The 288358-nt window shown below is 40.2% G+C and overlaps 6 protein-coding genes across 10 annotated transcripts in view; 2 read left to right on the top strand and 4 right to left on the bottom strand.

Moving 5' to 3' along the window:
• LOC121300837 (intraflagellar transport protein 140 homolog) overlaps positions 1-41354 on the top strand; it is a 74681-nt gene extending 33327 nt beyond the window's left edge. Inside the window, exons 19-30 of the mRNA XM_041229758.1 lie at positions 27480-27657; positions 28607-28797; positions 29375-29470; positions 29582-29714; positions 29939-30082; positions 37290-37418; positions 37819-38001; positions 38080-38286; positions 38878-39090; positions 39327-39493; positions 39777-39918; positions 40238-41354. Of these exons, the coding sequence (XP_041085692.1) occupies positions 27480-27657; positions 28607-28797; positions 29375-29470; positions 29582-29714; positions 29939-30082; positions 37290-37418; positions 37819-38001; positions 38080-38286; positions 38878-39090; positions 39327-39493; positions 39777-39918; positions 40238-40444 (1990 nt within the window). The 3' untranslated portion in view covers positions 40445-41354. The remainder of the gene's footprint in view (positions 1-27479; positions 27658-28606; positions 28798-29374; positions 29471-29581; positions 29715-29938; positions 30083-37289; positions 37419-37818; positions 38002-38079; positions 38287-38877; positions 39091-39326; positions 39494-39776; positions 39919-40237) is intronic.
• Positions 4417-24301, bottom strand: tmem204 (transmembrane protein 204). The gene is made up of 3 exons (XM_041229757.1): positions 23086-24301; positions 17229-17384; positions 4417-5891 (listed from the first exon to the last, which is right to left on the bottom strand). Exons 1-3 carry the CDS (start codon positions 23360-23362, stop codon positions 5647-5649), a joined length of 678 nt encoding a protein of 225 aa, XP_041085691.1. The 5' UTR covers positions 23363-24301; the 3' UTR covers positions 4417-5646.
• Positions 41355-52660: 11306 nt separating the features above from the next.
• On the bottom strand, positions 52661-122689 carry LOC121300838 (rab11 family-interacting protein 3-like). Of its 3 annotated transcripts, none has more exons than XM_041229759.1 (15): positions 119520-122689; positions 86313-86406; positions 85348-85439; positions 72584-72756; positions 67605-67805; positions 66082-66216; positions 65218-65253; positions 64891-64984; positions 64112-64215; positions 63731-63871; positions 61445-61526; positions 60716-60853; positions 58566-58721; positions 57900-58040; positions 52661-57620 (listed from the first exon to the last, which is right to left on the bottom strand). In XM_041229759.1, exons 1-15 carry the CDS (start codon positions 121077-121079, stop codon positions 57507-57509), a joined length of 3261 nt encoding a protein of 1086 aa, XP_041085693.1. In that variant the 5' UTR covers positions 121080-122689; the 3' UTR covers positions 52661-57506. The 3 variants fall into 3 exon arrangements, with proteins under 3 accessions (XP_041085693.1, XP_041085694.1, XP_041085695.1); XM_041229760.1 differs by having other exon boundaries at positions 72584-72753; XM_041229761.1 differs by lacking the exon at positions 66082-66216.
• A 5922-nt stretch (positions 122690-128611) lies between these two features.
• Positions 128612-144341, bottom strand: decr2 (2,4-dienoyl CoA reductase 2, peroxisomal). Of its 3 annotated transcripts, none has more exons than XM_041230135.1 (10): positions 144132-144341; positions 141118-141208; positions 138562-138630; positions 138066-138117; positions 135307-135442; positions 134328-134452; positions 132222-132315; positions 131421-131525; positions 129720-129908; positions 128612-128831 (listed from the first exon to the last, which is right to left on the bottom strand). In XM_041230135.1, exons 2-10 carry the CDS (start codon positions 141201-141203, stop codon positions 128797-128799), a joined length of 891 nt encoding a protein of 296 aa, XP_041086069.1. In that variant the 5' UTR covers positions 141204-141208; positions 144132-144341; the 3' UTR covers positions 128612-128796. The 3 variants fall into 3 exon arrangements, with proteins under 3 accessions (XP_041086069.1, XP_041086067.1, XP_041086068.1); XM_041230133.1 differs by lacking the exon at positions 144132-144341 and adding an exon at positions 141303-141400; XM_041230134.1 differs by lacking the exon at positions 144132-144341 and adding an exon at positions 141303-141396 and having other exon boundaries at positions 129671-129908.
• An 11441-nt stretch (positions 144342-155782) lies between these two features.
• On the bottom strand, positions 155783-201945 carry LOC121300715 (exportin-6-like). Its single transcript, XM_041229442.1, has 24 exons — positions 201488-201945; positions 194761-194851; positions 191415-191527; positions 189490-189687; positions 187608-187767; positions 187315-187392; positions 184853-185303; positions 183081-183207; positions 182840-182949; positions 179201-179309; positions 178512-178604; positions 177877-177946; positions 177315-177474; positions 176705-176797; positions 176192-176336; positions 175610-175756; positions 175182-175371; positions 168820-168975; positions 168386-168500; positions 167965-168136; positions 167306-167467; positions 161416-161514; positions 160987-161217; positions 155783-157562 (listed from the first exon to the last, which is right to left on the bottom strand). Exons 1-24 carry the CDS (start codon positions 201488-201490, stop codon positions 157461-157463), a joined length of 3375 nt encoding a protein of 1124 aa, XP_041085376.1. The 5' UTR covers positions 201491-201945; the 3' UTR covers positions 155783-157460.
• A 28012-nt stretch (positions 201946-229957) lies between these two features.
• Positions 229958-261100, top strand: sbk1 (SH3 domain binding kinase 1). Its single transcript, XM_041230129.1, has 4 exons — positions 229958-231215; positions 248816-249012; positions 249449-249651; positions 256198-261100. Exons 1-4 carry the CDS (start codon positions 231178-231180, stop codon positions 257017-257019), a joined length of 1260 nt encoding a protein of 419 aa, XP_041086063.1. The 5' UTR covers positions 229958-231177; the 3' UTR covers positions 257020-261100.
• Positions 261101-288358: the final 27258 nt, after the last annotated feature.

Raw genomic sequence — 288358 nt, 5'->3', positions numbered from 1 at the left:
CTTCAGTACAAAAAGCAGGCATTCCAGGTTTCCCAGGATGCTTAGAACACATCAGCGTAATCTGGCAACAAATTCAGTCAGCAAAAAAGGAGAGGAAGGAGCTCCATGTGACATTCCTGGATTTGGCTAATGCATATGGTTCAGTGTCACATGAACTTCTTTGGGCAGCATTTGATTTTTTCAGCGTACCGATGACAATAACAAATTTAGTGAAAGCCCACTTTGGAGATTTGCAATTCAAGCCCACTAAATCAAGGATAATCTCTATAATTAAAGACAGAGTAGTAAATAAAAGGTTCTAAATTGATGGTGAGGCAATAGCAACAGTGACTGAGAAGCCAGTGAAAAGTCTAGGAAGATGGTCTAAAGGACATAGTTTGTGTGGGAGAAGTTGGACAACAAGCAGTGGAAGGGTTGACGAGCTTAGACAGCAGCGCTTTACCAGGCAAACTGAAACTCGTGTGCTTTCAGTTTGGTCTGCTGCCAAGACCACTGTGGCCACTGACTGTGTACAAGGTTTCCTTGACAACAGTTGAGAAACTAGAAGCTTTAATCAGTTCATACGTCAGGATATGGTTGGGAGTTCCATGCTGCTTCAGCAGAGTGGGACTTTATGGTAAAGGAATACTGCAGCTACCAATCTCTGCTCTAACCGAGGAATTTGAGTTCACGAAAGTCCGACTGGAAATGACATTAGTAGATTCACGCGACAAATGTGTAAGGGAGGCAGCACATGTGTTGAAAACTGGAAGAAAATGGACAGCAAAGAAAGCTGTGGAAGATGCTAAGGTTGCCCTTTGAATCAGAGATATTATGGGGCAAGTTCAGCATGGAAAAGGAGGTTTTGGTCTCAGTTCAGCGCCTCCTATATGGCACAAGGCAACCCCAGCTCAATGGAGGAAGCTGGTAGTCAATGAGGTACAAAAGCAGGAGGAAAGGATCAGGTGTGTAAAGGCCACTTCCCAGGCCAAGCAGGGAGAATGGATGAGATGGGAGAGTGTGGAACAACGCAAGATCGGCTGGCAAGACCTGTGGACAATGGAACAGAGCAGGATCAGTTTCCTCATCAGATCAGCATATGATGTTCTCCCATCACCACAGAAGCTAAACCTCTGGGTGGGTGAGGATCCCTCATGTCCTTTGTGTTCATCACCTGCAACATTAAGGCACATTTTGACGGGATGTAAGGTGGGTCTTAGCCAAGGATGGTTTACTTGGCGCCATGACCAGGGGCTGCGATGTTTGGGCTTAGCATTGGAAGACAAGCATAACCTGACCAATAAGTTGCCACCAGTTCCATCAAAGCATTACACAGAAAAGACAATATTCCTCTGTCCAGGAGAGCAACCACCAAGAAAAGGTGCTAAAACCAAGCCTCGCTCAGGACAACTGGAAGCTGCTAGAGACGGGAAGATGCTGGCAGATGTTGGTCAACGGCTTATTTTTCCGCCTGAGATTTCCACCACTAACCTTCGACCAGACGTTGTCTTGTGGTCTGGATCAGTACGCCTTTTTCATCTGGTAGAGTTAACAGTGTCATGGGAGGATGCTGTGGATGAGGCTTATGAGAGGAAGAAACTTTGGTATGCTCAACTAGCTGCTGAAGCGGAACAGCAAGGATGGAGAGTCAGTGTTTACCCAGTGGAGGTGGGTTGTCGAGGATTTGTGGCACACTCTACAACCCGGTTTCTCAGAGAAGTCGGGTTCAGTGGCCAAGAGTTGCATCACACAGTGAAGAACTTATCTGAAGCAGCAGAAAGGAGCAGCAACTGGCTGTGGTTGAGACTGAAAGATTCTGGCTGGGGATCTCAAGCACAATAGAAAGAAAGCAATGCTGATGTACAGGTAAATAAGCTGGGCTGAACTGAGTGGGGGATGGAGAGGGGTGATGCTGGGATGCCAGAATCACTGTTGAGCCCTCTTGAGGTGTCGTGGGCTAGTCAACGAAACACAGAGGATGAAAGTTGTCCACTTGAAGACCCTAGAGATGTACCCTACTTAGCTCAATCCAGACGGTTGTCATGCTGATGCGCTGGGGAGACCGCACTGGGTTGATCCCTGGAGCCAGCATCGCAGCCGTTGTGTGTGCCGATGCGCTGGGGAGGCAAAATTAGCTGATCCCTGGAATCGACAATCAACACCAGACAGAGGGATATCTACATCATTAGATGGAAACCAACGCAAATGGATGGAGATGCAGATGGATCACATTAGTTTACTGCAAAGCTATGTCTTAGTTGATGCTTATCTTGGTGAGAGCCGAGTTCAAATCAGCATGAAGTTCAACATCTACTCTCATGTAATAGAAATCACAAAGGAACGTACTTTCTCCCCTGCACTCTTCACAAGAGAAAATGGCTGAACACCGATTTACACTGAACACCGAATTAGAAAACATACTACAAAAGAAAGATGCTCCAAACACTAAAATGGTGATTAAAACGTCACTGTCACTGTTTTCTGACTCTCCTGAAGTTCAACTCGATGAAAACAAATGTGACGGTCGGAATATAAACCAGATGGAGAAAAATTTGCTAACTGTATGGTATGAACTTCAAAAATATTTTCTGTTATTTATTTCTGTTATTATTTACTTATGACGTATCAGCTATATTTAAACAAAATATATAAAGTCGTATTTACTCTCCAGCTTTGCCGCACTTATTTTCTTGACTGATTCATATGTTAAATATGTACTGCAGACTCAGCCATAGTAGAAAATTAAATGCCCCTTTGGAAGATATAGCCCCCTGTCAATAACAGTAGTCTTCCCTTGGGTCAATAATTTTCTACTATAGCCCTCCTCTCCAGAGGTCCTATTTACTCACTTCACTTCTTCATATATATATATATATATATATATATATATATATATATATATATATATATATATATATATAATATATATATATATAATGTGTGTATGTATATACATAACACACATACAATTGCATTCATAAATAATAATAATAAAGATGCAACAATATAAATGTTACATTAAAGCCCACTGAGACAAGAAAGCCATTTTTATAAAAGTACGTTTTCAGTCTTCACTTAAAAACTGTAATGGTCCCAGCGTCCCTGACAGATGCAGGCAGAGCATTCCACAATTTAGGAGCTTTACAAGAAAAAGCTCTCCTCCCATGGTGATTTTATTTACCCTAGGAATAACCAATAACCCTGCATCCTGTGATCTCAGAGTGCGATTTGAAAGATACAGGGTCAGTAACTCCTGCAAATGACTGGGTGCTAATCCATTCAGGGCAACAAAATCTTAAAATCAATTCTATACTCCACAGGGAGCCAGTGCAGAGAGGCCAAAACAGGAGTAATGTGTTCACTTTTCTTGGTTTTAGTCAGAATTCTAGCGGCTGTTACATGTTTTAAATGTTTTACTTTTTTTTTTTTTTTTTTTTTTAAAGCTACCTAAATTATTTTTAATAAACTTTACTCCATAGCATTGCACTCTTACTAAACTGCTACCTTCTCTGAATTCTGACTCGACTCTCCACTGAGTCCCCTCGGTCTCCCACTGAAACGCCCACAAAACAAAATTATTTCTCTTTATCCAATGGCCATAAAGGAAAGCAAAACGTATTAAACAAACGTCATTGCCGTTCTTCTGGGTAATATAGTTTAGAAACAAATCCTTTAACCCTTTCGCTCTGGTGAACATTCTACCTGTTCACACACACACACACACACACACACACATATATGCTGTCTCTCTGAGTCTAGTAGAGAACTCCCTGCTGAGAGTATTTATCCTGCTTCCCTTGTACGTGTGCAAATGTTGTTGTTGAAGAAACTGGCACATCCAATTTGCAGGAAATCTCAGAATGTTAATAGCTTGATGACAGCTTTATATAAGTTTTTCATTGACAGCTATTTTTACAGTATTTTGTGAACTGGTGCGGGGGCATTGTATTGGATTCCCGCAAGTCCCTGCCTGCTGGCTGACGCACTTCCTGCACAGGGAATTTGCCGGCCATGCTGCAGTTTTTCTGTGTGGTTTGGTTACTAGGGAAGCAAGGCACAAACAGAAAACAAATGGAGAAAAGTGCTATCGCTCTGTCCATGACAGAGCCAGTGTCTCAATGGGTAGTAGGTGGTATGCCTTGGTTAATAGCATTAATATCTCCACATAATTCTGCACACCACACTGTTCAGTACTTTAAGATCACAAAGAAAGAAAAAAGTATTCAAAACAGGTGTCATGAAGATTGACGTTATTTAATAATTATAAATAATTATAAATCCAGTAACAAAGCATTTTACTTGAGCATTTAACAGCTCTCAATGTTAAAGTACATTATTATATGGATTTTGGAATATTAGTGCTCATTACATAATGTATTAAATATTTTGAAAAGCAGCATTTATTTAGTCATTAACAAAGGGGTAGCACATTATTCAGCTCCCTGGTATGCATATGGAATTTGCTGACATTTCAGGTAGAAAAGTCAATTTTGACAAACTCAGGCTAAACTGACACTTGGAGCAAAAATAAATCTTAGTGCAATAGAAATTAGGGAGAGGGAGACCAGGGCATTGGACAGACAGACCCTTAACGTACAGTGGTGGCTGTGATTATTGCACTGTATTAAATGTGCCTGTATTACCTTGTCAGAGGTGTGTTTCAAAAAAGCTCTGCATTGTAGGAATGTAAAGCTCAAGAAGATGTTGCAATATGTACTGGGCACAGAATTTTGACTCTCAATCAATCAGAGTAATATTTAATACAATTTGACTGACTATTGAAAAAGAGATGTTTTTGGGCAGTAATGTGATTGTAAAACGACATAGGAGAAATATTTTGGATGTCTGAAAATGAAAACTGATGTACTATTCATATCTAGCACTGTATATATTGGGGTGTATTTTAATGTACTGTAAATATAACAGCTTGATGTGTAAAAGTAGTTTATTCAGTTTTTTTTATTCCAAATATTAATTGTTTTCGGTTATGGGAACACATATATAAAGTATGCTATTTTAAGTAAACACATGATTCTGACATGCTGCTGTCAGGCCAGTCTGTTACACTTAGAAACTGCTTGATCTTGAAGCTTATAGAAAGAATGTTCTGAGCTAAAAGAAATAGTCAAGAGCCAGCTTGATCCCTGTTCGTGAAGAAAGGGTTGTATGTTGCGATGTCCAGGTCAGCTGAGCTGATCTAGAGAGAAACAGCAAAGCACATTGGGGTGGGTCAATGCATGAGCAGCCTAGTTACCGAAAACAAGCATCCTAGCTAGGAAGGGATCATTGTGGGTGTCAGAGCAAATCAGCAGTACATCCTGGGCAGTTTGTAAATCCTTCCTGACTCTGGCTGAGGAGGTCAGGCCAAGACTGCAGTTCGGTTCCCCAACAGTCTCAATGCCTTTATCTTGTCTCTTTTTAAAATTCCTAAACCCCTAGAACTGGAAACCCAGTCTGGTTAGTAAGTGTATCTGTTTGTAAGGAGAGCATTTTAAAATTATTTCAGGAAGCGATGTCCATCTCCAACCCCAACACCCACACCCCCCTCCCCTTTGGCAATAACAGCAACTGTTAATCTGGCATAGGGCTGGCACACAAATGGGTTAGTTAAAGCCACCTCTACCGGAGTTTCTCTAGTCCTCCCAATGAAATGCAGTTTGTATGGACTCAGAAGGGTGATTCAACGTAGTCGTTGTCGAGGCGTTGGCGGAAGGGCGCAGCCAGCGAGCGGCTGATGACGATGACCCGTGGTGTGTGGCAGTCCTCGCGCCGGTGCAGGATGTTCCAGATCAGCATGGCAGCTGCCAGTGTGGCCAGGAGGCATGCAGCGATATCCATGTAGCAGGACCACGAGAGGTGTGTGTAGGGACCGATGCGGTAGAATGTGACCAGCCCGATCACCAGAACAAAGCCTGCAGGGAGACAAGACCACAGCGGACATTTTATAAGAAGGCAGGGGGAACAGCAAATACTTATTTACTTAGGCCTTTGTAATTCTATCCGATTAAAAAAAAAAAAGGTTCCTGGTAAAACATCAGGTGGACGTACAGGGAAAAGTCCAAAATAGTATTTTCATTTTTTTTAATAATTATACCAAAATATAATAAAATAGCATTGAAATATATTATTTAGGTCTTCAGTACATCTAATTTTATATTTACCTAATGTTACTTTTATAAAGTGGTTCAGTTTCAATTACGAAATGTAGCTAATACCGAATGGGTGTTTACCACCTAAAGAGCCGTAACCTGAATAAGATATAACAAAGCTGCTCAGCCGATGCATGTGGTGCAGTCATGCCTGCCCCCGAGGGAATAAATGATTGCCCGCACAGATCTCGGTGCCATTTTTCCTTTCAAGAACTGACCTGACAGACAAGCCTATTCAGATAAATACTTGATACTTTTTCTGCTATAGATTTTCACATTTTATTGTGTTTTTACACAAATTATATGTGATATTAAAAACAATTGCTGTATTAGTTTTACTAATTAAATCAAGCAACGTAAGTCAACTCTCCCCCCAGGCTGCAATGGAGGTCTGAGTTTAGTTGTTAGTTTAAACAGGTAGTGCACTCACTTCAGTTATGAAAGGCGTGTGTGTATAATAAGCAACAAACAGGCTATTCCATTTCTGACCGTGGACTGGAGTTCCCAGGGGGCGGTGCACAATTGGCCGAGTGCCACCCTGGGGGTGGTGGAGGGGGGAGTTAGGTCACCCAGGGTGTCAGCTCACCATGCACCAGCTACCCCTGTAGTCTGGCCAGGCGCCTGTGGGCTTGCCTGTAAGCAGCCCAGAACTGCGTTGTCCTCTGACGCTGTAGCTCCAAGGTGGCTGCATGGTGAGTCTGCAGTGTGAAAAGAAGCAGTCGGCTGACGGCACACGCTTCGGAGGACAACGTATGTTTTTCTTCACCACTCCCGAGTCAGCGCAGGGGTGGTAGTGGTGAACCAAGCTTAAATAATAATTGAATAATAAAAAAATAATTGGCAACTAATAAAATTTATTAAAAAAAAAAATTATTAAAAACAATAATTGCACTATACTTTTCACAAAAAAGGGTTTCAATTGAATTTTTAACAAAAAGATCTTGACACATCTGGATTGTTGTATATTCTACGAGTTTGTTCAACATTGTGAATTAAGAGGACAGAATTTACATTTACAGTACTTGGAGCTGCATGAACTGTATCAAAGAAATTCAATCTATCTAAGTGACAAGGAAATGTGTTTTACATTTGACTATGGTAGCAAGCTTTCATAAGTTATTTTTTTAAATTTGTTTTAAGTGCATTAAATTCCATTTATTGTGTGTAATTCCAGACAGAGATATTTCCATAACTATGGAAAGAGAAAAGCAGTTCATTTAAACAATCAACATCCACTTAAGGAATTGTTGCGTGAACAATTTTCATCATGCAAATTTGTTGTTAGAAATAAACTAAATAAAAGTGAGTGCAGTAAAGAGTAGCTACATTTTTGTTGCCCTGATTTGAAGAAGACCCTCTAAAATTAGATTGAATAACTGGTTAGTCTAGGAAAGCCCACACAACTACCGATAAGTGTAAAAAAAGACTAATCTTGTATCTTTATTGCGTATGTCCCCAAATATTTATGCTCATTATATATTTTTTTCAGGAGAAGCTGAAATTAGGTAACAAGTGATCCTTGGGTGAACTGTCTGTACTTTCCTTAGCACTGAAAGAGTTAAATACAAAACCATATCAATTTTGAAAGCGCCTGGCTGACACAGACTGGTGTCTGAATTGCATTTTAACCGTGTGTGACAGGGACAGGCTTTGTCACTGGCTTCTTGGCGCATGTGAGCCTCTGCAGGAGCAGCTCGGATGACCATGAATCCCTGCAGTATTACTTTATGCTGAGGAGAGCAAGCCAAAACAAGTAAGAGAAAAATACTGTGTGAAACCGACACTTGTCCGTGCCATAGAGGCTTACTTAGTTACTCATATAGGTTAGTTCAGGGGGATCAAGAGCGGACCCCATGCATGAGTAGTGAGGGGTGTGTAACGCGCTTACTTCGGCAGCGAGACCCCTTATAGCAGAGGTAGCGCTTGGCCCCTGTATTGGGCACCTTTTATTTTATAATTTTGTTTTTGTTTGAAAAGTTTTGGTTTTTGTAATTTTGTATTGTCCTTTTTCCCCACTCCTTGTTTACCCTGCTTTATTTCACTCTGCCGTAGGGGTTGACCTTTTCTGGTACCCTAGTGACGGCACCATGCAATAGCATCTGCCATAATTGTGAAATTAATAAATCACAGAGGCTGAGTGGCAGTTCAAAGAAAATATTCTGTGCCCGGCTCATCACTGCACACCTGTCGCAACCCCCTGTCCACTCATGCCTACTGAATGCATTACCTTGAAAAGAAATGGAAATGCGTTAAATTCCTATTCATAACAAATCATATTCTGGAAGGGAGCTTTTGCCATTTACAGATAATTTCTAAATGCAAAATAGAAAACAAACACAAAAAACATCCTCACTTCTGTGTAAAGGCATTAGTTGGCTGGGTAAAAACTAAATAGAACTTTTGTGTCTTTACTTTCAGAAACTGACAAATCCTGAATTCTTACAAATAAATGCAATTGCACACTGGATCCAATAATGCGTCTGAATTTAACGTGTGTCTAAACAGATAAAAACGATTATGTACATTCCCTATTGCACCTTGCAAACTGAGTCTGTAATTGTCGTACGACGGTGATGCGTTAATTTTGGAATCTAAACAAGTTCGGTTTGATCTGATTTGACGTGCGTTAAAAATGACTGACCAATGAAAAACGACTGGGAAGACACGTGGGTTCTTGCAGTACCCTGAACAAAATGTAAAATCTAATTGTGTGTGCTGCCAAAAAAAATTACTTTTGATTAGAAAGACTGTAAAAACAAAACAAAAAAAAAAAGAACACATACGGAAAGACTTGGAAAGACATCGCCGTGGACTTGGGCATGAATGATATGTATTATAAAACATGAAAATGTGGATTTTGTGCAGTAAGTGTCATTACAAGCAGATACTTTTTATTTCAATTGTAGTTGAGGAATTAAAGAAACAATGGCCTAACCTGGAGACACATATCAGAGAAAGAAGTGTGACAGGGCAAGAGAGGTCAGGGCTTAACAGTCAGAAAAGAGGGGCAGTACATGAAAGTGATGGAAAGTATCTTCGGTAGCTCATTGCTACTCAAAACAACGTTTATATATAATATATATATATATATATAGATATCTATATATATATATATATATATATATATATATATATATAATTTATTTAATTTATTACAGGCGCGAGTGTTTTTGAAAAATTAAATATTGGATACCTGGTTCCCGATACTGTGACACCGGGTTGTGTAATATCATATATATGTTTGTGTGTAATGTGTGTGTATGTGTATGTGTGTGACGCTATATATATATATATATATATATATATATATATATATATATATATATATATATATATATATATATAATATATATATACATATATAATTGCGTGACAACATTATTGTAGTCTCGTAGAAACGTAATAATTAGCAGACTGATCATTAAGTTTATATTACATTTACCTAACATTTTTGTGTGTTTTAAAGTTATGTAAGAATTAACAGAATTGTATATATTTTTTATTAAATTACTGAAACTAGGTATATTCACTACAAAGCCTCCACTGCACATCAGCTCTCTGACGTACGATATTAATGCATCTAGTGTGCAATAGATTGACGCACAACTTTTTCAGATGACGGATTCTAAATGACAGAACGGATCCAGTGTGCAAAGGCCTTAACAATATAACAAATAATATTGCAATGAAGGTGATTTCTAAAATGTGTTTTAAACGTTTATAAAGGGTTTTACTGTCAAATGGGACCCCACGTGACCAGTAACTTAGCAGTGCTTTTTTTTTTTTTTTTAGTTTAGATGGCTAGGAATTTTTTTTTTCATCTCTCTCTATGCTATGTTAAACGCTGTTGTCATTGTTACATTTGGAAGCCTGTATAAAAAGACAAGGTTAAGTAAGATTTTGGGAAGGCAATCTTGAATGGATTTCCTTGTGAGTAAGTGAGTGCTTGGAGGAACTTTCCTGAAAAAGTCTTGTCTATTCGGAGACTGCTACCATCACACACCGTCCAACAGAAGGAAACAGGAACGCAGCTTCCTCCCACTGCCCAAAATAAACTGATTTATGTCAGCGAAGTAATTTCCCTTCTCAGGCCCTCTGCCTGAACCTTTGTGGGGAGAGACAGCCAGTGGCACGGAATCCTTCAACACTCAGACCACCTCCAATTGAGTTTATTTATTATTATAATGCTTCCACTGACAAAACTTGCAGGAGTCTCATTTGTATCACGACAAGCCAGGGATTATCCAGGTAATATTACCTGACAATTATTATCCACAGGGATATAGTGAAGGTATATGTACAATAGCAACACAATGCATTCAGACATTTAGACAGTTTCAGTATGTGGTGTAGTTAGTTCAATTGTTTATAAAAAAAAAAGTGTTAATACCTAAACATTTGAACAAACTGTGCATATTGTGATTTATTTAAGTTGTAAATTACGTTTTGTCATTTTATAGTCATTTATTTTACCTTTAACACCAGTTAAGTTTCTCAGAGTCAAGCTTGTTTCATACACTGTTTTATTGTTTTGCATTATTGAACTGTTCTCTGTTATACTATTGGCTAAGATCCAGTGAAACTCATTGCACATTTTCTCTTTCAACAAGTTGGGGACATAGTAGGTCCCCTAATACTTTGTGTGAACGGTCTCACTCTTTTAGTTTGTTGCCTTGTTTGCTTTTAACTGATTTTATTTACAGAGCCTGTTTAATCAAGGGTGGGTTGTGCAGTTAGCAAGTTGTGCAGAAGGCCCTGTTTGGCAGCAAGGGAATCCAACACTTCCTTCCATCCTTCCTTCCTCCCTTCCATAGAGGTGGATTGTGTGGCGGAATCCCTGTCAGTTGACCACACAGCTGGACAGCACCACACCCAAGACTTCCTGGCCCATCAACAGGTGGGCACAGGTGTACACCAGCATCACCACCCCATTGGTTACTACCATAAGTAATTGTCCTCATATCAGGAACAGATTAGTCCTGTTCTGTTTCACATTGGTTTCAAAATGTAACTAGCAGAACATGTCTGTAATCCATTCATACAGTATATTCTATCTGTCTGTAATCCTATAATCCTGTTATGACATCTATTTGTTCCATTCTGTAACAGGCTGCTGATTTTTCCGTGGCCAGGGCCTGAACTGAACGTACGGAGTTGTCACAAGATAGTCTTCGGCAAAAAGGCAGGATTAGAATGGAGTGTGACCTTTGTCCTGGCCTGTGTAAAAGTTAAGCAGGATTTTGCAATAGAGAATGCCTGCATCTCACTCGCCCGCTTTTCAGAGGTGACAGCAAGCAAGAAAGTCACTTTTAAATGATAAATATTTCAGCTCTGCTGAATGCAGGGGCCCATATGGAGGCTTCATGAGTGCATTAAGCACAACATTTAACCTTTAGTGAGGAACAATGTCCTTCATAGGCAGCCAAAGCTTCCGAGCCCCTTTCAACAATTGTCCAGCCAGGAAGTGACCTCCTGGGGAGACCAAGTCAATCTTGACATGGCAAGCTGAAGTAGCTGCCAGATAGACCTTTAATTTTAATGTAGAGGCGGATTTCCCCTCGTCAAACAGGTCCTGCAAAAATTGCCATGGGACATCAAACAAATAAACCCTGCCTCATAACCAGCCAACCAAAATGTGTAACTTTACAGAAGATTTAACTTTTGTATTCCCTTCCTAAACTAAACTAATAATAATAATAATAATATAATAATAATAATAATAATAATAATAATGTAAACCAATTTATATATACAGCTCTGGAAAAAATTAAGAGACCACTGCAAAATTATCAGTTTCTCTGGTTTTACTATTTATAGGTATGTGTTTGGGTGAAATGAACATTTGTTTTGTTCTATAAACTACTGACAACATTTCTCCCAAATTCCAAATAAAAATATTGTCATTTAGAGCATTTATTTGCAGAAAATGACAACTGGTCAAAATAACAAAAAAGATGCAGTGTTGTCAGACCTCGAATAATGCAAAGAAAATAAGTTCATATTCATTTTTAAACAACACAATACTAATGTTTTAACTTAGGAAGAGTTCATAAATCAATATTTGGTGGAATAACCCTGATTTTCAGGCACAGCTTTCATGCGTCTTGGCATGCTCTCCACCAGTCTTTCACATTGATTTTGGGTGACTTTATGCCACTCCTGGCGCAAAAATTCAAGCAGCTCGGCTTTTTTTGATGGCTAGTGACCATCCATCTTCCTCTTGATCACATTCCAGAGGTTTTCAATGGGGTTCAGGTCTGGAGATTGGGCTGGCCATGACAGGGTCTTGATCTGGTGGTCCTCCATCCACACCTTGATTGACCTGGCTGTGTGGCATGGAGCATTGTCCTGCTGGAAAAACCAATCCTCAGAGTTGGGGAACATTGTCAGAGCAGAAGGAAGCAAGTTTTCTTCCAGGACAACCTTGTACTTGGCTTGATTCATGCGTCCTTCACAAAGACAAATCTGCCTGATTCCAGCCTTGCTGAAGCACCCCCAGATGATTCCAATTTTTAGCTTTGCCCAACACCTGGTCGTCTAATGGTTAGACGGAGACCTGGAGAGGCCTATAAGCCACAGTGTCTCGCACCCACTGTGAAATGTGGTGGAGGATCGGTGATGAATCAAGCCAAGTACAAGGTTGTCCTGGAAGAAAACTTGCTTCCTTCTGCTCTGACAATGTTCCCCAACTCTGAAGATTGTTTTTTCCAGCAGGACAATGCTCCATGCCACACAGCCAGGTCAATCAAGGTGTGGATGGAGGACCACCAGATCAAGACCCTGTCATGGCCAGCCCAATCTCCAGACGTGAACCCCATTGAAAACCTCTAGAATGTGATCAGGAAGAAGATGGATGGTCACTAGCCATCAAAAAAAGCAGAGCTGCTTGAATTTTTGCGCCAGGAGTGGCATAAAGTCACCCAACATCAATGTGAAAGACTGGTGGAGAGCATGCCAAGACGCATGAAAGCTGTGCTTGAAAATCAGGGTTATTTCACCAAATATTGATTTCTGAACTCTTCCTAAGTTAAAACATTAGTATTGTGTTGTTTAAAAATTAATCTTAACTTATTTTCTTTGCATTATTCGAGGTCTGACAACACTGCATCTTTTTTGTTATTTTGACCAGTTGTCATTTTCTGCAAATATATGCTCTAAATGACAATATTTTTATTTGGGATTGAAATGTTGTCAGTAGTTTATAGAATAAAACAAAAATGTTCATTTTACCCAAACACATACCTATAAATAGTAAAACCAGAGAAACTGATAATTTTGCAGTGGTCTCTTCATTTTTTCCAGAGCTGTATATGGCTGCTTTTCCTCTGACTTTTGAAAACACTGATATAGTTCCTGCTGTATTAAGACGGAGGTACCAGTGAGTCAGCAGCAAGGGATTCAGATGTGTTTTTTTAGAACAAAGGCAGGCTGAACTCATTTGGACTTGGACGAACTGTGCAACGTTGTGTATGGAAGCTATAACTACCTGCATAGAAACACGCTTGCAGTGCAAACATGTCAAAATGAACAAATTTAAATTAGAACTACATGAAATTGGATACCTACAATCTAACTTTAAAGGGCCATATATAGCTTGAGAGCCATCGATCGGACAGCCCTGGTTTAACTAATTGGATCATATTTTGAATCCATTGCAAAACCAAAGGTAAATAAAACGATATTTTTATCCTGGGAGCACAGGTTGAGTCACACAGCCTAGATGGCGCCGATTCACTTTCGGGCTGTGCAAAGAGTCTGAACTTTGATGGCGACCCTGAGGGGGGCGTCACATGTGACGCTCCCAGGGTGGGGGATGGGTAACCGGCAGGGATTGCTTCTCCTCTTCGCACAACAGAGAACCCTTTTGGCCAGACACCGAGCACATTCAGAGTGGATAAGAGACAGGACTTGTCTCTGTTTTCAGAGATCGGTCGCCCGTCCACCTCTCCTCTGGATTACTCAGTGTAAAAGCGATTCTGGCTTTATGCTTGTGAGATCGGAGGACACTTACATGCCTCAAAACGTCTGTGCTGTGTGGGGACTCACTGCGTTGAGGAGAAAAAACATAATTGAACATTCCAACTTGGGGGGGGGGGGGTTGGGGGGATAAATAAAACTAATAATTGGTCACTAAATATAAAAAAAAAAAAAAAAACCAGTGATTTGTTGTACAGCTTTTAAAATGAAATGCTCACCTATAGGTACCAAAACTGATTAACCCATGTATGTCTGAGGTTTACATATTGTATATCATAGACCTTTAGCTGTTTCTTGAGAACCACTCATCCAAACTTGGTACTGGTGTTGCTTGGCTAAAGTTATTGAGGGTACCCGAATTTAGATAATCTTCAGATCTTCTGTCCAAGTTAGATTGAACTCTACATGTGTTGCAAGATGTTATAACAGTTCTGACACCTTTATTCTTTTAGTGGGTTTAGCGTCCGGTCATTCTGTCAAGGATACAGCTAATCAAAGACTCTTAGTAATGTCGAATTAACAGAGGTGAGTCAGTCATATTAACAAAAAAGTCAGTTGTCCTGAAAAAACTGCATATGTATCCAGGATAAAAAGGCTTAAATGTGTTTGCAAAGAATGTACTTGCAAATTAGAGACATTTGTTAATGAGAAAAACTACAATGCATACAGTAAGAGAGGCATTGTGTTTCCTCTCTCCGATCACTGCTGGGAGGCGGACATTTTTGTCCTACCCATATTCCTGAAGAGAAACGTCCCAAGAAAGCCTGGGCAAAGACAATTGTGTGGTTGTGGTTTCAATTTCAAGGGATGAAAACTAAATAAACATGGGCTATGGGTTTTATAGTTTTATGTAAGATTTATAATTAAATTGAATTTTAAAGTTATGGATAAACATAAGAAATATAATACATCCATCCATCCATTATTTGTAACCGCTTAATCCTATAGAGGGTCGCGGTGAGTCAGAGCCTAACCCGGCAGACAAAGGTGGGACTACACCCTAGATGGGACACCAGTCCATCGCAGGGTAACTAAGGGGCAATTTAGAGAGGCCAGTCCATCTAGACTGCAGGAGGAAACGGGAGTACCTGGAGGAAACCCACACAAACACAGGGAGAACATGCAAACTCCACACAGACAGACCCCTGAGGCTGGAATTGAACCTAGGAACCTGGCGATGTGAGGCAGTATCGCTAACCACCACACCACAGTGCCTCCCTAGAAAGACAATATAGTACGTCCCTTTTAAAGGAAAATAGCTTTCATTTCTCTTCATACGGGATTGTTTAGTTTCATACAATATTAGTACATAAATAAATAAATCGGATGGTTTGAATATTATATTTAAAAGCATAGTCATGAAATATACTTTTTTTATTTCCGCATTCACTCCCCCACCCTCCCCAAATAGCCTAGTTTGACACATTTGGGGCTAGCCCGAGAATAATTCAAACTGCAGATCGGTAAGTCAAAGTAGTCTCACTTTGACATGGAGGAATTTATTTATTTATTTATTTATTAATATTATATGAAATCGAAGATGATCCTGTGTGATGAGAAATAAGCTAACTTACTTTAAGGAAGTGAAAATGAGACTAGTTGGAATTATTCTCCAGGGTGTCAAACAACAAAAGCAACGTTAATGCGGTAGCCTAATAAATATATTACCGACCTAGGTGTTTAAATACAATGGTCAAAAAGATTTATTTATTTTATTTATTTATTTATTTACTTGCATTTCAAAAGTGCAAAAACAGATCTACTACTTCAGATTGTCTTTGGGTAAAGTGCATTTTCTGTATCTTGATGGGGTCATATTTCAACTTGGGGTCCTTAAATAGATAGATAGAGGGAAAAAATCATCCTTGTCACTACCCCAGCTTTATTGGGGCGCATCTCGTCGTCTGATCTCAAACCCCGTCCACTAAGCAGACATACTGAAAATACCTTTGAGAGAGACTTTAAGTTTGTAAGTGTAAAAACTTGTCAGGCTGTTAACAACAAAAAGAAAAATGACAGGTACGTTATTTAAATAGTTGTAGCAACATGTGGGGACGTGTAACGCTATATTTTTCGGAACCCCGCTATTTACTCTTTAACCACGCAGTCCCTCAACTCTAACCACTAAGCCACATTGATTACCTCCCAAGAACAACAGCAGCAGTTTTTTATGCAGCTATATGCTCATACTGGCTGCAAGTGGGGAGACGGGGTTTCTTTGAAAGTCAGGATGCACATTTAAAGAACTGTTGTTTGCAAAACTAATAAAAACACCAATGGGAAAAGAGAATCCCACAATCTAAGGCCTGTTACTCTTTTCCCCAGCCTTCCAAAATGTGCTGAGGAAATGCAGTGTGTGTCTGTTTAGCTTGTTGTTTGCATTGCTCCCTCGCTATTGTACCACCAGGAGCTGTTTGCTAATTTTAGCCACGCTGCCTGTGTGTGCAGGCCAGTGGTCCAGAGCTGCTCCAAACACAGAGCGACTGTTGGACGCCAGGATATCCCGGCTCAGGACGAGGAAATGCCTGTTACTACCTGTTATGCAAACCCGAGGGGGGGCTGGGGGGTGGGTGAGGTTAGACACATCTCAGCAAACAGATCATTGTTGTGGGAAGAACTGGTGTCCAGATAAGCAGGGCAGACTCTCATGTTTTTTAAACCACACCGTCATTGCTTCATTGGGGCATATCTCTTCAGGAGTACGGGTTGGACATTTTATTTTGTCTCCTGGCAGTGATCATAGAGAGGACACCTCTCAAACCAGTCCACTAAGCAGACATATTGAAAATACCTTTGTGAGAGAGTTTAAATTTATAAGAGTAAAAATTTGTCAGGCTGTTAACAACAAAGAAAAATGACAGGTATGTTTTTTAAATAGTTGTAGCAACATATGGGGATGTATTTGTGGAAGCAGATGAGGACAGAAAGGTAGTTTGTCATTGTGGGTAACTGAGCTTGTTAAATATAGTAATTAAATGGCAAGTTATTTAGGAGGTGCTGTTTAGCTTGGAATTACCGATTGCCTTTCTCTGTCCTACACAGTATTGCAAGAGGTCTAGAGTCTGCTATCCTGTTCTTGTGAGTAATAAAGTTATGTGTATATTGATAGAGGTCTGTACTCACTGGCTAGCTGGAAGAGGGCGGCTATGACCTCTTCCCACCACTGGGAGTCCTGGGTGATGAGAGGCAGCTCCATCAGGCCCAGCAGGAAGATGAGCTGTCCAGCCGTCAGGGCCACTGTGGCAATCATGTTACAGGCGCGCATCATGTCGAACTGCACTGGGGGACAAACATCAGGGCATTAGAGCAGCGGGCTAGTCACAGGGGCACCACAGGTAGACAACAGCATCTATATTTCAGAGGTGTTAGCTGTTAATGTACCAGCTTTACTTAGTGTTAAATTTATAGCGACTTATAGCAACAAAGTGCTAAAAAACAAAACAAACAAAGATAACTTGTGGATTGGGTTACTTTATGCAGTGTTGACATTAAATAATGTCTTTATCATAGTTTTTTTTTTTTTTTGTGATGTTGAACTTTTTAAATCCTGCTGTAAGGACAACAGCTCCATCCTGATGTTAGGTGTATGGTACTTGGTTATACTTAAGAGTCGTAGTTTTGTAACTTTGCCAGTTTTGACAACAATGGTGAGTTGCTCACTGGCTGATATTTCTAGTGCATTATCAGCAAGCAGAGTATTTATCAGTTGTATCATATTACTCAGGCCATATTTATTAAAGTCTTTATTCCACCGTGCAATAGGAAATCTTTACCCACTGCAGACTCAGCATGCAGCCACCTGGAGCTACAGTGTCAGAGGACAACGCAACTCTGAGCAGCTTACACACAAGCTCGCAGGCACCCAGCCAGACCACAGGGGTCGCTGGTGCGCGGCGAGACGAGGACACCGTGGCCGACCTAGCCAGCCTGTATACAGATGACCCCGCATTATATCGTGGTTGCCATGCAGGCATAATTCGTGCTATAAAACAAGTTGTGATATAAACCAGGTTTCATGTTTGCCTATGACAGCACATTACGAGTGTGAGAAAAAAAGAAAGAAAACTACCGGTGAATTGAAGAGCAGTGTTTAAATACTGTACATTTAGTCATTCTTTACATTTTTAAGCACATGCATATAGTTTGACAAAGGTTTTGTATCATTAACTGGAACAAAATAGTTTGTGTCATTTTCTGAAAAAAGACATGAATTGTTGACTGATGAGAGCTATCAATTAGGCATTGTACTAAGTGTTTTTTTTTTTTTCTGTGTGCATTTGCGTAAGGCTGACTTAAAAATTTGTGATGTTAGTATTTTGTAACTGAACTGTATCCTGTTAGAACCACCTACGCAGCATTTGACACGCTGCACAAAATGTCAGGGTTTATCAGCAGAGATCATTAATGATTGCTAGTTGCATTGGAAATTAATTATATCCTGTGGTTACTTAGTAAAGCCCAGCCACGCAGCACAGAATGAATAAGCGGGTTTGTGAGATGATATTGAGAGGTAATTTCTCAAAGAACCTATGATGCATGGATAATAAACGTGTGTGATGTTAAGTGAGGTGATATCAAACGGGTTTATCTGTATTTTTAATGTAGAAAATCTCTGCTTTGTACAAATTTCTGGTTAACGGATGTGCACACTAGAAGTACTTACCACTCTAGGCAGCGTTAACTCACGCAAGATCGTTTTAGACAGGCAAAAAAGGAAGCAGAGAGTGAGTTTTAGGAAGCACTTGCACTTAAAATTAAAAACGCCATAATACACTCACTGATAACACACTTACTCGACCTGAGCCTGAGCTACACTGAACAAAAATATAAACGCAGAATGTAAAATGTTGGTCCCATGTTTCATGAACTGAGATAAGGTCCCAGAAATTTTCCATATGCACAAGGAAATCTTATTTCTCTCAAATTTGTTTACATCCCTGTTAGTGAGCATTTCTCCTTTGCCAAGATAATCCATCCACCTGACAGGTGTGGCATATCAAGAAGCTGATTAAACAGCATGATCATTACACAGGTGCACCTTGTGCTGGGGAAAATAAAAGGCCACTCTAAAATGTGCAGTTTTGTCACAAAACACAATGCCACAGATGTCTCAAGTTTTGAGGGAGCGTGCAATTAGCATGCTGACTGCAGGAATGTCCACCAGAGCTGTTGCCAGAGAATTGAATGTTCATTTCTCTATCATAAGCCTCCTCCAACGTTGTTTTAGAGAATTTGGCAGTACGTCCAACCGGCCTCACAACCGCAGACTGCGTGTAACCATGCCAGCCCAAGACCTCCACATCCGGCTTCTTCACCTGCGGGATCGTCTGAGACCAGCCACTCACTGATGAAACTGTGGGTTTGCACAGCCAAAGAATTTCTGCACAAACTGTCAGAAACCATTTCAGGGAAGCTCATCTGCGTGCTCATCGTCCTCACCAGGGTCTTGACCTGATTGCAGTTCGGCATCATAACCGACTTCAGTGGACAAATGCTCACCTTCGATGGCCACTGGAACGCTGGAAAAATGTGCTCTTCATGAGGAATCCTGGTTTCAACTGTACCGGGCAGATGGCACACAGCATGTATGGCGTCGTGTGGGTGAGCGGTTTGCTGAGTCAACGTTGTGAACAGAGTGCCCCATGGTGGCGGTGGGGTTATGGTATGGGCAGGCATAGGCTACGGACAATGAACACAATTGCATTTTATCAATGGCAATTTGAATGCACAGAGATACCTTGACGAGATCCTGAGGCCCATTGTCGTGCCATTCATCCGCCGCCATCACCTCATGTTTCAGCATGATAATGCACAGCCCCATTTCGCAAGGATCTGTACACAATTCCTGGAAGCTGAAAATGTCCCCATTCTTCCATGGCCTGCATACTCACCAGACATGTCACCCATTGAGCATGTTTGGGATGCTCTGGATTGACGTGTACGACAGCGTGTTCTAGTTCCCGCCAATATCCAGCAACTTCGCACAGCCATTGAAGAGGAGTGGGACAACATTCCACTGCCACAGTCGACAGACAGCCTGATCAGCTCTCTGCGAAGTGTGTCGCGCTGCATGAGGCAAATGGTGGTCACACCAGATACTGACTGGTTTTCTGATCTACGCCCCTACCTTTTTTTTTTTAAGGTATCTGTGACCAACAGATGCATCTGTATTCCCAGTCATGTAAAATACATAGATTAGGGCCGAGTGAATTTATTTCAATTGACTGATTTCCTTATATGAACTGTAATCTTTGAAATTGTTGCATGTTGCATTTATATTTTTGTTCAGTGTATATGCCTCTTTTCGACTATACAAACAAACCGCGCCAGGGCTGTACCGAGCCATCTAATACCTCGTTTCCACTATTACTATTTCCAGACTGTGTCAGCACAATACTTAAACACCACAGTAATGGAAGCTGGAAGCATGCCAAGGTGTTCCCACGAAATATAGTGTGCGTACCTAAATTCAAAGGTACTGTTGAGTGTTGACTCAACAAAAACGTCACTATTGTCACAACACTTCCAGGTATTTAGGAATACTTTGTTGCATTCCTAAACTAAACAGTAAAATTTAAAATGAACGAAAGCAGAATAAAAATATCAATGAACTATTTGCATAGAAAGCAGCAGTCTCACGGATAGTATTGTGTGATAGCAAACGTTTCTGCTATTAGTAAAACAAGCACATCTACAAGTAATCACTGGTTTTCAGCTGCTGCAAATCTGTAACTTTCCCTCTATCTCTCTTCCATGTCATTATAAGCCTTGTGAATAGCCAAAATGCTTTCATTTTTTCTTGTTCACAGCACCGGGAAACATTTATTTCTATTCCAGTAAGCTAGTGAGATAAAGTGACACTTCTATGTTCATTTTTTTTTAAATCCTCCCACAGAGTTCTTTGTTTGTTTACTGACATTTTTTCAGTTTCATTACATTCTCGCACACACCCCAATGGCTCTGGGCAGATACCATGTCGTGCCATTATCAGGTACATATAGTAACTATGAATAACTATGAATGCATTATGACGTTGGTCTGTTAGGAGAAAGAAACGCATATCACACATTTTAATAAACTGAAGTGAGAGAAGGATGGTATTAAATAATCAATGATAATAATAATAATTTAATCGAATACAAATGCTTGTAAGCGCAGATAGGTGCTGTATTAACACCAAAGGAATACAATAACCCCAGTTTCATGCCATAGTCGTGATGGTGACCAAACAAGTTGTGTAAAAATGTAGTATTTAATATCGTGAATAGCAGAACCAACTCACTGCAATTTAAACTTGTTTTTACTGAAAAATAAATGGTAACATGTAATCATAAGAGCTGTCAGTGTTACATGCTGTCAGACTTCACTAACACTGGGCATGGGAGCTGCAGCATGCTATTTCACATGTTACAAATGTACATAATCAGAGGTTCACTTACCAATTCCAGACACAACACTTGCAAATATTTAAAATATAAACATGCTGCATTAATTGCAGTCATTAGCTGCATATATTATTATGCATGTTATCACTTTACTGTCTTAGCAAGTTGTTGTATTTCAAGCAGTTGAATATGATAGCAACCAACTTGCTCCTGAAGTGTCACCCATCCAGCAATTGGATTTGGCAACCTTGTTTTTATTTGTCTTATGAGCCATTGGCTCCAAGGCAAAAACTTTGCCTAGAGCCATGATTTTGTAATTTTGTTTTAAATGAATGTATTTTAAGAACTAAACAGGCTGTGAAGCTCATTTGACCAAAAGTGCTTTACCAGCATAATTGCAAATACTGCACAAGCAAATGAGACAATTGTGTGATTTTTATTTTTCAAGCTTCATGATGGGTATCTTATTGTGACCCTTGTATCGCGATACGTATCACATCATTAAGACACTGCCGATGCCCAGCCCTTCACTGTAGTCTTGAAACCCATAGAGCATTGTTTTCCTTTCACAAATAGCACTTTGGAGTGAAGACCTTGATATATCTGGGCTGTAGTGGCTAATATGAGTTGGAAGGGTACCCATCTCTTAAAAGAGTTGACGCAGTACTGCATGTATGCTTTTTAATATGGCATATTTTTTTTATTTACTCCTAAAATGTAGAGGTGTTTTTTCTTTTTTCTTTCAGACAACAAAAAAAACCCTGCTTTTAGAATTAGGACCCTAGATATATTATAGTCTAATGTGTATGTGATTTGTCTCTGAATCTGTGGTACAGTGCATCTCTCTTATAAGCTTCTTACAAGATGGAAGTATAGTATCACTTTCATATCATATACAATTAACCACATTACCCAAGAAGAGTGGATCCTTATCTTTGACTGTACAGTATGTGGCTCTATTACAGTCGGTAGGTCAGGATTTTTTTTGACAGTTTAATTCATTTTACACATTTGTAAGGTTGTGACTATTTAACTTTTTCTCCTGATTTGATTATTTTTTTTTCTTTTTTGATTTAAATATTTCTGTAGCCCCGTAAGAGCGCTATGTTCTTGCATAGGTACAGTACGTAAGTTTTATCTTGCAGCAATTGTTTTATCTTTGTTTATAGTAACAGATTTATAGATGTACTTTGTCAAGTTTTTGTAGGACTGGTTGCCATGGTGTTGTATGTAAATGTATTTAGGAAAGGCTAAATGACACACCTTTGATCACAATCTAATCTTTGTACAATAAAATTTAAATGATCTGCTTTGATCCTAGGCTTATTTATGCTTACATTTGCTTTTCCTGTTTCAAAATGCTTTTTTTTATCCCTTTTTTTTGTCCCTCCATTCTACATGTCATTTTGTTACACTGATAAGTACTCTATATCAGAACAATTGCAAGCCTGTGATTTTTTGGGTCTATCCTAATACGCATAAAATAGTCTTGGGCTTAATGACTTGTCCAGTAGAACAAACACTACATTTTCACTTTTTGGCTTAAGGTTATGAGTAGTTGTTTTCTTTTCCCCCTCCCAGCCCCTCTCACTCACACTTGACGGTGCTGCGGGACTCCTGAAAGCCAGCGTACTCTGCCCCCCAGCCCAGAGTCTGGCACTGCCGCTCTCCAGTCTGGCCATGCCGTGCTGCTCCCCCTGCCTCCCGGCCCCACTCCGCCACAAAGCACATCTTCCACAGCCCCACACTGCGTTTGCGCCCGTCCTCCAGCGCCTGGAACACCCAGCTGGGCGTGAAAGCCGCCACGTTGTTGAGGATCAGGGACAGCAGGGCCACAGCCACTGCTGCGGCCACCAGCTTCTGAACAGCCATCCACTGACCGAGAGTGTCCTCTACCACCTTCTGCTCCTCTCGAGTGAGCTGCTTATCAGCTGTGGTGCATCCAAAACAACAAAACCACCTGCGCAAATTAAACACCTTTAATCGCAGCTAGAGGACATCTCCGTTCATTCTCAGCTCAACTCTCTTGCATGTATCCCTTTGGGTGGTAGAAATCCCTTTTTATCCTTCCTCTTCAGATTTTTGTACTGACGGTACTTCTGTGCTTAACCGGCAGACAAGCAGGTCCATTCCACAAACTGGCACTGCCTGGCTCCTGCTTTGAGTCCCCTCGCTCCTTTTACTATTTTTCTTTCTCTTCTTTCTCTCTGAGGAGGAGGGAGGTTAGTTTTCAAGCAAACAGCAGAAAGGCGTCTCTTTTTCAAACTCTCCACGGACTTGGAGGGGGGGTGGGGATAGCAAAAATAACAGAAGAAAGGAAAACCAGATGCCTGAATTCTTGGGGTTGTAGCACACAGCTTTGCAGCTGTAAATTATTTTCTCAGCATCTCATTTTCAGAGGCAGTAGAAAGCTGTGGCTTGGATTTCCCTCCTTCCTCTGTCAGTAGTCTCCACGCTACAGGTCTGAAAAGCGATTCACAGGCAGTGGGGAGACTCACACAGATGTGTCTCTTGAGTGCTGCTGTTGTCCAAGAGGAAGGGGCTTCACTGTTCTGTTTTGGTGAGCTTCAGGGCTCAGTCCCTCTCTCACTGCAACAAACACTCAGCGCTGCCACTTCACAGCCAAACAGCAACAGGATGTGTTTCCTTAGAGGAAAAGAAATGGGATAAAAATTTCAGCCCTCTCCTTCTCTGTCTCCTCTGCCTCGCGAATGCTCACTAACATGTTCTATTAATCTCCCCTCGGTCTCAACCCATCTCTCTTTTACCCACCTATTTCATTACTTTACTGCTCCCTCTTTTTCATTCTCCTGTTCCCTCCCTCTCTCCAATTCTTTCAACTGTACTTCTTGCAAAACTGATGAGATTCTGGTGACCAAAACAGGACAAAATGATCAGAAAAAGAGAAACAAAACTAATGTTTTTACAGCAATATATATATATACTATTGGATATATATATATATATATATATATATATATATATATATATATATATATATATATATATATATATATATATATATATATATCTCCAATAGTTTGTGTCTTATATGGGAAATAAGAGAATTATAGAGCCTAGTTTACTGAGGGGAGTTCTTTTTCCTCGACTTTTCTAGCAGTCTACAATTTTGAGTTGTATTTTTCAGTACTTCAGAGGTAACTTTAGAGTAACAGAGTGTTTTGAGGCTAACTGTTACACATCTTCAAGGCCTATAGTTAGGTACTTCCATCTGCCAAGTTGCATTGCCCTGTGATTGAATGAATGGTTTTTCCATAGCATTGCAAAGTGGCCTTCCAGTCATCAGAAATAACATTGATGTTGGGTGAGAAGAGCAGGATCTCGCTTGACTTGCTGGTGGATTCATATTCAAATGGAGAAGCTGCTGCCCCAGCAGTCTGAACTCTTCAACAGTGTGTTTTTGTGCAGTATGAGGGTCCCCATAGAATCCTAGAATTTCCTGTTTAATAAACAGCACACATCTGTATCTCATTGAAAGGGGAAGGGGGCTGGAACTGAAATAGAGAACAGATGCAAGAGGAATCCGCAGGATAGCTACAGAGGAGCCAGCTAGGCGGCCAGGCGCAATGCTTTGAATCTTATCCGTACTACATAAAATTCATTTACCTTCAGACATCTGTTACCAGTCAAGCCTGATAACACTTAGGTCCATCATTAGGTGTCTTCTGGCAAATTTGGTATTCACTATAGACACAAGATGTAGTAGATCTACAGACTGGGACTCCAATTGCTGGCACTAATTCCTCTGTCCTTTTCGGGATTCAGTCTGTGTGCCATCTTAAGTAATACAGAACCACAATCATAATACAATATGCAGTTTGAGTGTCCAATTCACATGATCTTCATAGATTTGTATAGACTGAACAATTTGTAATCATTGTTTTTTTTTGTGTGTTTTTTTTTAGATGTTAAAAGGATAGAATTTGTTATTTTTGATAGCAAGACTGTGAGAGCCAACTTGGTTGCCAAGCAAACAAGTAAACTTATTGTGGCAGCAGAGATTGCTTCAATGAGTCCTCTTTTGACCTTGATAACCAATAGCAATAATAAATTAAACTAGAACTGCCAGGCAGTTTTACGGCTCCCAAGCCCCAGTGTCAGTACCAGTCTAAGCGTGTTTAGTTCTCAATGTGCCAAGTTTAAAATCAGCAACTTCAACTGTTCAACAGAAGAAGATTTTGAAAGGTTTTTTTTTTTCAAAATGCATCAGGCAGCCATCTTGTTTTTAACGCAAGATTCTTAAAAGTCAGTTGTATTAGTACAGTGTCAAGAATGATGCTTGTGAAGTTTCGAGTTAGTCAAGTAAACCGTTTGTCAACTGAGGCAGTGTGAAATTTCAGATGTAAACATACACCTGGTGGCTATCTTGTTTTATAAAACATAACCATTTTGACATATTTGTATTCCATTGTTACTGGGACAATTACTACCAAGTTTGGAGTTTGTTGGACAAACAGTTTTCAAACAGTCAGCAGTTTGTTGTTAGGGGCGCATTTCAGCCATTTTGACATGAACATTTATCACACCAGCTTCTGCTTCGCAAACTTGATATGGGTTTGTATGTTGATGATATATGCCAAGTTTCAGATCAATCGCTTCACCGGCTCCCAAGAAGAAGATTTCGAAAGGTTTTATTGAAAAATGCATTATGGCACCAATTGCAAGGACGCAGCAGCAACATATTTTCAGCATCTGACAGCCAATGTATCCAGCTTGTTACCTGCCAAGTCAGAACCTGATCAGTAACACAGCTTTGAAGCAGCAGCAGTTCAAAGTTGTGGGAAGAAAAAAAAAAAAAAAAAAAAAACTTTAACAGTAGGCTAATAAAACCATGAAGTCAGTGATGGTAAATAATAGCATTTGGCCAAGGGGAATGACAACTGGGTTGGATATTAAATAAGCAAGTGGTTTGTGTGACGAATGCCCCATGCCAGAGCCTAGAATGTTCTCTCTCTTATTATTATTATTAGGCTTCCAAGCTTCTTCTTAGGAACCGGTGAAGCGATTGATCTGACACTTGGCGTATATCATCAGCATCCAAGTTTGCGAAGAAGAAGTTTCTGCGATAAATTTTAATGTCAAAATGGCTGCCATAAATATTATGGAAACGCGCCCTTAACAGCAAACTGCTGCTATTTGAACACCGTTTGACCAACAAACTCCAAAATTGGTAGTTATTGTCCCAGTAACAATGGAATACAAATATGTCAAACTGGTTATGTTTTATAAAACAAGATGGCCGCCAGATATACATTTACATATGAAATTTAAAACTGCCTCAGTTGACAAACGGTTTACTTTAACCCCCTAACTCAGAACTTCACAAGCTTCATTCTTGACACTGTCGCAATACAACTGACTTTTAAGAAACTTGTGTTAAACAAGATGGCTGCCTGGTGCATTTTTGGAAAAAAAAACTTTCAAAATCTTCTTCTGTGGAACAGTTGAAGTTGCTGATTTTAAACTTGGCATATTGAGATCTAAACATGCTTAGACGGGTACTGATACTGGGGCTTGGGAGCCGTAATACTGCCTAGCAGTTCTAGTTATTATTATTATTTATTTCTTAGCAGACACCCTTATCCAGGGCGACTTATAATTGTTACAAAATATCACAGTACAAAGTATTGCATTATAAAATACCACATTACAGAATATCCTAATACAGATGAGAAGTTATGAAAGTAAAATAAGATAAAATTTAAGTAAGAGCAAAATAAAGAATACATTATACACACAAGGTATAAGTAAGAGCAAGTTTGACTAAGAGCAGTTATAACTTATAGTAAATATTTGCTTATATGAGTAAAGTTAAGTAAGAACATTTAGTAAGTATGATAACTGGATGAGAATGATTTCCCAATAAGAGCAAATACAAAAAACATGAGTACAGTTACCTATAAGAGTAAAATCAAATACAAATACAGTTATAGTTAGGAGCAGTGGTTGAATCTCTCTCTCGCTACAGTGAGGCGGTGTGGGAGAACATGGCGCGCATGTGTGTAAAGACAAGGCGGCTGGACGTGGCGCGAGTCTGCCTGGGGAACATGGGACATGCACGGGGAGCCCGAGCACTGAGGGAGGCTGAGGCAGAGCCAGAACTGGATGCCAGGGTCGCTGTCCTCGCCACGCAGCTCGAGATGCTGGTAAGAACTTTCATTCTGCAGGCTTGTGTTGACTCACAATAAAAGTAGATGTTTGATTCCTAATTCTACATGGTCATGGATGACCACAATCTTAACCCTAAACTGAACATGTTACTAGTTTTCTAGTGATGTTTTGAAAATGATGCTCTTATCCACATAATGGTGCACAAATACGGAGACATACACACATTTTAGGTTATGATTTTAAATAATGGCATAACTCAGGGTTTTCTGTAAGTTATTTCTGTACTTGCAAAGCCGCTTAGAATGCTGTTAGGGTTGCACAGACACCAAAGCACCTGCTCATTCAAAGGCAAAAGCCACTCCTCTATGGCCAACAATTTTGCATCACCTAGAATTTTAGGATTGAGAAATTAATAATAATAATAATAATAATAATAATAATAATAATAATAATAATAATAATAATAATAATAATAATAATAATACATTTTCATAAAAATTTAATTTTTATTACAAAATTATATCACAGAACTCTACCAGAAGCCATAATAGTAGTACAGTATTTCATGTTATATTTCAAAATGTCACATTTTTCATCGTGGAAAGCTACAAAGCTGCCTGTAATTAAATATGGTAACATAACATTCAGCAGGTTTCATTTGACTTTTATGAAGCAAATAGAGTTAATTCTATAGTGTGATGCAAAACTTTTGGCCATAGTTACAATACATCCACCCACACTCTACACACATTGGAAAGTAAAGAATTGTATTTGATCTGTAATTGGATCCAGGATAAGTATCAAAAGCCACTCACATCAGCTTTGTAGTGTACCTAGCTTGGATTGTTACACCACTGTGGTAGCCAGAAAAAAAAAAAACACAAACATGCAGGTTTGATTTATTCTGTGTCGGAACACAAATAAGTAGACTTGCTTAATTGACAATTCTTTATTTTTCACCATCTATCTCTCTTGTCTCCACAGGAGGATGCAGAGCGGCTCTACAAGAGCTGCCGGCGCTATGATCTGCTCAACAAGTTCTATCAGGCCTCGGGACAGTGGCAGAAAGCCGTGGAGACAGCCGACAGTCAGGACCGCATCCATCTGCGCACCACCTACCATAGCTATGCCAAGCATCTGGAGGCCATGGGAGACCGCAAGATGGCACTGGTGCAGTATGTACCACTGCACTCCTCTCTCCATGCCACTGTCCATCACTACTCAGTGCACTCAGTTATCTACTATTCGCACCATTCCACTCCACTTCACATTACCCACTTCTGCAGTGGTCTCCAAGGCATCATCATAGGATATTTAGGAGTATTCCCAAAGACCACTATTCTGTGAGACACACACTGTACATATTTATAATACACTACTGTATGCATTGTTAAGAGAAAATTAAACTGCAACAGTTTTAGGAGTGATTTCATTCTAGCTTGATAAGTATTTATAAACTGATAAATTTAAATATTATTTGCTGTGTTCTGTGAAGTGTTGCAAATTTAGTGTTTGAGTGAATTGTATATGCAGTTATCTACTGAGGATTTGCATATGCAGTTACTTAAATTACGAATTTAGGAACTACTGGAAATTTATTCAAGGACCAGCTTGGGAACCTCTGCTCCGCTGTGTTGTGATGTAGTGCATGTAACTGCATATGCAAATGCTCAGTTAGATAACTGCATATACAATTCACTCAAACACTAAATTTCCATCTCTGTTCTGAAATGTTCATCCTTCCATCTACAGCTACGAGAAATCGGACACCAACAGGTTTGAAGTTCCCAGGATGTTACTGGATGATCTACATGCTCTGGAGATTTATATCAACAAGATGAAGGACAAGTGAGTGAGGAGTGTGTGTGATGGGCAACACCTTTCTTTCAGTCTGTACAATGTGTGTGTCTCTCTTTCTCTGTGATGTAGAATTTCCTCATTATTTGTGTGTATACACAGGAGTCTGTATAAGTGGTGGGCTCAGTACCTGGAGAGCCAGTCTGATATGGAGTCAGCACTGAGGTATTACGAGTGCGCCCAGGATTACCTGTCTCTAGTCCGAGTTCACTGCTACCTCAACAATATTCAGAAGGTGAGGAGGGAGTGTGCTCTCTCTCTCTCTCTCTCTCTCTCTCTCTCTCTCTCTCTCTCTCTCTCTCTCTCTCTCTCTCTCTCTCTCTCTCTCTCTCTCTCTCTCTCTTTCTGTGTCTTTGATGATGAATTCCCTGTACTTCCTTGTTGGATGTTAGAATGGCATTAGGTGGTTTGTAGCTGAAGAATTGTTTTCATCAGTGTATGATGGCTTGTTGGTTGCAGGCAGCAGAGATTGCTAATGAAAGTGGTAATCGTGCGGCGTCCTATCACCTTGCGCGGCAGTACGAGAGTCAGGACGAGATCAAGCAGTCTGTGCACTTTTTTACACAAGCACAGGCCTACAACAACGCCATCCGCCTGTGCAAGGTAAAGAGGGGCCGTGCTCACCTACATTCAGATGCATTTGTTTTGTGTGTGATTTGGTATGAGAAGAGTTCACCCTAGATGCACTTTACTTTAATGGAATATTATGTATCATCAGCCTTGAACAGGACCCTCAACAACCATTTTATTTGAACTAAAAGATGAGAGGGTGAATTTAAAATATTTACGTAGTGTGTCTTGCAATAATTCCACTTAATGACTGTTTCTGTTGTGTAAATAGGGTGGATTTACAGAGGAATGCACCGCTCTGAACTGTAATTTACCACTTCACTTTGGATGGACAATTCCTCTTTCTGACCCTGCTTATGTTTAAGCTAAATCACTGTTCCAGAACATGGGATAAAGGACTAAAATTTAAACCAATTAATTTAGCAAACATTACATTAAATGCAGAGCTGTTTGCTATACCAGTTCAAGGTTAGGAAAGAATCACACTTTGGGCTATTGCATGCAGAATTGAATGTATTGATCATATTTTAAAAGTGGTAAGTTTTGTAGTATGTAAAATAAAGGTACACATTTTATACCTAAAATATCAATATGCCTCATCTATGGACCTATGGACAACATAACATTAGGTTATAATCATAATCCTGGTTCCCTGAAATAGCAATGTAACCATTACCTAATGTGTATTTATCTCCTAAAGACCCTGTTACCTTAATAGGTATATCAAAGCTGCTCGTCAGAGCCAGTGACACAGTTATACCTGCCCCCGATGGCGTATATAGACTGCACACATAGATCTCATATTTATTTTTCACTGTTGCATTGTCTGCATGGACAAGCACATGCCTAAATCAAACCTTATGCAACAATGATGCAAGGCTAGTTAATTGCCTGTAATTCAAAAACATTTATTCAGCATGAAGTTTTAACATCTACTTTCATGTAATGGAAATCATGAAGATCTGGATACGTCCAGTGACTGCTGTGAATAGTACAGCTGGTAACAAGGGAAAGACCATGTTACAGCATGGAGAGACAGCTGACAGGAGCAAAGAGACCCCATTGGGGCTGGCAAGGGTTAGCTACCCTTGTCGGCACTATCCAGCTGTATGTTTTCAAAGGTAAACAGGATGCTGGAGACACCCGCCCAAGGCTTCTAAGAAATTAAAGCTAAAAATACCCCTAGAGTCTGTGAGAGCAGGGGCGGAAGATGACTCAACGTTGGATAACAGGGTTAATGACTTAGGAACGGAAACAGATATGAGAATGGAGAGTAATTCACAAAAGACTAGTTCAAGATCTGCAGTTAGCAAAGACATGGAACTCCAGGTTGTGTCTGCGGCTGGAGCAAGGCAACAGCGGTCAGGGGTTTGAATATTTATCAAGGGAGAATTAAATGCTTGTGCGAGATGGGACAAGGGCCTTGCATTGATCAGTACTTCTTACGAAGTTAGTCAAGTTAGTCGAATGAAATCCAGCGACAGGAAGTAAACCAGAGTCCACAGGATATCAGCACCCCTGTCATAGACGTGAGGAGTACTTGCATGTTTACAGCTAGTGATTAACCTAATGATCCTTGCGAACCCTGTCAGACAAACCAGCGTAAGAGAAAAAAAAACCTCAATGGCACAAGCCTGGAGTTAAATGGCCAAGAGCTTGTGAGGAAACAACTGCATGAGACACAGTAAACACGGATCTGTTTTACTTTGGAAAAGTTAAGTGGAATAGTTGAAAAGAAGCTGGATAAATTTGGTGACATGATCTACACATATGGAAGCAAGAGGTTTGGAGTTGAAAAAAGGAAGGAAAAAGTACAAACTATTCCTGGAAAGTCTAGACGGCAGCAGGAGATTGAACGCTTAGTTAGAAAAAGGAGGCAGTTGAGGAAGCACTGGAGAAAAGCAGAACAAAGTCAGAAGGAAGGACTCAATCTGTTACAAAGGGTCATAAAAGATAAGCTTGCAACATTGCGCAGAGCTGAGCGTCTACGGAAATGCTACAAAAAGAAAGAGCGTGCGAGAACTAACTTTTATAAAGATCCATTCAAATGTAAAGAAGATATTCACAAGAGAGAAAAATGGCACACTAAAATCATCTACATTTGAGCTGGAGTGATATTTGGAGGAAACATACAGATTAAAAAAGGGAGGAGCCTATGTCAATTACTTCAGACATCCAACCTATCAATACACCTGAATACCAAATGGATGATTGTGCACCTAAGTGGAAAGAAGTAGAGCAAGCTGTGAAAAAAGCAAGGGTGTCATCATCTCCAGGACCTAATGGAGTTCCGTACAGAGTGTGCAAGAGTGCTTGTGGAGTTCTACGAATCCAGTAGAAATTGATGAAAGTGGCATGGGAAAAACAAGTTGTACCAAGAGCATGATGCCAAGCAGGTGGAGTCTTTTATACCAAAAGAAAAGGTTTCTACAAGCATCGGTCAGTTTCGTCCTATTTTCCTATTAAATGAGGAAGGAAAGATTTTCTTCAGCATTATTGCGCAGAGATTGTCAACCTACCTATTAAAGAACTGCTTCATTGGCACTTCAGTACAAAAAGCAGGCATTCCAGGTTTCCCAGGATGCTTAGAAGTCATAAGCGTGATCTGGCAACAAATTCAATCTAAAAAGGGAGAGGATTCCTGGATTTGGCTAATGCATGTGGTTCAGTGCCACATGAACATCTTTGGTTAGCATTTGATTTTTTTAGTGTACAGTAACAAATTTAGTGAAAGCCTACTTTGGAGATTTGCAATTTAGTTTTTCAACTTCAGAACTTCACTACATGGCAATGCCTAGAATTTGTAATAATGGCAGAATGTACCATTTCTCCACTGGCTTTTACCATGGCAATGGAAGTAGTTATTAGGGCATCAAAATGGGTAGTGGGAGGAGAGCGCTTGGCTTCTGGAATGCGACTACCACCAATTCGAGCATACATGGATGGCATGACAACCATGACTACAACAGTAGCCTGCACTAATCGTTTATTGGGTAAATTAACCATTAACATTGAATGGGCACGAATGCAGTTCAAACCTACTAAATCAAGGAGTATCTCTATAATTAAAGTAAAGTAGTAGATAAAAGGTTCTACATTGATGGTGAGGCAATACCAGAAGTGTCCAAGAAGCCAGTGAAAAGTCTTGGGAAATAGTACGGTGAGGATCTAAAGGACACAGTTTGTGTGGGAGAAGTTAGACAACAAGCAGTGGAAGAGCTGAAGAGCATAGACAGCAGTGTTCACTGGGCAAACTGAAACTCTGGCAAGACTGTTGTGGCCACTGACTGTGTACGAGGTTTCCATGACAAGAGTTGAGAAGCTGAAAGCTTTACTCAGTTCATACGTCAAGAAATGGTTGGGAGTTCCACGCTGCCTCAGCAGTCTCTGCTCTAACCGAGGAGTTTAAGTGCACCAAGGTCTGACTGGAAATGACATTAGTAGATTCACGCGACAAATGCATAAGGGAGGGAGCGCCTGTGTTGAAAACTGGAAGAAAGTGGGCAGCAAAGAAAGCTGTGGAAGATGCTAAGGCTGCCTTTCGAATCTGATATTATGGGGCAAGTTCATCATGGAAGAGGGGCTCTTGATCTCATTGTGGCTCCTCCTACTTGGCACAAGGCAACCCCAGCTCAACAGAGGAAGCTGGCAGTCAACGAGGTGCAAAAGCAGGAGGAGAGGATGAGGTGTGTAAAGGCCGTTTTCCAGGCCAAGCAGGGAGAATGGATGAGATGGGAGAGTGTGGAACAACGCAAGATCGGCTGGACAATGGAACAGAGCAGGATCAGTTTCCTGATCAGTTCAACATATGATGTTCTTCCATCACCACAGAACCTAAACCTCTGGGTGGGTGAGAATCCCTCATGTCCTTTGTGTTCATCACCTGCAACGTTAAGCCACATTTTGACAGGATGTAAGGTGGGTCTTAGCCAAGGATGGTTTACTTGGCTCTACAACCAGGTGCTGCAATGTTTGGCCTTAGCATTGGAAGACTAGCGTAACCTGACCAAGAAGTTGCCACTAGTTCCACCAAAGTATTACACACAAAAGACAATATTCGTCTGTCCAGGAGAGCAACCACCAAGAAAAGGTGTTAAAACCAAGCCTTACCCAGGACAAGTGGCAATGCTATGGAAGGATGCTGTGGATGAGGCGTATGAGAGGAAGAAACTTTGGTATGCTCAACTAGCTGCTGAAGTAGAACAGCAAGGATGGAGTCCGGGTTTACCCAGTGGAGGTGGGTTGTCGAGGATTTGTGGCACACTCTACAACCCGGTTTCTCTGAGATGTTGGGTTCAGTGGCCAAGAGTTGCATCGCACAGTGAAGAACTTTTCTGAAGCAGCAGAAAGGAGCAGCAACTGGCTGTGGTTGAGACAGAAAGATTCTGGCTGGGGATCTCAAGCACAATAGAAAGAAAGCAACACTGATGTATGGGTAAGTAAGCTGGGCTGAGTTGAGTGGGGGACGGAGGGGGGTGATGCTGGGATGCCAGAATCACTGTCGATGCCTCTTGGGGTGTTGTGAGCTAGTTGACGAAACACAGAGGATGGAAGGTGCCCACTTGAAGACCCCAGAGATGTACCCTACTTAGCTCAATCGAGACGATTGTCATGCTGATGCGCTGGGGAGGCAAAATAAGCTGATCCCTGGAGCCAGCATTACACTTCAGCCATCAACACCAGGCAGAAGGATATCTACATCATCAGATGGAAAGAAAGGCAAATGGATGAAGATGCAGATGGATTAGGTTACCATAAAACTATGTCTTAGTTGGTGCTTATCTTGGTGAGAGCTGAGTTCAAATCAGCATGAAGTTTTAACATCTACTTTCATGTAATGGAAATCATGTGGTAACAGTCTCCCTTCTGGTGACACTGCCCAGCACTACGCCAAGGCGTAGATGGGCAGGCTGTTTGCACAATGATAAACACTGTCAATAGACAGTTGTGGTAAAAAGCGGGCTGAAAAAGCCCCATCTGTTGGACCAGGCATACAGATGGTGCATGTGCAAGAGACCCAAGATAGGGTCTCAGAAGCTGCTGTCCTCAAGCCCAGAGGTTCTGGAACGTGAGCACCTTGTTGAGCTAAATAGAGCTAAACATGCTGCTATTCTGTGCACTATCCGAGTGGACAGGATAGATCCGGAGTCTAAGCACACTCCTGGATAGGACGCTGGCTGAGAAGGTGTGAGCTGTCTCTTCACATGATTCACTGCAAGCCCCAACCGTAGAAGGTGGCCGATGAACAGTTACTTGTGAGCATATGTCTGAGCTGGAGATTATGCACAATGAGCCAGTCGTGCAAATAATAGAGTGCTCTGGTACCTTTGAGTTTCAGTGAGGCCAGTATAGCATCCCTCCGCTTCAGAGGCCAGACAGCAAGACCCTGAACTTGAATGCTGTTCCCGGAAAGGCAAACCGCAGGTACCTAAGTGCGCTGGTTTTTATGGGGATATGGAAATAGGCATCTTTTGAGGTCCACCGTGGTGAACTAGTCGCTTGGCCTGAAAGACTGCAACATCTTTTTCACCAATACTCCAGATGGCTTCCTGAGAAGGGCTGCTGCTCACCTTGTGGCTTGGCCTGAGGCTTTTGCCTCTGTGCCGGGAGGCGGTCTGGCCACAGGCACAGCTGGCTGTGTCGGTTTCTGATTATGCAAATAGCAAGCAATGTACAGTAAGAGTACAGTTGCTGCCTCAGCTTGCTGAAGACAGCAACAGGACTGTCAACAAAGCCTGCTTGGTACCAGACTGGGGATGTAGCAGGTCGGAACCCAGACAATACTGCCATGGTTTGGTACCAGTTCAGTGCCTGTAGCTCCGGGTCGATACATTAGTGCGCAATGGGGGTTGCACATCTCCTGCGCACCCCTTCCATTCTGCACAGCGCCCTAGCCAAGGCTGAACGCGTCAGCTCAAGCAGCAGTGCCGCTGTATAACAGGGTGGGTGCATTGTACAGTACTGCTAAAACTGCTGCCTCAGTCTGCTCAAGCAGCAGTGCCGCTGTATAACAGGGTGGGTGCAGTGTACTGTACTGCTAAAACTGCTGTCTCAGTCTGCTCAAGCTGCAGTGCCTGTATGCAGTACTTTATTCTAACAGGACTGGTGCAGTATACAGTACTGTAACAAAAACCCTGCTGTCTCTGACAACACAAGCAGCAATGCCTCTGTACAGTAATGTAACAGGGTGGACACAGTATACAGTAGTGTAAAAACTTTAGGTACAGTAGTTTGACCATAGATGAACTGGACGATTCGGTGCCCGTATGGTGCCAGAGCACCGGTACAATATTGTCTATACCCGGTATGGTACGATGCTCTCAATACAATAAGGTTCAGTACCGCAGAAGCAGTATATAGGCATGCCTGCCTATAAAGCTTCTGGCAAACCAACATGGTCCGAAGACTGAGGGAAGCCTGCTGTTAGAGCTCTAACAACCTTCACAGTGGTGCTGCAAGCAGGGAACATGATGGTAGGGTATGCAAGCAGTCAATCCAACCTAGCTACTGAGCCCAGCAGCTGCGTAGTGTATCAGTGTGGTAACCTCGTTCACTGTTAGGTACATGTACCAGGCGGGCACGGGATAGGTCTGTGACCCACAGTTACCACAGAAGCAGTAATAGGGATGCCCACCTATATCGCTTCTGGCAAACCCAAACAGTCCGAACATATGCAAGACTGATACCGCCATGGTTTGGTACCAGTTCAGCAGGCACCAAGACGGCAACAAGACACTATAGGAGAGACTGCAAGCAGTATAACCCAGAGCATGCATCTCGGTCAACAGTGAGAGAGCACAAGTCAACCGACCTTAGGTTGCTTGATCCCTGGGAAGGGGAGACAGGAGCCGCTGGCTTCACGGGAGGCACAAGGTCGCTGTGGGACGTAACAAGCAACAGGCTGAGTGCACATATTAAGTGTAAATAGTAAACACTAACACCACGCTAATAACCTAATACCAAAGTGGAATTCGCAGATAGAAGTAACGTGCTACTTGTCTGTCTGTAGCGCTCTAATCAGGTTCAGATGAAAGGACAAATGATGTGTACCATCCATATATGCCCTCAGGGGTGGACATGACTGTGTCACAGTCTTTGACGAGAAGCTTTTATATATCTATTCAGGTTTCTGGGTCTTTAGGAGATAAATACCCATTAGGTAAGGGTTACATTTCATTCTTGATAGGGAACTGTAATGTTTGCCTTGTGATACATTTTAAATACACAATTGTTCCTGCAGGAAAATGGACTGGATGACCAGCTGATGAACCTGGCCCTACTCAGCAACCCAGTGGACATGATGGAGGCAGCCTGTAATTACGAGGAGAAAGGAGTGCACATGGACAGGGCTGTGATGCTGTATCACAAGGTACTGGTCATGTGAACTCGCACACTAAAACATGTGTCAGAATATGTGATATATATACAAGTCCTGTGCACCCATTTAACCCATTTTTAAGAAACAAACCATCTGAATGGAGATACTAGTTGTGAATAATAATGAATAAATGTTGCAGATGTGTTGTGCAGTGAGCTTCCAGGTGCATCATGATTATTTCAGATTCAGAAGTAGGCAGGGGTAGCCCACAGATGGGCATGAAAAAAAAAAAAAATCCACATTAACTCTGCAGATACAGTGAGATTTCAGTTAATTTTTAGTAGGAGTGTGCACATTTTATATTCAGAAACAGACAGACAGTGGTGAACAGATGAAAAACTGCTTAAGCGGATATAATAAAGCAGTAAATGATTTTGTTTTGTTTTGGCAGGCTGGACATTTATCCAAAGCTCTGGAGCTGGCCTTCACGACACAGCAGATTGGAGCCCTGCAGCTGATTGCAGAGGACTTGGATGAGAACTCAGACCCAGCACTGCTCGCCCGCTGCTCAGACTTCTTCATCGAGCACAGCCAGTATGAGAAGGCAGTGGAGCTCCTGGTGGCAGCCAAGAAGGTAGCAAATTGACACAGATGATTTGACTCCCTATGTACCTGACGAATGGTGATGAGCTATCTGCTGGATCTCCCCCAGTACCAGGAAGCCCTGCAGCTGTGTCTGGATCAGAGCCTGACGATCACAGAGGAGCTGGCTGAGAGGATGACAGTGACTCGGGGCTCGAAGGACCTGCCCGAGGAAGCACGCAGGGAGCTGCTGGAGTGCATTGCAGACTGCTGCATGAGGCAGGGCAACTACCACCTGGCCACCAAGAAATACACACAGGCTGGAAACAAGCTCAAGGTGAGAGACACACCCAGACATGTTATTCCTAAATTATTCTGCAAGCTCTCAAACACAGTGTTTTCCAAAATAGGGGTCAAGATATCTGTATGTTTCACAAACTCCTGAGCAGTTTTCTGATTTCAAAATCACTAGTAGATGGCTTTTTACAAATTACAATATGCTATTTTTGTTGGATCTTGGTATATTCCTCAGTGTCTCAGTGATTTGTGGGTCCCTGGTAATTTTCTGGCTCATCAGGTGGGTCGTAAGTTGTGAAAGTTTGGGAACCCCCCCCCTTTTTTTTTTTTTTTTTTTTTTTTTAGCCATGTAAAATGCATTCTAAAAGTGCCATCCAGTCCCGCTGGCCTTTTCTGATGCCCATTGAGCTATTTGGTAAGCAGAATGTAGAGATTCTGCATGTGCGTTTGTCAATGTTGCACTTGAAATTCTAAAACATTATCAGTTATAACAGTGTCTGCAGTAGACCAAACTGCACTTTCCTTGCTGTTTTAATTTTGTATGCTGCACAGGCACTGCATGAATGTAAATATTTAAATACGTTGGGTGATCCCTGTCTTTCAGTTCTGATGCTGTGTGAAACTCTTACAGGCAATGCGGGCACTCCTCAAGTCAGGAAACACAGAAAAGATTGTTTTCTTTGCCGGAGTTTCTCGGCAGAAGGAGATTTACATCATGGCAGCCAATTACCTGCAGTCTCTGGACTGGCGCAAGAACCCCGAGATCATGAAGAACATCATCAGTTTCTACACCAAGGGCCGGGCTCTCGACCTCCTAGCAGGCTTCTACAATGCCTGTGCACAGGTCAGGACAGGGACCCAATATATGTAAAGAACAACTTTTTTGACCACTGACTCTTGTTTCAGGCAATAATGAGTGTACCACAGAAGCATGTACAACTTATCTGATAATAGAAATGTTTTTGGTAGAAAAATGTATATGATTCCTCCCAAAACATATCTTGGGTGCAATATCAGCCAGCCTGAAAGAAGGTCTGTTTAAACCCTTCCTAATGTTTAATAAGCCTTGTTTGCCCCCAGGTGGAGATAGACGAGTACCAGAACTATGAGAAGGCTCTGGGGGCACTGACAGAGGCTTACAAGTGCCTGAGCAAGGCGAAGGCTCACAGCACAGAGGAGCAGGAGGGCAGGCTGGCTGAGCTGCAGCACAAACTCACCCTGGTCAAGAAATTCGTCCAGGCACGCAGGTAAACACCTGCTTTCAGTCCCCACTGTGAGAGGAGGGATATCTTTAGTCATATATTTAGCAAAATTCCACATCTGGTATATTGGAAAGCTTTAAAAAAATTATAATTCTATAGTTATTTAGTATTCTGTGGGTAGCCCTTGCGAGGAAAGTGTATTGTAGTGTTTACTTTGTTGTATTTCTGTTTCTGTGATGTTTCTGCTCACCCACAGTGGGTTTTCTTTAGACTTGCTTTGGTACAGATGTTCTTGTGCAGCTCTTGCTCAGATATCTGTCCCGTGCAGGCTGTATGAGGAGAACCCTGACGAAGCGCTGCGGTTGTGCGAAGTTCTGCAGCAGGAACCCGACCTTGACCCTGCTGTCCGCATTGGAGACGTATACGGCTTCTTGGTGGAGCATCACTGCCAGCAGGGCAGCTTCCAGGTGGTGAGTGTGCCATTTATACACCTTACCACTAGGAGGAGTACTAAGGTTTGTTATGACCACACCTAACCACTAGGGGGTGCTGTTTTGACAAATACACCTGAACACTTGGGGGATTAGTGAGGAGGAGGGTGCTGTAATGAACAGGATTGGGTTTTTTTCAATTAAATTCAATTTCCACTTCCTTTTTAAAATCGATTCCCAATTCCTATTTCCTTTTAATTAATTCCAATTCCTTCCTTTTTAATTTGTAATCGTGATGTCGTACTGTCAAAAAATCGTTTCATCCCTACTCTGAGATACTCTGTGCTCTTCTCTCCAGGCTTATCGCACTCTGGAGGAGATGACAAAGCAACTGCCCTCCCTCAATGTGAACTACTACGTGAGCCAGCGCAGCCTGGAGGCCATGCAGCTTGCTGTGGGGGTGACCCTGATCAGAGGAGTGGGCTTGGGACGAGGGCACAGAGACAGTGAGGGGGAGGGGGAGGGGGAGGTGGAGGAAGCTGTGGAGACACACCTGGGGGATTAAACTGTACTGGCGCCATGTCTCAGCACCACAGACGTGTAGGGTGCACCATACACCACAACAGCTTTAAATACAAAGGGCTTCAGACAGTTTCTGATTCATTAAGTGCCTGAGTCTGTTTGTTAGAACAGATAAACCAGTGTACAGTAGAATTCAGTCCAAAGCAGTCAGTCTGGGTTACATCAAGAGTTGTGAAGTACCAGGCACCGGGAAATCACACTGAAACAAAGGTGCAGGATAACAACTTGCAAGAACCGGGTCTCTAACCGAAACCATTAAATACACACCAGGGGTCCCCAAAAAAGTGAAATGTCAAATACGATTTCTGTCTGGGAGATAACCAAGTGCATTACTTTTAGATTTGACCATGTCTTTTAACAAAAGCTAAACTTAACACAAATAAACGTTTTATTTAGTGAAGACATCAAGAATTAGACAAACCACAGTAGAAAGACCTATATCAATGGCTGTACATATGTTTTCTATTCAGGATCATAAGAAAAATAAAAACTGCTCAGGTCTCAAAGCCCACCAAAAGGTCTTGCCCTGAACTTGTGTAATTAAAATACAAAGGAAGTCCATGCATGCACCTATCATTAGGTAGTATGTGAAGTATCAGAGGCTGTGTTTAGCAGAGAAGACTGGGTGCCTCTTTATCAAGCTCACATCAGCCACCACTGTAACAGATCTCAGGAAAAACAGATTCCTACCACAACTTCAGTAGCAACAGTACCAAATCACTGGTGTAAATAAATTGATTCAAAGACTTATTTACATCCCCTTTACAAAATACATTGTGTTTACTTTTTTAAAGGTTGAGAACCATATTTATAATTTAAAGAATTCTATGTTATATTTTGATGTCTTATTTATTGATGTACTTTTTATATGTTCCCTAATTTTGTTTATTCAACTGTTTTCTTAAGACTTTATATTACCATTTTTTCATAAAACTTCCAGAAAGAAATTGGTTACTTTTATAAACCAAATCCTGTAGAAATGTTGACTATTTTGACAAAAAATAAATATTGTTGAATTATTATTCTGTATTTCTTTTTTGAACAGAACCCCTCTACCTGTCAAGATATATCCTTGATTAGCTTAACCAATCAGGAGTTCAAACTGTGTTGTTCAGGACCTTGTTCTGATAACTAGTATACATTACATTATTATATAACTTCCCCAAATACACCTGCAACAGCCTAAGTACAAAACTGGAAGGGCAGGAAAACAACTGGATCTAAAACAAACAAACAAAACAGTTTTAAAAAAGAACCCCCTTCCCTGTGAAATTCCAAGGGCATTTTTGGAAATTCCTTGCATTTGCCAAGTCTATAAATATTTCATCCATTGAGTGTGTGTAGCAAGGATAGCAGCCCACCACCTTCCCATGCTTGCGCAAGGTGTTCCGGATGTGACATCCTGCCAGTGCAACCTGGCATCTCTTCAAGCATTTCCAAGCCCCACAGGACGCTGCCTCTCACGCTTCCTCACTTGATCCTTCTCGTGTGGCCAGTTGACTGGCTGGGTCCCCTAGCTTGGCATGGCTCCTCAAATCTGCAGGGCCTGAATATTGGGTCCAAGACGAAAAGGACTCTCTGCACTCTTTTTCAGGATCTTCTCCAGCAGCACCCCGGCATTCTGCAGCAGGATCGGCCTCTGACAGAGGGAAACATTTAAACAAGAAGTCATGCATTTTTATAAAGGGACTGACGTCCCCATCAGCAGTAGCCCATAGAGAAAGGCCTAAGTTCTTATAGAAGCTGGTTCTCGTACTAGAGAGGGAAGAGGTAGCCCAGAGTGGATACAGGTGTCCACCGAAGCCCTTTATCACCCTTGATTATTTTTTAGCATAAGTGATTATGTTGCAAATCTACTACTATAAATAAAAATCCACATTGGGATGTAGCGAGACATAGGTTTCTCTTACACATCCTTCTCCCAAGTTCTGTGTTGTATTTAAAAAAACTCTTCAGGACAGTTGTTTCTGTTTCCTACTATAGCTCATCTTTTCAAACCTGCGAATTCAAGGCAGTCAAAGCCTTGACCCTGGATTTCCTGACAGGAGTACGTCAGCTCCTGGAAGCAAATCGACGAGGCACAGGACCGTCTCATCATTTTGAGTTCCCTTCCACCACCAACCACTTAATTATTCCAGGTAGAAAAGCATGGTGTAAACTTTGCAATGGAGTAAGTACTTACTAAATCAAGACTACTTAAGAAATGATGACCATCATGGATCTAACTGAACTACCATCTTGTAAACAAATGTAAGTGGTTATGACGATATTGCTTTCATTAGCCTAGATAAGCAGAGGCCTGCCTCTTGCTATTATAAGTAATCATCACCTAGCCCTTTTGCTGCTTTGGTGTCATTTATTCAAACATACCACAAAAAGTCATCTACAATTCTATTGGTCAGAATACACCATCTTAAAATTAGATGAAAATGGCATAGCTGTATAGACCCTTGAAAGTTTAGACAAATAGCGTTCTCTACCTGCTTACTATCACTACAGAGATGATACGCTTTGAACACACTGAGGTTTCTCAACCTCTTAGTGAGTGTCACTGAGTCAGCGTGGAGGAGGATATCCTGACGCTGGCTATCGGCTCACATCCTCAACCAGTTTCACAAGGCTTCCTCTCAATTCACAATTCAGTTTTTCAGGTGAGACATTGCTGTAAGTGACTCTGCAGCTGATGCATAGTTCATACACCCTAGTCTCGTATCTTGTAAAACGCTTTGTGATGGAGTTCCACTATGAAAAGCTATATAAAAATAAAGATTATTATTATTATTATTATTATTATTATTATTATTATTATTATGCTTGTTATCATAATAGTAATAGTATGATTTCCCAACAAACCAAAGTCTATGCCATACATACTCAATAATATTTGTAACACAATTACCATCAGTGCCAAGCAAGTTGTTCCATTTATTTTTGTTGTTTAGACTAGAACTACCAAACCGTACATTGGAGCCACACTGCAAAAGAGGACCTCCTCAGGAACTACATATTTAAAAAAAAAAGACTTTTGTGGATTCCCAGACGTAGGCACAGCTCCTCCATGACCAGGACTCAAAGGCCCACCCTTGGTCCGAGTGGATCTCCAGGTGAACCCCAAACCGGCAGACAAACCCCTCCAGTAGTGCCTGTGCTACCGTCGCCGCCTCGTGGTTCGGCAGGGTGTACGCCTCGGGACACCGTGAAATAGTCCATGGTGACTAACACAAAGCGGTTTCCTCTCTTGGAGCAGGGAAAAGGGCCCAGGATGTTGACTCCAACCCTCTCCATAGGGCTGCCGACGGGAAACTGCTGGATGGGAGCACAGGATTGGTCTGCCGGTTCCTTCTTAGCAGTGCAGCTGTCGCAACGGCGGCAGTAGTCCTCCACATCGCAGCCGCATAGCCCCCCGTAAAAGCCCTGTTGGAGTCGTTGCAACATCTTGTTGACTCCAAAGTGGCCTGTACCAGGGGTGCCATGGTACACCTGCAGCACAGTAGACTGAAGGCTCCGGGGCACAATCACCTGCCAGTGAGACCGCTATCCTGTCGGAGCTTCCCATTGGCGCTGCAGCACTTTTTCAGGGGGGCGCTGCTGTTGTTTGACCCACTGCAACACAGGGATGAGATTGGGATCCTGTTCCTAAAGCTGCAGCCATTCTGCTCGCCATCCGGCCCCTGCTGGGAGAGGACCACCCCAATTGCCAAGTTGCTGGTGTCCGTATCAAGCAGGGAGAGCATGGGAGTACTGGTCAGGGCGTCCTGCAGCAGCCTGAATGCATCCTAACAGTCGTGGCTGCAGCAGAAGGGTTCCCCCTTCTTCAGTAGCCGATTCAGGGGAGCTGCGATGTCCGCAAAATGAACCACGAACCGGCGGTAGTAAAACGCCAGTCCCATGAACAGCTGCAGCTGTTGCTGGTTTGTGGGGGTGGGCCAATTCCGGACCGTGCTGACCTTGTCTGCCTTGATGTTGTTGCCGTTGCCCCCTATCCAGTGTCCCAAGAAGGAAACCCCATCCCTGAGGAAGCTACACTTGTTCGGGTTCAGCTTTAGCCCTGTTATTTGTCAATGTGGGGAAGTCCTTCCTAGTCACCCCATTTACCCGCCGGTAGTCAACACAGAACCTCCACTCGCTGTTCTTTTTACGTACCATGACTACCGGGGCCATCCAAGGGCTTTCAGAAGGCTCCACCAAGCCAGAGCCCACCATTCCCCACAGAATCTTTTCTGTCTCCGGCTGCTGAGCTAGCGGCACACGGCGGGGTCGTAGTTTTATCGGCAGGGCGTCCCCTTGTCGATTTTTTGCTGCACCAGGTGTGTCCGCCCTGCTTGCTCAGTTTTTGTGGTGAAGCTGTGGCAGAAGCGCATCAACAGCTCCTGCAGCTGGCTTAGTTGCTCACTCTGATCTACACCTCCCCCCACTCCAAAATGGTTTCTACTCATAAGTTTAGCAAAAATCAGGGTGTGAATTGTAGGTTGTTTTTACCAGTACGAATCCTGACAAGGTTTCCTTACAACCACTTGTAACATCATCAAATAAATACCTTCCAGCGGTGAAACCGTAGCAAGGAAAAAAGGCGACAACTCCCATCAACAAAACCCAGATCCATAGGAGATATTTAATAAAACAATCTTTATTCTTCATTAACATATTAAAATAGTATTTGCTAACAAGTTTTGACAAAAACATGTTTTCCAAATGTTAAAAAGGTGCATCTTGGGAATTTTATACATACTGCACCTCACAACAATGGTTAATCAGTGGTAATTAAACACACAGTCTTAGTAAGTTTACTCAAAGAAATACATTGTGTGTTATTAACATATTTTATTTCATGTAACATGTGTGTTGAAAAAAGCCAGTTTGAATTTGAATTGAGAGAGAGACAGAAAAAGGGTGTATACCAGCTTTCCAGTGATCCGATGTCATCACAACCCAGGTTTGTGATGTCACTAGCAGGCTGTGTTCTACTGCCACTCTGGAATGTCTCCAGGTAAATGTTCCAGTCTCTCAAGTTTCACTCTGCACTGCTCATTTATCTTTGATCCCTGCCAGTCAGAGATCGCGTTATAGCTTCACTCCACCAGAATGTCTTATTTTTTGTTGGCAGGGAAGAGATCGGCCCCCCCAGGCATGCTTGTTTCTGATCAAGGTAAGAGACCAGAGAGGAGAGTGAAACTGGCCCCAGGAATCGATCAATATTCTAGTTAATGACTTAACTTATTAGACAGAAATCCTAGAATAGGTTCAAACAATAGTTATTAAGTAAAGAATGATCCAGGGAGTAGATGATGGAAAAACAGAAGTACCACAGCCTCAAATTGTAGAGATAGAACTTGTAAGTGAAGTATATTGTCTTATTCATTGTTTTCATGAAGTATGTGGATTTGAACCATTCCTATAGACCAGTGGTCCTCAAAGTCGTGCCCGCGAAGCCAGGCCATCGTGCCCATGGCAGCTGTTATGGGTTGTGAACACGTTTCTGGTGGGTCGTAGCGTGGGAAAATAAAGAAAGCTTTAAACACGTTTTCCAACAAAAGCGCCTGTTGACAGTGCTGCTGGCTTATGCTCTGCTTGTACGTACGCAACATTTATTATTTTTTTTTTTCCTGAAGGGTTTCTGCGATACAATCAACCAGTTGAATATTTGCATTGTCTTTGCGGTAGCCCAATCATAAGTTAGCTGGGTGGGACATAAACTGTGTCTGTTTCAGGAGCAGGTACCGACTGTAAGTTTAACCAATAGGAGAGTCAAATATCTGTTATTTTTACGCGAGCAGAGGCTGTTCACGGTATTCTGCATGAAAATTGAAGGCGAGTGAGTAGCCAGTGGGAAAGTAAAAGATCTGACAGCTGTCCAATTATTTGTGAGCAGAGGCGGGGTGTTAATATGCCGGGTAAGCACTGAATTTCGCAGGCTGTTATTGAGAAAAATAATACATTTCAGTATTTAGAATTTAATTTTCTATCTCTATTTTTTTATTTCACCAGACAAGGGAAACACCTTAGTGTATTTAGTTACGAATCCACTTTCTCTGAATAATTTTACTGGAGATGAGCGATCTTTCAGTGTTCATAAATTTGTCAAATTGAAACAAAGCGAGACGCTATCTATACTTTTATTCACGGTTGTCTGTGTAAACATGCTATTTACAAATATTTGCATTGTGTATTTTATGTACATTATTTAAAGAATAAGCGCACATGCACAATTACTACCTGAGACTTGGCCTTATCAGAGTGAGCCAAGAATAACCCCACTAAAACTCTTAAAGGAATACATATATGTCACAGGAAGGCAGTGTGTAAATAAGAACCTATGCAATAGTCAGCATGCCCACAAACAGCCAGTAAGATCAATTTATGCCCGTGCCCAAATTACTTTGAGGACCACTGCTATAGACTGAGAGTGAGCTGCCAGTGTTTGTCTACTGTTTAGGAGAGCAGCAGCCTCAAGTCCAGCCAGGGTTAAATCCTGCTATTTATCTGTACCCCCCTGACTCCCTCGCTCATCTCTCTGTTGGAGGCAGCAGCAGCAGCACTAGGCGAGGGCAGAGAGATAGAGGCAGGTACTCGACTCTAATCCACACTGGGCCTCTAGCCCACTTCTACCAGGACAGCATGGGACAGCTTCCCTCTGGTTGGTCAGCGTCTACATGCCGGCCACAACTCCACCAACCTGGGCCATTACTGTACGATGGCAACCAGGTCCCCCGAGGAGCCAGCACAGCATGGAGCCAACATAGCACCCGCTACCCCCTGTACCCTGAGCATCTGTACCCACACTGCCCCTACAGCAACTCGCAGTGGGTCTGCTGCCCGGGGGATACAGGCAGCGTGGAGAGCAGTCAGAGGCAGTGGCTGTGCAGGGACACTCCTCAAGATCCTCCTGCATGCAGGGCCCAGCCCAGGGGCTCAGGCCCTCCTGTAGTGGCCGCTGGGTGCCAGCAGGGGGCAGTTTGCCTGGTGGCCCTGGCCATGGCAGTAGCAGGCATTCCCACAGTGCCCGTGCCTGGGGTCTCCAGAGCCAGCGTGATGTGGGCCGCACATCAGTTCCTGGCACAGAACCTGGATTTTGACACAGTGTGGGAAGAGCAATTCGAGGGAGGTCAGAGGTCAGACTGCAGGGGCGAGAAGAGTAGGGAATGGGACAACTGAGGTCGCTGGCAGGATGGGCGAACCCAACCAACCTCTGATATGAAGCTGCTGGAACCACACTGTAGCCCTTATATCTCTGAACCCTAGCAGCAATGCCTCCTGGGATTGGTTGCACAGCAACTGGTCAGTAGCTTCTTCTAGTTGGGCAATTGCCTGGGGAGGGGGAATCTCAAAAGTATTTATTTTTAAATAAAATATTTTTTAATTATTTATATATATAATGTAGTCAAATATCTTAATAACCACTGCACAGGATAAATATTCAGAGACTGGTGGCCCTCTCATACAGCTAGTCTTTAGTTCCTCTTTTCCATTGTAGAACCGCACCAGGCTCAGGAGCCTAGCTGTGTTTCCACTGCAGAGCCCAAGCTGTGCAGCCGACATCACAACAAAGGGCTACTTTAAATATACTACTCTATTATTTACACATGTACCATTCAGTTTGGAATGCATTTCAGATCAGACCAGGATCAATGCAATGCTCCTAGCAGCACCAGTAATCATAGTAATCTCATCATCTTCCAGTGTGAATGGCAGGTACTGGTTCCATATTCTGTCAGCAATACAACGCCCAGACTTTGAATATTTTGCATTTTCTACAAGCACTGTGTACACTGTAATCTTTCATACTGGCCAAAAGTCCAACCCCACCCTTTATTTCTTGTTTGGAATTAAAATGAAATGTAGTTGGTTGGTTCAATTCTCCCCTCATCTCACATGAAATGAATTTCACCCCCCCACCCCCCACGCCCCCCAAAAAAACCACACACACACAACACTGTAGATCTCAATATTATCTTATTCGGGGTATTTTACAGTAACGTGGAAACTGATTTTCTTCAAACAATAATACAATTACACCTTCCGGAGTTTCTTCAAATGGAACAATAATATACATTAGTAATCAAAACAGAGATGTTGTTCAGCTTGTTGGTTAGCTTTTCAATACAATATCCTTCACACAATTATAATTCATTTACAATAGTCCTCAGGTACCGTGAGTAGGATACTCTAGTGACACTGGAATGAGAGCCACGTGCTTCAAGCCAGCTCTTTGGAAGCTAAAAATTGTGAAAAAAAAATCTGTTAAAAATTAGTAATAATTATTTACATACATTTTTTGTGTTTTAAAACAAACGTTTGTATCAAGACTCTATGCAGGCCAACAAACTGAGGGATGAGGTCCCAAAAAGGCAATTTGCTATTTACACCAGCAGACAGGGACACAGTTGAGAAAATTAGATCTATGTAATAATAACACTCAATGCCTCCAGACTATTCATATTGCTACAAAGAAACATCTATTAATCCAGAGCAGGGGGGCTGGTAAAAAGGATTTGCTATGATAATCCACTCATAACTGTATGCTATTCTAAATCAAGAAACATCTAAAACAGCAATATAACTGCTGTGCCTTTTACATATTGTTTCGTTGGGTACTGCATAGAAGATAGACTAATTTTCTCTTTGACAACAAAGCAGAACAGCTGTTTACAAGGGGGCTGTTCGGGTAACTAAAGCTTGGATGATTTACTTAAAAATGCTTACATTTCAAAACATGAGGGGTTTTGTGTGAAACGACACTAATGAAATTGGTCATTGGGCTGGGACCTGGGAGAAGTCTGTCCAACTGCCAAGTTGCTGGGACCTGCAGCGCCCCCTGGTTACACAATTAAAGAATTGCACGGGACTCCAGCCAGAGCTCGCTCCTTCACAGTAATGAAGTTACCTGCAGGCCTTCCAGTAACACCACGCAGAGTTCAGACCCCATTAGTATCTATTAAAGTGATTCATTTTTAACAGGATGACCTTAAAAGGATGTATTCTTAGTGAACATCATAGGGAGAAGATTACCTGAAATCCCTTCTGCCTGCATAAAGTTCAATATAATGATGCAAAAGTATTTTATAACATACATTTGAATCTAATTAGTGACTGATTTCACAGTGTACATGAGAGTTTACCTGCTGTCACAGTAGGCAGAGCAAGAGGGAGACAGAGCGAAAACAGGAACAAGGCATCCGCCACCAAAAGTTAAGCCATGTCTATTTTCATTTAATTACTAAGTATATTTATTTAATTACCCAGTGACTGGCTTGTGTGCATAATCCATCTACTATATCCATTGAAAGTGCAACTACCATCTACTGAGCAAATGCAACCATCACAACACAGTAATCCCAGCAGTAGCCCTAAGCTAACACAAAGTATTAAAACAAGTTATAAGTTAATACTATATGGTAATATTAAAACTACTGTCACATTAAAAGTAAGATAAATTACAACAGTAAAGCACTCCCTTGGAAACAAACCCAAATATTATAGAAAGGCTAGCATGCAGTACCAGGTTTGCAGAATGTGGACTTGTCAGAATAATCCTATGCAGGGGAATACACCTGTGAATGATGCCACCTGGTCTCTGACCTTAAGGCTAGGCTAGCAGGCCTTGAGGCAAGCCTGGCTGGACTGCACAGCATGACAGAAGTGGAAGATTTTATAGAACCGTCTTTTAGAGAGGTGTGCACTCAAATAGAGGAGGGGGGAGAGTGAATAGTCAGTACCAGGTAGGGACTGGGTGCACTCCTTGTCCTTCTATTCAGTCCCACTGTAACTCAAACAGCTGCTGCAGAGCTGAGCTTCTAACAGGTTTACTCCCTTCAGAGAGACACAGCAAGCACAGTGGAGGGTGCTGTGCAGAGCCAGGGCACCATGGTGCCATAGCCCCCCAGAGGAAATTAAAAGAGGAGTAGTAGTCATAGGGGAATCAATCATTAGGAACACATAGTCAGGTGTGCAGCCATGATCCTGAGTCACGCATGGTGTGCCTACCCGGTGTCCGTGTGAATGATATCATGACACGACTGGACAGGCTCTTGGCCTGGACGGATCCAGTTATTGTTCCCGTAAGAACAAACGACATGAGTAAATACAAATCAGGAGGCTCTGCTAAATAAATTTATAGAACTAGGGCAAAGGATTAAAAGCACAGCCACTATGCTAGTTTTCTCAGAAATACTGCCGGTGCCACGCGTAGGGCCAAGATGACAAGTGATGATTTCAGACCTGGCTAAAAAAAACAGGGGGCACAGGGTTATGGGACACTGGGGAACCTCCTCGATGGGCTGCACCTGAACAGAAGGGGATCCAGTGCTCTGGGGGAGACAGTTAAAAGAGTAATCAAGGAGTTTAAACAGGGAATTGAGGTGCAGGAAGAGCTACACTACAAACTACACAGCAAACAAAAAAGTGCAACCAAATTGTTGCTGATGTTCATAAACTGAAATGCCTAAGCATTAGAAATACATTTCTAGAATTACAAGCCATAGTCAATGTGGATAACCATGAAGTCATAGGAATAACCGAATTCTGGTTGACTAATACTGGAAAGTAGTGGCAACAATGAATCAATTTGGATTAAATTAAATGAAAACAAATCTAAAGGTTTAATAGTAGAGTCTGTTATAGGCCCCCAAGTCAGATGAATCATTAAAGAAAGGTGTATATGCAAGCATAAAAAAAATAAGGGACACCCTAATTATGGGAGACTTCAACTTCCCAAACATAAACTAGGATCACATGACCTTAGACAACAGTTCAAAATTGTTTCAAATGGTGAACGCCGAGTAGATACAATTCATGTGTCGATTTGGTATTAACAAACAACGAAGCAAGGATACACAACTTCCAGGTAACAGAATCACTTGGAATAAGTGACCATGATATGATAGTGGCAAATTAATCAAGGGCAGAACAAAAATCAAAAGACAACTGTTTACAATTTCAGGAGAGCAGATTACAAAGGAATGCAACAGAGCTTCTAAATACAGACTGGGATAGAATACCAATAGATAATTAAGTTGAATACAGTTGGATTACATACATTTAAGGATATAATGTTAGAAATGCAGGATAAATTTATCCCAAAAATGAGAAAATGTAAACGTAAGAAAAAGAAACCACGATGGGTAAATCCATTTATTAAGCTGGGTATTAAATACAATAACATTAAATCTTTCTATTAAACCAAAGGGTGCAGCCTCGCAAATAAAGGGCCTGTATTGACTTTAAAAACCAGACTAGGAGAGCGAAAAGAGAACTGGAGAGACACGTTGCAGTAGACAGTAAACTTAATCCAAAAGGGTTTTTTCTTATGTTAATACTAAAATGAAACTGAAAGAGGAACTCAGTAGTTTACGTGACAGCAGTGTTAATTTAGTGACTAAAGACAACCAAATTGCAGATGTACTTAATCAATATTTCATACAAGTATTTACAAAAAAGGATTTATACAATATACTAAAGTTAACAGAATGTACACAAACATCATTACCAGAGTTTGTTATAGAAGAGAATGAAGTAATAAAGGAGCTAGCAACACTTAAAATAAACAGATCCTCAGGGCCTGATGGAATCAGTACAGGAGTCCTCAGGGAAACTAGAGAAGATTTATTTATTTATTTATTTTTAATTTAGTATTTGCCAATTATTTTTATCATTTTTCTCCCAATTTGGAATAGCTAATTATTTTTAGTCTCAGCTCACCGCTGCCACCACCGCACTGACTCGGAAGCGGCAAAGATGAACACACGCTGTCCTCCGAAGTGCGTGCCGTCAGCCGACCACTTCTTTTTCACACTGCAGGCCCACCATGCAGCCACCTCAGAGCTACAGCGTCGGAGGACAACACAGCTCTGGGCAGCTTGCAGGCAAGCCCGCAGGCGCCCAGCCAGACTACAGGGGTCGCTAGTGCGCGGTGAGCCGAGGACACCCAGGCCCATTCGATTTTCAAGGTGTGGTATATGAAGCATAATCAGCAAGTACAGAGAAAAATCATCTGTAATTGACAAACCCAGGACTGGAAGACCCAAAATGCTGTCTAACAAAGATGAGCAATACTTGAAGATAATATCCTTAAGGAATAGAAAGACGCCAAATGTTGAATTGACAACAGAACTGTCAGAAGGCACAGGTGTTGTTGTCCATCCATCAACAGTCCAAAGGATCTTTGACCATTGTTCCATAGTCCAATTTCTGTGTTCTTGTGCATATTTTAGCCTTATTCCCCTTTCTTAACAGAGGTATTCTTACTGCAACACATCCTTTAAGTCCTGATTTCAAGAGTCACCTTTGTACTATTTCACTCCATGTTTTTGCTTCTTTATGCAAGTCAAGGTTGTTATAATAGTAGAACACACTAGTGGAGGCTTAAAGACTACACTTAAAGATAAACTCAGCAGGAATAAATGGTAAAGTAGCAGCATGGATTCATATCTGATTACAAGAAAGAGTTATATCATTATTGGGTATTAGGACCACTGCTATTCTTAATCTATAAGCTATCAGTAATCAGTAAGCTATGCAAATTTGCAGATGACACAAAACTGGGAGGAGTAGTCAACTCCCAATCAGCAACTTCACTAGTAGAAAAGATTTAGACAAGATTCAAGCTTGGGCTGGCACATGGCAGATGAAATTGAATGGGAATAAATGTAAAGTCTTGCACATAGGGAACAAAAAAATTAGAGTCAAGTACAACATGAATAGTAAGAAACAGAGGAAGCTACGTACGAAAAGGACTTGTAGGAGTGGATGAATCTCTAAACCATGCTATAAAAAAGGCAAATAGAATGTTAGGTTATATAGCCAAGAGAGTTGAATTCAAATCTAGAGAAGTTATATTACATTTATAGCTATATTATATAATGCACTGGTGTGACCAAACCTAGAATACTGTGTCCAGCTGAGGTCTCCGTATATCATAAGAAAGATATTGAGGCATTGGAGAGTACAGAGGAGAGCAACATGATTAAATTCCAGGATTGAAGGGTATGTCACATGAAGATGAACTGAAAAAACTGAATCTGTATAGCCTAGAAAGGAGAGTCAGAGAGTTCAATTGTCAAGGGGTTTAACAAAGTAACTGCTTAGAATTATCTTTTTTTACAGGTCACAGAGAGAAGGAGCTTTTTCACAGAAAGGGTGGTGAACCATTGAAACAGGCTGCCTGACAGCTGTTGAAGCAGAGACTATCGGATCCTTCAAGAATAAACTGAATGCAGTTTTTTCTCTGCTAAAAAACCACGCTGGCATGAGTGAATGAGCATAGGTAGGCTGAATGGCCTTTCCTCGTTCTAGAATTTCTTATGTTCTTGTCCCTTTTTTTGTTCTCTATCTAACATCTTCATGTAAAGGGTTTAAAATGTCATGTACATTGTGAAATCAATAGCTTTTTTGATCAGGCACTAATTAGAAAGTTAAAGAAAAAATACTTTTGCATTAAACTGTTACCATGTAAAGTTACAATAATGAAAATATTGTTAAAAACAAAACTATAAACTATACTATGCTGAAAAAAAATCAAATCACATGATATTAATTGGAGTGGTATTAGTTAATACTTGTTTCAGACCTGGATAAGAATCAATTGGGGAAGGTAGTTCAAATATATGGCTAATTGATATATGAATTCCAGTTGTACACGGTAAGTACACATATAAATCACAGTGTAATACATTACTAATCACCATTGCACCTATGTAAATGAATTATGCCATCTCCCCACAACAGTATTAACCAGCCCTACAATTTGAAGACATCTTTCTGCTTATACAGATATGAGGGAGAGGGGGAGATAGGTACATCTGAAAAGTGGGTGTTTCAGGGGTACAGATTAATTCTGACTGGGTCACCCACTGCAAACAAGAAAAAAACAAAAATAATCATTCTCCTTCATTCTATACAAAATAACTGCAGTTACCAGACAGATAGATTTCTAAAGATACATTAGATTTATATCCAAGGCCACTGCGAAATGTTAAGAAGCGAGCGTGAATTGTAGAGGTTTGCAAGACAGTTCTAGATGGGCTTCTTTATCTTATAGGGATTCCACTGTGTGGCTGGGTAGCTTTTCTAAGGTGCTACCTCTGAATGACTGTTTTTACATTTCTACTGTTCTTTGCAAAGAGCTTGGTTTGACAATAGTGGTACTGACTTGAAGTATGGATGCTTTGAAAGTTAAACGAATCAGGAAAACTAGCCCTGATCTGGGGTTTAAGGAATGTTTTTGGCGAGAAGGACACAGGTGAAACAAACCAAAATGTTCTGCAATTTAGTGTAATGCACATTCTAACTAGGCTAAGGGGTTGACAACACCTACGATAAGCCACAGCTGGATTTTTCCATTTTTATTTAAAGAAGTTTACAGAACCAGGGAATCCAACAGGCTTGCATCAACCACTTTTTATTTGGGGCGATTCTCCAGTGCTGTAGAATGCACTATAAAAACCAGCTGTGGCTTATTAAGCAATTGGTTGATTGAATTAACCAACCCCTAAATTACAATTATGAATTAACTGGGGAAAAAAAAAAGAAAAAAAAAAGCTTGCATTTCACCAGGAAAGATGTTGGTTCTCAAAACACATTCTTTGCAACACCATAGTTGTTAACTCCATTTTTTTCTTCCCCGTATTTTTGTTCGTCTCCAGCATGATAAACAGAGATAAACGGCTAACCAGAGCTTTGAAATATACCCTAATAACTAATTGCCAATTTTAATTTCTGCCAGTTCAGGAAATATTGCCCTAGTACTAAAGTATCATCCAAAAACAGTTTCTTCTAATATTTGTAATGAACTTTATAGTTACCAAAGTTTTAAAAAATCATGTCAGGAATAGAATATGGTAGATCTGACAGTATTCTCCCCTTTCCTTGCTTTTATAACTTCGATACTGTGAAAAAGAGTTCAGGAGTATAAAAATATATTATTCCACCATTTCTCTCCATTGCCATGCATTGGACTTTATTCATAGTGCAGTTCTCCCTCTTATCTTGCTATAGTGAAATATTAAAGTGATTTACATACTACAGTACAATTGCCTGCCAACATGCCTGACTGAACAAACCACACTGTATATAAGAGCAGTGAAAACATATTCTTTCACATAATGCATTTAAACTAAATCTTTATAAACTATGAGAAATGTCAACACTAATTTTTAAATTTATCATAATTATATGTTTGTAATGCAGTCGATAATTACACGTCATTTCCCCGGAGAGATTACAGTGTCTCAGCAGTTCTCAATATTTCCACGTGTGCCTGCAACCTGCCCCACAATGTCAGAGCAGAATGTGTAGAACCACTTCTGACTGAGGCAGGCAGTCAGCACAAATATACAGGTATATTATTCTGACTCTGAGGCAGGCAGTCAGCACACATTTACAGTCTATTAAAACTGAAGAGAGTCTGATTCTGCAGCAAAACAAAACTGAACATCATTCAGAAAATATCTTCATCTTTTTCATACTGTGACTTTAGAGGCATCCCAAATTTGAAAACATGTCTTTGCGTAATCCCAAAACAGTGACACTTTAAGGTCTTAAGTGCAATAAACTATTTTTTTTTTTTTTTCTTTCACCGGTGTAAGAATTAAGGTAATTAGGTGATTGACAGTAATCCAACTCTCCCCGAAGTGATTGCCTGTGTACTTTAGTTACCCAAGTATATATAAGTGCAGCACACAGTACATAAGAGAATATGCAGTACTACAGTGCAATTTAAATTAAGCTTTTAGTCTATGCCTTTTAAACTCCTGAGAAACTCTCAACTTCTCTTAATTTGCTATAGCCAGACTCTCACTAAAGAGTAGGTCACTCCTACCAGCTTTACAACTCCTGTGTGCTTTCCTCTTTCTAAGCCAGATTTTACTGTACGACAGGCCCTGTGGATTTTTTAAGACATGTTAGTTTTAATTCACAATTGAAAGTTTACACCTCATTTACATTATTTTCAACACTGTTCTCCCATTTTGTAAAATAGGCTCAGCCTATAGCCACTGGAATACTGTATTGCTTGCATTTTATAAATATCGGAGACCCAGGGTTTACGTGAGAGTTGGTTTGGAGTTGGTGAGATTGCCCCCTGTTGGCAGGGTGAAGCTTCACTGGCACACTGCTGAAGAGGACCAGCCCTTTGGCCCTCGCTCTGCAGCACAACCAAGGGGACTGGCCCTCCAGGCCATAGTTGGCGCTCCCTTATGTACAGAGCCAAAGCAGAGGAGAAATCACTAGCTATATCTCTCTCACACACACACACACACACACACACACACACTGAAACAGACACACAGGGGTTAACATGTGCATTGCTACCTAGTCAGGCACAGACTGAATATATACATGCAATACAACAAATGAAATGGTAGGCTTGTTTGAGGAAAAGGTTGCTATATAGGCAGTTAATGCTAGTCCTAGAATCGAGCTGACCAGATTGTTTGGTACCTCCCATTAGGAGAACACCCTCAAGTGATTTTAGTTTAAGTGAAGCCCATTTAGCCTGCCACGAAGCATCATGGAAGTAATATTTGGATTCCCCATTAAACTGGTAACGGTACCCAGTGGTACACAGTTAGTACTGGTCTTCCAATAAACTGACAGCGATATGGCAGGATAAATGGGCTTCATCTGGAATCAAAGTGAAAAATGATACGTTATCCTAAAGTGAGCGAAGCAAATGTGTTTTAAGCTTATTATTTCACTTATAAAAGGGGAAGCCAGCGTGTGGACATGTGAACCCCTGATGGGAGAATCTCTCTCTCTCTCTCTCTCTCTCTCTCTCTCTCACACACACACTTGGGAAAGCCAGGCCCCTCCTTCTCTGGTGTCACAGGAAGTCACAGGAACCACTCAGTACAGAAAGACATAAGTCCCTTCCATTGCACTCCCCACTGGTGTGCCGACCCCGGGATACAAACAAAGTATTTACAGACATGACCAGCCCAAGACCAGGGATCCAAACTCATCATGTGAGCCCCCTCTTCTACTCCCTCACAGTGATGGCTCAGTGGTGATGCAAGGGAGTGGGGGGCTCAGGGTCTGTCTCCAGGGAGGGGGTCCTACTTCACCTCCAGGATAGAGGGGTTGGACTCCATGATGGCTACAATGATCCGGTCGATGTACTCCTGCAGTCGGAGGTTGATATCTTCTTGCTTGTGGATCGCTTCCATCAGCTGTAGGGGATATTAAACAAAATTAAGCTCAGCATCTTTTTTCAACCACGGGGGCTTGACATGACCACTAGGGGTGTGCGACTTCAATCCTACCCTCTCTATCTGTGGCAATGGGAGAGAAATTACAGTTAAACGTTCACTTCTGGTCTTTCTTCAAAGTGCAATTTTTTTAAAAGAATGCTGGAATAGTTATTAATCGTGGTACACATTGATCTAAGCAATGTGGACGATTGAAGTAAGGTGCAAGGCAGTGACAGTGATGGAGAGCTGAGTGGATACCTCGTCCCGTGACACAGAGTTGATCTCTGCTGCTAGTGACTCCGAGAAGGAGGCTGAGAAAAGGTTTTTGGCTCCCTGGATGCTCAGGTTGATAATTTGCCCGTTGAGCTCATCATTCTGCTCCTTCAGGCTGCAGTTATCCTGTGTGGAAAGACAACAAAAATTGGGATATTACCTTGAAACAAACCATTTCTTCGTAAAATGAACAAACCCATTGATAGAAAATGTAAAACATATGGGGTACCAATGCACTTGTGCAGCGGCTTGCTGGCTAACTTCCTCATTACTGGAAGACAGGACGATTATCCATTCCGATAATATTGTTAGATATCTGTACTTGTCTGTCTAAAAACCTGTCCCAGTGAAAACATATAATGGTTTATATGAAATACAAGGGTTTATGATGATGCCATGGTTAGTAATTGTACACATGTCCCGTCTTCCCCCACCCCCCCGAATCTTATCCGGTCAAAAGTTGTGCTAAAGAATGTCCTTACCACGTTTCAACACAACTGGATGAGTAGTAATGTAATTCCATGTAAAGTGAGACCCACACACAGGCACAATCGCCTCCACCCTGTCACGCAGATATTCACAGCTTGGGGGAATAAAAAGCCTCAGCAAGGTAACAGGTTACCATGGAGGGGTAGGAGGGTGAAGCTATACCTGTTTGAGTCTCCGCACCTCCTGCTCCAGCTCTGCCTCTCGTGTGCGGCTGTTGTACTCCTGCAGCCCTGCGCTGGCCGATCGTCCGCGCCTTGCCTCCGCCTCCAGCTTGTACAACTGTAGGAGCTCCAGCTGCTTCCTCAGATCCTCTATCAGCTGCGGGGACCGCAAAGAGACATATATTTACTGGTCTCTCTCAGCAAACGCAAGGGTAACATTGATTATGACTATAGCATCTAAACTGGCAAACAAAAGGGCAAAGCCAACATGGCCTTTAGTTCAATCAATTTGTAGAGGGCACCAAGGACACTGAACTGAAGTTGAGGCCAAAATGTAGGATGTTGTGTAATTTAAACCTCCCGACCAGCAATCCACCAGCAGTCTAGATTCGATTCGAGTCTGCGAGGACGTAGCTCCCTGCGCTGATGGCATTGGCTGCTTTGTTCAACTTTAAACCTTAGAGGTCCATTTATTCAGTGCTTGTCAGGTGCGTCAGGTCCAATTTGTTTTCACATGCCCCACTCCCCTGGTAACAAGCCCCCCCCCCCCCCCCCCCCCCCCCCCCATCCCCACACAGTAAAACAGGTTTAAAAGGCACTGCATGGCATAAATCCTCTCCTGATCACTCGTTTTATCACCTCCTCAATGCAATCCAAGTCCTTATTTTATTACTATAACATCTTAAAAAGCTCTGCAAATGTCTGTGATATTCTTTGAGCTATCTCCTTTGTTATGTGTCCGTGTCACCTCTGTGGTGCTCTCTGTATTGCTCCGTGTCACCTCTGTGGTGCTCTCTGTATTGCTCCGTGTCACCTCTGTGGTGCTCTCTGTATTGCTCCGTGTCACCTCTGTGGTGCTCTCTGTATTGCTCAGATTGCCCCTTTTTTTCGGCTTCATTCGGCTCCTATCGGTCTCACTGGGCCATTCAAAGGTTTTCTCTGCTTTTTCCGGAGAAAAAACACCTAGAGACCTGTGCTTTACATCTCTTTTTATGATGTCGGACAGGGTCCGGGTGCGACAGGGAGAGGTTCCAACATCGGACTGGAAAGGGAAAATTGTAATGTCGGACCTGGACTGCAAAGGTTAATAGCATATATTCTACACAGTTTAACATCAGCTAAACTCAGAAATATCATTCCTGCGTGTAACATACAAAATGCAGAGGCGCCGTGTTGCATTTATGGATGAAAAAACTGACAAAACATATTTAATATAAGATGGACAAATAAGGATAATAAACACTATTACAATGTAGAAAAGTATTTTGGTGTGCCTTTTCATATTGCCTTTTTTGTGTGCAAGGCCTCAGGACTCTTTTCTGAAATGGCTTTGTTACACACAGTAGAAATCCAAGGGCTTGAAAGGGCTGTGTTTGTTGTTTTTTCACCGCTGATGCGACTTAACCACGCAAACACATAATGGTGTTATTGTTTGGATCAAACCCTTCCTAATTTGGTATGTACAGGCGTCTCTAGTTTCTGTAGTGAAATGGGCACTGGGACCATAACTGATAGGCATGGCTTGGTGGTCTAGTAGTTAAAGAAAGGGGCTTGTTACCAGGAGGTTCCCAGCTCAGCCACTGACTCACTGTGTGACCCTGAGCAAGTCACTTAACCTCTTTGTGCGCAGCCCTTCGGATGGGGGTTTAAAACCGAGATCCTATTGTAAATTATTATTATTATTATTATGATTATTATTAATAATCATAATACTAGTAATAATAATAATAATAATCATAATAGCAGCCATGAACATACATTTTGATAGGCATTGCTGCAATTGAGAAAGGCACCCACAGCAATTGCCACATGGCTGCCTTTAATTTCGAGCCCTGCTATATAGATGCATTTTGCTACACAGTACTTCTTGTTTTTGTAAAGGAAGAATTAAATGTGCACTGTCAACATATTGTACGGCTTACTGCTTTCTTGAAAACAAACTAAATGATCTGAATACTATACAAAATAAAAAACAGACGGTCCAAAGCATAAGGCAGTTATGTTTTACACATAACCCACTGCACACACAGCATGGGCCTCCCTTAGTATCGTAATCATTCCCTTAATGTGTCTTATTTAAATATTCATGACCAACCAAGATAAAAATTCAATTCAGCAATAACTTTACCTTATATGCTTTCACACACTCACCTCCTGTGTAGACTCCTTTTCCTTCTGGTTCTTGTGTTTCTCATGAGCCAACTTGTCTGCCATCTTCCCCCGGCTCTCCAGCTCCTCGTTCAGTCGCAGAGTCACATCTTCCACCTGGTCCTGGAGCTTCCGCCTCTCCTGTGGGGCGAGAGAGGGTGCAGGTCAGTGACTGAGGCAGTGTGGCCGGAGCTCAGAGCTGAGGGACTGGGAGGGTGGCAGTGTGTTTAGAGCGGAGGGACTGGGAGGGTTTCAGTGAGGAGGTTACAGCAAAGGGACTGGGAGGGTGGCATGTGTGGCGAGGTGTTTAGAGATGAGGGACTGGGAGGTAAGCTGTGTAGCGTGGTGTTTAGAGAGGAGGGACTGGGAGGTATGCTGTGTAGCGTGGTGTTTAGAGATGAGAGACTGGGAGGTAAGCTGCGTAGCGTGGTGTTTCGAGACGAGAGACTGGGAGGTAAGCTGCGTAGCGTGGTGTTTAGAGATGAGGGATTGGGAGGTAAACTATGGGACACAATGTTGTGAGATGCAAGACTTGTTTTGGTGTTTGAGCAATGGTACAACTAGGTTTCATCATAAATGGAAAAGCAATTCTTAAGTTAGACAGAGTATGTAAAACTCCAAGGTGTGGTATAAATGATATTTGAAAGCAGGTATACAGTCTGCCTGCACACCCACTCCTCACACACTGCAGTGACTCTGCTGTTCCCTTGACTGGGTGGGGTAGTCCCTCACCTCCTCCAATCTCTCGATGTTGGCACGCAGGCAGGGAACACATGACTGCAGCTCGCTGTTCGCCTCATCCAGCTGCTGCAACCTGAAATATCACAAACGCAGGGCAGCTGCAGCCTGATCAACACAACACACACCTTCTTAAACTTACAAGTTAGTGTTTGCAAATAAAAGCCACCAGGTGGAAGCATGGTGCTTTGCCGCACATCACTATCAAAGCACTGCAAACCTTCTGTGAAGACTCACAACACAGTACACATGCCCTGCAAGTGTTTAGATCCCTGAATTTAAATTCCAGAGCGCAATCTAATAGATGATTCTTTGACACACACTGATTAATCCTTTCTGTCCTGGACAAACCTTCAGCTAGGGTCAGCCTTAAGGCAAGGTGAGCGAGGTGGCCGCCTAGGACCCCCATGCTCAAACAGACTGCCCTGAGATTTAATGTGTTCATTACATGCACAAGCCTCCTCATTTACTGCGAAAGTTAAGCTTTGCTAGTTTAAAAAAAAAAAAAAAATGATGATGCTTTGGTTAAATACATATAATCACAGATTTATGTTAAACCTAAAATCAGTTGTTGCAGCTAATGTCAATGTAATCCATTAATACAATTCAATGTAGCTGAATTCACAAGCTATTGTTTCATTAATATGTTGAACGTTTGGGCTACTGCTGATCTGCCACCTTAGATTTCTTAATATAGCAATTTTGGTGTTATGAGATATTATATATATATATATATATATATATATATATATATATATATATATATAGAGAGAGAGAGAGAGAGAGAGAGAGAGAGAGAGAGAGAGAGAGAGAGAGAGAGAGAGAGAGAGAGAGAGAGAGAGAGAGAGAGAGAGAGAGAGAGAGAGAGAGAGAGCGAGCGAGCGAGCATCAAAAGAAACTTATCACTATTATAAACACATTTATTTTCGGAAAAAATAAGGTATACAAGTGATGGACGTTGACGAAATGTTTTTGGTTTCTTTTTAATCACTTGGTCATTTATCCTTGACCATGACACGCTTGAGTGACTATGACTGAAGCATATGCACTTAATCACCCAGACCATCTGGTGGTTGATGTAAGCCACCACTGTGGTGTTGTCTGTGTGGATCAACATGTGACTCCCTTGTATCACCAGGGAAAAGTGCTACAGGATCAGATCAACTGCCTGCAGCTTCAAAACAAGCCCTGCACTCCCTTCCATTCTGAAAGTTGGAAGCGTCGGTGGTCACCACCTCATGATACTGCAAGAACTGTGCCTAAGCACAGATGAGCTGATTATTTCCACCACAACAGACTTCCATACAGTGATGAGACACTGAGAAGGCGGTGTCTGTCAACGACATGGTAAAGGACCCTACAGGTGAACCAGGTTTGGAGAAGGCGCATTTGTAAGAGCCCTAAGTGAAGGATCCGAGATGCTGTGCCATCAGACCCAGATGTCTCTGAAATGTCTGTACCCTCACTGTTGTGATGGGCTGATAATGCTTGTAGAATCGAGGCTGACACCTAGATAGATAACCCATTGAGAGGGCATCAGCCGGCTTTTTAAATGCTTGCAGAATCGAGGCTTACACCTAGATTGATAACCCTTTGAGAGGGCAAGTAAACCACAAGTATTTCCTGTGGCCGGGTCTTAAATGGAACCTTTGTTCAGATTGAGATGTCTGAGATCGGTCTGAGACCGCCATCCTATTTCTGCACCAGGAAATAACTGGAATAAAACCCTTTTCTTTCGTTGAGAGGGTGATCAATTGAAATGGCCTCTTTCTGCAGCACGGTCGATACCTCCTGAGACACAAAAATAGTGCCTTGAGGGTTCATAGCTGCTGTTATGATCATGCCCTGAAAGGGAAGGGGGCCAAACCAAAACTGCATAGTAGTCGGCCCTGAGGGTGGTAAGCACCCAGGTGTCTGTGGTGCATAAAATCAGCAAAAATCCAGATGGGCCTGACAGAATGGGCCTGAACGGCGATTGCAGCAGCTTCCTCGTCGTGCACCCTGAAAATAGTTCAGCTCATTAGGTCTAGCAGAGGCTTTATGATCCTTCTCGAGGCGAAGATGACCCCTAACACAGAGGGGGCTCTTAAAGGAGCAGCTTTGAAACAAGTGCCCAGGTAATTAGGGCTATAAGAGATATATCCCATTCAGTAATGGTTACATTTCATACTTGAAAGGGAACCAAGAAACTGCAGGAACTTTTCATCTATAGCTTTATTTTTTAAAAAGGGGGACCAGTGAGTGAAGACAGCTCTCTGATTAGCTTTGTGTGCCACTGACCTGGCTTGCAGGTTCTCGATCTCAATACTGCGCTCTCTCTCCACCTTGCACAGGACCTCCTTCTGCCTGCGGATCTCAGTGAGAAGGGCCTCCTCAGCGCGGGACTCCTGTTCCTTCAGCTGCTCCTCCAGAGCATTCGCCCTTTGCAGGGAAACCAGAGCAAGCAAGTCAGTAACAAAGATCCACACAAACACCCCACCAATACTGTCCATATAAGGAAAAATGTACCATGACAAGCACATCCAGTTAATGGAAACGTGGCATACAGTAAGTAGCACAGATTCAGATACCTTCACTAGCCTGTGCGGAAGAATGGATTTTCAAGTTTCACCATAATTGGCTAAACATTCCTTTAAATGTATTCATAGCCTCAGCGCCTACCTGTGCACGAGCTGCAGGTTCTCATGTCTAAGACGGGTGTGCTGCTCCCCATTCGCTGCTGAATCCTTCTCCAATTCTGACACACGCTTCTCCAAGAACATGACCTGCACAAGAAACACAGCCTCAGTCACCTCACACATCACAAGACAAACACTGCTTCAGGTCATCTCACAGACCGCAGGAACATGCACAGGACAAACACAGCCTCAGTCACCTCACACACCACAAGAACAGGCACTGGACAAACACAGCCTCAGTCAGCTCACACACCACAAGCACAGGACCTGTACAGGACAAACACTGCCTCAGTCACCTCATATACTACAAGAACCTTACCACTCGGCGCACACACACACACACACTCGTTCAATCAGGTCTGACTGCTGAAACAGAGGTGCCAGGATTTACTAATAAGCCAACTGATTATCAAGGTGGTGGGATTAAAATCTGGTTTGAATCCTAGCTATTCAAAAGGCCAAAGAGAGGTGATCTCACAACAGAAATATATGCTCAAGAAAAGTAAGCAGCAACCATTACTCCCACAGTATTGTGTTTGAAATGCCTACATATTCAAAACTGAAACAAAAGAACAGAGGTCAGCAGCTATAATGCTGCACATATTAAATGATGAGTTGGCTAGCACTGTTTTAAACAGATTATCGACACTTCTTGTTAAGTTACTGTCCAGGTGCTTAGGAAACTTGCATTAAGCATATTCTACAATGTAAGCTGTATTGTATTGCTAAGATGCGCTGTGCTCATCTTCCCCCACCAAGCACCTTGTCAGTCATATCAGTCTCGGCGAGCTCCATGATGTCTCTTGACAGGTCCTCTATGTTGTCCATTGTTAGCGTGCTGGTCTGGTGAAGGTGCCTGTCAGGGAGAGAAGAGGAGTCAACCACCCTTTATCTATGACTTGGCCTAATGACAACCTCAGAACAGCCTTGTTGGAATTCTAATACAATACATGATAATGCAATGCTACTATCCACTTCTACACCAGTCTGTCAGGCTCGTTGCTGTGCCAATGTCTTTGATGATATAAGACTGAGATTCCACCCTCAGATCCCAGCTGCCACACCCTGCTCCCTGTTCGGCTCACATACCTCGCCATCTTCCTGCTGGAAAGCCTTTTGCTGGAGCTGCAGGGTTAAAAACAGGAAACAAAGTCAGGAACAGGAATCCAGGGCTGAGGGGGAGCAGGAAACAGAACCCTGCCCCTGTACCCCCTCCCTCCCAGAGCACTGGGGGTTGACGGGTCACAGTCTACCACTGCTGCTCAGGACACACAAACATACAGCGCGCCAGGAGCCACACCACAAAGGGGAGCTGTGGGACACCGAACCATTCACTGTCCACTTGAGAGCCCAAGTGATACTGTTCTCACTTTCACCACACAACAAAGGACTTGTAGGCCTAGACTGAAGTAAAACGGTCTCCACAAATTGACAGTATTTTATATAAGAATATTAATAAACATATCTTCAGCAACTGTTGTAAAAACATAATTAGTGCCATATTATTAAAAATGAAAATGTAACGCACTACAAGGACATCATTTAACATACAGACATGCTATATCTCTGTCGCACGGAGGATGACTTCAAGAATATTAATGTAATAGAGACCATGCAACCTACAGTACAGGTATTAGTACCAGGTAACTTACATTGGATTTGAAATATTTGCATATATCTTGAATTAACAAATCAAAACAATGAGAAACAAAAGGTTTTCTGAACAATAAAAGGGGTAAGTGATTGTGTTCAGCTAATAAGGAAAAGCATTTGTTTCCCTCCATCAGACATACTGTCTAGCTGAGAATAAAAGCAACTTATTAATGACTCCCCATTAGATTAGGGCAGCAATATTCGAATCACACCAAGCGAGCAGGAATTGATAAAGGTGACAGTTTTCATGAACACACACACACACACAGTGACAGGAGATGAGCAGGCGACATGCGTTACCTATTCATTTCAAGGTAATTCAGGCGGGCAGAGAGGTCCTCAAGGCGATTAATTTGTCTGTGACACTGGCTACAAAAAAAGTCCAGCACCTCCTCCCTAAGAAAGCTCTGTAAGCTTGCAGAGAAAGAACCAGCGCTGGAGAGTGAGAAAGAAAAAAGAAAAAAGAAAAGAAAAGAAAGAGTGATCACAAGGGTGTGTGTTCCTGAGCAATCCCATTTCCCTGCCATCACTATTTGAGACAAGGCTTCCAGTCTCTGCATTACACAATAACGTTCACCTTGGAGGGGGCCATAATATACATATAGTAGGATCCCTCATTCAGACGATACACCAGGCAGAGTTGTCACAGTACCACTGAAATGAGCCACTAAACTAGAACCACAGAGCCGATTACTTGTTAACTGAGACAAAGCCATTATATAAAGAGCAAACTGCATAACACAAGTGTGATAGGACAGCATCATGGGCAAGGCTGTTATTACCAGGAAAGGAGACACAGCAGCTGCAAGTTTATGCACTAGTGCACTCTTTTAATAACTAATAAAACAACAAACAAAGCACTCTAAACAAAATACCAGAGAGGCACGGTGGCATTAAAACAATACAGAAACACATTAAATCCCCTGTGGTTTCAGGCCAAGCCACCACTTCCAACACTGCACCACACTCCCCTAAACACCAACACCACAGCACAGCAAAACATGTTCCTCCACCAACAACATTAACACCTGTGACTGGAGCCTAATTAAATCATCACTCATTCAATGTACGGCACCAGCCACATTCCCATGTGTTTCTGCAGGAAGGAATTCAAACCCCTCCCTCCAACCCAAGCAATATCCCCAACACCCCACCATGTGATGTGATGGAATAAAATAAATTCTTAGAAGAATCCATTGAAGATCTCCAGAATTTCTTGATTAATGCAGGCCAAGTCCTCAAAGTTCATCTGGTTTTCATAGCACTGTATTATTCAGGTATTCCCTTTTGAATGTACAGAAGATTTCTGTCCTGATGAAAGCTACAATATGGCAGGGATACTGCAATAGCCCAAGGACCAATATGCTCACCCCCCATGCCAAGGGTGAAAGACAAAGTGCATTAGCCCAGCACTACTTAGTAGCTCAGACCCCTTGTTCCCAGAACATGTGGTAAAAACACAGCCTGATAAAATTAGCACGGCTCTAAAAGGAATAATAGGAATTAAACATGAATTCCGACTACCAGATTACAAATCCTGGATAAACTCAGAAAACACAGATTGCAGATAAGGGGTATGCAGTTAAGTGTTAGAGAAAGACAAAGTGAGGGTTATCAAGATGCACTGTGCTAGAAAAGACAAAGGAATAACTAGAATAATCTTGAAGGCAGTGCTCCTTTAAACCTTCATCCAGAACCTATTTACATATATGGTTTAACCTCTGAAACCTGGACTGGTATAGCCCTCCAGGACTGGGCACCCCTGCTTTAGAGTAATGAAGAATTCCATGTAGATAGGCAGTCATGTCAGAAGTTCTTTCTACCTGGGTGAGAGCAGCATGGAGCCCTCAAGCTGGCTGGTCAGACTGGTGTCCGCATCTGGTCCAGTGGTGGAGGTGTCAGCTAGCAGCTTCGAGTCACGGCCCTCCCCGATGTCCTCAAAATGCTCCTCTTCCCCACTGATCACTGTCACCAGGGAGTGGTTGTTGAGTTCCGAGTCCAGCGAGAGGCGGTGCTGGTGGGGCCTGGGGAGAAGGCACAAGTGTCAAACACCTTGCTACTACACAACCCAGCCTGAGGCCTAGTCCCGACAGTGTGCCATGTTCACAAAGTATTAACCCCAGTGCTAACACAAGAAAGCACAACACAAAGACTTACACTCGAAGAATGCTTTTGATAATATTAGTAATGAAACAGTCAAAAAGTAGGCTAAAAACTTGAATGTGGCCTATTTATTTTACTTTGTGTTCTTTCCTCTCCTTTGTGTAGCACTTTGGAATGACTGTCTTGAAAACAAAATTGTACTGTAACCAAGAACAGCAGCATACAGTTATTACCAAAATGTGAATGTCTCAAAGCATGTAGTCTTGGAAACCAAGAACTCTGACTGACAGAAAACTGGATAATAACTTCATCGACCTAAGGCTGAAAATGGTGAATGGAGTAACTGCCACAATGGAAACACAATTTTTGGAAATTGCAGGATTTGTAAACCAGTTGGATTTAACAATTCTATGGGCAATTAAGCCCATCCTTAAGGAAAGCAGTACCTTTGTGTTCTGTCCTGACTGGAATTCAATATAAGCCAGTCACCCACAGAGGAGAGCATTAGGGACTCCAAGCCTGACTATGAAGCAGGATACGCAGACACAATAAAGGAACCAGAGGGAATCATTACAGGAACAAGAGTGGATGTTCTACAAAGTCAAATGGAGAGCATGCTGCACTGTAGCAACACAATGTGAATTAAACCATGCCTGGGTCACAAGCACAGCAAAACCTGGAGGACTGAACTGAAGGGAGGGTGGTGGTGTTACTGTGAGCTTATTGGCAAACATCCGTCTGGGATTGGAGAGGGACTGATACAGCAACTCTGGATACAAACACTGCACTCTACTACATAACTGGAGCTCCATCGCCACCCTGTAGCTGATCTGGGTTGGAGCAACGTTGTATTTAAGAGGAATGACATCTTCACTATCGGAGGAAGGTGGCAGTTCTGTGTAGCACTACTTCTAATCAGTCTTAAGAAGAGCTCTGAGTCTGTGATAATGGACTGCAAATTAGTTCACAAGGTAACTTGCTGTATGGTCTCTTTTTTGGTCAGCTATTTGATCAGTGTTCACAGGTATTCAATTGAAGCTGCTCAAACTGTGTGGAATGAGACCCTACACACAATGTATTAACTTATAAAGCATTTTCTCATTCTTTGTATGTTTCAGTAAATGTACCAGACACATTAAAGCAAAAAACTTTTGAGTTTCTTTTCTGCACTTTCACTGTTTTCAGATACTCGCTACAATCAAATTAAGTGGTCACAAGGATATGCTACAGCGATCCATTTCTTGTATGTGATATAGCCAAAGTCCCACTTACCTGAACCTCAGTCCAATGCAGGTACTCATATCCGCAGAATGCAATGATGGAGTGGACAAGGAGTGCATAGCTTTCCTGACCCTGAATCTCAAACACAAAGCAGTAGCAAACCAGACCAGACCCAAAGCGCAACACAGGTGAAGGGGTAGGTTGAAACGCAGGTTGTGTGGTGTGGTGATTCTGAGTGGTACACAGCAGGTTGTGTGGTGTGGTGATTCTGGATGGCACACAGCTTTGCTGTAAGGGAACCTGTGTCTATTTACCCTACAAAGGGCCAACCTTTTTAATCTCATTTGTAACCCTAAAACATGAACCTAACTGACTGCAACAACACACAGCTCCTTTTCTGTGAAGGGATGGGTTTCCATTGCAAAAAACAAATCAAGAACAGCGCTGGCCATGCCTGCCTTTGAATGAGCCTGTGGTTTGAGGAAAGCCATTGAAGAAATATTAAGCTCCCTCTTCTGTACTTGCTTAGCTGCTGCAGGGGATTCCAAATGGAGCTACTTCTGCAAGAATGTCTGGTTTAGGACAATGAGGGCAAACTGCACATTTCTAACAGAAAATTATCCTTTTTAAACCTGGCACCTATACTCACAGCACTAGTATGTATAACCATGCTCAATTTGACTCTTTCTTGCTAACCTTTTGCTTTCTGTCCATTTTAATGACATAAAAGATCTGTCTTTATAACTTTTATGTTTTGTTAATGGTATATTCATTACAGTTTACATTCCTAACAGGTAGATTTAGCTGTAGGAAGGCAAGCTTCTTTCTGTGAAATACCCGTTTGTTGCAAGGTCACTTTGTGAATCAAATCCACTAGGAGGGGCATCCAGAACTTTCAAATCAGAAGGTATACAGCAGTGCTATTAATAAACACATACCTTTGTAACAAATCAATACTTTTTTATTTTTCTGTATATGGACATGATGAATCTATACTCTTATATCATTCTTGTATTTCTTAATCTCATACAGGACACTATCTATTGTTTCTGTGCAAACTTACTTAGTGCTGACAGGTTCCTTTTGGTTCTACTGAATAGGAGCCATATTAAAGCCCAACAAATACAAAGATGACCTTAATTTTTTGTGATTTTAAAAACAATGTGTTGTGTAGAGTGTCCCATTATAAAAAATCATTCTGCACAGTTTGAGCAACCAAACTGGATGAGATATAGATACACGTGCGTCGATTACAAGTAATACACATTTATTTATTGATTCATATTGCGTCTGCTGGCTAACTCAGTCTTAGAGAACACTGTGGCTATAACACTACTTCGCTAGCTTCCTGAGGGGTGTTCTCTTGGCCAGAGACGACCGTATAATGAAAGAGAGTGCTGGACTCATACCTCTCACAACCGAGCTGCGCCAGGGCCATACCAAGCCCTCACGGTGCATTTAAGGAGAGCCTTGGCTATTTTTAAGGAGCGCCTCATTGTTTTTCCACTGCCGAGCCGAGCTGTGCCACCAACATCACACGCAATGAAATTCAGCTGTTAATAATTATTATTAATTAACTCTGTTTGCCAAAAGATGCACAAACTGTTAAATTAATAGACCAATGGTACAGCTTTATCTTGTATCACTATATTTTGTAAATATATTTAAAGAGAAAAAGAAGGTTTTAAAAATATGATTTGCCAAAGATATCCCGTTTTAAGGGTAGTTGTCTTTTTTTCTAGTTGATTTTTGTTTGGGTGCTTAAAAAAGTGCAACGAGAGCTGTAGTTGTATATATGTTACAGCTGTATTTTGTTTTACTATACTTTTGTAATTTTTATTTTATTTTATGCATTGATGGGATAGTGTGGAACAACGCAAGGATGTAAGGTGGGTCTTAGCCAAGGACGGTTTACTTTGCGCCATGACCAGGTGCTGCGATGTTTGGCCTTAGCATTGGAAGACAAGAGTAACCTGACCAATAAGTTGCCACCAGTTCCATCAAAGCATTACACACAAAAGACAATATTCCTCCATCCAGGAGAGCAACCACCAAGAAAAGGTGTTAAAACCAAGCCTCGCCCAGGACAACTGGAAGCTACTAGAAACTGGAAGATACTGGCAGATGTTGGTCAATGGCTTATTTTTCCACCTGAGATTGCCACCACTAACCTTCGACCAGACGTTGTCTTGTGGTCTGGATCAGCATGCCCTGTTCATCTGGTAGAGTTAACAGGTGCCATGGGAGGATGAGGTGGATGAGGCGTATGAGAGGAAGAAAGTTCGGTATGCTCAACTATCTGCTGAAGCGGAACAGCGAGGATGGAGAGTCCGAGTTTACCCAGTGCAGGTGGGTTGTCAAGGATTTGTGGCACACTCTCAACCCGGTTTCTCAGAGATGTCGGGTTCAGTGGTCAAGAGTTGCGTCACACAGTGAAGAACTTATCTGAAGCAGCAGAAAGGAGCAGCAACTGGCTGTGGTTGAGATCAAAAGATTCTGGATAGGGATCTCAAGCACAATAGAAAGAAAGCAACGCTGATGTATGGGTAAGTAAGCTGGGCTGAGCTGAGTGGGGGATGGAGGGTGGGACACCAGAATCAATGTTGAGCCTTCTTGAGGTGTCGTGGGCTAGTCGACGAAACACGGAAGGTGCCCACTTGAAGACTTGGATGGAGATGCAGATGGATCATATTAGTTTACTGTAAAGCTACATCTTAGTTGGTGCTTATCTTAGCGAGAGCCGAGTTCAAATCAGCATGAAGTTTAACATCTACTCTCATGTAATGGAAATCAAATCAAGAGAAAAAGGTTTTAAAAATATGATTTGCCCGTTTTAAGGGTAGTTGTCTTTTTTTCTAGTTGATTTTTGTTTGGGTGCTTAAAAAAGTACAAGAGCTGTAGTTGTACAGCTGTATTTTGTTTTACTATATTTTTGCATTTTTTTCTTTATATTAATATAATAAAGGTCAAGGATAAGTTTTTTAGAATTTTATGTTTGAGTGTGTGAATTAAGTGTACAGTACCCTTTCTCATTTCTCAACTTTCTCATTTCTGATGCACGACTGCAGATCTTCCTGATCACTTCTATCTGCCCGCAGTACTTTTCTCTCATCACACTCGCTGCCTGCATGTTGTTTGTCCTTGTGGAGTGTACCGACTGACGCAACGCAATGACGAAATTCTTTAACCCCGTCCCTGGCGCAGCTTGGCTCGCAGTAAGATTCAGATGTCTTATGAGGCCGGAGTTTAACAGTTTGGTTTTCTTGCTTGGGTCGACAAATAGCCAGTGAAGAACCACCCGTGCCCGTACCGTACTGAGCCCTCATGGGTCGGATGTTCCAGTATAGTGTAGTGTTAGTGACAATATAATGAAGGAGAGTGCTGGACTCTCAGTATAGTGCAGTGTTGCTACTAATATAAGGAAGGAGAGTGCTGGACTCTTCCCTACAGTATTACAATGAAGGGGTGCTGGACTCACCTGTTGGCCCCCTCCTCAGTGTAGTGCAGTGCTGCGTCGATAGCGCTGTCCGTCTCCACCTCCTCGTGCATCTCCTGGTGCACCAGCGTGCTGGTGTCCTCGTCCGTGAACGTCTCACACTCGCTGTAGGTGCTCTCCGAGCCCAGGTACGCGCTGTCCGTCACCTCGTTCTGCTGTGGGGAGAGGCAGAGATGCCAGGAATGAAGGAGATTTAATGAAAACTTCAATTAGAGGTTGAGGCATTTGGCTTAATTGTGAAGGCTGTTTGTTTTAAACTTTAAAGTTCAAAAGAACAGATACAAAAATACACTTTTACTTAGGTAGAGTCAAAGTTTTCACACAAAAACATACATTAGTGTGCACATGTATTAGAACACCCCACTGTTCCTGTAGTTTTGATTTGTTATGCATATGAAATCAAACCACTGTAACCAAAAATGGTCAAAATATGCAAATTAGTGATTGTCTAATTTAATTGATGACTAATAGGCCACCCAGTGCAATTCATTTAAAATAGTAAGTGAAAAGGAACAAAGCCACAAATGGTAAAATACATAAGAATTTTTAGAAATTGTTGATGCCTAATTAAAGCAAAGTGGTCTAACATTTTCACATGAGCGCCTATGTTTTTATATCACCGATTACTGACTGAAAATGGAAATTCTCACATACTGAGGTTTTCATGCAGGTAGGTATATAAACGATGTAAAAAATGACAAATCTTGAGGTGTTCTATTAAATGTGCACACTACTGTAGATAAAAACAAACATTATCACCAGCCACCGCTGGTACGGAACAGTATATTATTATTTTGTTAGTCATTTATTTACATTTAATAAAATTAAGTCGATAGGAAGTGCTTGGTTTTTGTCTGCCTTTCTCCTGCCTTAACAACAACATTGTGCATATACTATGACGTACGTACACAGTCACTCAGCTTTTAGTTTTTCATTTAAAAACGATTATAAATCAAACATTTTATTTGGCAAATGTTGTTTGTAGTATAAGTAGGGCTGCAACGAAGGGTACATTTTGACATTTGAAGGTTCAGAATACGTTACCGAACGAAAGTTCTAACCTTCCATGGTACTAATTTGCATTATTTAATGGCGACGTCACCATAGCCACTTATTTATTTGATTGAAAATCCTATTTTACAGGTAATCCAAATTAAATAAAACATTCACATGTAGTTTAAAATACGTTATATAGAACAGTAATCATGTTTTTTATAATTTCAATAATAAAAACAGGTTTATTTACATGTATTTGAGGCTGCTTGCAATTATTACAGTAAGCTTGAATTGCAGCAGCACCAACTGCAGAGGACTTAGGTAAAACAAAGCTTTATTTAACAGTCACCGTTCCAAACAGGTTATCAGTCACATTTTACTACTACTAAAAATATTAATAATAAAAGTATTATTATTATATGAAGAAGAAGAAGAAGATGATGATGATGATGATCTTACGCTTGATTGGTTGTGCCTCCATGATACATCAACAGTCGCTTGCTACAGTTTGCATTTAACTTGTTTTTTGGACATCGGGGCATTTAATAAAAATAATCCCAAACATCAGAGGGGTTTCGAGACATTTCTTTCAATACAGTTTACGCTATACAACGCTTTGCTGTCGAGATGGCGCTCCGCTGCGAAATTAATTATTAGTGTTCGCGTATATTTTGTATGTTTCAAACATACTCTACCATAGCACTTCTCTTACACTGTCTTGTAAACTAGGGACTCAGTACCTGTTTAACTGAATCACTACAACCGCTGCAAGTACCCCCCAGTGCTTTGGCATACTGTACCCTGCTCCATACACCCCAGCAGTGCAACGTATAGCGTTTTGGTAGTGGATTGTAACACAACGTTATACGTAATATGCATTACACAAACCGAAAGATTGAATTTTGCATGTCAGTGACATTTAATGGTGATTTATAGTATTCATGTATTGTCAAATGGTTTCTGTTAACAGCGCACAAAAACCGAAAACAACAAAAAAACAAAAACTGTATGGATGCCATCTGACGAGCCTTACAACTACCTTCGAATTCCTGGCTAGTGAACGAACCTTCGAATACAGCCCTAATTATAAGTGTATGTTGTTATTGCTTTTTAATAATCGATAATAATAATAAAACTTGTTAAACAACAATAACATTTGCATGGTGTTAGATGTTAGGATATTAGTGATGTATCAACATGATGCATCTTTACTAGAGCCTTTCCTACTGTTTTGTAGTGTTTGTTTATTTTATCCCCGACCCCACCCCCTCTTGGAAATTTGTCAAATCGCACCCTGTATGTTAGTGACGTGGTCTTGAAATCGAAATGCTATATCAATGTTGTATGCAGTGCATTTTTAAACATACGCTGGCACAGTGTAACAGTTAAGTTAATTAGAATAAACTATGATGGGCTACTGTTTTATTTTCTCTACTGCCTAGCAGAAAATGTGTTTAACAGCCACATTGAAGTAAAATGTTACGATGATATTGTTATCAGTCAGAACACAATAATACGATTGTATTGCTTAGGGGTACCCCAAACCCTCTGCCTTTCTGCCTCCCCATGGCCACCAACCATCAAAATACAATCCAGCAACAGAATGAAACTGTGTTCCAGTGATACTGCGCAAGCTAATAAGAGGTGAGCTCTTTGGTTAGCACATTTAATAATGAGCACTACTTAAACAAGTCAGTCTATCTGCACTTTGAAGTGAGAACAAGGAATCTTACATTGGGAACAACCAACCAGCTTTCTTATAGACTTCCCACAGCAAAAGGTAGGCAGGGTTGAATACAAGTTCAAAACACCATACACATGTCAAAAAAACAAAACAAACAAAAAAAAAAAAACAGGCTGACATTCACATCAAAATACAACGCAGGTACCTTACAAAAACAAGTTACAAACAAAACTTGTTACAAACCCTATAAACCTACCAGCCTCATAGAAAACGCTGACTCAGGGACCGGCAATCCAAGCAGGAGAGACACTGTGTCCCTAAAAATATTGCGCTCAAGTCAAGGAAGGAAGTGTGGTCATGGGATTCCTTATTAAGGGGGGTTTAGGGTTGCCTTCTCTCCTCTCCGTTTCGCAAAAACAGGACAGTGAAGCACAGAGGAAGGCCTCTCCTGCAGTCTTCCCTAAGGCAACTCGCCCAGGTGAAAGTCCACAGTACGCAGACCCTGCTGCTGAAGGAGCCATGGAGAGGTAGTGCAGTCATAGCCAGGGGGCCAATAGAAGAGAAGCTCCGTCAAATATTTACAGGGCTGGACATCCGTTGAGACCCAGTGCCTTTCAGCTGGAGTGTCTTCTTTTAGTCTTAACACTAGACCAATACTGTCTGGCAGCTTTACTAAATACGTTAATACAGTTTAATACAGTATTTTATCAATGTTATTGTCACAGCTTACAATGCTAGTGTATAGTAATGCAGTAAAACCCCTACGCACTGAATTAGTCATCTTCATCTGTAGGGCACTTACACAGAGATAGGCGCATGGGCCACTATGCTATGAAACCGAAAGGAGCAGAAAACATTGTATACCAAAGTACAAATCCATGGGTCTATTTGCATGATTATATGCTATAAGGCTCACAGAAAACCCTAGAACTCAATATACTCAGCATTGAAGTTTTCAGTAATGTGCGTATCTGCTCTGCCAAAATGTACAGCCTTCAGTACCACGATAAAGATAACCCTGACCTACCTCACCCAGTTACATACAGATGGACAGAGAGGCCTTTTTGATCTTATCTGTAACTTGTACTCAATAATTTTCTTACCACCAAAACTTGATTAGCAGTTCTGAAGCTATGTGTAAAAGTCAATGCAACATGCAAACAGACATTGCGCTGGAGTCTTCAAATATCCCTGCCCTGTCACTGTCTGGTAACCGCATTCTACTTCTCATGGAAGTGAAAGTATTGTTGGGACCATCCTAGAGAACTGAAGAAAAACTAATATTTTGTCTGACCAGTTCCACCTAACATCACTACCTCTTACACTACATTTATGAACCTGGCAGCTGGTTTAGGTTGCTTCTGGTAAATGACTGAAATATTCTACAATTTAGCATTTGCTGGTTTTTAGGAAAACATTTAAATATCTAGGAGCATTTGTTGTATAATACCTCTAGGTGAGAATTATACATTATGAATGTGACAACCCTATTTTTTTCTGATTTATTAAATATGTTTCATTGTAAAAGATCTGGCAATTTTTAGACCATGAAATAAGACATGTTTTTACTATGAAGAAAATACAGCCCTATCTATTATTTATGGCTAGGGTATTGGCTGGTGTAATATTGCCCATGTTCCAAACTGAATAGGAATGTTCATTTCAGGATGAGGTAACATGCTTGGTAGTAAGTTTTCAGCCCAAGTACTAGAAGGCAGTTTTAGCCAACCAATCCTCTACAGTTTATTTTTATTTTTTGAAACTGAACAAGGCAAAACTGAACTTTGTTAAAGCTTTGAAAAAGAGAAGCAACTGAGCCAGCTCATGCTTGGCAGGGTACTTGCAGCTCAATAAAAGCAGCTGTATTGCTGCAGTCAAACGCATTGCTTAATCTTTTACAGGGATGAAAGGGAACAAAAACCTCAACAGCAGCTCAGAATGCAGGTTCCACTTTCACAACCGGACTTCAAATCAAATACATGCTTGTCTTTTTGTTTGTTTTATTAAGTATTAATTCTGCAGTGCAGTTGAAACATTTAACTCTACAGTGAACATTTACACAGAGTTGACAAGGGAAGAGTGAGATTTGGAAAATCATTATTTTAAAAAGCATCGTCATTTCATTTCTTTTATGAGGACATTTGCAAAACACTGTAACTTTAATAAAACAAATTAGTAATGAAGAGCTCCCTTTAAATGTCATTCAGCTTTCCAAGGCCAGCACAGACGAGTGCCCAAGATTCTGATTATAGCTGTAAATCTGTGTTTATTAGAAATCTAACCTAAACCTAATCTAAATATCTAACTTTTTTGTGTAAACAGTTGTTACTGTTTTAAACTGTCAGATTTTTAATATTTAGACATGTTTATAATGTTCTTCAGTAATGAATTCAAATTTTACACTGGCTTTCACATATACCGTATTCAATTACAGTAGTTTAGTAACTAATTTACATACATATGATAACTTGTCGGACATCATGTGATTATGCAATAATTAGGTACTGTGTCAAGATGTCAAATAGGGGTGTGCCGACACCCATACTCGTAATTGCCTTTAACCAAAAAATGAATGAATAGATTTAATTTTACCTGCCGATAAATACTTCTTAAAAGCAATTGAGTATCAGTACACACCTGTGTCAAAGTCAGCAGAATTCTCTCACACCTCTCATTGCTAAAAAAGGGTAAAATGTCAAACAATCAACCATCTGAGCTGCTTGTCAAAGAGATAACAGTTGTTATCTCAGCCAAAACCAACACAGCATTAACATAAATTAATGAACAACCAGAGTCGGTGTCCAGATCTGCATAAATAAATTAGAGTTAAACTGGGGCAAGGCTTACAGGGCTGGTATCTTAGCTGCACTGCGTGTATACACCAGCAGAGGGCGCCATAGCTAACAGAAACATGGTGGAATCACTAACAGTGATTGTCGTACTGTACTACCAATGAAGAAACAATATACAGTGGTAGATGTCCTTGTGTTTTATATTTTTCACAGTGCAGGTCTGTATATATATATATATATATATATATATATATATATATATATATATATATATATATATATATACACATACACATACACACACACACACACACACTATAAGCTACTTCAAAACAGTTAGTGGCCACTATTCATGCATTATTGGCACAATTTCAAAGTCTTCACTTAATGTGAAAATTATTAAAAAAACAAAGTACAGATCATTGTTGAATAGTTTTCCATAGTGCTTGGATGAGAATGGATGGCTCATGTTCTAATTTGCTTCCATTTTGGAAAACAAAACTAATTTGTTCTACATTAATGTAGAACAGAAATAGTAGTAAAATAAAAACTGGTTCCCCATCAAAAGGACCCGAAAAGCAATGGAGAGAAAGAGCACTTTTGTGTTTTTAGACACTTCTGGACGGACATTAATAAATGATGTTCTATGAGCAAATAAACATAGTCAAATATATTTCAAGTAACAGAAGTTCTAACATTCAAATATTTCTCCTAGTGCTTTTTTGTTGTTATTATTATTATTATTAGATTGTGAACGTACTCTTTCGACATTAGTTTCAAGTTCTTTCACAAGTATAACCCAGCTTGTTATGCAACCAGAAGGGGGTGAAAAGTACACTCGGTGTCCCTTTAACCCTTTAGAGTAACAAGCAATGTGTCTGTGAAGGGGGCGGCTCTTTGCTTCTTTGCTCCAGTGATTTTGGAGAACAGGAGTATTTATCTGCACACAACGAGGCCTTGTGTTGTGTTAAACCTGGGCTAGAGTGTGGCGAAAAGCCCCCAACCTGCACATGCACCGTCTACAACAATTGGGCTATTCAGGCAGTGCCACATTTTACTTTCTTTAATCTTTTATATTGAATGTTGCAAAGACAAATTTGTAATTAGTATATATTCAGGCAACTTGTAACTTCTTCTATGAATTATTACTATTATTTTTTAAACCACTCATTTTATTCATGGAGTCTCAAAGTAATTAAATCAGGCACAGGTATAATCCAGAATAAAATTCTTAGAAATATTCTTCCCACGTGATCATTGAAATTGCGCAAATAAAGCACACAGGTTAGCAGAACAGTCACTGTTTTCAGAATAATTTGACATTTTGCCTCAAAATGGTGAAAAGAGCAGGGTACTCGGATGTTGTCCGTGTGCAAGTAGTAACCTATCCAATGAAGGCTACAGCCAGAGAGAAATACTACAGGAAGACAGCTGAAAACACCACATCAGGCAGCGGACTCCACACTGCAGGAGTACAAAACATAAACCCAAGAAAAAGAGGGGGAATAATAAAAAAAAAAAAAATTACAAAATCAGCAGAGCGACAAGACCGTGTGTGGCAGGGCTGAGGTCTGCCCCTGTAAAATAATGGGTGCGTTCACGGAGATCATTCTGAGCAGATTCTGTGCAGAATTGTTTAGTTTATTTATAAAATGTTTTGGTGGGATTTGGTTTTGTTTGTAACTAACAATGTGCTTAATTTGTTTAATTTTGGATGGCAGGGCTGGGAGGTTAGACCTCCCTGCTTGCCTAAATGAAACCCAATGTGCAGCAGGTGGCCAGGTGTGAACTGAACAATTGACAATTATTAACCCTGGTCACCTCCCTTCTGTGCTGTTCCATGCTGTGTGTTATTTTGTTACCAGAGGAAAAGACTCACGATTGCAGCTTTAAGAAGGGCGAGAGAACCAAACCTGAAAAACATCTGCATGTGTAACCAGGGTTTTTTGTAAACAGATTATGAGCATTTGTTTAACCGGGATAATTACCACTTTAGGTTAAGGGATTCATTTGGGGGATTTTAATCCCACACCAGTGTTTATTTAGTTTGTGGCTGTGTAGTGTTCTGGGTGTGGGACCTCCCAGGATAGCGGGAGTAGCGCATGGCCCAAACTTTTATTTGCTAGTCATTTTTGTACAGTGTTTTTTTTTTTTTGCCTTTCTGTATTTATGTGCACTTTTATATATTGCCTCCGGCACTAAATATTATATATTGTCTACCATTGCTGCTACCCTAGTGGTGGTCACCAACACTGCAACTGCCTGTGTGTAAAGAGAATTGTGAGGGTCTGGAATCAACTCCCCAGTAATGTTGTTGAAGCTGACACCCTGGGATCCTTCAAGAAGCTGCTTGATGAGATTTTGGGATCAATAAGCTACTAACAACCAAACGAGCAAGATGGGCCGAATGGCCTCCTCTCGTTTGTAAACTTTCTTATGTTCTTTCTTATGTACTTAAATAATAAAACCTGGCTGTCTGAGCGGTGTTTTGACTTCAAACCCTCTGTGTCTCTCAGCGGATACCCACACTAACAGAACACAACCGTTACACCGTGCCCCTGTTGCCAAGGTCAGGAGAAACAGAAAAGCGAGTGCTTCAGATATTGTGCAGGAGCTAGTTGAATACAATGTTAAGGTGTCAGCACAAAGAAATAGAATGAAACAGAAAGCATTCAATGGGTTAGGTGGTAAGAAAGAAGCCCTTCATCAGTGCAGTCAAGAAGAAAGGTTAGCTTTTGCAAAAGTTTTTTTCAGTTTAGTCACTTGGTCCGATGTATCCAAATTGAATTTGTTTGGCTCAGAAGGGAGAGTGATGGTGTGGAGAAATGCAGGAAATGTTTCTGTTCCTAAAATCAGGATCCCAGAAACACATAAATTTGCACAAGGCTGGGTGAAGCACTGGCCCCAGAGTCACCAGATCTCCGTCCTGTTGAACATTTGTGGGATGAACTAGGTTCAAGGATGAAGGGAAGAACTGTTAAATCTAAGGATGAATTTTGGAAAAACCAGTTTACAAGAAGTTGTTGTGTAGTAGGACAAAAAGACTGCAAGCTGTTATTAAAGCAAAGGGAGGTCCCACCAAATACTGACTATGTAAACAAATAATTACAAGACAATGAATGAATGTTTAGTTTCCTGAATAATTGATCTGAACATCTGGCACAAAAAAGGTTTGTTTAGAACATAAGTTTACTCACTTTAAATCACTTTTTGGCATTTATTTTAAGAGTTGTTCCGGCTATTTAAGTTAAAAGGCAAAAACAGTAACGTGACCACCAGTACAGATAACTAGTTCGAATTGTATTAAGTCAATATCAAGCTAAAAAAAAACACGTGTTATTGCATAATCACAAGATGTCCGACAAGTTATCATATGTATGTAAATTAGTTAGGATACCACCAACCATTAAAACTCAATGGGCCCGATACTCGAAAGGTTTGCGCACCCTGCAGAGGGGTATGCGCGTTGCAAATGGACGTTGTGCCGAAATTGTGCCAAGTTGCCATATTCGAAACGTCCTTTTGCGCGTCACAATCCATTCTGCGCTGTGCAGAAATAAAATGTATGCATCGCACAATATGGGGGGAGTGGCTGAAATTTGCGTGATCCTGGTATATTCAAAGGTATGCGCAAAGCACAAAACCAGGATTGTGATGCGCAGAATAAGGATTGTAAAAGGACTGTGTTAACTCCGCGCACACTATCATTCCAGCTCTGACTACAAACAGGTAACATTGGGAAATGTGGATAGCATGCAGCGTGTCCATCGACATTTGGATGTGAATGATGCAAGGCAAACCCAGCAACAGCAACCCCGACATAGGCAAAGATATGCTGAAAGGGTGCACTGGCCTCGGCATACATATGAGGATAATGCAGGGTTTTTATGAGGTCCTGCACCTGCCACGCATGGTAGGTGCAATTGACTGCACCCATATTGCTATCCGGGTACCTGTTCCAGTTGTCCTGTTCTATCAGGATTCCAGTTATATTTGGAATGGCAGGAAATTTGAATAGCTACTCTATGCCATGTAAACAGGGTATTCTGAATGAATCTGTCCATATTCTGGATATCAGTATTCCGAAAACTTGATACCGAATACCCACTAAGTATTAGGATACTATTGGAATGCTAGCCCTTCTAGACACCTTATTCAGAAAACCTTTTTTTTGTAGACAAGAGTCATCGTTTTATAATCCAAAATATATAAGACAATGGCTTGTGTGCCCAACAAAGCCTTTGCAAAAACTGTGCACAAATATATTAGTACGTGTCTGACCCCAAACTGGTTGCCGACTATGCAATACCTTCTTATTTTTTTTTCTTAGTCAGTCAATACCTGAGTGTGTGTGTGTGTGTATGTGTGTGTGTGTGTGTGTGTGTGTGTGTGTATATATATATATATATATATATATATATATATATATATATATATATATATATATATATATATATATATATATATATATATATATATAGTGCCTTGCAAAAGTATTCAGACCCCTGACCAATTCTCTCATATTACTGAATTACAAATGGTACATTGAAACTTCGTTCTGTTCGGTATTTTATTTTTAAACACTGAAACTCAGAATCAATTATTGTAAGGTGACATTGGTTTTATGTTGGGAAATATTTTTAAGAAAAATAAAAAACTGAAATATCTTGCTTGCATAAGTATTCAACCCCCACACATTAATATTTGGTAGAGCCACCTTTCGCTGCAATAACAGCTTTAAGTCTTTTGGGGTAAGTATGTACCAGCTTTGCACACAGTGTCAGAGTGATTTTGGCCCATTCTTCTTGGCAGATTTGCTCCAGGTTGTTCAGGTTGGTTGGACGACGCTTATGGACCGCAATTTTCAAATAGTGCCACAGATTCTCATTGGGATTGAGATCAGGACTTTGACTGGGCCACTGTAGGACATTCACCTTTTTGTTCTTGAGCCACTCCAGTGTTACTTTGGCCTTGTGCTTGGGATCATTGTCCTGCTGAAAGGTGAATTTCCTCCCAAGCTTCAGTTTTTTAGCAGACTGAAGCAGATTCTCTTGCAGTATTTTCCTGTATTTTGCTCCATCCATTCTTCCTTCAATTGTAACAAGATGCCCAATCCCTGCTGATAAGAAGCATCCCCACAGCATGATGCTGCCACCACCATACTTCACTGTAGGGATGGTGTGTCTTGAGGCATGGGCAGTGTAGGGTTTGCGCCACACATAGCGCTTTGAGTTTTGGCCAAAAAGCTCTACCTTGGTCTCATCTGACCATAAAACCTTTTCCCACATCGCAGCTGGGTCACTCTCATGCTTTCTGGCAAACTCCAGACGTGCTTTCAGATGGTACTTTTTGAGTAACGGCTTCTTTCTTGCCACCCTCCCATACAGGCCAGTGTTATACAGAGCTCTTGATATGGTTGACTGGTGCACCATTACTCCACTCCCAGCCACTGAACTCTGTAGCTCCTTCAAAGTGATTGTTGGCCTCTCTGTGGCTTCTCTCACAAGTCTCCTTCTTGTTTGAGCGCTGAGTTTTGAGGGACGGCCTTTTCTTGGCAGTGCCTGGGTGGTGTGATGCAGCTTCCACTTCCTGATTATTGATCCACCTGTGCTCACTGGGATATCCAAACACTTGGATATTATTTTGTACCCTTTCCCTAATCTATGCATTGTATTACTTTATCTCTAACTTCTGTAGAATGCTCTTTGGTCTTCATTTTCCTTCAGATTCACAGCCTTACCAATGATCCTACAACAGTGGGGTTTTTATCCAGAAAATGTGACAGCAACTTTAATGGTTCACAGGTGGAGGCCAATGGTAAGGTAACTGTGTCCTCGTTAGGGCAATTTCTTTCATCGGTGCAAACTGGGAGCTTCCACTGCACAGGGGTTGAATACTGATATTTCAGTTTTTTATTTGTCTTAAAAATATTTCCCAACATAAAACCAATGTCACCTTACAATAATTGATTCTGAGTTTCAGTGTTTAAAAATAAAATATCGAACAGAATGAAATTTCAATGTACCATTTGTAATTCATTAATATGAGAGAATTGGTCAGGGGTCTGAATACTTTTGCAAGGCACTGTATATATATATATATATATATATATATATAGACACACACACACACACTAAAGTGTTTGTCATATGATATGTATAAATATGCACTGCTTTGGGAAAGCCTTTTTTAATTCTCCATTTTTATCCAACACGTTATACTCAAACGTGCTGCTGTAATACTATGAAAAATTCTACTTATATAAAAACAACTCTGCTGAAACACAACTGAAAAGACTTTTTGAAGTTTCTTCTAAGATGGGAGTTTAATCCCTACATGCAGCATGTCAACGCCCAATGGTTTGTGTTTGCCTCAGTATTATTCAGTGACGACCCACGTATGTAACATCACCTTGTTACAAGGACTCACTAAATACTAAAGCAGGGGTGCAAACACTTTTATCATAAACAAATACTTTAAAATTTCAAAATTAAAAACAAACAAACTTTAAATTACTCAAAATTGTGTATCTATTTTTGTTTTATTAAAAAGTGGTTAAAGTTTACCAAGTGCTTGTCCTTAATCTGATATAATAAGTGCAGTATTTCAATACTTTTGTCTGCAACTATATGTCAGAAATAATTAGAGGTTAATTAGTTCAAGAAACATTATCTTGGGGGGATCCCCAAATGAGTATATCTCCCAGTAATGCCATAGCTGGGATTCCTCAAACACACTGCCTCCCTCAAGCACCTCATCTCTCATCACTATCCTGGAAAGTAGAACCTTTGTTACTGTGGGCAGTTAATTAGTCTGGTGCCAAAATGGTTTGGATGATAACATTTTCAATCATCCATTTCATTACTGTCGAGAATCACAATTCACTTACATTTTTAACTCCCATTAACTGTTTCCTCTGTAGTCGTTATCTCTTTCACTGTCACACTAACCCCACCCTGCCTACTTTTTGATTGTTGGATTTTTAAGATAAAGCAATACTACTGTCATGAAGTTCAATTACGTGGCACTTGACTCTTCTAGCATCCTTACATGGTCGAATCAGCTGAGTGCAGGAAGGGAGAGAAGCAGATTATCTCAGCAGGAGCAATCATTCTCGGCATAATAAACAGTCGAGTAAACATATGAATGGATATTAAAATCACCATAATAAAATCAACTACTGCTCCAACCAAAGTGCCAAACACAACCAACAACCAAAATGCCACCTAGCTGTGGAATTGGTACACATCCCTGTAAAATCAATCTCCACTCACCTCATAGGCAGCATAATCATCGTATTCCTCAGGGCAGCCGACTGCCTCTGCCCCATGACTGAACCCCATTTCATACAACGGACTGTCAGAGCCTAGAAGGGGCGGGAGGGGGATTGAAAACAAGCATGTCAGTAAAGCAGTACTGCACCAATTTCTATGAAGTACTGTAAATATAAAATAAGTACATTAGTAACATACACCCCCCTCCACATCTGCAAATCAAAGAGGTTGGTAAGAAAGTTTCTTATAGGTGTTCCTAGACATGGAATTTAAGGCCTGCTAGTTTAATACAGGTTTTCAAAGGCTAAATTGATTTGACTAAATGCATTTACAGCGACGATGTATTGGATAGTGTGCCATTTCTACCTACAGCTACTACACGTGTGCGTCTTGTGAAGAGGGGTGAACATTACAAAGCTACGAAACAAACTTCACACAGTCATGGCACTTTCTGGTGGTGCAGACCATTGATTTTGATGGTGTACTCAGGTTCACAGGTCCATGCTAGTGCAGTGTGGTCTATACTTGTTTTCAGGACTCAAAACGCTCAAAATTACTATCTGAAGGCCTGAGAAACGAAAGCTACACAGCCAGAAAGACGGGCACGCCATGTGTTGCTCTGTCGTGGGCCTGCCTTTTTATTTAATTTTTTAAATGTATTAAAACATTTCTGCACATCTAGTATACTGTACACGTTAGTGTGGTAGCCTGATAAATACATTGTAGACATATGCTTTTAAATAACTGTCAAACCATCCGATTTATTTATAATTCAGAAAGTACAAAAGAGGATCTTCTTCAGATCGGCTTCAGGTAAAGTGAATTTTCTGCAACATGATGAGGCCATTCGCAACACAACCCCTAGTCAGGTTCCATATTATGTACACTTGTCTGTAGCACCAGTTTAAATCAGAGTAGAGATGGGTGGCGCTGGCAGCTGAGGGGGTAACAGGGAGCACACTGACCTCTATTGCTGATCGCTGTGATCCCACGGTAGAAATCTTCAAAGCTGATCACTCCCAGGCCGCCAGGGTCCAGGAAACGGGTTAAATCTTTCACCTGCAGGAACCCGAGAGAAACAAAAGTCACACTGTTTGTTAAACCCTCTTGCACTTTAAAGAATTTCCAGCACAGAAGATAGCCATGTGCACCTCAATCCTGACCTGAATTCCCTCTGCCTGCCCTTCAGTCCCAGGCATCTCACGTAGAGACTGCCAGTTGCGCAGCACTGTGGGCTGGATTACTCTACTGTCCACTGTATGGGTATCTTCAAAGCTGGGAATAAACCCAGGCCTTCAAAGGCAATGATTGGCCAATGAATTAAACTGTAGCTACATTTGTTTTCTAATGACAGGTTATTTCTTGAAAGCTAGACAAAACTACTCATGAAGTCATCACTGCCCTCACCAAGCACCCTGGCCCTGGGAGAAGAGATTTTTTTTTTTTTTTTCTGTCAAGTTCCCCTTAAATACTGAATACAGTATCATATGTTTAGCACATATTCTAGGCACAAGCTCAAAATTGGCAGATTCTGTATTTACTTCCCTATTGTACTGTATAGTACCAATCCATGAATTATTAACGCAGTATTTATTTGAAACTCAAATCAACCGAAAATTGAATGTCAAGAACATGTGCAGCTGGAGATGCATGTGGTTTGCTCACCCTGCCTTCATCTCCTGCAAACTCCAGTGGATGATATGCTATACAAGCTGTCCGAAGATCCTGGGCCGGGTGAAATTTAGACCAGCTTTTTGATGCGGCCTAAAGCACCAATGCCGCCTGAGGGCCGGTCTATCTGTATGTGTGAACCCAACGTAGCAGGCCCTGGGCCGGCCTTAACGCGTCAATGCGGTGACGTAGCTCAAACCACTCCCCTACTAGGTAGAGCAGGTAGATCAAACAATGTCAGTTTTAAGAGGTATCAGCTGGGACGATGCAGAAATTAACCCTTAGCGGTCCATTTACTCACCGATTGTCAGGCACATCGGATCCAATTTATTTTCACACGCGCTGTTTTAAATATTTTTTTTTCAGAGTAAAACAGGTTTAAAAGATATTGAATCGCAACAGGGCAGTCCTGCATCTCCAGTCAAGCCCCACCCATTGTTTGCTGTATTTTTCACATACCTCTTTATAGACGTAGATACTGATAAATCCTCTTCTGATCACTTGTTTTATCACCAAAAATAATGCGATCCAAGTCATTATTTTAGTACTATAACATCTCAAAAAGCTCTGCAAACGTGCAAATGATGCTGGGTCAGTCATGAATGGCAAGCATTTCGTCATCGTCATCGTACAGCTTTCATGAAAACGATTAAACTTGTATTCTCTCTCTCTATTTCAGGTTGTAGCCAAGATTGTAAATCTCAATATTGATAAATAATGCATACAACGTTGCATATTCATTCACTATTAATATAATGTAATGTATATGTCCTTGTTTGCTGCATTTACGCATGATCCAACACAATCACTTCTTTCCACAGTAACCAGCTACACTACCAACACATGCCTTTATCATATCTTATGCAATAAGTACAGTACCAACAGTGTTGCAAAAAAATAATATTGCCATATTTACGTTAATTTCCCAACTCAGTCTCTTATGTTGACTTCCGGGAATGCGGTGTTTATGTATTCCCCGACAAGCACTTTGCCGCAATTTAGGCTTCCTTTTCAGCCACATATGTGAACGCACTTAGGACCCCTAAAACCTCAACTGAGAACGGAAATTTTGAGGAGGCCCAGAGACGGCCCAAGGCCGGCTCAGTAAGTGTAAACGGGGTCTAGGACTCCCACTGTGCTCTCCATGCAGCAATGCCACAGGGAGCCACTATTAAACAGTGTCTTATTGGTGTTTTTTATAAGTTTTTTTTTTTTTTTTCCTTCTCGACTCTACCAAGGAATAATTACCCCTTGCATTCAATTACGTGAACAAGCTTTTACTTAACGTCGCGGGAAGAGGAACAGAGTGAAAATGTATGTGGGCAGTACAATCATCGATATTTACTCAAACAATTACATTTTCTGTGCCCAATTAATCAACTGCTATTTTTGAGGCTTAACTGACAGCCCTAAACCCCACCAAGAAATTCTCAGCACAATTTTCACAGATGACTGACTCAGGATTTACCAGTTTTTATATGTAGGGGCCTGTTGAAATATTGTTTTATTTAAAAAATACGTATTCTTGTCTGTAGTACATTGAGGCACCGTATCTGCTTTCACAGAAGAAAGACAAAGATTGAGTCGAGTCAAGAAGTCAATAACAAATGAGGGGCTTATTGGGTGCTACGATTGCGGCACTAGTATTGAAATTGAAGCAGTTCATTCACGATAGAGATCTTTTTTCTGAGAGAACCGCTAAATACTCTACCAGTTCACAATTCTGACTGTTCATGTTTTTTTTGTAAAACATGTTGAAATTGCATTTTGTAAAACTTTACCAACACTTGAGTCTTTTCTGTGTAATAAAGTCCACAAACCCGGACTACAGCTCAATAGCTTCCGGGCCTCAAGAATGCCGAGTGATTACTAAATTGTCGGACCAAAGACCTGTCAGAAAAAAAATGTTGCAACAATGGACGGGACCTCTTTTCCAGAAGGTACTGTAAATGCCATGTACTGTGAATCCAGGGTCTAATTTGGACAGAGGTGGATAAAACTAAATCTGTGGTTTCTGTTTACAAATCCCACAGGTTATATTTCATCCCAGTTTAGAATCTCTGCCAGCGGCAGATTTTCTCTTGCACGCTTCTTGAGATTTCATGCGATTGTAACAGCCATGAGACTTCATGCCAAAAATAAGCAAAACCCTTCAGCCCAACCAGACAAGCAACTTCAAAGAGCTGTCACCTTTACTGAGAACTACAGAAACCAACAGGGATTTAAAAATAAATAAATAAAATACAAAAACGCAGGCAAAACCGGCCGAAAGCAGCAACAACTATATGACTGTATGTGACACTTTCAAAAGTTCATCGCCTCAAAGAGAATCAAAGACCCATTTTAGAGAAAACTGACATGCTTTAAACCAACGCCAACTCTGTGTTCATTTTCCTTTCCTTGAAAATTTGATTACTTATAGCACAGAAAAATTATAATTTTGATTGATAGTCGCAATAATCTAATTTTTCACAGGCATATAAAGCTAAAATGGGATCAACCCCACTGCTGCCAAGAGGCTTAGTTCCTTTTTCAGTAGATGACAATGGTAGACAGAAATAAGAAGTGAGAGAACCAACGGGAGTTCAAACATGATCATTGTGATAATTTAGGAGATAATCGATATGTGGAAAAATCATTATCGTCTATCCCTAAGGAGATGCAGCATCTTTTACATGGTGTTTCTAAAGTGGCAATGTAGGAATCTCCCTTCTTCCTGGTATCTGATCCCTTTTTGGGGTAAAGGTTCTTTCCCTTATAAATACTTGCAGCATTACAGTCAAGCATGTCCTGAACTAACAATGGTTTGTCAAGCTTGAAACAAACCTGGATGACTGGCATGTTTGGGAAGCAGGTTTGTGTTTGTTTGAGCCTGCGATTACTGTACACACAACACTGGGAGAACTGCAACACAAACACACTCTCCTCTGCACTAGAAACAAAACGCTGTCCCCTCTCCATCAGCCGACAGTCACATGACACCCACCGAGGTAATCAGCCACTTAGTATCCTAGCAACAGGTGAAAAGGTATCCAAGGATACTGCCACTAGGAGATTTTTAAATCTCAAGTGCAAAACAAGTGTCCTTTTCTTGTGTGGCGATAGCTAAGTTATAAACTGGAGTCAAAAGCACAAGATCCAATAAACTATAAAAATGTTATTGGACCACAACCGAGCATCTTAACCACAATAGAGAGAGAGACAGGATCATCTCACAGACAGGATCTGTAATGTCAGGGTATCACACAAGGACCACCACATAAGGCATATCCCATGTGAAAATGTAGCATTTATTTTACAAGTTAGTCATGATGGCTCCTATATGATCTCCTGTTGAATGAAGGTATTTTTCCTAAACCTCATTAGAATTGTGCATTATTGGGATTTCAAGTAAATAAATAAATGGTTGCAAGGCTAACATTAAATCCTTCCAGTGTGCTATGGAAGGTGATCAGGTCATTACACTGCAGCTCAAGTGGACCAAACTTTTGGGAGGGGTTTCTTCCTGGGGTATGATGACACATGACTCATGTGTGACTTGAATAACTGGTGCCATGGCCGGTGCTGGGTGCATGGAGAAAACTCAAGCAGCCCCACATGGCGATCACGTGTCTGAAGGTGCCAAAAATACCCTATTCTTTCTTGATGTGGAGAATGATGAAATGTTATTAAATTTAAAAGCATGTGTAAAGGGCAACAGCAATAAAAAAGACTCCCGTAGGAGTTTGAGTAACCTCTGTTGGTCCACTTGAGCTGGAATTACCCTACTGACTTCAAAACAATTAGACACTGTTTAGACTGCAAAGGCATCAGCTACCTATTAACAAATCACTGTTCAGGTAGACTCACATATGCAATATCCCCAGTGCAGTGGCAGGAAAACCTAACAAACAAGTTTACATCTGGACCTGTTCATATCTCTATATTATTAAGGATAAGCCTTTTCTTCTGTTGCAGCCTTGACGAAAGTGACTGTTTTATATATTTAAAATTAGGCAGTATTTAAAATAAATAAATAAATAAATAAATGTTTTAAACCAGATCTCTGAAATCCAAAAAAGTGGGGTTAACATCAGTGTACAGTATGACATATTATCATAGTCAGTCTATAGTAGCATTACATGCTGCTTTCAAACTGATGTTTTAATTATTGCACTTGTACTCCAAGTAACCTCTTTAAAAACCACAACAGCAAGGCCAAGACAAGGGCTTTAACCTGCTTCACATTAGCACCTGAAAGGAAGCATTCTCACATGAAGACCCCTAGCTATTAGGACTCCGTCCCTTTTTTCTACTCCATATGCTTGTGAAATCCCTTCCACCGACCACAGTTCCATATTTACTTCAGCTTGACTAGACCCAAGCTCACAAGATGAAATACTTTGTCACTCGTGTTGCTTGATGCAAAGGAGCCCCTTGGAAGTAACCTCTTTTAAAACCTTCTAGTTTAGGGGAGGCAGCAAGCTAATTCACAAGGTTTTAATCCTGGGGCCGGTTTTTCAAAACTTTTAATCTGGATCAAAGTGATCCAGATTTTGTAATCCTATATTTTGTGATCGAGATTACTTTTATCTGGATCATTTTGATCCGGATTTTCTGAAAACGTCACTGCTGGACTACATTTATCCAGATAGCAAATAATCACGTTTATAAAATCCAGTTTTTGAATAGGCTAGTTTTTGGATACAAAATTTTAATAAATATGTAAATATTATATTAGAACCCTCTATTTGGACATATAGTGTGTGTTTGCTATGACAAGTCAAACAAAATATCGATGTTCTATGATCATTTAAAAGCTAAATCCACCTCCGCAGTAGGATCACAATAATCCTGGTATTTTGGATCAAAGTAATCCTGATCCTCTTTAAATTCTAAAAAACCCAAATGAAACATTTAATCATGATTAAACGTCCGATCGGATTACCAAAACGAAATCCGGATCACATTAATCCCGATCCAAAAAAAATAAAACAATTGCACAATATAATCCAGATCAAACGCTGAAATCCGATTACCAAAATTTGGTAATCTGTTTTGTCACCAGTACACATTATTCCATATCTTAAAACCTCCATCTAAAAGCCAGTTTTACATATTAAAATAAGTATTTGGTATGTTTTTTTTAAATACCTATCTGTGGTAAAAAATTATTTTTCCATAATCCAAAACAGAAGTAATGCTATCAGCCAGTAGTATCAGACCCAGTGCCTGACTGTAGTCAGCGCTATCGCTTTTCACCTTTTAGAAGAACAGAATTTGCAAGAACTAACACTGAAATAAGGAAAGTACTATTCAGTCATGCCTCTTAGTACAGTGAGGCTTTTGTTCACATTCTGGCAAGTTCCTATTACAACCAAGGTCACTCTGAAATGGGAAGTCAGTCTGTTTGGTTAACACACAATCGTATTACTGTGCAAGACAAAAATAACTGTGCTACTGCCGATAGGAGTTCTATAACAAGGTGACAAGGTTTCTGTGCTGTTATTGTTCATATGCCTACAAACCCCCAAAGTCATACTTCAACTTCCTGGAACCAAGGATGCCGCCGCCGCCGCCCCCCCCCTCCGATCCACTAACCACACCGAGGGCTGCTGCCCAAAGAAAACAAGCCAGACAGCACTGTAGATTAATGGCTTCAAAGTGTAGAGAGTCAAGCAGTTTACAGCGTTAAATGACTTGACACGGCCTAACTGGACCTGTGTAATTTAGTTTAGGGACAGTCTGGATCTGCTTCCAGAACCATAGCAAGGCGTAGTGTAATTGGAGTGTGCAAAGAACTCTGCTGCAATCAGCTGCAGTCTAGATAGAGATGTGTAGATTTTTTATTTGTCCTGTAACTGGTAAATTCTCAAAGACATTTAAAATCAGCTCTATGGTTTTAATGACAAGCTGTATACATAAAACTCGATGTCAGGAACACATTCACAGCAGACTTTGAATAAACTTATGAACACACTGAAGTAACTGAACAGAGCACAATTAGCAACCAAAAGTAGGATGTACCAGATATTATCAATATTACTTTGGCTAATATATTTTATGACGTAAAATTGTAAACAGTTTCTGATACCTTTATTCTATAACGTGTAGTTAGAGAAACCGTTCACAAACCAGGACCTTTTTTTTGTGTACAAAAAAAGCTCTGTGTAAATTAAGAATATTTTTCTTAGTACCTATATATTGAGTTGTTTATGGCACTGCTGGGACACTGAAGAACTGGCTACCAAACCACACATGGAATATTGAGGTAAATGTTTGTATTCAATGTAAGAAGTTCTAATTGTAAATCTCCCTCCCGACCTGTGACGGTGCTAAGTAGCGAAAGGGGAAGTCTTTGGACGGGCAGGCCTGACAATTCATTTCCAGGGCTGGGAAGTTGGTCTGCCTGGAAGGCAGCGTGACTCCGGTGCTGGAACGTATTGACCCGGAAGGTAAACGACGTAGCAGCTGAAGGCAATAGAGACAGCTGCAATCGTTTAACCAAGGGGTCATGCATGACAGCATAAAGGGGACAGAGAATTGTAATTCTTTTTACTAACACATTTATGGACGAATTGCTGGACAAATTGACAAACAATGGCTGGATAGTTTTGGCACAAATGGCGGTCCATAAGATATAGCCATGCCCTGGTGTAGGCTAAACGCGCCCTGATGCATTAGGCACACTTGTCATTCCTGTAATGAGTTTGTTGTATTACACGCTCCTATGGATAACGTGCATTGTTTTAGCAACCCTGGGATCTGTTAACACTACATTCCTATGCATACTTCACAAATACAAGCAGTATACAACAGGCTACTAAAGAAAGAAAAAGCAGATCAAGTTCAATATCTGCAACACACCATAGATCACTTAGATTTTTTGATTTTGTTCAGCAAACTGTTTGAACAATATTTAGCTTAAAAAAGAATAGCAAATTAAATTAAATGAATAGCAAGGCTAGGTTTCAATGTAACGCTCCCTCTGTAATCTCTCACTGCATGGCAGTAACATTAAATGAGACTTCTGGTTGAACGTATATATATTTTTTCAAATTTCTATTTAATTCATGAAAAACACAAACCTGGTTAATGGAGCTTTATATGGTCCATTTTGTTACTGTATTTGAAACATACATCAATATACTACATCAATATATATGGAAAAGACCAACACATTTCTATGGTACTATGTTGATGTGTTGTAGAATTAAAATCTAAAGGTATTGGTAAAAATAATTCAAGCATTAAAAAAAAATGTCAATGTAAAAAACTGGAGATGAGTAGATTTAAAACCATAAAGTTTTAAAATACGAATAGGCATATTTTCTTTCTTTTGACTGGGTACTAATAAAATAAATTCCTGGATGGGACAAACAGCATGACAATGAACATGCTGCATAAATTGCCTTTATTAAAGATTGCCAGATGACCTTGGGTAACCCAGTTTTGGGACTATTTATAATCGATTTCCACATCTGTATAACTTGGCAAAGCTTTAAATTGCACCTACAACCAACTCAATGGATGCAGAACGTGCAGTCTCAATGTATGGGCAAGTCTTCACACCAGAGACAGAGAATGTCGGCAGCAACTGCTGAGGGATGTTGCGTGCTTGCCTTTAACAAATGACACCATTCCGTTTTAGTAGGAAAGCAAGTACAAATATTCTTAGGCATTTATAGTACTCCAAAATATTATCTGCTTAGGTTTATTTAATGTTTACACAGGTATGTGAAATGTCAGAGAAATCCTAATTTTATTCCATAACCTACGCGGAAAAAATATGTAAATTCTCTGCAATTTAAGTAGGCCGCTCAATATAGCTAGTAACCTATTCTATCACATTAAGCATACAAAATTACAAAGCTTTACAAATCATTAAATTAATGCAATTAATTCAGTAAAACGCTAACACCTACCGTTAAGGTAATGAAACACTGTAATTAAACATACCACATACCAAACTTTGAAAATCAAAGAATACAATACAATTTTGACACATTACAGAACTTCAGGAATCAAACTTCAAAAATTCAGTCAAATGTTTCTAAACTTTGATACTTGCTGTGAAGGCATTGTAATAACGTGCAATTGAGATAAATAAAAGGGTTTCAATAATAGACAAGATCTCCAGCCCTTACTGACAAAATAGAAGAAAAATCAAGAATGAGGTGACTGTTTTACAGAAACAAGAAACAATTTAAAGCACACAATGCTGCATCTAAGGTTTTGGTGGTGTGAATAATTCTGTAACTTTCATTTGCCTCAGTCTGCTGTTCCTTTTTTTGGCAGCTAAATCTCGTAGCCGTTTTAGCAGCAGAAGCTGTGTGCGTACTACACCACAAGTAATTCATCACGTGATTACAGGTGCGTTCAGTTGATTAGACAGTACGGTTGGCCAAAGATTGGATAATGACCTCTACTGTAATACCAACAACTTTTCTCGAACAAACCGACACATTCTCATTAGCTTTTACTTCTAGTTCTCACATGTACACAGACGGGTGCATCTGCTAAAGACACTGTTAGCCAGCATCAAGAGCTGTAGACATGTAAAGCCAAAAGCCTGGCATCAGCTATTCTGCATAGTTTAAGTTTCTATTTTAAGTTCCTCTAAGCCGTCGTTTAGCATGATTTCTAAAACATATACAGGGCCTATAGAAAGTCTACACCCCCTTTCAAAATGTTCACCTTTTGTTGCCTTATAGACTGGAATTAATAGCAATCCTAAATTAGTTCAGGTGTAACCAATCGCCTTCAAAATCAAAAACACCAAGTTAAGTGGCCTCCACCTGTGTTAAATTGTAGTGATTCACTGGATTTCAGGATAAATTCAGCAGTTCCTGTACGTTCCCTCTGCTGGGTAGTGCATTTCAAAGCAAAGACTCAATACTCAAACCATGAGCACCAAGGCACTTTCCAAAGAACTCCGGGACAAAGCTGTTGAAAGGCACAGATCAGGTGATGGGTATAAAAAAATATCAAAGGCCTTGAATATCCCTTGGAGCACGGTCAAGACAATTATTAAGAAGAGGAAGATGTATGGCAACACCAAGACCCTGCCTAGATCAGACCGTCCCTCCAAACTGGACAACATAGCAAGAAGGAAACCTATCAGAGGCTACCAAGAGGCCAACGGCAACTTTGCAAGAGCTAAAGGCTTTTATGGCCGAGATGTTCAAAATGTGCATGTGACAACAATATACTAAGCACTATACAAATCTGGCCTGTATGGTAGAGTGGCAAGAACAAAGCCATTACTCAAGAAAGCCCATCTTGAATCCCGTTTTGAAGTATGCAAAAAAACTCAGGAGATTCTGTAGCCATGTGGCAAGAAGTTTTGTGGTCTGATGAAACTAAAATTGAACTTTTTGGCCTAAATGCAAAAATTTTTTTGCCTGTGTTTGATGCAAACCAAACACAGTGCATACTCCAAAGAACAGCATCCCTACTGTGAAGTGTGGTAGCAGCATCATGTTATGGGAATGTTTCTCATCGGCAGGGACTGGGGCACTTGTCACAATAGAAAGGAAAATGAATGGGGCAAAGTACAGAGAAGTCCTTGAGGAAAACCTGCTGCCCTCTGCAAGAAAGCTGAAACTGGGACGGAAGTTCACCTTTCAGCATGACAACGACCCAAAGCACACAGCCAAAGCTACACTGGAGTGGCTAAGGAACAAAAAGGTAAATGTCCTTGAATGGCCCAGTCACAGCCCCAAACCTAAATCCAATTGAAAATTTGTGGCATGACTTGGATTGCTGTCCATCAATGTTCTCTGAGGAACTTGACAGAGCTTGAACAGTTTTGTAAAGAAGAATGGTCAAATATTGCCAAATCTAGGTGTGCAAAATTTGTAGAGACCTACCCCAACAGACTCACAGCTGTAATTGCTGCCACAGGTGCTTCCACCAAGTATCAACTCAGGGGGGTGGAGACTTATCCAATTATGATCTTTCAGTTCTGTATTTTTAATATATAATTTTTTTCTCCATAAAAACATTTTTCCCATTAACAGTGTGGAGTATGGTATGCAGAGAAGTTGGGAAAAAACCCTCATTTAAATGTATGAAACTCTGAGACACTGACAACAAAATGTGAAAAAAGTTCAAGGGGGTGTATGCTTTTTATAGGCACTGTACAGTTTCTGATTACATGTAAACTAACAACTGCCGAGCATCCTCGTTAATCAAGTTTATTTTAACTTTAACCTTGACCAGGAAGAGAACTACTGAGATTAAAATATGCCTCCTTTTATGCAAAACAAAAACAAAGATTGCATGTGCCAGTGTGAGTGAGTAAGGATTAGATAAGATTTCATGTGCCAATGCGAGCGAGAAATGTTTAGATAAGATTTCACGTGCCAGTTTAGATTATTTTTAATTGTAACCTTTACTTTACCAGGTATATAACAAAGGAATCTCTCATTTCTAAAGTGGCAGGAAGTGCAAGGAAGATGCCCCAGGGTGAGCGAGCACTGCACAAATGTTTTAGGACATGGTTATGGCTCTTTTACTAGATACAGTTTTTAGCTACAGTGAAACATGTTATCAAGAAATGCGAGCGCTACACATTGATGCTATGACTCAAGGGATCTGTTATGTTAAAAATTAAGCAGTAAGGGTTTCCAACGCATACTAAGCCAGCATGACCGACACAATCAAGACAGTCCACCAATAGAGTTTAACAACTGTGGTTCAGCAGGCTACAAACTATTGCAAGTCAAGCCAGAGAAACATGCAGAGCTGTAATGCAGTTTGACTGATAGACAAAAGGGGCATTTTCTTTAGGATTACTTCCACACAATTCCACTTCAAAAAGAGAGGAATGAGAATGTGCTGATTTTGTGGAATGTAGCACTCTGAAAAGGGGGGGAGGCAGCAACCCACAAGACTTGTAGGAAAAATACTGGAATTTCAGGATTCTTTAACCCTTTCAGGACCAAGCATTTTTCAGAGGGATGCTCCCCCCAGGACCAGGCATTTTTTGACTCGCTTGCTACAGAAATTCACTAAATATCTATTTTTTACAGTAGCATCTTAGAAATGTTATCCTTTTACCAACTTTTTTCTTCAGCACAATATTTCGTTAGTTTTTATTATGTATTAATTAGAGATACAATACTTAGTACAATAGTATTGCTTAGAGATACAATACTTCCTGAAAGTTTATTAAAAAATATTGCTGTCTGGGCAAATTACAAGACATTGTTTCACCTGAGTGATTTCAATGACATAGTTTCACGTTATTTCACATGGACACTACTCTCTATTATTTTATCCAAATAAATATTTATAAATAAAATTAGTTGTTCATTCTATTATTATAGGTAATAAGAAAAACAAAACTACCTGATACATTTAGTTCATGAAATAGTATCTGCTTATATCCACTTGTTTCTTGATATTTATTTATTTTTTATAATTGTAAAAAATACATAAATATATATATATATATATATATATATATATATATATATATATATATATATATATATATATATATATATATATATATATATATATATATATATATATATATATATATATATATATATATATATATATATATATATATATACATATATATATATATATATATATATATATATATATATATATATATATATATATATATACACACACACACACTCCAATTTCTAATTTGTTTACAAAAAACAAATTTAATCACACACACACACACACAATATGAATATTAGATCATTTCTTTATTATATTTCTTTCAAAAAATTTAGCCAGCTACTGTTTTCGGTACAAATGTGTTTTCATATCAGAAAATGACACCTTAAGAATATACTTGGCCGTCCTGCCAAAATCTCTCCAAGAGCAAGGCGTAAAATCGTCCAGGAAGTCACAAAGAACCTTATAACATCCAGGCATCTGCAGCCCTCTCTCGCCACGGCTAAGGTCAGTGTTCACGACTCCACCATCACAAAGACACTGGGCAAAAATGGGATTCATGGTAGAGTAGCAAGGCAGAAACCACTGCTCACTAACATGAATGTTCGTCTCAATTATGCCAAAAAGTACCAGGATGATCCTCAAGAGTTCTGGAACAATATTCTATGGACAGATTAGTCAAAAGTGGAACTTTTTGGCCAACACGGTTCCCTTATGTCTGGTGAAAACTACACACTGCATTCCACAGTAAGAACCTCATACCAACAGTCAAGCATGGTGGTGGTAGTGACATGATTTGGAGATGCTTTGCTGCATCAGGACCTGGACGACTTGCCATCATGAATTCTGCTCTGTATCAGAGAATTCTACAGGAGAATGTCAGGCCATCCATCTGTGAGCTGAAGCTGAAGTGCAGCTGGGATATGCAGCAAGACAATGATCCGAAACACACAAGCAAGTCTACATAAGAGTAGTTGAAGACAAGAAATTTAAAGTTTTGGAAGCATTGATATCTTACTGTTATTACATACACACATTGCACAATAACACAAAGCAAATTAAATATCTACTTGTTTTTATTTTAGCCAACGAGGTGTTCACTTGTGGCGGCAATGCACTAGCAAAAGTCACAGGGTAGTGGCGTTAGTTCCCTAGCAACAAGCCTCCTATAGTTGGGAATGAATTCTTTCAATGCAGCGGGTTTGTGCATTTGAGAAAGGAGAGGAAGACTCATGAAAGTAATTGGAGACTTAAGTTGATGAAAAGTAATTACCCTCTGGAGTACGAATTAAAACTGTGTCCTGTATTGCGGTCCCCCCCCCCCCCACCCCTTATAATATATATATATATATATATATATAATATTAGATATATAGATATATATATATAATATAATAATTCTTTACCCAAAGACAAAAGATTTAAGTGCCTTTGAACAGGGTATGGTAGTAGATGCCAGGCGCGCCGGTTGGAGTGTGTCAAGGACTGCAAAGCGGCTGGGTTTTTCACGCTCAACAATTTCCCATGTGTATCAAGGATGGTCCACCACCCAAAGGACATCCAGCCAATGGCAGGCCAGTGGTCAAAAACGGCTCACTGATGAAAGAGGCCAAAGGAGGCTGACACGAATTGTGCAGAGCAACAGAAGGAAGTCAATTGACATTGGTGCCAAAAGACCCATAAAAGAATGCACAACTCGTCATACCTTGACACGAATGGGGTATGGCAGCCGACGACCTAACAGCATTCCACTTCTTTCAGCAAAACAGAAGAAACTGCGATTGCAGTGGGCTAAGGAACAAAAACACTGGAGGATTGGAAAAACATTGCCTGGTCTGATGAATCCCAGTTCCTGCTGTTTCAAGCTGACAAGGGTTTCACGGGAGGACTAGGATATGGAGAAAACCACATTACATGCATCCATCACGCTGCATGTCAACACTGCAGGCCGGTGGTGGTGGTATGATGGTGTGGGTTGTGTTTTCATGGCACACATTGGGCCCCTTGATAAAAGAGGAGCAACATTTGAATGCCACAGGATATCTGAACATCATTGCCAATCAGGTGCATCCCTTCATGACATCAGTGTATCCATCTGCTAATGGATATTTTCAGCAGGATAAAGCCCCATGCCACAAGGCTACGATTGTCCAGGAATGGTTCCACGAACATGACAGTGAATTCAGCTTACTGCAGTGGCCTGTCCAGTCACCAGATCTCAATCCAATTGAGCATTTGTGGGATTAGATGGAATGAGCTAACTTGAAACAACTGTGGGAAGCATTGGAGTCATCCCTGTGGAACGCTTTTGACACCTTGTAGAGTCTATGCCAAGTGGCTATTATTCCCCACAAACTTTGCTTTTGTGACCAGGACAGTGATATTTCAAAATATCACTATTTCCAGTGGGAAAACGGGCAAATGTGTGTCTTTTCGTTCAGTCAGAAAAAAACAACACATGAATCCAAAGCAAATACAGTATAATTGTAAATCTCGAAAAACTACTCACTTCTTTGTAGTCATTTTTGTATTACTTTAGTATAAATACATGTTAATTTGGATTCATGTTGTTTTTTTCTGACTTTATACGAACAAAAAGACACACATTTGCCTGTTTTCCCATTGGAAATAGTGATATTTTGAAATATCACTGTCCTGGTCACAAAAGCAAAGTTTGTGGAGAATAATAGCCATTTTCTATACTTTTGAGGCATACGCAATTAGGAAATAACACTTACTACCCAGGAACAAAAATTGTGTTACATAATGTAATTCTTCCACCAATCAGAGTGTGGCATACAGTGAGTGATCCCGGTCTCTTACAGACTGGGCAAGGGAAAGAATGTGTTGGATGTCAAAGTGAATATGAGAATGGCAGTGTGATGAAGCCAATTTCTTTCAAAATATTTAAAGCAGACCAGAGATTTACATCAACGGATTTAGAAAATCTAGAATTTCCGATGTGATCAGGAACTCCAAGGCAGTGTTAACTGTGCTACTACTGTGGTACCTGTACAATTGTTCTTTTTTATGTTAAGCAGTTTTGTGTTATTTTTTTCACAAGGGGTTAATTTAGTACTGTAACAGCCAAAATTGTTCATTTCAGACAGTTAGAAAGTCTGTAACAAAAGCAAATCTGCTTTGGATTGTTATTGTCGATTCGTTGTAGATTCTACTATTAAGACACCCACCATGAAGGTATCGCAACATCCCTAAACAATATGTTAAAATAAATTAGTTTTGCACTGTATAAAAATAAGTTGATTTTGCCAGTGCTTGCTAGTCTATTAACCAGTTGTAAATTTAAAGCATTTTTTTTTACTTTATTGTTAAAGTTTTCACACCTGACAATACTGTCTTACAATTACTACATGATATAATGATGTTAGTGAACCAGAGCAATGTTTTAAAACTGAGAGTTAGCAAATGCTTATCGTTAAACTGTTGTGCAGCTACTAATCCTTTCCAAATAACTTTTCTTAAAATTAAAATTAACTAATCTTAAAATTAAGGACTGCTTATTGATAATGCTGCAACTCATTTTTAGAAGGCCTTCTTTGTTCTTATCCAAGTTGCTGCAGTTACATTGTAGATGCTATAACAGGTTACTGTAAATGAGATATTGTTTTAGAAGACAAATTTCATTAAGTAAACATGTATTTGAATGTTTTTTTAAATTAAAAACAGAAATACAAAACTGTGGCATTTTTTTTTTTTGTGAACGTGCCAAGTGAAAAATGCCAATTCAAAAACAATCAAAATCAACCAAGGTAGCAAATTCGCCAAATTTAATACCAGCCAAAATTTGCCCTTGTACGCAAAAATTGCCCTTGTGTGTTTGTGTGTGTGTGTGTGTGTATATATATATATATATATATATATACATACATACACACACACACACACACACACACACACACACACACACACAGTGCCTTGAAAAAGTCTTCACACCCTTGAATATTTTTCACATTGTACTGCCTAAAAAATACAATTCAAAATGCATTAAAGTAGGAGTACAATTAAAGAAATATTAAAAAATTTAAAAATAAAATAAAAAAAACTCTTGATTGCATAAGTCTTCACACCCCTTGAGTCAATACTTTGTGCAAGCCCCTCTTGCAGCAATAACACACATGAGTCGTTTTAAATAAGTGTCTACCACCTTAGCACAGCGGGGTGGTTCAGTTTTTGCCTATTCTTCTGGAGGATTAGCTCAGGCTCTTTCAAGTTGGCTGGGGATCGTCTGTGGACTGCAGTCTTCAAGTCTTGCCACAGATTTTCAGGTTTTCCTCCAAGATCTGCTTGTACTTTGCACCATCCATATTTCCCCTCGATCTTCACAAGCCTCCCTGTCCCTGCTGCGGCAAAGCATCCCCAAAACATAATACTGCCACCACCACGCTTTACTGTAGGGATGGTGTTAGTAGGGTGATGTGCCGTGTTTGGTTTACGCCACACATATCGCTTAGCACTGAGACCAAAAAGTTCCATTCTGGTCTCATCAGACCACAAAACATTCTCCCCACATGTGTGCAGTGTCCCCTAAGTGTTTTTTTGCAAAACCTATGCTTCCATCTTGCCACCCTCCCATAAAAGCCATGTTTGTGGAGTACTCTTGAAATTGTTGAACAGTCAACATCTACCCCAATCTCAGCCAGAGACTTCTGTAGTTTTAAAAAGTAATCTTACGCCTCACAGTGACCTCTCTCAGCAGTTTCCTTAAGCCACGGCTAACGACTTTGGAGGGATGGCCTGATCGAGGCAGTGTCTTGGTGGTGCCAAACTGTTTCCACTTTACAATGATGGACCTGACTGTGCCCCAAGGGATATTCAAAGACACTGAAAGTTTCATATAGCCTTCACCCAATCTGTACCTTTCAATAACTTTATCCAGGAGTTCTTCTGGCAGCTCCTTGTTTGGCATGTTTTGCCATTTGTTTCAATTTCACTTCACACACCAGAAACAGCTTGATTCTTCATCCAGGAGTATTTGAATCTACTGTGATTGGACACAGGTGGGCTTTATTTAACTTATGTGCCTTGTTAAGGCAATGTGTTGTACCTGAGCAAATTTGGGTTTGCTATGACAAAGGGAGTGAAGACTTATGCAATCAGGACTTTTTCATTTTTTATTTTTAATTACTTTTTGAATATTTCTATAATTGTTCTTTCACGTTGAAAGTGTAGATGATGTTGTGTAGATCAGCAAAACAAACTCCTATTTTAATGCATTTTGAATTGTATTTTTTAGGCAGCAGAATGTGAAATGTTCAAGGGTGTGAAGACTTTTTCAAGGCACTGTGTGTGTGTATATATATAAATTCATAACTTAGTTAATTTAGTTTGACAGTTTATTAACGTGACTGTCTATTACTTTATTATTATTTATGAACATACACTTGCCTATTGCTTTTCCTTACTTATTCACTTAATTTCAAATGTTGATGCACGTGTCTCGTGACAAGTAATACATATTTACTGATTGATTCATATTGTGCCTGGTGGCTAATTCCATCTCACACTTCGGCCATAAGAACACTTTGTTTGCTTCCAGAGGGGTGTTCTACTGTATAATGAAGGGCCAAAACACAGCAAAAGGTCAGTAATTAAAATAATAATAATAATAAAAAAAAAACAAAGTGAAAAGGTTACCATATTATGCTGAAAAAGGTTATCTTTGTAAACTTTAAACCAATGTTGTCTTCGCCACTCAAATCATTGCGTGCCTAAATAAAGTTTTGAGTTAACAGATTTGTTTTGTTTGTTCAGCAGCCTCGTCTATCCCAGATATATTTTGGTTACACTGTTTGCCTTCAGGAGTCTAAGGATGTTTTAATTGCGCAGCAACTTACCTAATTACAGGACGAGCTAATATCCTTCGGATGAGACGTAAAACCGAGGTCCCATTGGACGTGACTCTCAGCAGAAGTTGTTGATGCATAGTTCACCCCCTAATCTCTGTGGGTCAAATGCAGCAAACCTGGGAATTTAGTACGGAGCTGCATGCTGTGCTACGGGCATGCTAGTATGGTACTATCTTGGGATCATCCTCAGCTTCTTACTAATTTAGTACCAACTGCAACGGAAAAAGATGCAGAACAAAATTGGGGATCAGCTAATCCACAACTTTAGTATGCAGCACAGGATTAAGCTCTGTATTGTAGCGTTTCCTAGGTGTCTTTACATTGTCAATGGCTAAAGATCTGGAACACCTGTTAATTTTGACTAAATTAAGCCAATAACTGATGCAATGAATTAACAGAGTTCACTGGGGTTGGAGACCCCTGATCTAGAGAGTTATTTTTCCTTAAAGAACAATGAATTGTATTAATATTTATTTATTGAGAAACCTAACACCCTAATGATTTCATTTTGTTATATTAAGCATTTTGTTACATTTGCAAATTAAGTACAGAAATAAATTGACGCAGAAGTAAAACAGACTGAACTGCATACAAACATATTGCACTGTTCTTAATTCAAATGTACAATCTCTTTTCATAAAGCGGCACTAAAATGAATGAAGTGCATAATGAAAAAACAAAACTGGCATTAGTCCGTTCACACAAAACAAATGCATTTGTTTAGGTGTAGCCCATATTAAAAGGTATAAATGAAGTCACTAGCAGTGATAACGGGTGGATATTATTCGGGCAGACTGTACTCGCTCAGCATACAAAAGTCTCTTGCAGTGGCTCCACATCATGAAAGCAGGGGTAGATAAAGACCGATTTATAAGGGGAACACCACTGAATGAAGGACTACATCATTATATTTAATGAGCTTCTGCACAATAATATTCCTATGATTAAATTTCTAAGAGGACACAATAAACAACAAGCACAAGATGCACTGGCCGTCGTACAAATCAATGAATAAGGTATGAACGGCACCCTATTTAGTTTTACACTCATTTTAATATCCATCCTCAATATAGTATTTAACTACCATTCATTACCATTAAAGGGATCGAAATTAACACCCGCCCAGCCGCCAAACGCAGGTTAATTTGGTCTATGGCGGGTAAATTTCACATTCTTCTACACCACAGTGGCGGGTACATTTTTGTACACATAAAACTTTGAATGCCAGCGGCTCTGTGCCAGTGGTGCCAATTTGCGACAGACTGCTATACTTTTAAACAGAAGCTGTTGGCTAAAATAACAAGAAACTTGAAAAAATTATCTCCCCACAATCAGCACCACAACTTCTGCTTCCGACGCAATTGGTATTAAGTTGCGTACTAGTTTAGTACCATCCTCCATACTAACCACGGGATCATCCCCACGTAGTAACCACAGGATCATCCCCAGTTAGTACACTCATTTTAGTTCGCTGCAATTGACCCACAAAGTCACTTTGGATAAAGTGCCTGCTAAATGACTAAAAACAACAAATGTAACATGGGTTTTGTACTAAAGCAGGGTCCTTTGTTGCATGGAAGACAGTTTTTGATTCTCAAACTGACTCTGCTGGCGTGTTCACGGGCTGCAGGAAGAAGGCGGCAGTGGTCCAACAACCGCCTGTGAGTCATGGCAGTGACACGGGGAGGTGGGAAAGTGGGTGTGTGGACTTTCCCCCTCTCTGAATGGCTGAGAGGCGCATCTTGGGAGATTGTTAGCCCTATAAATTAACACTCTGTTGTTTCCTCAGATCTGCCCACTTAGACGCAACGAGAGTGCGGAAGCTTTGATCCAGGACCAGGAATCAGGCGAAACAAAGAATTTCATAGCGAGACAGAGAGAGCTGGGAACCCTTGGGCAGACCCCGGCGTATTGTGAAAGAACAGGCTAGTAAGCCTACAGAGTAGGACGGTGATCCGGGTCGTGCGGGTAGCGGCGACCGGAATAACGCTGCCGAGTGCAGCACCTTTTATTTGTAGTTTTATTACTGTTTTATTTTCCATTGTTCTTTTCGCCTTCTGTTTTCATTATCATTTCTTTGAGCACCTGCGAGTGCACTTGCTGTTCACGTACCAGCTGTGGTATTTCCGTGGTGCTGTCTATCATCGTTGATAGGCAGCCCACGGTCAACAGTGCCCTCTGCCAGAAAAAGCAAGAACTGTTTGCAAATAAAACTGGGCACCTGTGTGGTGTTTTCAAGTACACCTGTCTGTCTCCTAGTCAGTGAGTTACCCACACCCCTTCCACATGGCCATTAAGAAAGATGAAAACAGAATTAATATAAACACTTGGGACTGTAATTAGGAAGTATACTGAGAAAAAAATATTTACGGAATTAAAACTAAAATGTATTGCAGCTTACTTGATTGCAGTAGAAAAACTGCCATTCAGTTTCCAGATTGTGATAATGAAAAAGAATGGCTTGGAAATACCTAAAATATGATATTGTGTTTACTGTGGTCTACTTATTATTGTAAATAACATAATAAAATCACTAGTTGTTTTACTTCAACTTATTTTTTTATTGAAACAAAGATTACATGTACAGTAAAAAATGTATGAGCTGGCTGTCACCAAACGAGGCAACAAACAAGTACCAACATAAGTTACTGTTTGTGCGACTTTAGTGTACTTTAAGCAGTCGAATATGGTAGCAACCAACTTGCTCCTAACGTGACACCCAAAAATTTGATTTTTTTTGGCCTAGGAGCCATTGGCTCCTTAGGCAACAAGTTAGTATGGATTAGGGATGTCAGGGTATACCGGTTTTATAGTAAACTGTGGTATAAACTGCCACCGTTTTATAACCGCAACCATTTTTCTAGACCATGATTATCGAGTTCACAGTATCAGTGTGTTTTTGTATTCACCGTTTGTCCATCGGTGAACCGCACTGGCATTTTGAGGCATTGTTTGTTTGTTTCCTGACAATTTTAGTTTATGAATGAGCAAAACAGTGATGCAGCAACTGTTTCAGCCATTTGGTGTATGGATGCTGGCATTTAGCATTTCAACCAATTGGCACTGAGCAATACTACGCAAAGGGCGGGAGTTCATGGTTTCAAACTATTGCTGCGTGAGATGACATTTACTGTATTATGCTTTCGCTAACTGTGATGTCGGATAACAAACCTTAAAAATAAATCTAACTTCTAGAATGCCACATTTAAAACAATCGAGAATACAAATATTTGACTATGTTTTCGTAGCAGTAGTAGCTGAGAGACTCAGGGGCTCCAGCAGCATGTGCATAAACTCTAGGATTACAGTACAGCATAAACTCCAGGTGAAATTTTGTGCAAACAGCAGATCCCTCCAAGAAAATTGTTTGAACACTTCACTTATTTCATGCCTCATTAATACAATGGTTTGATTTGCATGGAAGTTTCTATGCTGTCATTATAAATTCTGTGACGTTTATAGAATGCGTTTTAATTGAAGCTGCATAATTTGTCCCAGTTCTAAATAAACCAATTGTGTTGCATGTTCGGTTTTGCCAAGATGGTACCGCATTTCTATTGCATCATAAAGAAAATACAGCTGCATAAGGAATTTATACCTTTCTACCACAGAATATATTCTTAAAAAAATCGCGAGCGAATTAGCTTAACAGTAACTACACTACTTTATTATTGTGGATATTATTCAAGTAAGCTGCCAAATGCCCTGGGAAAATAAATCAAATTCGTTTTTTACATAGCATGTGTGAACTGTACTGTATTGCTGTAGATACCCTTCACCCACTTTGCAACCTAGTTTTTATTTTGACTCTTGAAAAATCAGGCTGTTAGCATACAGTCTGATTTCACCAGGTGCGTTTTCACCAGTTTTTTTAACTTGTTTTTAGTGGACTCGCTATAATCTTTACCAAGTAGCACATACAGTATGCACTGTGATCAAATACCTCCTAAAGTGGAAAACTGAATTGCGTATTTTCTTTTATGCAGATCTAGACAGTGTCTGACTGCCTAATAAACATTGTTGGTTTAAAATGTAAATCTTCGTATCTGCAACATGTCCGCCTTGCTGTTCCGTTTAACTCAGATACTGTGATAAAATCGTGCAGTCGTGTTGCTGTTAATAGTACACTGACTAGCAAACTTCCTTATGTTAAAATAACTTGCTGTAAATGCATTAACATGTTTAATTTATTTACATGTTCAATATGTCATGATGTATGTTAGGGGGTGTGCAAATTTATTAAAACAACCCCCTGCCTTTGTAATTTGATTGGTTGTACAATGTATAGCACCTTTTTCATTTACAAATGGAGATTTCAAAGCCAGATCAGTTCACTAGTGTGGTATAATTAAATACAGACATTCTGCTGTAATACTTTGTTTTTCAAATTGATGGAAACATTTTATTTTCTCAACAAGTTTTGTAGCAGAAATTTAACTACAGCAATTTAACATGAGCCTTTCTTTTAAAACTTTAAAAGTTTTTTTTTTTTTTTTTTAATTTCTTTAAATAACCATTTAAAAACAGATTACAAAAAAATGACATTATACCATGGCATTACAATAACCTCTGTGTATTTTTTGACAGTTACCCTGGATCCCTGTCTAGGCTGCTGTGTTTTTCTCTTTGTGTGGCCAATTAGTTTTATACATGAATCCTAAGCAAAATTACACAACTTAGCCTTGGCTAAAGTTTAGTGGGCTTGGTGCCTTCTACAGATGTATTGAACTGAAGGCCATTTGGCTTTGCCCTTTTTGTTGCTAAAAAGGAGCCCTGTGACCCAAGCAATCCCATTTAAACCCAGGGTCCAGGAGGTAAAGACAGGAGGTCTACTGCACCACCCAATTCAGCCAGCAACCACTCTGGCCCCACCGCTTTCAGGTGGTGTTGAGAGCTGCGAGGGGATCTACTGGAGCAGAGAAAAAGTCTTTTAAACATACTGCTACTTTTTAATTTAAATTTTCCCCCCTCACACATTTCTCATGGCATTATTTGTGTTACACAATGTTCTTGCAACAAGACAACTCATACTGCTGTCAGCAACTGCATGTCAGTAACCATGGCACATTCCCAAACCCAGACGTGTCAGACTGATCTCATGGGTAAACACGCCCACACAGTGCTGTACACAAAACCCATTTTCCATCTCCGAGTTCCGCCCTGTCATGTTTGGAAAACGTGCCTATTAAAAGCAACCGCAGGCTCATTTGCATGCTTGTCGGCAGTGTAAAAATCACACAGACCGCCTCTTTTGTCTTGTGGTGTCAGCCTGTGTGTGCAAAAACTAAGTCAGATAGACATGATAAATACCATTCACTTCAACCCACTATCAGGTCTACAATATTTAAATGAGCAAGACTATTCTCAGATCTCATTACCCTAGTCCCCAATAAGCACTTCTTTACCCTGCAACTTAATAAGCAATAGTCTAACACCCCATTCTTAGCTCTCCAGCACTGCCACTCTGCATCTTTATAAAGAACAACAGTCTACAACACTCCATTCTAAACTCTTCAGGTTAAATAATACGCTCCAAACATTAAGCACTAAATTCTCCTCTATCCAGTACTGTCAACCTGCCCCTTCCCAGCATGAAGCCCTCTGCATTAGGAGTTGGGAGAAGCCAGGCACTTACAGAGCTTAGCTACCCTGCCAAATCCCTGTCAGCTTACAATTATGAGCTTGTTTAATAAACTGCCTCCTTGGATCCTCTTGTGAGCTTGTTGTGCACTCATATTCTGCTAAAAAAAGGAGCTAGCGGGAGACTAAAGCCACTGTGGGGGCAAATTTGGGAGGAAAATACATTTCTTTTGCACCAAAATAGGCTACCGTGTAACAGGGATTTCTACTGTATTTCTACAGAACACTATCAGTGAAGCAAGCTGTAATGGTGTTACAGAAATGCTGAAGAAAAAACAGTAGACCTGCTAGTTTAGTGGAGCCAGAATTACCTGCAGCGCATTTTGTTGGAATCTGCCATTATCTCTGACACTGAAACAGCAGAAGCACTACCAACAGACTTAATAGTTTCCATCTCACCAGAAGAAAAAATAAATAAACCAGTGCAGCACATCCAGGGGCTCAAACCCACAGCAAAGAGACCAGTGCAGCACATCCAGGGGCTCAAACCCACAGCAAAGAGACCAGTGCAGCACATGCACAGCAAAGCACAACGTTTACAAATATTTGTAAAAACAATAAAAAAAGATTGCGAATGGATCCAAATAGTCTATAGAAGCTGGGAATGTATAATAAAAGATTGGTGATTGTTTGTGAAATCAAAGCAGTTATGTTCATCAAGTAGTTGGCGACAGACAGATAGACGTAGACATAATTAGCACATACAGGGTTCCCATTTGAATGAGAAGCATAAAAAGAGAAAACCTGCACTTGCCGATTGCCTTCTACATGGCAAACAAAGTGTAAAAGTATTAGGGTTTACTTTTTTTTTTTTATTCCCGCACTAACTGAACTCCAGTCCGTTTTCAAACTACTGTACACTGCTTCAATTAAGGGATATTAACAGATGAGTTTAAGCAGCACTTAAAATCCACAATTGCTGTATTGAAGCAATGCTCAATAACCCTCGAGTCAGGTGAAGTGACAGGAAATGGCAGTATGCAAGCCATCCACCAGCGGGGAAGGGAACCCATATGTTCATATAGCATGTAACCACCACACATACCCACTCACAGACCTTTGATTACGCATACTGGAAACAAGCGTCTTGGAGACCTGTATAAGAATGCTTACATATATTTCTCTTAATAGCCCTGAATTGTTTGGCTAAGTGTACAGTGAACAAACCTTTAAGAGGCCAAGTGGTGCTTCAAATCTGTGTTGTGAAATACAGGATTAACACATTAGTCATGATTCCTACTGGGAAAACTGTACATTTTTAAAGTAGATTCTTTAAATTATTCATTTACTTATAAGGAATCATAAAGGAGGAATAGAAACATGTGTCCCATCCATTATTAACCATGCAGTAGCTCCCGAGATGGGACAAGGTTATTTAAAAAACACTGGCAGTTCCTGTAGCTCATTCAACACACCCTTCCAACCAGGTCCTAGTTATTACATTTAACATTCCAGTCTTTTGTACCAACCAGGTCTTTAATTGTATCAGATAGTATGCGGTACCTTAGTGTCATTGTACTGTGAAAATCAATTGCACAAGTGTACAACCCCCACCCTGACTTTCTCCTGGGGCTATTGTCTCCAAAAACCAATACATGGCTAGAGCACCAAACTTAGAGCAAGTAGGCATTTTAATTGCTTCTTCACACTCCCCATACTATTGTATGATGTTTGCTACTGTTCTGAGTCGCTCTAGTTTTAGTTGCTCCCATATTGTGGTGTTCTCATTTTTCTCCAAATCTGCATTTACCCTGAAGCCTTTGAGCATGCTTTGAGCTTGCCTGGAGAATTCTAAGTACCTGGACTGAACAAAATTCCTCATTTCTTTCCAATCATGTGGCAGTACAGTATAGTATGCCCTTTCGACAAATTAAAAGAAAAAATGTCAAAAAGCAATAAAAAATTACATTTGAAGCTACTTGTTATTTGTGCTAGTAAAGTACCATATGTGCAAACAGGGCAGTACATTCTATATGTGTGCCAAATAATTTTTTTTATTTGGATGCTGTAGGACTTCGTAGAATGCTGACTTAAACAGAAGGTGTGGCGGCTGCAGCCAGTCCAACCTGAGTCAGGGGAATGCATTATGGTGCTAATCCTGCCACTAACCTCTGCCCACTGCAGACAGGGGCCCCCTTACTACTCGGAGCAACGCTCAGGAAGAAAGGGGATTACCAAGGGTAACAGACTGAAGAGTAAGCTATCAGGAATCCCACTGGGTCAATCCCTCCCGGACAGGCATCTATTGCAGCCGTCTGTCCACAGCCCCTGCATATCCCTGCTGTGCTGTTGTATTTGAAGACACTGGAGATCATAGGAAAAGGACTGGATATTAAGCTCTGGCCCCTAATTTATCTACACTACTCATCCAGGAGATAGATAGTAAAAACCAAGTACACTTAGACACCATACAAGGACACTGTTACACAATGCTGTAACAATGTTGTCCATGGATTCTATGAACAATGTGGTCTATTCAATTGATCTAATCAGCGATGGATCTAAATGCCATCTGATAAATCATTAAAACATCAACCTTCAGGAGTTTCATATTTTTAGAGGCACAAAAATTAAGACTGCATTTAGATCCAGTGCTATTTAGATCAACTGAACAGACCTCCATATCTTAGTTATTATACAGTTCATTACTCGTGTAGTGTAGATTTGTACACCCGTACCGTACAATCCTAAAAGGACCCTTTGCACTGGACGCACTACATTTTACAGTCTTTTAGCTGTGCAATGCAGTCAGAACAGAACCATGAACAGCGGTCAACACCACCACAGTTTAACCTTGTTTGTCAGGTTTATAGTGCTCAGTAAAAAAAATAGAACCACTTTTGTTGAAACCCTTGACTTCTTTGACACAGTTTTCCAGAAACAAGCAATCACAAAATATCAAGCCACCGGCAGGGCTCGAAATTAACACAGTTCCCTTATCAATTGCCGCAGTGCTCCTCAAAATGTATGTCTATTCAAGGCCATTATGGCTGCAGTGCCCTTTCGGTACATAAAATCTTAATCCTCTACAGCCACAAGACTGTGTTTGCTAGCATTATCCAGTCAACTGCATGCAATGCTCTGCATATTACATATGCTACCAAACAAACAGAACACAGGCTTATTGTTTTTCAGAATGTTACTCCAATGCATTCCATTACAAAAATGCTACAGTCATGTTCTACTAAGGAAAAACATTTTAAAAAGCAATAAAGTAGTTGATTAATTCTACTGCAAAACTTCAATAATAAAAAATGCTGCGATCAGATCCTTGGTTTGTTCGTCAGGTCCAAAAATCCATCAAGAATTGGCAGTAAACATATCCCAAAATAGCTGCCATAAACCAGAGGTTAACAGCAGCAGACCAAAGGCAGAATTCACTTAATTACTAGCCTCACATTCAAGCCAAAGGGAATGCCAGGCTGAGCAACACTTTACAGAAGGCCTGGTTGATCTCCATGAGCCTTCATACATCTGCAAGGAGAAGGGTACAAAACAGAGAAGCAAAGGAGCAGCCTGGTAATCTGTGACTAACCTGGAGGCCAAATGTCAAAGGCTTCCCACATTGTACCAGTGTGACCTCCATAGTTTGGAAGACAAAGTTATTTTAGTATGCTGCACTTCCCAAGGTTGCAAATGAAAAATGTGCCATGGTACCAATGGAGACTGACATTTGTTCTTCATTTAACCCAATATACGTGCTTCTGGACAACAACCATACCAGTCAACCAAAAAGTACTTGTGGGGAGGGTACAATTTAAATTACAGTCTAATTTTAAAAAATACAATAAATACCCTAGCATATTTATGTCCCGCCTCTGCTCACTAATGATTAGACAACTGCAAAACCAGGGCAGATCTTTGACTCTAGTAACATCAGTAATCAGATCAGGGGTATTGTCAATAATCATTGGCACATATTAAGCTGTGACAGATAAACAACTAATCTTTTTAAAGATCCTCCACCATATGTAAAAACTAAGGTAAAAACTTGAGACAGATTGGTTAGAGCAGACACTAATTCACAGCTTGTTAGGACAGGCTTAAATAGGCTCATAGTCTTAATGAATTAATATATCCGCTAAACTCCAAGAAATGTATTATTAGACAACTGATCACCTGTCAATCACGGGTCCATGTTAGTAAAACAAAACGCTCTTTGTGTATACAGATTACTGAACCGAACACAAGATATAAAGTCTTCTGTTTTTTGGGATTTTAAAGAGGCACAACATTCTCTTTATGATTTAAAGTTTTTTGGTTTAGACTTTTACCCCATCATAGAGGTGGAGATTGGGACACTAAAATATTACAGAGAGAAGCCTTTTGGATATTTACATTAGATACATTATTTCCTAAGGGGAGGAATAAGGATTTGGGCCTGTTATGCTATCTTTGAATTTATTCCTGTCTAGCGACAGGTAATATATGGAATTGTGCGTTACACACTTTCACACGAATAAAGCTTTCAATTAATAACTAAGGTTTTACATCAAGCCAATGCGTTCATTAAATAATTGTTTGCAATTAATTGAATGATTGTATTATGTAATAACTTATTTTGTATTTGTAATTTGAGGCTTATTTGTGTTTTTGCCATACATATATATTTTCACTATTTAACATATACTGCTATGGACGTGGGTCTATTAAAAAGACCGCTGCTGACAAATGTCTTTTGACTGCATTTTAGCATTTTATTTTGCACGTGAGTGTGAATAAGATTAAATATATTTCTGCTTTGAACTTTTTTTGATCTTCGTGCCATTCTGTGATAGTGTACGAGCATTAGACAGATCTTTGACTCTCCCATTGGTTTAACGGTTGAAGGTCTTGAATAGGTTTATGTCCCGCCTCTGCTCACTTTTGATTGGACTGCTGCAGAGAAACCGGTTGATTACATTTTATATAAAATTCTACACTATTAAATTGGTACAAAAAAATAATAATCTGTGATCAACTCTTTAGTTCATTAAATTGGTCCAAATAATCTGCTAATCAGGGCACACACACACACACATTTATTCTGTTACCATGGCAACAGTCCCCTAAACTGGTAAAACTAAATCCTGATATCAGCTATGTTCACACGTATGAACTGGATATTATTTTCATATTAGACTCCTTCCTACGTCATCACCTTCTTCAGTGTGCAATCAGTGCCACTGGATGTCAACAGCCGTCATATTTAACACCAATTACTCTAAAGTGGACAATAGGCTACATTCAAAACAAATGTATGGGCAATTCGAAAAAAATGAGGTTCACACCAATAACAGAAGAATTTAAAACTAACGTTTTTTTTAAAACAGCAAGAAAATAACAATCCACTTACTGACACAATCCTCACAAAGTCATATTTGCATTCAGTGGGAGAAATGAGAGATACCTGAAAAAGACCTGGACAAACACCTTTCAAATTTCATCAAAAAATAAATGAGGATGACTTTGAAAAACAACCTTAGAAACAAAGTGTTAGACTATATTATCACACAAAAATAATGTCACTTGTTTGGATTTATTTAAAATCATTTTTTTTTTTTTTTCAAATAATGGAAAAATTGTAATAGTACTGTAGTTGTAGCGCTCCCTTTAAATGTAACCCTCTTAGGATGTTCCAAAAGGTGGTTTGTGAAGTGACATACCAAACAAAATTACTCAAAAACTTAAAATAATACATAAATAATGCAAATTATTTATCATTGTAGCATCCTCAAATGTGAATATGTTTTGCCACCTTAAAAAAAAAAGTCACCTTTCTTGAGTTTCATCATGGCCATTTTTATATCATTATTGCACTGCACACTGTCATGTGAACTACATTTTAATGTAAGAGTGAAAATCCCCTTTCACACTTAACTAGGTACTGCATCAGCACAGCCTTGTCTTTCACTCAGAATGACATCCTTTATCAGTCTTTCAGTGTCAAGTTTTCATTGTTTGAATTATTCACTTATTTATTAAGTGGAATAAATACTGTTTCTTAATCTCAGGGCTGGCTGGTGTGGTTCTGGCTGACAGCAGTATCAGGTGATTTACTCCCCTCTTTAAAACGATTTTAGACTGTCAGATATCACTTAGAAATGGAGGGGTACAGATTAATAAAATGGGTAAAGATGATATTCCCTGCTTTTACAATCATCTTCAATCTGTGTGTTGTTTTCAGTACCAATCACTGATTATGGGAGAAGCATCTTCCGATAATCTGAAATATTTAAACTTCTCCTTGCGTTTTAAGGACGCCAATTGCTGGCCAGGGTTGCAGTTAGTTTGCGGTTTATGAAACAAGCTATGTGATTAATTTAATCTCTATTATTATGTAATGTAGTATGCATGTTTATATGTGAAATATTATAAAGTAATAAACTGTAAGGTACATAGTATTTAATTAGATCACAAAGTGATGTCACTTTTAGAACACAAAAATAAGTTGGAGGATAGTGCAGAAGGTATAACTAAAACTATGGGACATTATCAGAGACTTACTTGCAGAGAAATGCGCCTAGTACACATTTTTATAAGCCTTTTACAAACAGCTCTTCAGACAGGTACAGACAATTTCAGCATTTTCTTAATGTATGCAAAGCTACATGTATTAATATCTCGGGTCATATTGGCCTGAGGTATTATGTTTGTTTACAAAACCATTTCTAAAACAACTAAACAAAGATTCTATTTGTAAGTAAAAAGGTTCCAGAAAGATCCTTAGAAGACAGAGGTAACATACAGAACTGGACAATCTGTATTCACTTTAATTATTTGATAAGAGAACTACAAGTGCTTAATTAAAATTAAATAAGGCATGAATTAGGCTTTGGTGGACATTTTAGTTCACAGACAGTAAGAGTGAAGGATGCTTGTGTGTTCACAAAAATATTTTTAAAAACACATTTGTCATGTCTTTTCCTTGAGAAACTATATAAAAACAGGTAGTAAAAAGAAAAAAAAAAAGATTTAAATCACTATTTAAAAATGTAAAGAAATAAATATAATTGATTTAAAAAATCAGCCAACCCTGTACAATGCAGGCTCAAAACCAACTCAAGATATTGTGTGGTACGATATTTCGGCCCCTATATAAAAAAAATCAATCTAGAGCTATGTTACAGATTTACCAACTACCACTGTGTTTGCATCTTGGATAAGACTGGATAACTCATGACAGCAATACCTAAGAAACAGCCTAACATCAGATTAACCACATGTAGAAGGCTCCACAACTGCAAGGGTAGTTATACTCTTCCAGTGCAGAGGGAAGGGTAACAGAAGCCCTTGTTTAATGGGGAAGGTTGTACTTTTTTTTTGGTTGGTTGTTTGTTTTGAATTGAATGTAATGAAAAAAACATGAAAAACCTCAAGTGCATGCAAATCTATGGCATACAAACCTGTCATTACATGTCTTCTGAACAACAGCTTAAAAGTTACAAAGACAATGTTGAATTGAACTTTCTGCCCTGCAAGTGGTACAGGATAATAAAGACTCAACAGAAGCACATACAGGAATTTGCGCAGGATAAAGCCTAACTTGTGCCAGTCCAACTGTGACTTTTATTAACCAATTCAAGGAGACCAAACATGTGTACAGGAGTAGGATAGGGCAGGACCGGTGTTAGCACCTACGGCCCCAATGCCAGAGGGGGCCCACGCACATACAGAAATAAAATTACAAATATGAGTAAATGTACTGTTTATGTGCCAGCTATCCTACTCAAGCAGCCTTTAGGGCTAGAAACATTTAGTTTTCACCAAACAAACTAAACTGTATGTATGCTGTGAAACTTTTTAGATCTGCCCTTTCTTTTCCTGCTTGCGTCGTGCTCCTTTAGTCCAGCCTCTTCTCACTCCCTATTGACTTCCATCCTCCCCAGGTTTCATAAAGCCAAAAGCTATTGGCTGATCGACATTCAATTACACAAATACACCAACTAAAGACATTCTACAATTGCCACATTTACTTTCCAACAAATCAAGACTTTTTGTTTGACGAGCATTTTGTTGAGCCTCATTATCAAGTCACGTATCATAACGGCCATTATAATTATATGTTTTTAAAACCACCAAAAAATAAACCTGCCGAACCTCCACATAAAGAAACAAATCTGGATGTCAAAAACTGAAGGAAGAGACTACAAAAAGTACTGTCAAATGTTCTATGTACATTTTAAAAATTATTATTTCTGTAAAGTGTGTGTTCCCTTTTCTGTTAGTTGTGCACTAAGTAGGTTACAGTTAAAGATACGCCAAAGTCATTTAGTTTTAATGAAATATTCTTTTAAATTTTTCACACTGAACAGTAATGTGCAAAAGGCAGCAGCTTGATTTATTTTGTGTCACCGGCAGGCTAAGTAAAAAGAAAATGTGCTACGAGTATTCATTTGATTTTACTACAAAATGTTTTTTGTTTTTTTAAATCAGACAACTCATGTCTCCAGACATGTCAGGTTTAGCGAAGGAATACCGGGTATGAATCCCTAGATGAAGGTGGAAGTGTGCACTGGAGATCCATTGCCCCGCATCCACAAAAACCTGGAGCCGGGCCTGGGACAGGGTACTCTTGAACAAACAGACAGCTCTTAATCTTGCTTGTTGCTCGAGCTCCCATGCTATTACTGATTGTATCCCAATGAACTGTATAGTACAGCCGAGACCACTGGTGCCAGTAGTAACTACAATGAGCAGGGTTAGAAATGTGTGGCTCCCAGTCCTGGATTCCCAAACAACTCTTGTTTAGGTATACCACTTAAATCATCAGCTGCAAAGAATGTGAGCCTTGTAGCTTGGACAGCAACCAGCAGCTAACCAATAATAAATGATTTACAGACTCTGATCATGAGACTGCTTTGAAATGCAATACTGCTCATTTTACAGATACTGTAGACTAACTGGGTTTGTCCATCCGGTCTCCCCAGTATACTGTTAGGCTATTGAATTTTAATGTTTCCAATTTGCATCATAATTTGCATGCAGTATACAAAAACACACATGAAGTATGGCAATTGACAGTACAAATTAAATAACCTTATACACCCTGTTGTTGAAATGTACCATATCTGCACACATGGTATACCATGTTAATGTGATGACTGTTTTGAAAATATGATTCCATCTCTAAAGCAGCAAATTAGTTTCCCATGTAAACAAACTGGGCTGTCAACATTCCACGTGTTATTTTGGCTATTATTACAGCAGATTCCCAACCAGCTTCAACGCTGCCAAAAATGTGTTCACAGGAAACCTCAGGACACCACACCTTTAAGAAAACATAGAATACTTGGATTTCTTCCTCCCCCTCCCCAATGTGTTTCTTAAAAGACCCTGAGCCCTGAAACACCCTAAACAAATAACAGTCAGACACATGTCTTTAACTCTTTCAATACTGCAGACCTTTAGGTATGTATGCTTTGGTATGGATTTGATCTGCAGTTCTACCAAATGTTTATATTACAAAACATTTAAAATGGAAACTATTAACATCACATTCCTGGGGTGGTAGAAATTAATTATATTAGATGTTTTATTAGGATGGGTATCCATGTGGAATAATAATAATAATAATAATAATAATAATAATAATAATTTCCAAAAGCATACCTGTTCTGCTCCATAGACTGTAGCGAACTGTACAAATTCCTCCATGCGAACAAAGCCATCCTGATCCTGGTCCAGAGCGTCAAACACAGCTCTCAGTGGGGAGAGCTCCACTGCCTCCTCCCCCAGATCCGGGCCACCCCCTGCAGACTCTGTCCCCTCAGCCAGCAACTGACCCGACGGAGACACACACGTGTTAGTCCGCAACAAACTCGGGGACGATTCCTGTTCTGAAACATCTAGAAGGTCCTGTTCCAAAATGCGTTGGTCACAACTGACTACATCGTGGAACAAATCTGGGTCCAAAACTTCCTTTTTATTCATTACATCAAGGACAGAATTTTGCTCCAAAACAGTAGTTTTGTGCAATATATTCTGGGATAATCTCTGGTCCAAAACTATTTTCCCATACACTGCATCCGGACACAAACCTTGCACGTCATGCAACTGGTCATAAGATAAATTCTGATTGAAAACTACATTTCTGTGCACTTTTTCTTGGGATAACAAATTGTGGTCCAATCCTGGCTCGCCATGCACTAAACCCTGCGATACATTCTCACCACAATCCTGTTTGTCATGCATTCGATCATAACATGAGAACTCCTGATCTGAAGACAACTCAGCACCTTCGGTTGTCTCATCAGAAACCCCTTCTAGAGCCTGGGGCTGGAGTCCATTGTTCCAGCTGGAGCCCCCCTGCTTGCAGTCTTCTTGGGAGGGCGGCAGAAAACTATGCTGTCCCAAGTCAGGCTCAGGAGCTTCCTGTTCAACAGGAAGTCTTGAATCCACATGTCCAGTGTGGTGCAGAGCAGGATCTAGCCGACTGGAGCTGGTTTGGTCTTGCTCGTGTGATGCGGGCTCCTTTGCCCATGTGTAGGCTGGGCTATCATGGAAGGGCTCCAAGACTGAAGTCAAGGTATGGGAGGGAGAGCTGGGAGAGCTCAGAGGTATGCCCTGGATCTTGTTACTCAATCCAAGAAGATCCATTACCGGCTCTTGAAATGAACCTTTGTCTGTCGTTTCAGATAAAGTTTCCTCATGTGACGAAAATGTAAAGCCCTCATCTCTAAACGACAGCTCTGTGTTAATATCTAGCAAATTGATCCCATAGTGCTGAGAGATATCTACTTGGGACTGCAGGGCTGGATTCAGGGCCATGTCTTTCTCCAAATCCAGTGTGGAGATTTCACTTTGCAGCGAGGGAGTGTCACTACTGAACACTGAGTTATTGTCACGGAAACCGACAAGCTCCAGCTGGCCAGTGTGGTTAATATCCAAGTCCTGTTTGGAATGTTTCTCCCACTGCAGTGCAGGACAATCCGGCCCATCATCCCAGGACAAGATCTGGTCCACGTTAGTGTACCTGGAATGCCGAAAAAAGCCGTCCAAGTTCAAGGCATTCTCCTGGAGAATTTCCCCAAACTTAAGGGACACCAGCTCTTTTTCTCCTTGGATAAAGTCCAGCCCAGACTCTGGACTTTCCTTGAGAATATCCCCCATGTTCTGCTCCAATTCCCAGTCTGAATGCCCACCTGGGCTTGACAACAGGACCTGCTCCATTTTATTTAAACTAGCAATTTCTGATTTGAAAGCAAAATCCAAGAATCATAATTAACCAATTAATTTAAAATGATGTCCTGTCATGTACAAAAAAAAAAAAAAAAACTTGTCTCCTTCGACAAACACAAAGCTTAGCTTATTTTTCACTGGCCCAGTCTTCAGGTGATTTCTCTTCGTTGTGTTAATACAAGTTTTATAAAGTAAACCTCCCTGCCTAACCTGTATTGTTATGAGACATTGGCACCTGTGTCACGGGCTTCCCAAGTGCAATACACTGCATTCCAATCTCTGGACTGTTTGCATGCCTGCCACATGTTAACATAAACACGGTTGTAATGCCGATGGCATCTCCTTCCTTTAAAACACACACACCACACACACAAACTGCTGTGTGTGTTCGCTTCGGGTCAACCTGTGGGCTCAGTAGACAGTCAGCTGTTTTTTTTTGTTTTGTTTTTTCCACCACAAGTTAAACTTCAGCTTGCTGATCGACTGCAAAGCAAGCAGAAACATCAATGTAAACACTGGACTAAATGTATTACTAACACGCGTCCCTCCTGTTTAGGTCGACCCTTAATTATAATTTTCCTGTAGTTTGCTTACCCTTCTCAAATTTAATGAATCGTTTCCTCTTTTTCCTAGAATGTTTTTGACTGTCCTATATAAAAAAGGTTATTTAAAAAAAATACATGATGGCATTTTTGATAAGGCTGTTTATAATTTAATTGTCGTTTCAAATTGGTATTTTACCCAAACACAGCGCAAGTTCTGGTGTGGTCAACTGTGTTTTGTTTTTGTTTGTTTGTTTTTTTTTTCTACACTGTAGCAAATCCCTCTATTCTACCGCTGCTTGGTTAATTGCATTATAAATATGTTGCAAAAATAAAGTGTTGCATTTTGGTGCGGTATAAATATTTAATAGTATATTGTAGATCCACATAACCGTTGCCTAGCACCGCTTGTTATACGCCAAACCCGACCCCACATTAAATATCTGATGTGCTCGTATTTCCCGAATTCTCCATCACCCTAAATACAGAGCTGACATTCCCGGATTTGTATTTTTTTAAGTTTGTGGTACTGCTTGTCCTCTGGTATAGCGTCGCAAAATTATCCATTAAATGTAAACCCTTAAACTAAGCCACGTTAACGTCATGCTTTATTGTAGTAAATAAGGTAATATTTTCCATTTGCATCCCAGACAAGAGCATCACTGGTGCCGGTGGACCAAACCAAACAGCAGAGCATTCACGTTTACTGTTGGGCCGACCTTCCACTGCTAAACGTCCTTCAGGTGTTAACAAGATCCGCGCTACAGTGCTTATTATTTATTTGCACTCAACGGTATTTTCTCGCATCCAGCTCAGCTTCTTTTTTTCCTGGTCGCCCCCGACTGTGCCATCCTCGATTCATCCACCTGTTTATTCCAGTTCAGCTAGTAAAGGAATCGGTGTGTTCGAGTTCTTCAGTCCGCATCCGGTTGTTTCGGTTAATTTTGTTCGTTTGATAAACAAAAGTATATGTTCTCTTGTTTTGGTTTATTCCCTAAACACTTGGCAGCCCTCCGTCTCCGTGCAGCAGCCGCTCCGCCATCGCCAGCCGCATACAACACTGACGTCACCCCCCTACACTGCGCACGCGCCACGAGCACGCCGCAGTCTACCGACAGAAAAGAAGATTTCAAACAGGTTCACTACACAACGCGCTTAAAGGGGAAGGGAGGCCGACCAGTCAACCAACCAAATCACACACCGTGAAGAAAAATAACTAAAAAAGCACACTAACCCTCAAAATAAAAAAAATACAAATATATACAAAATGTTATCGATTGCAACTCTGGTCACATTGCTACTGCCTCTTAAGGTTATGCAGACCCCCCCCCCGTCATTAAATAAACATAGGCCTGTTCCCAATTATCGACTCTGCTTAGTTACGATAGTCATCGTTTGAATTACAGTCCCATGCATACACCCCTCAAATTGCGGTGGCATGACATTGTTATTCAACAAATGATATGCAACATATCAGAATATGTTGGTTCTCTTTAGGACCTAAATAAATAGGCAAACGACTGTAATAGCCCCGGGTCATGTACCCAAATGTTATCCACTATGCAGATCGACTGGATTTGACATTCATTTTAAACATGCTCAAAACGCACACATTCGTAATCTGTACTTTTACGCCACCCAGTGGAATTCAATGTTAATGATATGAATTTGAAAGCTATGTGCAAACCTTACAAAGTCTGAAGGAAAAAAAAAAAGTTAACTGCCCCAAAACTCACACTACGTCTCAGTGGTGCTGCTCGGGCCCATATGAAGAAAAACATAAGTATAATATGTATAGTAATACTTGTATAGTCATTTTGATTACAGTAGGAATCGACTACTTTCTAAACACAAACATTGATGTTTCTAAATTATGATTTGTCAACTATATTTGTTCATATCCGTAGAGGTCTCGAACCGTGCTAGTAATGTGCACTTGGCAATGGCATTATTCATGCCTGCGCAATTCAATAAGCAACCCAACCCAACAGGTATGGGGTAAAGCCGGGCGGTACTTTAATTCATTCAATTGCATTAAAAAGCAGCACAGAAAGTTACACACATTAGAGGAGGAGAATATAGTGCGTAACGCGTTGTCATTAACCCGTTCCGACCTACAACCCTCTTTTTATCACCAAAAAGCTCCAGGAACAATCGGTTCCGAAAGTGCAAAGACGACAGAAATTATACACATAATACAACTAAGGCTGGGACCAAATCAAAACTTTGACAACCCGCTAATAGCACTTAACAAAACAGTATTTGATAGCGTTTTATTTTTATGAGTAGAAATAAGATACAAATAAAGAAAACGCTATTAAATTGAATTTTGTTAAGTGCGATTAGCGGATTGTCAAAGTTTTGATTTGGTCCAAGCCTAAGTGGGAATAACATAACACTGCTGAAAAAAACCCACCTTTAACTGCCCGTGTAATAAGCAGCTGTATAAATAAACCCGCCCAGAACACTGGGTTCTGAAGCTGCAGAGTATGAAAATGATACACATAATACAACTAAGCGCGAACAACATAACACTACTGAATAAATCCACCGAAGCCATGTTTCATTTCCCATTCAGTGCAATAAGCAGCTGTATAAATAAATCCGCCCAGAACACGGGCTTCCGAAGCTGCACAGACTATGAAAATGATACACGCAATACAACTAACTGAGGATACAATAATACTGCTGAAAAAACTGATAGAACCGACACTTACTTGCCCATTCTGGCTAATAAAATGGTGTCTGTTTGATTTTTTTTTTTTTTTTTTTTTTTTAGGGAACTTCACTATATATTGTAGAGTCGCGGTATGTCGCTAATAAATTATTGTTGTGTTAATAATAGACAGACGACTGTTTCCAGTTAACACTCTCCGAGCTTTTCCTTTTTTAATTATTACTGTAAAGTAACACAGTCTCTCTATGGGCTGAGACCACGCCAAAACAACAACCCCCCTTTTTAATCTCCTCAACAGGCTTTTTATCTGTAATTCTGCAATTATACAGCAAAGCCACACTGTCTCACTCTCCCGCTTCACGTCCCGTCCCCCCCTTTTTATATCCCACCCGGTCTCCCCTGACTGAACCACTTCTATCCGGGAGGGGGGAACCCTGTTACAGTCAAAACTATGTACATGCATTGCTGTCCCCTGCCCTCCTACCTCTCGCACCCTTCCCGTAAATAACTCCCCTGGCGTGGCACCTTCCCTTACAACACATTCACCTATCAAGGAGCAACTCATGACAGACAACAATTAACCAGTCTCTAGCGATGGCGCTCCCTACAGGTCCCTGATCGCTACATTGCCCCCCACCACTCACCCCCCAAGTCCCTCGCCCCTGAGGGAGCACAAAGTCCGGGAGGCGACCTGGGAGCCAACGTTGTCTCCTGGGTCGGGGGGTCCGGGCGCCAGATAAGGAGAACAGCCTGTTGGGGGTGGCAGGTCCTGGGGATGTTGGTACCCCACGCGGGGACCGGACAAGGGGCGCTGGCACGGGGGTTGCGGTCGGTGAAAGTAACAAGGGCACTGAGAGATTGGGGGAAGAAGCCGGGGTGGGGGAGGCTGAGGCTCGGCCCAGGTAAGGAGCCAGCTGGTCTCGATTGAGCACTACAGACCGGCTCCAGGGTGGCAGCTGAACCCAATAGACCATCTCACTCACCTGCTCTATGACTTCACAAGGCCCGAGCCACTTGCTCTCCAGCTTAGGGCAGCGGTCCCTCTACCTCTTCGTACTAAATACCCAGACCTTGTCTCCAGCGTCAAAGTGGCGTCCCTTACTGCGGAGGTTGTAATTCCTTTTCTGGCATACATCCGCAGCTTGTAGGTGCCTGCGGGTGAAAGTGTGGGCCACTTCCAGGCGGTCTTGGAGTCTTCTGGCATACTCACGCCCTGTGGGTGCATCTGGGGCATCTGGTGGGCAGCCAAAGGTGACTTCCGAGGGTGTGCGGAGCTCCCGCCCGAGCATGAGCAAAGAGGTGGGTACAGGCAGTTGACTCTTGGATGGCGGTGCGACAGGCCAGCAAAACCAAGGGTAACTGAATGTCCCAGTCGTTTTGATCCTGGCCAGTGGTGAGGGTCAGTTGGACCCCCAGAGTGCGATTAAACCTTTCAACTAAACCGTTGCTCTGGGAGTGCAGAGGGGTAGTGCGGGTCTTCTGAATTCCCAAACGGTTGCATATTTCCTGGAAGACTTTTGACTCAAAGTTTCGACCCTGATTGGAGTGCAGCTCCTCCGGAATACCAAACCTGCTGAAAAACCCTTCGATCAGGGCCTCACTCATGGTCTCCGCCTCTTGATCCGGTATTGTGTATGCCTCTGGCCACTTAGTAAAGTAGTCAACGGCCACCTATACAAACCGGTTACCTCTGGTTGAGCGTGGAAAGGGGCCCAGCACGTCCACAGCAACCCGCACCATGGGAGCTCCAACCTGATACTCTTGTAAGGGAGCCCTGGATTGGCCTTGAGGCCCCTTCCGGGCTGTGCAGGCATCGCAGCGGCGACAGTAATCCTCAACATCTCGCTGGCACTGGCCCAAGTAGAAGGCCTGACCGAGGCGGCACAATGTCTTAGTCACACTGAAATGCCCAGTGCCCGGAGCACCGTGGCACCTTGCAAGCAGCTCCTCTCGCAGCCCCTTTGGAACCACCACCTGCCACTGCTGCTTTTCAGTTGCCGGCTCAAGCCAACAACGTTGCAGCACTCCCCCTTGGATTGCTAATCCGGGCCACTGGGCCCACAGTCCTTTCACTGTCGGTGACAGGGAATGATTGACACCTTTACTTGCAAAGTTCATATAAACCATATTTAAATAAACTGTGGAGCAAAAGTACACAGCTCAAATAAAGATCTTGCATACCCTAGCATAAAATAAATTTCAATTTTAGGGAAGCTGTTTCTTTGTACACAGATCGAATAAAAATATTGTGTACCCTAGCTTAAAATGAATTTCAATTTAAGGTATGCTGTTTTTTGTTAATAGATGAGTTTGCATTATATTATTTACTTTTTGTTACTTTCACATCTCAGTTTTACAGCAATATGGGTGAAAATAGATTGAATGGCCTTGTCCCATTATGTTCAGAGACAAGGAGGTGTCCCAGGATGAAGTGTTACAGTGTTTCAATAGATCAGGCCATAGGAGGATTGGCAAACTCTATTTAAAGTAAAGCCTTCTAAATCAGTGTTTTTAATCATGACATCATACAGTCCCAGCAGTGGCAGCACCAGCCTTACCAGTCCCAGCAGTAGCAGAAGCACCAGTGTTACCATTCCCAGCAGGAGCAGCCCCACTTACCAGTCAGCACCAGTGTTACCACTCCCAGCAGTGTCAGCACCAGTCTTACCAGTTCCAACTGTCGCATCTCCCCAGCCTCAGCATTAACTTCAGTAGCAGTGAACCAAATGAATGTCTCAATGAAGGTATAAACCCATCTATTTATTCATATGTATAAGTTATTTTCTTCTTGTCTTTTTAATATCATGTGTGAATAGAATAACTTTAGGTTGGTGTTGTTTTGCTGGGAGACAATTTGTTTTAAAAAATACAGGTCATGAAATTTCAATCATCATCCAAGGTGGCTAAAGAGTTATTGACTTATGTTGCTTTGCAGTTTGCATTAACAGTCTCCAGACTTTATATGATGAGAACTTTCACCTTCGTAACATATACAGGATATGCAGGGCTTTTTTTTTGTTTGGTTTAGAAAGATACTATTAGGACAGTAGTTTTTAAGCACAGAATTTTTCAGAAAGTGCCAAGTTTGTACTTATGAATGAATGGTGTGGGGTGCGTTTTAGCCCCATTTGTGTTCTATAATACTCCTCATTTTGTATATATCACATTCATACAGCTGTTCAGTTTTTTCAACTTGGCTGTTTTTCTTATATGAATAAATAACACAGGAAAAGTTACTATTGTAAAAGGACACAAGATGCATTTAGAAATAAAATTGTGTTAGCAGTTGTGTATATATTCTTACAGCAGCTACATCGTTCCAACCCCTTATAGCAGAATCGTCTCCCTGTATCAGTGATTATCTGTCATCAGTCAGATATAGTATATGCATGGCCGGAACTAGCTCTGATACTGCCAGTTTTAGCTTGAAAGTTTGACCTCAGTCGAAGGTCAGCTCTGGTTATGGCCCTGGGTATGTGCATTTTAAATAATAAAAAATGAACCACAATGGGCATTATTTATCAATGTGGGCAAAGATAAAAGCACTTTTTTTTTTTTTTTTTTTTAATTATATCCAATTATAATTATTCTTCCGATTTTCTCCAAATTTGGAATGCCCAATCACTTTTTTCCTCACTGCAGCAGTTCCCCACAGGGCTCAGGAGACCTGAAGATTCAGTGGGCGTCCTCTGATCTCATGACCAAGCCAGCTTCCTTTTACAGCCACGAGCTCGAGAGTGGAAGTCAGCAAGCTGACGACCTCTGGAGGACAAAGGCCAGTGCTGCAGGGGGCCGCTGTGAGCTCACTGGGTGCCTGTCCCGCAGAGTTCACTGTGTAGAGCAAGGAGAAACAATCCCTGCTGGTTTTACCTCCCTAAACCACAGGAGCGCCAGAGCCAATGCGACGCCACTTTGGAGTCCCCAGGGAAGACCAGCCTAAATAAATAAGTCACACACACCAGCAGTTTTGGCTGACGGGAGAAAGTGTTGTCTGGAGAAGGAGAGACAGAAGTATAAAGACAAACAATTGCTACATGTACTGGAGTTGCACCAGCACCATATTTGTTTTATTTGTGTACATTTATTTTGGCCATCGTGCCGTTTTGTTTCTATTATCTAATGTGAATTGTTAATAAAGAGCGCACTTGCGTCTCAACCCCGCAGTACTGAGTCTGTCTCTACTTCGTGGTCTGACGTCACCCACCAGCAAGTAAAATTGAAAAGCAAGAATTTCAATTAAGTACAGAAAATAAACCTACACCTTTAGTGAGAAATCCTGAAGTGGGAAGTGTTTTTAGCACTACTTCATTTTAGTAAATGTTTTATTATCACTGAATGGATTTAAGGTCTTGTAAGAAGTTGAATAGGGCTGAGTGGGGCATCCAAAATGTAGTTGTCCTTAATACTGCCCCTTAGTTGAATGTTGGAAATTAACAGTAACAAACTAATTATTTTTGTGCTTAATGATTTTATAGACTTCTCTTGTTCTTTATTTGTCATTTTTCATTCCAGATGACCAGAGCTCTGAAAAAAAAAAAAAAAAAATTAAAATATTTTACCAGAGCGAACATTTGGCTTGAATAAGAAGAAAATGCTTCAGTACACCAGACTCTAGAATTAACCAAAGGTAGTGAGCGTTCCATTCACCTATCCCACAGTGAAGAATGTGAAAACAGACAGACAATCTCATTGCACACAAAACTAAACTTCAAAAGACATCAACAGTTTTTCACTGTCCTGTTACATTTACATGATGTTTGCAATTGCTCCGAGTGGGTCCGGACATGAGTTTTACTGAATTTCTGAGCAGCTGAGGTGGGTGTTTTGAGATTACCTGCTCAGGCTGAAGTTGCTAAAACCTGACATTTCTCTTGCTTCCCTATTTCAGGAATGGCTAATGACGTCCCCGGATATTTTGGATTATATTTTACTCTACTGGTAGCCATGGAGACATGCCACTTACCAGAACAAGGAAATCAACAGACTTCTGGCAACTTGAAGGAGAGAGGTTAGTAGAAAAAGTAATTTGAAGCAGATTCCATTGCCGCCATGTCAGTTCAAAGGACCCAGTGATGGAAAGTGGTATCCACAAAGTTCTCAACAGTAGTGGGAAAAGCGTGTCAAGTAGGGAGAAGGTTTAAGCGCCCGCAGCCTGCCAATTGTGGCAAAATGTTGCAAACATCCCTATGTGCGTACTGATATTCATGAGCACTAAACATTGCATTCTCAGCTCTCCAGTACTGTCATCACCCTGCACCTTAATAATGAGCACTAGTCTAAACAATCCATTTCCAACTCCCCAGGCCTGCCTGCTAGGAGCTCAGTGTTACTGGATGGTGTGTGCCCAGGACAGCAGTACACACCTGGAGGAACAGGCAGGGGGTCAGAGTTTAGCAGATTGGGAGGTTATACCCAGGAGCGCAGGGAGGCTGTTTGCTGAGGTGAGCCAGCTGCCTCCATCCACCACCAGACAGGCTCCAGTCACATAGGAGGCGGCGCTGCTGGCCAGGTACAGCACGCTGTGGGCGATCTCAGTTTTGTTGCCTGCCCGCTGCAGGGGGATGGTGTGGAAGTGACCAGCGGCCTCCGCAGACAAACCACCTGTCAAGGAAGAGTCAGAAATGTGCAAGGGTGGAGAGAACAGAGCAAGAGAGATACAGAAGTGTACAAGGGTGGAGAGAACAAAGAACACAAAGGTTAAAGGAATATTATTTATTAGAGCTGTCCAACCTTTTTGGTTAAAAGAGCTGTAAAACATAAAATTAAATACATTTTTTATTAAAACTAAAAAGCTGACTAAACAGTAGCAAAGACATTAAAAGAAAGATGTAACCAGAGTACAAAAGACAGCTTTAGTGCTCATTAAATGCGTTTAAACATGACTGCACTTGCTTTAACCAGACATACCTATGTATATTTAAAGTGTTCAGTGGCCGCCATTTCTTCAACAGTCTCCTTTGTCAGGCCTTTCATATAAGCAGTGCAAGAGAATGTGCACTCTCAACTCGATTAGAGGCAGCCTCTGAACACTTAAACATATTACAAGTGATTAAATCAAAAGAAAAAAAAAAGATAAAAAAATCTGTTACCACATTTCATGGTGCAATAATGTTCATTTTCTGCCTGTCCTATTATGTGCATTCTATGATTCTCTCTCACTGTTTCTGCTTAGTTTATTTTTTGCCATGCTTACTAACAATGGAAAGGGAACACTGAGTTTTTAGGTGCAATCCTTTCATTAACTTATTCAATCTGATTTTCAAGCACATCAGTGGAGCATCTGATGACTGCCACAATTAAAGCACTTAAGGAACTATTAACCCTTTGTGGTCCTATGTCGGACCAGGTCCGACATTACAATTTTCCTTTTCCAGTCTGATGTCGGACCCTGTCCGACACCAAAAAGACATCAAGCACAAGTCTCTAGTCATTTTTTCTCCAGAAAAAGCAAAGAACTTTTCAATGGCCGAGTGAGACTGATAGGAGCCGAATGAAGTCAAAAAAAAGGGTCGTATCTGAGCAATACCCAAAGCCCCTGCACCACAGAGATAACACGGACACAAACAAAGGTGATAGCTGCTTTCGCATCCAGCGCTCAAACAATATCAGAGTCATTTGTAGAACTTTTTGAGATGTAATAAAATAGACTTTGATCACATTATTGAGGAGTTTGGTGATAAAACGAGTGATCAGGAGAGGATTTATCAGTATGCACGTCTATAAAGAGGGATGTGAAAAATACAGCAAACAAGGGGTGGGGCTTGGCTGGATGTCCTTTTGCTATGCAGGGCCTTTTTAACCTGTTAAACAGCTGGTGTAAATTAAACAGCGTGTGTGAAAATAAATTGGACCTGACGCACCTAACAAGCGCTGAATAAATGGACAGCTAAGGGTTGATTGTTACATGAAGTAAATACAAAATACATAAAGGATTTAAAATGTAATACAGCCATGGATGTGGCCTTAACCTTGGAGTATGCTGTACATTTGTTTGACTGTCCTGTCTTGTTAATGAGCAAACAGGGGGCCTAACTAATGCATCCATCCTTGATGCGTGGGTTTTACCTGTTTTAACCCAGCAGCCGCACACACAGTAGCAGAGTCCTGCCTTACCCAGTCTACGGTACCCCTCTGTGCCAGAGATGGGCCCTGGAGCCAGGCTGTTCACTCGGATGTTGTTCGGTCCCCATTCCACTGCCAGGTGTTTCGTCATTGCGTCTGTGGTTGAGAAAGAAGCAGGCAAGAATGAACAAGCAGCACACAGTACAGTGACAAATACAGCACTCAACAAGGAGCACACAGTACAGAGCGGTAACAAATACACCACTGAACAAGGAGCACACAGTACAGTAACAAATGCAGCACTGAACAAGGAGCACACAGTACAGTAACAAATGCAGCACTGAAGGAGCACACAGTACAGTAACAAATGCAGCACTGAACAAGGAGCACACAGTACAGTAACAAATGCAGCACTGAAGAAGGAGCACACAGTACAGTGACAAATACAGCACTCAACAAGGAGCACACTACAGTAGTTCAGTGCTGTATTTGTCACAAGGAGCACACAGTACAGTGACAAATACAGCAGGACACTGAATCTTAACATGAACCAGGTAACTTAGATCTCAGCTCTACTTTTTCAATATTAGCTTTGTACTTGAGATTGTGTTAGTTGCTGTGAAGGCCATAGTGAATAGTGACTTACAATGACAATGGTACTGGCTGCAGTTAAGCACAATTCACTGACCCTTAACACCTCAGTCTTGACCTGAACACCCTGTGCTTGTCTCAACTTGACACTGACAGCTGAGCCAAATTGTGTTGTGTCTTGATTATCTATATATATAAAAAAAAAAAAAAAAACTCTGTAGCTCTGCCCCCTCTCCTCAAACACCTACTGGCTATCCTTACCTATGGCAGCCTTGGCTGACCCAGCATGCACCTGTAGCGCCTGGCCCCGGTAGCTCAGAGTGGCCGAGATGTTGACGATAGCACCCCCGTGATCCTGCAGAGAACCAGACAGGGGATTGGCTGAGAGGAGAGATGAAGTCACTGCTCTCAATCACTGATGACATCACAAGTCGGGGCAAATTTGCTTTGTAAAACCAGTTTTGGCCTCAAGTTTTACAGGCCTCCAAAACAAGTGCATATATTTAATTTGGCTTGTACAACATGGCGAAAAAAAACAAAAACAAACTTAGTCAAATATGAATTACTAGACCTTGTGTGCGGATAAGGGGGGGAAATGGCAAAAAAATCGCCATTATATCGCTCCTTTCAGTCTAGCTACAATGACAGAGCAATAGACTCAAAACTAAACCTAAGCTGTTAACTCTCTCAAATGATAAGAGGCTTAACTTCAGGCAGTCGTAGTTCCGGCTAGAAGCACCGCATACACACACTGAATACATCTTTGGAAAGCCCAGAGTCTATACTTTTAAACAAGCCAGGTAGGTGGCTTTTACAGTGTCTGTGTAACATGTGCTTAAGCTTCGGTGCGCTGGCGCCCCAAAATGAATGGGGCCGAGTTTTGAGAGAGAAAGCAAAAGTCACCGCTTGCAAAACACCTAGGCAGACTTAATATCGTCTTTTTTTTTCAAACTTTACTTACTGCAGTGTACTATTTCTATAATGCTTAAAGATAGTGGCCAAGAATGACGTACTAGAGAATAGTCTTGCTGCACTTAAACTATCCAGCACTAGTTTTATTTATTTTGACCTTAGAGACTGTTGTAGTGTTTCAGGCATTCTAAACTAGGTGAAAAATACAGTAGCTTTGTGTCTTAAAATATCTCTGCGGGATTTTCCCACACAAGTTGCAGATATGCGGCAGCAACTTTGAAAATGCAAGATTCCTGCATTGAAATTCAAGCCCTGCACCTAAAATGTATATACAGTATAGACATTGGAAGGATATTACTCATAACATTTTAGAGATGGGCATTTCCATATACTTTAGTAATCTAATACATGTAAATTACTAAATGATTAAACACTTATACTATTATGCTTTACATCAAAGTGCCGCTGGCCAAAAATAATGCTTACAAAATACCAAAATTGAAGTGCTGATAGTCAATGCATCTTCATTGACCGTAAGGTTTGTTTTTGGTGGAGTGTATTTGGTGGAGCAGGCTGTAATGGTTTGTTCTGATTTATCAGTGCTTTTGCTGCTTGTGCAAGGCATACTCTCAGTCTCGCAGTAAACAGAGCCCGAGGCTTGAGGCTGGGCCTCTCTGCTGGTAGGATGATATCGTAGGTTTAACACTGTCCCTATGTTCGTCATGTAGCTCAGTCTTTTATTGGTAAAACGTTGCCAAACAAACCTCTTTTTTTTAATGTCATTTTTTTCAAATCAGACTGGAATTTACATTTGTATTAGCTGTAATCTCGTTCTGTTTGGATTGGCTTGTTTATTAATATTAACCACAGCGGTGCAAGTATAAATAATTATACCATGACCACCGACAATACTCTAGTTTGTAGTCTCTTGTATTAATGAAAATGATTCATTAAATATGCTTTTAATACGTGCAACGGTGCATTCCAACCACCTCCGTTACCCATAGCTACAATACTGGTATCACCCTGCACTTTGAAGAAAGCTTGTTTCTTTCATTTTTTTTTTTTTTTTACATTTTTTAAATGTCCAGAGCTTGAGTAATATAGAACCATAAAAAGAAATAAGTATGGATTTAACATTTACTTATAGGAATACACTGGACTGCAGCAGCAAGCTTAGCGTGGTTAAATGTTCTGCTCAGACCAATTATATTTGTTGCAATACAAGATAGATTATAAACGAATCAACAATTTTCTAATGGATTATTTGAATAAACGATTACATGTGCCTATTCCTAATTTACTTTTTTTTAATATATTGGTGTAAATGGTATGGTTAATAGCACCATAGGTGTACAGCAGTGTTCTGTTTTGTAAACGCGATGCAGAGCTCCTATAAAGCACCATGTGGAAAGGCACTACAGCTGTATTGCATTGTGCTGGAAGATCCTGTACCTTGAGCCACTTCTCGTAGATCACCTTGCTGGTGTTGAAGGTGCCCATGGTGTCAATCTCCATCACTGTCTTGAATGCATTGAATGACAGGGCGCTGGCAGGGCACAGGAAATTACCTGCGGCATCTACAAGGTTACATTAAAAAAGAAAACACATAGAGAAAGCTTCTAGGAGGAACTCTCATCAACCAACAATAATAAACCACTGCAGGAGTTTAAAAACATTCAGGAACGTGATCGTGTCCTACATGAGGTCCAATTTATTCAGGTTTGCTTCATGCAAAAGAATTTCAGACTTAAATTTGCATCTAATTTTTGATAACAGCAGTTAATAATGGTCATCTTCCTAATTTTCACTAAACGGAAGGGGTGCAGCAGCACCACAACACTGCTGGAACGATTATGTGTACTGTGAAATCAACTGCTTACACGATTTTCTGGTATTCAGTCTTCACTTATCTTAAATCAGTTCTCAAGACCCACCTGTTCTCTCTCGCTTTCCATTATCTCTAAGCCTTGTATCTGCTATTAGCTGCTGTGTTGCTGCTATTTCATGTATTATGTTACTATCAAGTATTATGCACTTCCCACTGTAATGTACTATTTCATGTATTATGCTACTATCATGTATTATGCACTCTCCACTGTATTTAATGTATTATGCTTCTTTTTTTACTGTATATCATGCATTTCTCTGTATTTAAAGTATTATGGATTCTCTTGCTACTGCATCTTGTAAAGTGCTTTGTGATGGTGGTCCACTATGAAAGGCGCTACATAAAATAGATTTATTGATTGATTGATTGATTAAATACTGAGCATTGACTCGCTTTATTCCCAACTCTCCAGCATTATAACTACCCATACACCTTATTGCACAGTACAAACATTTGAGTGCAATCTTAAATGATTACATTAAAATGCTACATAAGGCTCAGGCAACAGACACACAGAAAATCCCAGATGGGACCGAGACTGACTGTTAATAAGGATGTCGATCCTCCCAAACTCTCTGAGCGTCTCCTCCACAGCAGCAGCGATGGTTTGGGGCTGCCGCACGTCAAGGGACAGCGGCAGGCAGTGACGCCCCGTGGCCGTGGTCAGCTTCTTTGCAGCCTAACAAAAAACACATTGACTTTGGACTCTTTGCCCTGTGCTGCAATGATATGGCATGACACGTAATTTAGAAAGATCAAAAAAAGGTACTATAATCTGATTTAACTACTCTCTTCATATTTTCCTTGTATTCTTAATTGTATTTATTTTCATACTGCATTTAATTAAAAGGGACCTATTAAGATGATGCAGGCCCCTGAAACAAACAGTCCCTTATTGTTTTGTTGTTGACCAGTTTTCCAGACTTAAATTTTTTCAGATCACTTCCTGTCCTACAGGTAATAGGTCCCACACTGACATCAATTAGACTAACATAGTATGGATGGAAAATAGACTCCCACTCAATAGTAGATTGATTCATGCCAGGTTTTACTGCAAGTTTAGTTGGCTACTTTATACCAGTATGTAACTAGCTCTATTGTTCAAAGAATGGTTCAAAGTGCCATGCTATTATCCATTTACTACCAGTGCAGAATGTATACAGATGCACAAAATAAACAGATTTAATCAAATATTTTAAAAATAGATAAACAAAATCACAGCAAATGTGAACACAGATCAAAGAATCAAGATAAGTTTTCAGTATGAATCATGACACACTGTCAAAATGAAAACATTACAAAGTTACTATCGGGTATGACCTCCCTGAGCATTAACACAATCCTGGCAGTGCACAGACCTGATCAGCCTCTGGATAGACTGCTTTGGGCTGTTCCACCACTCTTCCAGTGCAGCTGCAGCTAGCTGGCTATTTGGTCCCACAGATGTTCTATTGAACTCAGGCCAGGAGAAAAAGCTGGCCACGGCAAGACCTCGACATTGTTTTCTTGAAATCGTGCAATCCAAATCCTAGCACTGTGTGGCCTTGCACTGTCCTGCTGGAAAATCGACACTTCTGGATTGGCTTGCAGGAATGGAAAAAGTGTTGCCTCAAGGACTTTGTCAATGTATCGCTGAGCAGTAAAACTGCCCTCAACCTGCACAAAAGGCGTTTTTGTGTCACATCACACTTCCACTGCCCCACTGGTTGGCTTGAACAATGCAACAGTTAGCATAACGCTCACCACGATGTCTCCACACATGTTGTCTTCCATCAGGTCTGTCAAGGGCAAAACAGGATTCATCGGTGAATAAAACACTCCACCACTCTCTGCCGCCACCTCATGTTCTCTGGCCCACAGAAGACGCCGATTTCGTCTCTCTGCTGTCAACGTTACCCCTGAACGGCCTCCAAGCATGCAAATCATTTTCATGCAGACGGAGAGCTACAGTCATTCTGCTGAGGTTATTTCTTCCTGGAATTTCTGCAGTCTGAAAACGATTACGCAGATGGATCAGTCGGATATGGTGGTCCTGGGCCAGTGTGGTCTTCCAGGACGTTGCCTGTCCCTCACAGAGCCGGTTTCCTGGTTTCTCTGGAATGGTCTGCTGATTGATGAAGCAGAACATCTCATTCTCCAGGGAACTTCTCTCAGACAGCCTGTCTACACTCATGCCTATAGCAGCCAGCCGATCTCCATTACTCAAGTGGGGCATGGTCATATCTTTCTCTGTTCTTGCTTTAATTAAAATATTGTCTTTTCGATTGGCTGTTTATACAGATGCTTATCCTTTTGCAGTCCATTTATTCAGCGCTTGTCAGGCGCGTCAGGTCCAATTTATTTCCACACACGCCATTTATTTTACACGCGCTGTTTGAAATATATTTTCAAAACAGGTTTAGAAGGCACTGAATTGCAAAAGGACACTCAGTACTGTATCTCCAGCCAAGCCCCACCCCTTGATCGCTGTATTTTTCACATACCTCTTCACAGACGTGCATACTGATAAAACCTCTCCTGATTACTCGTTTTATCACCAAACTCCTCAATAATGTGATCCGTTATTATTGTATTACTAACATCTGAAAAAGCTCTGCAAATGTCTGTGATATTCTTTGAGTGCTGGATGCAGAAGCAGCTACCTCCTTTGTTTATGTCCGTTATCTCTGTGGTGCGTGGGGCTATCAGATACGCCCCTTTTTTTTTATCCAGCTTCATTCGGCTCCTATCGGTCTCATTCGGCCATTGAAAGGTTTTCTCTGCTTTTTCCGGAGAAAAAAAACGACTTGTGACCTGTGCTTTATGTCTTTTTCATGATGTTGGACAGGGTCCGACATCGGACTGAAAAGGGAAAAATGTAATGTCGGACTTGGTCTGACATAGGACTGCAAAGGGTTAATCAACTCATTTTTGGCAATAACTCAACACTGTGCAGCTGGCATTTTTATGAAGTCACATGACTTGAGCTCAGTATTTCGTTACCCAATGAACAATACTACTCAAACAATCAACAAACCTATCTGCTCACTACTTGAAATGTAAATAACATTATGTATGTGCCCAATGAGCTACTGATATAAAACTAAGACTGTTGCGTTTTCATTGTGCATCAGTGTATTTCCACTCCACCTCCTAATTATAGGACAGTGGTATTGTGATACGACAGAATCTTGTCTGCCACTCTGCCTAAGCTGGCAGCGAGAGAATGATAAAACCCATATTATCTCTCACTTGATGCTGGACCTTCTGTTACTGTGCCTCTGACTGCTCAGAGCGACAGGCCGAGGAGTCCCTTCACTGACCTCTGCCAGACGCTCCTGGTTCCTGCTGCCGATCACCACATCACAGCCGTGCCTGGAACACAAGTGGAGCAACACAGACATGTTAGATATGGGGGAGAAGTTGTGGAATATTATTATCGTCGTAAACTATCCACCTCATTAATACTATAAAACGTCACTACTCCTCATGTTAACATATTGAGATTTGTGGAGGGTTTTGAGTAGACATGAATGCCAGGCAAGGGAGTCAACTCGATTATATGTTAGCATTAATGCCAGATAGCTTAATCTACCAGTGGATAATGAGCACTGTACTTAGAACCTGTTGGCCAAGACTATTCATGAGCTTTCTAATAAATGGTTAGTGGTTACTCAGGGTACACTATGAAGGCACTTTGCAGACCCCTCTAGACACACGTCCACAGTGATTGAGTCTCTTCCTGGTGCTTGCCCTTTCAGTATGGGAAGTGAACACACTGGGAAGGAGATTAATTCCAAGCTGGAACTGCACCCCTACCTCATGAGAACCTCTGCAACGCGAAATCCAATTCCAGACCCGCCCCCGGTGATGAACGCCACTTTGTCCCTGTGGAGGAGGAACAGCACAGTGACCTACAGCCAGTCTGACATCATCATCTGTCCAGACCCAGTATAAACGTTCCATAACAGATTCTTCATGATTCAGAATGTGAAAATGATTTTTAACACACGACTGGAGTATGATATGTCTGGCCTTTCTTGTGCGTATTGTAAAAGCAATTAACACAAAGCGAACCATAAAATATTTTACTCAAACAGGTTGTATAAATATTTGTACAATACTGAAGAGTTGTTGTTTAATACAACTAACTGAATGCTGCTGTTGCTTCGTGGTACAACGTGATGCAAATTCGCCAGATAGGGGGCATGTTTTTTTTTTATACAGAAATCACCCAATAGATCAATGATTTAACCAGACTAAAGGATCAGTTGCTAACACAAATGCTAAATCAACTCCAGGGATGTGCATTTTGGTACATTTTTATGAATGTTTAAACATTGCGCTAGATCATAGTTTAAACAATCTGTGTCTGTATATAGATATACATATGGAGACAGGACTCACTTTTCTTGATGCTATATATAAGGGATGGGAATTTTAAACACTTAGAAACGTGTAAACCCTAGAGAAGTAGTTAAACAAAAATGCTAGATGTAAAACCGGTCACGTGACAAATTGCACCAAATGTATTAATTGTTATCATTTATCATAATATACAGTAATCCGTTGTGTATCAGACTGCTGTGGTGCCACAGTAAGAGTGGATATTATAGAAAGGAAGGGGTTTGGCAGTCGTCTCCAAGTAGTTTTTCTAATTGGTGCAACAGAAAGATTGACACTGGTTCAGTCCACACGGGTTAAGTAAAACGTTTTTTTTTTGACGTTTGTATATATTTCTAATAAAATGGCATCTCTAAACAAAATGAACGAGGCAAAGCCATGCTTGGAAATATTTTGAGGAATCAGATGAGAGAACCGTGGTATGTAAATTATTATGCCAAACAAAATTGCTCTATAGCAAAAACGCAAGTTCAATGCATCGCCATCTGAAGTGAAAACATTCAGAATTACTGTGGATGGAGCTATTGATGGCAGTAAAAAGCAAACATCCATAATAAACAGAACCCTCCAGATGGCAACTGACATTTATGTAGCCCTTAAATCTCTGTGACAGGATTTTAAAAAGGACATTTTGTTCAATATTAATTCAGAGATACATTCATGTAAATGAATTATGTATAAGCTTTACTTTACCAGTACACTTTTACACAAACCGTTTGCTTAAAAAAGTCCTTGATATCTGTGTAATTTGTCCACAGAAGGGGGCATTTATTAGTGTCACCAATCCCTAAACAGTAGCGTTAATAACAATGTATTGGAATCTGTGCATTTGATAGATTCTGTAAAACATGTAAGCTGTGTTTGACTTAGTTTATTTTATTCACTTTGTGCCCACAGGGCCAGCACAGGTATTTGTAGTGACAGCCCTAGTTTTTTTTTTGTTTTACTTGTAGTTAAAGTCTTTTCGATGTTAAAACATTTGCTTATTTAGCGGTTCTTTGCTTGGAAAACAACTAAGTGTACATCAGAATGTAATATAAAAGAGTGTATGTGTATGTTTCAAACACTGACACCTGAATAGCATTTAAACATTCATAAAAATGTGCCAGAAGCACATCAAAAGTATATATTAACAGTGGACCGTTCACATGACAACGAGACAGGATTCTAAGCTGCCTTCACCTACGTGTGTTTTCATCCAAAGCTGTGTCTGTGCCTTAAGTGAGATTCTTGAAAATCTGTACATCTGCGTGTATGTATGTATGTTTTTTTATTGCCCAGTAGCTCTTTCACACACTACAGCACATCTTGCTGTCTCGATAAACAAGCCACGTGTATTTCATCTCCTATTCAGAATTTTTGCGTTTTCTGCATTACTACTGCTTCAGTCACTGTAGTACTTGTACAGTCAGAAGCAGATGGCTGAGATGCAGATTAGTAAACTTGAGAATCACCAGAAGATGCCAACTGCATAGCAAAAAAACTTCTGATTGACAACTGCTTCGCCATATTGTCACAGACACTGGTCTGGTGCCAGAAACGTCTTTAAGTAAACACCCTTCTTAATATTGCTGAATAAGCAAAATATGAGGCTTACTACTGCCACCTACAGGCCTGGAGTGCACCTTAATGCTGTTATATATATACCTTTCCCATTCTCCATATTTTTCCATCCAATGGATTTATTTTGCATCTAAGATGCAAAATTTTGCATTAACGCGACCTCTGATATTGTTTTAACTTATATGAACAGGAATAGAGAGTGAGTGGCCAAAGGATTTAAAATCTATGAGATGTGGCTTTACATTACCGAGAGAAGGCAGCCATGTTACTTAAGTACAACAATGTAAAACTATCATAGTAATAATTTTGTATTGTATAATAAAAGTAATTAATTTACTTTCTGCATTCAATAAAACAAAAAAACCAACAGGACATGTTTTTGAAAGCACTGGTTATGGGCACACTCACTTGAGCAGGTCTGGGCTGTAGATGTAGGTGTAGCTGGACAGGCATTCATCTGCGTCCACATCCTGGGGGGGCTGCTGCTCTGCCATCCCAACTACATAAAAATGTGGGGAAAAAGACAACACTAAAACAAACACCAAATATTTTCTATTTTAAATGATTTGGCAGATTATTTTTTCTTTTTATACCTTTAGGTGATTTATAAAAACAGCACAGCTGTCCATATATTATTGCTCTACTTTCTTCTCCATTCTTCATATCTGTGGGTCCTGCATAGATCTTTACACAACCAGAACTTAGTTACAGATATACCACCACTTCTGGAGGTTACAGGCTAACCTGCAAAGGCTGAACAGTGAGTCTCTTTAGAACTGGGTTAGGGTTCGGGTTGAAAACAAGTAAAAATGTCCAATTAAGCAAATTATCAGTTCAATTAAGGGTATAGTCAAGTGACAGAGTTCAGTTGGAATAAAAACCAGCAGACACAGGGGGTCCCCAGGACAGAGTTTGAGATGTTTAAAGTGACAAGTGTCACTGAAACTGCAGTGAACAGAACCAGAATGGAGGCTTCCATGTATGACGTGACAACGTAAAAAATAAATCACTAATATTTCAAGCGTTTTTCCCCAGATTTAATGTAAATTGTGCACTTTTTTTCTAGCTTTAACAAAAAAAAGGTTCTGATTTAGCTTAATACATAATGTTAAACACATTCATAAGTTTTGAAATATGTACATTTTTTTGGCTTTGTAGTATGCAGATGAAGCAGAAACATTGGCTCTCGGAGTGCAAGTGCAGCTCTGTAGCATACAATCAGGGTTGCCATGTACGCGGTTTCCCACCAAACTGAAAACCCAGCTGCAGTATTTTTTGGGCAGCCGCGGCTTTCTATTTTTTTTGCAGGCATGGTCCAATCAATTAAAAAAATTATAATAAAGGACATACAAAAACACTGCCACTGAACTCCCATAATTATTTTTGCAGAACAGGAAAGGCTTTTTGTAAATATTGTAAGTCAGAAATCAGAGCACACCACAGTGATCTCGTAACACATAGCAAAACTGAGAAGCACATGAGAAACATTGCTCCCGTTTCGAACTGTCGGACTTTATTTGATATCGGGATAAAGCCTGTTAAAAGCTGACAATTCTTTCAAAACATCCGAGCTGAAACTAGCAGCGCACATTGCGTGCCATTCTAGTATTTTGACTGTAGATCACTTGGGAGGCACAGTTAGCGACATAGCACAGAGACATATTTCTATATAAAACGAAATGCTCAGCACTCATTAGAAAACGTTGTGGTCTGATCTTTGACAGTGGTTCTCTGACCTCTGTTTTAGTTTTTCTGTCTTCTGACTAAGTCAAGGCATGCCTTCCCTCTAGTTGTCTTGACAAATTGCCATCGGTCCTGTCATGCAACAGGAACTTCTTCAGGAAATTGGGAACGAACCATGCTCTTTGATTGCAGACGAAAGCACAGATATATCCACACAGAAGCAACAGAGTGTAGTTGTAAGGTATTTCAGTAAGAAACTTGAGTGCACTGTGTCATCCTTTGCTGGGATGCTGCTTCTATTACACAAGCCTTGACTGAGTTTAGGCAATGCAATGGACTTGCAACAGGTGGATGCAGTACCATGTGTGGGCAAAACAATTCTGTTCCACCAGCAAAATCCCAACATCGTATTCATCAAGTGTGTCTGTCACTCAATCCAGCTGTGTTCATCAAAAGCACTTAATACCCTGCCTCGAAACAATGACTACATGATTTCGTAGACATACACATGGTTTTCACACAGCACTGTCCATCAACACAACCATCAATGTTGGCAAAGCTCCACTAAAAATCTTACAACTTTGACAAGTTTGTGGCTGTCCAATTGTGCGTGTGTAAACTGTGTACTTGAGCAATGTGCACTGCTGAGATTACACTTTCAGCTTGCAAAGGGCAAAAAAAGCTACAGTGCCAAAATTCTGTATCAAATGCACGCAGACCCAATGAACAAACTCATTTTCCTTCAGCCCATTCTCCAGAAAGCAAACCGAATCAACAAGATGTTTTAGCTCGAAAATGCGAATCTATCTAAGCTTCTGAACGACTTGATGATGTTTTATCAGTTTGCTACGAGTGATGGATTTCAGTGGGAATCACTTAACCAGGTCAGCAATGCTCGATGTTAACCTCACATCTGAGAGCAGATGCATACCTCTTTCTGCTGTTGATTTAGGAGTAAAATTTCATACAGAGCTGGAAAATGTCACGTTTTTTTTTTTGTTTTTTTTTTGAATCGCCAATTATTTTCCGCTTTTTAACTCAATTTGTAATCACCTATTCAAATCAATTCAGCAACGCAATGATTATGCGCCTCTATGAGACCAAGTCATCCGCTACTTTTAGCATACAAATACTATTTCTTTTGTTCTGCCTTTAAAAAAAAAACGTAAATAGTTATTGGAGAAATTGAATAGGTCTAGACTGAAAGGACACTAACACGAATGCTACAAGGGTTTAAAGTTAATTCTCACCACTGTACTTAAGTAAACTATTGGGTTTAAAAAAAAAGTGTGTGTGTGTGTGTATATATATATATATATATATAGATATATATATAATATAGATATATATATATATATATATATATACGATGTAGATTGATTGCTACATACTGCACGGTAGACTGTTTCACTACACAACCACACATCGTTGTTATTATGATCATATTTGCCAGCAGCACTAACCACAGAACACCCGTCTGATCGTGCATGGGGGCACAATACACTACTACCATTAAATACGTTTACATTATTTTTAGTTCGTCTATGCATGTATCGCAAATTCAATCAAAACCTGCACACAGTATAAACACCAACATATTGGATGAATCTACAGGAATAATACAATTACAAACACTGAGCATGTTACCAATGTTTTCGATTACATTTATAATTTACTAGTACTGATTGCTGCTGCACAGAAGTAGAATCATTCTCGCATAATTATAACCGCACATTTACCTTCTCAGTCGAGCAGTAAGGAATCGACTTTGCTCCCTTGGACTATTGACTTCGCGTTGTTTTCTGGGAGTCGCACTCCACACAATGGACTACAGACACCGGTGTGCGGCATCCGGCTTGATCGTGGGATTTGTAGTTTAAACTCAATTTGTGTCAAAAACAAAAACACTTTGAGGTTGTTCTTCATTTATGTGCCAGTCAGCCCCAGACCCCCCAAAACGGCTTGGCCAATCCTGTTGAAAATTACATCAATGACCAACCAATGTAATGCAACCTTTTTGTTATATGGGAGCGCTATATACAATATATATATATACCCAGTCACAAATTTTATATATGCTATATATATATATATATATATATAGCACCCTCTACCAGCCACAGGAGGGAGACAGCACATTCTCAGACAGCTGTATTTCAGTGTCAGTCAGACCTTCCCTGAGAAGAAACGCAGAATAAGGGTCTCAACACACAGCAAATGGCTTTCAAAGTTCATTTTCTCATCTCTCATTAACAGGGGGGAAGCCTGTGTGAGCATTATTGTGGGTTGTAAAAGAGGTTCTCTCACACACAGCACAGTTTTAAAACAAACATTGTTTTTCTTTATTTGTTTATTATTAATGTAAAATATGCCTCTTGTTTTTTTTGATTTTTTGTTATTAGTAATGTAATTTACCAAAAAAAAAAAGTGTAGAATACACACACACAGTTGAATTGTGTACTGTAGCACACAAGAGTGTGTTTTGGGAGAAAGTTAACTTAAATGTGCTGTGTAAATTACACCTCAGACAGAGAGCAATCACAAGAGTGAGGGGTAGACAGAGTGAGAGACAGTGGGAGAACAAGAGCACGAGTGAGTGGAGACAGAACAAGAGCGAGAGAGAGAGAGAGAGAGAGAGAGCGCAAGCGGGAGAGACAGTGAGCAAGAGCGCAAGTGAGCAGGAGACAGTGAGAGCGAGAGCAAGAGCGAGTGGAAGCCAGAGCGAGAGAGACAGAGAGAGCCACAGTGAGAGCAAGCAGGAGCCAGAGAGAGAGAGAGAGATAGAGCAGGAGCCAGGAGGGAGAGCGAGACAGAGCAGGAGCCAGGAGGGAGAGCGAGAGAGAGCAGGAGAGAGAGCGAGAGAGAGAGAGAGCAGGAGACAGAGCGAGAGAGAGAGCGGAAGTGAGAACCAGCGTGAGTGAGGTGGGAGGAGATGGAGGAATAGGGTTACCAACACATTTTTAACTGGTAAAGAAAGATTAATTACAACAGTAGGAAACAAACCCAAATTTAATATAAAGGCTAACATGAAGTATCAAGTTTGCAGAATGTGGACTTCTCTGGATAATCCTTTCCAGGGGGGTACACCTGTGAACGATGCCAGCTGGTCTCTGACCTTGAGGCTAGGGTGGTAGGGCTTGAGGCAAGGCTGGCTGGACTGCACAGCATGATAGAAGTGGAAGATTTTATAGAACTGTCTTTTAGAGAAGTGTGCACTCAAATAGAGTGGGGGGGGGGGGGGGGAACAGTCAGTACCAGGTAGGGACTGGGTGCTGTGCCATGGTGCCACAGCCCCCCAGGGGAAATTAAAAAAGAGGAGCAATAGTCATAGGGGACTCAATCAATAGGAACATAGACAGTCAGGTGTGCAGCCGTGATCCTGAGTCACGCATGGTGTGTTGCCTACCTGGTGCCTGGGTGCATGATACCACGACACAGCAGGACATGCTCTTGGTCTGGACCGGGGAGGATCCAGTAGCCGTGGTTAACGTAGAAACAAATGACGCAGTTAAACAGAGTCATGAGGCTCTGCAAAATACATTTCTAGAGCTAGGGCAAAAGATTAAAAGCACAGCCTCCACAGTAGTTTCTCTGAAATACTGCCGGTGCCACGCGCAGGGCGAAAACAAGCGATGATTAAAAGTTTTCACACGTGGTTAAAAAACTGGTGTAGGCAAGAGGGGCCCAGGTTTATGGGGCACTGGGGAACCTTTAAAAGGGGCTGGCCTATACAGGTGGGGCAGGCTGCACCTGAACAGGAGGGGATCCAGTGCTCTGGGGGAAGCAGTTAACAGAGTAAACAACCACATTTTTGCCAATTTTCATAAACTGAAATTCCTATATAAAAAGCATTAGAAATACATTTCTAGAATTAGAAGCAGTAGTCAATGTGGATAACTAATGTCATTATAGGTCATAAGGGAATTATGGTTAACTCCTAAAGATGGAGATGAGTTTAACATGGAAAGATATAGGTTAGTTAGGGAAGAGAGACCCGATAAAAGAGGATGAGGGGGTCGCAATATACATAACACATTAGAATGGGAAATACTGGAAGGTAATGGCAACAACAATTAATCAATATGGATTAAAGTAAACAAATCTAAAGGTTTAATTGTGGAAGTCTGTTAACCTCCAAGTTCAGATGAATCATTTAAAAAAAAAAAAAAAAAAAAAAAAACTATGCAAGCATCAAAAAAAAAAATGTAAAGGGGACACTCTAATTATGTGAGACTTCAACTTCCCAAACAAACTGGGATCCCATCACCTCAGACATGGGAATGATAGTGCAAGATTGTTTCTTATCACAAATGGTGAATGCCCTGATTAGATACAATTCATGTGCTGATTTGGTATTAACAAACAATGAAGCAAGGATACACAACTTCCAGGTAATAGAATCACTTGGAATGGAAAGGAGCTTCTAAACACAGACTGGGATAGAATACAAACAGATAATGAAGTTGAATACAACTGGATTACATTTAGGGATATAATGTTAGAAATGCAGGATAAATTTATCCCAAAAATGGGAAAATGTAAACGTAAGAAAAAGAAACCACGATGGGTAAATCCATTTATTAAGCTGGGTATTTCATACAATAACATTATATCTTTCTATTAAATCAAAGGGAGCAGCCTTGCAAATAAAAGGCCTGTAGAGACTTTAAAAACCAGACTAGGAGAGTGAAAAGGGAATTGGAGAGACAAGTTGAATCAGACAGTAAACTTAATCCAAAAGGGTTTTTTCAATATGTTAATGCTAAAAGGAAACTGAAAGAGGAACTCGGTAGTTTACGTGAAAGCAGTGATAATTTCGTGACTAAAGACCAAATCACTATAGGAGACAGCCAACATGGCTTTAGGAGGGGTAGATCTTGTTTAACAACTTTACTAGATTTCTTTCAGGATGCGACTACTAGAACAGACAAGGATCGTGCGTAGGACATAATCTACTTAGATTTTCAAAAAGTATTTGACAAAGTACAGCACAAAAAATTATACTTAAAGATGCTCTCAATAGAAATAAATGGTAAAGTAGCAGCATGAATTCATAACCGGTTACAAGATAGCATAGTTATAATTAGAGGCCAGGTATCAAACTGGTGCAACTTAACAAGTGGGGTACCACAGGGATCAGTATTGGGACCATTGCTATTCTTATTATATTATAAATGACTTGGCAATACGTAATAAATAAGCTATGGAAATTTGCGTACAATACAAAACTGGATGGGGTAGCCAACTCCCAATCAACAACTTCAATAATACAAAGAGATTTAGACAAGATTCAAGCTTGGGCTGGCACATGGCAGATGAAATTGAATGGGAATAAATGTAAAGTCTTGCACATAGGGAACAAAAACATTAGAGGCAACATGAATAGTAACGAAATAGAGGAAGCTACAAACAAAAAGGATTGGATGAATCGCTTAAGCCAACTAGACAGTGCAGAGAAGCTATACAAAGGGCAAATAGAATGTTAGGCTATATAGACAAGACAGTTGAATTCAAACCTGGAGAAGTTATATTAATTATATAATGCACTGGTACAACCAAACCTAGAATACCGTTCTGGTCCCCATATCATAAGAAAGACATTGAGGCATTGGAGAGGGAGTACAGAGGAGAGAAACATGATTAACTCCAGGATTGAAAGGCATGTCATATGGAGATAGAATAAAAGAGCTGAATCTGTACAGCTTAGAAAGGAGGAAAGCCAGAGGTAACTTAATAGAGGTATTTAAAACTGTCAAGGGGTTTAACAAAGTAACTGCTGAGAATTATTTTTCATAGATCACAGAACAGAACCAGGGGCCACAGGTGGAAGCTGAAAAAGGGCATATTCAGAACAGAGGGGAGAAGGAGCTTTTTCACAGAAAGGATGGCGAACCATGGGAACAGGCCAACAGGCTGCCGGACAGAGTTGTTGAAGCAGAGACTATCGGATCCTTCAGTAGACTGGATGCTGGTTTGAACAATATTGTATAACCCTCTCTGTGACCATAAGACAACCTTTAGCTAGCCGTCTGGAGGGACGCCAGTCCGTTTAACCAGAGACGTCATTTCCCCTACTAACCTTGATGGGGTTTTTTTGTTTTTCCTCTCCCGAGTGCCAACGGACCACACTTGCATCAAAGCAAGCGAGCATTGATGGGCTGAATTAAAAAATAACCGAGCGCTTGTGTGATTTGTAATTTAATTGGATGCAGAGCTCCAGAAAAAAGACGAGTGGGCACGTGATGTACTATATAGGGCATTGTGGAGACTGAAGTTCTGCCCTGGTGATGACCTCATAAAATCGAAAGGAATAGAAAAAGAACATGCACAATAAAAATAACCAAACTACCAAAGACAGTATCTACTCGCTAGATGCTTTCCAAACAAGCTAGATATGGTTGGAAAAGCCAATCTGGCAGCACTGACGGGGAGTAACCTAAAAGTCGCATGTGAGACGCATGCATTACTTATTAAATGTTACCCCAAGCTCAATGTACAAATAAAAACATACATTTGTATAATTTGTTTGAGAAAAATCAATATTTTAATTGGCGTTCTGGTAAGACTTAGGACTACACCACTGCCGGTGTTCTGCCATTTTTTAACTTCAGTTTTTTTTTGTACTGCATATTCTCACTACTGTTTTACTTCTCTTTTCCAGTTACTGTGTCCAGGACCAGACTAACCTATACGCAAATCACACTATAGCGTTGCATTGCGCCCCCAGCAGAATTGGGACCCACGCGAGGGTCAATGTTTTTGGGACATTTTACAAAAACTGCATGTGGGTGGCCGGGCCCACAGACACAACGATACAGGTAAGCTCTTCTGTATGTCCTGCAATGTTACTGTAGATCACTACTGAAAATCAGCTGCTGACAACCATTTAGCTTCAAGTATTCACCAAAAGAGAAAGGCAGAAGTCCAGCAGTACCGCAACTGCTTTACTTGCAAAGAAACAAAAAAACTGTGATTTCCACGTTCCAAAAGTCCACTGAAACCCACGAAGCACGAAACACATTACATGACTTGACAGAGGCGTTTGTTTGCGCAAATAGCCCTTTTGAAAAATTGGACAATCGAAAGTTTCTTAAATTCTTCAGACTGAGTGTAGCAAATGGTCGAGCGATTCCTTCATTAGCCCAGCTGAGATGGGAATACATACCTAAAGTTGCCAAGTATCACAAGGAGGAGATTATGGAATTGGTAAAATAGTCTGGTTGCTTCTCAGTGATCACTTTACATGTTGTATTTGTTTTGCAAGGTCAAAATGGTGAACAATCATATGACATAGAACTGAAAGCTGTCCTTGCAGATACACTTTACCTACAGGCTGTTAATTACAACACCGTTTCACAAGCTATTGTGCATACAGCCCCCAAAATATGGTTTAGCATAGGGCTCCCTTTAATCTGGCCGTGACTGTCAGAAAAAGCTCCCTACTTCAATCGTTTTAATGTGTTGGTATTAAGTATGTATAAACGGATAAAAGTATTACTGTTGACTATTTTTTCAACATGGATAACGCTACTTTACTAAGATTATTTAACTTAAAATGAAAATATCTTCCCATTCCATAAGCAAGGGTAGCAGTTTGACACTGCCAGTAGCAAATTCTGACGGGAGGTACAGTGACATCTTAAGCTGTCAGATTTTGCTACTGGTGGCAAATTCTGGACGGGGAGGCATACTATGATGGTACACTGGCAACTGCTGGGGAGTAGAAGCAAGACACGCACTTTGGTTCGATGGTTTCTTCACTTGGTACCAAGCTAGTCCATCAAAACCCAGCACTCAAAAACACAGTGCTGGTCATCAGAGTTGGAATTGATTTTCCAGTAAAGTCCTTGTGACTCAGAGGACAATTTGTCTCACTGTGTATTTCTTTTCCAGTAACTACTAGTTTTTAGTATCTTTGTGGTTAAAATACCATACCGTTTCCTATCTATGCCCCCCACCAAACCTGGAAACACAAGGAACAAATCACAACAGCAGTGAAACCACGACTATGTGCAAGTATCACATGGGATGGATGCATGTCTCTCTACAATTACAGCAGAGTGCACATTTTAGAATACCTTGAGATTTGTCATTTATAAACAGTGGCTCTCAAAAGTATTCACCCCCTTGGACTTTTGCACATTTTATTGTGTTACAACATGGAATCAAAATTGATTTAATTAGGAGTTTTTGCCATTGATCAACACAAAAAAAGTCCATAATGTCAAAGTGAAAAATAAAATCTACAGATTGTTCTAAATTAATTACAAATATAAAACAGAAAATAATTGATTGCATAAGTATTCACCCCCTTTCCTATGACACCTAAATAAGCTCTGGTGCAACCAAATGTCTTTAGAAGTCACATAATTAGTTGAATGGAATCCACCTGTGTGCAATTAAGGTGTTTCACATGACTTCAGGTTAAAAACACCTGTCTCTGGGAGGTCCCACAGTTGGTTAGTACATTTCCTAACAAAAACTACATCATGAAGGGGAAGGAACATTCTAAGCAAATCCGGAATAAGGTTCTTCAAAAGCACCAATCAGGGGTAGGATATAAGAACATTTCCAAGGCATTGAATTCCCCCAGGAGCACAGTAAAGTCCGTTATTAAGAAATGGAGAGAATATGGCACACCTGTGAATCCGTCTAGAACAGGCCGTCCTCAAACTTTTGAAAGGAGTTACAGTCTTCCACAGCTGAGCTGGGAGACACTGTGCATACAGCAACAATAGTCTGGGTGCTTCACAAAACTGGCCTTTATGGGAGAGTGGCAAAAAGAAAGCCATTGTTGAAAAAAACTTGCATCAGATCTCAGCTAGAGTTTGCCAGAAGGCATGTGGAAAACTCTGAGACTGAGTGGAAAAAGATTCTATGGTCTGAGACCAAAAGAGAGCTTTTTGGCCTCAACGCTAAGCGCTATGTTTGGCGCAAGCCTAACACCGCACATCATCCTGAGAACACCATCCCTACCGTGAAGCATGGCGGTGGCAGCATCAAGCTATGGGGATGCTTCTCTGCGTCAGGTCCTGGAAAGCTCATTAAGATAGAGGGCAAAATAGATGCAGCAAGGTACAGAGAAATCTTGGAGGAAAACCTGTTGAAGTCTGCAAGAGACCTGGGACTTGGGAGAAGATTCATCTTCAAGCAGGACAATGACCCCAAATATACAGCCAAAGCCACACTGGAGTGGCTTAAAAACAAAAAGGTCAATGTCTTGGAGTGGCCCAGACAAAGCCTGGACCTCAATTCAATTGAGAATATGTGGAAAGAGTTGAAAATTGCTGTTCACCAAAGGTCCCCATCCAACTTGACGGAGCTTGAGCAATTTTGCAAAGAAGAATGGATAAAAATTGCAGTGTCCAGATGTGCAAAGCTGGTAGAGACTTATCCAAATAGACTCATGGCTGTAATTGCTGCTAAAGGTTCCTCTACCAAATATTGACTCAAGGGGCTGATTACTTATGCAAATTAATTATTTTCTGTTTTGTATTTGTAATTAATTTCGAACAATTTGTAGATTTTATTTTTCACTCCGACATTATGGACTTGTGTTTATCAGTGGCAAAAACTCCTAACTCTAAAGTCCAAGGGGGGAGGGGTTGCATGAATATTTTTGAGAGCCACTGCATCTACCTGCATGAAAACATCTGGGTGTGAGAATTCCAATTTTCGGTCAGCAATCAGTGCTATAGAAACAATAGGTACTTCATGCTTTAATTAGGCATCTTAAACAACTTCTAAAAAGTCTCATGAATTTGTGACTACGTGTTCTCTGTATGTATTTTCTCTTACAATCACTAATTTGACTATTCAGACAAATTTTCCTGAATTGTCAGTTCCAGTGCTTTGATTTCATATGCACAACAAATCAAAGCCGAAGCAATGAGGTGTTCTAATAAACTTGGGCATGGCACTTTTAAAAAAAGATGGCTAATTTTAAAAGCCTGCATGTGTGCACTAGAGGTTTTATTTGTTTTTGTTTATTTATTGCTGACATACGCTTTTTCTATTGTTGGAAGTCCAGCTCCTACTGCTTTCTGCACAAACGATTAGAAACCACAATCTCTGGTGCTTAGTTGTTAATGTACAAGTGTCCTATACTTGTTAAACCAGCTCGTAAGAGATCACTGGTGTTTTGTTCCTTTGCAAAGATGGGCTTTAGTGAAAAAGTAAAACTTTTTACTGGGTCCACTGAAATGATGTGTGTGTATTTCACAGGAAATTATGTATAGCATTGCTGCACCACCACATGGCACTTCACTAAATAAGTTTACTTTTGCAAATTATGCAGGCAAATGCAATGCATTTGTTTTTTTTGTCTTTAAGCATTAACAGGTCATTTTAAGAATGGTAACATGAGGAAAATACAGAAATCATGAATTTATTTACGAAATATAGGTGAAAATATTACTGTGTATTGCCATTCAGTTCAGGCGGTAAACGTTGGATGTAGTAGCCACTAGGGGCCTGCTAGAGGGCACAAAACAAACCGTACTGAAATAGTAATAACAGTTTAATAGCGATTAACCACAACAGTACACAAACCTGTTCATGTAATGCTCTCACGCAGTCTCCATTAAAAGGACCTCAGTGATACCCCATTTAGCAGGACCCAATTAAGTGCTGCCTGCTGAGGAACCGCCCGTACACTGGGTTATAAATATCATGTTAGACCACTTGATTTCAGTAGAATCCATTTTTAAATGTGAGCTCCATCAATAAACAATATCATCTTTTATTGTTATCTCATCTCATTAAAAAAAACATGTGAAACCATAAGTAAATATTTCAGTTTGTCTATCATTTGTGGCACAACTCTCCGCTTATAGACCCTTGTCCTTTACACAGAAAGTTATGTTGTCCCATGCAGCTTTGTTTTATATACATTAAAGGTTACTTTCATGTCACTTTTTAATTATATATCCCTGTGCTGTTTTCCTTAACATTTTCATTTGGGTGCTAGTCTGGAGTGCAGTTATACAACAAATACAAATGAGCCTTAAAGATGCTTAAATACAGGAATGCTCACTCACAGGCTTGCTAGAGGGTAGACAGTAGCATTGTAGCCATTCAGTTCCCCAACATACTCCCCCAAAACCAGAACAATCAGGCCTGCAGGGCTCAAAGAATTTAATAGGGTGGAACGTGATGTGAAAACAAGTTAATACCTGACACTGACACACTCCAGTTTCTGTGTGAAGGTGCTTTGAGTTCAAAAGCTTTTCTCCACTTCTGCTTTCCAGCACAGACATGCTTATACTGGTATGTAGTGTAGGCTGGTGCAGTAAACCAGCACCGGAGTGCACAGCATCGTACTGCCTGCAAAGAGAAAGAAACATTTACAAAAGGGCAGTGAACTTAATGACGCTGGCTTTTACTCAATAAAGGTAGATGAAAACACCTTAACACAGACACAACAAAATAAACATGTGGTGCAACATGAACCACTCTGAGTGCCATCCAGGTAAGGGAACACAAAAAGAAACGTGAAGCCACCTGCAATTGGAATAACATTGAAATAAGCCAGAGATTCAATGGCAGTTAACACTATCAACCTAAATTATATATATTATTGGAAAAATAACCAGAAGACAGAATCATCTACATTAAGGCGCAGGTATGGAGATGTGGGTGGAATAGAGACATCGATCATCACAACTTCAAAATGCTTGAATCGACATGCAGGGGAGTCACCATCCACCATGTAATACATTAAAATATGGATACTGAAACGTAACCGAGTCATTTTAGAGCACTTTAGAATCTAAGTGGGGGAGACTTGAGCTAGGGGTGCAGCATTACTGTAACCTGTGGCTGCTGGAGAAAGTATGTGTCTTGCTGTGTATAGCCAATTCATGTGCAGACAGGAAAACGTTTTAGATAAAATAGCCAGCCCATTCCCAAGTTAACAAAGAGATAGGCAGAAGTATCAATTTTGTGGTTTAATTTTTTTTCCGTTAAAACCCAAAACTTGTTTAAAACTAACAAATCACAAGCAGTAAAGTAAATGAAGGAGCAGGTCTCTCAATGTCTAGATCAACAGTAAACAAGGCAATGAGGTTACAGCCCTCATTCCTGAATCTTACTGGAACACTCACTCATAATACATGCTGTGCAGACATACCACAAGCCAAATGATTTTGCCTTTAATTGGTTCAAAGAATTGTCACAACTGAGCTGCTTGGCCGAGATCCCTGATCCAAACCTGAGTCAGCCGCTTTGTGATTGAAAGTTGAACCTCAGGGTTTGTTTCGTGACATTAAAGTCCATTCAAGTTGTTTTGCAGTATTAGTGGTCTTCCCTTTTAATTTAAATGTTATTGCACCCAAGCAAACAGATGAAGGACCATGTATCAATTGCATGTAGTAAAGCATTCATTTTCAAAAATACTAGATGTATTTGATGGGCATTAAATCTTCACTCCCTATTCACTTTTTGTGTCATAGGTAATATGACCCTTTCTCCTTACCCCACATAAATTCATATGGACAGCACAGAAGTGTATTTATCACATGGAGTTCCATTATCTGTAACACCAAAAGGAGTATGTAGCATTGAATTATCTGTAACACCAAAAGGAGTATGGAGCTACATTAAGGGGGCTGTGCTTGGCTCCTCAACACTGTAATCTTCCAATGAATTGAATACTATGGGCTTGTACGAGAGTAATTTTTGGGCAAAGTTTTCCTTGCATGACTGAGGTAGGAGGTCTGAGGACAGCGGCACCAGACTAATGGATTTTAAATACAAGCACACTATTAATAACTTTGAAACTGGTGCTGCCCACTACTCTTGGGGGTGGGGGGTACTGTCCTCTTTACCACCTCACAATGCAATTCCAAGCAGGATAAAACTGTGCAGTGTTCTCACAAAGGTCATTTTGGTTTTCCAGACTTTTCTCACTCTGACTCTGGGATGTAGCTCATTTATGCAAACACAATCCTACCAGTTAGACGAGTCTCCTCATTAACATCCTGTGTTAAATGCAATAGGACCCCAGAGTTTCCAAAGTCAATTCAGCGTATAGTGTAACGCACCTACAACCGGAATTGAGTTGAAATCACTTTGAATTCACTATGTTTCTACTGCCAGCACAGCAATATCAACAGGAACTCTGCCAGAACGTGTTTGAAATTTGTACTGAGAGAATGTGCTCCTGTTGCTTGAATATAGGATGTTGCCTAATAGTAGAGTGCAGAAAAAGTATTTATGCAAAAACAGGGGCTGCGAATTAAATCCTACCATCAGGAAAATATTGGGAGGTATTGTAGGTCATTTGTAAATGGCAGTTATATGAAACTTGATAGAGAAGTTACCTTTGACCATTGTGTAATGGTTATGGTTGCAGACTATATTGAAGAACATAGATGGAACCAGCACCAGCTCAGTCTGAGATGTAGGTTTACTTTGCTCACAGGCATGCCACACCAAAAAGTGTGCAAGAAAATACTCAACTTGACATGAAGTAGTCAAACACTTAAACATTATCTAAATTAAAAAAAAAAACACACACACACACTAAAAAGCAGAGTAACACATTTCATCTATCTACGTGGATTCTGTTGTGGCTTAAATGTTTACTATTTTTTGTCATTAACATCGAGATTGAGATCTACACACTGCAAAATTTGTATAGTGTAGTTGCTCCCAACAGCTTTTGAATGGGGACGAGGCTTGTAATGTTAAGAGGCAAGTATTGTTGTTTACATCTTTAAGCAGGCTAAACCTAAATACTTCCTCAATATCGTTTAACAAACAGCCCAATTACATCAGCAATTTAAATCTGCTTATCAGTAGCAGATGATTATTTCACATCACTGAAACTTCTGCTACTCTTTAAAAAGATGTTCTTAATCTGTATGCTACTTTGTCTTCCTCCCACATTTACACTTGTCAATACCAGTCAGGGCATTGCCAAGGACTGCAGGTAATCAAAACAATTCACATGTGCAGGACAAAATTAAAAAAAACTTCTTACCAAGTTTTGCAAACTGCAAGGAAATTAAGGTTACGCATGCTTTGGTGAGTGATGCTAGTTTGAGGTTTGTCAAATATATTTTGAATATTACTCCTACAAGATAAGACTTGGGGAGGGGGGTTGCTGTACATCATTCATATTTCTAAATAATCTTAAGTACCAAGTTAACCATTTAGATGGAGTGGTTTTGTGTTGCAGACCAGTACCCATGGGAGGCTATGGACCAGACCACCAACCTCTTCTCACTAAAGCTAAATTCAAATCCAGGCCACGAGGGGAATGGATGGCATCATCTTATGTCCTTTCATTTTTCATTAGCTAGAAAAAAGAAACCAAAATGTTCCAAACACCTTGGACATTTCCTTGCTTTCATGAGAAACATTTTTTCCCCAATCAGTTTTTTTCACATTTACACAAAGTTTCATTTTAATAGATGAACTGTACAAAACATACCAGTTAAAAGAGAAACATTCAAATTAAAATGGCCAAAACAAAATAGAAAATAAACAATACAAGCCTTGGTATTTAAAAAAAAACAAAAAAAACACATGAACTACTGACTATACAAAACAAGTTTGTAGAACGTAAGCACTTTATTCAGTAAGCATGGTTCTTCACTATCAGCATGGAATGATATGAGCTCAAATTCAGTTGAGACTCTTCGGGGTTCATTCTCCCCTTCAGAGATTAAGAACTGAAGGCAATGTCTAAAACAAAACAAAAGTGCTGAAACGAAAAGGCTGCCTCCCTTGGCGCAGTGGAATGATACTTAAGGGACCCGTCTCTGAAATACTACAGCCTTCTTTTTTTGGCCTCATCATGATTGTTGGCATCGACATTCGTAAATGAGAATTAAAACAAACTAAAATAGATAAATCCACTGAAATCTGCAGATGTAAAAAAGGTGCAAAAGTCCCCTGTCCTCCTTCCCCACGGCTCCCTTCTTGCAACATAAGGCTCAGCTCCAATGGTCTGGCAGCCAGCAGTCTCACAGACACTAGAATTCAGGGTCCAGGAGACAAGAAGTGGGGGTAGAGTTGCATTTGGGTGCTGGCAATACCGATGGTGAAATCCACTGCGGTGGCTATAGCTTCACAGTCCCAGCAGGCAAACTCCCATTACACAGTCTGTAGTACCGTAGGTCGTTGACCAGTCGGTGCACACACTGTGTGAAAGAGGGCAGGTCCTGAGAACAGGGAGGAGGAGAAAGTTTAGTCAGGATTCAGGGACAGCGACAGAAGGGAACAAAAGCAAGTCCAAAAACAATCAACATTTAAATGGAACAATGCAAGTGTTACTTTACAATGTAAATGTTACATTCATTTTGTAAAACTACTTCAGGAAACCTAAAATCGAGCCTTGTGTAAACTAGGTTGGGTTTGTTGCAGGATTCACAGCCTTTGGAGGTATGAAGTAAGTTACATTAACCATGTCTATAAATCAGGTCAGAGTTAGAAAAAAACAAAGTTAAATCAGGTTTCAGTCTGGGACTAATTTCTAAGAATGTCCCACTCGACTGTTCGATTGACATTTACTATTTGTCACTTCCAAGTCAGGTAACTTCGTCCGATTCACTTTGGAGAAAGACACTCTTCTTGTTCTTGTGTTACCTTGCTGGCTGCATCATGACACTCTACCGTCCATAAATTACGGTCTTCTGGAACAGATGCCACCAGCACGCCTCAGCTCAACCCATTTTGTGCCTCCTATTCGAGTGGTTTCATGCCAAGCACTCGGAAACTGTTCAAGTTTGCCTGTTCCGTGGGCTGTTTTTGTGTCATCTGAAAGGCTAGTTCAACATGGTGGGCCATGCAGTGGATCCCTAGGACATCGGCTTTGTCCCCATGGAGCCTGGCAACAACGCACTCTTTGCACCTGTCATCACAGCTGCACCATCAGTACCACAAGCAATGAGCTTTTCCTCCCATGCATCCTGTGAGGCACTAATGCCAGCAGTCTTAACAGGGTCTGTAACAATCTGCCTCGAGTGAGGATATAGCTTCTGGGATGTGTTTGGAGGAGTAAAATGCCAAGCACATCACAAACTGCTGAGTCACCAGCCCTTTGACATACTCTTACATATCTCCATGACAGCACTATCTGTAGAACCAACTGACATCACCAACAGGAACTTTGCACCTTTGATTTGATCTTGCAGCTGCCTTCTTTCTACCTCAGCAATGGTGCATAAATACTCTTGCTTGTCATTCCTGTAAGTACTTCCTAGATTTAGCTCATCGACCCTATAGAGAGAATCAAATTCATTCCAAAATAATTAAATCAAATCACTGCCATTTTATATTGTTACAATGACTGATCTGCTAACCATTAAACTCTATTTTCAAGCTTTAAAACAAGGTCAGTTCAGGATAAATTAGATTCCAGTCATAGTAAATTCTAACGTTCACCAAAATTCATCATAAAAACACCAAATAAAAGTTGACTTTATCCAACGTTGCGTTATGATTTACTATTAATAATTTGAATCCCATTTTCAGAGTTTGTATCACAAAATAGAATGCGTTGGATTGGGGCACTTTGTAATAAAACAAGCTTAAAATAGCAGCTGCTGTATAAATTAAAACTTTGCCGGTTAGAATAAAATGACAATAAGATGTAAATACCGAATCTCCCTTTCCAACACACAATACAATTCTATTTTTTTTTTTTTTCAATGGGGCGAACTCAATGTTGATAGGCATAGTATAAGTGTGTTTAAAGTATCAAATTATGAAATAATAACTCCTTACACAACAGCATTGTAAATAACACAAATGCTATAAAAATTCAATAGTTACTCATACATCCAGACAAAATCTAAAAGATCTCCCACTCTTTCCAATTGCATGGACAGTCCTAAACATTTGCAGATATTCAAAATGATCTGCTTTGAGTGAAGCTAAATCCTTCTCTGCTTGGGTAGAGGCTGCACTCGCTGCAGAAATCCCCTTGTAATGTTGATGCACTTTGACGCTCTCTGCCTCCCAGTTACTAGTTCCTACCACAAACTGATTTTTGTTTGTTTTTCTTGTGAATACAAGCTGCATTCTGAGCAGTACAAGTTCTGGTTGGCACTGTCGAAAATGAGCCATTCCCGAGTTTGTCTGCCGTCATCAATTCTCCACTTTTCGTTGAACTTGCGAACCCTTTCATTTCATTTTGTTTTAGAAAATTTGTCTTCATCCATCTGTTTTCTTTAGGGGGCTTTTTGGTAGCATCAAAATGCCTTCACGTGTACAGACAGTATTTACCAGAGATCTCTTGACTGCAAAGTATTTGTATAGAAGATTAATGCTAAAGGGCGCAAAATCATTTAAGCCAAGAAAAAAAAAAAATTGAATCCGACACTGTGGCATTTAAGTATGAGAAATGAACCCGCCACAGACCAAATTAACCTGCATTTGGCGGATGGTAATTTCAAACCCTGCATCAAGATAGCTGTGATTTACAAGAAAAGCATAATGCCTCAAGGTTGACATTTGTATTTCCAGTTTGCCAGTTACAGTTCCTGTTCATAAAATATTGGGGCTGATATATTGGCTAGACAGTAGCTCTACAAGTCACAAATCAGACAGCTTGGGTTATTCCATTTTAATTAGAAATAAAAGCACCTAATAGATGTAATGACAGTCTGTCTTTTTCAATGTCTTCAAATTGGAAATACTAAAAAAAAACAGGCGTTTTGACTTGTTTAACACTGAAAATCCCTGTGGCGGTCATTTTGGGTTTTAAAATGTAATTTTCTCCAGTCGTGTAACATGTATAGGGGCTGTGCGTTTATGTCTATGTATTAAATATTCTCAAAGCATGAAACGCGGGAGTGCAGAAATAAAGGAGCTATATTGCATTATACCTAAAAACCTCAGGAGCAGTCACACTGACGGCCACACAGAAAACAACTGTATTTTGATTATACAGAACGGTATTCTACTTTATTATTTGTATTTACAGCTAAGCCCATTGCGGACTGGTAATTAGATTAGTCTCTACTCTCTGATATCCTATTTATTCTGATCTTTGTGTGCTGCTGATCAAGCTTGAACCGCTCGTTTTATTGTGTTGGTTGTATTTGTAATTTCTAAATTATTGCCCCTAGTGAACTATGGTGACAGTCTCATATTTTCAGGTTAAATAAATACATTAAAAGATTTTAGTTACAGTTAAGGATAACAATAATAGCATCAGTAATTAAACAGATTCAATTAGATGTGATAATTGAATCAATTTAAATATGTAATTAAAACTGAGATTAACTAAGATTAATTATTTAAATAAATCCAGGAGATTAATCACGATCATGCCAGATTCCAGAAGAGACAGGTTCTGGATTGTAGAGGGTATTACACCATTCATGTCAGTAGGGATTTTACTGGAACCCAAAAATCATCCCAAATTATACAGAATGCTGGTTTGTACATTACTGGGGCTGGATTACTATATACTGAATAGCCCAAGCTGTTTTTGTAACTTCCGGTTTTAGAATTTGTGGATTTACTGTCAGGCTAGCAGAATACATTTTGTAGTATTTTTATATGCGTTCTACATGGTTTGGCAGGCACGATGAAGGCCTTTGCACAGGAGCCTGGCTCCAGGCTGCAGTGGACTCATACCCGGTCCATCTTGAAGTTTCGTCCCAACACGGTGCGCTGGTTGGAGTCCACCCCCTGGCAGCTGTTGAGGAACTCTGGCAGGAAGGCAGAATAGAAGCCGTCGAAGTCCACAGAGGACATGTTGTAGACGGCCAGGGCAATGTCGTCCTGCAGTAGGTCGTGGCTCTTGTGCACCAGCACCTGCAGCAGCACATTGAGGAAGTGGAACAGCATGGTGGTGCGGAACAGCTTCTACAAGAGAGAGAGACAGAGACCAGGTTCACAAGTAATAGATAACATAAGTTTCAAAAACTTGTGTAAATTGTCTATTATTTAACAATCGTTCATTTGCAATAAAAAAATAATTTGTGGTGTACAACCTATAAATATGCTAGAAACAATACACAATTCAATACCTAAACACCTAGTAAAGTCCCCTTCAACACTCACCTTGTGATAGAGCTTCTGTTTACTATTGAGAGACTCCAGGTAGGAGAGATTCTGTTTGAATATGTGAATGTCTGGCTGCAGGAAAGACTGTCCGAAAGCCTGGGGGAGGGAATACAGGACACGGGTTACAATAGGAATTAACAGAACTCACTTTATGGTATAAAGTCTCCCTTTCCGAATGATGTCGGACCTCTCTGACATCATCAAAAAGAGTGAGACTGATAGGAGCCGGAGAAGAAAGGGAAAAAAAAAAAGAGACAGATCTGAGTAATACACGCAACCTCTGCACCACAGAGAGAACAGACATAAGCAAACAAGATAGCTGCTTCCGCAGCCAGGGCTCAAAGAATATTAGACATTCGCAGAGCTTTTGGAGATGTTATAGTAATAAAATAATGACTTGGATCGCATTATTGAGGAGTTTGATGATAAAACGAGCGATCCGGAGATGGATTTATCAGTATGCACGACTATGAAAAGGTATGTTATAAACACAGCTAACAAGGGGAGGGGCTGGAGATGCAGTACTGAGTAAAACCTGTTTTACAGTGAAAACAAATACTTATTAAACAGCACGTGTAAAATAAACAGCAAATGTGAAAATGAATTAGACCTGATGCGTCTGATAGACCCTGAATAAATGGACCATAAAAGGGTTAATCTAGATATAAAGTTTTACATATCAGATGTCACAAATTAATTAGCAGGGATTCTGGTTTTGAGCAGAGAATCAAATCTAATAGGGGTACAGTAGCGAACAGCAAGCAGCCAATTCTACTAAAATGTTTTAAAATTGTGCAAATCAAATAATTACTATAGAACTCCTGTAATGCACAGTCCCGGCAGCAGATGACTCTTCAGCTATATGCACACTCCATATACATGAGATGCTCCAAGGCCCATTTAAAAAAAAAAAAAAAATGAGGAATAATATTTATTAAGAGACCATAACCCTTTACAGTCATATGTTGGACCAGTTTCAACATTACAATTTTCCCTTTCCAGTCCAATATCAAAAAAACAAAGCACAGGTGTCTAGTTGTTTTTTCCCTGGAAAAAGCTGAGAAAACCTTTAAATGGCCGAGTGAGGCTGATAGGAGCCGAAAAAAAGGGCATATCTGATAGCCCCATGCACCAGAGAAATAACACGGACATAAAGGAGATAGCTGCTTCTGCACCCAGTGCTCTAAGAATACTGCGCACATTTGCAGAGCTTTTTGAGATGTTATTGTAATCAAATAATGACTTTGATCACATTATTTTGGTTTGGTGATAAAACGAGTGATCAAGAGAGGATTTATCAGTATGCACTTTAGGGTTGGGACAATATTGAAAATCTCTAAAACGATTGGAAGACAAAATATTGCGATAATTGTGATTATTGTGGTATTTGCTCATTGGGAAACTGCAGTTAATGCACGTTTTTTAATTTATTTTCTTAATCATATTTAAAACCCTTTGCATCTAAGTGGGTACACTATGGAACCACAGATTCTTCATTTTTTTCCTGCCTGTGAATGTACTGTGGTGTTTAATTAAAACCACTGCCTTTAGTATTTGTTTGGGGTGACCTCTCGACAAAATTAGAATAGCAATAAAAAAGTGACGTCAGAGTCAGAGAAGCAGTCTTCATGCAACATCGTCAAATCAATGTTATAGGTTAGTTTTCACAGTTTAAGTTTCTTGTGTGAAATAACATCTGGAGTAGGAAAGTTAGAAAATTTCTGAAATTATAACAATTTAGTAGTTCTACATCGTGTTATAGTAAATGGTTTCATTAGAGTACCACTGTGAATGTAAGGTATTTTTTACTGTATATCACAAAATGTATTTTTGGTTTCTAAGTATTTTCAGCGTTTTTTTCCACCCCATTTTTTATGCAAACTTTAATCTTCCATCAAATAATTTTATGCCATAATGCCCTTACAAAAAACAAAACAAACAAACAAAAAAACTTAGTACTGCATTATAAATGCAATAATTTGGAATCAGTAGTAATAAATATAAATATCCATTACTTTCTTTTGTGTATGTAGATTGTTCTATTTGTGTTCATTATGTATGAGCTGTGTTTTTTATAGTAGTACTGCAAGATGTTTTTGTAAGGTGTAGCACATTTTATTTTTTGATGTCTGTTTCAATTACATTGATTCTGATGCTACCATTATCAATTATTATAAAAATAATTCAAAACCTGTTATTCATAGATTCAAAAAAATGGCAGGTAGAAAGCTTTGTGTAGGTGAGATAGCAAGACTACCAACAGAAGATATACCTTCAGATCCAAAGTCTGAGGTAGATGAGAGTGAGGATGAGGATAGAAGAATGGGTCACAGATAATACCAGTCATAGAGACCATTGAGTCAGAAAGCTCAGATAGTGACTTTTCTAAAAATGAAGAGGTGGATAGTGAGGAAATAGAAAGTGAAACACCTGTGCAAATACAGAAGCCAGTGCAAAGGAAGTGGATAAAGAATCCCATTACTATAAATGTACCAGACTGTACAGAAGCTGCTGGCCCTATAGATGTAGACCACTTGGAAAATCCAGTGGATTTTTTCATGTGCTTGTTTGATGAGGAATTGTTAGAGCATATGGTATTTCAAACCAATCTGTATGCCACACAGACAGGCAAGAAATTTGAGCCAACCACCCAAGATGAGATTAAGGTGTTCATTGCCATCAACATACTCATGGGAGTGAAAAAAAACCTCCTTCCTACCGTGACTGTTGGTTGTCCCACCCTGAACTGAGATGTCACTACACTATCACTTAGGTCAGTAAACAGATTTAGCTGGCTTCTCACACACATACATCTGAATGATAATTCAGTCATGCCTGAGAGAAATGACAAAAACAAACCAAATTAGACCACTTATTGAAAAACTAAAAAGCAATTTCCAGAAACATTACTCCCCAACAAAGCAACAAGCTGTAGATAAAACTATGGTCAAATACAAAGGAAGGACTTCATTCAAGCAATACTTGCCCATGAAGCCAGTGAAGCGAGGGTATAAAATCTGGACTCGAGCTGACATGAATGGTTATGTCTGTGACTTTCAGATTTATACTGGAAAGAATGAAGGTGGCATTACACATGATTTAGGAGGGAAAGTAGTGCAGTCACTGTGCTCTCCATTGGAAGGAAAGGGTTGTCAGATATACTTTGATAGTTACTTTACATCTGTGCCATTACTGCAGGAAATGAAGGCAAAAGGGACAGTACTGCTGTGGAACTGTGCGGACTAATAGGAAAGGTTTGCCAAGCCTAAAATTGGACAAGGAGTTAGAAACAGGAGACACTGATTACTCAATTTCAAGTGATGGAATCTCCTGCGTCAGATGGAAGGACAAACATACTGTAATGTTACTGTCAACCATTCACTGTCCTACTGACATTGCTCAAGTGCAAAGAAAGGAAAAAGATGGCTCTGTTGTCCGGCTGCCCTGTCCAAAAATGGTGATAGATTACAACCGCTACAAGTCCTTCTGTGCCATTGATAGGAAGAGCAAGAAGTGGTGGCAGACTCCTATGGCATTTTGCTGATGTCACGGTAGCGAACGCATCTGTCCTGTACAATGAATGTTTCAAGACAAACCCACTGAAGTTGAAAACGTTCCGATGCAGGGTTGTCACTGGATTAGCAGCAACAAGTTCAGTGAAGAGAAGCTCTTGCCTTGAGAGTTCAAGAAGGAGAAGTTAAGATAGCAACTGCAGATACAAACATTCCTACATTCCTGTTGAACAACGCACAAGCCAGGCCCAACACATGCCTGTACACAGCACCTTGAGGCGTTGTGCTGTATGCAGTACAGCAAAGGAGCCGCATAGAACCCGGAGGATGTGCCAACTGCAAAGTGGGACTATGTCTGAACTCAGAGAAGAATTGTTTTACTGTGTTCCACCAAAAATAGACTATTGGTCAATTTACAATAAGGGATTGCAGAGTCACACTGGTTTTAATATGTAACCACATGAGAACTCTGAGACCAATTATTATATATATTTTCCAACAGTTTTGTTGTTTTCAAGGTTCTAGTTTTATTATATGTTCATTAGTTATGATATTACAAAAAAATTGGGTACCGTGCTTCAAAGGATTAAAACAGTTAGTAGATTGTTTCCCCCCCCCACACAGTAAAAACAGTGAGTTTGGCAACTAAAACATTCTTAGCTGACATATTCTATATTTAAAGCAAACAACTGATGTGTAAATACATCCACAGCAGAGTTTTTACATTTAATAAATAAATCCTCCATATTGGTCTATTTAATGTTTTTCTCGCATGTCATTGAGTAGAATCTAATTACAAGACTTCAACTATCATTAACAACAAGGAAATCAAAAGCCATAATGTATTTATATTTATTGCATCTGTCTATACAATATTATAGCTAGTATTAAAAAAAAATGTAAGAAGTGCTTTATACTTGCGTGCATAAGAGTGTTCTGGAAATTGCATGACCACCTTTGCATTTAAGTATCTCTGACGTTTCCAGCTTTGTGTGAAAGCATACACCGTTTTCCTGGCAATCCTTATTGCCCGTTCCATGCTATCCGGCTTTAGTCCTTTATTGATAGCCAAGCCAAGGTTGTGGCTAAAGCAGCTCAGCCTTTTTATATCAGCAAACCGACCATCATTTTCTTGAAGGTTAGTGAATGCTCATTTCATATTAGCCACGTTGTCTGTTGCGATTGACACAAGATTGTTTACCAAGAGACTCCACTTGCTGAAAACTTTTTAAAAAACAGTGCGGTCAGCATCAAAGGGTATGCATCCAAGACAGCAGCTTTGAAGAGCCCACTCTTTGTCTATGTAGTGGGCTGTGATTCCCATATATGGATCCAAACACCTGCTTGCAAGCTGTCTGAATCCTTTACTCTGTCCAGTGTCTTCGTTTCTGAGCTGTTATTTACATACTGCTTTTTACTTTCAACAAACTCAGAAAACGCCGGCTGCTTTAATCCAACCTTGCTCTTGTGAAAACATTAGCATGTCCTATTTTGAACTACATTTGCGTGTTCTTTTGGATGGTGGAGTCGCAAATGCAAAAACATATTTGTTGTATTATTTTGTTTGCATTTGATCTTGGCAAAGCATATTTTGCAGAACGGGTTGTATTCATCTTCGAGAATACCAAAGTGTTCCCATACTGAACTTGTTGAAGAGAGCCTGAAGGCCGTGAACTGTCGCTTTCACTCGCTGCCATTTCTCTGAACTACATGACGCGGGAGGCGCCGTGCAACCAATCAGTGACATTCCCTTAAACAGGATGTTGATGATGTAGGGCCTATGTATTTTTTTCAAATCTAACAAAAATGGCTTATTAATGATTTGATTTACAAAAAAAAAATGCTGAAATCAAAGTAACATTGTTCTTTCACAATAAACCGTGATCTTATTTCACAACTCAATTTTATTATTGAGGCTTGTGTTCGATACTATATTACAGAGTTATCGTAAATCGTCCCAACCCTAATGCACGTCTGTAAAGAGGTATGTGAAAAATACAGCGAACAAGGGGTGGGGCTTGACTGGAGATGCAGTACTGAGAGTCCTTTTGTGATTCAGTGCCTTTTAAACCTGTTTTACTCTGAAAAAAATATTTTAAAAACAGCTAAAACAATCAGCGTGTGTGAAAATAAATTGGACTTGACACGTCTGACAAGCGCTGAATAAATGGAGCGCTAAGGCTTAATATGTATAATCCGTTTTACCAGAAGGTCCTTGAAAGGACTAAAACAAAACCTATGAAAAAAACAAGTCCAGAAGCAAATTTTCCTATCCTTAATATGAGATGGTACGCTAGAGAAATTATAAAGTCCTCAATAGGAGAAGGCCATCTACTCCGTCTGTTTCTTTGTAGAGTAGATCCCCTGCTGCTCACCTGCATGATGGCAATGAACTGAGCTTCATTCTCCATAGGCTCCTCTGAGACACCCCTCTGCACACTGGCCAACACAGATGACTTGAAGAAGTACCTCCAGTTGTGATGAAGAACCTGGTTCAACAGTTCAAACAGCTCAGCCTTCACATCTGGAGAGGGACGCTGCAGACACACAAACACACACAGTCTGAACACAAGCCCATGGTGACCCAGAAGAACTGCTTCAGCCTGTAGCTTCTTAAATGTCTAACAATGCTACACTCCAACCACTACGCAACATTGCCAGCCTCCCAGTCCTTCAACCCTATTCACTAAGCAACACCGCCAGCCTCCCAGTCCTTCAGCCCTATCCACTAGGCAACACTACCAGCCTCCCAGTCCTTCAGCCCTATCCATTAAGAAACACTGCCAGCCTCCCAGTCCTTCAGCCCTATCCACTAGGCAACACTGCCACTCTCTCAATCCCTCAACTATAATGACTAGATCACACCTTTCCATGCCAGTCTAAGTCCTAACAAGTAGGCCACAACGCTTACCTCCCAGCCACTGTGATCACTCAGCTTTTTCTAATATGCCACACTGCCTGCCTCCCAATCCCTCAGCTCTAACCACTTTACAAAACAGCCCCAACTCAGTCCTGGTGGTTGGGCCTGCCTTACCTCAGCCACGATGGGGTAGACCTGCTCCATGCACAGGGAGATGATGCTGGGGAGGAAAGGTTTGAAGGCCTGACCAGGTTCCTGCACCACCACCTGCAAGATCTTCAAGAACTTCTCCACAACACGGCACCCAGCACTGCCCTCATGGAGGATACTCTCTGCCAGTTGTTCTCTGCAGGCAAGAGGGTGTCAGACACACTGCCCGACACACATACAGATAGACAAACAGGAGCCATTCTGCCCAAATCGTACATACAGACACAGGAGTCAGTCTGCCCATCACAGACATACATGCACAAGAACCACTCTGCTCAGGGAACCTGAAGTTTACTTTTTAAAAATCTTCAGTTAGGTGTTTACATAGATACAAGCACATCTTACACTGCACACCTCCAGAGTGTTTAGCTTTATAGAAAGGTACCTGGTAAACATGTTTAAGAAGGTCTGGATGATTTGTTCGGTGAATGGAACTCCCATTTGAACCCTCAAGCCTTGGAGCAGAGTAAGAAAGAAACTCAGCATCTCATCCGTCACATCTGGAAGAGACAGTCAGAATATACATCACAAGTATCACACAAAAAAGGCCCAGTTTGAGAGTTATTTTATTATGAGATTTCAGATATGAACAACAAAAGGCATTTCAAAAAGAACATACGCCTCTAGGAATTAAATTGTCTTAAGCTGAACATGAACGATTTGTTACTTAGAACCATTACATTTAATGTGCTTTAAATAAAAAGGAAGTCTCAAAAAACATTGAGACTGCACTACATTTCATTACAGAAAAAGCTCTGCATTTCCCACCTTCCCCAGACTGAAAACCTGCCTACGCCCCTGATTGCAGGTGTGCTGTACCTGGCTGGTGAATGAAGACTGGGAACAGTGCCAGAGAGACCTGCACTGACTCCTGCAGAGACTGGTAGCAGATTTGCCGTGACTTTGTCGACTCCCCAGAGATGCTGTCCACAACATCCTTCAGAACTCGCAGGGTCTGGTGGACAATGGCTTTCACTGAAACATCCACAAGAGACATTAGGGAAAAGCAATGGCAACCATCACACCAACTGTCTCTTATTTTATCACCATCAGTTGATGCTCTATATTAAATTTTAAACTGAAGACAGGAAGCACTGTTGAACAAAGATTGTTGCATACATATCCTCCCAAAAAGGAGGCTTGTTGTAAGTGACTCTGCAGTTGATACACAGTTCACACACCCTAGTCTCTAAGTCGCCTTGGATAAAGGCATCTGCTAAATAAACAAACACAAATGTGACTGCCACATTACAGGTAGATGAAAACATTTCACAACGATCAAACATCCGCAGCTGGCAAAATAGAACCACACTGCAACTTTAGAGAAGGGCTACCCCTCCAAGAAACAGTCTTCAGCAGATCAATGCAACAGGTATCAGTAACGAGTAGGGATGTCCAGTTGAGTTTACAGCTACTAAATGTTTGACGGCTGTTTTCACAGCTCCTGATTTGCAGTAGTCTTGGACTAGCTTACCGAATGTAACATTAGGTTGTCCAAGATTACTGCTAAATCAGGGTCTATATAACCAGCCGTAAATGTTTAAACTAACATTGTCCCTAAAAACATTTGATATGTTTTTAGTTCACTTTACTTATGCAGTTTATTTTGGTACATCACTGCTGTATTAGTATTTCAAAGGGCGTGTGTAAAGTTAAACTCCGATTCAGCAGCACACTGTTCAAACAGATTGTTTTTGATCACTACCAGCCTTGGTAATTTTGTCAAACCCCAGAGTGTTCATGTGTATAAACAGTCCCTGCATTGTATGCTTTCTAGTTGTCATTAGCATATGAAAGAGGTGTACGATAGGGAAAGCACTTATGAAAAACACTGCTTACTCCCACGCCATGAAAACTGAACATTGTAAGTGGTGTGTTTACAGCAAAACAAGCAAGCAGGACATTAAGATACACTGATTAATTTACTTGTAATTTATTATAAGGGTTATTCTTTTGAAGATGCACGGTTCTTTAAAAAAGGTCTGTTCTCTGTGTTGAGGTTGCAGATAGCAGTAGACATAGCAGGCATGATAGTTTCTAAACAGGTCAATTGCAACAGTAAATAAAGTGCAACAGGGACTGAGTGTAAAGACCAGGGTATTTTCAGAGTAATTACCTTCAAGAAATTTGAAGTTGTTGTATATTAAATTAGAAAGAATAAAACATGGTATTGCTCAATACAAAAAAAAGTGGTCCCCAAGTTTCCCTTGTTTACACAATCATCAACAACAATGACTTAATATTGAACCTGTCGTGATCAAACTAACCAAAACTAATTTCTTCTTGCCTTTCTTTTATCCTTTTCATATGAAAATGTTTTTCATGTTTCCTTAGAAATGTTTTCTCTGCAATGAACTGTGGGATTGTAGTCCAGGGCAAAGTGTTCTCTGGTTAAACATGACTAAGAAATACATATCCGAGTTAGGTTTAACGAAAGGTCTAGTTTACGTGACTTTACAAAAGGATAGTAATTATGTTTTATTTATTTTTTTAAATACTTAATGCTCTTCACTTTTGTGGTTATCTACATCCATATTAGTTCAATAAAATAAATTCCCCAAGCAAAGTTTGATCAAATTGATACTCTGAAGATATAGGGGTTTTAAGTGGAAACTAAGCCAAACAACGAATTGTATAAAAAAAAATTAAAAAAATGAATAGCAATAAAACTCGAAGCAATAACTTTACTGCTCCTGTCTGCAACACTTGTTTCTACTAGTATTATAGCGATTTTAGACAATGTGCTTATGCATTTGCATATCTATATATAAGTGCTGAGAAAGTTTGTGAATACCAATGATAATTATGGAAATTCCATAGGTTTCACCACGACAGGCTTCTTGAATATCCAACAGAATTTATATGAACCAATTCCATGTCTTTTGAAACAAAATGTATGAATTAGACCAGTGGTTTTCAAACTTTAGGCCCTATACCCCTTTCTAAAAAAAATCTAGGTCTACCATGTACTCCCACCTGAGGTAAAACTACACCCTGATTAGTAAACAATGCAGCCCCTAGACAAGGGTATGTTATTCTGTATTTTAAAATGAACGAACAGGACTAAGTGGGTCATTAAAAAAACACAAACAGGATTATTTGCTGGCCTAGAAGGCACAGGGAAGGAGGAGGGGCTAGAGTTCAGCCAATTATGGAAAACTGCTGTTAAACTAAAATTAAATTAAAACTAAAAATTCTAAAATTATTTCAAGATCCAGACCAATAAGTGGCAAAACGAGTCCAAAAACAGGCTATACTTTTGAAAACAAAACTAGGGCACGAATTTAAAACGAAATCAAAGCAATTCAACAAAAGTCACGCGCTTCTTCCAACAAATTAAACTATTTAAAATTTAGAAATACAGGCATCTTTTAAAAAAAAAAATCTGGTAACATGCAGAACTGTGAATATTGAATAACATTAAAATGTGTATTTTTTATTTATTTAACTTGAATGATATGGTTTAACACTTAAAATGCTATCTGTGTCTTGTGCAGTATCGAATCCAGCCAGAATAAACACATTGTTTTGAAGTGAATATTTCCAAAAATGAAATTTGATTAAAGTAGAAAGGTGACATTTATATCTTAGTCAAAAATGAGTAAGCAAAATGCTTACATGTTAGTGTTTAGTGCAGTCATCTGTTCATGTTAATCAGCTGCCAGACAGCTTGTTGATGGGCACTCGCTATACAATATGAACACACTCAATAGGTCTGGAGTAGGGAATCCAATTTCAGACACTTCCCAATCCAGGAGTTAGGGATTGATGATGATTATTATTTTTTAAATCCGCGATTCCATTTTTGCAATAATAATAATACCGTGTTTTTTGCTTTTATTCGCCTAATAACACTATGTAACAATTATGTAACTGTATTTACAGTATAATTGTAAATCTCAAAAAACGACTCACTTCTAAATCTTTAGTAGTCATCTTTGTATTACTTTAGTATAAATACATGTTAATTTGGATTCATATGTTGTTTTTTTCTGACTGTGAACGAAAAGACACACATTGCCCATTTTCCCATTGGAAATAGTGATATTTCAAAATATCACTGTCCTGGTCACAAAAGCAAAGTTTGTGGGGAATAATAGCCATGTTCTATACTTTTGAGGCATAAGCAATTAGGAAATAACACTTTTTTTTTTGTTACACAGTGTAATTAGTGGTGTACATGCGTAGGCTGATGCAATTACTCGACAAAGGAGTTCAACAAATTAGTCAAAAAACACAAAGAATTGCAAGTAAAGATAACACAGTCATGTACGCTCCATCCAGCACAGTGATTTCACTGTCTAAGGAGGGCGACACAGCTGCCTGCTAAACTCAATACTGTTTATTTAAAAACATAAAACACTGAACTGATTCAACTAAAACTACAGACATTGAACATTTAAAACTTCAGAAAACAAATGTACCTAGTAAATACTGCACATTTTTAAAAGATAAAAAAGACATCATACAATGATTTTTTTTCTTTTTAGCCTACAGACTGCTGAACCACCGCCCTGCTATTTAAATGTGTAATTTCGCCATGTATGCGCTCAACGCTCACTCAGTCAGCATCCAGTTGGGTGTTTATAGTTAACCACGCCCAAGAGAAAGGAAACGTACACCAGTACAGTTATGGTTTTATTTGAAATGAGATTCAACCTTGTTAATTCGATTGCTAAGTCGCAAAGTACTACAATGTGGTAAAATAAATAAATACATAAATAAATACATAAAAACCTGTTGTCCGCCATTACAGGATTTTTCCTGTCCCCGCTCCACCAATTCACTGTCAGACAGATAGTCTACAAATAGAGAAAGTCACTCTACCCAGGAGCGGTCGTCCTACCAAAATCTCTCCAAGAACAAATTGGAAAATAATCAAGGTAGTCACAAAAAGAACCCCAGAGTAACATCCAAAGATCAACAAGGTCATTCTCACCTTGGCTATTGTGAGTGTTCATGTCTCAACTATCAGAAAAAGACTGAACAAGAGTGGTGTTCATGGAAGGATAGCCAGGAGGAAACCACTGCTCTCTAAAAAGAACGTTGCTGCCCGTCTGAAGTTCGCCAAAGAGCACACAGATGATCTATATGACTTCTCGAACAATGTTCTCTGGACATATGAGTCATAATGTAGTACTTTTTGGCCCCAAACACTGCGTTCGAACAGAAGAACCTCATCCCAACCATCAAACATGGTGGTGGGAGTGTGATGGTTTGGGACTGCTTAGCTGCCTCAGGCCCTGGACTGCTTGCCATCATTGACACAACCATGAATTCTGCATTGTATCAGAAGATTCTAGAGGAGAATATCAGGCCAGCCGTCCGTGAGCTGAAGCTGAACCGAAAGTGGGTCGTGCTGCAAGACAATGATCCTAAATATACAAAAGAATGGTTGCAGAAGAAATTCCGCATTTTAGAACGGCCTAGTCAAAGTCCGGACCTAAACCCCATTGAAATGTTGTGGCAGGACCTGAAGCGAGCTGTCCATGCAAGTAAGCCCTCAAATGTCACCGAGTTGAAGCAGTTCTGCAAGGAGGAATGGGCCAAAATTCCTCAAAACCGATGCGAGAGATTGACCAACAGTTACAGAAAATGCTTAGTTGAAGTCACTACTGCTCAAAGGGGTGCCACCAGTTACTGACTCTAAAAGGTTCACATACTTTTTCACACATGGATATTGAATGCTGAATCATTTGTGGATAAATAAATGTTGAAAAAGTCTCATGTTTTTGTGTTATTTGTTTAATCAGGTTATCTATCTATTATTAGGACTTGCATTAAGATCTAACAACATTTTAGGTTTGAAATATGTGAAATGTGAAAATCCTAAGGGGTTCACAAACTTTCTCGGCATTCAAGACAGAATTGGGCTTTCTGATTTCATTAGCATAACCAGTCACAAGACAGAAATTCTGCATCAATTTGATAAAAAAAAAAAAAATCATCCCAATCAGATGGTTTTGAAGATACAAAATCAGTCTTGGGACAAATATCTGAATTACACTTTTTTTTAAAACATGTATTCAAAGGCAAAAAAAAAAAAAAAAAAAAAAAAATGTACGCTGGAATTTATATAATTGATAGAAAACAAATATGTATCACAACAACAGCTTCTATAATGAAGAGTGCAAAAATCTCAAAATGTGTGGGATTTCTATATAAAAACTAGATCAACAAAATGCCGTGGAATGTAAAAATCTGCAAAAAGCGGCTCGGTTATCATGGTTGTACTACCAGGTTTGCAGGAACATGTGAAACAGTTGCATGCTATACTTTACAAAAGTAACCAGATAAAGACCAGAAGACCATCACTGACTTTGCAAGAAAACAAAAACACTGCTAACACAATCCTAAGGACGAAACAAGCAAGGTTGTCTTCTTCCTTGTCCAGGGAATGTGTCCACTCAGTATTGTTGAAGACAAGCTTAAATCAAGCTGCTGCATTACCTTGAACCAGAGTACAAGGTGTCATCGCAAAACAATTATTGTAAGGATTAAAAAGCAGCACAGAGATAGAAAAAAGCATCAACATCCAAACTGGAAAACATGGCTTCTTGCCGAGGCAGACACCTGGACAAGTTTAGCAAACAAGTCCTATATCAGTGTGACTTGCCACTACATAGTTTTATTATTAATTTTTACTTAATTCTACTAAGGCACCTGTTCCACATTTTTTGCAAACCAACTGAAATAAAATGCAAGTCTTACAGTTCAGTTAGCTTCAGCAGCTACAAAAGGCTTCAATAATGTTCATAAATGAATCCTATTTTAAATTGCGTTGCCTACTTTATGTACTATTTTTCTACTTTAAAAAAACATTTTGCATATAATGGCTTTTATTACCTTTTGCAAATGAATATTCAAATTAATATCTAAAATCTAACAAATATCTGAACATGAAAATTCCATGTTCTTTCTGGCACTAAAGAATATTTTTATTTTATTTTTTTTATTCAGTGCGGTTATACAACATCTTGTAAGAGTTTAAAATAATGGACTTGACAACTATAACCCACAACTTGATAAAAGAGCACCATGACCAAGGACATTGTCATGAACAAGCACAAAGGAATGTCCTAACCAACTGGTTAGTCAGCTCTCATGAATGAATACAAAATATGAAAAGTGTGACACCGGCATGGTTTGAGTGATGAATACGATGGCAGGTGAAGACTTACTGTCCTCGAGGCCCACTCTGCGTGGCTGCAGGCTGGCGCTGCCCCGCAGCAGGCGGTAGTGGCGGGTCAGGGCAGACAGGAGGTTGGCATGGTTGGTGGATCGTGTGTGCCACTGCTGTTCATTCTCTGAGAGGTTGGGCCAGGGCAACAGCAGCATGTTGGAGAGAGCCCTGCACACCAACACCTGGGCCTGGCAAGACACAAGACACCACACTTAACAGGCTTGAAACATTTAAAGCCATTTAAAAACTACAAAAAAAACCCCAAAAAGGTCAGGATCCCTGGTTTAGTCCCATTCTTCTAAATGTAGTGTGCATTCTACTTCACAGGATACCAAACAAGTGGTTTTGAATTTCAACAGAGCAATTTCAAATGAGTCCATGTCCTCTGTACAGACATTACAAGATCATCAGGTGTAGGCTGCTTACCTCTGGGGGGAGCCGTCGAGCAGAGCTGTCTGTGATGAGGTTGAACAAGTTCTGCACTGCGGGCACCGTCACCAGGAACACTGGCCGAACCGTTGTGGAAATGGACACCAGCAAATGGCATGCTGACAGTAACAGCTTCTCTGGCACCTGGAAACAGCACAAGGCACAATCACTTGTGAGTGTTGCATCAGAATGATTAAAAACAAAATAAGCCACCTGCAAGAATGAGTTTAACCACTAGTTATAACAAGGATTGTACTGTACATGTCAACATGTGCTACTTCAAAACACACCTTCCTGGAAAACATTAATTCATATATCTGTGGGTAGGGTGCACACTGTCCATACATAACACCCATCAGATTTCTGCACGTACAGTATTTGTAAAATTATGCGTGTGAAATTGTACTCCGTATAATTAGATAAAGACAAGATTCAGAAACAGACAGAATTATAACTTTACTTCTTAAATTTTGTATGTTAAAGTATTGTCATATAATGGACTGAAAACAGGAGGTTCCAGGCCCAGTAAGCAACTTAGAATTTTTTAGGTTAAAATAAAGATTTACAAAGTAGCTGCACCTTAGAACTGATGAGGGATGTGGTGGCGTCCATGGCAGAGGTGATGAGAGACACGAATCGCTCCTGGTTCTGTCGTTGCACCTCGCTGTAGAACTGGGCCAGCCAATGAGAGTAGGCTTGCAGGGCTGCCAGGGACTGGGCATGGCTGTAACAGAAAGGCAGTCACTCTTCACTTCCTTACAAACAAAGCAGTGCAGCACCCCAAACACATTTCCAAAAAATGACAAGGTTATGTTAATCTGCATGGAGGGCTAAAATATTGAAGTATTTTTCTCCTGTTCAGTCAAAATAGCCTGTATTTATTGACAAGTGACTAGACCAAAACCCAGATAGCTCTATGACATTTAATGACATTATGACATGTTTTTTTTGTTTGTTTGTTTTTTACAGCTTAAAATCACAAAATCTACTGGTTAGCCATTGCCAGACTGTGCTTGGTATACGCATCACAACCAAATCAAGTTTTGCTCTTAACAGAAGGTAGATATGACAGCAGCTCAGTTGGGTACTCACACATCAATGAGGTCTGGTTTGAGCACAGATGGCACAGCAGTTTCTAAATCGTACAGACTAATCTGAGAGCCGTAGCAAGTCACCTCCACCAGTCTAGTGGAGAAAAAAAACAATATAAAATAAATGGTAAGATTAACACAGTACACAAGCTTAATCACTGTAGTGTAAACAATGCATGTTACAGGTGACAAATTCAAACATTAAGAAAAAAAAAACAGCATATACTGCATCACTCATTATTAAGCATTTGCCAAACAATGCTATCCATTCTTTTAAAAGCCCCCCCCCCCCCCTTCCAAATAATTAGCGTACTACCGTTAACCTTTTAGAAAATGTTAACCTCTAGAAAGAAGAGTCTGTCTGAATGTGAAATACTGCTATCTGGTGGCTACCAGTGGCACTTAAGGGAATTTCATGCTCAGACGGACTGGCTGAGATCAGTACTCTCAGACCTCATTAAGGATAGTCTTCTTTGTAAGAAAACTAGATGACTTAGAATCCGGGGAAATAAAACAAAGCATGACATACAAGGCTATAATTCTCCAAGTTCCTGTACAGAAATGACAGCATTCTTATGCACAATTTGGTGTAGAAAGAAAAACAAAATCACCTTTCCACCACAGTGAGTGCGTCGTTGAAGCGGGCAGCGAACACGTCTCCAAAGAAGTACTCGGCCAGCCTCCCCACAGCCTGCAGCAAGGAGCTCAGGTCCCGCAGAGAGCAGTGCAATCGCCGGCAGTCATTCTCCGCAGTGATGTTCAGCCTCCGTGCTGTAGGGAGAGACAAAAACATTTTACTGTTAGGCCTGACTATTTATATGGGGACTGGCAATAAATCACTATTGAGGTTGAACACGCTCGAGTGCACCAATAGGGTCCAGGACTGAGAAGTACTCCCATCAGGTTGTATCCACTAAATTATCCTTTGACAACAAAGTGCTATCATACAGCACCTTTTACATCTGGATTAGGTCATAGCAACAAGGTGGTAAAATGATCTATACTGTATCAATTCCTAGTCATTGCAATACTGTATGATACAGATCCATTAAGAATAATGGATGTCCCCATATGTAGACCAGTATTATTTTTTAGATTAAATTCCCTTTTTTTATACAGAATAATTGTGTTGGCTGTTATTGGGGATTATAAATTCTAATATTTGTAACGCACCTGTGCTGGATGTGACAATGAACTGCTGTAGCCCCAGATACACATCCAAGTTTTCTTGCAGCACAGGGAACTGAAAGAAAGACAGGGATGAGACAGACTTTTCTAAAAAATATCTGTCAGATATATCAATCTTTTAAAAAGTATCTGAACCCCAGGCTGGTTTGCATGTGAACACTCTGCATCTTCTGTAGAAGCGACAAAACACTGAAGGCATTAGCTGTAATGTTTGCCTACTCAATTTGCTTGTTTAATCACATGCAGACCAATAGTATAGTTAGGCAATATAAGTCTTGTTTTCCAGCTGGTTATGGGCATACTTCCACTATAAAAGCTTTATCTCCAGAGGCAGGCTCTCCCCTTGTTGGCCTAGTATAATACATTATTTTCAGTAAGTTTATTCTGTTAGTAATCCACCCTTAGAAGGTCTTCGAATTGGAAAAAAAGGACAGCAGTCACTTATCAAATTTACACCCACAAACAATTTCCATGTGACGCACAAACACATATCAAGTTCCCTGATGTGTACATTTATTTGCAAATTTTAGTCCTTATTTACTTTTCCCTTAAATGTTGGCTACGTCATTTAAAAGTAATCGTTACATCCTTGTTTGAATGAAGAAATGCATCATTCTTACCAGTGTGGAGAAGGCGTGTGAGGGAAGCAGCTCCATGATCTTGGCCACGACCTCCAGGCTCTGCCTCAGGTAGCGCTGCCACTCTGTCTGTTGCTGTGGAGACGAAGAGAAATGAAGAGGAGCCACGAGAACAACCTGCACAGCCATACCAATTACTACTACAAATGCAAATACTCATCTTCATTGTGTATACTTATTGGACATCTACTGGTACTATACAAACTGAATGAGTCCTGTCACAACTACTAACCAGACACATCAGCACTTTTTTTTTTAGTCTCTCCAATAGCTTCTTCATACTCAGAAGCTTGACAGATCAGATTATGTCTTTATCAGGTGAGCCACTGTGGGAACAGTTTCGTTTCTCTTCACTCACTGCAGAAGGCAACTCAAGTCTGTTTGAACATCTACCAGGTTGCAAAAATCTAAAGTCAATCAAGTGCCGCGGAAGTCATGTACAGCAACCCTTAACCACTTCATATGTATGCTGGGGGAAAATCACACACTGCAGAGCTATTTGGCAGGTAGCAGGAGGGAGATCATAGAGAAGAGAATAGTTCAATGCTGACCAACACAATAAATGGCTTGTACACTCAATAGGACTCGCCAAATCTACATGAATATCAAGAATAATTGCTAAACTATGCATAGTGTGTCCCTACACATTGGATCTGGGGTCTCTTGCTTACATCATCATCCAGTGTCTCGTCGTCTAGCTCCTCCAGCTGGGCCTGGCTGTAGCGGAACTGGATCCGGTTCAGCACCTCTCTGAGCAACAGCACCAGTGCATCCTTGTACCTGGGGGACAGACACGGCACAATAAAGACTCTCCCTCTAGAATGGTTGGCATAGTAGATTCTCCCATAAGAATGCTCACTAAGGGATGGCTACAGTGAACACAATCTAGAGAAGAGAAACTACTCATGTTAAGAACACTGTCCACTGTGGCAGCTTTACTGTATAAGGTACACCTGTTTTTTTTTTTTTTTAGTAGGTAGTAGTTAGAGCAAATATGTTATTTGCAATCAGTTCCTCGTTATTTAAGGATAACGTACAGAACGAATAAAGGTCCTGTTAAAACAAATTACTAGGAATGTCTGACCCAAATAAGAGGATGCATAACACTGCATTATACATCAAGCTTTTAAATGAACACACTGTGGCCAAAAGCGACCCCTTCAGCTAATATTTAAAATCAGCACTGCCATTCGGGCTGATCCTGTTCTAGAAACTCAGTGTCTTGCTGCAAGAGTACTGGGGACCTGTATAAGGAAGTGGTTGAGCACTTTGCTTTTAAAAACAAGTGATAAGCACAGTCACTTACACCACTGTGGGGTTTTCATGAAAACAAAACAAAAAAAAAAAACACCTTTAATTTCCTGTGTCATGGAACCAAGCAGAAGGGTGAGCTGCAAGTTCTGCCCGCCAACTCGGGGAACGGAGGCTGAAGCACCCATCCTCCAAAAATGTGCCCCTGCCAATCCATCATTTTTCGCACTGTGGGTCCACAGCGAGGCCACCAGACTTATAGGCTGGCCATAAGGGTTGCTGATGCGCAGTGAGCCGTGGATTCCCCTGCCAACCCAAGCCCTCGGCCAACTGTGTGCCACCCCCTAGGAACTCCCGGTCACGGTCGGCTGTGACACAGCCTGGATTGAACATATCCTGCACGCCACAATTAAACCTTGGCTACTTTATATTATAGGTTTTCTTCGTACATGTACTTGTAATATATGTTTACGTATTGGTGAAAGAGAAATAAATACAAAACATGCATTATTTTGTATGTTATGGCTTAAGCAGAAACAATTTACCATTTGTTGTGCGATTTTTTTATGTGCAATTATGCTTGTGTTAAAATGTAATAAGTTTCTAATACAACATATTATTTATTTAGTAATAGGTGTTAAGTTTAATTCCCAATTTACAAAGACGTGGCAAACTCACGAGTTATTTTAAATTTGTAATCGCCGCGGATATTTATGAGGTTTTCTTTGTACAAATACAGTGAAAGAGAAATAAATACATGATGTATCATTTGTGTGTGTTGACATACTGTATCAGAAACCATTATGCATTTGTCTTGCGATTTATTTTGATGTGCAATTCTATAATGCGGTCAAGCTATCAGACACTTGTACAAATAATTTCCCTGTTTCAAGCAGTGAAATTCTTCACTCCAGGAGATTTAGAACTGCACTGGAATAAAGCAAGCGGTGAAATACACTTATGTATTTTTAAAAATAATGAAAAATGCAATATTTAATAAGTATGAAAAAAATCTCACAAATAGTTTACTGTAACAGTCAAAGGACGATTCCATGTTTAAATTACTGAGAACAGACATTTTTGGTGCAAAAAATGTATGACAAAAAATGTGTGTGGTCATCTGCACGTATATATATATATAGAGATATATTTTTATATATATATATATATTATATATATATATATATATATATATATATATATATATATATATATATTATATATATACACACACACACACACACACACACACACACACAGAGTGCCTTGCAAAAGTATTCGGAACCCTGACCAATTCTCTCATATTGCTGAATTACAAACGGTACATTGAAATTTCTTTGTTCAATATTTTTTTTTTTTTTTTAAAACACAAACTCAAAATCAATTATTGTAAGGTGACATTGGTTTTAGGTTGGGGAAAAAAACTGAAATATCTTGCTTGCATAAGTATTCAACCCCCACACATTAATATTTGGAAGAGCCACCTTTCTCTGCAATAACAGCTTTAAGTCTTTTGGGTAAGTATGTACCAGCTTTGCACACAGTGTCGGAGTGATTTTGGCCCATTCTTCTTGGCAGATTTGCTCCAGGTTGTTCAGGTTCGTTGGACGACGCTTGTGGACCGCAATTTTCAAATAGTGCCACAGATTCTCAATGGGACTGAGATCAGGACTTTGACATTCACCTTTTTGTTCCTGAGCCACTCCAATGTTGCTTTGGCCTTGTGCTTGGGATCATTGTCCTGCTGAAAGATGAATTTCCTCCCAAGCTTCCGTTTTTTAGCGGACTGAAGCAGATTCTCTTGCAGTATTTTCCTGTATTTTGCTCCATCCATTCTTCCTTCAATTGTAACAAGATGCCCAGTCCCTGCTGATGAGAAGCATCCCCACAGCATGATGCTGCCACCACCAAACTTCACTGTAGGGATGGTGTGTCTTGAGGCATGGGCAGTGTTAGGTATGCACCACACATAGCGCTTTAAGTTTTGGCCAAAAAGCTCTACCTTGGTCTCATCTGACCACAAAACATCACAGTTAGGTCACTCTCATGCTTTCTGGCAAACTCCAGACATGTTTTCAGATGGTACTTTTTGAGTAACGGCTTCTTTCTTGCCACCCTCCCATACAGGCCAGTGTTATGTAGAGCTCTTGATATGGTTGACTGGTGCACCATTACTCCACTCCCAGCTGCTGAACTCTGTAGCTCCTTCAAAGTCATTGTTGGCTTCTCTCCAACTGTGCTCACTGGGATATCCAAACACTTGGATATTATTTTGTACCCTTTCCCTAATCTATGCATTTGTATTACTTTATCTCTAACTTCTGTAGAATGCTCTTTGGTCTTCATTTTCCTTCAGATTCACAGCCTTACCAATGATCCTTCAACAGTGGGGTTTTTAACCAGAAAATGTGACAGCAACTTTAATGTTTCACAGGTGGAGCCCAATGGTAAGGTAATTGTGTCCTTGTTAGGGCAATTTCTTTCATCGGTGCAAACTGGGAGCTTCCACAGCACAGGGGTTGAATACTTATACAAGCAAGATATTTCAGTTTTTTATTGTTCTTAAAAATATTTCCCAACATAAAACCAATGTCAACCAATTTTTAAAATAAAAAATCAAACAGAATGAAACTTCAATGTACCATTTGTAATTCAGTAATATGAGAGAATTGGTCAGGGGTCTGAATACTTTTGCAAGGCACTGTGTGTGTGTGTGTATATATAGACAACATTTCTCCCAAATTCCAAATAAAAATATTGTCATTTAGAGCATTTATTTGCAGAAAATGACAACTGGTCAAAATAACAAAAAAGATGCAGTGTTGTCTGACCTCGAATAATGCAATGAAAATAAGTTCAGATTCATTTTTAAACAGAATACTAATGTTTTAACTTAGGAAGAGTTCAGAAATCAATATTTGGTGGAATAACCCTGATTTTCAAGCACAGCTTTCACGTGTCTTCTGGGAAGCACCAGGCTGCAAAACCTATGCAAGAGCATTACGTGCATGTTAAAACAGGTCATGTATTTTTTTTTCCCCTCATTTTGAGAATCTTACCTATTTAAGACTGTGTCTCTGTCTGCCAACCGGCTCTTGATTTTAGTGGTCAGGTAGTCCAGGAAAATGGTCCAGATATCCAAGCAGGAGAAATAGCCTTCGTGAGTGGGCTGCAAATACACAACACAGCTGTATAGAAAAGGACACTAAAATATCTCCTACCAGTCTGTGATCAAAGTCAATTCAGAACTGCAGAATTTCAAAAGCAAATGTTGGTGACCCAGTTTAACAGTAGCCATACCTGGTGGAAAGTGTATTTGAACAAAAGTGCCAAAAACTCCACAACTGGGAACTGTGAGTTTGACTCGATCCGTCTCAAATGGACACTCACAAAGAGGCGCAGGAAGTCTGTGAACTTCTCCACGTAGCTGCAAAGCAAAACATACATGACGAGAAAAAAAAACGAACAGATCAAGAGATTTAGAATAGTAATAAAAAATCTTAAATGTAAAATGAGCGACACACTCATTTAGAATATTTTTCATCAAAAGCAGTTACCAAAAATAAGTTACATAACAAATAAGCCTCTTCAAAATGACCTACGAGACAGGCAACACTTCACTCCAAACACACCTGAAATACAGCAGGAAAGAAATTCTAGTCAAGAGTGACAACCAATGAATGCAAGAAGATCAACCTATGGTCCAGAAGGGCTCTAGCCTACTTGCCTGAAACTGGGCTTGTGCCCCATTTTCCCTGCATGCCAACTGTCTTCAAATCTTATCAAAAGGGATCCATTCCATTTCAGGTAACATGTATTGGAATAAAAAATAAATTTAAAAAAATCCAAAAGAAAATAATGTATTCCCCTACTTTTGGAAGCTAAGCTAATTAAATCTAAAAGGAAAACTACTGAACAGGTTTGTCACAGCACTGACTGGAATGGCCTATTTCAACAATAAGGCGGCCGCTGTATGCTCACTTTTGGAGTGGTGAAGTGAAGTTAACACAAGATACTGGTTGCTAAAACACCCGGACTCCTTATGCTGGTGCGAAGAGACTTGTGCAGCATAACCTTTACATGAACATCCAAGTCAGAGAACTGAATCAGGGTACTGCTATTTGTGCTATACAGTTTCGATTGTAATTTACACTCTGGAGGTCTGTATAAAAGATACAAGCTGTAGTCAGCATTAGCCGTTTAGTTTGAGACTGAATTGCAAGATGTGTACCTATTAATTTAGAATTCAGCACACATGGGACTAGAATTTCCATTAAATCCCTGTTGCATTAATCTGGCAGCTATAAACTGCTTTAACAGTGGATTCACACACTAGATTATAGCCTGTGGGGATGAATATATGCACCCTGGATATACTTATGTCCTCTGAATATTTTTCACCAGCAATTTATTTTATTAGGGTGCTGCTAGCTTTAGTGTTGAAGAAATGAACATAACCCAACAGACTATTCAAACATTTAGGCTTTAAAAGCATAAAACTCTCAAAATTACTTGATTCTGGGCTGTTGATCTTATTTTACCGCTCACAACAAGAGTTGTACATGGCTCCTTTATCACTTTCCTGCGTCGCAGGTAAAGGGAAATATTTGGGCTGGTTTGAATCCCACATGACTCAGAACCTGCTTCATCTTAGTCAAAATGAAACCACAAAAAATAAGGGACTGCTGAGAACATAATGGTCTTTTTTGTTTCACTCTTGAAACTTTGATTACACAAACTGACATTTCACACTGCTACACAAAGCCGCTCTGAAGGCTCCAGGACAGCTATTCACCTGTCACATTGAACTACACTCTCTCTCTCTCTCTCTCTCTCTCTCTCTCTCTTTGGGCCTCCCTGCTGCTCAGCACACTCAAGGGTGAGCAAAGAACAGCACCTGCAAAAAGCAGATCTTGACAAGACAACCCCCAAATGGAGACATAGAACTGAGGATCCCCAAGTTACTAAATAAGCCAACATTGACAGTATGTTTAAAAGAAACACCCTGAGAGAATTTAGAAGCAATGAAAGAGACCCTGAGCAATGTGGTGGGGGCATTTCCCTGCCCTTACCTCTCGTCAAGCTCCTCCAGCCGACTCTTGACTGTATGGGTGTTGTTCTCCCGAGTGAGCTTCTGCAGCACGAAAAAGGTCTGCTGGAACATGCGCAGGAGGTACTCCTCGAAATCCAGGGGCACGCAGTTCTTGGACATGAGTTCATTGACACAGGTCATGGCAAGCACGCCCAGCCTCGGCCCACCTGGTAGTTGGGTGCTGCCGTTCACAGAGGTGCTGCTCTTGCCCTTACCCCCTCGCACATCGCAACCGAAGCGGGCGAAGTGGAAGATGGTGTCCAGCAAAGCGGGCGTGATGCTGGTGGACAGGGGGATCCAGCTGAAGAGGTGAGCCAGGCTCTCCAGGGCCAGGGAGCAGAGGTGCTCGCTCTCAGAGTTAAGCATGGGGATGGGCTGAGACAGCAGCTTGGAGTAGTATGGGCCTTGCAGTAGGCTGCTCAACAGGTCTCCTACAGTGGTAAAGAGGGAAATGCCTTATATGTGGAACAAGCATTTATCATTTGATCAACATTCTTGCATATTTTGCTGCAGATCATGTCAGATTTTTACTTTGAATTTCACAAGACACAAATAAATGACAGGTTAAATCTGTAACGTGTATATTCTATTCAAATGATAGCATAGTGCAGTGAGCCCACTACATTAATGTATGACACAGACTAGTAGCAGATAATCGCACAACTGCTGGTGGGTATGACTATCCAGTTAAGACAAACAGAACTGAAACTAAAAACAAAACATGGAGAAGTCCTAGTATGTTCCACGGCGTTGTAACAGTATTTCAAAGGATTATGCTATTAGTTTATGTAATTATGCATACCACCACCCCATTTTCTTTTACCATATTAAATTACATTTATTTGTATGCACATACAGGTTCAGCCGCATAAGAACTAAAACCTCAAAGGCATGGGATTACTTTACAAACCCTTAGAACGAAAGGGGCTCCTACAAAATATGCAAGAAAGAACTATCACAACAGCACAAGCTCGTTGTTGGAACACCTTAAGAGAAAACACCCCACGTGTTTGCCTGCAGTGCAGAAGGCAAGTCAGACGAGAAAGACAGTGCGAGTTTCTTTTCTTCATTTCTGTTAATTGAAATCTCTCTTTTGCCTGACTTTTACCAATTGAGATAGATAGAATAGATACACACAAAACAAACATGTCTTGCCATTATTTGCTGTGCTGACTTCACAACACATTTTACAGTCAAAATGAACCATGCACAAATATTGAAGGTATTTTAACAATATAGAATACAATACAATCAGCAATAAACCTAAAATGTCTGACTGTTTACATGTTCCCTCTGCTTGAAAGAATGTTTAAGATTTTCAAATAAAGCATGCATCTCTGCTCAATCTCTTAGTTTAAAATGGAAAAGCTTAGTTAAGTGCAGTAAAGTGAAAACCCAGTACACAGGGGCAAGCACGGAAAAGCACAGAATAGTATAGCAAATCATTGTAAAATACAATTATAATCAATAAACTGTGGTGCAAGATAAGGGAAAGCATGGTAAAACTGCAAAATGACTTAACGTGTGTGTGTGTTTTTTTATGAACTTTTGTAGCTGGCAATACACATCACCTTCTCCAAAATGACTCCTAGCATAAAGTTGGTAATATTTAGGGCTTTATACTATCCGTTTATCTGTACATCTGTTTTTATTTTCCATCTCTACCTCCCTTTAAAATGTTAATCTTCATCTCGTTGTGCTTTTGTTACTTTCCCCACCAGTTTAACAAATGCCCTGACAAAGTTTATTTTCAGCATAAATAGTCAGTATTGAGTGTAAAGTAAATCTATAATGTAAATTAGATTTGTAACAAACAAATAAATAATAGGATCAGGGATGAGCAAATAATTTGTCAGCTGTGTTTGAAATAAATGAGAAACAGAATGAGGCCCAATCAAGATACGAAGGTAAATCTTGTTTTGAGTTAATACTCTTATTTTGAGCCAATTCTGTTTCTTAAAAGGGCATGACACAATCATAAATAAGAGCCAAAAACTTCTAAGCTCAAGGTTAGGATCACTATAGCATTTATCATTAATTACACAGCGCTGTACTAAGTTGTAATGTCCTATTATGATTACTATAGGATTACTATAGCTTTACTATAGGAGTCATGTATAGTACCAAACCACATACAAATGTTTAGGGGTAAAGATAAACTGGAATGCACTGCCGGTGTGTGCTTTTGTGCAACCCCCTAAACCTATTGCATTTTGTGTACACCATTGTTAAGCTATTTTGGCCAGTTAATTTCTGTTCCGTGTCCCCCCCCCCCCCCCCCCCCCCCCCCCCAATTAGCCCTATTAGAACAATCACTTACAGGATTGCCCCGGATACAACAATCTCAGTACTGACTGACACTAAACTTTCTCCAAAGTCAAGCGTGTTATTCTCTCAGTGAAAACAAATATTAGAGATAATCTTTATACTAGAGGGCCGTACCACTTTTTCCAGAGGTGGGGGAGGGAGGGGGCGTGGCTGCCGTCACACTGTGTTTATCCCAGATCGACTCCAGAATTCCTGCAGAAGCACACAATTTTGTGTAAAAAAACATATTACTGCAGTTTAACATACTTGACAGCCTTAAATTTTAATTTAAACTAAAACACTCCACCATAAACTTTTGGTGGGGGGGGGGGGGAAGAGGTCTACAGACAAGTGTGACCAGAGCCGGAAAGGGAATTTGCCACTCTGGGTTGCAGGCAGATTGCAGGAGGCCTGGATGTTTCATTCACCTGTGAGCAGGCCCAGGACAGTGGGCACCTGCTCCAGCAGCAGTTTGCGCAGCTCCTCCTTGCGCGCCACACTCAGGTCTTCCCGTGGGCAAGCCAGCTCCTCGGACGTGGTCTTGAGCAGGATCAGACCCAGCGGGGCCATGGCAGGCGACTGAATCAGCTGGGGAGCACAAACAAGCAGACGTCACAAAGCTATCTTCAAACTTTTCCATGGCAAGTCGGGACAGGAAAGGGTCATGTCAGCTTGACATTCTTACCTGCAGTTGATTTTTATTGTAAAAAACACAGCTTAATCAGACCAGCAGTTTAGAAGCTATTAAAGGTCCAAGTCAAGAGTTCAACCAAATCCTGAAATTCAAAAACTTCTACCTCTGGATCCATTTGAGGCCAAAACTTGGTTTAGAAACACAGATCAGATGGCAGTTTCTCAGATCCGAGCTTAAACAATGCAGCAACATCAGTGAGTTCTAGGTTTAAAAACCACAGACCCAGGCAAACTTAAAATGCACCGATTCTTTAGATTAAGTATATTCACGTAAGTGGTGGTGGTCCTCTAGGTAGCTCAAAGTGTGTATGGCTTCAAAGCTGCTCCACCTACAAGCGTTTGGGGAGAGGTTATACAGAGGCCCTCTATATTTGAATGCTAAAAAATACAGATTTGAAGCACAACGTTCCCATCTCTAATTTCCATATATATCTGCTGTTCAAAAGCAGAACAATAGTTCAAGAATCCTTAGAACAAGTAGATGCATTCAGGGATAAACTTTTAAGGCCCTTTCAGGTCTTCTTGTGTTTTATTACGACAGGCATGCTCTGACTTTCGTTCCCTAAAAACGACCCACATGCAATGGTTTAAACTCACAGGTTTGTGAGTTTAAACCATGAGGTTGTCATGGGAATACAGCAAAGCAGACCTTGTGAACTCCTTTGCCTCCATCTGCAGACCCACGACAGCTCTTTATTATGTATTGCTAAGTTCCACAGTTTCGGTGCAGCGTCAGTGAGCTGTTACCCAATGCATGACTTTCAGTGCCAATTTATTTTTTTATCCTTTTTACCAGTTGAGAGAATAAGGAAAATGGGTTAGCAATCAAACAGATTTTTGCGGCCAAGCAGAGATGAGTCCCCAGTCTTCAGTAAAGCATTGTATTTCCTATCAAAACACCAACACACTCTGGTACAGCTCTAAACACTAAGGCAGAGTCTAAACAACAAGAGTCAGCCCAACACTGAAATGAGAAGTTTACTACTCTCGTTTAGAACCGATTCAATATTACTTCACACTTCCCTTTTAACAAGAACAAGGAGTTACTGTCGAGCTTCTAGTTTCAGCAGTAACAAGACAGACCCATTAAACAGTGTCAAAGAATTTACTGCAAATCCTGTTCTAACAAGAGACTTGGTAAGGTGTGGCCAAAATGGGCCTTTCCACTTCACATCTTTGTTCCAACCATTTTCTAAATTGATTCATTGAATAAACTAAGACCTCCAACCAGACCCTGATGTAGTGAATTCATTTTACCTGTTAAACCTGGAGTGGAACAGCCCTCCAGGACTGTGACTGGACACCCCTGGACTGATGCTGTGTATTTCATTACTCACCAGTTAAGATTACATATTTAACCCCATTCCTTACTTAATTTTAGCACCATCAACATTATCACTTTCTGCTTATCAGGTTTACTTCAAAAGGTCCAACTGCAATCAGACCAGGGACCTACAGTACAGGCAATAATTAGGAAGCGGACAATTTGATCTACAGCAAATAACCAGAAGGTTTTCGTCACAATAAGAGGTGGTGTTGCAAAGTTGTAGTATTAATTTAAGACTTTGAATAATAAGGTTGATCCTGGTTTGAAACAGAACACTGTGCAGCGAGTACCTGCAGAGTGTTTGTGAAGAAGTCGTGGTAGAACATAGGCCAGTCCTGCCTGCCGATGTCAACGATCACCTTGCACAGCTTGTTGCGGATGAAGTATGGTAGAGCTTTATGCTCAGACAGCAGCAGCTTGGGCAGGCAGTTCCGGATCTCCATTTTATCCTGAGATGCCAAGCCCAACCACATCTTATTGATCAGGTTCTGTGGGTAAAGCACAGGGAGGAACAGAGTCAGTCAATCACAGCTGGGTTTGTTTCATAATGCTTATTGTAGCTCCAGTTAAAAGATCTGAAAGCTCCTACTTTTACATGTATGCAACGTCAATGCAGTGTCTTAACAAAATGTACTTCTGCTTTTAATCTCACATTGCTCAGCTCACCTCTTCCCATCTAATCTCCAGGCTGCAGTGAAATACATCAAGCCCAACCCACTTTGCTCTGTACAGGCCAGCGAATTGTGCAAAAAATAAAAACTTGTTAAACATTCTGCAAAGTTCTGCCACAAACTTTAGGGCACAAAAAGTTTGCACACGGCTCAAAGACAGTAACTACAGTAAAAGTACCAGCTTTAAAACATGTCTAACGTACACATCTCCCTGCTACAGCTGTAATTACAAAATTAAACCAATCAGTATCTTGAAAAATACTTTAATCCACATGTAAAAATAAATAAATAAATAAATAAATAAATAAAAGTGCGACATACATACAGACTCACTGATGAACATGACGGCTCTAGAGTATGCCATCAACAAGGTACTTTAAATACAATATACTTATATGGGCACTGTTTAACAGAGTAGTTCCTACTGTTCCATCCATAGTTTTTGTTCAAAACAGTTTGGCTCTGATGACTTGAGGCTTGCAGTGCATAGCACCTCAGTCACTGCGCACCACGGCCCTGGGACACCCCCTCCCTTCCAGAACAAATATGTTATCATGGGAAACCATGACTATGCAGAAACCTTAGGGCTATTCTGGCTGTATGAACAGAGCCTGATATCAGGGGCACTGCGCACAAACCTGCCAGCCTAGTCTCTCAGATATGACATTTTTTTGTTGCATCTTCCACTTAAAACTAGGGATATAAATGTTTATTTCTCAGCTGCCCTGGGGATTCATGTCCATGTGTAAGTGGACACCCATCACACAGAGTTTTGCATTCATTTTGAGAAACACTTTGATTGTGATGAAACTGTGTAGAGCACTTCTTAGTCACAAAGAGTATTGTAACATTAGGGTATATAAAGGCGGACTAGTTTTTTAGCTATTGGAACAAATCTTGTGACATTTTCTAGATTGTTAAACACTAATCTAGAACACTTTCATGAACAGCAAACTATTAAAACGATCAAACTAGAGTTTAAAAAAAATTAAACAAACAATTTAAAACAAGTTTAACCTTTGTGAATAGGACCCAAACGCCGTTGCTTGGTTAGCACTCGTTTAAAAAACAGTCGTGTCTCAGAGCCTTGCACTGGAGTATTTTTTTAATCCCACTCTTGTCCTGAAAACCAACTCCCATGTGTTTTCTTGGATTTTTATCCCACCTCTACCCGCAAAAACCTTAAATCCCAGGACACAGACTTAAAACAGTTCAACAAAACAGGATTCAGACAAAATTTAAGTTTTATCAAGCAGGGACTACAAAACACGTTTCATCTTCAATGCCATACTCACATTTTTTAAAGCTACTACATCCTCAGATTTCAGATCAGTCATTTTTCAAAAACACAGACAGCAAGCCGATTCTGTGTATGTGACGTCACAGAACGAGACATGGGATTCTCTGACCTTCGAGACTGCTCCCGCAAATTACCTCAATCTGAAATTTTTGCCCACCCAGTCCTGCCCGCAACAAAGTACATTTCTCCGCTCCTGCTGTCATGTCCTGCTATAGGGCTCTATCATGTCTATACATCAACCTACCTCAAATACCGTCAGGCTGTACATCATGACATACTCGTTCCGAGTGTTGGACAGGAAGTAGAGGCAGTATCGCCATGCACCCGTCTGCTGGGCAAAGTTATTCAACAGCTCCTCTGCCATGAGGAAAGAAAAAAAAGGAGTCAGACTTTGTTATAGACTTGGTTATCCGTCTACTGCACATCACATTTTCTAATTTGTACAGAAAGAGAAATAAGTCGCCGCACGCGTTTTACAGAACATCAACAAAAGAACCAACACTACAGTCTGCTTCTTTCTCCCCCCCCCCCCCCCCCCCCCCATTTCCATTCATTTCTCTTCTTTAAGCAGCACTCTTAGTCTAGGCTAACAGTGGAAGAATATTTAGTTCCCGTCAATCACTGAGCATATATAAAAAAGCTGCCCTATCAGGGCCCTGCTGTGAGGAGGAATTCCCTCCCACCTCCTGCTGAAGAGGGTCATCCTCACAGTAGCATATCGCCATTTTCTCTCTCACTCACTGAGACTGATCATAGATTGCCTCTTTCTTTGTTCCGAAAATTGTCAGATTCGCGCGGTTTCGACCTACAAATTAATTATATGCACGGTAAGATACTACTTTCAAGTGTTTGAGATTGCGCATTGCCTTAGCCTCGTGTCGGTAGTTTTCTACGGATTAGAGTTGGTTTCGACCCCTCTCTCTGAGATTGGCGATCAGCTTTTTATTCTCTTTTACTGCCTCATGTAGTTTATACCGTTGCTGGCTATTGTGGTGCTGTAGGGTGACCCTGCGGTCTAGCGGCACCGCCCTCTACACCAATTACCTGACCTCAGCTACCTTCCAGCTCGGGCCTACGCGCCCCTATCTCAAGCCTAAGGCTCTTCTAGCACGGCCACGCTTCTCCTCGACACAGACTGACTCTGCTATATCAGCCCGGCATTGAACTCTTCACCGGCTTGAACATCCTCCTCGACGCTGACCCCGATTGACTCTGCATCAGTTGAACATCTTTGTCGTTGACCCCGACGCGATTAAACTCGCCACCAGTCAAAACCGACTGCTTGGCACTGACCACTACACCTCTCCGGCGTCGACTGCAATAGCTTGGCACCGACCGTGCTTCCTCTGCGCCAACTGACAGCCCGGCACTGTCCGCGCTCTTTTCGGCACCCACAACGGCAACAGATGCTGATTATTCACGTCAACTGTGAACACTAACAGCAATCGGCAATGACACGTTTGCTCGGCCAGGCCAGGCCAGGCCAGGGGTAACCGGTTCTCCGGCTGGAGACCGAGGCCTAAGAAAGACGTGCCCCCTCCCAAGCCCAAGGGAGACCGCCCCTGAGGGGCTCCAGCTGCCACCTTCCCCCCCTCACAACCAGACTGACCACTGGACACGACCCATGGCGAGGCTGCACCCAGGACTCCTGGGTGCTATCGACTACGAGACACTGTCACGCTCCTCAATTCTGCTTAGGCCTTAACCCTTCAAGGGTGTGTTCCTCACCACCGTCGAACCAGCGTGCATGATACTCCTTCAACAGGAGATTGCCATCTTCAACAGAAGAACACTGTTCGCTTGGTAAACCCAAGCAATGCCCTCAGCGGGTTCTACTCCAGGTAGATCCTGGTGCCCAAGAGGTACGGCGGTTTCAGACCTATTCTGAACCTCAGGGTCCAGATGTTCTTCAAACAAAGGAAGTTCAACATGTTGACCGAACAGCGTATCCTCCAGTACATCCAGCCGGGCGACGGGATTACATCGATCGACCTGCAAGACGCCTGAATTCTGCGTGCTGCCGTTTGGCCTCTTGCTGGTGCCCCGCACATTTTCCAAATGCATGGATGCAGCACTGGCTCCACTCGGGTTGTTCGGTATTCGGATCTTTAACTACCTGGACGATTGGCTAGTTTGCGCGAGTTCCATAGCACGTGCCGAGCCACACGCCAGACAGGTCATAAATCATGTGACGAAGTTAAGGCTCTACATATATCAACAGAAGAGCAACTTCGTACCGTCTCAGTCCACAGTGTTCCTGAGGATCAAACTAAACTCTGTGAGCATGTATGCCTCACTGTCGGAAGACAGGATTCGGTCGTTGGAAGTCATACTCTCCCAATTCTGACAGGATGCTCTTCTACAGGTCAGAATATTTCAAAGGTTGTTGGGGCTGATGGCAGGCGACTTGAGAACCTTCCCCTAGGGCTGCTGAGAACACGCCCACTTCAAGCCTGGGTAAATAAGCTCAAGCTCTATGCAGACGAGGTTTGCCAGATGCAGTGGTAGAGACACTACAGTCTGCAAGGGCACCGAGCACCGAGCCTCCTTGGAAAACCTTTGCAATGCTGCTACATGGACAGGTAGCCAGACATTTGCGTGTTTTTACCGCCTTGATGTTGTAAACCGAGCAAGGCCCTCTCTGGGCTCTAGGGTGTTGCAGGCGGCATACCCTTAGGCGTCATGAGGGCTCTGAGGCTATCATCGTTAGGCTGTACTGTCAGTAATCTGGAGCCATGACAGCTTTGGCACAGTTTCCCCATTTGGTAATGGTTGTCATTCTACTTGAAAGGGAATGTTAGGTTATTACCATAACCCTGGTTCCCTGAAAAGAATGACAACCATTGCCCTTCGATGTCATGTCCCTAGGTGACCTTCGAATTTGAAATAAAATGTCGATATGCTACTGTGAGAACAACCCTCTTCAACAGGAGGTGGGAGGAACTTCCTCCTCACAGCAGGGCCATGATAGGGCAGCTTCTTTTATATATGCTCAGTGATTTTATGGTCAGAGAGGCTCTTCCCAGTCTGTAATGGTTGTCATTCTTTTCAGGGGTCCAGGGTTATGGCAATAACCTAACGTTTCATGATCCCATCTTGATAATATTCAGCAAATACCTATTCAATATGGAGCTGCTCTTGACAAAATCAGCAACGTGCATTGAACAGTCAACCTATGATAGATATTTCGCTGGTCCACTGGTGCACCCTTATTCAAATGAATGTTTCATGTGGTCCCTGGACAGGGTTCTGTTAAACAGCACATATACAGCGTTATAGATCGCATGTATTCCTGCTCGTCTGGTTTACCCTGGTATATTTTATGCTCATTAGACCTCATGTCCTTTACAGCCTCACTCACCAATTCACATGAGTGGGTAAATCTCTATGGCAATTTAGCATTAAATAACATTTACCACTTATTTATCATATATAATTAAACACTGTACTTTGTGGTTTCCCCAAGGGTTGCCTTAAAGTGCAGCAGTGTGTCAAGACACTAGACATGGCGACACATGTAGATTAAAATCTACACACTCTACATTGTGTTGCAATGCGTTCAGAAAGAGTGAGACTCGGAGGAGACTCACCGATCTCCCTCTTGCGTTCATTGGAGGTGCAGCTGTGAAAGAATTCGGTCATGATGCTCTCCAGAGCACGCAGCGAGGCCTCCTCCGACGCCTGTGGATACAAGACAGTTACTGGATACATTACAATATACCCATTACAGAACTATATTACCTGACCAATACACAGGGAAAGAAACTGGATACAAGCCATTCTAGGAGGACCCTTGGAGGATCAGCATACATATAAAAATATTTACTGGATCGGTACAAATATTTTTAAACAGCTTCTAGACATATTAATAGTTAAAATGTAATAATTTTCTAAGTGTGAAATATTATATATTTCACATCAAAGAGATGTCAGCTGTAGTGTATATACAGTGGGATGCATACAGTGTAAGGTTTTTACTTGTTTAATCTTTCGGCAATTAAAAGGAATCTAACATCCTTATACTGTACACATTACAAATTATGCCAGCAACGTAAACATAAATTTTTGGTACTAGGCTAATTTAAATTTTCGTTTATTTTCTGTTCGGCACTTCTGTTGAAGCTTCAGTCAAAAGTTCCCTTAGCAATTTCTCTCTCATTTATTTCCTGAAAAAATATACCACTAAGAGTCGTAAACAAACTGAGCAGAGTGTTGACAAACATTTCCTGTCCAGTTTTAGAACAGACTGTAAATGTATGCAATATCCCCCCTTCAGTCCTGCAGAGTAAAACAGGAGCAACACAGGCAGGTCCCGACGCACAAGCCCTCTCTTACAGGTGCTGGGGATATATATGCTTTAAAAAAAAAAAAAAATACACACAACACATAGTACAGCAAATGTTTTTACTCGATAGTCCTGCATGAAGCATACAGCATTAGTGTGGGGTTCTTATGGGACCCCTACACAGTAATCCGCCCATCACATATCCGCGACGATCAAGCTCTTCAGCACATCACCTACGTGTGCAGTGCGAATGCAAAAAGGCTAAAGGAAAGCAAAAGTGAGTTGTTTTTTTCATAAACCTATGCATTTTGCTACTATGTAAATGTGACAGAGCATATGAATCCTGCTCAGCAATCTCCCTCCTGACCTGTGAGGGCGCTGTATAACAGGAACAGCGTGCCTCATACTGGATGGTTCGGCAGTTCATTCCAGGGTCAGTCGGAAGCCGGCCATCCAGGAAGGGGGCGGAGTCATAATACCAGAAGTTATCGCCCTAGTACGGCGAGCCATGCATCAGTCATGGATTGGAGGAGACATGCTTGAACTAGCTATTGGAGGGGGCGTGACTAAGGGTATTTCAGGGGATGCGACAATGGACCTGTTATGGTTATGAAAGGACATATAAAGGTGTGAAGTGAAAAAGAACAGTTTCGTGTTGTTTTGTCGTATTAACTAATATTTGTTTGTCATTATTAGACGGCTAAGCTATCCGGGAGCTGCCGCTACAAAGCCAATATTAAACTCTGACTGCACTGCATCACTGTTCACTACAAACTTGTATTGCACCACCTGCACAAACAGCACTCTCTACTGGATTAAGCTAAGTGATCGTGTCTATATTTGTGTGTGTCGTGTTTAGTGTCTTACTTCAGGACTGAACCCTGTGGTTTAACTGAGCGATACACATTGGTGTGTAGAGCCAGTTATTTATTAGCCAAGAGAGAGCTGTTTAAACTATGAACTGTGTGGTTTCAAATCATTCCTGAGCACTGCATCACCTCTACACCTGTGCACTGTAAACCACTTTGCCACAGTAAATTACCCAAATGTACAGATATACACAGACGTTCAGTAATTAAAAAAATACAGGGAAGTCAATTTTCTAACGGCGTGTAGCAGTGGTATAAGCATTCTCAAATAATGCTTAGAAAACAGTCACTCAGAACTGAAACCTCCCTTCATCTCCCCTGCAACGGCAACCCCTCTTGATATCGCTTTATGTTTGTGTTCTCTCTCTGCACGGGATGCAACGTTTATCGTTTGAATTTGCTGAAACATGTTTCATCTTTTGAAGTAAGTGTAAAGTCATCTTGAAAAAATGTGTAGATTTATACTTGGTTATGACCCCGACTGAAGATGTCATTTGCAAAGGGGGCCGGTTATACTAACAAGGTCAAACAATAGGTCACGTTTTACGTAGTATGTTGCTTAAAACATAATAACACAATATATTAATAATAAAGTTGAGTTTTTACCTATAAACAGTAGCACGTTTAAAGCTTGGGACTCGTATGTAGCTTGGTGTTGTTTACATTATTGTGCTTCTCACACAGTACAGTAGTCACTCAGTAACGAGGTGCAAACAGGCGATTGATTGATTGATCTGTATGAGCATTTATGATAGTGCTTTGTTTAAAAATAAATAAATAAATAAATAAATAAATAAATGTAAACCTAAATTTATACAGAGTTTATTTTTCAGCAAAATAAAATCAAAGCCTATTTTTACAGACCCCAACTGTTGTTGATTCCAATTTGGGCACTTCACATCAGGACTAGCAAGTTTCCGTTGGACTAGTGGCACAGTATTGTTAGTTTCTAACCCTGCATTGTAATTAATGAATTACCATTTATTCACCTCAGGGCTGCTACAAAAGCAAAGCCGAATGGGCTAAATAAGCTGAAATTCGCCGATGTGTGTGTGTTTTTGCTGGTAGTGTCACGTGAGCTGTTCAGTGTGTTTATGTTAATAAATCCTGTTCGCCTGTGTGGCTTATGAAATTCAACCTCTGTCTCGCTCTCCTGTCTGTCACTCGGCAGTGAATGCATGCACCCACCCGGCTACCCCATCACAAGCATTAATACCCAGTATTTTTCTAAACAAGGGATTTAGAGGAGCTCCCAAATAAAAGCTGAATCTCCCAGGGCTGTACAGTACCCTCACGATGCGGTTAAAAGAGATCCTAGGTTGTTTTTCCACTGCAGAGCCGAGCATTGCCACCAACCTCACATGCAACGAAAGACAGCTTTTAATAATTAACTAGACAAGATGCGCAAATAAATGGTGTTCAAAAATTAAGACCAACGTTACACCTGTAATCTATATATTTTGTGAATATATTTTGGAATTTCTTTATAATCCACAAATTGTACTATATTATATATTAATTTAATAAAAGGTCAAGGATGAGAAATGTGGTAGAATGTTGTGTTTGAGTGTGTGAGCTAAGTTTACCGTACCAGTGGTTTATGCCCATTTGCTTCAAATCGTCGAATTCAGGCATAAACGTTCTCATTTCTGAAGCACGAATCCAGATCTTCCTGAACACTTCTATCTGCCCACAGAGAAACTAGAGCCTGCACTTCCTCAGCGTCCCAAGGCAGTACTTTTCTCTCATCACACTCGCTGTGCGCCATGTTGTTTGTCTTTCTGGAGTGTACTGACTGATGCAACATAATGACAAAAATCCTTAACCCCACACCCGGCCTGGCTTGGCTCCAAACCAGATTCAGATTCGAGGCTGGAGTTTCACGTTTTGGTTCTTGCTCGGCTCAAATAGCCAGTGGAGAACCACCCATACCCATACCGTACCAAGCCCTCACGGGTCGGATGTCCCAGTGAAGAAGGGGTATAACTGGCTGAAAGCAGGTCAGTCAACAGGCAAAGCAACTGGTTGATTAACCACAGGAATGAAGCCACTGCATAACAGATAAGACTCATGCAGTTATTTTGTTAACTACAATCATTTTTGCATGCAGTATTTACTGTATTCACCAGGGATGGTGGTTTTCTGAGGGAGATTTAAGAGCAATATTTATAAGTGCTGGAGATTTGCATGTGGTTTAAATGGGTAAAATATCTTTAAAAGACTGGTGGGGGCAGGGGGGGGTATCTTCATCAAATGCCACAAATCTGCAACTCGGTCCTCTATTGTATAACTTTGAGCATAGCCAGAATTAAAGACACATTAAAGAAGTGCTTTGTATATATAGCAATATGACTTTATAAACACACACACACAAATAAAAGTGCTCTTCAGACCAACAATTTGGCCCACTTCTTACGCAGTGCTCACCTCAAGAGTTTTAGATGTCTCTGCAGCTCAGAGCGCCACGTCATAACTCACCAGCATGACTGTTAAACCACCAACTCCGCATCTCACTGCTGACTCTGAGACTTCTATTTAGGGTATCAGCGAATTAGCGACAGATATTTAAGACAGGGTCAATGATTAATAGAAATAAATTCACAAGCAGTCTGTAAGAAGCCAAAAAGCTGAAGATACTAGTTGGCAGCAAATATAATTTCACATGTTTCCTTGCAGCTTCAATAAACCTATAGTAATTTTATAAAACTTTATTAAATGTTGTGCATCAATAGTGTTTTAGTATCATACCATAATGAATGATCACACTTCCAATTACTTCCTTTAGCTACAGCTGGCACTGTTTACAGCTGTTGGACAACAAGCTCATTCTGCTGCCCTGACATGAAATCTTGAGAGAACACTGGGATGCATATATGAAATAAATGTAAAGTTTTCCATGTATCAAATATTTACATATTTGAAATATTTGAACATGAAAAACCTCTGTTAATTCCAGTACATGCTGCTGAGGGTAGTGATCTCAGTTCTGAGGTATTTGTGCTTTTTTTTTTGATAGACTACAATGCATACAAACGTGGAGGGATGTGGTATGACATCTAAGAATTGTTAAAGATGGTGGCTTACTATGATCACGTTTATGATAACTTAAGATCTTATGCTGCCCAAGATGCAAAACAATTAAGGATTTTATTTCAAGGAACAGAATTATTTGGTTCTTGAGCGTTTTAAAATGTGACTATTCAACAAATACGTAGTGGAAAATAACTGAACATACACAAGGCCTGAGTTGGGGATCTAAATGGAAAGATGAAATTATATCATTATATGTGTGCTACCACACAATTACAAATCACTAGCCCCTTTCACACTGGCACTCCTACCCAGGTCCAGACCCAGGTTCTGACTACCCTGGTCACAATCCCACAGTGTAAAACCACGTACCTAGGATGTACCCGGGTTAACCCAGGTCCCAGCGACCCACCTCAGGATGTGTGTCAACATGCTATGACCCGGGTTGAGCAAGACAAAATGCAAGACGGTGGATGAAATAAACAGCCATGCCTAAGTGAAGGTTTAACTTCGACAAGGAACGTTTGTTTACTGTGTTTAGCCAGCATGAGCCAGACAGCAGCAGGGATGAAGAAACATTTTCTCCAATCAACATTTGAGACAACTGTTCAATCCAGACAAGCTTGGACGGAAGAGTCTGTAACAAGCTGCTTCTGGGACATCAATACACACATTGTGTACTTGTGTCTGTCACCCAGGTCAACCCTGCTTTATCAAAAGCAGTGCGAAATTGCGTAGGCTACCTGCATGACATTGGGTCCTGACCTGCGTAGGTTCCGACCCAGGTAAAGCATGCCAGTGTGAAAGGGGCTACTCATGTTTACAATTTTGCATTTTATAGATTGGAAATCCATTTACTATAAAATGTGGGCTAAATCCCCCATTACCCTGGTCCACAGAGGAATTAAGATTCCTCCTGCATAGAAGTTAGTTCAATTTCAGGCTTTACTGGATCAGGCCGACCTTTGAGCTATTTGTCCATGGTGTACCTTAGCTACTAATACAGCCCACAGAAGCCCCTACAAAGTAATGCTACACAATGGCATGATCTGTGTGTATTCACATATTTCCTGGGCCTGTCCTTGTGTTATCTGCTACCAATACCTACACATCAGTAAAATCGCAATATTCCTAGATGAATAGCGCCAATAAAACTACCTTTAATCGCATGGACTTCTCATTGATGTAAACCCCAACAGTCACGTTTCAATAGTAATGAGCTTTCGGTTTTTTACATTCTGGACATTCCCCAATACGTAATTCGAACACCGCTGGTTTAGTGAAGCACATATAAACTGTTGTGTTTACAACAGAGACTTCCAGAACATGCTACAGCAAAGCGTGGAAAACAGTATTACAATAAAATGTAATATAACTACCGATGTAGGTCTCCAGCCTAAATTAACAATACTAGATAGATTTACATCCCAAACGCATGATGCAGACCTGAACGCTAGCTATTTTGCCACGTATATTATTAAGTTAATAACTATGAATACTCGTTATTTGTACTTGGTTTGAAATTGAAAATAACTATACAACAGGCAGACTAACAGCTTTGTGGTTACAAATAAAATACAACTGCACTGAAATTTGAATGCGTAGCAAATGGAACCCACGATAAATAAATCAATAAATAAATCTAAGTCTAAATATGAAAATTTTGCAGATGCGTCTGGTGTGCGTCTCGTTTCCTGAATATGAATCATTTGATTAAAGCTCGGGGAAGACGAAGCCACTTTGTGACTTTGAACTTGGTCCAGGAGGCTAGGTTTCAGGCCACTGCATGGTACCAAGGTAGACTTGGTGTTTCATACAGCAAAATTGCCTCAAACTAGGTCTCCTGGAACCAGGTTTCAAGCCACTGTTCCTTAAAACGTGCCTCCGCTTTCCTTCAGTTTAAGAAATGTAATTTTAGCATACATTTGCTAACGCAATAAAAGTCGATTAGAACTACGACAGACTAGGGAGTCAGGGTCAGAAATATCACAAGAAAGGAACGAATAGAGGAACCTCGGCGTGAAGCGCCGGTTGCTTAATTTCAAATAAAAAGCCAGACACATCTGCAAATGTTAAGAAGCAGCTGTGTTATAGTATATACACATTATTGATATTATAAAGTGCTCAACTCACCATGCCTCTTGCGGTTGTGCTTAATGCGGTAGCTGTTACTGAACTTGACGTGTTGCTGGCTGCTCCAGGTTACAGCTCATACTCCACTCACAGGACCGTTACTAATACATGTATCAATATTACATAAAACTATCTAAAAACGCATGGCACTCCTTTACTAGGAAAACCACCATATACTGGTATTATTGGTATAATTATTGCTACTGACAGTATTAAGCACTGGGACCGGGGGCAACGCTACTGCTTGCGTTTTTTTTTTTTTTTTTTTTTTTTTTTGCAAAGCCGCGCACCCGAAGTCTTAAAGCTCTGTCCTATTAAAAAAAAAACAACAAGACTTGGCTCTGCCGCTATAAAATAATACTGACAATTGCCCTATTTGCTTTTTAAAATTATTTTCGACAGTGCATCACCCTCTCAACTCGTCTGGTCTACAATCTCCACTGATCAGGCCTCGCAGCCCCTCCCCACCGGAAGTGAAATCTTAATCTCGGGCCGGATGGAACCGGCTGAAGCCAGCGAGACATACAAATCCCACATTTTAAAGGCACAGTATACATGTTGTTTTTTATTAATTCATTAAAGAGGTAACAGCTGTTAACAACTCTTTAACAACAGTTAAAATTAGTATATAATAACACAATCATAATTTTTTTAAAAAAATATAGGCACGAATTTAAAAGGCTAACTTGGCTGGTGGCATTTTCAAGATAAAAAGTAACAGCCATGTTTCAGGAAGTTAAACAGAATATGCATTATTAAACACATAATCAGAATTATCAAACAAGTACTCCATACATTTCTTTATTTTATTTTTGTATAATAAATTGCTCTGCTGTCAACTTGCTGAGCACACTGCTAGAGTTTTGTAGTTATAAAAAATGTGACTACAAAATAGCAAAAGTGGTGATTTAACAATTTTACTGTTTCTGACTGGGACAAAAAAATGAATGCTGAAATCTGACACTGGACGTCTGGTAGCCCTATTCATAATGGAAACAATGCATGCTAAAAGAGAACTTCCACTCAGCAGCACTGCACTTCCACTGAGCTACTCAAACCCACCACTCTACCCACTGAGCTACTCAAACCCACAACTCACCACACTGCAGCCCACCACTCTACCCACTGACTACTCAAACCCACAACTCTCCAGACTGCAGCCCAGCACTGTAACCACTGAGCTACTCAAACCCACAACTCTCCACACTGCAGCCCACCACTCTACCTGCTGAGCTACTCAAACCCATGACTCACCACACTGCAGCCCACCACTCTAACCACTGAGCTACTCAAACCCACGACTCACCACACTGCAGCCCACCACTCTAACCACTGAGCTACTCAAACCCATGACTTTCCACACTGCAGCCCACCACTCTAACCACTGAGCTACTCAAACCCATTACTTTCCACACTGCAGCCCAGCACTCTAACAATTGAGCTACTCAAAGACACTGCTTTCCACACTGCAGCCCAGCACTTTTTGTTCAATCCATACCATTACCACTGGGTTTATTCAAACAAGAAAAATCTCTCCAGCTAGTTGGTTTATGTCTGGACTTCTCTTTCTTTGTTCATCATTATTCATTAAATATGTATTTTGACCCTGAGGATAGGACAGTGATGTGTATGATATGAAAGCCAATTAGGGCTTTCTTCAGGAACTTGTTCAAGAAGAAAGTTGAAAGGTTAATTGTGATCAACCTGATTGTGTTTTGTCATTCGATATTTCCATTAGCAGCTGTTTGTTGTTTTATTTTTAAGTGTGTCTGTAATGCCTGAAACATTCGATTTTTGTTATAGTCCACTATGAATAGAAGATGTGTGGCGTGAGGCTGGGATTTGAGAGAGTAAAAATATAGCATTCCACGTCCCCATGTGTTGCTACAACTGTTTAAATAACATACCTGTCATTTTTCTTTTCATTGTTAATATCCTGACAGCTTTTTACAATACAAAGTCTGTTTCGAAGCTATTTTTCAAATGGCAGCTCTAGTGCACTGGGGTTTAAGTTCTGGCCTCTAAATCACTGTGCTCTTGCTTTCTTTTCATTACCACATCATGGATCATTATTGTTGTGTTACCTCTTTGATAATGTGGACTAGAGCAGACATTTTGAAAAGAGCTTTGAAACAGACTTTAAAGTTATAAGTGTATAAACAGTTATTTAAGCAGTTGTAGCAACATGTGGGGACGTGTAACGCTATATTTTTGTGGAATCCTGCTACTTACTTTTTAATAGCTAGCTTTCACTATATTTAAATATGATTGCAGGGATACCAAGATATTTAGTAAACAACAAAAATAACAGAAAACATCAAGAGCCACAATGCCAATGGCATGTGGCGACATTGTAAGTGTTAAACTACAGTGTCTGTGTTATTTGAATATAGAGGCAGTGCAGTGGAAGAGCTGACTCGTCCTCCTCACACAGACTCGTATTAATATGTGCAGTGTGGTCTCAGAGCTTGTTCATAGGAACTATTCTTTATCTATTGGCTGCCTCTGTTCTGCTGCGTTGAGCTCATTGTCATGTTGAACGGTGGCCCTGGAGAGAAATTTGACTGCTCCACATGCATCAACATAGCCACCCATAGCTCTGAGGGAGGTAGGCCGAGAACAAAGCACTGCTTTTTGTAACTTTGAGTAAACCTCTTTTAGTATTTAAAACGGATTTGAGTTCCAATTTATGAAATGGTATTATATTCATAAAACAAACTTTTTCTACAGCAAAACTCACCCCAATACAGACTAATGCAATATTCACAGTGGCCTTAGTAACACAAATTATGAAGTTACAGGCTGAATTTTCAAAAACCTAAATGTGATTAAATATAATTAGACCTGACAGTGACAGGGTTTAGAGATGTGTTTTGAATGGGTATAAAAATGACTAAGTATCTTATCTACAGATTTATTTTTACGTGAACCTTATATTTACAATCATTCAGAGTGCACCTTATTACAACTACTCAAATCATGTGTCTTTTAAATATTTTTGATAAGTCTGTGTCAAGGTGCTGTCACCTGAATCCAGGTGCTGCTCTTTGGTTTGAGTTGCCTGACATAGAGAAATATGTAAGATTGGCTAGATTAGCTAAAGTAAGAGCCATGCCATCTCTGGATCCTGTTTCCTTTTACTTTTAGACAAGACACTGCTGCACAATGGATGGTACTGTCTGGCACTTCCTAATATAGTTATCAGGTTCTCTTACAGATTGCATTGTGAACTCATATGAGCTGAAGAAACAAACTCCATTTCAGGGACATTTCAGGGATCTTGCCTCTTCTTTAAACTCAACTAAAGATGATTAAGTTAATCTGCCCAGTTGAGATCCCCCCCCCACTCCCACCAGTATGGTTTATTCCATAGGATAGGCCAACTGGGCATATGTGATCGAGTGGTTTGCAGTGCGCAGGTGTACAGGTGATGCAGGTACTCCAGCAATGACAGACGCAAAGTTCACGGCTCAAACAGTTCTTTATTTTTTTGTTTTCCCGGGTTTCAACGTGTTAAATAATAATGCCGGCTCTACACAAGGATGTTTATTTCCAGCATATAAACCATGGAGTTCAGTCCTGAAATAATAACAAAGAACAACACACAACACAGACACGGTCACTTCTCCTGATAGTGAGTGTTCTTACTGCCGGTGCAGTGCAAGGCAAGGATAGTGACAGTAGGGAATTGTAGTCCAAGCCTGATGCTGGCCTGTAGCGACAGCTCCCAGTTTGTGTTAGCCATCTGACAATGGCAAAAAAAGACAGTTAGTTTTGGAAACAAACAAAACACTTAACAGTCACAATACGCTTTTCACAGTCCATTTCCTTTAGCATAACCACATCAAAGGAATAGATTACATCGTCACCAGTTATACCCTTAGTCACGTTCCATGCGAGAGCTAGTTCAATCACGTCTCCTCCAATCCATGACTGACACATCGCATACCGCATTAGGGTGATGACTTCGGGCATTATGACTGTGCCACCTCCCTGGATGGCTGGCTTCCGACTGACCCTGAAATGAACTACCAGACCATCCAGTATGAGGCACACTGTTCCCATTCTACTATGGCTGTAATGTTTAACTAAGAAAGCATTGTAAAACTGCAAAAATACCATGCAAAAATACAGTGGTAAATGTTTACAAGTAATGTACCACAACACATGTAATGTTCCTTGTATTATGTATAATTAAATCAAATGATCATTTAATGATGGACCATTTTGTTAAAAGACAAAAAATTCAATGAGGTAATGAGAGTGTGTATTAACTATAAGACACTTATTTACATTTGGTGAACTATAAAGAGATATGTTGTGCATTGGGTCTTGTATCAGAATACAAACGTTAGATACCTCTATTACGATACAGTATATCATGCAAAGAAAGTATCAGGATTCAACGATACTCAATGAATCGTCACACCCTGTGGCAGAGCAAAGCTCTGCCCTTTTTAAATTGGCAGGGATGGGGTTAACTTCCCCTGCCTGCCTGGGTTTATTATGTTCAGGTGGCTGGGGTTGATTAGTTGATTAGGTTGATTAACGATCAATCAGCGCCCAGCCACCTGATATAAAAGGAGGCCTCTGCTTCTCATTTGGGAGAGGGAGCTGAGGAAGCAGGTTGGTTTTTTTGGTTGTGTAGAAAACTTGAATCCAGTGAACAGCCTGGAAAGTTATTTTTGTACTTTTTTGTGTTTATTACTTTGTTTTACTTGTGCCCTTTCATTTTTGTATTTATAAGAAAGTTTTCAGGATTCAACGATACTCAATGAATCGTCACACCCCTAGTCACGCTGGCCCCTGTAATCCAGGAACTAGTTTCTGGCCTGGCTGTGGAGGAATCCCTGCCCTGCTGAGTTCGATGAATAATCGTGGGTTTCACTCACATGTCACTACACGGGTAGGACCACAGGTGAGTGCGGAGAGATGCAGGCCAAGCAGGAGATAGGAGAACTGTTATGGAGCGGTGGACCGAGTTATCTTTGTTCTCGAGCTCCGTTGCTACACAACCTGCTTGAAAAACAACAAAAAGTTTTTAAGTATATTCAATGGTATTGTTTTTAATGAACCTGCAAGAAGATCTGTTATAATTTATTTGTACAATAAGATCACTCTATGAGAGAATACTGTCACCTTGAGGACATTGGAGGTGCGTTGTACTTTGCATGTCATGGGGTTATTACCCACAGGTGTAATGCATTGATGATCCCCCTCTTATTAACATTGCTGTGCGCAATACAAATCCAATAGAAAGAGGTCTATGTTAAATCTGCTGTTGCTTAAATCATTAAACTCTACCCACATGTTTTTTCTGTGCAAGTCATTTTTTGTTTTGTATTAAATTAAATAAAATACTGCAAACATAAACAGTAGTTGAATTTATTTCTGTCCTAAAGCCTTCCTTTTCCTGCTTGCTGGCAATTTTACTATGTCAAATACTGCAACATGACAATTACACCACAACCAGACAATTACACCTCCACTGCAACCAGACAATTACACCTCCACTGCAACCAGATAATCACACCTCCACTGCAACCAGACAATCACACCTTCATTGCAACCTGACAATCATGCCTCCACTGCAACCAATTACACCTTCACTGCAACCAATCACAGCTTCACTACAACTACACAATCATACCTCCACTGCAACCATACAATCACACCTGCACTGCAACCAATCACAGCTTCACTGCAACTACACAATCACACCTCCACTGCAACCCTACAATCACACTTCCACTGCAACCAGATAATCATGCCTTCATGCCAGTCGTCTGTGCTCCCCCCTTCTGGGCGTTGGATGCTCAGGCTCCTCCTACTCAGACACTAGTTCCTCCTCTTCATAACTGTGAAAGGAACAGCTAGAAAAGAGATTCTAGCTGTTCGTAGAGGGGGCAAACCGGCGACGGCTGTTTGTATCGCCCTGGGTTCCTAACCTTCAGGCTAGAGGGCTGTTGTCAAGGTGGTCCTGAACTTTCCTGACTTCAGCAACTTCCCGCTGTGCGTGGAGCTCCTCCTCTCCCGCTTCTTCCCGAAAAGATCCCCCCGCGGCGTCTTCGAGGCTCAGAATATTCCTTTAGAGTTATTTATTTATTTATTTATTTATTATTTATTTATGTATTTTTTTGTAATCCAAAACACTTTTTTTTTTTTTCAAAAAACACACAACAGAAAAAAAAACAGCGGTCCTCTTTTTGCCACAAGGGTATTTGGACTACAAGGATTTGTGTCTTATTTAAACCCAATGCCACAGTTCAAAAACAAACTATTGCTGCCTGATTCTTTGAAGTTAAAATGCTGCACAGGAAGTGATTTAGTACCAGGAATCAGCAGCAGTGTTTAATTCAGTGTTGCATTTGAAATATCTGTACATAATTGCATTGAAGTAATTGTAGATTAAAAAAAGTCTCACCTGCTTAGCACTTCCATTAGCTACAATGGACTAAATATGTAATTTTGAAAGAAACACATGTTGTACATGTATTTTCATTTTAAAGAATGATAACTGGTACTACTTACATAAAAAGGAGTGCCCAGTTTCTATGAATTATTCTGTTTGCACTTCCTGGCTTGCTTCACCTTAGCAGTGTCTTCTAGATCAAAGCATGTTACTGGGTGAAAGTATGTCAGTCACTTGATGAAGCAGATTATTGACAGGAAAGAAGTGGTTGAAAGGGTGGTAAAAATGTTACACTCCAGATGAAATGACCAAGCAAGGGCAACAGTAATTGAAAGCATGGCTTGCAAACAAAGATTTCTTTCATCTAAATTAGTACCAGATATCATGTTCTAAAATAAAAACAGAACCCCTGCCTCCAATTTCAAGTTTATTTGTATACTGCAATATAATCAGTTCATGTATTTTGTGTGCAATAAAAACAGGAGGAAATTAAAAGCTCAATACAGCAAAACAAATAACACACACACACACACACATACATATATATATATATATATATATATATATATATATATATATATAATATATATATATATATATATATGTATATATATATATATACAGTGCCTTGCAAAATTATTCAGACCCCTGACCAATTCTCTCATATTATCGAATTACAAATGGTATATTGAAATTTCGTTCTGTTTGATATTTTATTTTTAAACACTGAAACTCAAAATCAATTATTGTAAGGTGACATTGGTTTTAAGTTGGGAAATATTTTTAAGAAAAATAAAAAACTGAAATATCTTGCTTGCATAAGTATTCAACCCTTGTTCTGTGGAAGCTTCCAGTTTGCACCAATGAAAGAAATTGCCCTAACGAGGACACAATTACCTTACCATTGGCCTCCACCTGTGAACCATTAAAGTTGCTGTCACATTTTCTGGATAAAAACCACACTGTTGAAGGACCATTGATAAGGCTATGAATCTGAAGGAAAATGAAGACCAAAGAGCATTCTACAGAAGTTAGAGATAAAGTAATACAAATGCACAGATTAGGGAAAGGGTACAAAATAATATCCAAGTGTTTGGATATCCCAGTGAGCACAGTTCAAATAGTAAGCCAAGTACAAGGTTGTCCTGGAAGAAAACTTGCTTCCTTCTGCTCTGACAATGTTCCCCAACTCTGAGGATTGGTTTTTCCAGCAGGACAATGCTCCATGCCACACAGCCAGGTCAATCAAGGTGTGGATGGAAGACCACCAGATCAAGACCCTCTCATGGCCAGCCCAATCTCCAGACCTGAACCCCATTGAAAACCTCTGGAATGTGATCAAGAGGAAGATGGATGGTCACAAGCCATCAAACAAAGCCGAGCTGCTTGAATTTTTGCGCCAGGAGTGGCATAAAGTCACCCAACATCAATGTGAAAGACTGGTGGAGAGCATGCCAAGACGCATGAAAGCTGTGCTTGAAAATCAGGATTATTCCACCAAATATTGATTTCTGAACTCTTCCTAAGTTAAAACATTAGTATTTTGTTGTTTAAAAATGAATCTGAACTTATTTTCATTGCATTATTCGAGGTCTGACAAAACTGCATCTTTTTTGTTATTTTGACCAGTTGTCATTTTCTGCAAATAAATGCTCTAAATGACAATATTTTTATTTGGAATTTGGGAGAAATGTTTCAGTAGTTTATAGAATAAAACAAAAATGTTCATTTTACCCAAACACATACCTATAAATAGTAAAACCAGAGAAACTGATAATTTTGCAGTGGTCTCTTCATTTTTTCCAGAGCTGTATATATATATTTAAATCTGCAGTATTGTTTTGAACCACTAGAGAGAGCTCTTGCACAGCAAGAGTGAGGATAAAACCAGGTACAGTGCTGATGTACACTTCTCGGAGTGGAAGAATGTTCTAAAAGATAAGAAACTATTCCACTCTTAGTCTCTGTTCCAACCCTGTTCTAAATTGTTTAATTCAACCAATTAAACTTCCACCCAGCCCTTCCACTAAGTTAACAATCTCACTTTAAACTTGGAGTGGAATGGCCCTCCAGAACCGAGATCTGACACCCCAAAGCTTTGTCTTTAAAAATTGAGTTAGTTAAATGACATTTGAAACTAATTAAATTAGCTAATGAAATCATACCACATTCGCACAGAAAAACAATTGATTGGTTGGTTGGTTATCTAAACTACTGGGGTCAGTACTTTATAAGGACAGCACTTACAGTAGTGTGCAAATTTATTACAACACCCCACTGCTTCTGGAGTTTTGATTTGTAGTGCATATCACATCAAACCCTTTGTATCGTAAAACTGTCAAATAGGGAAATTAACAATTCTCTAATTTAATTGATGAATTTAATAGGCCACACACACAATTAATTTAAAATAGTAAGAGAAAAGGAACACATAGCCACAAATGGTAAAATGCATGAGACATTTTAGAAGTTGTTTAAGATGCCTAATTAAAGCAGAAAGTGATCTAACACTTTCGCACGTACAAGTCCCTATTGTTTCTATATCAATGATTACTGACCAGAAATTCAAATTCTCACACTGAGGTTTGTATGCAGGCAGATAATATATATATTATATAATATATATATGGAAAGAAATGACAAACCGTGAAGTGTTCTAATCAATTTGCACACCACTGTATATGTAGATCATTAATATAACACAACAAGTCTCTGAATGACGATACTTGCTTCCACTCATGAGTTCAAATGGGGATCTGACTTAATTCCAGGAATAGCTGTTCTAGGTTGCAGTCTTTTTATAGCAATAAGAAAGTGCAGAGTGTCACTGCAGATTACTGTGAAGAGAGAGAAGAGAAAAGACGTGCTGTGACACCTTCTTAATATACACCAACAATTGAGAGCTAGCAATAGATAACATTGCGGTTCTAGCTTCAACTGGACTGCATCTTGTACTATATTAAAATTCCTTGTTAAAATAATACCTAATTTGTTAACAAGCACCTTCAAGTATAATGTATTAATGTTTTTTAACCTTTCCATTACTATGGTGTTTGCAATCGTTGTGAGTGCTTCTGGGTTCTGTTACTCCTAGACTTTGAGTTCTTATCATTTTTCTTTGAGCTGCTTTGAGTTTGTTTGGTGAATCCTAAGAGCAAATACGTTTTCCACAACCTCAAAAATATCGAGAATGGCTCTTTGATTCACGTTTGCTTTCTCTTAAACACAAATCCATTTCTTCTGTTGTGCCTTCACATCACATCCAGGAACCCAGTCTCCACATACAGAAAATGTCTATGTAAAACTAGAGCAATTTACATAGCCTAGTGCCTGGACTAATTATCAGTGATGTCTTTATCATGAGGCAAACTGCTAGATTGAAACCACACACTGAAACTGACTTAATTGCAGCTACCGGCTACCTGTGACATGCTTATTAGCCTACATTAATCCATGTAAGTATGCAAGTGCATATAATGCTTATTACAATAGCACTCCTGTAGTTTTTAAAAGACTGATGGCAGGCAGTGGATGACTCGAGGAGGGCAGGCTGTGGAGTGTTGAGTGGGTTGCAAGTTGAGTCATATGATAAGGAGCTTGCTTGTTCAAACACATTCAAGTTTCGAGTCTTCCGATAGGAAGTGCTGTGCTGGCCTTTGCTCTCCCGTGGGTTAGGGAGGAAGATCATCAGGGTATTATTCACCTGCTTCGTTATTATTTACCACACAATTTAAAATAATCAAATTTATAATATGATATATACACACAATTATTATATATATATATATATATATATATATATATATATATATATATATATATATATATAGATCACTAATTGAATTGATGCTCCCTTCCAACTAGGAATCCCAGCCCACAGGAGGTCTCTTAAGCCCCTCTCAAGAACATGGCATCTTTTAACTTCCTGTTCCTTGCCCCTCACTCTGATATGATGCGAGTGCAGCATAAAACAATAATTACATTATTTGTTGGGGTTTTTATTCCCCCGACCCCCCCCCCACACACACAGTCAGTCCACATCTGTGAAGTACTGTATTTTAATGGGAACAACGCTGTTCAGTCACAGACTGTCTGCTAATGTTGAGTCCACTGGCTTCAGTGACGAGGCTATATTCAAACCAAAGATTTGAAATTTGGTTGGAAAAGAGGGGCTGACTGTTACCAAATTCAAAAGGTACAGTTGTGAGGAATGTAAATATGATATGCTGATCTGTTCTGTTAGAGAATACAGTTTGCTGTTGAAAATTGTACATATCACTTAGTTTACAATGATATATGTAGACATTAAGCTAATCAAGTCCTTTTGTGCAATATGGTGGAGAGAATCTTTGAGTTCTTTTTTTATATATAAAAACACTAAGCTCTCTATTAACTGCTACTTCCTGGTACCTGTAACGTAGGTCACATGGTCTGCAAGCAGCTTGACCATTAGAGTGAATCTGAACAACCACACGTGAAGTGATTAGGAACCAGGAAGCAGAACTATCTTGGTGATCTCTGGATATTCCAAATGACATGTACAAACCACAAGAAAAGAATCGAAGGATCTTCAACAGAAGAAATGGGGACCTGTGTTAATATTAGAACTAAGCAATCGAATTCCAGGTCCCTTCAGAACTCTCAACTTGTTTGCTTTCTCGGATTAGTGAAAAAAAAAAGAACATGCTAGCAAAATATCCCCTGCTCTCTTAATTCACTAGATTCTATTTCCTGCCCTGAAGAACAGTGACGGGTACAACCCACTGGCGGCTGCAGAATCAAGGTCCTCACAGTAACCTGGGGTCAGACGCTGCTGTGAATGGAAACTACATACATAACGAAAACTCACTGGAGCAATAGAGGGCATCACGACTACTAACAGTGATTGCACCCATGATAAAAACGTAAGCGAACACTGTCAGTACACTGAAGCAGGCACTAGCTGAAATGTTTGCCTACTTACCATGGTTTCTTGTAGTTTAATCTTACTAGCTCTTAGTTTTCAGTTTTTCAGATTCTGTGCATTAGTTCAACAAAAAAAAAATATGGGATTTCTCAAATTATTTGGTTGAAATGACACTATCAAGAAAATGTGTTCAAATTATTAGTCTATGTCAATTAATTTATGACTGCAAAATGTTTCCTTATAAAGTTTCCCCATAGTAAAAGCATAATAAAGTGTAACAAAGCACAGTGAAAGCATGGTAAAGCAGTATGAAGCCCAGAAAGACTGCCAAATTAACTTACTGTTGAAAATAGTTGGAAACTGACAGCTGCAGATGTAACAACCCTTTGGGTGAGATTGTACTTTGAGTAAAACCACACTAACACAGAACTAAACAATGTTACCTCAAGCTTGGAATATAAGTGTAAAAACCTGTTACAGAAAAGTTGAACAAATGTGTTTGCACTATATTGCATAACAGATTGTATTGTGCTGTGTTTAACCCTTAGCTATTTTAACATATGCTGTCGGAAATCACATTGGAACCTCACGGGACTCTACCAGTTTGAGGTAGTGTAGAAATACATGTAAAAAATATTGTCCTATTCTCATGTAACTCAATAAAGGAGTTTATTCTTCAGCTCTACAATTCAGGACTGAAAGGGTTAAGAGACTAGCGAGGAATACTGATATCAATGCTTGCTGACTAAAACTCATAAACAGGCTGAGGCCTGCCCCTGTGCATATTGTGTAAGGGTGGTGGTTGGTAAAGAAAATGTCTTTATGTTTGATTAGATTTGGCAGGGCTGGGAGAGTAGACTCCCCCTCCCTGTCTAACTGAAAAGAATGTGCAGCAGATGGCCAGGTCTTAATTGAAGAATTGACAATCAATTAACCCTGGTCACCTGTCTTTAAAAAGAGGCTGTTCTTCTTATGTTTGTGCTTTCTTTTGCAAGCCTAAAGGTGAAGGAGGAGTGTAAATGAAGTGGCTAGCAAAATGAGCCTGGTCTTGGTGAAAACTTCCAAGGGGATTAACAAAGGGGGGGTTTCATTATTGTCATGAATAGACGCCCTGTTTTTATAGATTATTTTTGTACCAAATATATATTTTTATTTTCTATTGCTTAATGGATTTTATTTATTTTTTGGTGCTTGTGAATGTAGTGCTCATCAGAATGGCTACAGGCAAGCATCACCTTAGTGTTGCAAGTGAGAAATCCTGACCTGAACACCCCCTGTCTCCCATTACGTTTCTGGGTCTCTCCAAGCAGCCTGCCAATTGTGCTGAATTGTGTGGTGCATTACACTAATGTCCAAACTCAATTCCTTGTAACTTGTAACTTGTCAGAGTCAAACCCACACCCTCAGATCTATAAGGCAGTAAGGACAAATAAATAAAGTTATTATTAAATTAACATAATTACAATGAATACAACTAGATGTGACAAACTGTTAGGACAACATAAACAACAGGAATTCAGTAGCCCGTCGTGGATCTGACTGTGGTGGGATCACAATAAGGGTGGATATGTAAAAAATATGTAATCCTGTTTTGAATACCATTATACACAGCTGTAACAATTACTATATTTACATAATTATTGTTTGAGCTTCAGTTATTAGGCAACTCCCTTAAATCCCTTGTTTAAAGATACAGGGTATTAGTACTTAGACTAGTGTTGGGTACTTTACACAGTAGCAAATTGCAAGTAGTGTCCACTTGCTCAAACAATATAAAAAACACTATAAAAGTAGAAAACTGAAGTTACAATATAAATTAAATGTGCGATACTTACATTTGTGTTGGAGCAAAAAAGTCTTGTTTTTTTGTTAAGGTTTGCTATTTAGCTGTCATTTTATCAAAGACCGAACAACCAAAAGTTGAGTCGGATCGGCTTTGGTTGCTGTTCCAGCCTGTCCAATCCTCTCGGAAAGCACTCCATAGCTTCACTGTGGGAAAACGATTGGTTTTGTTTACTTGTCACTTTCTGGTGTGTATTTCTAACTTCTCCAATTGTAAGCACAGCTCACTTTCACCTTACTGTAGCTATTCTGCATCAATGCTGTACATGTGGGTGACATTGCTGAAGAGCTTGATCATGGCATATAAAACAGTTAGGGTGGATATGCAATGGGCGGATATACGACAGATTTTATTGCTATTATTATTATTATTATTATTATTGGGTTTTATCTTGTGTTCAACGTTTAAAAAAAAAAATGATGTAAAAAACCGGAACATCCGAAGGGAATGAAATAAAATTTAAGATAAATTTGCACTTTTTTCATTCAGGCCAATTATTAAAAATAATAAATCTGATTGCATTCCCATCGAAGTAGGTGGGTAGAAATATAAAAAGATAAATACACAGATAATAGTGGAAAAGAAAAATATATCAGACTTTGTTCGAGTCTATATTTTGATTTACAGAGAGAAAACGCTGCACAGCTCAAATGAAATGCATCAACCAAAAACTTCGGAAATAATTCTGGAAAACTGCCATTGTCAATTGATTAGTACACGCCCTACTCGATGGAATTCACTGTATGACAGTTTGAACCTACTAATTGATATCCATAAGAAGGTTCCTTAGTTGATGGAAAAACTCCAACTTCCTAGCTTTAAGGAATTGGGTTAGACTTCCTGGATGAGTACTCACTGCCGAGTGCTGAAGCCCACTGCCACTGATATAGATCATCTTCTGGGTCAGAAAACCTTACCATTTTGCTGTGGAGTCAAAATTATTGCAGGCCATGAACCTACACCACTGCTAGCATCTACTGCAGGCCATTGTAACTGGATTCTAGAAACTAGTCAGAAGTTTTCTTGCGCTAAAGACTGAGGTTAATGAATCAATTCTGACCACAATCAGCCAACCATTTTTTAAGTTATGCTGGCTGTCATACTGTTTTGCTGCAGAAATAATGAGATTCCATCAGCTTATGCATTATGCTGCTTAAGATGGGTCTTGTATCTGAATCTGCTTGTGGGAGACCCAATGAAGAGGACAGCTTCTTTGTTTTCAATGATATTAAGAACATAAGAACATAAGATTTATCAGATTTTCCTCAACAACAAAGTTGAGTTGGAGAGCCTTCATTTTTTTTTGAAGACACCGGAAGGATGTGGCATCTTTAGCGCAATACCCTTTCATAAGGAAACTCTTTGTATCTTTAATACCATTCTTTCTTCACCTGCTCCTGTTGAGCATCTGTTCTCTTTTGCTAGGATGATTTTCAGCCCCTACACTGACTGTCGCTTCACCTCTTCCAGTTAAAGGAGAACTGATGGAGAACAGCCACTGTAGTCTTCTTTTTTTTATTTAGTATGCCCAATCATTCCTTTGGATTTTTAGTGGTGCCTAATTCTATGTACATCAGTCTCTCAGTCAAGCTTCATCCCGTCAGCCTGATGAGCTCCAGACCCGCTGAGGCCCTCCAAGCCAAGTGATCTTAGAGGCACTTTTCCCACCGGAATACTCCAGGTGATGGACAGTGGTTCACGGACAATAATGTTGAAAATTTGCAGTGGCTGGTGCAGAGTGACAACTTCAACTACAACAAACCACTTTGGGACGTTCTGAAATGTCACCTTAGGCATCAGACCACCAATCCTTGCTGAAATGTCAAATGCTCTGAAGGAAAACTGGCATAATATTTCACCAGATATCTATCAAAATGTTGTGGCCAGCGTTAGTAATAGGGCCCAAGTGATCTACACTGTATTACAGCGGTTCTCAATCTGTGGTCCAGACCACTGGTGGTCCGCCAGCTCCCTTCAGGTGGTCCGTGGAAGGGTTACATAATTACGGAAAGGAAGCGGCAGCATAGTTTATAGATCCCATTTGAGACCTTAACTCAACTACAGAAACAGGAAGACAATGCATACATGGAGAATATCTCCAAGTTAAAAAAGGTCTAAACTTTCCATCATATATAGTTTTGGAGTGTCTGAAATGTATTCTTTACTAGGGAGTTCTTATAGTGCTCTCTCATGTCCACTCAACACAGCAGCTAATAAAGTAAGGGATAAGACATGACAGGGCGTGCGTTGTGTTACATTAACATATGGCTGTAGTTGGGCTGGAGGCACAAAACAAAGCTGCGTGCCTTCAACCAACAAAGCAGTATGTTAATGCAACACAATACACAGGCCCTGCAGTGTGTTATCCCGCTTATAAAACACAGTCACACAGGCCCTGCAGTGTGTTATCCCGCTTATAAAATTATAAAACACAGTCGCCACCACTTAGAATGGGCACCTTTGAGTTAACGTGATTCACCCTCAGTAAGCGACGGATGGTATAACCTCCCACACAATAACCTGACATTCAAAATGTTCCCAATCGTCAGTACAGTAATCAAAACAAAAAAGTGTGCACATGGTTAAATCTTTATGAAGACACTAAACCTATGAATGCAATAAAGTAAGTGCAAAAAAGTAATGAAAGTGCAGAAATGTACAGTACAGGTTGGCCACATTACTGTAAACCATTTCCAGTGAGGAACTCTGTGATATGCACCTGGACAAAGTTTTTTCACGGCATACTTTCAGTGTTTTCAAAATAAAATCCCAATTAGGCTCTAGATCCGGATGCTGCTTCATAGCATGGCGCAGTGTTACAAGCGCAGCATACGTGCTTACATTATCAGTGTCTGTTACAGTCAGGGCATCCTGGTCGCCAAGGTGACACTGAGAATTTTTCCTCTGGCATCCCATGGTGTCAGAGTTTCAATTGTATTTTCGTCAGCACTCTGCCCCTCAACTACAGAAAACCCAGCTTTTTTGAAGCAACACTGCATTGTTTGCTGCCTGACAGAGCATGCTTTAGCAAACGCATAGCATCTAATCATTTTATTTACACTGAATTTTCGTTCTGATGTGATTCGCTTTTTTCTTTCCAGCCATGCTTGTTGTTGCTGTTAGTGCTGTTTTTTCAAACCGTAAACAAGACACTGCATACGGGGATTAAATAGCCATGGTACAGTACAGGGGTAATTGTTCAGTAACGAGGTGCAAACAGCTGATTAATGGATCTGTCAAGCTTTTACTACAGTAAACCACAAGTGAAAACATTAATACAGAGGATGGGGAGGTTAATGAAAACACCTGTTATGAGATTATAAGTGGGCCAACATCTGCAGAAGATTTGAGTATGTGTGTGGCAAGTAGGCCTACCACCAGTGGAAGTAGCTGAAATACAGTGAAGCGAAGGAAGACAGTTAGGACGCAAGTTATATTAACATGGGCTTCACATGGACTGGTGAAGAGTGTAGCACCACACAGCTGAGGCTACCAAAACCTCAATTCCACTTAAACAGGAAATGATTAATTTAGGATCCAAATTTACAATTAGCTGTAACCGAATGACCAATATGACAGGCCCCCCCATTCTCAGTCCAAAATCAGTCATTCTAACGCTTGAACGTCTGTCCTTCACACCGAGGAGCAAACTTTCTAAGAGGGAGATCTTCTCTGTCGATGTTGCTTTACGTCCTCCAGGCCCAACACAGGAGGGAAGAGGACTCATCTGCCCTGTAGGAAAGATGCAAATTGAAACCACAATGAGCCCTGATCACACTCTCCCAGGCTTCCCTCTAGGGGAGCTAGAGTGCACGGTATCAGCTTTTTATTGCAACAGCTACACTGGCAGGTCCCTTCTTACAATTGTCCTGGCCTGACAGTCGAAGCTCTCCAACTGGAACAGCTTCACCTCTAGGAAAAAAAAATTAATCACTCCACACAAATATTCCAAAAAAAAATAGCTATGCAATATAAGTGCTTAGTCCAAACAAAGTCAATAAAACACAACTCCACACGTTTTCCAAATTCTGTGGTGTATCAAAAAAATAAGTGAATAAGAAAACAAATAAATAATCCACCCGCTGCAACCATCCACTAGAAAGGTGGCTGCTGGATCCACATTGTCAGACTTCTCAAAATCTGATCACCCAATGACAGAAAAAAAGGAATTTAAAAAATGCAATTTAAAAGGCAACAAAAAAGTTAATCTTCTGAAGAAATCAAACTTTCTCTTTGTCAGTCCTGGCGGATAACAGAAATGCTTAATTTCCAAGTTACTATGACTCCAATAAACACGCATCATTCCCTTTCAAGTGGAATGACAACCATTACCGAATAGGAAGAGCCTCTCTGACCCATCAATCACTGAGCATATATAAAACAGCTGCCCTATCAGGGCCCTGCTATGAGGAAAAAAGTCCCTCTCACGTCTTACTGAAGAGGGTCATCCTCACAGTAGCATATCATCATTTTCTCTCTCACCTCACTGAGACAGGTCATCAATTGCCTTGTGCGCTTTTGTGTGGGAAAGTGGCTCATCTTGTACAATTTTTACCAGAAAATTGGATTCGTTACGGTAAGCTATGTTATTACTAGTGTTTAAGGTTGCTAGTTGCCTTAGTCTCGCTTCGGTAGACTCTACTGCTTAGAGTTGGTTTCAACCCCTCTACAGCAGTGGTTTTCAAACTTTTTAGGCCCCGTACCCCTTTCCAAAAAATCTAGTCTACCGTGTACCCATCTGAGATAGGGTCATAATATACCTGTGAGAACAGAAAAAAGATTGTATTTTGTAATTACTAGGCTTAAGTACTTACTAATGTTTACTGAATAATATATTATTTATTCTGGAAAATGCAAAATTATCAGTTTCTCTGGTTTTACTATTTATAGGTATGTGTTTGGGTAAAATGAACATTTTTGATTCATGCCAAAGCTGCCCGATTCCAGCCTTGCTGAAGCACCCCCAGATCATCACCGATCCTCCACCACATTTCACAGTGGGTGCGAGACACTGTGGCTTATAGGCCTCTCCAGGTCTCCGTCTAACCATTAGACGACCAGGTGTTGGGCAAAGCTAAAAATTGGAATCATCTGGGGGTGCTTCAGCAAGGCTGGAATCAGGCAGATTTGTCTTTGTGAAGGACGCATGAATCAAGCCAAGTACAAGGTTGTCCTGGAAGAAAACTTGCTTCCTTCTGCTCTGACAATGTTCCCCAACTCTGAGGATTGGTTTTTCCAGCAGGACAATGCTCCATGCCACACAGCCAGGTCAATCAAGGTGTGGATGGAGGACCACCAGATCAAGATCCTGTCATGGCCAGCCCAATCTCCAGACCTGAACCCCATTGAAAACCTCTGGAATGTGATTAAGAAGAAGATGGATGGTCACAAGCCATCAAACAAAGCTGAGCTGCTTGAATTTTTGCGCCAGGAGTGGCATAAAGTCACCCATCATCAATGTGAAAGACTGGTAGAGAGCATGCCAAGACGCATGAAAGCTGTGCTTGAAAATCAGGGTTATTCCACCAAATATTGATTTATGAACTTATGAAGAACCTAAGTTAAAACATTAGTATTGTGTTGTTTAAAAATGAATATGAACTTATTTTCTTTGCATTATTCGAGGTCTGACAACATTGCATCTTTTATGTTATTTTGACCAGTTGTCATTTTCTGCAAATAAATGCTCTAAATGACAATATTTTTATTTGGAATTTGGGAGAAATGTTGTCAGTAGTTTATAGAATAAAACAAAAATGTTAATTTTACCCAAACACATACCTATAAATAATAAAACCAGAGAAACTGATAATTTTGCAGTGGTCTCAATTTTTTCCAGAGCTGTATATATATTTATTAAATGCTTATCTACCAATGTAATGGATGTGCCTGCTTTTTATCACAGATTTCAGTAAAACTACACCCTGATTAGTAAACAATGCAGCCCCTAGACAAGGTTATGTTATTCTGTATTTTAAAATACAGAGTAGGACTTCAAGTTACAAAAAAAATTAAGTGGGTCATTAAAAAAAAAAAAAAAAAAAAAAAAAAAAAACAGGACTCTATATGCTGGCTCAGAAGGTACAGGGAAGGAAGGGCTAGAGTTCAGCCAATTATGGAAAACTGCTGTTAAACTAACTAAAACAAAATTTAATTAAAACAAAAAATTCTAAAATTATTTCAAAATCCAGACCAATAAGTGACAAAACAAGTCCAAAAACAGGTTATGCTTTTGAAAACAAAACGAGGGTTCTAATTCAAAACAAAATCAGAAAGCAATTCTCAACAAAAGTCTTGAATTCTTGAATTCAGAAGAAGTGTAGAGAGAAAACAGATGGGGCATTTTGCATAAAAACTATTTAAAATTTACAAATACAGGAATCTTAAAAAAAAATTAAAATCTGGTAGCATGCAGAACTATGTGAATATTAAATAACACATTAAATGTGTTTTTTTTTTTAACATCTAAAAATGTGTCTTGTGCAGTACCGAATCCAGCCAGAATAAGCACATTGTTTTGAAGTGAATATTTCCAAAAACTAAATTTGATTAAAGTAGAAAGGTGACATTTATATCTTACAGTCAAAAATGCTTACATGTTAGTGTTTAGTGCAGTCGTCTGTTCATGTTAATCAGCTGCCAGACAGCTTGTTGATGGGCACTCGCTATATGATATGAACACACTCAATAGGTCTGGAGTAGGGAATCCAATTTCAGACACTTGCCAATCCAGGAGTTAAGGATTGATTATCATTATTTATTATTATTTTTTTAAATCTTTGATTAACTTTTTGTAATAATAATAATAATACTGTGCTTTTTGCTTTTATTAGCCTAGTAATTAGCAGCATACATGAGCAGGCTAATGCAATTACTCGACAAAGGAGTTCTTCAATGTATTAGTCAAAAAACACATAAAGAATTGGAAGTAAAGAGAACACAGTCGTGTACGCTCCAGCGCAATGATTTCACTGTCTAAGTAGGGTGGCCCAGCTGCCTGCTAAACTCAATAATACCGTTATTTAAAAACAAACTTCAAGGGTGTGCTCCTTACCACCGTCGAACCAGCATGCACGATTCAACAGGAGATCGCCCATCTTCAACCAAGCATGCTGTGTGCTTGGTAAACCCAAGCGATGCCCTCAGCGGGTTCTACTCCAGGTACTTCCTGGTGCCCAAGAGGGATGGCGGTTTCCGACCTATTCTGGACCTCAGGGTTCTCAACATGTTCATCAAACAAAGGAAGCTTTACATGTTGACCGCACAGAGTAACCTCCAGTCCGTCCAGTCGGGTGACTGGTTCACATCGATCAACCTGCAAGACACCTACTTCCATGTCCTAATATCTATGCTTCGCCTTTCAAGGCAATGCATACGAATTCTGCGTGCTACCATTTGGCCTCTTGCTGGCGCATTGCACATTTTCCAATTGCATAGATGCAGCACTGGCTCCACTCAGGCTGCGGGGTATTCGGAATACCTGGACGATTGGCTAGTTTGCGCGCATTCCAAAGCATGTGCCGAGGCACATGTGCTGACAGGTCATAGATCACGTGATGAAGTTAGGGCTCTCCATACATCAACAGAAGAGCAACTTCATACTGTCTCAGTCCACAGTGCCTTGTGTGTGTCTATGTGTCGTCAGCTGCCAGTTCTCTCTCCTCTCTCTAAACAGGACTTATAAGCTAGCTGCAATCACTGGGGAACAGGTGTAGAGAGCTTCCATTAGGCACACCCGTCTGCAATCAAAACTGTATCACGACACAACAGGTCTATTGCAATTGCCTTCAGCTTGATTTAATTTAGCCACCCCCGGGACACTCTCTAAATTAACTATTTTTATGTTTGTCCTGACGTACTTGCTTTATTATTATGTTCTATTAAATGTATCTTCTCCTCGTCTCTAGAAACACATGTCAGTATCGTGAGCGTTTTGTTTGTTTGTCTTTGTGTAATTCGTCTTGTTTGTAAATCACTAGATGGCTAACACGATTCCAGAGCTGTCGCCGAGGGCCAGCACTAGCCGGAACACTGCACTGCTGTCACAAAATAAACCGAATCACCCAGCACGAGCACCACTACACGCACCCAGGACTGGTGACAGTGCCGCTATTATTGTGGGGCAGATGCGTATTGTTTATTGTTTAAGGTCTAGAAGCCCATTATTGTCTACCCCGTGCAGTACACATTGCTGTGTATTGCCAGGAGATTATTGTTAATTGGTCACCAGACCTGTTCCCACTCAGCCACCTTGTCACACAATATTAGGGCAGTGAATATATATATTTGATCTTATTGTATTTTTATAGAGGGCATGAGCAGTATTTACTGTAAATAGGCAGTTAATTAAGGGAGTGGGGGATGGTATGTTACTGTTACTGCCACTAATAAGAAATTATGGTAACTAAATAATTTTTGTGCAAGGTCTGTTTGTCAAAATGTTTTAAAAAAGCTATTTTAAATAATCTTTAATAAAAAATGTACGTACACTATACTATTATTGATATACATATATCTACGAGTTGTTTTATTAATGTGTATCGGTAATAAAATGAAATAAATTATGAATAATAACAAAAAATTATAAAATACACACACAAGCCACACACACACACATACACTCCAGTGGTCATGCCCCCGTGCTCGCCACAGTTCTGACAGAGCTGTCAGCTGTCAGTCTCATGCACAGCAACACAACATAGACGCTCACCATTAAAATATCTTGTCTTTAACCCAGGATTTGCATATTACAGGAGAGCAGAAGTGAGTAAACTCTGTATCCCTTATGAGAAGTGGGTAAACGCTATATTGTCCAAATTAAAAGTTGGTAAACACCGTCACCTGTGTATACCCTCAACTACACCACTGCTCTTTTCAAAGGCCCAAATTAGGACCCATTTCCATTAGGACTCTTTGAAACAGGCTGATCCATTTTAGACGGAAAATACTCCTTCCAACCACATCAACCCTTCTGATTTTTGCACGGGGTATGTTAATTAGGTACCAACTTCATTTGCATAACATTCCTCATACAGTTGTCTCTGCATATAAGATCAACTCCTAAGAGAACACTTCGCCTAAGGGAACACCCTTTTGGTGAAACTGATTTTTTCTCATTGTAAATGCTCCGGCTAAAGAACACGAACTTTGCTTACAAGAACACCTTCTTGGCACCAATAGTGATTCGTTCACAAAGGATACAGTACTGTTTTGCAAAAAAGCGACTTATCATTATGAGAGTGTCTTTAGGGACATTGATTGGTTAATTAAATCTTTCATTGAATTGTTTTGTATTACGATTTCTACAAGTGCACCTCATCACTATAAAATGGCATGCTACACAGCTGGAAATTGTTCAATCTCTTAAAAAACAAAAACAACACACACAACCTGAAGTCGCTGAGCAATTTGATGTTTCCCATTCTGGTGAGTTGCTTCACCATTCTGTTAAATAATGTGCATGTATTATATAGTGCTGCTGCATTTTAACGTGTGTAGGGGCGCTGTGTTAATTCCGTTTGACAGTTTATTAATAAGTTGACCCAAGTAACGACCATTATTTTTGCCTCAGCCATTGTGATAGCCCAAAACACACCCGCCAGCTAATTTCATAGTACATAATGATTTAAGCTTTTTGACCATGTTGTTTTGCTTTAGTTTTATCAATGTTATTTTGTCTATGTATTATTGTGTCTGTTTTATAAGCGAGATAGCACACTCCAGGGTTTGTGTTACATTAACATACAGCTTTGTTAATGCAACACAACCCGCGCCCTGTCACGTGTTATCCCTTATAAATGGGTCTTTTAAAAATTCTATCCTGACTGGTCAAAACAGGTCACATGGGGGTGTGAATATTACAGCATATTCCCATGGGTTTAAACTTTTTTCAAAAAGGGGCGAATCACTTGTAGATATCCCTACACCACTAGAATTTTGAAAAAACTAAAAAGGTAGTGACTGTATATTTAAATTTATATTAATAAACATGACTAATCACTAATTTTGAAGAAAAAACAAAACAGTAGCCATATTTAAATTAGCAATACAGATTACGGATAAGGTATATCAAGTTTGATTATTTAGAAAACCAAACTCTGAGATTTTGGATGAGTCTGAATCAGACACCAACACTTATTCAAGTGGTGAAAAAAAAAAAAAAAAACGTAATACTGTAGGCATCGAACTTACAGCAGCACAGCTTTGGGACATAGAAAAAGAAAAAAAAATACACAGAAGTCCACTGCCTGGGCATCGGGTGTCCTTTTTTTCAAAATGCAAACATATTTTCTGCCACTAGATACAGTACTGCAAATCTGGCATGGATACCTCCTGTCACTACTCCTGGATCACAAAGGACTATTTAAAAAAAGAAAGAAAGAAATCTTCCCTAGCACTTTTCACCTGATACTGCTGCAGGTCTTGTGAGAAAGGTTTGTTTTGTTGTGCAACTAAATATGGCCAAACAGGGCAAAGAAGGTCTGTGTGATGTTGCTTGAAATCACTTGCTGCAGCGCCACCTACTGTTCAGAATGAAAAAAAAAAAGGCCTGTAAATCTTTAAAGCTGCAATTTCAATGGCAGTGTTCAATTTAACATCTATAATTATTGCTTCTTGTTTTTAAACAGATCAATGTTTATTGAAAGAAATAAAAAATTTAAAAAATAGATTTTCGGTTTAATTTTTTTTAAGTTTTAAGGGACTATTTTTTAGGTCAGAGGCGGAAGGATATTTAATAAAAATCACTTCACTTTGTTAATTGAAATATGTTTTTACGTTTCTTTTTAAATTTAGTTTGTTGACCCTTTTTATAAGTGCAATAAGGCACTTCAGGGTGTGGGATATACTCTAATATCACACACCCCGGGTGGTTAAAGCCACTTGGCTTTGCCTCGTGCCTTATAACCAGAGCTTCTGTTTTTCGGGTTTTATTAATTGTATTTTTTGGTGCTTATAAAAAGAAATGGACGATTCACACAGAACTAAATTTCACAGATGTCAGTAAAAATTCAGAAGCCACCTGTTTATATGATGATTTTTAGTTCTGCGAATCGGGCTTTAGATTGCACAGTTACTGGTACACCTGGTGTGGCTGCTGGAAACATTGGTTTAAAGGCAGTAGGACAAATGGAGGGGAAAAATAAAATAAACAAAATAAAAATCAGCGATTCTGTTTTCCATTTCCCGTAATGCTAGTATTAGCAGAGGCCATAATTTATATATTGATCTTTGACATCTCATCGCATGTGGGTTTGAACAATACATGCACAAAATTTGTCCAATCAAAAGGAGTAAAAGGCTGAATCTGGTGTAAAAATGACAAGGACTATGCCCAATCATAACTAGATATGTGTTTGACTGATTTTTAGAGAAAGGTGTGCTTAGGAGGCAGCAAAGCAAACCGCTTGCATGTCAGAGCTTACATTGGTTTGGGTGGGAGTTTACAGTGTTGCAGGTGGCTGACATTTTCTCTCACGTTGTTGAATAAGGAATTTCTGGGGGGTTGAAGATTCATCCTGGCTGTCATGATTGGTGTGCCTAGCAGATATATTCACACGCCTAAAATGAGCTGATGGGGCTGCAGGGAGTTTCAGTCACTGAATAGGACGTGCTTGACAAAGTCAATACAATGATCAAGAAACTTGATTAAAGAAAGGGCATTTCTAAACCAGGACAGTTTTCTGTCAGAATATGAACAGGCCGGGTTAACCTATTCTGAGGCCCTGTGCACTACCATAAATGGGATCCTGTGCCCAGGGTTGCCTGATCTGACACAGAGGATTTATAACGGTTCCGAACCACCACTGAAGCAGCTTTTGGTCTGTGTGAATTGCCTATACCGCCACAGAACCATCATATTTTAAGGTGGTTCAGAGACAGCACTGAACTGTCATAACTGCCTGTGTATAAGGCTATACTGACACTGAAGTGCTATAGTGGGTGTGGATTGAAAGTCAACATCACATGTGACTGTATACCAGACCTATTGGGTATTTTTGTCGTCGGTGTTACACGCTTTCATTTTTTTCCAAACACAATGGCTGATCAAGACTGAGGTAGTAATTGGAAACCGAAAGTAAAGGAATTGTTAACTTTGCAATTCTAGGAGTGACAGCTACTAAACAGATACGGCACAGACCTTGAGCAAATCCAGTTAATGTGATCGGGGGGGGGGGGGGGGGGGGGGGGGGGTAACAGATGTGTTTGTCGACAATTTTAAAAATTATTAATATATATTAATAATAATAAAATATATTATATATAAAAACACGTTTGTTGACAGCTTTTTTTATGGCTGACAAGCCTGCAACTTTTAATACACTCGACTTAATTATAATTATTTGCGCAGGGGTGAAGTTATATATATATATCTGCTCCTGTTTCGCAAAGCGAGCACAGGGAAGTTTACAGTACACTACAGTCCTCCGGCACCATTCATTTACTTTAGTCTATTCGTCTTATAACACATATGATGAACTATATATATATATATATATAGTATATATATATATATATATATATATATATATATATATATATATATATATATATATATATATATAGTATCTCATCTCATCTTAATCACAATATTCTGCATATTTGTTGGGCTTGTTTCTGTTGCCATGACAACGATCTGTTGACTGACAGATTTGAAAGTTGTACTCACAAGATCTCTTTGCCTATGTGAAAGGGTAATAACGGTATTTTACCAGCATAGATTGTGCAATTTCGTGCTGTGTGAATGGGTATTTTAAAGAATTTTGGCGGCACATTGGCAGTATTTGTGTGTGAAAGTGGTATATTTGTTACTCACTGCCTGTAGTGTAAAGACCAGGACAGAAACTGAATAAATACTAATGATAATGATAGCGATAATAACTAATGATATAAATTTATACAACAAATTCAAATTAAAAAAACAGAATAAAATTCAGTACTGTCAGCCAATCGGCTTCCAGCATTAGCGTCACGAGCAGTAGATGCCCGTTGGAACATCTGTGCTTGTACACCAGAAAAGTTAAACAAACGATTCTGTGAATAAAAACAGGGTTTCTTTATATGTGCTTCATTCTCTTTTTTAATCAAAAAAATATTCAGGGCTATTTTCTTAGAATGTCATTACTTTGCGGAAGGGTTCCCAACAAATCAGTACAACTTAAAGCTCAAGGTAAATCAAGGTGAAAATGTACTTACTTCCACATACTGACTAGAGGTTTTATCCGGGACTGGAGGATAGCAAAGCCTTCAATTATGTCACTGAAGTCCAGCTTTCTCGTCAAGTCGCTCTCAATGGACGTTAAGGTGAGCATGTTCAATCTGGCTTTTCCCATCGTTGAGAGGTCAAAGTTTTGAATCCTCTTCATTTTGGAGAATGATCATTCTGCTTCTGCATTTGTAATTTGCAAAGTGAGGTAAACACAAAGAGCGCTGTCCAAGTTTGTAAAAGTTGATTCCAGCTGGCAAGCCTTCAGTTGCTTCAAAAAGTTAATCAGAGAATTAATCAATCTCATCTGGAAAATTTGCTTCAAGATCAGATGGATATTCTGAAACCAAAGCTGCAGCTGCTGAACAAATCTTGGTTTGGGGAACACTGCAAAGTTGATCAGGAAGCCAAAATCATTAGATAGACTTCTATACTTGACATCGATTAATGTAAGTGATCATGGCGGATCAGTGGTGAATGCTATTCTCGTGCATTATAATCTAGCAAGTAGAATGGGTCCAATCACTGAATCCATTGCAAAAGGCATGCTTCTTGTCTGAATAATTTGCACACGAATCACAGGGAATACAAAAGCCACTCTCGTGTAACTGTTTCTCCATTTATTAACTTTCAACTGAAAATATCTTTTGACACATAGCGACTGTACGACTGATCGCCCCGTGTGCAATGCCTTTAAATCTATGTTGTGGTTCTGGCAGAGGGAAGGGCCCTTATCAATCCAGTACTTTTGGATACATTTTCATGAGTTACTTGCCATTTCGTTGAATCTGACGATGAGTTTTGTAAAAGAACACCATGTGCATCAGCATCAGGCTCAGTTTATTCCTGTTTCAAACATCTCTAGGAGAGGCCCCCTTGCTTCAGCTTGTCTTGTTCAGACTGTACTGGGCCATAGACTTCATCAACACAGATTGATGGTTCGCCAGTTCCAAGGTCAGTGTCTTTTACCTGTTGACTCTCAGTTTAGGCTTTTTGCAGAGCAGGTCTTTGCCCCGCTGTTGCTTTTCTTTCATTAATTCTCTTTTGGCAGAACCGCTTTCGTATTTTCAAGCAGCAGACATTCTAAAATAAAATATTGATATAGTGCCTTTGTGTTTATTTTCATGCGCATAACTAAACTACAGCAGCATCCCCTGAGGTACAAACGGAAAGGTGCTTGAATGAGTATTGTGTTTTTTTTTTTTCAGTGACCGGGGCCCTCTTTGAGCGGGGGGCCCTGTACAAGTGCATTTAGTGCACACTGGTTAATCCGGGCTTGGATTGGAAAGCGAAACATTAAAGAACGCCTTCTTACTCTCAAACAACAGACTGAAGATTACTTTTCAGTAGACACCGAAACCAATAACTGGATTCATGATCCATTCAGAGCACTTATTGCGCTTTCTTGCAACTGAACATTTAGGCCTGAGTTTAAAAGACATTCATTTTTAGAGTTCTGGATTCAGAGAATCAGAGAGTACCCCGAATTTGCAGACCAAGCAGTACGTTTTCTGATGCTATTTGCTACTAAGTGCTTGTGCGAGATGGGATTTTCATCACTCGCAGCACTGAAATCCAAATGCAGTAGCAGGATGAATGCCAAACCTGACCTGAGGCTAAAACAAACTAACATTACACCCATCATTACAGAACTTTGCTCACAGAGACAGGCCAACCTATCGCATTAAAACAAAGAAAGGTCAGTCTACGATTATTCTTATTATAGTGATTTTTTAAATCTGCTTATTTCTCAATACGCTATACTGTTTATTGTGTGGTCCGCCAAACAAAAAAGGTTTGCGAACCACTGCTCTATTAGATATTGGGGACCCTGGTGGAAACAAGGACCTGCTGCATGCTTGCGTAATTAGCTTGAAACTTTAATTGTTTCAGTTCCTTTATTGACAAAAAAAAAGATTTTCTGGATGACCTATGAAAATCTTGGTTTGTTTTATTAATGTATTTTGTTATTACAAATGGTATTTTCTAAAACAGTTGTATTTTGTATTAAAAATAGTGTTTCCAAAGTAGTTTGTATTTTGATACATTTTCTGAGTATTTGGGACTGCATTTAAAATACACGTACCTAAGTATTTTGCACAAGCCTGCTATCAGCATTCTAAACACAAATTGATTGACGTCTTATTTCACCGGCCATCGGGCGATAGGACCCAGTACATGTTAGCGAGAGGCGCCTAGCCGGGAAGCGGACACCGTGAGACAGATACGAACAAAGGAAGGATTTGAATTGAAATGATGGTGAATGAAATCCAAAGAGGAGAACATAGGGATTAAACAACAAAAAAACCCCGAGAGCTACGGACAAGCGAGAGGGGGAGAGAAGACAGACAACAGGGAAAAACGAAAACTGCCAAGAAGAAAAAATATTATTCAGTTTAAAAACACAGGGATTTTAAAAACACTTCTTGTGATAATAAGTATTATTATTATAGTTATTTCAAACAGTCACTCAAAAGCTAAACAGCTTGTTTGCTTTTTTATTTATTTTTTAATTATAATTACACACAGAAAAGGGTTTTTTTAGTGGGTAGTGAAAGATGTAGGTAGAAAACAAAGGTAAATTAAATTATAATGGACTGGTGTGGATTTATATGTTAGGGTTGGTTCTTTCACAGCGCACGGGAAACCACTTTAAGGAGACAGCACGGGTCGCCGAGTCAGTCTGAGTGAATGACAAAGTACTGCAACTATTGTACACAGAGAAAGCCCGTTTCCGAATTAGCATTAACCCCAATGAGTTCAGTTGGAGCGTCGTAGCGTTAACAGCGAACAGACAACCAACAACCAACCAACACCACAAGACTGACTGTTCGAGACTCCAAGAAAAATAAAAAAGGTTGAAACCAGTAAAAAACACTTCTCTGCATTGGAACAAGTTGCTTATACAGTTTACAAAATAATAATAAATACAAAAAAATATATATTGTAATAGCACAGTGTTCTGCAGACAACTGTATCGTTTAAGCTGAAGATGTATTTTAACCGGAAAGAAAGCATTGATTGAGAGTAAAATAGGCTAGTGATATAATTCTTGTAAATATTGCACAGAATTAAAATCAACGGAATGAACAGCAGCAAAACGAAGAATGTGTAGACTATTGAAATGAACTTTTACAAATGTACATTTAATGAAAATAATAACTGTCGCAGTTCGGAGCAGTGTGACCTGCCATATCACAACTATACAGGTGTCATTGGGTCCACAAGTGATTTGCTATTTATTTAAACCATCCCTGAGACGGAAAGATAAGGGGAGCGCAGCGAGTCTTGTAGCCGGAAAACAGTGCCTCGGCGCCGGGAGTGGATGCAGGACCATGCGGGAGAAAGACAGCACGCCAATAGGTCAGTGGATTTGGGGTCGCTAACAATGTTTGATTTTAATTTTAATTTTAATTGTATTTCAAAATATGTTTGTGGACTTCAGATGAAGCTGTTTTATTTTTAAACAGTTCCCTAGCACAAGGGGTACCAATATATATATATATATATATATATATATATATATATATATATATATATATATATATATATATATATATATATATATATATCTTGTTATTGTAAATTTTAAACTAATGTATTGGGTCCGGCAAACACAGGTGTACATTAAAGGAATTCACGGCAGCAATAAAGCCACCGAACACCCCAATAAAGCGACATATAGCAGCTAAACGTAGCCTAGCATAGCCTATAGCAGCATACAACAATATAACAGCAACACCCAGGCACAGAAATAGCATGATCTGTTGAGATTTGCTCTTTTAAACATGGTTAGTTATTTTAAATAGGCTACAAAAGCTCAGTTATTTGACTACATTATTCATTTATTTTTTTTACACCATCATATGCCAATATAGCAGCCTATGTAATGGGATTTGAACTGTATGTATGCACAGTTTTATGTATTTATTTGTTTATATTTCAGTATACCCACTGTTTATGTACACTAACCCATTGTGGAACTGTGCAGAAGGTTTGAACCATTATAGAATGGGTCAACCCATTTGCAAATTAATTTGGTTCAGGAAGCTATTTTATTTATTTAAATAATTTAAAATAACCATTAATTAATTATTGGATTTACAAGGCACATATACAGTCATATTTAATCATATTTAACTAGTCTTGGTCCCTACATTCCTCAGAACAAATAATTTATATACATATATACACAAAAATCTGGTACAGGTGTAAAAACAGCCACACTACAGAAGTGGGAGTTAATGTTGGGGTTAACAGATATGTACTTTCAGGGATGCAGTAGCCCGAAGTATAGTAACTGAAACATTTAAACACCCACTAATAGGATATGTGTGCCTTGCATTTTCAGATCTTAAGTTTCTGGAAAGTCTTTTTTTCTGTAATCTTTCATACTAACGTAGTCCACCTGACCTATTCTGCACTTCCCGGCTACAACACGACAGCTTGATTAAAATAAATAAATAAATAAATAGATAAAATCATGAAAACTATGACGAATGCTAAATAATGCTTTAATTAAGATGCGGTGTGCATGTTGGCTTAACCATGATACCATACAGTGGGGTAATTAAATCAGTTTGGTTGCTTATATACAGTTAAACCTGTTTCTTTTGTTTTACCCGAAATGAAGAATGCAGTTCAGTTGCTGTGTGCGACCTTCAACACATGCCCTGTGGATAAAGAACACTGCAGTACAGTGGAACCTGAATTTCAAAAACCAAACTTTTGTTAAAGGTGCCTTTGTCATTTACTTATATTGGAAAGGGCAAATGTTTCTGTGGTTGACTGCTGGTAAAAGCTGGTGGCTTAGTTTACTGAAAAACAGGTTTTTACTATATGTTGAAATATAGTGTAATACTGTAAATGGGTATAGATATAAAATAGTGTACACTAAATGTACAAAACAGTGTTATAATGTTTGTAGTGTATATAAATCTATGCTATATAAATCTACGTGGCTTCCAGATGTGTTGTTGATAATATTAATCTCTTGAGGGTCATTTTGAGTGTTGGGTATGATTTTGTTTATTTCTTCTTTTCGTGGTTGTGCAAAAGCTAGATACAGACAAACCTGTAGGTAAACAACTCCAGGGCACAGCAGAATGTTTAAAACAAGCTGCACGGTGAATTTAACACAGCACCACGAGAGACCCCTTACTTATTAACACAGGGACAGATCTTCATGCCTAAAACAAAGATCTTCAATATAATAACATAGCCGAGAGAGAAAGAAAGGGAATGCCTGAGCATAATGGTTAAAACTAGAAACACATTACATAAAATGCAATTCCTCTAGAGAGACAGATCCTGACTCCAATAGAGGGGATCTTGTGTTGCTGCAGCAGGCCAATTCACTAGCCTTTCTCAACTGGGTTTGAATACTGGAATTTGGTCCAATCAGGAAGTGTATACACTGCAGTTAGTGTTCACGTTTACTGATGTTCGTAAACGTGGAAGAGTAGCTGCTCCTCCGTCTAACTTCCAGTACAAACGGGGATGGGGTTCATTTTCCTAGTCCGGTGGTCATGCCTCAGCCTGCGCGCAGTAATTCATACGCCGCATTCACTTGTGACTCACTTGGATCTGTTGGGAATTGTCCTAACCTACTGAAACTCCGTTCTAAGCTTTCCAGTCCTGTAACCTAGTTCCCAGCTTTCTATCAGGCACTCGCCATGTTTAAGGATTTTGTCATTGACCAGTAGCAGACCAAAAATACAACCATACCAGCATCGGCCTCTTAGGTATTGAGTAATTGGGCGGGACAGTCCTGAAATGTAAAGATCAAGTCCCAGTCCGGGGCTTAATGCCTTGGGGACTGAATTTGTCTAGAATTCGTAGACACAGTGCAATCTTACAGTTTAGCACCACAGTCAAACCATAGCATATCTGTTTGTAACGCATCATAGCTCCGCCCCTGCCGCATTATTTTGCAATGCCTTACACTCGCCAGTCAAACACACATTTATTTATTTTTATATATATATATATATATATATATATATATATCCAGGTGCGCCCCCAGAAACATTTCACATGGTACACACCACTGAACCCACATCGACATCTCATGCCCCCCTCCTCCGCTTTGAGAGAAACAGTAAAAACAAATAAATAAATAAAATATACCCCAGCATAAGAAATGGCAGGTGTCCCGTTTTTGCATTTTGATAATGTGGTCACCCTAGTATTGAGAAACTTTAACACTTTTCACTTTTTTGCTTATGCCAAAATGTCATATGAATTATAAGCTTGACAGAATGCTGGAAAACAAGAACAATTACTGCACAGGTGGAAACGCCCTGGACAAAAGACTGAAAGCGTGATCTCCTTAAAACATGGAACAGATGTTAAACAATTTTGAATGTGTGAGTTTTACTTTAACTATAATAACATTAAGGCCCAAAGCCTTTCCAGGGGAATTAATAACCGTCCTGGATTAAGAGTTGCCTTGGGGGCCCATCATCTCTCTGAAGGCCATTCATTCCCAGGAGATTCCCTAGACTTTGATAGTTATTGTTTAAATGGAAACAAAACAAAGTCCCAAATCGTTTCTTGTTAGATCAATGTGTGCAGCCTCCATGAGTGTGTCTTTCTGTAGGGTCACCTTGGGACTCACTGTGTGAAAAGTCTTCTTGTTGAGGCTCATTGAAAAAGTAGACTGGAGCTGTGGGTGGATCAGGTACCGTGCTTGTTTACTAGCCCTTAACTAATTTGGCAGCAGTCACTGCTCAGTACAAGGGCCCCACCTTAGCGATTTATGTTCTAATTATTACAGATTAGCATACCATACCAACCCAGGATAGAGCATGAGAAAGATCAACAAAATATGATTAATACAGAACACTAATTTAAAAACGAAACTATAGCATTAAAACACACCGCAACAATTAGAATGAAGTAGTACCAAAAATGACAGAAAGCTGATTGTCTAATCCATGCAGTATGTTGTAGTAAGAATATAAAATTCAATAACTTCTTTTCTATTCTCTATCATGCCTGCATGTAGCAAAGTCTCCATATAATTGTTGTATGTAAAAGGTTCTTTTATAATTGGCCGAGAGAACGTGAGAGACAGAGGATTTGTATTTGAGACGCTGCTCCGACGTCCAGGTTTTATTTATTTACAGGCAGTTGTTGCAGCTGCAGTGTTGGTGGCCACCACTAGGGTACCAGCAATGGCAGCCCTAGTGCAAGAGGATATATACAAGGCAGTACATGAACAACAAAATCCAAAAACAGCTAAGAAATAAAAGGGGGCCAAGCTCAAGCTGTGCGTTACCCCCGGTGCAAAGGGAGGTTCCACACCAGGAACCTTCTTCCTAACAAACTAAATAAACCGGTAGGATTAAAATACCCTAAAATAACCCCTACCGTAAAGCCCACAATCCCAGTTAAACACACAGTGATCATGCTGAAGCTCACCCTGGTTCCACGCACAGTCGTGAGGGACCTTCACATTCACCTTCACCTTCACCTTTGCAGACACAAGCACAAAAACAGCACAGAACAAAGAAGAAACAAGAAACTGGCTTTTCTGCCTGTTTTTAAAGGCAGGTGACCAGGGTTCATTATCAGTTATGCAATTGACACCTGGTCACCTGCTGCATATGGGTTTCAGTTAGGTCTAACCTCCCAGCCCTGCAATAAAGCGCCCACTTTGTTTTAGAAAATGTAACAATAGCAAAACATACAATTTACTGGGGCAGGCCTCAGCCCTGCCACACTTTGCTATTGCACGCTCCTTGACATTTAAAAATGACTAATTACTCAATGAAATTGTTACAGACACTACTGGAACACTTATTATTCTGTTATTAAGTGAGGCAATGCCTACAGTATATGTTCAGGACCTGAGGTGGGGAGGGGTTAGATAAAGCTAGAGAGAGAGAGAGAGAAAAAAAAAGAAAAGAGGGGGATTGGGGTGGTGCAGACCAGCACAGCCTTCAATGGCAAGCTCTGACATGTCAGTGTGGTGTCTTTGATGTGAGGTCGCAGGCTGCATTAACACAGAGCTCCAGCCAACAGCCTACTGCTTGATCTTTCAGCCTGGGACGAAGGCAGCTTGGATTACGATTGAGAACCTGCAGGATAGAGCTTTGTTTATGGAACAGCATGGCGAGTGGAGGACCAGTTCTTGGTGTTTTGTTTATGGATACCCTGCAGTCATCCCATCTGACAACACCCCCAGCATGTGTGATTACAGCTATGAAACAGTAATATTATCACCACCAAGTTGGCTTGTGCAGGAGTATAATGTGCATTGTTAACACCTGTTTGCAATACTAGATGCTTGCAAGGGTGTTGTCTGTAGCACAGTGGTTACACTGGCAGGCACTCCCTGTGCTTTAAATAGAATGTGTTTGTTTGTAATGTGCTGGAGTGCCAGCATTAACACAGTGAGTTGTGCTGAATTGTGGACTAAACTAATGTCTGGTAAGAAGGCCTCTCCACTTCTCTGGTGTAGGTAGTAACCTTCTGAGCATCTAGTGCAACTCAGTTATGCTGTCACTGAAATATTGGAGGAAGGTAAAGGAGTTAAATGGGAGTCAGACAAAAAGTGATACCTTACTTGGGGTACAGAATAATTCATTGAGTATCACTGACTGAAAGCGCTGCAGTCCACAGCTACTTGTAGCCCACCAAGTGGTTCTTGAATGATAAATAAATGATTTCTACAGCAGAGGACCCATGAGGATGCTCATCGGTTATTTGATCATCCTCATTCGTGGAATAACTACAGCACTCCAGTAAATGCCCCTTTTTTGAAGATCTCATATTGGAATCTATCTTGAGTTCATTCAAATCCAATGACAGAATGACCCAGTGAATCGCTCTGTTCCAATTAATGCTGTGTTGCTCAGCAGATGCAGAGTTTGATGTAAGGAAAGTACAACCATCCCTCGTTATATCACCCCATGCTATACTGCGGATTTAGAAATATCGCGGCCCTGGAGTTGGCTTCGCGTTTTTACAGTCTGCGTATGCCAGCGCTATACATGGACAATTTCACTTAGAATTACTGTTTGTTTTATTTCGTACTGCGCACCACAAACAAAATATACACAACAATTAAAAACACAGCATTGATATCGTACTGTTATCATATACACACGCATTGAACAATAACACAAAGCAAATTAAATATCTACTTGCTGAAGTGTTTTTTTAAATGATGCACTAGCAAAAGTCACAGGGCAGTGACATCAGCTCCTAGCAACAAGCCTCCTATGTTGCGAATGGATTCTTTCAATGCAGCGGTTTGGGCATTTGAGAAAGGAGAGGAAGGATCATGAAATTAACTGGATACTTAAGTTGATGAGAAGCAATTACCCTCCACAGTATGATTTAAAACTGCTTTTTATACAAAAATGAGAAAAAACGGGTTGCGTAGAGGATTTATATTGGATTGTGACACCCACAATAAACCGAGGGAGTGGTTGTACAGTATTTATTAGCCTATTTGTTTTTCTATGGGTCTCTTGCTATATCGCGGCCCTTGATATATAACGGATTTGTATTGGACCCAGGCAACCGAGATATATCGAGTGGATTGAGTAATTCTTCAGCTGTTTAATTTAGGTTAAAGCATACCACATTCCTATGAGTTTAAAAATGGCCTACATCTTAAATTCTAGTACAGTATAGTGATTAAAATTACCAACAAAAGATGTGACTGCCCAAGCATACAGCAACATGGCTGACTGGCAGTTGAAGGGTTCCATAGTAGTTATCCTGCCGAGCGGACATTCTCCTCGATGTAAACAAAGAAAGCTGTCGCTCAACGCCCGCCTGTGTAGCTACGGCGGTAGTGCAGTAGCCTCGAACTGGCGTTGCTGTGTTCTTAAACAGACGAAGGCTCCTCGGACACACCCCCCAGCCAATCAGGACCTCCTAATCAGCTCAGCTCCAGGCAAGCCTTCCGATTTACCACAACAGCAGCGCAGCTGAACCAGCGGCAGGATCCTCCCTGTCACAAAGCTTCATTAGCTTCCTGAGGAATTCAAAGAGAAGCTTTTACAATTTCAGGGTTTCGTTATTAGGCTCAGTTCTAATCAGACCCTCGTATTTTTCTACTTGCCAAGCAATACCACAGTTCACAAAAAGGGAGAAAAACATGTGCAAGTAATTACAACTGAAAATGAGATGCAAGCGCGTAACTTTTTAATGCTTTGTGACAGCAGACAGCTGCAAACTGCCTCCATACATCATTTTCTTACATCTTTGTAAATGCATCTTTATTTTATTCTTCAAGTTGAGGTTGGAAAAGTTGGGCTTTGTCTTAAGTTTGAGAGCGTCTTAAAGGAAAGGGTGAGTTACTTGTTGGGAATGCTCACATTGGCAGGGAAAGAGGGGGTATGCACACCACTGACAGATTGAGAGCACGCAGACAGATGGCCTGTTCCCCCCGCACCCCAAAGTGGAACAGCTGACTTCTCTTTTTTAGAAGCTAATTAATTTAAAGCTGTCAGCTCCCTGTCCTACTCTGCCCTACATAGAGAAGCACACACACAACTACAGTCCACCCTTGGTGGATCTGAGAGATCAACATTGGCATGTACGAAATAGACTTTAGGAGGGAGAGATGAATCATGAATGTAAAAGGAACAAGCTTCTTTTTTTACTTTGGCAATCTGCAAAAAAAACTAAAAAAAACATTTTTAAAAAAAGCAGTCAACGCTCTAAAAGAATAGGCAGAAAATGCTATCAAACTGGTTGGACAAGACAATAGAAACACTTGCCATGCCACTGTCATTGTGGTTTTAGGCTACGATAGGCAGCCTGGTTGGCACCCATTTGTCTGCAGTGATTGCATTCGGTTTCCTCTTTTCTAGTGTTTGATTGTGATGTACATCGACGGCAGAACAATAATGGAATTGTGAGAATGTTTTTGCTTTTTAATCCTTGGTTATTACGACTTTGTATCAGTAGGGGAACAATCCAAGGATTACTGTATAATGCAAACATTTCCATTTAATTTGGGAAATTGTAGAACAAATAATCTCCTTTATTCCAGTGGTTCCCGATGACAGGGACTTAGTGTCGAGGTTGGTTAACTGTGCAGGTATACCAAGGCTATGAGACACCTAAGGGCCTCGGTTAAAATCACAGTAATAATTATTTATTTACGCTCTCTTACGCTTTGCTTTGCCGCAAAATAAAATGCATTTCATACCTCATTGTGTGCATACATAAATTCCCAAGTCCCACTGATATTTATAGCCTCTGCTCTTCAAAATCTGCTATTGTCATTACAGACTACAGCGACACCATATGGCTCAGTTCTTACCACCATAGCTGTTAGTTAAACTTGTTCGACTGGCTTCGAAACGACCAAGGCTTGTTAGCGATAGACACTAACTGTACATAAATATGCCTTTAGATGTAGGGCCTTCTGCGATGTCGCCACAGCTGAGTACCAAGACCCAACTATTGGGTGAATTAGCCAGTGGTGTAGAGGTAAATAAAAAAAGTAGGTATACTCCCCTGTTTGGTGCTTGAGGCCAGGCAGTAGCATGGTAGGAACTTAGGTTGACCATGGTTTCCATTTTGTTTTTTTAATTGGGTTTGGAGGACATAAGGGACAAAAATGAAAGCCATTAAAATGTATTTCTGGCACTCGGTTCCACAGGGACAGTGACAACACTCTTTTTAGAACAGCACAGACTAAAGAAGAGTCTCCCAGGCAAATAAAATGCACACATTATACATGGCAGAACCCTGGAAACACTTGTTTAAAAAAAATAATAGTTGAAGCCCTCTCCCCAAAAAAGAAATAAGCTAATGTCCCCTTATCCAAATAGTTATTATTCAGCACTGTACACAGGAATTTGTTAGTTACCTGCTATGTCGATTGTGGATGTCCGTTGAACCACAGAGAGAGAGAGAGAGAGAGAGAGAGAGAGAGAGGAATGCAATTGAAAACCTCACTCAGGCATCCAGGGGTCCCAGCCACTTAGGGGGTCCCCAGTAAAACTCACTGTAATGGGCGGATCAAAATATAGCAGTAAATAAATATTCTATAGTATAATAATAGATGAATACAATTTCCAGTTGTTTGTAAGTATATCAGAATTTTGTCGCTGAAAGATCTCCCTGCTATCAAATCAAATACAGTAATACGTCTGTTTTCCACAAACTCCACACGCACGCGTGCACCTCAGGCCTCTAATATGCAAATAAGTGATGTGTGATTGGTCAGATGCTAAGAGTGTGTGTTGTTGTAAACGGCTTTGTGTGAACTCCCTAAATAATAGAGTACATGCTATGTTTCTTTAGTTTAAAAAATATATTTGACTTGAGTGCATGGAGTCATGGATATAACTATTTAGTGTGAATATAAACTGCTGGGATGTATTAAATATATGAAGGAGTAGCGCTGCTATCCCAGTATTTTAAGAACATTCTATTCTAGTAACGTTTTTTTAAGCGCAATGACTGTTATTTAAGTTTTGGTCAGGAGGCTGGTGTACAGTGTTTTTTGTATAGGGCAGTGAGCTAACGAATGTGGGTTTGTAATCATTCATTTTTTTCCGAAAGCAGATACAGGTATTTCGTTTTTTGTATGTGACAAAATCAAGCAGTTTCGTTTAAGCGTAGTATATTGTGGTATGATTTGCTTTATATTAGTGCAGCAGGTAAATGTTTTATGGGCCTATTCATGCATTTTACTGCTGTTTTTCTGCGTTGCATGCACTTGATTACTGTATATTAAAATGGTGTAGTAGGCAATTAATTACGGTTTGTTGGGAGGGTCAAGATAGAGGGCGATTAACACATGTTAAATGTATGTAAAAATAAATAAATAAGTGTGTTAACAGAAGTTAACTGTGATTAATTGGCAGCCCTTAACAGAACATTAACAGAACATAAACAACCAATCTCAGAACACACACACACACAAACAGAACACACAGTCCAGTGCCACTCCTGCACCACAGTTCTGACTGAGAGCTCTTAGCTATGACACGCTCAGCAACACAACAAAGACGCTTACCGTTATAATATCTTGTCTGTATCCTAGGATTTGCATACACCAGGAGAGTAGAAGTGAGTAAACTCTGTATCCCTGTGACGGTGGTGCAACGGGTCGGCGCAAAACAGGACGAGACCGGCGGAAAGGCAAAGGTGGAGCCGTCCGGGAACTCCAGAAAGATCACCTGCCCCGTCCAAACGCGGAAGTTCGTGGCCGCCGAGCCACGTACCCCAGTCAGGGTTACTATGTACGCCGATTGGGGCGACCGGGGCCGAGGCCAAGGGCGGGGTCGGCAGTATTTAAGGGACGGTACGATCTGTGCTCGCTCTCTCAGTCCTGGGGTTAATAGCAAAAGGAGACACGTTGTGTAATTAATTTTTTTTGAAAGGTGTTGTGTTTACAGAGACCGGAGGCGGCGATCCGCTCTGTTACCCGGAAGAACGACCGGAAGCACGGCACTAAAACCTTCCCAGGACCGGGAGCCCCCTAGAGGCCAGCACAGGAGTGCCAATAGAAAATATTGGTCTTTTATAGTTATTGCTTGAGTGTGTGTGCGGGACTTTTGTTAATTTTTATCTTTTTATTTTTGTCTCCTCCTTTATCATTGTTGATACTGGTGGGGACTTATTTTGACTGTTTTCTTTTTTTGTTGTTCAATTTTGGTCGATGGCCACCTTCGGCCAGATAAATAAAAACCCTGCTGCGGGGAAACCATACAAGCCTCCTGGGTATTTTTGCCGGTCCCATCACCACCACCACCTGACTCAGCCCACCAACCTCCCACAATCCCTTATATGAGAAGTGGGTAAACGCTATATTGGCCAAATTAAAAGTGGGTAAACACCATTTACTTCCGTATACCCTCGACTACACCACTGGAATTAGCCAATACACAGTGGAAATTGGGTGTATAAAAGCTCGTTTCATGTTGAGCCAAGCGGTGTGCGGCTCGACATACTGGATACACATTGTGTCTGTTTATTTATGTCGAGTCTCTTTATAGTCCCCACTTCTCTTCTTTCGCGAATGGCAGGTAGTGTATATAGACAGCTTGACTGATGTGTTTAGTATTGTCTAAATTCTATCTAGAGTTTCTGGTTTTTGGATTTTATTTCTGACGAATATACCTGCCTTTTTAAATATGTGTTGTTTTTGTTTTTTTCAGACTATTTTTATTATAAAGTGAAACAAGTTGATTTAACTAATACCCCTTTCACACAGACAGGTTATGATGGCTCAGAACCGGTGTCACAGGAAATAAGTTAGCCGTGAAATAAGTTAGCATTTGCCTTTTTGAGCCTTTCTGCACATGTGCAAATTTTAGGACTTAAAAGGTTCTATGGAGATTTATCTAAGCTTTTACATATGCCATTTGAATTTTTTTTGTAAGAATCGAAAACAGGTATTGCAGACCATATTTTTTTTGTTTCAAAATGTGACATTTGACATCATATTTATTGAAGTGTATTGCAGACATTATTTTTCTTTTTTAAAAAAGCAACATTTGTCGTCTTATTTATCGAAGTGTAAATGTACGTTTAAGTTTTTGTATAAATACATTTTATTTAAAGTAAAGCGCTCGCTGTGTTTGGATGTGCAGTGTGGTTTTTAACAAAAATAAATATTTTAGAAACATTATTTTGTCAGTATAATTTATGTTTATGCATTGTTAAAATCACTACTTCCCAAATGTTTATTTCCTTTCAAAATTTTTGTGTCATATCATGCTGTGGCTTAAGCAAATATAACCGTTTATTCTATGGAGGCTCAAAGTTTAACTAAGTTATTTTCACGGTAAAATAATGGTTGTTTCGTTTTTTTTTTTTTTTTTTTTAATAAATGTTACGGGGAAGTGGGTACAAACACTTTTATTGATACAGAAAATACTGTTTTTGACATTTTAATCAAGTCTGCGTGTGGGAATATCTAAACCTATTTTTAATATATACAGAAAACGTATATGTTTTTAGTGAAAGATGGTGTTTTAAGAGATATATAGATAGATCATTTGAGAAACACACAAAATGATTGGCTTCCTATACATAATTTCATACGATCATATGAAGAAACACACGCAGACTTCATATACAGTACCAGTCAAAAGTTTGAGTACACCTGCTTGAAACCAGGTTTTTCATGGTTATCTATGCTTTTAACTGTATAAACTTGTCTATAAACACTTACTATTTCATTATATGATACATGTACTTATATAAGATGATAATCTTAAGTTAATTAATTTTTAAATGAAAATGTAAATCTTGTCAATTTCAATGAAATGGTCACCCAAAGCAAGGGGATTTCAGTCTGAAGCCCAAGTCAGTTAAAAGTCTGAAATGTGTATAACACTGTGTTAGAACACTGGCCTAAGTATAAAAGTGTCTTTGTTAGATGTTCTCTGAGTTAACTAGCATGTTACCTAATTAACCTTTTGTCACCAATTATTGTTATCAGTTGAGGGTCCATGATTACTATAAATATAGGTAGCATAGGCACAAGTTTGTCATTCCTGAATGTAAGGGAGCAGAAAATGGCAAAATACGCTCAGTTAAGCAGAGAAAAAAGTCTGTAATTACTTTAAGAAATGAACCTCAATGTTTAAGACAAATCACAAGAACTTTGCAAGTGTCTGTAACTGCTGTGGCCAAGACCATCAAACGATTTGAAGAAACTGGCACTCATGAGGACCGAACAAGGTCAGGCAGGCCAAGGGTAACCTCAGAATCAGAGAACAAGTTCATTCCAGTCACAAGTCTGTGAAACTGGCGATTAACTGCCCCTGAATTACAAGGTCAGCTAAATGCTACTAGAAGTACAGATGTTTCAACATCAACTGTTCAGAGGAGATTGCGTGAAGCTGGCCTAACTGGAAGAATTACTGCAAAAAAAACATTGTTAAGAGTGCAGAATAAGAGGAAGAGACTTGCCTGGGCCAAAAAACACAGAAACTGGACATTTGAGGAGTGGAAGGCGGTCTTATGGACCGATGAGTCAAAATTTGAAATATTTCGGTTCAACCGCCGAGTATTTGTAAGATGCAGAGAGGGTGAGCGCATGAGTTCTGCATGTGTGGTTCCCACTGTCAAGCATGGAGGAGGCAGTGACATGGTCTGGGGTTGCTTTGCTGGTGACAGAGTTAGTGATCTTTACCAAGTCCATGGCAAGCTCAACCAACATGGCTATCATAGCATACTTCAGAGGCATGACATTCCATCCGGATTACGGCTAGTTGGGCAGTCCTTTATTCTTCAGCAAGATAATGACCCAAAACACACATCAAAGTTGTGCAAGAACTATCTGGCGAAAAAGGAAAGTGAAGGACAGCTCAATCTAATGACCTGACCTGCCCAGTCTCCAAACCTCAATCCCATAGAACTTGTATGGGACGAACTGGACAGAAGAGTCAAAGCAAAGCTACCCACAAGTGCCCTGCATCTCTGGGAATTGCTGCAGAAGAGCTGGGAAGACATGTCGGGTGATTTCCTGCTGAAACTTGTTAACTGAATGCTTCGTGTTTGTGAGGCTGTTATTAAGGCAAAGGGTGGCTATTTTGAGGAATCCATGATTTAGAATTGTCTCTAAATTGACTTGTTCTGTATATGGACATGTATATACACACCTGTATTATGAATGATAAATTAGAGTGCAGTACTTACAGATCGATGCTTCTGATGCGGTCTGGTTTAGTTTTTTGTATATTTTATAAAAATTAATTGTTTTAGATTTTGTGCCTTTTTTGGGGTGGGCCTGGGCAGTATACATTATAGAGAGGATGGGTTTGTGCCTTGATAGCTGTAATAATCTAATTGCACATAGAAATAAATCTTAATGCTTAATTGTTTCTGATATGTCGTAACCAATATACAGAATATCTATTTATTTCTCTTTCGGTAATATTTATACAAAGAAAACCTATAATGTAAATATCTGGCGATTACAAACTTAAAATGACAACTCTTATGATGTTTTAAACTGGGAATATTAAATACTAGATATTGTCATATTATTTAAAAGTGTTATAACGATTTAACACAAATATAATTGCAAATAAAAATAAATCGCACATCGCACAACCACGTCTTTGTAGTAGCTTACAGTTAACAGCTATTATTAAATAAAATACATGATACAGTAAAAAGTGTTATTAATATTCTAACAATGTGTTTTGGATTTTAACCACTTAAAACGTAGCTTTAATAAAGATCCTGACAACATTTTTAAAAGTAAAACAATTTTCTGAATTAAAGTTTACAGACAGAAAATGGAGACCTTAACCTTGCCTTTAAATTCCAAAATTTTGTGCGTGTGCAGAAAGGCTCAAAAAGGCAAAAGCTAACTTATTTCACAGCTAACTTATTTCCTGTGACACCGGCACTGATGCTGCATTTTTCTCTGTGTGAATTGCCTATAGCGTCACAGAGGCGTCATATTTTATGCTGTCTCTGAACCATATCACAAGGTGGTTGAGAGACTGTGGTTCAGAGAGGGCACTGAACCATCTCAACTACTGTGTGAAAGGCTATGCCGACACTGATGCGCTATAGTTGGCGTGGATTGAAAGTCAACATCCCACGTAACTGTATACCAGACCTATTGGGTATTTTTATCGTCGGTGTTACACGCGTACATTTTTTTCAAACACAATGGCTGATCAAGACCGAGGTAGTAATTGGAAACCGGAAGAAGTTAAGGAATTGGTAGCTTTACAATTCTAGGAGTGGCAGCTACTAAACAGGTGCAGCACTTTGAACTGTGCAGTAGAATTTGGGGGCACTGACACTGCGCAAATCCAATTAATGTGATCAGGGGACTTCTCAAGAACGCAGAGGAAACTCAAAGTGAGTAACAGACACAACAGGCTGTTAAAAATATATAAAAAACACATCTGCAATGTTTTGTAGCTGTTGACAGTATATACAATATGTAGAACTTTTATTTTTCTTGATGGTCGACAAGCATATAACTTAATACTGCGCAGTCAGACAGCTGAATGAAAGTAAATATTAATAGTGAGTCCCCACTTAAATATTTTTTTCAATTTTCCACATATATACATATATATTATTAATAGAGGACAATGCAAGCACTGGGAAGTTTACAGTACACTACAATTCTCCAACGCCATTCATTAAATGATGGTATTATACTGGCATAGATTGCACAATTTCGTGGTGTGTGTGTGTGTGTGTTTGTGCGTGCGTGCGTGCGTGCGTGTGTGCGTATCCCTGAATGAGATGACTTATATTTGTGTATATGTATGTAGTGCCTATTGGTTATAGAGCACTGATTATTGACCGGAGATTGAAAATCTTATACGCAGATGTTTAAACAACGACAAGTGTTGAATCGGTAAAAATAATTCACTGTTTTGAGCGCGTTGTGCAGAAGAAACACTGCATTATTGGAGAGTTTTATTACACTTAAAACATGTCTTTTGAATTCCTGTTTTGTTACTGTTGGTTCAAAGAGTTAAAATGTTTGTCTCTCATATTGTGGAAATGATGTAGAACATGAAAGTGGCATTAGCAAAATAAAAATGCTAAAAACAAAGGAATGTGAACCAGGAACGGAAAGGAACATTATTTATCGTTTTGCTGAAACAAAAGTAGATGAAGACCTAAATATCATTGCCAGCAACCGGTGTTCAAGAAGGCCAGGCAAAATGTAAGTGGGCTGTAAGCTTTGAACAATGGTTAAACAAAAGAAATGCAAAAACTTTTTACATCTAACATCTATTGTAATTGATGAGATAATTAAATTGCTGTGTTCATGGAAGGATAGCCAGGAGGAAACCACTGGTCTCTAAAAAGAACATTGCTGCCTGTCTGAAATTCGCCAAAGAGCACATAGATGATCCACAAGACTTCTGGAACAATGTTCTCTGGACAACGGGTCAAAGGTGGAACTTTGTGGCCTCAATGAGAAATGTTATGTTTGGCAAAAACCAAACACTGTGTTCGAACAGAAGAACCTCACCCTAACCGTCAAGCATGGTGGTGGAAGTGTGATGGTTTGGGGCTGCTTTGCTGCCTCAGGACCTGGACAGCTTGCCATCATTGGCACAATCATGAATTCTGCACAATGATCCCCCTCCTAGTGGCTGATGGGTTTATAACGCTACCATCAGCATAAGACACGTTACTTCCTCTCGACTAGAGGCATTTGTCTTTTAACTACATGGATGCAGGTTCACATCCCGGTTCTGCCATTCCGTGCAGTTCAATGTAGTGTAAAACCCAATTGTTATAGTGATGCCCAATGGGAAAAATCATATGCCCTGTGGTGGAATCAGGTAATTGCATATTGCCTACTATAAGTTATAACATCTATGCTGGCTTGCAAGACACGTGATTCTGTCTGATGTTTCCGCTCGAGGATGAGCGTGAGTTAATCAGGGGAAGTATGTAATGATCCCCCTCCTAGTGGCTGATGGGTTTATAACGCTACCATCAGCATAAGACATATACTTTCCTCTTGACAAGAGAGCTTGAAAAAACACAGGCCTACAATTAAAGGTAGAAAAGCAGCCCAGTGTTTTAATCTGGAATTTTAATTCATGAAACATGATACAATAATAAAGCTCTCATCAAAAGAAATCTTTTTTTTTTTTTTTAATCGATCCTCATTGAACAGAAACGAAAGCTTCACGCAGATTGTTTTAAATTCACAGGATGTATCAGAGCGCTAGCATTAAAGCAAGCTATAAATTTGGTTAAATGTTTTCCGTGTAACATAATGAAATTATACAACCCCATATTATCAGTAAGAGCTTCTCGATGAGCAATCCCAAGTGAAATAATGGCAATTCAGAATTCATTTGATATATATATTTTTAAATTAGGATGTACCTGGTACATTAGACAGCACTGAGCGAGCATTTTTGAGGACGTACCAAGTACATCCAATAGCAAGGGGTTAAAATTTTCACTAAGTTATTTATTGCTGACCTCACATTAAGTGGCGTGTCACAGCCTATGTAGAGTATATATTTAAATGCTAATTCACCTTGTATTACTAACTGACATTTTTTTAATTTTAGTTTTTACTGACTAGTATAATTGGGTGCTGTGCTGCATTTGTGAAAGTATTGTCACGTTGTTCTAACAAAACAACACTTATCAAGCCATTTGGTATGTATTCTGGGAGCTGTAGTTCAAGCAGGAGCGCATGTCTAAGTGATTGCATTGTTTACAGGCTCCCCCATAACCACAGATCCCACATTGGCCTGACGTCAGTCACTCGCAGTTTTGCTGACCCAATCAGCGAAACAGCTCATGTAACAATTACAGTCCTTCAGGGGCAGGATTTCATAGTTAAAATCCCGGATGTTGGCTGCTAACTTTTTTATTATTATATCTCGTGAAGCATTTTATATTTTTTCATCAAACCATCAAAAGACCTCACCTCAGCACAGACCACATGTACCTTTCTCAGTTTGGTTCAGAAATTCAGTACAAAAAAATGGGCATCCAGATCTCGTTAACCACAAAGGATTGTGTCATGAAAACGCTTTCACGTAACATGCTAATTTATGGACAATTCCGAAAAAACCCAGTTATTAAAGTGCAAAGTTAGAGGTTTAACATTGAGCACCCAAACTCAACCCTAACTAGTTTTATTTATTTATTTATTTTCTTTTTTCACTTAGAAATTTTGAGGCGACACTGCCTCCCTTGCCTCCTCTAGAGCCTCCACTGTATATAGTACTTACGTCACAGTACTGTTTTTTAGTTTTATATACACAACAGCTCATCCAATTGCAACTCGGTATTATTAGCACAGGTGCTGGCCTTTGATTGGCTGAGCTATTGAAGGCTATATTTTTAAGAAACTTTTCATCAACATTTGTCATAAGACATTATTCTACAATACAATAACCTTGGATTGAGTGGGGCACTTACAATACTATGTAGTGTTGCAAGTTTGTATGACCTTGATGGAGATGGGCCTCACTCACTCACCCTGTCTCTGTATGTCTTTCCCTCAGTGCGAAGATGAGCCAGTCCCCGGCTAGAGGGTCTTCCCCAGGTAAAGTGAGGTGCTGTGGGGTGCCTGTCGAGGACTTTCAGGCCCTGGCCATTAACTCCATCTCTGCAGGCGACATTCACAAGCACTATGAGCCTATCCGTGAGCTGGGAAAGGGCACCTATGGCAAGGTGGACCTGGTGGCACACCGTACTCAAGGTACGAGCTCAAGGGGAATGATAAGTGGTGCTGGAAATCTGTTTGTTACAGATAAATACTGATCAATGCTACAAATATAAAATATTCCCACAACTGCTGTTGCTGTTAATCCCAATGTTACACACACACACAGTTTCAAACATCGAAGACATATTCTTCACAGTGCCTTCTAACACACATGGAAATGCTGGCATAGAGCGTGAACAATGAAACCAGCCTTCTACCACATCCTGAGTAAGACTCCAGCTATGCACATAGACAACTATTGCAGCAGCCCTTGTGTTATCATTGAGCCATAGTTCAGAATCATTGCATTGTCACTGTACTGTCAATGCTGAGTTTCAATTGAATTTCACAAAGAAAAGGGGTGCAAACTTTGCTCAGTGAATCTACCCTAAGCAATCTGTCTGTCTCTATCACTCCTCTGTGTTTGCAGGTACGAAGTTGGCTCTGAAGTATGTGAATAAGAGCAAAACAAAGTTGAAGAGTTTCCTGCGGGAATACAGCATCACTAGCAGCCTGGGCGCGAGCCCCTTTATCATCAAGGTGCTGGATGTGCTCTTTGAGACTGAGGACTGCTACGTCTTCGGGCAGGAGTATGCACCTGCTGGGGATCTCTTTGACATCATCCCTCCACAGGTACCACAAACATGCCCATCTTGTTGCGGGCCTTTCACAAAACTATCTTGTGCTTAAGTGACACCACGCAATTTACAGGATTAGTTCATAAGCTGTGAATGGGAGAGAACTAATCTAAACTGTAAATCTACCTCCCGACCAGGAAGGGAGCAAAGGAAGGTTGGCAGTACACCTTCATAGAGATAGGCCGACTCGATGGTAGGACGCTGAGGTAGCTTGTTAATCAAGAGCAGAAAGATTGGGCTAAACTTCTTCACTACCTCCTTTTTGCAGTGAGATAGGTACCTACCTCCTTTTTGCAATGAGATCCCTACCTCCTTTTTGCAGTGAGAGAGGTCCCTACCTCCTTTTTGCAGTGAGAGAGGTCCCTACCTCCTTTTTGCAGTGAGAGAGATCCCTACCTCCTTTTTACAGTGAGAGAGGTGCCGCAGAGCTCAACAGGGTTTTCTTCCTTTGAGTTGCTGTACTGGAGACAACTCAGAGGTATCCTTGATCTTGTAAGAGAGGGGTGGTAAGACCAAACTGTAATTCCAAAAATGTGGTGAAACATGTACTACTTTTGACAGACCGTCAGGGATTGGTTGGTCGTATGGCACTAGAGAAATTAAAACTGGCTCAGCATCGCCAAGGTAACATTATTACAAAAAAACAAGAATTTGGATCTGGAGACCTGGAGATAAGTATTGTTGCTACTTCCCACATCGGAATCTAAATTATTCGCTAAGTGGCAGGCAAGAGCGTCCCCAGAAATTTTTCACATTTTACGCACAACTGAACCACACCAATATCCCTTCACATGCCGATAACGAGTCTGCATCACCATGCTGTAAAGCGTTTCAGTCAATTGGAGTGCTGAATTTTTGTTCTTTCCGGGGTTTCAAATTGCATCACCGTTTCCCTTTCTAAAACTGAATAAACACAGCGTGGGGGCTGCCATCAAACAGAATAGCAATTAGTGACAGCCAAATAGTCCACAACAACAATAAAATCTAGACTCAATTGAAATTTGAAATACAGACTTAAACTAAGGGAAAAACTAGCTCACACATCTTTTATGCTCGTTCCATTTCTAATCATTTTACTCTCACAATCACTACAGCTAAATATTACTCATCCCATAAGCATGGCTTATAAACAAAATATTTTTTTTTGTTACACGTGACAAAACAGGCAGTTAAAAAAAATCAAACATCAATCACAACAATAATAATAAAAGGAATAAACTCTTGTGGCGATAAATGACGAGACCGAAGGTGGAGGATCCATGTCACCAGAAGCCCGAGACACAATGACAGGCTTTTTATTGCACACTTTGATGTGCTTTATTTGTTATGAATAGTTGTAGCTCTTTACAATAGCTTGAAGCACATATAACCATTTCCCTTCCCTTGTTTTTTTAATGCTTTTGTTTTGCCACGAAACTTTGTTTTGTTTTTGTGAAGTCTGTTTACCATACTAAATTGAACTTTCATATTTGTGTCATGTTAATACCTGTCTTTGCGTCCCAGTATACTGTAATGTTGTCAAGTTGCTGTTCTGGTATTTGATGAATTTTCCTGTTTTCTCCATTTCCTTCCAGTTACGCTTTTAGTAAATTTATATCACTCAGCGTCTTTTTTCTTGTGGCAGCATTTTCCTGATTTTCAACGTCTCTGTTTTCATCAGTAACATTTTGAAATCTGTCAGTTTGTGTGCTGTGGTGAAGTCCGTTAAGATGCCCACGTGACCTATACATAACAAACCATATAATCTTCCAGCTCTGCATAATAAGATTGTAAACTCAGGGAGTTCTAATATAATCTATAGGGCTGTGTAAATGGCCACTACTGATTATAATAATAATTAGAAAACAATTGAGTGCGAACAGCCAATCAGCTTCCAGATCTAGCGGGCTTCTATTTTGTATAGATGCCCGCTGGAATATTGAAGTGCTTAACTGTGAATTACATTTTAAAATCAATCCGCGCATAAATACTGGCTTTTCCCCTTAACATTCTAATCTACAACTAATCTGATAACATAAAAAGCTACTTAAACATTGTTACTTTCTGACGCTGGTCTAGAGACAAGGGAAGTCATGTCTGTGACAGGACACCGTAATGAAGGCTCAATTCGCAGCTACTGGACAGCAAATCAATAGGGAAGACACGATTGGTCCACAATTCTGTAATCAACTAGATCCACACAACACCCTGCCTCAAAACTAGCCAGTCAAATTCCCAACCCTGTTTCAGTTCTTTCAGCATCAGCCAGTCCACTTCCTGCTAGCTTGAAAGACGCCCTGCTTCCAACAACAAGTTTCGAGTCCGACTCTATACTACATGGACTATTCCATAATTGTACAGTTAATTTATCTGGCAATGTCCAGATAACTTATAATAAGCAGGGTTCAGCATTAACCATGGCCTGGTGGCCAGGGGCCGGTAGAGAGGGCAGTTTGGCCAGTAGCATATGTTATATTATAATATATATATATATATATATATATATATATATATATATATATATATATATATATATATATATGGCTTCTGTTTCATGAATCCAGGAAAATGGGCCAGTGTTTAAAAACATAACAACGAACTAATCCTAACTTTCCCATCGCACGTCATATTTGTTGTACAGTCAGAATCTGAGACTGCGCACTGAAGTGCTGTGCTGGTACTCGTTCCCGCGGCAAATCTTTTACAAATCAGGTTTTCTACAACTAGCGACCAATAAGCCAAAAGGAAAGATCTGAAATCAATAAATCATAAAGAATGTAATTATGAAAAAAAATGAAGACGAACATTTAGAGTGGAGGCTTCATTATGATAGAGAAAAAAAAGTAACGTTTAGCCTTGTTTGGCGTCAGTTTCCCAGACTTGCAGATAAAACAGCAGCTTTATTTGTTGTGAATTCAACATTTTGTTTACATCATATCCAGTCTCACAGTAAGATGTCCCGATGGATACGCATTGAATTGTCTAACTTTTTGATTTGGGATCCGATGTATTCAGGTCAAAAATGCCATTCACAATCTTTCCAGGACTCGCTGGTATCGCTCAGCAAGATTGGCGCTGACTTGGGGGGGCTACACAAGCGACAACGCTCTGAGAAGGATTGTTATTATTTTGTATTATGAATATTGTTTTAATAGTGTTTATAATTAGGATTAGGGGTGGGAATTTCGAATAGTTTCCTATTTGAATACACAGGGTGCAACCTTTTTGTGTTTTCGATTACCCGAACTCTGGTCCCTTACGCTACCAAGAGTAAAAGGCAAATGCGTGTGCATAAGCAGACAGCATAACAGTGTAATCCGGTAAAGTTTAGCCATGTTCACAAAGTGTTCAAACAATGTCCAAGACAAGATTTCTTCGCTCTGTACCCTATTTCCTTAGGCACAAGTTTTTTCTTTTGTTTACTGAATTAAAATACAGTCAATAAGCAGCAACGTCACAGCGCATATCTCTTCCAATTAAAGCAACAGTAGCATAATATTGCACAAACCACCAAATAAGTTTTGCTGTAGTGTATTCAGAATAAAGTAACACCTGTCATATAGCAACCTAAATATTCAACATCTGTTTAATTCTAACAAATAATATTTATAAAATAACCTTAGTGTAACCTGGCCAAAATAGAAAATACATTCCAACATTACAATAGTTTAACATTACTAATTACAACTTGCCATCAAGTACTGACATCAGATGAATCTAAGCCAAGTTACTTTGTTTATTAAATAACCTGTAAATAAATCAAAACAAGGATACTTGGTTGTGCGTTTAATGGTCAGTGCAAATGTTGCCGTTACTCCATCCATTCATAGAAAGTCAACAGTAGATGTTTTACATTGAACTGCAATCCAGAGTTTTTAAAAAAAAATACTCCTTTCCAAATCCAAGTATCTTGCCTTTTCTTATAGTTACTGCGTTGTTGTGCTTAATGTTTAGTATGTCTTTATATTCATCATAACGTTAAATTACCTTTCAATGTAACCCAAGTTTGGATCACTTCTTATAGCACGTGCTATATACATGTTAAATGGCTGAAGTAACATACAGTACCAGTCAAATGTTTGAGTACACTTGCTGGAAACTAGGTTTTTTTCATAATTGACAATGTTTTACGTCATATACATTTCTGTAAATACTTGAAAATTAAAACACATTTTACAATTTTCAAAACAAAACATAATTTATGTTTAATTAAAACATTATATTAATTTTAATATAAGACACTGATGAAGTTAAAATACAAATGAAACTTTAAATGTGCACTTGCCGTGCTGAATCCTGGAAAAGCAGCAGAATTCAGATCATGCTGTAGTACTGTACTTACATTAGATGCTGTCAGCGTATTTGCCAGAAACAGATTGTTCGGTGCTTTTACTGATTTCTTTCCCTCTGACATTCTGGAACATCACAATAAAGATTTTTGCTCTTTTTGAAGCTTTATCCAAAAGTATCTGCTTCCGGTTGCTCATTATTACCACTACATAAACTTTGCAATTCTGTAACCTTAAAATGTCTGTTTCACTTCAACTGATCGCACAAGATACATGCAAGTCCACACTTATGAAGACGAAATTTTGCAAACCAAAGGTACGCACAGTGCGTGAAAGGGTTTGGCGATGCTTTTTCTAATGTACCTGGAAGAACTAAAATCGTTGGGAAAATCGCCGGGATGCAGTCCGCAAGGAGATTACAGGCCATGTCTGAGCTGGGAGTCATTCAGTCTTCCCAGAGCGAGTGGTGCAGTCCTATAGTGATGGTTTCTAAGAACGACAACATCACTCGTTTCTGTGTGGATTTTCTTCAGGTGAATGTGATCTCCAAGTTCAATACATACCTTATGCCCTGAGTAGACATGCTCTGTTTATCGTGACTTTGGATCTGATGAAGGGATACTGGCTCGTAAGAGAACTGCTTTCTCTACCACACATGGGCTTTTCCATTTCCAGACCATGCCGTTCAGACTACATGACGCCCCAGCAACCTTCCAGGAACTGATGGGCCAGATCCTATACCCACATCAGAAATATGTGTCTGCATATTTTGATGATGTGGATTTTAGCTCCACCTGGAAAGAGCATTTTGCTTGACTTTCGGCTGTTCTACCCTCTCTGAGAGAAGCGAGAAGAGGCCCAATATCTTGGCTACATCATGAGTAATGGTCAGTAAAGCTGGTAGGCTCTAAGGTCCAGGCATTAGTGAAGGCAGCGAACCTGAAAACCAAGTCTCAGGTGAGATCACTTCTGGGGTTAGCAAGTTATTACCACCACTTTATCCCCGAGTATTCTATCATAGTTAACCCCATGGTCGATCTCGCTAGGAAGAATGCACCAAATTTAGTTAAGTGGACAGGTGAGTGTCAGGGGGCCTTTGATACGATGAAAAGGAAACTGTGCCAAGCTCCTGCCCTGATTACATCAGATTTGAGCAAGGGGTTCATCCTTCAGACTGACACTTCCGATGTTGGTCTGGGGGCTCTCCTGTCCCAATTATTAGACGGAGTAGAACATCCCATTTTAGATATGAGCGAAAAAAATGGCTCCCAAGGAGAGAAACTACTCCGTCATTGAGAAAGCGTGTTTGGTCATTAAATGGCCATTAAATGGGATACATACACTCTTCGATATTACCTATTGGGACGTTCATTCCTCCTCGTTACAGATCACGCCCCTCTTAAGTGGTTAAATATGATGAGGGACACAAACGCCCAGATAATAGAGTGGTATCTGGCGCTGCACCCCTTCGACATCCAAGTGAAGCATTGTGCAGGCAAAGAGCACCAAAGTGCTGATTTTTTTTCTCGGGAGGGGGGACATTCTGGGGAGCTAGGGTTTATCCGAGTGTTCCTTCGGCTCCACTCTGAGGGGTGGAATATGTGAACGGGAGAGAATGAATCTGAACTGTAAATCTACCTCCCGATCAGGAAGTGTGCTAAGTAAGATTGGTGGTGCGCCTTCACAGGGATGGGCCGACTCAATAGTAGGATGGAACCGGAAATCAGCAGTCTTGGTGAAAGGGCGTAGTTGTAAGACTGCTGAACATCTCTATTGTGATCAGCTGTGTAGTGCGCGGAGATTGGATAGAACGTGGTGCTGTGATGATCACCGGGAGGAGTTTGGCAGTACAAAGGGGATGCAGCTACGTGAGTACGGGGTCTTACACTGAAAAGTAAATAAGCCGGAGCGCTGCTTGTGTTTTTATTTTGTGTGTTGGCAGATCTCTACGACTCGAGGAGCTGACGCAACCGAGCCAGCACAACCCCCAAGCGCACCTGCACTTCCCCATCACCTCAACCCGACACTGTATTTATTGTTATATTGTTTTTTTTAGGACTGCAAACCCACTGTCTGTCATCCCCAATACCATTGTTGGTAGCGTGGGTAACCTGTAAAAAAATGACGGTTGTTTTTGAAACCTTGATTCCTTCTTGCTCCACTCACATCTTGACAGAGCTCTTGAGGGTTTGTGTGTAGGCTGATGTTCGCTCTCTGCATGAGATCTGGATACTGTATCCCTGCTTTATGTAACGGTGTTAATCTTGTTGCAGGTGGGGCTGCCAGAGGAGATGGTGAAGCGCTGTATGCAACAACTGGGCCTGGCTCTGGACTTCCTGCACTGCAAGAGCTTGGTGCACCGTGACGTCAAACCAGAGAATGTACTGCTGTTCGACCATGAGTGCCGGCGAGTCAAGCTGGCCGACTTTGGAATGACCAGGCGAGTGGGCTGCAGGGTGAAGCGCATCAGCGGGACCATTCCTTACACCGCACCTGAAGTGTGCCAAGCCAGCCGGACAGAGGGCTTTGTCGTGGATTGCAGCCTAGACGTCTGGGCCTTCGGGGTTCTCATCTTCTGCATGCTGACTGGCAATTTCCCATGGGAGGCGGCTCTGCCCTCCGACGCCTTTTACGAAGAGTTCTGCCGCTGGCAGCGGGGATCCTTCCGGCCGGGCACCTTCCCCTCGCAGTGGCGTCGATTCACGGATGACGCCCTACGCATGTTCCAACGGCTCTTGGCAGTGGAGTTGGAGAAGCGGTGTGCCGTGAAAGACGTCTTCTTCTTCATCAAGTATGAGCTGATGTGTGAGCTCCGGCGCAGACCCTCCTGCCGGGGGAGGAAAGGTGAGCGGGGGAGCAATAGCCGCTCCAGAACCGGGCACAGACACTCCGAAGCCTCAGGCAGCGGTCACTCCTCCTCATCATCCTCCTCCTCCGCCTGCCTCCACCCGACACCCCTCAAACGAAGTGGGGTTCACTCCGACGGACACTCCTCCAGACTGGGTTCTGAGTCTGGCCTGTCTGGCCCTTCTGGTCGGCAGGAAAAGGGAAAAGGGCAGCTGGTGATGGCCACTGCTATTGAAATCTGTGTCTGACCCCAAGGCTAGGGTCTGTGTATGTGTGAGTGTGTGTGTGCTGAGCAAGGAGCGAACTGTAAATAGGAAATAAGAGCACCATCTTCAGGGACGGTTACAGGGTATTGTGGTGTTGGCATCTAGGACAGTTGATGACATTCTAGGAGTATCTCTACATAAACCAATAATACCTATTTCAAATTCTCGGATTATAAACCATTGCCTCGCTTCTTACCGGATTTTAGAAAATAGACTTCAGGGTATTGACGCTTAGGTATTTGTTACATAAAGCTTTTTTTGGACTAATATGGACCATTGCCAGAGTCATTCCATAGCAAAATGGACTTGATATCTCTCTCGATGACAGTACATTTCTGTTACTGAGCTCAGCCTGAATAAAGGTCTTGTATTCAAGATTTACTGATTTTCACACACTCTCAGTGACATGAATACTGTGGAATGCCTGCTGTAGAAGACACAAAGCACCAAGAATATGCTTTATATGTACACCAAGTAGTTCTGGGTGTTTACTCTTTCCTTTCAGTGCTTTTTGCCCTTGGTTTTTCTGTTCTTCTGTGTCGAGCTCAGTAGCTGTTCCACTGGCACAAAGAGTGGTGCCACACTGACTTCCTTGGTTCCTGTTCCCTTGGAAACCAAGGGACGAATGAGACTGAATAAGTAACTGAAGGGGACAATATGTGTTACTGTGCTAGCCTTTCACTTGGCTTGGGTTCTGATCCGTTTGTGTTTTTTTGGTGCTTTAGTGAGCAGTAGTCAACACAGCAAAACCAGTACACAATTTAGCACAATTGGCTCCTGCTCCATAGCCCACAAATATACTGGTCCCTCCCATGTGGAGTAACAGCATTGCTACTGCGTGTGTTGTCCTCTTGGAACTATTAAGTACTAAACAAGTTTTTAGTTTCCACCGCAAATTTTCTCATGAGCACAAAAACAAAATCCCTACAAAAAACATGAAATCTGAGAACAAGTACAGCTTCACCGGGCTTCAGTTTAAACCAACGTCACTGCAGTATCAACTGCCAGACCTGGTTAGTTAAGTGTCTGAAGTCTTGAAGTTCTCAACTACGTCAGCAGCTCATATTTACTAAAAAACAAACTTCTTAATACTTACAAACTGCTTAGCTTGTTTTCAAGAGTGACAGAAATCCAGAGACTGCGCTCTGTCTGTAGAGGATGCAGAGGTGTAGAGACTCTCCTGGGGTGCTGGGACCTACTGCACTGAAGAACTGCCTTCTCAAGCAAACTGACTTCAGGGTGATGCCCTGTCCCTTCTTTGGAAAGAACTGTTAGCAGCTGGTTATGTAAAGACTTTTTTGTTGACTAAGAAGTGGCAATAAAAACAAAGAAGAAGCAGTAGATAATACTTGTAAAACTGTTGTCAACATCCCCACTGCACATCCTTGCTGTTCATTCAAAAACCTCCCAGTTCATAGTGTCTGGGTAGCACAGACAGCAGGCTAAGTCGCTAGCCTTTTTCATCGGTTTTAATTCAGGTGCTGAGGCTCAAGTGGAATAAGTTGGTGGTCTTCTTCTCTAGTCTGCATCACAAAAACACCACACAATTTGGGATGATTCAGAACAATGTTTCATATTCTGTTCTCAGATATTACACAGTCAAGAAAGAGAGGTGCATTATTTGTGTATATTTGAGTCCCATATTGGAGTCCCACTCATGTCAGTTTCAATGGACTGAGCCAACGTTATGCAAACCTCTTAGTTATGTTTATGAAACTGGAGTAGTAAATCTTTTACTTGGGCCCCTGACATGGGGATTCCACTTATAGTAAAACCTGTCATTCTTGAAACGAGAGGTACCATTTATTTTTCTGTCTAAAGAGAATTTGAAGGAGCAGCCATGCCATGCAGCTCTTTCTGTGTGGATAAGCGTTGCAGACAGAACTCAGTGACAGTGTGAAGTGACCTTAGAATCTCGCCACTCGGGCGAATCTCACACCAACTCAACTTTCAAAAGAAAAAGAAAAAAGAAAAGAAAAAAAATACTGCAGGGAACAGAAACTGTATAATCTTTTAAAGTAAGTTAGTATAGAGTGGTTATTAAGTCTGTAGAGCAATGAAACAAGTGGAGACACCAAATCATGGACAACAAGGCTAGCACTACCACCACAAGCCTAAAATGGTCACCATTGGCCTCAAGCGATTGCATCTTTGAAGGAGAATGAAGGAATTCCAATTTCCACACTTCTTGATGGATGATGTCCTTTATTTTGGTTGCAAATATATATCTGTTTCAAAGCAGAAGTCCAAGCAGACTTTATAACCACCCTTTAGAAAAATAAGCCTAGGCAAATGTACTTTTTGTGACCAATTGTACTGTAGTATGCAAACAAAAAAGCAAAAGTTCATGGAAAGAGAGAGGGGGGTGGTGCTGCAGAGCAAGCAAGGACTCTTTATAGACCTGAACTGAAAGTGTTTAGTGGGTTAGGCTATTTTAAGTTTTTGTGTTCTGTAGAATAAAAGCAGGGTTTGTTGTTAGAAAATGTCTGTAGCACATTATAATAAAAATATAGAAAATACATTTAAAAAACCAACTGAAAGAAGTCACTAGGCTCTTTAGAATAGGTCTATAGCTGCCCAGTGGGCCAGGAACAGGTGGACAGCTGTTTAAGTAGAACAGGGTGGCTCCCTGTTTGGCAGGGAAGAAGTTCATATTGCAATATAGAATATTTACTGATACATTCTCATGAAATTACGTTAATTCAGTATAACACTGTGTATCAAGCCTGAACATATATTAAATATTTTCTGAGACTATACACACTGTTCTGTACACTGCATTCCATTGCTGAACAGTACTGTCTAGAAATTGTTAACAGTACTGTATATTTGCGCTATGCATTTATTCTAGATATTCATCCATTATTGTCAAGCTTCTTAGGACAGACTATACACTGATGTCCTGTAACAGATATTTGAATGCATGCACTCCCTTATAAAAATTTTCCACAGTAACAGCAAAGTGTAGTAAAGCCTAGTAAAAGCATGGTAAAGCATAGGTTAGCACTGTAAAGTCCAGAGAGGTATAGTAAAGTATATTACTATGATAAGTACATAGTATAATCATGCGAAAAGGAGGAACAGTGTAAAATTACCGTGCATATTTACCATGGTAAACTGTTAGGGCTGTGCACTTTATTGATGTCTGTCTCGTGTCATTCAGACATGTCTCTGTGTGTGACTGATGATTGAGGGAGTGGTGTACTTTAAATATACTGCAGAGCATTGTACTGTACATCTATTCAGGTTTCCACATTGTATGCACTTGCCACACACCTGGCCTGCTCTTGGGGTCTTATTTTTTTGTTTCGGGGAAAAAAAAAAAAAGCTGGTTAAAAGAAGAACGTTATTTTGTCCCGCTGCTTAAAGGACATTCTGGTTGACAGTATGCCCTTCAGAGAAAATAACCATTTGGTGCACATCTCCAGCTCTTCTCTGTCACATTGTATTTGATACCTGGCTGGGCAGTCTGTCTTTAATGTTGGTTCACTGGGAATAGCAGCATGAGATTTAAAGATCTCTCTGGCTCGTAAGAACGAGGAGGGGGGAGGGTAATAACTATGTCGAGATCAGAAGATAAATGATCTCAGGATCTCGACATTTCAAACCGCTATGTTGAGATCACAAGACATGTTCTCAATCAACCCCCATATCTTACACACAAAAAATCATCTTCATATAGAACACTGTAGACAAGCAGCAACTGATTATTTTCCCTGCTTTATCCCAGCCTATTCAGACTATCCCTTGTCCACCTGTCCTATCCCCCAGGCTTTAGGAATACTATTGCTGCCTTAGTTTGTTAATGTTTCTCATAGTGCAATAATGTAGAGATTTTAAATATGTTACATTGCTATACTGTTTACCTCAGATATGTCCTGATGTATAAATTCACAATTAGTTTTCCACCTGTGTATGTGTGTATATATAATATACACACACACATAAAACGGTTATACAGGGCTTTGTTTTGTTCCAGATGTTGTGTATGTTGTCCAGTGTTTTCTTTTATTTGTTAAAGGTGTACTATTTCCTTAGGTAAGAATTAAAATTATAATATTTAGAGCGGTGGGTGGTTTATTTCTTTCTACATCTTCAAATGTAACCTTGGCAACCTGAACTGGCTAGCGTGCCACATCTTCTAAATACAGATCTCCGACCGAAAGGCAGAGCAGAGGAGTTATTATGAAAGTGGGAGACGTAGCTATCTCTAAAGAAAACATTCATTTTCTGCGGTTTTCTTAGAAAGAATAGTAAGTTGTATCATTTTTTGAAGGTCACCGGGCCAAATGTAGTCCAAATGTGTCCTGAAAGAACCAAATTACTTGTAGGTAGCATCAGTTAAAGTATGTCTCTTGTTATATTTAAAAAATGAATAAGTCTCCTTTAAGTAACAAGTATGTCAGTAACATATGTCCACAGCCACAGCTACACAATGGGAGCAATCTATATCATAAATATGTAGCATGACACAAACCCAACACATACGATACAACAGATAACATTATATAAAATCAGAGAACCCTTACACTTTTCTTTGTTAATGTCTTTCATGCTTGTCTACTTTTTCATCCTTATATTTAAACAAATGGTAAAAATAAGTAGACCAACATTTTCATTAATGTCAAGCTATGCTGCTTGGCCATTTTATTAGGATACGTACCTAATATCAGTTTGGGACACCTTTTTCCCTGATCATAGTCTTGAGACAATGTGGCACAAGATGCTGACAGGTGAGGGGTTCAAATGAGATTGTTTTATTCAAACAAACAGGTGCTGAGTAAGTGGCCTGTTGCTATTGTATGAAAAATGTGCAGAGTAGTTAACCAGAGCTGGAACGCTGACAAGACTGCTTTCTCCATTGTGGGTTAAGAGGGTCCCAATACATTGATAACAATAACGTGCAAATAAATGTAAATAAGTTATTCATACAATGATAGTGTTTAACTTCTTTTACAATACAGTAACATGAAATTGTTGAGGGTCTAAATACCGCTATCATTTCAAATGTTCAAAATAAGACCAACACTGGCACTTTACTTATTTTTAAAGACAAAAACACACTAAAGAGACAACTGAATAGACCCTTGTAGCTTAACTTAACCTCATGACCCAGATTCACAAAGCTGTTTTTTTCTGTATGCATGAAACTTTCCTATAATAGCATATAAATTATACCAATATGTATTTAATCCAAACATCTGAAATCTTTCTTAAAATAACTTATGAGTCCAGTTTGTGAATACTGGGTCCCATATTGCAAGAGATGGTTAGGCAGTCTAATACCACTTTCACACACAAATGCCACTACTGAGCAGTCTCGGAGACATTTAAAAAAAATTCTTTAAAATACCCATTTATATAGCACGAAATTGAGCATAATACCATCATAACACTTTCACACAGCCAAAGGGATCATGTGAGTACAACTTTCAAATCTGGCAGTCAACATTGTTTTCATGGCAACGGCAACGAAAATAGAACAAAACAAATAAATAAATAAGCAGAATAATGTGGGTAAGCTACTTAAAATTATATTATCTATATATATAATATATATAATAATATATATATATCTATATATATATATATATATATATAATATATTTATATATATGTTTGAATGGCAATGGACAATACTTACCGTACCTCTTAACATCACATGACATTTGAAGGGACACGAACGTAACACGAGACATAATTAATTATCTATATATATATATATATATATATATATATAGATATATATATATATATATATATATAATATGAACTTTAAATTTAATAAAAAATGTAAGTGGGGATGCATAAAATATGATGGCTCTGTGATGGTATAGGCAATTCACACAGACCAAAATGCAGCATCAGTGTTGGTTCATAACTCGTCTGTGAGAGGGGTATTATTTGGATAAAACTCAAGGCTTCCTACCACCCTGAGTATTAACCTTTCAAAGTTTACCAGGGTAAAAACAAAAGCAATTACGTTTTATCACAGAAAAGCATTGACCAGATAAAGAATAGAGAAGTGAAGTATGATAAAAAGTAATGATGGAGGAACAGTTGTATCATCATGTTGTATCATCATGTTGTATCATAATCTTAATGGAAAAGGTGCAAAATTACTTCTACAGCTCACTACACTGCATTTACCAACTCAAACATATTTTATGTTTCCCCACCCCTGGGAGAATCACAACAAAACATAAAAAAAGAAGAAAAATACCATACCATCAGATCTAGCTTTCCCATGGATTAAACAATACAGAATAGTGAACGAGCAAGGCAGGCAGGACATTGAAAGGATGTTTAAATCGGAAGTTCAAGTTCTTCCCGAGATCGGGTTCGAAAGCACTTCTTCATCAGGTCCAGCTTGACGGGGAACAGCAACGTATGATGACAAACTTGTTGAACCCCAACTCTACCACGAGCTCTGAAAAGGAAGAAGAGGTTCAAAGCCACTTGCACTAAACAGTGAATACTATGAGGGGCCAAAAAGGCCATAATTCATACATTTAGCATATGTATTACAATGTTTCTACACCCCATAACAGTTCATGTATATATGATTGGTTTATGTGTCAAATGCATTGGTTCACGTGTACATATAGTTGGTCAGTGTTGAAAATGTCCTGGTTGATGTGTTTGTACAATGTATTGGTTTGTATGCTTAATACATTGGTTCACATGCATAATTTATTGGTTTGTGTGTATACTATATTGGTTTGTGTACATACTATTGGTTTGTGTGCATACAATATTAGTTTGTGTGCATACTATTGGTTTGAGTACTATATTGGTTTGTTTGCATACTATATTGTTTGCTTCACATACTTTGTTGATTTACATGTTTAGCACATTGGTTTCTGTGCGCACAATAATGGTTTGCAGCCATAGTGTTGGTTTGCATGTGTATAGTGTTGGGTTGTGTTTGTATAAGGTTGGCTTGTGTGCATACAGTATCAATAAGGGGACGGGGACTAGTGGTCAAAGGAAAAATAACAATCTGCACCGGTGCCAGCACATTCCTCCTGGAGATTAAACTGCGTATAGGTGAGTCTGCTCATGAAAATATTATATGTTTTAATTATATACATTAGGTATTTTTCCTAAATACTATATATCCTACCTTATCCTGTCAATGTTAATTAGCAAATGGCCTTATCCTCTTTCTAATGTTGTAAGAGTAGAATTTATACAAAACGCACACCGCATGGAAGTCAAAGCCCTGCAGTAGGCAATCGGGAATCGGAATCCAGAAGAGGTGATCTGGGATTTTTAAAACTTAGATTAAATATATTTTTAGTATCAGATAATGATCATTGTACTTTATTTGTCCTGATTATAAATGTACATGAAATAAAATATTTACCAATTTGTTTGGTGCTTTCTTCTCTCTGCTGCATTCATACACAATTTGAACTGCTGCTATTTCCAGTGGTTATTACAAGTCTGTTTTTTCTGTGAAGAAAATAGTAATTTTGGAGGTTAACATTAGATCAAATACCATTGCGAGTAGTCAATGTTGTTAGTAAAGATTAATCAAATGCCATATTTATTAATTCGTATGCGGATTGCATTCTATTTCAAATATTTATTGCACAGGAACTAAGTGTGAGAAGAAGAGAGTAAGTGGGAGGAGATGAAAGAAATAAGAGAGATGATGAAATGGGGGCAAATGGCCTTATCCTCAATCCAACAATGTTCCTCAAACCCCAACACACCAATGGAAGTCAAAAACCTGCAATCGACTTGAACTAGGACAGAAACCTTCTCCAGCTCTCAAGTTAACACGCTTCAAGCTGAAACCCCAAAAACCGAACCCGACGTGACAACAACTGAAGACATAAACCCCACAGTGAAGGAAGAACAGGTGATATCAACTACTCAAATGACTGAATACACTAAAAACCACAGAGAATGATATCCCACTGAAAGACAGCACCACAACCTCAATAACACCAATGGAAGTCACCGCAATCCAGACACAGGAACCAGAGAGCCCAGATAACTGTCATAATCCTCATTAGAAAAGGACCACTGGAAAGCCTTTTACCCTTGTGAGTGTAGAAGATACCTACATGGCCAAGCATTCCTGGACTTAGAACTAAAAACATGCCTCAAAGAAGAGGGAAGGACACTTGAGGAGGTCCCGACCAGCCAAAGATTCACTGTGTACGGAGACAAATCACTATACCAACCAAACTGCATAGCAAGACTGAAGATTGCATTCGAAAGATTGCATCTAATCCACCCGGTATATGTCAGCCATTGTGAAGGATATAGGCTACTGATAGAAATGGATTTACTTGACTCGATTTAAATATTGACTTGAGAGCTGATATGCTGTCTGCACAAGTGGGGAGAGTAAGACCTGAACCAGAGGTGAGTTAAATCACAGTTAGAATATCATTGGCTATACATGAGATGGACATCAATGAGACGACATGGAAACCTGAGGCAACCCGATTGAATTCTCTCAACCAAGACCACTGAAAACAATGGAAGAACCTGGTGAGTCTCAGGGGGATTATGGCCTTACACAACTCTTCCAGCAAGAAGAAATTTCAATAACCAAAGGATCTCCCTCACCAACAGAACTGCCTGAAGCACTTGAAGTCATTTTGATGAGAACATTTTGATGAGAACTCTGGAGACCCAGCAAAGCCAAGCTTTGAACCAGAACAAGAACAGATATAACAAGCCTGGAAAGACTTGAACTTGAACTGTAATGAAGCCTCCATCACAATGAAGAACTACACAGAGAATGCAATCCAAACAAAGAGGCAGCCCTTCAAAGGGCTAAAGAAAGAAGAACCACACGATCGCGGTCCAAAGGAGATGAATAACAAAGATCTCACAAGAGTATTTACTCTAAGCTGTGCTGCTAAAATTAACCAGGAAGAATTTATAGCAAAAGAGATTCCCACCACACACTGTGCGAGACTGTGCTGTCTGACTAGGAATACAGACAAACTCTGCTGCAAGTCGTCCTCTCATGCAAGTGTATTGACTCTGCAAGACAAACATTGAGTGTTCCCAGTTCAACTAAAAGAGATTTGACAGGATCTATATGTGGTAGTACGCACACAAACTATATAGTATGCACACAAACCAATATAGTATGGAAGCATACCATTACATTACACACACAAACAAATATTGTACGCAAACAAACCAATTGTATGCACACAAAAAAAAATAGTACACACACTGATATATAGTATTATGTATGTGAACCAATGTATTAAATATACAAACCAATGTATTATACAAACAAACCAACCAGTACATTTTCAACACAGACCAACTACCTGTACGTGCGAACCAACGCATTTGACGCATAAACCAATCATATACAGACAAGCTGTTATAGTTTTTAGAACCAATACACTACATACGCTAAATGTGTGAATTATGGCCTGTTTGGCCCCTCATACAATATTTTATGCTAATGTGTTTCTGTAGTTTGTTATTTGTTTTTCTTGTCCCTGTTTCTAAATACAGAAGGGTACTGTTTACTGGACGATGGATTCAACACAACTATACAGCAGTGTTCATATTACAGCATGTATTCATGTATGTAGTATGCATTCATGTACAATCCTCTCTGGGACACAAAGCGGACAACCATGAGAACCCAATGATAATCTGAGAGGCACGGTCTTCATGAAGAATCCCTTGCATCTCGATATTTGAGAGGCTGCTATGAGATAGATTGAGTGTCTCCTTAAAGTGCGGGATCAGGTTGCTGCTGCAGGCTGCTTTGCTGTGGAATATTGCTGACAGATGGTGTTCAGCTTCCATAGCCAAGTAAGTACTGCTCTTCAGATAGGGAGTGGGGGCAATTAGACCCCCCAGGGGGATCTTTAATAAGCGTGCTCATGCTATATATATATATATATATTATATATATATATATATATATATATATATATATATATCTATATATATATTATATAATTATGTATAATTAGTACAGAGAGTCAAAGATCTACCACTTGTTATACAGGTGTCCAATCATGAGTGAGCAGAGACAGGACATAATTGGAAGTTTAACCAATGGGAAAGTCAAAGATCTGAGCTGGTTTTGAAGCTGTCTAATCATTAATGACCAGAGGTAGGGTGCTAGGGTAGGGTGTTGAATTTCGCGCGATATTGCTTATTATAGAGACTGTTATTTAGAATTAAATCGAGAACTTCGACTTTGTAGTCGATTTGGTTACGAATCGATTTTCAAGAAGAACTTAGAAAAAAATACCCAAACTGACACAGGAAGGGAAGAGATATACTCACCACTTCCAAAAATTAAAATTATGAAAGATTTTTATTATGTGCAATAAAATGTTGCATCTTTCAAAAGGTACTTTGTAATTTAATAAGAAATGTAATACAGTAATATAGTATATGCAGCACATAGGGCAAGAAACTGAATATAACAAAATCACTTACTTGATTGATGAATCCTGAATGATATCATTTGTAGAAAAAAATATTTGGAATATGAAGACTGGTTTGAAAAATCAAACTGAAAATTCTCAACCATTTTGTTTTTTCGTACCATGAGCAATTAAAAGTGGCAGTTTTGTTTTGGTCCTCCATTGTGAGAAAGGAGCAATTTAGGCTTTTGCCAACCTTTACTGTTATTTTTTCTTATTTTTTCCTCGATTGAAAGAGAGAAAAATGGAGTAAGAATTAACTGTACTGTATGGAAATTGAAACTTAAGGGGGTAGCCACATGTGACCTATACCCTGCCTGGCAAACAGACACGTCAAGATTAAATCTAATTATGAGTGGTAGAGGCTAGCCGCAAGCTTGCCTCATGTAGCCAGTACAAATACAGTAAAACTTGACCAGCAGACGGTGATTGCAGGTGGAATACACAGAGAATCCCGCCCATTTAGAGGCTACATGTTAGCCAATAGCAACACAGTAGACCTTGGAAAACATGATGTAAGGTAAGCTTTTTTACTTTTACAAAATTACACGTATGACGAGTCGCCACTAATTACTGTGTGTTATAAATCACGTATAAGAACCACCGATCACTGTCCTGTACATGATGTCATCCTTTGCATATAACATATGACACAAAGTTAAAACACAACAAATTTTTAATGTTTAATAGTAATTCCTGAGTACATCTTGTGTAGGGTGTGTTTTAATTATAACAGACATCATTTCTTTCAGTTTGAGCAGTAAGAATTGTTTCGCTGTCCATTATGCAAAGGGTGCTTCTGGCAGGACATTCACTTCAACATTAGATCAAATCATGTAAAAATCAAGCATATTTTAGGCACTTCCAACACCAGCTTAAATCGTCAGTTGAATAGCTGGTTTCTTATTTGTCCCTCAGTGAACAATATGTCCAATGATCGTCAAGGAAAGGATTTATATCTTAGCTCAATACTTTACGCCCCCGATGTGTGCCAGAGATCACCTCCTCCTCCCCAACCTCCACCTGCTTTTTTTGGCTTTGTCTAACAGGGGAGGGCAATTATCTTGCCCCCCTGCCCATGGCTTCCCAACGGTCAGCCTCTCTACTTATCTGTGAGCTAATTTATGGGCAGGGGTAGCTCAAAAGGCCAAAGAATGTAGTGTAAAATATGTGTAATGTAGTAGTGTCGTCTAGTCTGTTTTAATAAATGTTTTAATATTGCACGGGTTTCCTGACTGAATCTCTAAAAAGAGTTGAAATCTTTTATAAGAATAGCTTCTCAAGCAGGACATTTCCAATTGTGCCAAACTGGGGGCCGTGGACCCTTGGGGGCACAGGATGGTTTTGAAGAGGGCTGCAGAAATATTCTCTCCCAAATGATCTGGATTCTACATGAATGCTGCTGTTAGATGCTTGGGTTTCTGCAAACGTAAAACACATACGACCTTGACTCTGCCTTACATTTTATTAATTTCCAATGACAGTGACAACAGTATGTGCACAATGTCACATTTCCCTGGATGCATTAGGTGGATGTCTTCAGGTAGAATGCCTAATGTGACAAGAAGTCATAGGTCTTGAGAGATTGGGAACCCTGCTGTAGGTCACACTGACAGGGCTTGGTGAGACAACAGATTAATTTCACTTGTGAGCTGAGCAGGAAGGAGCCAAGCTCAGGCCTCTATAGGGAATACATAGCATATCTTGTATTGGTATAGTTATTCTTTAAGTATTTAAATTTAAATGTGTCAAGCTAATATTTTTGTAGCAGCAGTGATCGTTAATGGTTAGAAGAGTGCCTGTGTCTTTAAAGGCCCCTGGTTCAGAGCAGACTCCTCTCCTGGAAGTTAGGCAGGGATTATAGTGAGAGTAGGGCTGCCATCTGCTGTCACTATGGCAACTGACTGGGAGCAATCCCACTGAGACTGGGAAAGGGGGATTTCACCTTCCGTTCTCCAAGTTCAGTTCATTCACAGACACCAGGATTAACCTGGAACTGATATTGTTATCATGACATCCCTTAATTTGTTATTATTATTACTACTACTACAACTAATAATAATAATAATAATAATAATAATAATAATAATAATAATAATAATAATAATAATAATATATTTGTTTATTTATTTATTTATTCTTTACCAGGAAAAAAACAATTGAGACTGAGGCCTCTTTAACAAGTGTTCTGGCAAGATGACCGGAAACAGACAGCAGTAATTTCACATCCCTAAAAACAACATCACTCTAAAAGACAATCTCATTATACATTCAATCTGGGATCAGAAAAATTAACACTTCGCTAATTGTTGGAACCAACTAATTATAATAAATGTAATCTTAGTCAATATTCTTCATTTAGCTGGTACCTTCGGATTATTTATCTGATGCTCAACCATATCCCAGATACTCTGGTCCAGACTATTACATGCCTTTGGGGGCGCTGTAGCTAAATACTGACCGGCCAACCCAGGACCTTCCCCAAGACACTTGATAAATAAGAGCAAGATTAAATATTTGGGTATATTTACCTGTAGCTGAAAACCTAGGTAACCTGGCAACAAACCTATTACAGTGTTACACACAAAAAGTACCCAGTGTAATTGCCTTCTACAATGAAGTGGCATCTAATTTAAAGAAGCCAGTAACTGGCAGTGATGGTTTGAGGGTGGCATTGTAATACAAATCTGTCTGGTTTGTTCATTAGTCCAATTTTTTTAATTGTTCAGCAGAGGCATGTAAAAATAAAAAGTATCGTCATGATCAAACAAAGGAAAAATACAGCTCTTTATCACACAATTTCCACTTTGAAGAGTAAAGTTTATTCGCTGTCGAAAAATAAGTTTTTAAAAACCCAGTTTTTAAGCTAAATTCTTTAATTTCTTTATTGTGTCTACCAGACTATCCTGTAGTATAAAGCACTGCATCATCCGCATATAGATGAGAATGGATTCAGATTCCAACACTCCTCATCAATATACAGTGAAAACAGCATCGGACCCAGGATAGAGCCCTGTGGTACATTTATTTTTATCTCTAAGATAGAAGACAACATACCTCCTCCCTTCACCTGTTGTTGTCTATCTGTTAAATAACTACAACACCAGTGTAACAAAGTGCCCGCCCCTGTGTATTATCTGTTATGTGTTGCGTGTGGTGTGTTTAAATGTTGGTGTATAGACATTGGTACACGGGATATAAACGGGTCTGTAACACGAGTGTTTAAAAATGTATATGTGTATTTAGGCACGAGGATTGCACAGCACTTCACGTGCAAGTAAAATGTAGTAATATGTGAGCACGGGGAATTGCACTTTATTAATTCACGTGCTGGGATTCAAGTGAATAATTAATTGGTAATTGAATCCCAGCACAATAGTATATATAGATGCACGTTGTCACATACTGGTTTTTGGGTGTTCGGTGAGCGGAGAACGGGATTGGAGACGGAGGAAATAAGCAGCAGCAGCAGCAGCAGCAGCAGCAGCAGCAGTAGTAGTAATAATAATAATAATAATAAGAGGAGAAAGTATCCGCTCACCGTGTTTGTCAGTGTCTGTCCGTGCACCGTTTTGTTAAGTTTAGTCTGTTTTTGTTTGTCTATTTATTTTGGCGTAGAGTGCCGTGTCCTGTGTTTTTCGTGTTTGTTAAACCTTTTATTTTGTATTAAACCGGCGCCAACAGGCGTCTTCATCATTTCATTTCATCCGTCCTGTGTTTTGTGTATTGCATTACCTTTCCTGGTTCTGACGCCGCCCACTTCGGCAGTCTCTGTGACACGTGGTGTCCTGCGTGGGATTTAACAGCGCCTCCAAGCGTCAGACCAGGAGAGGTTTTTTTTTTGTGTGGGGGAGAAAAAAAAAAAAAAAAAAAAAAAAAGGGGCGTCTTTGGATTAAAAAAAAAAAAAAAAAGAAAGAAATGGGGAGAAGCAGGAAAGACGATAAAGAGGTGAGGGACAGGGAGGAGGAGTGCCGCCTAAGGGCCAGACATCCCCGGCGATGTAACCAGTCCTTGCCGGGGTGCCTCCTCTGCAACCAGGACCATCTCTTTGCCAATTGTCCCTTCCGCTGCCCCTACCAGGAGGGAGAGGAGGAACTGCCGCAGGAGAGGAAGGTGAGGAGGTGGCAGAGAAGGGGAAAAGGGAAGAGGAAGGCAGAGGTCCCACCGCTGTCTCCACAGCCGCACCAGTCCCCTGCAAGTGAGGGAGAGCCGCACCAGTCCCCTGTATCAAGGGGAGACTACACACCGCTCCCACCTCCACCACCAGGAGACTACACGCCGCTCCTACCTCCACCGGCAGGCGCAGAGCAGCAGGAGCTGCCTCTGCCTCCGCCACCTCCACCGGCAGGGGGAGAGCAGCAGGAGCTGCCTCTGCCTCCGCCACCTCCACCGGCAGGCGCAGAGCAGCAGGAGCTGCCTCTGCCTCCGCCACCTCCACCGGCAGGGGGAGAGCAGCAGGAGCTGCCTCTGCCTCCGCCACCTCCACCGGCAGGGGGAGAGCAGCAGGAGCTGCCTCTGCCTCCGCCACCTCCACCGGCAGGGGGAGAGCAGCAGGAGCTGCCTCTGCCTCCGCCACCTCCACCGGCAGGAGCAGAGCAGCAGGAGCTGCCTCTGCCTCCGCCACCTCCACCGGCAGGGGGAGAGCAGCAGGAGCTGCCTCTGCCTCCGCCACCTCCACCGGCAGGGGGAGAGCAGCAGGAGCTGCCTCTGCCTCCGCCACCTCCACCGGCAGGGGGAGAGCAGCAGGAGCTGCCTCTGCCTCCGCCACCAGCAGAGGGTGAATGCCTGCTGGGTCCCTGTCCACCAGCAGAGGGTGAATGCCTGCTGGTATCACTTCCCCCACCAGCAGAGGGTGAATGCCTGCTGGTATCACTTCCCCCACCAGCAGAGGGTGAATGCCTGCTGGTATCACTTCCCCCACCATCACGAGGAGAGGAGCTGGAGCTTCCTCTGCCTCCACCTCCATCAGGGGGAGAGGAGCAGGAGCTGCCTCTCCCTGCACCAGAAGGACCAGGACTAGATGCTGGCGGTCCTCAGCAGCCCTTGCATAGGCTGCTGAGGGAAGCACGGGGAAGAACCTCCCGGCTGCAGTGGCCGAAAAGAGGGCCAACACCCGCACCCCAGCTTGTCCTGACTGCCAGCCTCGCTTCGCCCAAGGATGCCAGCCTCGCTTCGCCCAAGGATGCCAGCCTCGCTTCGCCCAAGGATGCCAGCCTCGCTTCGCCCAAGGATGCCAGCCTCGCTTCGCCCAAGGATGCCAGCCTCGCTTCGCCCAAGGATGCCAGCCTCGCTTCGCCCAAGGATGCCTCTGCATCGCCTGGGGTTGCCCGCCGCTCTGCATCGCCTGGGGTTGCCCGCCGCTCTGCATCGCCTGGGGTTGCCCGCCGCTCTGCATCGCCTGGGGTTGCCCGCCGCTCTGCATCGCCTGGGGTTGCCCGCCGCTCTGCATCGCCTGGGGTTGCCCGCCGCTCTGCATCGCCTGGGGTTGCCCGCCGCTCTGCATCGCCTGGGGTTGCCCGCCGCTCCGCATCACAGCCGGAAGTACTGTGGCCGGAACCCCACGAAGGGGAGCTGCCGGCCACGAAGAAGGGGGAGGAGGTCTGGAGACCGCCAACCCCAGCAGCAGTTTCGCTGCCGGAGGAGGGGGAGGAGGTCTGGAGACCGCCAACCCCAGCAGCAGTTTCGCTGCCGGAGGAGGGGGAGGAGGTCTGGAGACCGCCAACCCCAGCAGCAGTTTCGCTGCCAGAGGAGGGGGAGGAGGTCTGGAGACCGCCAACCCCAGCAGCAGTTTCTCCGCCGGAGATCGTGGGGGAGGTCCGGAGACCTGCTCCCTCTGCAGTTTCTTCCCTGCAGGAAGAACGGTGGTTGAAGCCCCACCAAGGGGAGCTGCCGGCGCCGAAGGAGGGGGAAGGTCAGGAGACCACACCCCAAGCAGCCTTTCCGCTGCTAGGACTACCCTGGCAGGAGAATGCTACCCTGCTGACAGCATTACGACCTGTGGGCCCCTGGAAGCCTCTGGTCCTGGCCAAGGACTTTGGGCGGGACTTTTGGGCTTTTAAGGGGGGAGGTGGCCATTGAGGCCATGTGTGCTTTGCACAGGAGGGGGTATATGTAACAAAGTGCCCGCCCCTGTGTATTATCTGTTATGTGTTGCGTGTGGTGTGTTTAAATGTTGGTGTATAGACATTGGTACACGGGATATAAACGGGTCTGTAACACGAGTGTTTAAAAATGTATATGTGTATTTAGGCACGAGGATTGCACAGCACTTCACGTGCAAGTAAAATGTAGTAATATGTGAGCACGGGGAATTGCACTTTATTAATTCACGTGCTGTGATTCAAGTGAATAATTAATTGGTAATTGAATCCCAGCACAATAGTATATATAGATGCACGTTGTCACATACTGGTTTTTGGGTGTTCGGTGAGCGGAGAACGGGATTGGAGACGGAGGAAATAAGCAGCAGCAGCAGCAGCAGCAGCAGCAGCAGTAGCAGTAATAATAATAATAATAATAAGAGGAGAAAGTATCCGCTCACCGTGTTTGTCAGTGTCTGTCCGTGCACCGTTTTGTTAAGTTTAGTCTGTTTTTGTTTGTCTATTTATTTTGGCGTAGAGTGCCGTGTCCTGTGTTTTTCGTGTTTGTTAAACCTTTTATTTTGTATTAAACCGGCGCCAACAGGCGTCTTCATCATTTCATTTCATCCGTCCTGTGTTTTGTGTATTGCATTACCTTTCCTGGTTCTGACGCCGCCCACTTCGGCAGTCTCTGTGACAACCAGTCAATGACTTTATCAGGCAAACCCAATTCTCTCAAGCTATCACATAATAATGTGTGGTCCACAGTATTGAAACCCTTGGACAGATCAATAAAGACTGCAGCTGTCACCTTACTATCCAAGCCACTTGAAATGTCGTCAGCTACTTCAGTCACTGCTGTTATTGTCTCATGGCCTGATCTAAAATCTGACAGGACTGGGGACAGATGGTTGTTTGAGTCAATAAAGACTTTCTGCTAATTCAGCAACACCTTCTCCAAATATTTTGCCTTAAGAGGCAACAATGATATTGGTCTGTACTTGGTGGACTCCATTTGAGAGCCTCCCTTATGTACTGGTACCACATATGCAAGCTTCCAATGTTGGTATGGTTCCAAGGATGGAGTAAACAAATAATCCAGAGGGTATGAAACAATATTATTAGCCAATTTTTGAAAGAAAGGCTTGAATTGCTCAGCTCCAGTCCCCTTTGAAGAATCCAAACCTCGTAATAATACACATACAGTTGATGATGTCACATTCTTAAAATCTAATTTAACAGTGCCAAGCGTTTCTTGTCTATGATAAAAAGAAAAATGGCTTAAGAGCTGAGATGGATAATCTTTCTCATACATACAAGAATTACCATTAAGTGCATTACTAGCTTGTATAAAATACTGGTAAAAGGCATTCAGAATATTTCCCAGACCCTGAACTTGTTCAGTTCCAATGTTAAGTTCTTTTGGTAAACCATTTAAAAAGCAGGTACCACCAACATCCCAAACCATAGACCAAAATGTTTTGGGATTTTTTAGGTTTTCCTGTAGGAGATTATTAAAATATTTAAACTTGCTATTTTCCTTGAGCCACAATCTAAATTAAAAACTCCAAGAATGTGTTGCTCATAGGAATTATAATCAATTGATTAAAACATTACAGGTATTATTTTTTTTTTGTATTACTTTAAAAAAATATATATTATTGTGGTCAACAGTTACAAAATTCAATACATACAAAAAACAAATATTCAAACACAATGCTATGAATGGTAGGACTAAAATCTTGTAGGATGAGGTCTCAATGTGTCTCGCTGTAGGATGAGATCTCCTTAGTGTGTCTCACTGTAGGATGAGGTCTCCTCAGTGTGTCTCACTGTAGGATGAGGTCTACTCAGTGTGTCTTGCTGTAGGATGAGGTCTCCTCAGTCTGTTTTGCTGTAGAATGAGGTCTTCTCAGTCTGTCTTGCTGTAGGATGAGGTCTCCTCAGTCTGTCTTGCTGTAAGATATGGTCTCCTCAGTGTGTCTCTCTGTAGGATGAGGTCTCCTCAGTGTGTCTCACTGTAGAATGAGGTCTTCTCAGTCTGTCTTGCTGTAGGATGAGGTCTCCTCAGTCTGTCTTGCTGTAAGATATGGTCTCCTCAGTGTGTCTCTCTGTAGGATGAGGACTCTACAGTCTGTCTTGCTGTAGGATGAGGTCTCCTCAGTCTCTCGCTGTAGAGATCTAGCCAGTGCAAAATGTCAGACTGTGTCAGGATGGCTTGGTGGTGACGTCATAGACCAGGAAATAAAGGCAAACACAAGGACTGTGGGGTGAGTCTCAAATGTGCCCTTTGGCCAAAGCGAACACAATGAAAAATAAAACAAGTATTAGCTGGAGTGCACAGACAAGTGCTCCCAATGTTGAGTGCTGTGCAGTGGTAGTGGTGCTCCCAGTATACGCTGGCTCAGTGGCGACGGCTCCCAAGTCTCTATTATTCTGCATACAACCCGCCAAATAATAGCACAGTACGTATACTCCACACATGCACGGAAAAGTGCACCGGGTGTAAATCCAGGCTCACAGTGGTGCAGTGCTGTGCTGTGCTGTGCAAGGCTACTGCTCTGGGATGTGTGTGCTGGCTTCATGACTGCAGCCTCCCCATCTCTTCACTCTTCTGCAACACCAACAAAACAAAGGCCCAGCGCTCCGGTGTGTTAGTGTTTCAGCTTACGGGTTTCAGCCAGCCCAATAGCAATTGTTTAGTTAGATAAGTTCCTCGTTCTCTCTCTCCACTCTCATCTCCCTTTTTGAGCGGCTGATCTGCTCTTTATACATGTGGCCATCTCCAAATTGGTAATCACTTAATTAATTTGGAGATGGCCACATTATGCATGCGTTCAGTTGGATGGGGCATTTTAACCACATCCATGCTGCAAAACAACAACAACACAAAACAACATTTTATATATATATATATATATATATATATATATATATATATATATATATATATATTATATATATATATACCCTGTCATACAGATGGACAGTCACACAGATGCACAGAGAAGAGTAAATAATAATAATAGTTATAATAATATGTAATGTTGTAATCTTCCCAAATCATCTCAGCCAATCCGATCCCATGTGGAGCTGTCATTTTCCCACTGGTAGATCCCCACCAACTAGACCTTAGAATCACCCTGCTTTACATTTCACTCTGTATGTATTAGAACACACAACTGTCTTCATGCACAACATTTTTTTTTCGGGTTATAATATCATTTAAAATTCTTGGCGTCATCGGGTCGCTTTCCTTCAGTAAACCCTGGATTGGCTAATCTGATTGTCAAATGGGCAATTAGTTACAAGTTGCAAGGTAGCGATCAGGCTATTAATATTATCAGTGTTAATATTTGTGTGTGTGGGTGTATAGGTGAGTGCGTGTGTTTGCATGTGTGTGTGTATGGTGTGTGTCTGTGTGGTGTGTGTGGGTGTGGGACTGTGTGTGGTCTGCTCTGTTGGCACTGCATGATTGTCAGTGAATTATCCCTCAGTAAGATCAGAATGGAAAAGAATAAGAATTGTTTTAAGCAACTGTCACTCAATTCTATAGCACTGAAACAAGAACATTTAATAAGTTTAAATGTGAGCTACAGCGACAGCAGTGTGGGCTGACTTCATGCTCTGTCTCAGTGGATGAGAATCACATGTGAAAAATACTTTCATTGGGGGTCTGAAATGCACTGCATTGCAGTGAATAGTTTCACTGCAATACTTGGATGGGCTTCAATCTCCAGAACTGTCATTCCCTTCCCTGTGGACAGACGGGCACTGGATTTACAGTCCACTAACAATTAACAAACAAACCTGTAAAACAATTACAATACATGAATTCCCTAAATCTTACGGGTCTCCCGAGCAGACTGGGTCTAGAGATAGCAAATAGGAGTGTGTTTAGTGCAGCTGCTCTCCTCGCCTGAATAATCCCTCTGCTAATTCAGCCGGCTGTCTCTCTCTCACAGCTACCAGGTCTCGGTTTCTAATTGGGCTTGGGTGTGTGTGTTATTAACCAAGGCTATCGGCAGAGAAACACTCACCATAGTGACCCTGTTCAACCATTCCACACATACCTCCGTTCCACTCCCCCCCTTCTTAGCAAGAGCCAATTGGCTGGTTTGATGTGTGGTTTTCTACTCTGAAGATGCTTAGAACCTGAACCCTAAATGAACCATGTGTTAGCTTGCATCTGAGTTTCCAATGTCAGCTCTACAGAGAATACTAACAGACTAGTGCTGTGTCCATTTAATGCCACATTCCCAACTGTACTATGAATCTGACCTCGTTCCAGTATCAGACTGGGGCTGCCTAGCATAAGGTATGTCCGGAGTTTATACTTCATGTATTTCTATATATTTCTTCATGTGATTTAATTGACATCCTAACGTTCTGCTTGTTTTTTCTGCTGTTCAAGGTTTAAAATGCACCCTTTGCATCCTTCGCATTGGAAGCTCATTAGGTTAATTCTTCCATCACAGAGTCGTGCTGGGGAGACCAGCGATCTGTAATTTTGACTAAGGCAGACAAGTTTTCAAAACAGTATGGTTTGCTCGACTGCTTAAGAGAACGAACAGGGTTCATTTCAAATCACTTTCAACTGGCAGATGGAGACACAGCATTACTCTCAAATAAGGAACTGAAGTTACTGAATGAAGCCAATAATAATAATAATAATAATAATAATAATAATAATAATAATAATAAATCATTGTTAATGCTTCCAAAAATGTAATATTGGCTCTTGGGCACTCCAAACACATATTTAATTAAAAAAAAAAAAAAAAACAAAAACATAAATAACGAATACTTGCAGTGTGCTTCCAGGTCCAACATCTTTTATTATCCTAAAGTTAGTGTATGGCTTCAAATCAGCTGCAGCCTCAGTGTTTCCTGCACAAGTGATGTATACAAAGACACACTAACATAAAACTGAATTTGTGAATGAATTACCTTCTAATTACCGCTAAAACAACAGCAGCCAAAACACATCCGTTTTACTGTCAAATTGCTATTCTGTTTAATATGGTAGGTTTTCATATTTTCTTTCACAGCATCTTTTATGTCTGCACAAACTACAGTCTTGTTCTTTAATTTTCGAACTATCTAGGAAATGGAGAATTATTTTAGTTTTTAAATTAATAATGAATCTACCGACTCCACTGAGTTGATGCTTTGTGTATACTTTGTGTATGCTGGTACAGTACTGGTACATAGAGCTGTACTAATGCAATCTTTCTTTTCTACTTGATTCAGCTACTCTTCTTGTATAAGAGATACTGCATGTTTCTACGTGTTATAATGTGTAATAACTTGTATCACATTGTGAACAGGCTGGCTGTAGGGTGACGTCAGGCCAGAAAGGAGTACACAGAGACAAGCAGTACTGACAAATGAACTGAGACACGGAGGCGCTCAGTGCGTTTATTGAGTGAAACAAATAAAAGATTTAAACAAAAACAACAGAACACGGCACTTGAGGCCAAAATAAATACACAAAAAAACCCCACAAAAAAACCCAGGTTGACACTAACAAACAGGGTAGACAAATGTGTGTGAAGTGAAGTGCAATCCCTATGCCTAAATACAGCTATATATTTTAAATCACTCATGCTACACAGACCCATTTATATCCCGTACACCAATACACAAACATTAACACAAACACGCAACATATAACACAAAAATACACAGAGGGGCGGAGCACATTGCCTAACACATCTAATAACAAAGTTAATAATAAAGAACTCAACTTACAGACAACTTACACATTCTGACGGCGATATTAAAAACTACATAAATATTATAATGAAAGGACAAACAATTGGATATAAGTCATATTTTTATTCAGGCATCACATATAAAACATCTGCACAACTGAAACATTGTAAATAAATGAACATTTGAACACAATCTATTGTGTGTGTGTGTGTGTGTGTATATATATATATATATATATATATATATATATATATATATATACATTCGCAACAGCACACCATGTTCTCAAAGAAGCCCATGCGGCTGCACCGAAGTCTTCTTCTGTTCAAAATGTTTCTGGGAAAGTTCTTTGGCTAGTTGCAATATATAATTTCTTGCCCGTGCACTGCTTGTAATTAATAAAAATAGTTGATGGCTGCTAGATCCAAAACATTCTGCGGTTCTGTGTCCAGGTATTCCCAGATGGAGTGCTGGCAATCTGTTTCTGCATTTGGCAATCTTTACTTTCACTGCTGCTAGACGTTTCTCCTATTCTTCATCATTCAGTTTTCTGTTAGTGGTAGCAACTTTTATCTCCAGATTCACTTTAAGATAAATTCTGTAGTAATTCTAAGCATTGATCAGCAGTCATACATTTGGTGATTCGTTTTTCACAGACAAGAACTAAAAGCGGCAGACTCTGAGGATCTATTTATTGAACTGTGATTAGTTATGACATATTTAGTAACCTGAGTGAATCTACAAATAGATCCCAGGAGATACCCTTACCTGCTTACATGACTGACACTCAGTAGATGCCTGATTGAAGTACAACAAAGGCTGATTGAAGTGCAATAGACATCTCAGATTACAGACGCCATCCCAGCAGATCTGCCATCGATTTTACAATGTGATTAGATAGGATGAGTCCTGGCTGATAAATACAAATGATAAAACAGAATACAGTACTGTGTAAGCAAAACACATTTGTTTTCATGTAGTGGTCAATCTGACTGGGTCTGGTAGTTTTAGGTATAAGGGTATAATGTCTGCCTTATTGTTGCAACCCTGCGTCTCAGACTTTATCAGGATAATTAAGTCATGAACGCACAGCCCAGTTTCTGCCAAAAAGGCAGAGTAAATTACATTTGGAAACCGCAAACGGTCAAATTGACTGCCTTGGTAGTTCTAGTGTTAAAAGGCATTTCTCTCTCTACTTCAGTCAAATCGTAATCTCTAAATTGGCAAAATAACTGTTTTTTTCCGCCTTCCGTTTCCGCTCGTGACCTGAGCCCCACAATGTGGCAGCTATGAGTTAGCCTGCTCGCTCTCTTCCATCAGAAATATGAATTTCTTCAATTGCATGCGTTAGCTACGTTTTTCAATGGGCGGCCAGAGTGGAGATCTGCTGCACAGCATTGCGTTGCCCGGGAAACAAGATGCAATTCTGTGCATTGCATGCATTGAAATGCCAGACAAGGCCAATATGATTCTTCTTACATGCAAACCTATATATTATTATTATTATTATTATTATTATTATTATTATTATTATTATTATGGGCTTCATTCAGTAACTTCAGTTCCTTGTTTGAGAGTAATGCTGCGTCTCCATCTGCCAGTTGAAAGTGATTTGAAACTAATTAGTATACTAATTATAATATTAATGCATACATTGATGGAACCACGTTGCTGGCAGGGCAGGAAGGGGAAGCTCTTATGGTGTCTGCCAGCATTGACTGCCAGTAGTTTCATTGTCTTTCCCCTTTAAGAAGCATTAAGATTGCTCCTTAAAATAAAATTGAGAATCTAAAACTAAATGAAATTGAGAATCCCCCAATGCACACAAGCCCCTGTTGATGGATGTTATCCTTCAGCTTGGTTTGGAATGCTTTTTTGCCACAGCAGTAGCAGCCCTGTAGATTCAATCTACCTTCCCCTGCTGCAATCAAATCCCAATCACCCACCACATAAGAGGAGCATTCAGAATTTTTTTCTGAGACAAAACTGAAATCTCAAGATCAGAAAAGCCTCTGGTGTGTTCTTTGTGAAGCTTGTGAAACCAATGTGCTTTTCATTTCTCAGGGGAGGGAGAGCTATGTGATTGGAATTCCAGCAGCAGCACCACAATCATTTCAATTTCCTGCTTGTTATGCAAATGAGTCCCGGTGTAATTAAAGACAGCAACGCCAAATTAAATTACAGGCCTGTATGGCAACAGAAAGTAGACTTGCTGTGGAAGAATCAATGTAATGAATAGGTGCACTAAACGGCTCATTTATAGGGCGTGCTGTTTTCTGTTTCCCCTCACACAGGCATTAGGCCTCTTGAGTTGGGATGGTGTCTTCAGCATGTCCCATATAAGGCAGTGAAAATGCAATAAAACTGTTTGTAGGTGAACTTGTATAACACTTAATAAGCGTGCAGATTAACCATACCTACATTAGACTGTTTAACAGTGTTTTTTGAGATTTTACAAACAATTCCTGTCACAAAATACAATAAATAAAATACTATAAAAGGGAAATTAATATAAATCCCATGAAAACAAAAGTGAACCTTTTGTAAGCAAATTTTGTTTTCTAACAAATTAGCAATTTAATTAAGTTAAGAACAACATTGATCTGTTCTGTACATGAATAGAGAAAATGTATCAAAGATTAAATAATAAGCTAGGTATGGATTCAAAAATCACAAGAGAAAAAAATTATGTGTAAATCACAGAGATGTGGACGTGGACAGAATTACAGAGAGATTGTACAGGTACCTTTGACTGAAACCAGCAAAGGAATGCAAACTGTAGCGTTTATAGAAGTCTTATTGTACAGTGATTGATTGAAAGTTTAAAGATTTGGAAACAAGTGCACATGCATTATTTACTGTCCAATCCCCACCTGTCACTTGCTGGTTGTAAATACAGAACGATGCCGGATTTAATGAAGATATCCGATGTGATGTCAGAGCCATTGGACACTACACTTAACTAAGATTCTCTGTGAGCCATGTTGTTAAAAGGATTGCATAACTGTTATTGGCAACTTAATACTTAATCAGCTTCCATTAATTGCCAAATTTTTTATTAGGGAGCCTGCATTTTAAAAAGTTGAAAATTGTTCAATTTTTCATTCCTTTGCAATTATGAGATGCCTAGCCCTCCCAGGAAACCAGCATGCAAATCTCAATAGGAATAAACGATGGGAAAGGCACAATGTTTCCACCCACTTCCTGATACGAATGCCGACTGCACCATGTTCTTGCATGCGCTGGGAGTGAACCAGAGTGACGCTAAGAAGATGGAATGGGAAGTGAGCGGAGGCTGGGAGAGGAGGATAACATTCAAGCACCTTGGTGACTAACACCAGCAGCCAGAAGACGAGATGCCTAAGAAAAGACGTGTTTGCTAGTTTTAATCCAAAACTGTGCCTTTCTTTTTAAAGACAACTATTATCATTTGGTTAATCTCAATATTCCAATCCATTGTTTTATTATTTTGTTTACACAACTGTACATATTCTTGATATGTTAAAGAAATCTACACATCCTGTTTAAACTGTAGTGTAACTTACTTCATCTAACTTACTATAATTTAATATTTATAATATATTGCTGTGAGAAGAGAGCGTTGAGACTGCAGTTTAAGCGCTGATGCACATTTTAATCAACAAAATAAACAAAAGAGAAACAAAAGGGCACAACGGCCAAAACAAACAGTTAAACAAAAACCCTAATGTAAGGCTGGGCATTCGCCTTCACTGATCACTATGTAAATCAAACAAACAGCACAGTAACAAACACAAACACAAACACAAACACAAACACAAACACTGTGTTCACACACCAACCCCCTCTTTCCCAACTAAGCATTCCCCCTTCTTAAAAACCATGTGGCTGGAGCCTAATTATCTATTAATCATTCAACTTAGCTCCAGTCACATTCTCACATGCATTATGGCAGGGATAGAACATCGATTTATGCCACCTCTCAAATTGTTCCACTTTGTCCAGATTTTTTTCCTTGCAGGCCGATGACGCCCATCAAAAACCAATACCCAGATGTTTGGAAATTAAATATATGTTTCGTACATTTTAATTCACATGTAACTAATTCGTCTTATGTTAAATACAGACAGCTGCTACTAACGAACGTTAAAGTGTACTACTACTACGTTGAAGGGTATCGTTTTCTCGAAACTATAATATGAGTAACCCATCTAACACTTGTGTGTTTTGGTGGTGGTTGGCATGGATAGGGTTAATTTCTATCCCACCAAATACATGTGAGAATGTGGCTGTTAACAAATGAGATAATTGGTGTTAATGGGGAACAGCCACAGAGTATAAAAAGAGAGCTTGAAGGACATCTGGTATACTCTTTAAAAGACGTTGAAATGCTTTACTTGGCTCTCTGTTGATCTCTAGCGTCATTTCTGATGGACACTAACAGTTGTTAATATTGTGTGGACTGATTTTGCACCTCAGTACCACCAGTTATACTTTAACATTTGTTTATAATTCTGGTTAGTGTCTTATTTATTACATCTGATTGCAATTTTCACGAATGCCGCTTTAGTTTTGTGAGCCTTATTAAACTTACCTGGTTAAATGTTAGTCTCTTTTAAAGGGTATTCCAGCCACCCTGCAGCCGAGAATTTTAATTTAGAGTAGGAACATTTTACAAATATCAATAAACAGGGTCCCGACCCTTATAAAATTGTTACTGAAACAGTGACTATTGGATCCTTCAAGAATAGACTGGATGCTGTCATAAACAATATTGTATAATCCTCTGTGACCTTACGGTATATTCAACAAAAAATATATCGTTGATATTTCTCACTATTTCACTAACATGCTTCTCATTCACAAGATCCACCCCAACTGTATAGAAATCTCAAAATACACTATGGGACAGAATAAATATTCTAATAAGATTATGCCAAATACATCAGATTTACAGTGTTTCCCCCTTTTTTTAAATAGTTTCTGTGATGTTTTGTTTCTGCTGGGTTGCTGTAAACTGGCTCTGCCCTTGAGACACTAAATGCCTCTTTCAGTGACATGTTAATGAATTCTTGTTTCAGTTTATTTGTTAGACTTTATCATTTTATATAATTCACAACTTCAAAGCACTCAGAATTCCAATCTACTTCAAACATTGACATTGTAACTTCTTCTAAAATGACCACGCTCCAGTAGGCCTATTGAAAAATACTGTACTGCGCGGCTATAGGTGGGTTCTGACAGGATGGTGGCGAGAACAACCAGGCAGCAATAAAAAAAATAACAAAAAAATCCCTGTGTGCAATGGCATTTTTTACAAAAACATTTTTTTAGCTTTAGCGGCAGCAAAGGCTTTTATCAAATCTAAGTATTCTAACCTATTGGCAACTTCGCTCTCAATTGACCGTACATGTATGGCCACATTTGACAATCTTTTTTTAATTATCGTTTAGCACAAATATGTCTTCATGAATTTCAGTCTGGAAAAGATGTGCTCGCCAGAAACGACCGTCACTGGAATGGTCAGAAGTATAGACAATGTGGTAAAGGTGTTGGGGAAGATGTCCACTCATTTGTTTTCATGCATGTTCTGCAGCCTTTTCACAGGACTCAAACTTGCAAAGTGTCAACATGATGAGCTGCAGCTATAGCTTTTTGCATGCAAGTAACGAACACACTAACAGCCTGATTTTCAAAAGCGGCAGAGGGAAAAAGAGATTGCAGAACACCTTTGAAAATGTATTTTCAAAAGTCATATAAGTCAGTGGAGGAATGCAATTGTAGGCTTTCCGCTCTTTTGAAAATACGCAAATAGTACAGCTTGATAAGCAATTGAAATTCATAATTGGTTCTATTTTGCAAATAACAATTATTTCCAAAAGGTTGAAAACACCAAAATACACTTGCTTATTAAGACATTTTTTTCTGCTATATCCTTCTGTATTTTAAATTTAGCAGTAGCTCTGGACCTTTTGCAGAAAATAACAGTTTTCATACTAAAATATCATCGAGCAAAAGTTCAGCTTGGTGGGTAACAATGTATTTTTCCTTTCTTTTTTCCAGTTGTTGCGACTTCATGTGTGCTGCCTCATTGTTTTCAAATTAAATGGAAGTCCAGACTATTCAAATGTGATTGACTGGCTTGTTAATGAACCTGAAAATCAACTGTCATTTCAATTAAATCAGTTATAAGTAGAAGTCGCAAAGGGCATTGCGAGTAGAAGAAATTAACCTGCCCCTGTTGAAAATTGAAACATTTAATTAGGTGGCAAAAAAAAAAAAAAAACTTGCAGTGCAAATACATTGCAACCTCTCTAAAAATGCACCTTTTGAAAATCAAGCTGTAAATCTCAAGGCATTCCAGTTGAGCGTGGGGCCCCTAAATGGTGGTGATAGTCAGTAAGCATGCCAAGTAATGATCTACACAGAAACAATAGAGGATTACAGGAAACACACTTAGCATGAAACTTCCCTATTAGGGACCGGCAAGGGACCAACAAAATAAAGCCTTAATCAGGGGGGTGGCCTTACTACTGCTGCTACATACCTGTAGAATTTCTTGTAAGTAATAACATCATAAGATTTTAATTATATTAAAATGTCATAGTTTAGCCAATATATTAACAGGTTAATATTGCTGCTTTTGTTTATTTTAGTCAATTTTTATGCAAACTCTAATTTAAGTTTTTTGTTATGTTTAGAAACAAGTTTATAGCATGTTGTTCTTATTAAGAGGTTATTTAACAGAGGTTTGATTTGTTGGGACTGCAGATGATAATATTTACTCTTAATACAACTGGAGCCATAACGTGGATGGTGACACTGCCGTTAATTGTAGCAAAAGGGGACTGTAAAAAAGTAACCTTATGGTGATGTTATTATGATGTGACGTTAAAGTGCACTTTTACATGCTGTGGATCCATTTACCTTTAACTCTCTCACAGGACTAGAATGCATTGTGATGTGTCCTGATGAACTCAAAGCTCTGTGTTTAAATCATACAGGGTGGGTGCTGTGTTTCAGTGTGACTCGGCTGCCTTCACGTTGAGCCTCTCCTGGCCCTGCTCTGCTGATAGAGTCCATGGAATCCCAGCTAAGACAAAGGCAGGGAGAGTGTGTTTGAGGCAGCCCATTGCATACAACACAACATTCTCATGACTCCAGAATTTGAGCGCTGTCCTTTTTTTTGGTTTCTCTCTGGACCTCTAGCCTTGCTTCCTGTCTGATAACCTACTTTTAGCCTGGGCCAGTAATAAATAAAGCTCATTTAAATTGAAAACACCTTATCTGTTAGCAAACTTCAATCCTGACCTGACAGTCTTGGGCATTTCTCAAGAAGGGTTACACTTGCATGCTATTTACTCTTAGTGATGACTCAGGGCTAGGTTCAATCGACCAAGCTAACTTCAGTTGTGACCCAGGACTACGGTGATTTGGATCTATTTTTTTTTTTTCTGTTTTTTTTTTTTTCTGTTTTTGGACAGAACAAGTTAATTTAATATCACTAGCATAATACGTCTTCTTTTGGCAACAAGTAGCAGTATCCTTTAGTTGTAAATAAAAAAAAAAAGTTCCCACACTTATGCTGTAGCATTCTACATTAAAACTGTTTGCCTTCCCCTTAAAAAATGTTTCTCATAGTAAAAGCATATAAAGGGTAATTAAAGCATAGTGAAAGCATGGTAAAGCCTAGGAAAGCCTTGTAAAGCCCTGAATGGTATTATAAAGCATATTAAAAACATGGCAAACAATATTAAACTATGGTAAATGCATAGTATAGCCATGGGCAAAATATGGAAACAAATCTACAGAATTACAGTGTAAATTAACTGTAGTAGATGTTTATAAGCATCTTGCTGCAGTTTACTCCTTATTATTTGCCATTGTTAATACTGAAATACCTGAAACTAGCTAGTCAACTGCCATTTAACATGTTAGGCATTTTTAGTTAAAATAATTTTTAAAACACTCAAAAGAAATGTTGACCTAATTTCCTATAAATACAAAACAGTAGCAACAGTTCACATTTCTCTATAGAGCCTTCATCACAAGAACCCCAAAGTGCTTCACACACACGAAAAAAAAAAAAAAAAAAAAAAAACACCAATAAAGCAGAAAATGTAAAGTGTGGTTTTAATTGTAACATTTGAAAAACTAAGGTAAAAAGCTAGTTTGTAAAAATAGAACAATTAAAAGAGCAAAATTAAAATATAATAAAATTGTGATAGATAGATAGACAGATAGATAGATCGATCATCTTCAATATTGCTAAATTTAACATTGAAGTTGAACTATAATAATATTATTCGTGACTTGGCAATGCAGCCAGATGTGCTAGCATGGAGGACTGCGGGAGTGAATTTGATGAAGGGAGTGAGAAGCCAGTTGCTCCATATGCTGGTGTATATTTATAGCAAATATGTTCAATCTCCTTTAGAAATAAGGGCTGGTCCTGCTTGGATGGCTATGTCTATAAAGACGTCAGTCCTGTGCACACCTGTGCTGCTCCACTCATTGCACTGGGTGACAAGCAAACCCTGCACATGACGCACTGCAGTTATTTAGGTGAAATGTAGGTTTGATATACAAAACTGATATAATGTATTCCTATTAAATAAGAAATCTCCCTTGCATGAACTTCAATAGCTTCTCATGTTTGTATGTTTATATTTGCATCTGATTACTTATTGATCAATAAAGCTTACCAGTGGTGGCAGGGTGCAGCAGTATAAAAGCCCCCCTTTTTTGCTCTCTATCCAAGTTGCAAGACTTTATAAATGAAAGGACCCCTTATGTATCAGTCATTAATTAGATAAAGAGAAAAAAATACCTTTGCACAAACCAAGCATTAATATAATGGACTTACTGCCAGACACAGTCACTTTAGTGGTATTCATTTCATGTCTTAATTACCTTTACTAGGAACATTCCTTTTAAAAATATTTCATTTTGGTCCTTATGAAAGATACAGCACTGTAGACTAACGCCCATGTGAGCCTCCCACATATCTCTAGGGAATGTGAGAAGAGTTCAGTCTCCATGCCCACCCAAACCTGGCTGTGCTTCCCAGCCGTGACAATATGTTTAACTGTGTTACATTTGTATAC

Source organism: Polyodon spathula, chromosome 26, assembly GCF_017654505.1.
Source record: "Polyodon spathula isolate WHYD16114869_AA chromosome 26, ASM1765450v1, whole genome shotgun sequence".
Taxonomy (NCBI): Eukaryota; Metazoa; Chordata; class Actinopteri; order Acipenseriformes; family Polyodontidae; genus Polyodon; species Polyodon spathula.
The sequence above is the reverse complement of the archived record's forward strand: the minus strand, read 5'-3'. Positions and strand labels throughout refer to the sequence as shown.

Excerpts from the sequence above, each read along its gene's own strand:
- tmem204 (XM_041229757.1), bottom strand. The coding sequence starts at position 23,362 with ATGGCTGTTCAGAAGCTGGTGGCCGCAGCAGTGGCTGTGGCCCTGCTG. Across the intron at positions 17,385-23,085 it reads GTCCCGCAGCACCGTCAAGT|TGCAGTTCGACATGATGCGC; the intron begins GTGAGTGAGAGG and ends TTTGTCCCCCAG. Across the intron at positions 5,892-17,228 it reads CGCCCTCTTCCAGCTAGCCA|GCTTTGTTCTGGTGATCGGG; the intron begins GTGAGTACAGAC and ends GTCTCCCTGCAG.
- LOC121300838 (XM_041229759.1), bottom strand. The coding sequence starts at position 121,079 with ATGGAGCAGGTCCTGTTGTCAAGCCCAGGTGGGCATTCAGACTGGGAA. Across the intron at positions 65,254-66,081 it reads AATTACCTTGAAATGAATAG|CTCCAGCAAAAGGCTTTCCA; the intron begins GTAACGCATGTC and ends TTAACCCTGCAG. Across the intron at positions 58,722-60,715 it reads AAAAGGAGTCTACACAGGAG|CTGATAGAGGATCTGAGGAA; the intron begins GTGAGTGTGTGA and ends CGGTCCCCGCAG.
- decr2 (XM_041230133.1), bottom strand. The coding sequence starts at position 141,372 with ATGAAGAATGGAGAAGAAAGTAGAGCAATAATATATGGACAGCTGTGC. Across the intron at positions 141,209-141,302 it reads TTTTTATAAATCACCTAAAG|TTGGGATGGCAGAGCAGCAG; the intron begins GTATAAAAAGAA and ends ATTTTTATGTAG. Across the intron at positions 132,316-134,327 it reads TCTACGAGAAGTGGCTCAAG|GATCACGGGGGTGCTATCGT; the intron begins GTACAGGATCTT and ends GGTTCTCTGCAG.
- LOC121300715 (XM_041229442.1), bottom strand. Across the intron at positions 185,304-187,314 it reads CCCCACCTCTGGAAAAAGTG|GAGACCTGTTGAGCAGCCTA; the intron begins GTACGGCCCTCT and ends TTACCACTGTAG. Across the intron at positions 182,950-183,080 it reads TCAAATACACTTTCCACCAG|CCCACTCACGAAGGCTATTT; the intron begins GTATGGCTACTG and ends GTGTATTTGCAG.
- sbk1 (XM_041230129.1), top strand. The coding sequence starts at position 231,178 with ATGCAGGACCATGCGGGAGAAAGACAGCACGCCAATAG. Across the intron at positions 249,013-249,448 it reads GGTGGCACACCGTACTCAAG|GTACGAAGTTGGCTCTGAAG; the intron begins GTACGAGCTCAA and ends CTGTGTTTGCAG. Across the intron at positions 249,652-256,197 it reads TTGACATCATCCCTCCACAG|GTGGGGCTGCCAGAGGAGAT; the intron begins GTACCACAAACA and ends ATCTTGTTGCAG.